The sequence below is a fragment of the Melospiza melodia genome, chromosome 3 (assembly GCF_035770615.1).
Source record: "Melospiza melodia melodia isolate bMelMel2 chromosome 3, bMelMel2.pri, whole genome shotgun sequence".
Lineage (NCBI taxonomy): Eukaryota > Metazoa > Chordata > Aves > Passeriformes > Passerellidae > Melospiza > Melospiza melodia.
Window position 1 is genome coordinate 106,474,366 of NC_086196.1, and position 288,358 is coordinate 106,762,723.

The 288,358-nt window shown below is 37.3% G+C and overlaps 1 protein-coding gene across 24 annotated transcripts in view; it reads right to left on the reverse strand.

Moving 5' to 3' along the window:
• Positions 1–3,514, reverse strand: part of NRXN1 (neurexin 1) — a 679,465-nt gene extending 675,951 nt beyond the window's left edge. For 6 of the 24 annotated variants that reach the window (XM_063152481.1, XM_063152476.1, XM_063152479.1 and 3 more), the window contains exon 1: positions 3,301–3,397. The gene's annotated coding sequence lies outside the window, so the exon portion shown is untranslated. Of the gene's footprint in view, positions 1–3,289; positions 3,399–3,451 lie in introns of those variants that run through there. The other 18 variants (XM_063152493.1, XM_063152491.1, XM_063152490.1 and 15 more) reach the window with 6 other exon arrangements.
• Between the last annotated feature and the right edge of the window lie 284,844 nt (positions 3,515–288,358).

The window sequence follows — 288,358 nt, forward strand, 5'->3', positions numbered from 1 at the left end:
CATCACCTGTGAAGCTACAAGCTCCTAGTCACACAGATGATGCTACCAAGCCCAGTTCTGGTTGTTTCTAATACAGGTCAAAAAACTAAAGCTCCCAGCAGGAACTGAAAAGCTCCACCACGCATGGCACACCTACTGGTTTATTTTTCCTGGGGAGAGGAAGAATTGCAATAGTTTCTTAGATAGCTTTTTGAATTTTTTTAATGTTTTTGAAAACATTTTCTTTTTTCTGCTACCTGGTTTCCTCTGGGGCTGATATTTTCTGCTATGGCAGGGAAAATCCAATTCAAGCCAGCTCTGATGTTGACATTATTCACAATGCAGATCAGCTAATCCCAGGTGTTAGTCCTCTGAAATTGGTTGCAGTATTTTATGTATATTTACTCAGCTGCCCTTATTTAAGAGAACAAGGAGAGAACAGCTCCTCTGTTTTCAAAATTATATATATGCCACAGTTCACCCTTATCCTCTGAAGAGGTCTCTACATCCAAAATGTTTCAGCAGAGAGGCTGCTTTTCTGCCCCAGAGCTGCTGTATCTTTTCTGGAAGCTGTGTATTAGCAGATCTCTCCCGATGGAGGAGAGGATCTCCAACACCTCCCTCACTCAGCGCTTCCCCTTCCCCTCCCTTACATTTCTTTGCCAGCAGCACTTAGGCAGGCACAATAGCATGGCCAGAGCTGCTGCCAAGCCCTCTTCTGGGCTGGGGTGTGTGTGTGTGTGTGTGTGCATGCGTGTGTGGGGAGAGGGGGCAGAGATGACCCTGCCAGGGACAAATGTTTTAAAAACAGGCACACACCTCAGCTGCCTGCACCTGACACGTTCAGAGCTGCTAAGTCACCTCCTACTCTCTCTATATTTAATTTCGTTCCTCTAAATGTCAACACGATTATTTTTATTATTTGCCACACGTGAGATGGGCAAGAGCAGCAAAAGGGAGTGGAGGAGAAACCCCCCCAAACTTCGCGGGCAGATACCAGGTGTGCCCACCAGCATCAGGCAGACCCCCAGGTTCCCCCCACGCCCTCCCTGCCCCTCGGCAGGAGCCACCCCTGGCAACGCCGCTACCATCCAGCCGAGGGATTTTCCGGGAGCCCCCGCATCCCCGCTCCCCAAAGGGCCCTCCCGGGCGCGGCGGTGCCCGCGGGCTGGGGCGCCGCTGGCTTGCGGCACGGCAGAGCCGAGCGGCCGCTCCCGCTTCAGCACCCGGAACAGCTCCGCCCTGCGCGGCCCGACGGGGCGGCGGCGCCGCTGCCCGCGCCCGCCCCGACCGGAGCGGAGCGGAGCGGAACGGAGCGGAGCGGACCCGAGCGGCCCCGCCGGGGGCTGCGCTCCGAGGGGAGCCCGCGGGGAGCCCGGGGGGCCGCGCTGCGGGGCGGGCAGGGGATGTGCGGGCGGCCGCTGCGGCGGAGGGGAAGGAGGCGGTGACGGAGCGGGTTTGGGGCGGGTAGGGGCGCGGGGAGCCGGGTGCTGGCTGGCGGTGTGAGACACGGCGTGCGGGGACAATGACACGGAGGGAGGGGGCTGTGTGCGAGGGGTGATGAGTGGGGGAAAGGGGAGGTTGCAGGAGATGGGGTGCGTGTGTGTGTGCGTGTGTGTGTGTGTGTGTGTTCACGGGGGTTACCGGGCTGGCCCCGGGGGAAGGGGCGGTGGGGAGGGAATGCGGGAGGCGCGGCGGGGAGGGAGGGGAGCGCAAGGTGCGCGGTGCGGGCGCCGCGGCTGCGGGAGGAGCGCGGCGAAGGAAGGAAGGAAGGGAAGGGTTTGCGCCTCCGTGCGAGGGGCGCGGGAGCGGGAGGGCGCCGGGAGCCCGTGGTGTCTGTCAGGGGTGGGGAGAGGCAGGCAAGGACGCGGTGCGAGTGTGAGTGTGTGCGAGCGTGTGTGCCCGGCCGCCGTGCGTGCCAGAGCGATCCCTACAGGTGTCCGCGGAGAGAGCCGCGCGGGGATCCCACCTCGAGAGCATCCCTATCCCTGTATCCCTGTATCCCTGCCCGCTGCCTGCCGCTGGCTGCAGCGCCTGCCTGCCCCCTCACTCACTCACACACACACACACACACACAGCAGCAGCAGCGGCGAGAGGGGGAAAGAAAAAAGAAGGAAAAAAGAGAGGGAAATTAAAAAAAAAAAAAAAAAAAAAAAAAAAAAAGGAAATACAAAAAGACAGAGAGGTGGAAAGACCGTAAAAGAAAGGAGAAAGACCCAAGGAAAAAATAGCCCAGCAAACAATTGCTTATTTATTACTGCCGGTGTAATTCACACATTGCCAATAAACAGCACAGTCTTGTCTAGTCATTTCCAAAGCAGAGGGACACTTTCATTCTCGGAAGAGGGCAATTTATTGATATCTATCTATCTATCTATCTATCTGAAATGGCTCTTAAGCACCAGGCATCCCTCCCAGCAATGTATCCATGAACACGCACATATGTAGCGAGAAATGAGGCACAAACCGATATAAATGTAGCTATTGCATTCAGAGCCTCGCCAGTGAAATCGTGTGCTTCCCCCACCCCTTTACAACCATTTTTTATTCTTCAAAAATCATGATTTAGTCACAGGTGCCCCGATTGAGCCTTTTCAAATTAGAAAAAGAGAGAGAGAGAGACACCCATAGGTCAATAAATCCTTAATAAATGCCAGGTCGGTTGGCATGCACAATCCTTGGCAGAATCCTTATTGTATGAAATACAGTGCATTGTCTCTGGGTGCGGGGAAGACCAGAGTTCACAAATTACCGGATGAAATAAAAGGATCTGAAAAACAACCTTGCTGCAGCCAAAGGGAGAAGCGCTCTAATTCAAAAGCAGACTTAACAGCATCATTAATCTTTTCCTTTCATTTCTACGTAATTTCTAGAATCAAATTCCTTCCAAAGCGGCTGGAATGATCGATTTTGCTCCCCTTCCAGTCTGCAGATGTCTTTATTTCAATATGCTTATGATATAATTTCTACCCCTTCAAAAATGCACACCATCAGCAGGAACCTAAACAGTTTCAAACACATATAGAAGAAGCCGAGTGCCCTCTTTCTTCTGACACACAATAGAAAATGTCCCAAATTATCAATGCACTTCCCGCACAAGCCCCTCGCCTCTTTCAGCCCGCCGCCGATAAATAACAACAATAAATATTGCGATATCCCACCGCTGCCCCGGCTTCGCGTTTCACCACGGCACCTCACGCCAGGGAGAACATGCAGCAGATTGATTTTATCGCTCAAGTCTCGCAGACCCCCTTCTTCCCCTCCTCCTCCCCCCCACCTCGGCAAGGGGCAATAAATCACCGCATCCAACCTTTAACTTACACCTCCGCTCCACCATCTCCTCTCCTCGCCATCCACCTCTCCACAACGCCGCACGCAAACCCACCAGCCTCTCTCTCTCTCTCTCTCCGCCACCGCCACCACCGGCTCCTCCGCGGCGGAGCGGGGCTGCTCCTCGGCGGCGCCGCCTTACCTGCGCGGGGGCCGCGGGGCCGGGCCGGGCCGGGCGCGGCTGCCGGGGCTGCCTGTGCCGCTCGCCCACCGAGCGGAGCCGAGCGGAGCGGGCGCTGCTGCGGGTGCGCGGCGGCGGCGGCGGCGGCGGCAGCGGCGGGCGGGGGCGGCCGCCGGGAGCGGGGGGCGGCACCGCCGCGTGACGCCGCCGAGCCCGTCTGCCCGCCGGGGGCGGCACCGTGCGCGCTGCGGACCCCGCCCCGGCCCGGCCCGGCCCGCCCGGACCGGCACCGGCACCGACACCGACACTCACACTGACACGGATGGATGGAGGGACCGCGCGGGAGAAGCGCACGCTGCTGCCGGCGGATGGCTGGGGAGGGTCGGAGGGGTCGCATGGGCAGAGGGAGAGGCGCTGCAGCGCTGGTGCAACACGGCCCAGAGGGAGCTGGCGGCTTCCCGGGCAAAGCTCTTTGCGTGGGGTTTGAGGGGCTCTTTTCTAGGTGGTTTAGTTTGGAGAGGGTTGGTTGGTTGGTTTTTTTGTTAGTATTTTGGTAATACTACTACTACTAATTATCATCATCATCATCATCATCATCATCATCATCTTTATTACCATTATCGTTATATTTTTTTACGCCCCAGAACGGAGGTTTGAGGGATTCTTTTCTAGATGGTTTCTTTTAGCTTGGAGAGGGTTGGTTGGTTGGTTGGTTTTTTTGTTAGTATTTTGGTAATACTACTACTATTAATTATCATCATCATCATCATCATCTTTATTACCATTATCGTTATCTTTTTTTACGCCCCGGAACTGAAGTTTGAGGGATTCTTTTCTAGATGGTTTCTTTTAGTTTGGAGAGGGTTGGTTGGTTGGTTGGTTGGTTTTTTTGTTAGTATTTTGGTAATACTGCTACTACTAATTATCATCATCATCATCATCATCATCTTTATTACCATTATCGTTATCTTTTTTTACGCCCCGGAACTGAAGTTTGAGGGATTCTTTTCTAGATGGTTTCTTTTAGTTTGGAGAGGGTTGGTTGGTTGGTTGGTCTTTTTGTTAGTGTTTTGGTGCTATTACTACTACTAATTATCATCATTGTCATCATCATCTTTATTAGCATTGTTGTCATGTCATCTTCTTTTACGCCCCGGAACTGAGGTTTGCTGAATTCTGCACAGCCTGTGGAAAATGGAGGTATAATCTCATGACCAGAGCACACCCAAGGATCAGGTCTACCACAGCCACAGGAGAAATGCTTGGGAAAGCCATTTTCCAGTGTCAAACCTGCCTGACTCTGTGTTGTCTCCAAATGATGGTGAACTGTTAGAGAAAGTCCAGGCTTCTCAAGATTTTTGGGTTTAGTGGCATGGGAAGTGTTTGATTGTGCCAAACTTTTCTCTGTCTGTTGGCCTTCTAACTTAGTATCTGTGGCCTACAGAAAAGTGAAAAATTGACTGTAAGGGATTTGCATGAAGCCTTATCCAAGGTCCTGGCAACTTTTGAACACACAGAGCTATGTTTGTCACACTGAGGGTCTGAAGAGCACTCCACTATGGGGCATGACACAATTTTTTGGGAATAATCTGTGCAATTACATTTTTTTCATATCTGGGGTAGCAACATAGCAAGTCAATTTTGAGCTGAAACTTCAGAAATAAGCACAAATAGAAAGCCCATCTCTCATTTCAGTCCCAGTGGAGTTAGCTTTATGGTTTATTTTTTTCTTCATGAGATGGGTTTCCTCACAGATGACAAGTTTGATGAGGTAACCAAGCAACATGTTAAGTAATGAGAAGAAAAGCTTCCTAGATATGCAATGTATCTTCAGTGCTTAGAGCATAATCAGACATTCCTTTTGTTCAGCCAAGTGAAATCCACATCCAGTTAATTTCAAACAGAGTGAGGATTTCTCTTGATAATTCTTGTAACTTGACCCCTTCAAGCAGAGCAAGGAGCAAATAACTCTTCTGCTATGAAAAGCAGATAAATTGTAGGCTGAAACACGATAAGTGATACACATTTTTTAAAGAAGCAAAGTTGAAACTTGATAATAGTATTTGGTGAATATAATATAATATAATATAATATAATATAATATAATATAATATAATATAATATAATATAATATAATATAATATAATATAATATAATATAATATAATATAATATAATATAATATAATATAATATAATATAATATAATATAATATAATATAATATAATATAATATAATATATATATTATACATATACATTATATATATATGTATATATATATTTTACAATTTTTATTGTAGATTTATTTTAATAGGCTCACAGTAAGAACAAGGTGAAACTCATGCTCTTAGATGGGGAATGTCAAATCCCAAGGCAAATCCACCCTGAATGTGCTGGCACAGTGGAGGTCCTGGCACAGGTGGAGGATTCTTCTACCTTTAAAGTGAAGGACATCTCAGTTATTCCAGCAGTAGCCAGAGGATGCTCATGTTTCTCTAGAAAGAAGCCTGCCCCAGTGAAAGGAAGGATGGCAAGAGCCTACATAGAAATAAAACAACAAGATGTTAAGTGAGCCAGGAAGATACAGGAAGATTTAAGGGAAATACAATTTCTTTAATTTAATGGTGCTTTTTTGTTGAGAAAAATATATTACTTTTGTCATTCTCAGCAATTGTTGCAGCATATGGTGTCATAGTTGATTCATTTTGAAGCAGCACAAAAAAACCAAAAAAAAATCCAAAAAAAAAACAAACCCAAGAAACAGTAAGGAAAAAAAATAAGAGAAAAAAAAAATGTGATTTCCATACCATCTCTGTAGGTTTTTCAGCTTGACAAATATATGATATATCTTGTAAGAAACACATGGCCTTACAGAAACCTGACTGTCTTCTGCATAAATTAACGTCCTGTGTTATACCAAAATATTTATAGATTTGGAAAAGTAAAGAGATAACAGCAGCAAGGATCTTCTTGAAAACAAACCAATCATATTTTCTGTCAGGGAGAACGCAGTACATTATCCAACTTGCAAGTTCGAGGCCTTTTGGAGGGATGTGTATTGTCAGAACAAAGTGCCTTTGAAGTACATATGTGAAATTGTCCAACGGTTGTAATTTTAAATAAGAGATCTTTTGGCAAGCTGCAGTGAGTGCTGGAGCTGTCTCTGAGGCACGCACATGCAATTGCCATGGCTGTCAGAGCTAATAAGAAAGGAAGGAACCAGTCAAGGCACTGCAGAAGAAATAAGAATGATTCTGATGAGAAATAAAACACAAAAAAAAAAACAAAAACCCACCACCAACAACAAAGCCCCACAAAACTAGCAAAACCTACAATTAAAATCAAACTAAATGCACTTCCAGAGAACACTGGCTATCTGGGCAGGCATGAGAAGGGATGTGAAAAGGGAGAAAGTTATTTCTGAGACTGAAGACAGCAGGAATTGTTTTAAAGACTTGGAAGAGAGAAAACCTGTTTCTTTGCTGAAGTGGTCCAGGGTAATGCTTGGGAATGGAGTGGTTGGATTTTGGGGGCACATCAAAGCTCTGTTCTGGTTATAATCATGCAACACTTGCCTGACATATTTCCCTGCTTTGAAACTATCATCAGTAATACATCTATACCAAATCAAGTCCTTGAGATCTTCAGACTCACCAGAAATTTGACCCTTTGCATGTGTGAATGAAAGTGTTTTTTTGGAGGACAGTCATTAATATTCTTTTGAACAATTCAGTAACATCTTCTGAACTTGGTCCAGAATGAGGAACAAATGGGACAAGGTAGATGTGCAGCAGAACTGAGGGAGATGTATGCAATTGTCTTTATCTGCATACAGGCAGTGAGGTTTACAGAGATGTGGAGAAAAAATATATAATTTCTGCTTGTGAACTGCCATATTACTCAGATGTGAATAAATAAAGTATGGGCAAATCTAAATAAAAAGAAATTAGAAGATACCTGCCTTGGAAAAAGTCAGTGTGTTATGTAGGTCCTTGGCTGCTCAATTCAAACTAATTAAAGAAAATTTTGAAGCACTTTAAGAACTTGAAGTAAAAGAGAGAACCAAATCTGTATAGTTCAACAAAATTAATTGCAGCAAATAATGAAATACAGTACTGGAAGTATTTGACTGAGACATGTTTGAAATCAGAAAATGGAACAGAGAGGCAACTCTCTGGATTTGATAGTTTCTCTAGATAATGAGTTTTTGGAGATAGCTTATAGCTAACTTTGGAGGATTAAATTGTTAAAAACTTGCTTAATACCAATTCTGAATGGATAAATAATAAAGTACAGGAGCACACCTACAATGATTTAAAATATTTATTGACCTTATACTCAGTACTGGAATTTAATCATATTTCCCAGTCTTCTGCTATTGCAGAAGGTACCAGCTGTATTTAGTGATGTAATGTTCTAGTCATGAAGAGAAGATTGGAAATTTATGCAGTTAGAGGTGGCTTTGTGGGTCCAAAAGTAGTTTTATCCAAGGAAAGCAAACATGGTAAGAAAATGCATAAACATATCTGAGGATCAGAAGATATTTGTGGACTCTTGGTCAAGAAAAAAATCTCAGCCAACTACAAATCATTTCAAGGCTTACACATTTCTCCCTGGAAATAACTACTTTCTTGTATTTACTGTAATAGTGACAACTTAACATGAAACATGTTTAAGAAAATTAATAGTAATCCCAATTTGATCCCTAAGATGAAAACCTTGGGATGATTCAGAGATTAATTTGGATGCTCTTTTTTTTTCTTTCCTTGGCTTTGGTGTTTCATTGCAGGAAATTGCTTACAACACTGGAAAAACAGACCAGTTTAATAGTTCAAAGCATAAAAATGGTATTTAAATGTATATGAAACATGTATGAGACTTTGAGTTAAATTCCTATTACTGATTCAGAATTGAATATCCAACATGTAGGTTTGTTGTTTTTTATTTTTATTAAATGAGAAACTTGATGAGTGTGAAGACATATTCCTATAACATAATGATCATAATTCGTAATGTGAAGAATACAGGAGCTACCAAGACCTCAAATATCCCTAAAGTGCAAATAAAAAGACATCATTAATGACAAAACCATATAGTTTGCTGGCTCTCAGAGCTGAAGGTGCAGTACACTTTCACACACAAGGTTTGGCTGATGGGCAGAGCAGTACACACTGCCAGGAGAAATCTGGAATGGAATACCCCACGTTAGGTTTTCTGAGCTGCACAAAACCCCATTTATCAGCCAGTCCTCTTGATGAATCTTCAATAGCCTTCAGAGGGGATATGGTATGACACACGTAGCAATGGTTTCCTCACTGAGGCTCCATGGAGAAACTCAAAGTGATGCAAAATGTTCTTCTCAATATATTTGTTTGAATTTGACAGATGGTATCTATTAGCTGGACAAAGCATGGTGAAACGGAATTGATAAATCAACTGGCTTCCAAAGCACATTTGGTTTGATATTAATTCATAACAAGAAGGCGATTGCAGAATTTTCTTTATAGAAGAGTTTGTAAGGATTGATGTGGACATCACTACTGTGATTTAAAAAAATGTAAATTTCATAATAATAAATTTATTAATTTCAAAAGAAGCCCTCATGTTCATATCTCAAAAAGTGGTCGTTTTCTCTGAATCTCTATTCACTAATCGGTGGCATAATATATATAAAATATTAATGCAAGCAGCGGGTACATCTCAAAGCCATCCTTGTAGATGTGCATTTAAGAATGATACATGTAAACACTGCAAACAATGCCTTTGACGGCAAAAAATGAAAGGAAATAATGAATTTAGAATACATATGTCTTCTTTAGTTCAAATGCTTGCCTTTTAATGCTTTGCAGCAGTTTTTAAGCAGGAAAGTACAGGCAATCTTAGATAAGAAGAAGAATTGAAGAAAGCAACAAACTGTTGCGTGCTGTCATTGAGCGAACAACAGTCACCAAAGGAACTTGGAAGCTCATTTCATCCCAGAACTGTCTGTAAAATCACTTCCTTGAAAGAAATGTGTAAGAAATCCCACCATAGGCAGACGTGGGATGAATATTTTGTAGCACTCCTCAACAGAGTTTATTTTAAACCCTAAAATATTTTGCTTCATATTTCTTTCAAAGTTCTTGACGTTTCACAGACTTTTTATAAACTTTGCTTATAAATTTTCCCATAATTCCTTTTAAAAATCCCACTAAATTCATATTCCTAAGTAATTGGCATCATTAATATGGAATTTATGTGAATGCCATTTGTGTGTAATTTGTATAAATTTCCATGAAACCCATTCATCATCATCAGTCACCACGTTCCTCATTCTCTTTGCTGGGATCACAGAGCTGCTGGATACATCAGTGTGTTCATGACCTTCAAGAGTTAGGGGAAGAGTTAGGTAGTCTCTGAAGTGTGGGCTCCAAGTGAAAAACAAACTCCTTTCCAAACCCCCCAAAATTTGAAAAACAATGAATAGCAAGGCAGGCAGAACAGCGTGATGTTCTAGTGTCATTTATCAGCGTGCCTGAATCAGAGCTGTAGTATGCAAATGAGCAGAAGCAATCAAAGAAATTTCATTTCACCACAGCTGCAGGGTTGGGTTTTAGCAGGGAACTTCCCTCGAAGGTGCTGAACACCCTCAGCTCCCACTCTGCTAATGTGGGTGGAGGCTACTGGTAGAAACTAGTCCCATTTTGAATCAAGATCTTTGAGAACTTCCAGAAAATCTCTGATTATAATAATTTGTTTTATAATGTGTCACTCTACACTTATGAAAAATGAGTATACTTGCTGTAATTCAAGTATTCTACAAATACTTAGCTGTACTAAAAGTGTGCCAAGTACACTAAAAATATATTACTTTCCACAAGGATATAATTTCCTAGTAATCAGAAGATATACTCTGATTCAAAAATTGCTGTAATTGTTAATGTTGGCGAGGATTCCTAAGGCATCAAAGCAGAGGAATATTTGTGGTGTGAAGCTGCAGATAAGGTAGTTGAGATCATCAGTGTTTAAACCATAAATGATGCACCTGCTGGAGAGACTCACTGAGGGAATACTGCAGTGTGCCAGATTGATGGCATTTTTACACTTCAGGGCAGCTTTATTGTTGGGCTGCTGAGTTAAAAATAAAACCTTTCATTAGGGAAAGTGAGAGTTGCCCTTTCCAGGAATCGTAGCATTAATTGCTATTAGCTTAAAAGCTTGATTCAGTTTATTTTTATTTAGTCCCCACAATCTGTCCTGAGAGCCCTTAGTGTTGTCATTGTTTCTTAATAGTTCAGGAGTTTGTAATGTGTGGCAGAATTACTAGAGGAGGCAAGAATTAAAGGAAATTTTAAGGAGAGACAGATTGGAAGGCAGCAAAGGATGGTGGGGGTTGAAGGGTACTGTACATCAAGTGCTAATAAAGAAGCAACCAAAAATAAAAAAGCAAGAACTGATGTGGTAAATAAAGAGAGGAATTAACAAAAATAAGAAACACCTAATGAAAAAAAAAAAAAAATTGAACACTCAAGGTGTGTGGTGGAGACAGAAGCAATCCCTACACAAAACCAGAACAAGTTGTGTGTAGTGGTGTTAGGATCATGCCAAGGTCAGAAATGCTGTTCTGACTGATCAGAGCTGCTGGGAGAACTCTCAGTGGCTCCTGTGCCTGCCTGACACACATGATCTGTGGCACAGCTGGATTTTTCAGGACTGATCCCATGGTGCTTCCAGGGCTAATTTAACTTTCCCTTGCTGTGAAGTAAAGTTCTTGTGGTCCTGTCAGAAGGGAAAACTCACTAAAGATTTTATAATATTACTTACCTCCTGTTCAGCACCAAACCTACTCACTTTAAGATTCAAACAAACAAAACCCCCTCCAGAATCCAGGGCAGCCTATTCTTTCAACCCAGGAAACTACTTTCTCTACTGAAAATAAATTTACTCAAACTTTTTTGTAGTATCTGGAAGGTTTGCATCTCTTTCTAATCGATACTTCTCTGATGTCGGAACATGTATTCCACTTGTGTTTTTAAAACTGCCAAATTAATGTTTGCTTTGTGTAATCTTTCTGGTTTTAATTTTGTTTTAAGTTTTTGCCTTCCTCTGATGTGTTCAAGATACAGTTACTTTTTTAATCTTGCTCTTTCTCATGGTTATCTCCAACCATTTTGTGACTGCAGCCTCTTCTGACTACTGCTTTTAATTCAGCTGTACATTGGTGCAAAAAAATACCATAGCTACCAAAGCAGTAGAAAAACCAGAGATTTTACAGAGACTTACATAGTGTCAGGAGAAAAGGTCAAGATACAGCATATTTTTAACAACAGGCTCAAATTCTCTCTCATGTATTTGAAAAACTCTCGTTTTGCAAGATGCACTGCAAGACAAATTTTTTATTCTGTAGCCAGGTAACCCTATATTGATCAACCCAGAATAATCTGAAGATGGTTTTAAGGATCCAAATTGAACAGTGATTACTATTTAACAGTTGATCCCTACTACTAATCCTTCATTTTCATGGATTCAGTGGGCTGTTTCAATAATGCATATTCATATTTTCCCAAAATTATTTTATATTGCATTCTTTATACATCCTCTCACCAACAAACTTCTCTGGCTGTAGTGACCACTGGAAAGATGTCTTCATCTTCTACTGATTGTGTTTATCTCAAGTTAATTCAACACACAGAGAAAGATTTAACATGACAAAGGATGAAAAGGTGGAGTAATATAAATATTGCACCTTTATTTTTGAGATGTAGATACAGGCTGAATCATGGTCAGTTATGGTTGGAGCAAACTGGAAGATATAAATTGCTCCCCAACCATCGTACAAAAGATAATATCTAACTTTAGTTCTTTATTTATCAGCTAAGATCACAGAAATGTCTCCAAGTGGATGGATCATCAGTATTTGACAATTCCTAATTATTACTGAAAGAGAAAAAGTAGTTCTGGCCCTGCAGACAGTGATATTTCCATGGGTTTGTTGGTTATAGACAAGGGACCTGGACTGGAGTACCTCAAGGCTTTGATCCTATAATTTAGCAAATGCAAGACCCCAGCAGGGCTTCCCTCTGGTTCTGAGAGTTTATATTGATTCTTAGATATTCAATAGCTTAATGCTACAGGCAGAGAAACACACAGATTTTCCTGATGTTTGCAGGTTTCAGGATGTTAAAATTATGCAAATTGAGCACGGTTTGCCCAAAAAAGCAAATTAGCATTGTGCACCTGTAGCAAGCATAATATGTGTATCCCCATGAAAGTATGAACATTCAGCACATTTTTACCTCATTAGCACTCCAGGGGTAGCAGTGCCTTAATTCGTTGCTGTTGCAAGCTCTGTAGCTGTTACCCACAGACATTTTACAGTTGTCCATAAAACACATTCAGCAAAAACAAACATAAATTTTATGAAAAGTATTGAGAAGCCAGGGTAATGATCCTTTTACAGAGTGAATGAGTCTGCTCAGGTGTAAAACTTTTGGCATCCTGATTCCGGGAGGCATAAAAAGAAATGCCACTCCCAGAACTGGGTTGGCAGGCTCTTCAACACTTCAAATTTGGAAGCAGATCTCTTCTATCTGAGATGCAGAATCACAGAGCACTTGTTTGGACCACATGAAGCTGCCTTTGGAAAGGAAGACAGGGATGAAAGAGGCCTGGGAAGAGCACAATCCAAACCCCTCAGAAATGGACTTCACTGTGATATGGTGCAGAATGATGGAAGGGAATGTGAAATCCCACTTGTTTATGGTGTTCTCTTGGTTTATGATTTGTTGTTGGACAAAGTATTGGACAAGTCTCCACAGAGAGTTAATTGCTGATATAATGAATAAAAAACATGAGGTTATCAAAATTTTTCTCATATGATTAAATCAAACAAGACTGGAACTGTATAGTAGAGGTGGCCTTTGAGCCATAGTAAAATCTATGTATTGTATAAGTGGCTTTGCCCCAATCCTAGTTGCTTTAAATGGGCTGCAGCTGTGATGGCCTTAACTGGGCAGCAGCTGTGGCTAATGAAGATAACTGGGATAAAAGGGGGTGGGCTGGCTGGTCAGGGAGAGCCTTGGAGGAGCCCTGATGAAGAAGCAGGAACAACACTGCTGTGAGGAGCTACTTGTGAGTAAAACCACCCAGAAGGTATGGGACTCTAGAAATATCATAACAACAGAACTGTTCCCTGTTAGGCTTTTGAAAAGTCTTGTTTTGAAATATGTCTTTTAGTTGCCCTTTAAGTGTCTTATTAAATGAGCAATAATCCTTCAAGAAAGTTTAGTTTTTATTTCCTGTTAATCACTAAAAATGTTCACTTTTTGTTGAGAATACCGTTTTTGTTCCCTGAGTTGTCCTTCTGTTCTTGTCTGGCTTTATTTTTGTTTCATTCATGTTTATTTTAAGAGTTTTACAATTTTAAATGAGTTATTTTATATGGTATCTCTTATACAATATGCTGTGCTGATCATTTCTCTCAACTCACAAGCGTCCATGCAGATGGGATAGGTACTTCTTAGTAAGATCAGAACTTTTCATTCTTTTGACTATACACAAATGTATTGTTAAAATACTTCAACATTCATATATAGATACAAGATGTAAATGCATTAAACACATCAACTGAGTGTGGCATGAAGCTGCATCAGCATTTTCCTCTTTTACTGTTGAAGGGTTAATTAGATGACCAACCTCAGAACAGTTATTAACACAAATCTGAAGGTACCCTCTCAATCCACTATTCAGAAGAGCCATCAGTTTTTCAGGACTTGGGCAGAGGCTTTAATGGAGTGCAATACTGGGAAATAACATAATGCCAATATTATAACACTATATGCCCTCATCTAAGATGCTTGCTAAGTATTTGTCTCAAAGAATATTGTCACATTTCAGGATTGGTTCAGGACTAGGAGAGGAGAATCAAGGATGATGATGAGACACCACTAGATTTCTTATTAAAAACTAAGACCAAGGCTTCCTTTATGAGGAAAGGGCATATAAACAAATACTTCAATACATGATCAAAAAATCCACTTCTGCAAATTAGCCTCAAACTGCAGAATAGTAAAAAAAATTGATAGATCAGAAGTTAGTGTTTTTTCTCTTGTATAATGAGAAAGATACTCTGTGAAACTGCAAAGAAGCTGATTCAAATCTGTGTTGGAAAATTCTCCTTCACACAGAATATTACTGAACTATGTAATGAACTATATGAGGCATACTTCTACAGGTTGCTGCTGAGGTCAAAGACTAAGCAAAATCCCACAAAGATTTGACTTTTTGAAATGTTCATGATGAACAAAATTGTTCACGCATTTTTGAGGATTGGCAATTTTGAGATAGAGCATTTTATTCTTAGGAATTGATATTGGAATGCCACAGTTGTAGTATCAGATCCTTCTGTCTTTGATGCATCTCAACCTGACCATTGTGAGAGGCAGCCTGCCAAATTCAAAGAACCTTAATTCTCTTCCAGTAGGGCGCTCAGAAAGACCTTTCCCACACCAAACCAGATGTGAGAGCGCGTCTTCTCCTTCCTTCCATTCCAGTGTAGTTATGTTGCTGCACTGTTTTGTGCTAGAGGTACATCAGTTCTCCCATGCCAAAGCTAGCCAGCTGTGTGCCAGCTGTTAGCCTAGCACTGTGTGTGACCTAATGAGCCTTGCTGGGGATTTTTTTCCTTGATAAGTGTTCCAAGGGCTCTTAATCAGCAGCACATTGTCCTCTGAGTGGTGTATGATACCATTCTCTGTGCTTCCTCCTCCTTGTGTGGCTGTGGTGCAGCCCTTCTGCAGACCTTCAGTGACCTGCTCAATGACCAAGTGCAGCCTACTTAAATTTACAAAGTGTCCACAAGCAGATGTGGATTTGAACATCTTGTATTTGTTAGTTTACTTGTCCAATCAGGTGTCTGCAAAGACATCATCACTTGCCATTTCTTTCAAGCCTATGGGATTTTTATCTCTCATTCTGATCGCATGAATATCTTTACAAAAATATTTGGTGTTACTGTTCAAGAGGTGCAAGATGTGAGAATCAATTAGACTTGTTTAGGAATGATGTTTTTAAAAGGATACATTCATAGTTGCAAATATTGCCTGTAGTATTCCTCCTGCTCGGCTCATAGCAGACAACTGATTTAGGGATTTGGGGAAAAGACTTCTGATGTGGCATGTTTTTTACTTACATAATTAGGAACAGGCAGCTACTGTTTGCAGTAAGAGAGCTTAAAGATTATTAATACATCCATTCTCCCTTCTTTGCATTTGAAAGAATTTATCACTCATTAGTACATTGTCAAAGACAGGATTATGTCTTGGTCCTATGTGCACTCACAGGGAAACCCCTGCCAACTCTCTTAGTTGCTGCCAGGAAGTCAGTGAATAGAAAATAATTTGGGTTTTTAGGAGCATAGAAAAATAACAAGGGTTTTCTTTAAAAGCAGAGTCCTTAAGCACAGGAGCTGAAGTTTTGATCCTGGGCAGGACAAGGCCTGTGCACATTTGCCAAGGCTGTGGTTGGGGAGTCTCACTGTCCCTCCAAAGAGAATAATGAATTTTTTCCATGTTCTCTTTACTGGGACCTCATAGAGTTTATGCTGCAAGTTGAGTAGTTAACATAAATAACTTTTACTGGAGTTTAGATGTTGAACCTCTGTTAGCACAGGATGTACTGACAGCATCCTCAAGAGTGTGAACCAAAGGTCCTGAAGCTGTTTCAGGGGCATTTCTATTGCTTTGCAGTAATCAGTGAACACACGACAGATTTCCTTGAACAATTTTTCAGCGCTGGGTTTATTATGTGCACTTCCATTTTCCTCACAAAAATATTCTCAATACCTTGCCATCACTAAGGCATATAACAATTTAATAGTACAGCATCAGTAACAATGTAAATCAGTCTAACAAATATTCCTTATGGCCTAAATTTACAACACAGGGTCCCTGTGGAATGTAAGTGAAGCTGTGTCAAGGAATTTCTCTTTAATCAATACTGAGATTTTCCCCCATTTACCTGATTTGCTCAAAGGCTGTGATACATAGTAAATCTCACATCATGTGATGGTTGTGGAGTGGCCACAACCTAAAAATGACAATTTTTAGGGGAGGAAAATATTCTCCATTGGCATGTTTTGTTGAAATAGGTGAGGAAAAAAAAAAAGCCAGAATTAGTAGGAGGACTTTAGGACAATTACTTAACATGATGCATAGGTTAATGGCAGTTACATGGTCACTTCCTTGCACATCACATTGAATTATTACCCTTTTTTTTTTTTGGTCTGGAAATGTAATTAGCCTGTGATGGATGGGAGGCTAAATCCAGCACTCGGGGTCAAGCCACACCTTTTAATGGAATAGCTGCAGAGACTTTCTGCATTTTGGAACATTAATTTGCATCCAGTCTTTATCATATCTTTCTAGCCTTCCAGGCCATGCAAATGTAGAAAGCCATAGAGAGAGAGAGAGAGCTCTCTGTCCTCATGAGAGCTGATACCACTCCTGAATCTCCTCTCATCCTGCCCCTTTCACCCACCTGTTCTGCCACTGGGTGTTGTGAGGTAATCCAGGATAGAAACAATGTCCCTTCTACTTTTTATTAAATAAAGCTTTCTATTTTTAGGACCTTGACATTGAACTAGTGGTAATCAATATATCTCTCTAGCAGAGATAAGAGAATAATGAAAATAAATGTTCTCTAACATTTGTTTGAACATGATTTGATGACGTACTTCACTAATATTTCTATGTGAAGTAGATTGAAAATTTTCTAATAAAATACACTGGAAAAATGTTAACTTTTTGAATTTTAAATGATGTAGAAATCTATTTATTCTAGAAAGTTTTTAGGTGAAAATTACTTCTTTGGTGGTAAAGTATCTGATTATCTGTGACCCAATACAGAGGGAACTTTAAAACCTGATGTTTTTATTGTGTCTATGACATTTTAACACAGACATGCTTTATGAAAGTATTAAAAGCATTACGTTTTGTTTCAGTGCAAAATGAAAACAAATACTGAACACTTGGGAGTTTCTGTGAAATATGAAATGCCAGCTTTCTCTTTATATTCTTTCATACTCTGGATATTTTTCAGGGCATGTTTTTATCAGGCTTTTCATCTAACATGAAATTCTTCATCATTCAGAGAGTTAAACAGAAGAGTTATGCAATATTTAAACCTTATTTAAGACTGTGAAATAGGGAGGAGGTGAAAGATACACATTGTAAAGGCAAAGTGTTATGCCTAGGCATAAAGATTAATTTTACCTAAGAAAAGTGCTGGGTATTTATTTCCAGACAAAAATGCAGTCGGCAATTTTAGCACTGATTTATTTTAAACACAGGATTTTCTGCTTAAATGGAGAGCCTGAGTTTTCTGTCCAGATAATGAAGACAGGTAAGTTTATTCAGGGGAGGCTGAGAGCAGCTCTTGTGTGCCTTTGCCACAGTGGTGGCTTGGCCAAGCTCTCTCCAGAGCCAGCCTGTCACACACCATGGACAGGGGGAGCTGCAAATGCAGAGCACTGGACACAAAAGCAGCTGGGAAGGCTTCTGCACCTTGGTATATTTCTATCCTGATCATTCCTAACAAAGAATATGAGCTTCAGTTGAATTGAGTTCTTGGCAAATAGACTGGCTGAGATTAATGTTTTTGTTCATCACTACACAGAAATTAACAATGATTGCAGAAGGAGTGTACAAGTGTTTATGACAAAAAATATAGGTATTTTTAATATTGGAGGATTTTTCCAGTTTACCCTATAGAGCATGTGAATGAACTCTCTTGGCTTTGATGGGTTTTTTGGTTGCTTTTGCTATAATTTTAACTCTGGACTCCAAACTTGCTACGGCATCTACCTAAAGAGGTAAAACTCTCAGTACATTATCATTTTAGAGGTTTTACATATGAACACTTAGGACCAGAAAGCAATGAACTTACAAGAAAAAAAATCCTTTATTTAATTTTTTTAACCAAAGTTATTTCTTTGTAATAGAGGACTTCCCCTCCTAAAATTCCTGGAGTGCGACAGAGAAGCTCACAGCTACTTCAAAGAAAAATTGAAGAACATGCAAATATTATTTTATTAGTAAAATCTAATTTAAATGTATGGCGCTACTAAAGAGATAATACTTCATTTTTATTAGTGTTAGGGAGCCCTGGGACTTGTAAGGGGTGGCAATGTCCTCATGGCCTTGGCGATTTGCGTCCGTTATTTGTATTTTAAAAAATCCGCATTGCTCAGTTTTGCCAAGGAATTCTGAAGAATTTTCATGCTGGCTTCTATTCTTAGGTGCCTTCTTTCCCTAAACAAATCAGACAAGCCACCTAACAACAGTCAGAGGAGCATCTGGGAAATAAAGAGGAACGACTCTATAGGTAAGTATATGTTCTGCTCAAATGAACACTCAAATGAGCATGCATATTTAAAGAAAACCCTTGCCATGAAGACAGAAATGACATTTGCATAATGATTTTACTGCTGCTGCATGATTTATTGCATAAATCTTTAATTTGATATGAAATCCAGTGTACCACAAATAAACAAAAAAATCCCTTTCACATTTGTTTATATAATTACATTTTACCCTTATAATTTTTTTACCACCTCCAGCTCCATGGATACTTATGGTTACCTCTGAAATATAAGGCAGCTTTGTTTCCTAGTTTTTGTTTCACTTCAAACTATCCATAGTCTAGATTAATCAATATTAAAATCTTTTGAACTGTATGCAAATTTCTTTCTCATTTTTGGTATGTTCTTATTTTTTTTAATCTTGTTTTGCATATTGCCTAAGTATTTCTAATACGTGACCCCGATAAATGGTTTATAATCCAAATAAATTGTGTTTGGGAAAGATTAAATTTCTGCACACTCACCACAGAATGTGCAAGGCAGCACCACCAGTCCCAGGGCAGGCAGGCCGTGGCTGCTCTCCAACACTGGAGTCATTCAGGTGTCATCTGCTTTTTCACCTTTGCCTTTCACATCATATCAGCACACCTCCAGGGACAAAAATTTCAGGGAGATCCGAATTCCTTTGGAGAAAAATGGCCACAAAACTTTTAGGGAGGTGCACAAAAATTATTTAAGGGTTAAAAAAAAAAAAAGGCATAATCTACTAAGTTTCTTCTGAGGAAATTTAAGGAGCATTCTAAGCCTTTTGTCAGCCTCAGTCTAATGAAGACACTGGCACTGGGGATAAAACTGCTCTTTACAGAGTCAGCCTTTTGCAGAAGCTCACAAACAGATGGTGGGATAACAAGCTCCCTGGTCTTGATGCAGAATTTTACCAGATAGTCTCTAAAAACTCTGTTGTTGCTATTGTTCCATTCATGGAAATGAGAATGAGAGCACAAATTGTTTATGTGAGGGGAAAAAAAATCCGTTTACTGCTGTTACTGGAGACAATGAGAAATGAGAGTTTCCCAAGGGAGATCAAAGGTAACAACTGCATTTTTGATATTCACAATTCATTTCCTGCATCTTCCTTTCCACGTGGGATAAATCAGCCTTGGGAGCTGGTAGCAGCAGGACACCCTTTTCCTGCATATTCATGCTTGCATTCATCAGTAGTGATGTGGTGAAGGGTGGGAAGGAATCAGGTTGTGTTTATTCCTCATCCCTTCATGTTGCAAACAGCAGTTTGGCTCACTTCCTACTCCTGTCCTAATATTGTTTATCTGGGGAATGGAACTGAGGCCCACTGAAGAAAACTAAATGTGTTTGGTGTCCAGAAAGTGTGATATTTCTGAGTAACAGCGCTTGGTCCAGAAACATCCATTGCATTCATTCATTTCCACAAATATCAATTTTGCCTGGAATTATAGTTAGAATTTTTGAAAAGGGCTAGAAAAAAGTGAAACCCACCAAATGATGGCAAAGGAGCTCCATGTTTCTACCTTTTGCTTCTCTTGTTGACTTGTTTTAAAGGTAGGTACCTGAATAATTCAGACAAGTGACTTTCCATGAGATGAATTCCTGAGGAGCAAGAAGGAAACTAAGAATCTCTCCAATTTTCTTCAGCAACAAGAATTCATTTGAAAGCCATGTTGATAGTTCTGAGCAAATTCCCAATTAATCTGTCTTGATAAACCATGTTATTAATTCTTTTACCAGCAACTGTTTCAGAGTTTCACTACCAGAGTGCTTCTGTGCTTCTGAATAGCTTGATGTTGCTTTCTGCAAGGAAAGTTTTCAGGTTCAAGATGCTCAGAGTTTCTCTGAGCATCTTCTGTCAGGAAAAACCATAAGAAAAAAGGAATATATGCCTGCACTGTAAGAGAACTTTTATTATTGTTCAGTGATTACAGATAGTTTCTTAGTAGTTACAAAGCCAGGACCCCTCAGAGTTATGAGCAGTGCTGACTCCAGCCTTGCTTACTGAGTTTTCACAGCACAATTTGGTGAGAAAAGGATGCTGTTTCTGTTTAAATGCACAGCTTGATGTTAAACCAGGCATGTATCCCTAAACAAGTATCAAATTTGTTCTTCTGTCAGTTCATGAATTATTTTCATTACATTTTTTTCATTCAAAATTGAGCTGTTTGCATATTCTCCTGTTTCTTGCAATTGTTTAATAATTATTTTTTAAACTGATTTGTTTGGTTGGTTGGTTTTTTGTAATAAAGAATGTGCTTGGTCCTTTTGCAATGCTCCCTGTAAATTTACTTTTCCACATAATTATTTATGAGAAATAGCCAAAGCAGGCTTGGTTTAGGCCCACCCAAGTGCAGAAAGACCAGCTGCACTCTTCAGAAAGCACTGGTGGCACATGAGCTCTCCTTCAATCAAGACTGATGAATTTATTAGCATATGTGAGGTGGTGTGGGAGCTTCACTGGCAGAAAATAACATATCAGGGAAGGGGGGTTGATTAGCAGTGTGCCTTGGTTCAGGAGCTGATTACCCAAGGTGTTGCATTAGTTAAATCTTCATCCAGGTAGATGACCATCTGAGGTGCTCTCTATCATATTGCTCTTGAAATAGTAAATTCAAAACTCTGAAACATTCTGATGGTTTAAAGAGAACTGAGTGTAGTCTAGCAAATGAGGTGTGTGCTGAGTGTAGTAGTCTCAAGGAAATCATCCATTTTCTTCAGGATGAGAGAATAATATGTTTTGGAATAATCACAAAGGGTTTTCTATTACTATTTTCTTTAAAAAATATCTTTAAATATTCATGTAAAATGTGTTTGCTGGTTTTACTCAGTGCTGATAATATGGGAAAAGGAAAAAAATACTTATGTTTTCCTGAAACTTCTGTCTTGAAATGTTTCAGTCCCCCAGCGCACAACTGAGAATCAAATACAGAATTTTCTGCCTGTGAAAGGGGAAAAGGAAGAAGCTGCTTTGCAGTCTTGTTTAAGTGTGGTTTTTGCAAAGTGACACAGGTGTGCACTGGGGGACAGCTGGAAGTCACAGAGGGTCTCTGTGAAGGAGCGGGATCATGGCACCTGTACACAGAAATGTATTTTATATCATAATTTCTACTGTAGTTTCAGGGTATTTTGTAGAGAGACCAAAGATGAACTTCATCTCATTTCATCTTTAAACATCCGTAATCACCTTCAATTAATCACCTTAAATTCCCTTTACAATAAATTGAGAGTGAAACATTGGTAATATTGCTCCAGGCAGGGCAGTCAAAGAACACATGCAAAGCAAGGTTTGTAGGTTTAGGCTATAAATTTCATCAAGGAAACTAAAAGTCTTACAAGAAGTACATCTAACTTCCAGGGGAAAATGTGTATCCTCAAGTCTAATATAGAAGCAGCGGCCTTGAAAACTAAAAGCATATTTGGCCCTGCTAGTCCTTCTGAAGAAAAATGTTAATGTTTGAACTGAAGTAATATCCATGGGAAACGTGGTGTCAAAGCTGATCTACCCTATTTTAGATGTGTTTCAGGGTGAGATGCATTAAACCCAGGACATCAGTTATTGCAGTGACTGGATCCACAATTAGGGAAGACATTACTGGAGTATACAGAGAAACAGATGAGTGCCATCCTAAAATGAAATTAATTTTTGAGGCACTGTTCTGATATTTTTTTGAGCATAGCTGTTTCCTTTTACCTGGGGATTTCCAGCCCTTCTATGGAAGTTAATATAGAGATAAATCATACTCAGGAAAGTCTTTACTAGAAATTTTAATAAAACAAAATTTAACTGATTTTCATAAAAATCACTGTAGTACTACTCTCTGGTAGATGATGTTAGCATATGGGAATCATAAATCTGTCATAGCATCAAGAAATAATACAATAAGAAAAAGACTTGTCCAGGATCCAGAAGGGACAGTGTCTGCAAAACTGCCCTGAGAGCTTGAAGAAACAGCTCAGAAAGTTCCCCCCAAAAAGAACAGACTCTTATGCAGTTTTGCTGACAACAACCTTCATTGTGCTTTTTGATTACATTGCAATTTAAAAGTTTTGTCCTAAGTCCACTAAGTAGATTTTTCCAAAGTATTCAAGCACTTCAAGATGCAAGTAAGTCACTCAGTTCTTATTTCATTGTGAGTGGAAACATCACTGGCTGCTGGGTTTTGTTCTTAAGTGTCTAAAATACTTCAAAAACCTGCTAGGAAATTCTGCCCATCCAGATACTCAGCCACCAGAGGAATATTGAAATTCAGCCTTCCTCAGGAATTGAAGATTATATGACAGCGAAACTGACTCCTGAACACATACAGCTGCTGAAAAACAGATACTTCACACTTAGCTTTCAAATTTTGGCAGTAGTTCAGAAAAGTACTTTAATACATGCTTGAATCCCATTAAAACTTCAAGGAAAGTTAAATGTGTTCTTAAGTGTGATCCTTAATAGGAGCTGTCCTTTCCTGGAGCCTTTCATTTGGAAAAGAACCTTGGAAAACAGGAGAGAGAAAACACCAACAGAAGCTTCTGAAAAAGACAGTCAAGTCTTTTTCATTAAATGATTTTCAATTTTTCATTATAATCTGTGTATAAAAATGGCAACAAGTTGTGTTTTCCATGAGTTTTCAAAAATCTCTGTTGACATAGGTAATTTCCACATGCAAAAGAGAAAGATAATTTCTGTTGACCCTAAGAAGTATGCAATTTGATTTTGTTGTGGTGGTAAGACATGCATGTTTTTGTCCTGTGTGCTTCTCTCTTTATCACATCCATAGCTGTATTTTAATTTAATTGATAGTATATTCAAGTAATGAATGAAATTCATTCAAGTCTTTGAATAGTGCAACCCATACGAATCAAACTCTTGCCTCTCCTGCAAATTTCAGACTTTGCAAATGGCAGGAAGTTGTCCTTCCAGCTGAAAGGGCTGCCCATTTGCATCTTTGGAAAGGATGTGGTGGCCTGTACAAACATTAATAGCCTTCTGATGCTGAGTGAGGAAGTTCACTTACTTGAAATTTGCTGTTTTCCACAGAAATTACATGATTTTACTGTTAATTGGTTTTTTTGTCATTTTGGGCTCAATCTCTGTTAGAGACTGAAGAATTGAAGCAGTAACTTCTGTTTCCACTGAGGGCTTGAATTGACATTTGATTTTATATATTGGGCAGTGGATGCCTCAAGAAGGGATCCTGGATTTACAGCTTTCCTATGGCACAAATTGCAGTCTAATATCCTTTAGTTGTTTTGCTTTCCTAGAGGAGGGAAAAAAGAGAAAAAAAACATGTACAAAATATGTTAAAGCCAACAAAGTCTCAGGAAAAACCTCCTCCTCAGCTTGTGCAGCACTGATATAAGAAATTGATTCAGCTGGTGTAAATCCGTGACCCCTGCGAGGGCCCCGACTCACTGCCTGTGTCATTACTCGATTTCCAATGGAAAGAGAGGGCATGACAAGAACTATTTGCAGCCATTTCCAGTCAGTGCTTATGATAGCTCTAACCTCAGGGTCAGGGATTAGTGTGTTTTGCAGTTTAATTCATTGACTATCTGGCCCCAACTCTAGAAAGAAGGGAAGCACGGGAAAGGCAGCACAATTCCAAGCAGCATAATTCAGTGCTTGTGGCACAGTAGGCTATTTACCTTTCTGATGGACAAAGTGCAGTCAAGAGATATTTTCTGTGTTGCAGACTGATGAGTCCTGAACCTTGTCACACAGGGTGGGTGGCCTAATGTTTACTTAATGTCTATGTCTTTGCTAAATTTTCTATCCAGCCTCCGTGTGTTTAGACATCAGCTGTGGGTGTATGTTTGAGGCTTTGTACTTATTACTCACACTATTTTTAGTTTTTTAATAGAAGTTGTAACCCAGTGTTCTAACCAAACATTTCAGCATCCAAATCATCCTTTGGTGTTGTGACATCATATAAGAAAAAAAAAATAAAAATCAAAATCATTAAACCTTTCCTCCCCCCCAAATATTTACGCCATAACTCAGTTAAAGAGTGCCAACCCATCCAGAGTAGTTATGTGTTCCCCAAACATTGCATATGTGGCTTCAGAAATTTACTGGCTTTGCTATCCACAAGTAAAATACATCATCCAAGTAGTTTATGTCCTTTTCCTCCTGATACTGTGATTGCCTTGAATGTAAAAGAAATCTTGATTTAGATTTGTATTTGCTTCATGGTTCATTCACTCAGCCATCCAGATCTGTCATATATCATCATCTATATTCGTTGTTGGAATCATTAACTTGCATGAGATAGAGAAGTTCCCTGAGATATGCAACACTCACACAACCAATAAATTTAATACAGGAAAAGACCAAAATATCTGAGAAATAAAATTCCACTACAAACAGTACTGAAAATAGATATTCCTGACAGGTGCTATGGGGTAAATACAAGCCTTGCTAGCTTTGTTGTAGTCATTTATTGAAGGATCCTCCTCTGATTTATGTATGTAAATAAAATAACTATAAAATATAATAACCGTAAAATGATGCCTTGTGTATACTCCACACACTCTATCATTACACGTATGTATTTCAAACCAAGGACTGCAAAATTGATCACTTTAAGGTACACTTTGAATAAATTAAAAATACTCTATCAAACAATGTCTTTTTGGATTAAGATGATAAGAAACTGAAGTCTAATGTTACAGTCATAATCTTCTTTTTTTAATTATGTGTTAATGAGTTTAGTCAACATAGATGAAAAGGCTGAGCAACAGAGTCATAAGGATAAAAAAGAATACTAAAGAGAGGTTTTCTCCTGTGAGAAAATAAGCATGTGATCATAGATCTAACTATAGAGTACATATAACTCCAAAATTTTGCCACTGAAAGCTATGACTTTGAAAACTGCCTCACTTTTTTGCTCATTTGAGTTTAAAATATGGAATTTATATTTTAAAAATTAAGAACTTTTATCTTGCAATTAACTAGAATTTCTCAGCTCTCCTCTGTTGAGGTCAGATTTTTAGAATCTCATCCAGACACTGATTTCTTTGTGATTTTTTTTTTGTTTTTCAATTTCAGTATATAATTTTCCTCCTTTCATCACAGTCTTCCTCATATTCTTCTGTCCTCCTCGCTGGTAGCTGTCTCCTGGCTGGCCATGGGAATTTCCTTGGTTTCTGAGAAATTTTTTTTCAGTGGAAGCAAACCTTGTCCGAATAAGTTTCTTGCGCCCATGCTGTTGAGAGCTTAAGTAAAAAAATATCACCACACCTGGATTCCTGCAGCATCCTACTGGTTCTTCTTCACCCTGGTCTTTGGAGTTGGGGGTCTCACAATTATTCTTTTGGAGGTACCATTTTTATACAGTTCACCTCCTGGGCATCCCTGGGGTGCAGATGCCACTCCCATAAACTCAGAAAACGCAAACAGAATATGCTGGGTCTTCTGCTCCCTCTCAGAAACTGCTTTTTAAAAAATTCTTCATTTTCTACAGAATTCGAAATTTAAAAAGCACTAAGGACAGGCACTAAGGCGAGCCTGTTTTACTCTATTCCTGGTCACATCTCACAGCAGACCCCAGGGAGAATGTACTTTCATGGGGGCACTGGCACTGAGCCAGCATCAAACCATGACACCAATTCTAATAATAAAATATAAAAATAAAAATCTTTATATCGAAGGAGAAAGCATCTTAGCAGTGGAGGGTATTTTGTTAGATAAGTTTAAAGGTTTTCTTTCCAGTTAGAGAAATTTTAACTGCATAAAGAGATATATGGTGCCATTTCTTTCACAGCAAAGCTCAGAGTGTATTAACATGAACAATTTGCTCACTTTTTAACTGCATGTTAATTAGTGGGAATTTAGTGAGCTGCACAGAAATGAAATTCTCAGAAAATATTTTAACAGCCAGCCAGTAATCTTTACAGCTGTGGATTACAGCATCGTATTTTAGAGGTTATGCTTAAAGCCATTTTCTCTATTTTTCTCCATATTTTTTGTTTGCAAAAAGTTATAGCAATGTTTCCTAGAAAATTTTCAGTATGAGCTGATAAGTCCCTAAAATACTTCAATTTTTGAACAGACCTGTGAGTAATGGCCTTATAATGGTGCATTGGAAAAAAATGTCTTAGTGCACAAAAAATAGTATGGTATGCATGTCTTTCTCTTAGGAATTTGCTCCCTACCCTGAGACCAAGTTAAGTCATTTATTACTGTACAGTTGCACACAACCTTTTAGCCCACAGTCAGTCAAGATATCGACACACTTTGTACATTCTGTGTCCACTGGGATCAAAAAAAAGCTGTGGCATCCCATTGCTGCCATGGCTTGTCTCCATGGAATGAGAGTTTCCAGTGGCTCAGCTCATTTCCAGACCTAAGAGCTTTTTTGCTCTTAAAACTCAGAAATGTCAACAATGGGTAAATCTAACATCTGGGACCTCTGCTTCCACTGTGAGAGTCACTGTGGTGCTCAGAAATGAGCATTCAGCAAAGCGTACCCGCTCTCTGGAAATTAATATCATAAATACTAAATTGGGCAAAAAAGTGTAATTTTACTTAAAGGTACTTGTACAAAGGTTTAAATTATACAGAAAAGTGCTTGGTGAAGTATAGCGCACTTGGCATGTTTTATTGTTTTAATATGTTTTTAATAGTACATTTTTACCATTTTTCTTCTCATTCACCGAGTTATTATTAGGTAACTGCAATTAATAATTTAAAGGGGCTTATTCTGGCTTTTAGTACATTTATATGAGTCCCATGGCAGTAATGAGAGTTTAAAACATACAGCATACCCTTTTATCTGGGTTATAACATGAATCTTGTGGCATTGTCCATAGAATTTCAGATAGGAATTTTCCACATTAGCTTTGGGTTTGTGCTATGTATGTTTTGGGGTTTATAATCCTTTTCCTCTGATAGAAACTATGGTCTCAAGAGGATGGGCTACACCAGCTCTTTCTCTCTGAAATTTTCCAGTGTTTCTCCCTCTGGTTCATTTCCCAGGAGTGGCAGAGCTGGATCCTGGGCAGACTGGCTTCCAGAACCCGCAGACACCATGGAACTCCACATCACCCAGCACATCTGTGCAGTGGCACCAGAGGGAAGGAGAGCTTTATCCACCTGGCACTTAGGAGCTCTGCCTGAGTTTGTCCTCAACTTCACCACCCCAGCGGCTCAAAGAAGTTCAGCTGGTGTTGAAAGGTGTATGAAGAATTTATGTTTAGAAGCAGAGCACTCAGGTATGAGCTGTCTCTGCAGCTTCAGCCTGGCTGTCTTCACAGGGAGGTCCAGTTAGGTCACTTCTAATTAAATGTGAAATGTGGGTCAGCTTTGTGACAGTGAGGACAACGAAGGAGTTTAGGCTTTTGTTGTTGTTCCAAGTTGAAATAACAGAACCAGCATTGCTTAAATTACAAATTAAAATTTTTTTCCTACTCAATGGCCAACTTCAGCCTCATTCTTTAATCTTTTACACACATATTATTTTAGCCTAACATAATAGCTGCACTGCATATTTAGGTTTGTGTGCAAGAGATACCCATAGATGAATCTTGTGAAGGTCATAGAGGAATATATCTACAGTAGGTCATACAGGACTCAGGTTCTCGGGGAATTTATCACTTTTGCTGCCACCACACATTGCATACATACCTTTTGTGGATGTTTCATTCTTTGGAAACTACACAATCAGGAGGTGATAATCCCATATTGCTTGCACCTACAGTATCCACAAAGATCTGAGAATTATTAAGAGTGCTTCAGGAAGACACTTTGTGAAGTTTTATATTGTGGTTCCCTAAAGATTAAAGATCCTATTGTGATTTTATATGAGTGAGTAGTAAAAACATGCTACACAACAGAAACATTTTATAGTATCATCCTCTATCTATATTTGGACAATCTTCAAGCCACACTAGCAATTTTTATGGTAGCCCCAGATGTCAGATTTTTCATGGCTCAGAGATAAAAGTCTTATTTTTTGATCTTTTTTTCTCTCTTTTCACAACATCTCACTAGCAGGGCTTCAAGTAAAGTACTTTAGTCCCAGAAAAAAAAAAAAAAAAAAAAAAAAAACATCACAGGGTACTCTTGTATTCCTTTTGCCTTTTAACAGTATACATAGTAAGGAGCAGTGGTTAGATTGTAAATCCTGGTAAACAAAGAAAATGTATGCTGCTTTGAAGCTTGGAAGCAAATTCAGTATTAATAAAATGTTAATATTTGTTCTGAACATATGGCCAGCTTCTCTTTTCTGTGAATTTACAGGTTTCAGGAATATCCTACACTCTCCATGGAACAGAATAATGGCTTAATTGTTCTTGCAAATGACAGCTTTACTTGGCTGTGAGTTTATGAGGCAGTAAATTTGCCTCATAACTTGCAGTGTTTACCCAACACATCTCTATGATGCTGTGAACTATTTATTATTAAACGTGTGAAGGGAAGTGAAATGATCATATAGGCGTTCAAAGGAGTCTTATTTTGAGGAAAGACTCTATTCTTCCAGCAGGGTCAAAGTCTCTCATTCTCTTCCCAGTTCCTTTCAAATACAGGTCCACTGATGTCAGTGTCCTTACAGTGATGCAAGAGGTCAGATGGAAATGAATAGCTTGTATAAACAAGAAATATTCAATTTAACCTATAGGCACTTCTGATCTATAGGTACATTTAGTCATATATGGAGGTGATGCTCAAAGAAAGAGTGAATTAATCTGAATGACTGTTCTGAATTGTTCTGAAGAGCCATATAGCCAAATCACAGTTGTATGAATTATATATTGATACACACATATATATATATAATAAAACAAAGATTCCCCTGAATTCATCTAAATTTCCAGTAACATGGAACTTGCTGAATGAAAGAGCCTTAGAGATCAAATATTTTCTGAATGAGATATGATGCCTTTTATTTTATATATTTTACCCTTAAATGTGATTTGTGACACTTGTAACATTGAAAATTTTTATCCATTGTAGTTTTTTGGGCTGTTTTTATAATGGTTGCAAATATGCAATATCATACATAACATCAGTGGCAATAATTTAATGGGCTGGTACCTTATTTCTCTAAAAATATACAGCTGTTCTCAGGTTAATTAATTGCATGCAATGCATTGTATGCACTGCATGGTTAGTCTCTCTCAGTGGTTCTAGTGTATGCTGATGCTAAATAAAGTATGTAAATCCATCCTGTGAAGTCTGGCTTCCCCTTGATGTACACAAGCAATGACTCCTAACACTTGTGAGAGCTAAGCCTTATTTATTGTTAACTGGAAATAAATAGTTCAGTGACAAGGAAGTCCTCATTGTCAGTAAAGCAGTTTTGCATGAGAGCAATTAAACAAATAAAATCAAAATAAAACCATTTTCCCTTTCAAATGCTTTAATCTTTCAGTGATATTTGTGCCTACAGCCCAGTTCCTGTACACTGCTATAGATACTGTAGATATATTCCTGGAACAATAACCAGGTGTGAAAATTATCAGTGCTTTGGATGAAGATAGGAAGAAGTGTGGTTTTCATCACTTCTTCACTCACATTTGTTGTCATTTCAGTCCCTGAAACAGGCTGATCATAGGAATTTCAGAAACCTGTTTCACACCAGATTTATTTTTACTTTTCTAGAGCTCCTATCTTTTAAGTGGTGTCTCTAGGATCTTAAAAGAAGTTAGACAGTCAGTTCCCTTTAAAAATGTTGCATTCCTTATTGAAGTATGATATTCAGGGAACTCAAACATTGTGCAGCTGTAGCAGGGGACAATGAGGTTTTTCTTGACTTTAAGATATTCTGGATTAGTTTTGGTTTTAAGTTTCTTTAATTTGGCCATCTAGTTCTATCGCAGGTAACATGTTTGCACAGTGATACCTGGCTGAACATTTGCTTCATTATCTTTCATTGCTCATGCAGTGACTTTCTGGTTTTAGAGCAAAACTTTGATCAGTTAAAGAGAGGGAAAGAAGGGAGGAGATGGCAGCTGGGGGTGGCAGTGAATGTTTTCCAGCTTGCTTTCCTCTAGCAGTACGTACACCAAGCTTTGCTCAAAATTTGTCTTTTTATTCTTTTATCCCCCTAAATAGGTTAGAGGTGATTCACAAGTGGTTGTTCAGGTGCAGGCAGTGTGGGATGGCTGGTTGCTCACCTGCTTGCAGGTGATTTGTTTGGTAACTCAGTATTTCCTGTGTCACAGAGAATAATGCACCCTAAATAACTTATCCTAGGTTCAAACTTATTATCTTCCAAACAAGACCCTCCAGAAATGTATGTAGTTTAGGTTAAATCTGACTTTTTTCCCAAAAAGCAGGCAGTCTCCTCCTGATCAGAGTTATGGCAATCAACAAGCATTGACTGGTACTGAGAAAGCAAAGGAAAATTTCTGAATAGCCAGAGAATGTCACAGCGTGATTTGAAAAACTCTTTATAGAGGGATGCATCCTGATATTTTAATTATCCTATCTGGTAATGTAATCAAAAGCTAATTATGAATCATAGTTATTTTCAATGATACACTGTGGAAAAGAATTGAGGGCGAAAAATGAGGACAAAACAAATCATAGTCTCATCTGCTAAATCTCTGATTGAGCTGTCCTTCTGATCAATGTAGACTGCTGACTGCCAGCTTTTTCTTTCAGTGCTGTCATTCTCATTATATGGTTATTTGTCTACTTCATCTAATAAGGGGTTATTCCTAAATTTAGGGGGAAATTTATGGACAAATTGGACTGAATCACTTTGAGTGGCTGCTTTTACAGTTTGCATTTCAACTGTACTCACAAACATGTCCCAACTGCTGTTGCTATTTTGTACAGCTTCAACTCCTTTTGCCCAGGAATTGACAGCAACAAAGCAGGGAAATCTTTATTCTCTATTCCATGACCTCTTCTCTGAAGATCCTGCCTATTTGCTGCTGCTTTATCCAGCAGTCACCAAGCTCAGTGCACTAAATCTGCAATCCAACACAAATGTGCATGTCTTGAGTACTGGTGTTTGCATCCCCAATGGTTCTGTGTGTGATTTAGCATGCAGTGTGCAAAGGATGGCATCACCTCACTCAGCAAGGCTCACTGTCCTTGTGAAATTTGTGCCTGCATCAGCTGCAAAAAGAAAAGCAACTGCCTTTTATCAGTGTGTCTGCATACTGTAAAAAATTTTAGATTAAACCTTTATACTTTCACCTGTTTTTCAAAATAATGAAGATTTTTTTTGAGTTTTCCATTGACAGTTTGCCAAACTATTTTTTTTTTGCCTTGTTAGTAATCCATGGTTGCTGGTAGTTCAAATCAAATAGACAACCTTAAAATATATCTGAGAGACATAAATACTAATGCAGAAACCTTTTTCCTCCTTGTCCAGCATGAAAAGGAGCTAAGGTATAAGAATTTTTTCTAATGAAAGCTGACCAGCTAATTATCTATTAGTCCATCTGTGCATTTCAGAAAAAAAAAAAAAAAAAAAAAAAGAAAAAAAAAAAAAAGGAAAAAAATTAGTTTGGGTAATGCACACATACCTGAAAACATATGAATAGTGATTTTCTAGTCTTTACTTTTCTTCTATTGTAGGATTGTGCCCAGAACTTGTAAATGGACAGATGGACAGTCCAAATGGACTCTCTGTTACCATGAAACCCCCGTTACTACCCTCTAGAATTACAGGTATGGTCTAACACAAGGCAAATTTTGAAATGCATTCCACATCTTTGTCAGAAGAGACAATATTCTTCTTTTTATTGAAATATTAAAGGAGTATTTTCGTTCCAGGGAAGAGAATATTATTTTCTGATATTAAGTAGGCTTTGAGGCACGTTTCTGATTCAAAAAATATTGCAGTCTATGACAGTGATAAATGTATGACAGTCAGAGCTCATGGTTTACCTCAAGCACAGAATGAACACTGGACCAAATACAACAACAACAAAAAAAAAAAAAACTAGGAGTTTTGTCTCAGGTGCCTCTTTCAGCATGGAGATGATAATGACCTGTCCTAAATTCAAGTTTCCAAAGAGCAAAAATGAAAAATATGTATTCTGATATTTCTATTACTTTTATACTCTTTACTTTTTATTTCTATGACTTTTTAATTCTGTTTCCTTGGACTCAGGTTGAACTTGTAAACCACTTATAGAAAAATTCATGTCCAAAATTTTTAATGGCAGGTTGCTGAATTCTCATTCAACAGTTTTTCCCAGAAAAAAAATGATCCATTTCTTGCCATACACTGAAAAAAAATGAAATAATTCATTTTTTTCAGTGTATGGCAAGAAATGGATCATTTCTTGCCATACACTGATAATATTTTTAAAAAGTGGTATTGGGTAAGATTTCCCAGACTTCATATGAATAGGTCAATATCCTTAAATAAATATGTAATTTTTAAGTTGTTATGAGCTTCAAGTCTGTCCACTTCAAGACAAAAATCTTCTTGGAAATGTATGACATTTATTCTATTTGGAATTAATCTCCTTTATGTTGCACAGATTTTGAATATTTCACTTCCTCTGCTGTTTTTCAAGTAATGTATTTTGGTACAAAATACTTGCATAATCTAGGTTACTTATTTTATGGATTTCTTTTCTTTTCTTTTCTTTTCTTTTCTTTTCTTTTCTTTTCTTTTCTTTTCTTTTCTTTTCTTTTCTTTTCTTTTCTTTTCTTTTCTTTTCTTTTCTTTTCTTTTCTTTTCTTTTCTTTTCTTTTCCCTTTTTTTTCTTCTGAAGCTAGGATATAAAAACAATCACTTAATTTAGTGACACTTATAAATAGCTGTGCATGAGTTCCTTCCTTCTACATTATAGAAATAGAAAACCCATGCAATAGAACCCATATGGGAACAGCTCAATGCCTGGTGCCTGCTACTTCTTCCTTACACATTTTGTTCACATGTTGGCATCCTTTCATTAGATTATGAAAACTTTGATTTCCTGGCACTTAGATTGAGAAAGTGATTTTTACAATGCAAACATCAAGGTCACGATACTTCAGGCATTTTTGGACATGTCTTGAGTCAAGTATGGATTTTAAACTTCACTCAACTGTCTTGGTGGTTATTGACATCCTTTCTGCCTGTTCCAATGACAGGCAGCTGGTATCATGTTTCTGTAATTCTTTCATCATTAAAGAAACACAGAGGCTCAGGGATATCTCCTCACTCTGGGGAGGCATAAGCACAACTTTAGTCCATGTAGAGAAGTAAGACAAATATTCGAAGTGCACAGATCCACAAGTTGTAACTTCTTCTTTGAAATTTTCTTGGAGTAACAGAAAACATTTCCCTGCCTTAGGGTAAAATCTATTACTAAATTTAAAAAAAATTATGTTCCTACAAAAGAAAACATCCAGGGGCGTCTAGCACGTGAGTATTAACACATGAACAGATGTCTATGAATTTATGTGCATAAGTGCATCTGGCTAAGTCTGTACTGTGGAAACCAGGGCACAGGGAATATTTCTCTGTCTGCTCTGGGGTGCCCTAACTCCCAGGGGAGCACTGACTTTGATCCTCATTCATGGAGAAAGTTTCCTAGACTTCAAAACAGACTAGAATCCACAAAAGTGTGAAACAGATTATAGAGAGCAGTGTAGGTGTATCACTTGGTGAGAAATTTAGGTTTTGGGATTTTGAGTATGTTGTGGATGGAAGCAAGATGGAGGGCACAGGGTGTTGTCCTGAGTTTCCTCTTCAGGCTTCTTCCTTCTTCTCCATGGGTTTGGGTGATGTTTTGTAAATGGGCAGAAAAATCTGCAGTGTGGACTTTTAGGGATCAGTTATCGGGTTAAAAGGGGAAATAATCCAGGTGTCAGTTCTTAATTGGATAGTTTAGTCTTAAAAGACCTTGTAACAAGAGATTGTTGGCCGTTTTGTGTCTTGCTGCCAAACTCATGGTTGTGAGACTGTTTTACTGATAAGAAATAATAAAGAGCTGAGTTCTAGCATGAACTAACATCTCCAGTCCCTTCAATCCAGACCCAGAGAAACTGATACTGTAACTTCCTGGGACAAGTTTAAAAAAGGAAAATCCTTTTAAGTTTTAATAATAATAATCTCACCAGATTCTTTATCACACCCAAAGAAGTTTACAAACAGCCAGGGTACTTAATCACTCTGTTTCTGGAGTGAGGAAAACCATTGATGGTGCCGTTTTTTTAAGCGTGTGTTGATTCATTCGGCGCCACGTGTGCGACAGCCTCGCCGTTATGTAACGATCTGCCCACACCACAACACGTACCTTCCCATCTTGCCTGCCTCTCTCATCAGCCTCGCAATTAAAGTCTGGGCTGATCCCTCCTGGCAGCTCACCATCTGCAGAACGGGAAGAGCTGGCTTTGTTGTGATTTCACACTTCTCTTGATTAGGCCTGCTTCTGTCTGAGGGCCGCCAGGAAGGCGGCGGCTGCGGCCTGCGCTCCGCGGGGACAGGCACGCGGAGAGGCCGCGGTGGCAGGGAGCAATCTGGAGCACACAACGCTGCTGTCCGAAGCTGTTAGCTGCTTTTGCACTTCCAGAGCTGCACGTTATGAAATCAGTGGTCTGGTTTCAAGGCAGACAGATCTACCTTCCCAGAGGGAGTTGTGCATATTGTTTTATGACATTGCAGCCCCTTTCTGGGGAGATAAATGCAATGGGAAGGGTGAGGCTGGCTAAAGTTCTGCGAGCAGAAGAATGTTTTTTAAATGACAGTGGTCAGAAAATAAAATTCCTTTTCATTGCTGGTGTTCCTGTATATCACTTTCTCCTTCTCTGGCTGCAAGACCACAGAAAGCAGTTTATTAAGAATTACGGTCAATGATCTATCATTGCTGCTTCTTGAGATTGGCAGCACTCAGAAGTGCTCCCTGTGAAAGTTTTTTCAAACCTTTTCACAGTCAGATCACACTTTTTATAGGATGGTAAGAAGCTGTTATGGCCATTCTGCTTGCCCCGTTCCTTTGTATGAACCTCAGTAGGTAACCATAAAATCCTCCCTTCCATCTCACAGCAACTCTATAAGTGGTAACTCTGCCTGGAGAGAGCTATTGTTTTTTTCAATTAAAAACACTGTGAAGCGAAATGAATATGGCCTCATTGTAGAAATAGCTTCATTTATTTCCACTATAAAATATATATATACTGCATTTCTTGTTTAAATTTTATGTGGTTATCTAATACATACATAATCCTCTTTTTTAGAATATGTAAACTAATAAACTTTTAATTTGCTTCATTTCTCTGACAATAAACTTCCCTCAGCTGGACATTATGACAATTTCTTCTTTTCCCAGCTTGTTTTAACATTTTCTCTTTTTACTGTGAATCTCCTTGGCTGAGTTCTTGCTGATCATCATGAATTTTTCCCAAGGGACAAGAGGATTCCTTTTTTAACAATACAATTTATATAGTGATTTTTTTTCAAAATTAATGCACTAGACTAACTCATTAAATCCATTTTTGTCTTTTGGGAAGACCCTGGCTACCCACAGTTTCTGCCTGTATCTCTGCCTGAGCCCATCAGACTACAGACCAGTTTCAGGGAGACTGAATGCAGAAACAGTATTTTCATATCAAGAATATGGTTTTGTTTCAAATACATGGAATGCCTGAACTTGCGGCTGAGCAGTCCATAGAGCTCTGATTTTCCATTATAGTATGGTCTCAAGAAATTTTCAAGTCTCAAGTTATTTCCAAAGTTGCCAGGGCATTACTGCCATCCAGCAGCTTGCCATCTTCTTTTACATTAATTTCTGATATTACCTGGAACTGTGAAGATTTCCCTGTGCATGCAATCCTTTTATGACTCTAGCACATATTTAATATTTGATGTTTCTATCATTACTAGCACTGTTCTGAAGGCTGCTGGGGATTACACCTTCAAATGTTAGTACAGCAAGTTTCCCATTTGAGTTTAAAGAATTATTTTTGTGTGGACCAAAGTAAAAAGTTTACTGACACACCACAGAAAATGTTTCAGAAAAAGAGCTGGAAATAATACTGTGATCTGGAGACTAGATTTGATATTAATAACTGTTAGTTTTCATTTTGACACCAGTTTTAAAAGGCATAATAATGTGAAACATTTTAATTAGATCAAATTGAAATATAATTTAATGAGTGTATACGAATATGGTAAATAGATGTGATCAGTGTTCTGTAGTGATTCATTATTGAGTTATGCCATATAAAACAAGCACAATAACTCACATTGAACAAGTATTTTCTCAACAGTTGCATTTTTTTCAATCTTGTACTAAAGCCACTGTTTTCCTCTTGAATTTCAGTAAATTCTTCATAAAAGTATTTGTGAGGTATTTGTATGTATGTCCATGTATTAGTGGAGAGATGCTCAGCCTGATAACAAAAATATGTACTCATAAAGTGGTCATCTGGAGATAAACTGATATATGCCCCAAGTACTTGGCTTATTGGAGCCATTCATGTTAAAAAAGCAAAATTTCTGAGTGTTTACTGGTAATAACATCTATGCACCCACAAGACTGTGACTGTAATTTGTGAGTCGCTTCTTATGTTCAAGGTGCCTTTATTAATTTGGAGGCTGACTGAGGAAAGTTGTCACTTTTAACTTCAGCAATTAACAATTAATTTAGGACCATGAAAAGTTCCAGCAGAACAGGGATAACTTTCATCAGGACCCTCGTATATAAAAATACAAAAGCAGAACATTTTTTGTTATCACACCTCTAAATAGCTGGTGGAATAAATGACATTTGACATACACTTTGCACTTGTGCCTTTATTATTTTTGTCAGTGTGAGAAAGCATCAGGAACCCTCCTAATGCTAAAATTCAGTCTCAGTTTTAGGGTTTTTAATTCATTCATATTCTCAGCACAGGAGAATCTATGCCAGAAAACAAACAAACAAACAAAAAACAAACAACAAAACAAAAACTAAACAAAAAACAAACAAAACCCAAACCAAAAAAAAAAAAAAACACATAAAACACCACAGAGAGGAGAAAAATGATTTTTAAATACAAGTCCCAACAAAACAGTGTTTTTAGTAGGGTGGAAAAGAAGCGATGATTCCACAACAGGGCAAAGCTCAGTCATGTGAGTTTTTCATTATATGAAATTTTCATCATTGCTTAATAGGGTTATTTATGTGAAAGAAATATCCAAGAGAAGATCTGGAAATTTTTTTTTGTTGCCTTTTTTTAGATTTAGAAAGGATTGATGCAAGAGAGAAACAATTTATAAACCTTCTGCAGGTTTAAAAACTGCTGTGCACAGAACTGACAATTGACATGGGCTTGATTTTCAAACTGTATAATATAAGCTGATTGAGATAACATAACTGTGTTTTACTTTTCAGCTGTAATGAAGAGAAAGGATTTAGAAGTCAGTTCTGGCATTTCTTTAATATTTTCCAGAGCCACATAATCTTTCCTGTAATACAATCACTGCCTACTTTCCTCCTGAACTGATTTGCTTTATTCTCACTACGTCATAGAAAACTTCAGTGTTTTAGGGATAACAGCTACACCATGAGTTCAGTGGCATTTCTGTTTAAGGTGGAACCTAGATATTTGCTCAGGATACAGAATCCTTTGTCAGGGCCATACAGAGACACCCACCACACTGGTGGTCATTAGCCTGGGAAATATTTCTTTCATCACTTTGATTTCAGCACAGTTAAAGCCTATTTGGTAGATTGTGTCTGTCCTGACACTGAACAATTGAAGACTCAAATTCTGATTGTTTCTCCCTGAGTCTTACAGCAGATCTAGCTCTTAAACAGTTTGGGGGTTTTTAGGGTTTTATTTAGCAATGAACATTGATTGTACGCTTCACTAGGTGCATCTGTGTGAGAAAACAACTGATTTCCATAACTGCTGCACTCATAGGAGTAGTGTAGCAGCTGGGGTGGAGCTGCTGGTGAGGCTGAGTGCAGAAATGATGCTCACCAAAAGATGATTAGTTGAGAAACTAAATATAAAGGACTCCTAAAATAGCCAAAGCTGGGAGGAAGTTTCAAGGTCCAGGCAGAAGAACAAGGACAAGACTTTGCAGTCCATGAACTGAAGCAAGAGACAGAAGCAGCATTAAAGATGAGAAAGAAAGCTAAATTGGAAAAAGGAACTTAGGACAGTAGGAAGGAACTGGGCACAGCTGGGTAAAAACACAGGGCAGGAGGAGATATCATAATGCTCACTCTAGAGGAACAAGCAGGAACAGGAAATCAGTAGGTGTCTGGTCCAGGGATAGCAGCATCTCCTCCTGCAAATCTTGCTTCCCTAATTTATCAGAACTGTAATGATATGACTTTCAAATTATGAGGTTCCCTCAGAGTTCAGATGTGTGTCTGTAAATACTATCCGCTCATTTTTCAGATGCATTGTGAAAATGATATAATTAATATTTATGAAGCAATCAGAATACTCTCTGAGTCTGAGTTTTATGATTCTGAAATGTTGTACTGAAAAGCACCACAAAAATAACTGTGGGAAAAGCAATGTCAGTTTTCAGGGCTGGATTTGATGTAGTAAATAAAGCACTTCAAACAAGGCGAGCACAAAATATTGACTACTTGCTCAGTAAGTGAGCCACATCCATATTGTGCCCTAAGGCAGGCATTCTGTTGGAAAAGCAGTGTGTGCTCATGTAATTAAAGAGGATCTCATAATACACCCTAACAAAGGGTTCAGATAAAACTGCCACTCCAGACTTCATTCCGGTATTTCATAACTTTGGAGTTCTTGATTTTACAGCTCTAAAAATGTCCATTTACAACATTCATGGGCACTGCACACAGTGAAGCATCTGGATGCCTGGTGTGGTTGCAGCTCCCCATGGCTTCTCCTTAAAGAAGTGCCTGGGCTATGGAATTAGTTTCAAAAATCTTGTGAGGCTGAAATTAATTGGCACAGTTCTTCTATATGTAATAAGGAGCCTCAAGTTTTCTTATCCATCTTTGGAGTAGATCAGAAAAACTTAGCAGATGAACAGCAGAATTATCTGCTTGTTTTTATATTAAATAGTCTGCAAGTATGGTAATAAAATCCCTTGTAAAACTAAATATTAATACACATTTTTATATCTACTAAAAAGATACAATTTTAAAAAATAAGGAAAAGAATAATGAAAGCCTGGAAAACGAGGGTGTTTACATTGTGTACTCTTTTGCTTTGTGCTAATGAGATTCCCAGGAAATTATTTTCTTGACATTTTAATGTAAAGACCACATGACCTCTAGCATTAATTATTTCCATGAGCTAGTTAGCAAGTGAGTCCTTCAGGGCTTATGATGGATGTCTAAAAGTAAATTAATCCTCTGAGTTTTATATGATTGCTGGATAATATTTTTGCTTGGCCATTAGTTGTGGAAAAGCTGTTCTTCTCTAGTTTTTACAGAGAAAGGTTTTAAACACCTCTGCAACCCTACTGGCCTTGTGATCAACTTGAAATTAAACATAAGGACCATCTCTTGACAGAAAGACTTTAATGTCTGCTTTCTGAAACTCACTAAAGCAACAGTGCACCACACAAGCAGCGTATGTTGATTTCTTTCTGCAATTTTTATAAAACATAAAAGCAGAAGAATTGAGATAATACAGCGGGAAAATATGAGTGAATTGGAAAAGCTTTATTTTGTATATAATTTTTTTCTGTATCTGACAGTAAAAGCAACATTGTCACTTTTATGCTCTGATAAAACAATGATTTACTCATGTGAATTGTAGGAGAAGGAGTAAAAAAAGAAAAAAGCCATAGTTGCAAGAAATTGTGACAAATGCTGAAAGATGCATTAAATGCTGTAAAGAAATATGTGCTTTGGAATGTCTGGATGATAATGCATTCCTTGTGATCCCTGTCAAAATTCACTGGATGGTCTGTTGTCAGAGTCTGGGGTGTTTGGGGGAGTTCATTTTTCATCCTAGCTAACAATTTATGAGCATTTTTTGAGCTCATCTTGTGTGAAGAATCTTATGCCAATGTTCAAATGGATGCAACAGAGCCTTGCCCTCTACAGTATCCTTTGAGAACAAGCAGGCAAATGTCACTGGTTCAATTCTGTATTGTGCCTGTATTATTTCTGTAGATTCCTGCTTAACTCTTACAGACTGTGCTGCTTTTTTTGCTGATTTTTTTGCTTCATACAACTTTGAAGCACGTTTAGACAGCAATGGCAAAACTTTGCTAGAAGTCCTGACTTCCAGGAACAGCTGGTAGGAAAAATGATGGCTCAGTGGGTCAGAGATGGGAGGATAAGGACCACCTGGATTCCAGTTTGCTGATTCAATTCTCACCCAGCTTGATTGCATTGGAAAGATATTGCTGTCTGTGGACTCTTTGACTTGTGTACAGCAACTTAATACACTCCAACCACTACTGAGTTTTCATGCTACACCAGAGACTGCTATATTCGGAATTAATTGGAAGTTTTGGAAGGCTGGCCAAAGCTGTGAAGAAAATAAGCTATTCCTTAAACCCAGCAATTAGAAAAGGCCCAGTTGTTGCCTAATGGCACATTGCTGGTGGGGAAATAAGGATAAAATGAATGAGATTATTATTTTGTTACCTTGGGTGTACTTGGATTATTGTAAAAATTCTGTTAGCTTTTGTTCTCATAGTACCATGCTCTCAGTTGGGGTCCAGACTCTCTCTCCAAGCACCATCAACTCTGAATGTCTGTCTGTACCATACTGAAAATCTCCTATGAAAGGAATCAGTTTCCATCCTTCCAATTTATTTTCCCATGTCTCTTTTCCTATTTGCTACTGCCCCTCAAGAAACTATAGCTTTTGAAAGCTCATTTTGCACCTACTGCTCAGGAAAACGGCTCCTGTAGGGTAACCCTGACTTTCCCTTCAAGTACAATCTTGAAGGAGACTCCTATCAGGTAAGAGTAAAGTTGCACAACTATTTCAGCTACAAGACATTTATGTAATATTCCAGGTTGGTCTGCACATTAGTGCAGATATAATTCTTGCTGCTGCACTTTGACAGTCATTGTAGCACAGGTGGGGCAGCTCTTGGCTACCACAGCTAAGGAAGAGGTAGAGAACTAATGCAAGAAACTCTGACACATGAACAGTTTCAGGAACAGGAAAAATTCATTGCCATTGATCTGCTACATTGATAACTTGTGAATATTTAATTGGGTAATGCCACAAATACTGTGACAAGTTATCACTGCAGATATTGGCTTGATTTTTTCCAGCCATTGAAATCACTGCATGATCACTGCATCACATTCCCTTTCACTTTATCCTGTTTTCCTGACACTGCATTTGATGTCCATCTCCTGGAATATCCTTGTGGCTACAAGAACACTCAATAACAGAAAATATGAAGCCTCACAGCAATACAGATATATCCTTGTTCTCTTTCCTTCCTTCTCCATATGTCCATTGGTACTCTGTTTCACTGGAGGTACAAACAGGACCGGTTCCAAGGCTGTGGCAAACACAAAATATGGGCAATGACTGCTGCTTGTGCTGCAGGAAGGAAAGGGATGCTTTTCACTGCTCTTCTCTGCATCAGCACTGCTCTCTCTGCAGGGGCCTGGGTATCAGTTTGCACTGGGAAATCAAATGCTTCAAAGCAGTGCTGCCCACAAAAAAGAAAGTTCACTATTGATGTAACACTGCCTTTAAAGCACAGGTCTGGAAAGTATCCTCCAAGATCATGGTACAATGTTAAGTTCACTGGAGCATGGACATTCCATGCTGTCCTAAGCCTTAAGGGTTAGAAAAATGCACACCCAGCCTCTGCTTTTGATCTGACCAGTGCTGTTAGTGATACTTTTGCCACATTAGTAGGCTGAGTAATTTCTTCATTAGACTACTCATAAATAATTACAGGTCACTTCTTGCAAAGTCTGTGCTTTTGCACGAAGTGCATTAGTCAGGAATCATTGTTGCTCTGAGACACAGGGCAACAGATGGCTACAGCAATAGCAGGAATGACTGTCTCTTGCCTCAGCAGCCTGAATGTCTAGCCAGTCAAGAAAATTAGTTTGCTATGTCCCTGATTTATTTGAAATTTGCCTACTTCGACTCCAAAATGCACATGAATATTAAATTTTAAACACAGTTCTTACATTTGTTCATTTAAAAGAAAGGGATTCTTTCCATGAGGAAACACATTATATATTTCCACACCTAACTTACAAAGCTGGACTGATATTGGAAAAAGTGTACCAATACTTATTCTTTCTCTTTGTCTGCAAAAAAAAAAATAAAAGATACTAGAGAGTGCAAAAGGAGTCTGTCTAAGAAGTCATTTGGAAATATTCAAATTTAATATCTTACTCTGGGTTCAAGGCTAAACCCTGAAGTCATATTTGTGTTATTATTATTTCATTACCTTATTAAGTTCAGTAGATTTACCTGGGCTTCAGGATGCAGTTTTATAGCTATATCTAATACAGTATGGGTACCTCCTCTTAATGAAGCCAGACATCTGGTTTATTGCTGTATTATGACTCCTCAGTTACCATGCCAAGGGGCAGGTGGAAGACACATAAGAAAAAAACATTGGGATGTGTAAGACAGAGAGCAGCTTCAGTGCATCTTCTTGGGGGCTTCTCATCTGATAAAAAACAAAGTCCCTATAACAACTTCCTCTGCTCCCTGGCCAGGCTTTCCTTCTGATGGTATAAAAGGCTCTAGTTGCTGTCCTTTAATCTTGGAGCATGAAAAATACAAGCCTTCATTTTGTTGCTCCTTGTTCTGAAGCAGATGCCAACTTCACAGCCAGCCTTTCTTAGCATCAGTGTGCTCACAACAGAGACTTTCATTTTTTTTCCCTTAGAATTACACTCTTTCTTAAAACAAACAAACAAACAGACATCTTCAAAGGACTACATAGATCAGCTTGTAGAGAATACACAGTACATAGTGGTAACTGACATTTCCATAGAAGAGAGGCTCATTTTTCATTGAGCTCTCTACAGTGAATAAAACCACACAGAGTCAGAGGTAATTGAACAAAGAATGTCAGCTTTTCACGGTTTTTCCCAGGTGTAATAACAATACATATTGTGGAGAGAAGGTCTGATAGTGTTAAGTGTCCAGACAGCTCACCAGAAAAGATTCATTGCGTTGTAACATCTTGATTCACAAGGTAAGAACAACCCATAAAGAAGAAGATATAATTTCTCCCTGCCTCTCTGTTTGCTTATCCTAACATCTTTAATCCCATACAGCTTCCATGCAAAATGCCAAGGCAGCACAGCCTGCAAGAGCGCAGGAGTTTGTGTCAGCTCACTGAGGGAGGGCAGCCTCCCTGCTCCTCCCAAAAGAGAGATCATTTTAACAGGCACATTGAAGCTCAGAAATTCTAAGTTGCAATATAAACAATTGTTATGATTCCCAACCCAGGTGGTGCTGTCAGGGATAAAAACCTGCAGTCATTTGAATGCAGCAGGATAAGCACACTAGAACACTAATTTGTTCAGCTACTGTTCCAGCTTGTTACCCAGCTTTGGCAGATATAAGTGCTTAATTACAGTAGTGATGTCCACAAGTGTCACAGAAGATGGTTTATCAGGTGTTTATAATGTGAACAAACATCAGGCTGAAGTACAATAAGTGACAACTCAGTCCTCTAAAATTATGTGCAGAACATTGTCAGGAAAAATATTTTTCATAGGTAAGTTGTGGTATTTTCTGGGGTCCCCTGTGGTAGGAAGGAATTAATCTGACTGCATGTCCTTAGAAGGCTAATTTATTATTTTATGATATTATATTTTATTGTACTATACTATATTATATTATATAAAAGAATGCTATACTAAACTATACTAAAGAATAGAGAAAGGATATTTACAGAAGGTTTAACAAGATACTAATGAAAAACTCCTGACTCCTTCCAGAGTCCCAACACAGATAGATGTGACTGGTCATTAAGTTAAAACAATTCACAGTCTCTAATTACATTCCAAAGCAGCAAAACACAGGAGAAGCAAACAAGATAATATTGTTTTCCTTTTTCTCTGAGGCTTCTCAGCTTCCCAGGAGAAGAAATCCTGGCAAAGGAATTCTTCCAGAAAATATCACCGTGACAGTAAGTGGCAGGTTTCATTTCTGGTGGTTGGATTATGGCCAATTTATGGTGGGACTTATGCAAGACTGTTGGAACCTGTGTAGTTTCTGCTCTGCTCTGCCTTGACAATTTCTTCAAAGGAAAGAAGACAAGAATTTGTAAGCCCACAACCCTTTTGTTTCAGAGAATTCAGAATAAAATTAAATTGTAAATAAAGCAAGCACTCAAGTTTATAGATGTTTCATGAAGCTCAACATACTATTGCATTTTAATTAGATATTCTTGATTATTATATTTTTATTTAAAGCTAAAGCACAGGGCTATTTGTGCAGTGCCTTTGCTGTGGAGATATGACATGGTAGAAGCCTCCCTTCCATTTTTGCACTGAGCTGCACATTGTCAACACCCTTCAAAAGAGCTACTAAATGGTTTTCTCAAAGAGAACAGAGCTGTATTTTATAAATATAGGTAAGCCAGTTCTTCAGTCCCTACTCTTCTAAGACTTGAACACACTTGTAGGCTGTTAATAGGTTAGAAGGAGAAAAATTATTTATCTTATTTCTATATATATTTAATTTATTTTTATATTATTATTTTAAAAAATATTTATTTTAAATATTGACTTTGGCTTTCCAGGAACAGTGCTCCTTCCATCTTACTTTTATCCCCCTCTCCCAGTTCCCAGTGACAAGTTTTGGTTGCAATTCTTGGTGGAAGAGATAGCAACCTCCCTCCTGCCATCAGCTTGCAGGAAGGGGCTTTGCAGGGCTGCAAGCATTAATACTTTGATTACAAAATAGTTTTTTGTGTTATCTCACTGTGAACACAAGAAACCACAGCACAAATTGGGCAGTATGAATAAGCCATGGTTAACAAGTCAATAAAAGACAACCTGCAAGGCTGCACTTCAACACTTATCAATATATGAGTGTAATTCTTTTGAAATTCATTGGAGAAATAGTCATACTTGTCCTTGATTGCCACCAACTTATTAGCTGTTTTCAACTAATTAATGATATCTGTAAAAAAAAATTAAAAACCAAAACAAAAACAAGACTTTAAAGTCTGGGAATGAGTAGTACAGCTCTTTTTTTTTTTTTTTTTAATATGCTGTCATTTTGCTAGAACTCAGTCAACAAAACATAAAGTGTGTGTGCATGTAATTAAAATATTGAAAAATGTATATATTTAGGAGATCTGGGGGAGTGGAGAAGACTGTTTTTCCAATTAAGTATTCTTCTGCAATGTATGAATGCTAGGTGCTGACATGCTTATATATATTAACCTTTTAAATGATGAAATTGATGTGGACTTGTGAAGCAAGACTTTTGTGTAGACTTTGGGGCAAAAAATAAGAACAGTTTTGACTGAGTAAATATACATTCCCACAAAATGGGTGACAATGAAAAGCCCTAGCTACCTAATTCACACAGAGTTGGGTGAGGTAATTAAGACTTTGAAAAACCCACTAGCTGCCAATTTGAATTTCAGACAATTTAAAATCCAGGACATCCATTGTAGTTATGATTTGAAATCTTCAGGATGTGGTATTGTTAATGAACTAATTTTCAAGGTCTGAAAAATCTTAGCCTGTGACAAAAATAGGATTTAAGTGAACTTAAATTGACAAAATTTTACACACTGCTTGGGTACTCACTAAAAGCCAAGCAAATAAAGAGGAAATATTGCTGTATCCATTCTGAGCTGGATTTTGGTGCCTGAAAATATAAATTTCAGTACAAGTGGGTTTTTTTTGTTATTTATCTCTGGCCAGACAGGCAGCCCTTTATCAGTTGAGCATTTAATTCTCACTTATACTCTGTTTTCAGAATTATAGACAGCACTTTGTTGTGGTGTGCTGTAATGTCCCATTTTAGACTTCCAGGTCATTCCCCCAGGTGTGCCTATACCTCTCTCCCTTCCCCCTTGCCCCCATGCTGAGTGAGTCCTGTCAATCAGGCTTAACATTCCAGCAAGGCGTCGTGTGGTTGGTCAAGTTCAAAGGATGCCCCTATGCCCAGAGGTCATTGGCCTGTCTGGGTGTCATCTTCCCCTGAGACCCTGCCCCTCTCACCTGGTTGGTGGCTCACCTGTACCTCCCCTCCCCCGATCCCTGAGCTTAAAAGGTGAATCAGACCATGCGGCCGGGATTCTGTTGGAGCAGTTGCTCACATTCAGACCTCTGTAACCATGGAATAAACCTCTGGATTTAAACCCTCCAGCAGAATCCATCTCTTTATCTCTTCACCACCGTCAGAAGCCTTTCTCCTGAGGTAAACAGAGTTCCTAACAAGCCTGGACTTGTTCAGTGCCCAGCTGCAACCACCAGCAAGCTAAAGGTATCTCTGGGGTGACACACCACAGTTGCTGCCTTTGGCCTAGCAGCAAGGGTCAGCCTGGCCCAGGCACAATCTAACTGGTAATATTTGGATTCATATTCCAATATTTTGGCGTCCCTGGGTGGGCTTAGGCTGTCAAAAGAACAATTCAGAAAATTTATTGTGAATAGCGCCCTGCATAACCGGATGTGGGGAGGTTCTACTTTCAGAACCTGTTGTTGCTGGTCCAGGACCCTTTAATATCACGGTGAGTTCTTTCTACAATGGCTTGACCTGTAGGGGAGTAGGGGATGCCAGTTTTGTGCTCTACTCCCCATTGCTGCAGGAAGCTCCCGAATTCCTTGGATTTATAAGCAGGCCCATTATCAGTTTTCAGCTCCTTGGGGATGCCCATGAAAGAAAAAGCCTGTAAGAGGTGCTTAATAGCATCAATAGATGATTCTCCTGTGTGGGCAGAAGCATAGACCGCTCCAGAAAAGGTATCTACACTAACATGAAAATATTTCTGCTGTTCAAAAGACTGTATGTGTGTTACATCTGTTTGCCACAGTTCACAACTGTTCAGTCCCCTTGGGTTTGCTCCCGTACTCACTGTAGGGAGTGCATGTTGTTGGCAATTTGGGCATGTGGCCACAATCGCTTTGGCCTGTTCTCGAGTGATGTTAAACTGACGAACCAGGCTAGGTGCATTTTGGTGGAAAAGCTGGTGGCTGATTTTTGCCTGTTCAAAAACATTTGGGAGAGTGGCCATCACTGCAGGTGCAGCAAGAGCATCTGCCCTTCTGTTGCCTTCAGCGATAAACCCTGGCAAGTCAGTGTGTGACCTGACATGCATCACATAAATTGGTTGCTCTCGGTGAGTGACTATCTTTACCAGTTTTGAGAGCAATTTGAAAAGTGCGATGTTAGACACTTCTTGCAGTATTGCTTGATCTGCCCTGGATACTACTCCTGCCACATATGCAGAGTCTGTAATCAGATTAAATGGTTCTGAGAACCTTTCAAAGGCCCTAACAACCACAGCCATTTCAGCAACCTGAGGTGAACCTTCCACCTCAGCAATGTCTGTCTCCCACTGCTGGGTTTGAGGATCCTTCCAAGTCATAACGGACTTGTGGGACCTCCCGGATGCATCTGTAAAGACAGTCAGAGCCCTTTTTAAAGGTCTTCTACTTAGAGCACTTCTCAATTTTAAGGTAAATTGAACATCTTGTTCGAAGAATTTGTGAGCGGGCCGTGCTACCGAAATTTGTCCTGAGTAGGAATCCAGAGCAAACTGCAACACTTCATTTTCTGGAAACAATTGTTCCAGTATTTTCATAGTATTTTGACTTGATTTTAACTCAACTGGAATGTGAATGCACTTAAAATCACATCCTGCTAACTCCCTGATCCGGGTCCTTGCTTTTTGGATCAGTTCTGCTACCAGCTCCTGAGGCTTTGTCAGTCTCTTGGACCTTTTGTGACTGAGGAAGACCCATTCTATGATCAAGAGAGGGTCCCTCTGGTCCCGGTCCTTTTTTGGTGTGTTCTTTGCCTTAGGTGTTTGTTTTTCCTCCCACTGGAAAATAATTCCATGGAGGTGTGGCAACTTACCTAGAATGATAAGTTTGAATGGCAGGTCAGGCCGGCATCGGTTGGCCTGTCTTGTGGACATTGCAATCTGAACCTTTTCTAGAGCTTTCCGTGCCTCTGGGGTAATGGACCTAGGAGCACCTGGGTCCTCTCCCCCTTTCAATAAATTGAAAAGAGGGGCAAGGTCTTTGTTAGTCAGACCGAGCCATGGTCTTACCCGATTCAAAGACCCACACAACCTGTGAACATCCTCAAGGGTCTTGATCCTTGGATTGATTTCTAGTTTTTGAGGAACAATGGTCCTATTTCCAATTTCTAAGCCCAAATACTTCCAAGGTGGCATCTTTTGAATTTTCTTTTCCTGGAGCTCGAACCCTGCAACAATCAATGCATCTATCATTAGGTCAAGAGCATGTGTGAGTAAATCATCATTGGGGGCACACAAAAGGATATCATCCATATAATAATAGATGATGGCCTTCTCTGCGGCTGCACGTACTGGGGAAAGCAGGGAAGAGACATACCACTGGCAGATAGCTGGAGATACCTTCAATCCCTGAGGAAGAACGGTCCGATGGTACCTTTTCATAGGTGATTCCATATTAATGGAAGGGACGGAGAATGCAAAACGCAATGCATCGTCAGGGTGCAAGGGGATTTGGAAAAAACAATCTTTAATATCAATAACAGCTAATTTCCAATCTTGGGGAAGCATTGTTGGGGATGGCATACCAGGTTGGGGAGAACCCATATCTTCAATTACATTATTAATTTGTCAGAGGTCGTGAAGAAGTCGCCATCTCTTTTTGTCAGCTTTTTGGATGACAAACACTGGAGAGTTCCATGGGGACATGGTCTCCGCAATGTGGCCCTTTTTTAGTTGCTCTTCCACTAGTTCCTCAAGGACCTTTATTTTTTGTTTACTGAGCGGCCACTGTTTTACATCAACTGGTTTGTCTGTTTTCCACTTCAGTTTTTGGGTGGGGCGCTGTTGTTCAATGACTGCTGCACAAAAATGCTGTGGAGAGTCTGGAATATCAATTGTGACACCCCACAGGGTCATTAAATCTCTCCCTAACAAAGGTTCCGAATAATCTAACACAAATGGATGGATATTTGCCAATTGTCCGTTTGGTCCCTCGAATTGAATAATGCTTTTGGATTGTCTTGCCAATTGCAGACCTCCTACACCTCGAAGATGACCTGCAACATTTTGCAAAGGCCAATGAGCTGGCCAGTCCTGTACTGGAATCACTGTGCAGTCTGCACCTGTGTCTGCAAGCATCTCAATGCGTTTTGCCTCCCCACCCCCACTGACATTACACCATAATTTGGGTTTGTCTTTCCCAATAACTGCACTTCATAGGCTTTGTAGGTGCCCTCTGAGTAGGGGTGAACTCACACACACTGGGTATCCCTTGCTCATTGTGAAATGGGGCTTAGGTAAAATTCTCCTGTTCTGTAAGTGGCAGCATTTATCGAAGTCATGTTTGCTTTGAAAATGTGTCCAAACCAGGGAACAGCTTATCTCAGCTGAAAGAAGCAGGGCATTTTAAGCTTTGCCAAAAAAAAAGGTAATTTTATCATTTAAACCTTAAGCACAGGTGTGGATACAGGTTACATCCTGTGACTGTTAAGGACAGAGAAAAGCTCTTTCCACACCATTAGGCTGAAAATGGGGACTGTGGGTAGGGAAAAACCAGTCATATGGCACAGTTTATAGTGCTGCAGTACTCCTATTTCCAGGAGAATAACACTCTTGAAAGAAGGGTTTTGTTTTTTTTTTTTTTTACCAGAAGTATTGATATCCTGCAAATTATGATGCACTTACTGTTGACAGAGATTCCCTTTCAATGCATTTTATCAATTAACAAGCAGAGGAGCACTCCAGATACAGAGACCATGTGTTGTCTAAATACAGGGACAGAAAGTTCTGGCCTCCTTCTGATGATTTTCTGTGCATTCAGAATAGCTTTTCATTGCTTGATTTTATTTTTTTTTAACATACATCTGCACAAAATCTAAAGCAGAACAAAACAATTATGTGGCAAAGTTAATCTCATCTAATACTCACATTAATGACCTATTTTTAGACAAAACACTGATTATTACAGTACCTCTCCTGAAAAGTCTACTTTTATGATTATGTGAATGGATCTTTCAAAACAAGCTGAAACTGCCTGCATTTGGCACAATACATTAATTTTGATTGCCTTTCTTTTGTTCCCCCCAAAAGCTATTTTTCATTTCTGCCCGAGACTAAGAAAGTCCTTTTATTTTAATATGATTTTTTTCCTAGCATAGAAACAATCAATAAGGAACCTGCCTCAATACCAGAAGAGAATGACCTTTGCATTCTCAGCTGATGATACTGCAGAAAGGTTTGACTCTGGTGTCAGGCTATTATTTCTCTACATTTTCCAACTAGGTGGAATTTTCCTAATACATCTATAAATAAAATTAAACAAAAGTAGTTTATTTATAAATGAGCACAGATGTCTGTAGTTCTGCTTGAATGACAATATTTTCCTTCACCAAACATTATTTAGAGAGCCATTACAGGTTTTACTAGGAACAACTTTAAATGCAGGGAATTACTTGAGAATTTGTGAGTAGGGGTTTACAGCAGTATTGCTTCTGTGTTTTGGTGAGGTGGTCAAAATAACTGCACTCTTATCTGAGCCTTTCTGAACCAAACAGATCCATAAACCCCTCATAGATGCTTTCATCATTAAAATGATGTGTGCTGCTGAGTTGAGATCTTTGTTTCATCCATTCCTGCCATATGTGCTCTTATGTGTTTCTATTCCCTGGCTTTGGGGAGCTGCAGAAATGGCTAGAATAATATGATAACTGAGACCTTGTGCAGGCTTCTTGTGGCACTGCTAGAGTTCTCTCCTACACCATTTAACTATTTTCCTTCAATCTATTTCTTAATCATTTTAATTATGCTTCATTACATCCCCAAAATTGCCAAATGCTAAGGTTTTTCATGGGGTCATTCATTTTAGCAAGCTGAGCATTGCACATGCTGCAGCAAAAGCTGAACACCAGGCAATTTACATTAATCATAATTTTTTTTTTACTTAAAAACTGCAAGGAAAATGTACATCCTTATCAGTCATGGCAAGCGCTTCCAAGTGATTCAGTAACAATCTGCCTGGATCAATTGTATTTGTTCCTGGCCGTGCTAGCAGCACCCCAGCACTATGAACCTGTGACAGCTCAGTTTCCTGAACAAGTGGCCTCTATCCCCATGGCAGGGTCACCACTGGGGCACTGCAGCAGCACCAGCATCCTTTCCAGAACCACAGGGCTTCAGGAAACCTCCAGGACAGCCAACAGAAATGATGCAATGTTGATTTTGTTTCACTGTTTTGTGGGAAGCTGCAACAAAGTGAGTCGGGAGCTTTTATGTACTAAAATTAATGGAGGCCAACGTTTGCTGTGAGTTCTCTTGATGACAAGACAAATTGGGATTTTGTCAGTAGATTGGAGGGTCAGCTATCAAAAAAGCCTGGAAAGGTGGCAGAAAACTGTGCTTGTGGAGTGTTTCTAGGCAAGTCAGTGTCAGCAAAGCAGAGGGGAGCTGGCTGCAAATTGTAATTGTCTACTACCAGAGCAAAGTGTGAGTAGATCAGGACATCACAGTTATCATAGTTTATCATAGTTATAGTCGTAGTTCATCATAGTTATCCTTACTAGAGTTACCCCTGTGTCTAGATGCAGAATTCCTATGCAGTCCATGGAAGTCTTGATGTGTGGAAGTTTGATTTAGTGTTATTTCCCTTTGCAAGTGTTCCTCTTAGAAGACCAAAAGATCAGTCAATCTAGAATGGCAAAACTTTTTTTTTTTTTTCTTTTTCTTTGTTAAATTAAATATGGAGGTCAATTAGACTACAGTGTCAAACCTCTTCTTGTGGCAGCTTGGGGAAAACACTACCTTTATGTAAAGCAGTTGTACTACTGTTTGCAGGAATAAGGAATCATCTGAGGGGGAAAAAAAGAATCTATAAGTGTAATTGGAAAAGGACTGTGAAAGGAAAGGGTGGTATTTGTCTCATCTTTAGTAAAAATAATGCGATGAAACAATCCTTCAGCAGATGCCTTTCTGTGTTGGTAAGGGGAAAGAAGTCAGGATGAGCACCTTGAACAAGACACATGACCTGGTTCTAAATAAAAAAATATCCAGAAGTGTCAGGATTTTAAAAATGTAATGGGTTTTGTCCCTTCATTTTTCAATGCTATATTGGGTGATTTCTTTTGCTTGTGTTGTAAATCCTATAATGAAAAGGGGGAATTTCTAATCCTGTAGTAAAAAGTCCTCATTAATATGAAGAACTGCTAGGTTTTGTAGTCTTACAAGACTCTTTATGTGCTTGTATTTAGACTGCAAGTCAGAATCCTGATACAATGTCAAGATTAAAGTCTGCATGCCTGACAGCCTTACTTTTTGCGAATTTTCATGACTTTTAAGATCACTACAGTTTGCTGAATAGATATTAAAAAAAAAAACGATCTATTTTTGCTCCAAATAAATGCTTACATTTATTAACAAATTTTGCCAATTTTTTATGTATTTGTTTATGATTTGCTTTGCAGTTATTTTGTCAAATTGAAGTGTACACAAAATATAGTGTTAAGTAGAGAAAGAAGATGTAAAATCTTCAGATCTGTGATAGGAAAAAGAATGGGCTCTTTGACATTGCCTCCAGAGTCTGAGTCAAATGTATAAAATACCAATATAATCCAAAATTGGATTCAGCTGAATGCTGAAACATTTTAAAGATTTAAAAATAACATTTTAAAGACTTAAAAATAACATTAAGAGGCTCTCATCTGAAAAAGAGAGAAAAGAAACCACTTTTCCATACACTTTGTATGACTATTTTGTACATAAGCATTTTGTATATGTGCATAGCAGACCCTGACTTTTGCCTGCAGATCTTCCCTCAGCTTTTACTGCTGAGTATAATTTGCCAGAAAGAGAAACACTTGTGACAGCAGTGCTCCAGGAATTATCATACTGAGATGGTTTCCATGGAAGGACTTTCTGGCAAGGGTGTGTTTGGTTACTGCAAAGAGTGGCAGCCCTGCTTTAATATTCCCTCACTCACCCTTCCTTTAAGAGGGCTGTAGAGTAGAAATCTTCCCAGCTGTGAGGATGATCTTGATGGATGAGTGTGAGCAGCAGTTGCAGTTTTGCCTGCACCATCTCTGCCACACAGCATTAGCACGAGACCATCTTTCTTTGGAAGCTGCCGCTGGACTCTTTGTTCATGGGTCTGTGCAGTGCAGCATTTCCTTAATCCAAAGGACTTCACTGAGATATTCTTGCATATATGTAATTTATCTTTGAAAAAAGAAATAATTTTCTTCCTGATAAAACATATTTAAAGATATAACAAGGTTCTCTTTTTCTAGTTTGGACCTATTCACACAGTCACACTGCACCAAATGTCATTAATTCATATGTTTGGTTGTCTTGCATGATTACAGAATGGCTAGCTGTCGCAGACATCTTTTATGGAAAATCCTTTCCTTAGGATTTTTTCTTCCTGAGAAGCTGAGAGGCCTCAGGGACAAAATGTAAACATTGATTATCTGCTGCTGTGGAATGCAACAGGTGCATCTGTGATTGGCCCATGTTGGATGTTTGTAATTAATGGCCAATCACAGCCCAGCTGGCTCGGATAGGGAGTCCAAGACAGAGCCTTTGTTATCATTCTTTCTATTCTATTCTATTCTATTCTATTCTATTCTATTCTATTCTATTCTATTCTATTCTATTCTATTCTATTCTATTCTATTCTATTCTATTCTATTCTATTCTATTCTATTCTATTCTTAGCTAGCCTTCTGAGATGAAACCTTTTCTTCTCTTCTTTTAGTATAGTTTTAATGCAGTATATATAATAAAATAATAAGCCTTCTGAAATATGGAGTCAGATCTCCATCTCTTTCTTCATCCAAAAACCCCTGTGAACACCATCATACCTAGCCATATTAACTTTCACTTCTGGGCCATACTTTTAGATGTAATTGCAGTGTATCACTAATATTCTTCTTCTGCAAAATGTCTAGGAAATTTTCCCAAAAACATATGCTACAAACACATCTCTTGTGGTTAAGAAAGAGACCATTAATGGATGATGTGTGCATGTTGACTCATTAACACAATGCAGACTTTTGCACAGCAGGTGCAGATTCCACCCACTTTAAATTTTATCAAGAATTTAGCTGATAGTAATGAATTCTATCTCAGATGAATATGAAGTGTATTTCAGATGATATAAAGTGTATTCCTTGGCTTCCAGTTATTTCTGTAGTCATGGGGTATAAGATTATATAATTAAAATGTTTTATTTATGGCTATAGGAAATGATAGTAATACTGATATATGAACAAAATTAATGTGGGATTTGTTGCTTTTTTAAAAAATACTTTTAATTCAATGTAGTGCCTGTGAAGTATATGAGGCAGGCAGCTCCAGAAGCTCTGGAGAGAGGAGCTGTGGGCTTTTGCAGGGATCACCAGGATGTCATTGGGCTCACCAGGATGTCATTGGGCTCTCCCATCAGGACAGAGCCAGTGTCCCTGTGTGACAGGGACAGCTGTGAGCACGGTGGGATGAGGTGACAATGGTGCCATGAGCTCTGCTGATCACCTCTCAGGTTCTCACCACACTTTGTCACTGTTGTCGAGGATCTCGTCTGAAAAAACAAATGCACCCTTGAAATTAAGAGGACAAGCAATAGCCCAATGGACAAGGTTCAGGATCTGGACTCAGAAATGCAGTGTGCTGACCCTATGTGTGCTCTGTAGTCATTACATCACCAATGATTTGGGAGGATTTAGGAGATCCAGGGCCTTCATTTGGGCCATTTGCTCAGAGATCATTTTCACAGGGAACAAATGGCAAACTGAGTTGTGTTCATGAATTGTTCATTTCTGATTCAGTTAATTTCTGAGCCTGATCATATTAGGAAGGCAGCTCATGCTGATGTTCAGCTTCTATTTTTTCTGTGAAAGGTTCCTATACAGGGTACAAAAAAACTTGTGCTGGACTGAGTTCCTTGCTCAAGAAATCTTTTACCTGTGTGTGTCATGCTGCCAGATCTGCTCCTGAAGGAGAATACTGAACACCTTTATCTTGGAAATTAGAGAATAAATGACAGATAATTATCAAATAAGCATTGGTGGGTAAAAAAAAATCTAAAAAGGAATAACCACATTGGGCTCATGTTCATGAAAGTTCTGAAGCTTAAAAATATATTTATTGATAAATTTCAAATTTATTGATAGAAATTTCAAAAATGTTTACAGCTAATTTAGGACTGAAACTCTGAACCCTAGTGTTAAAATTACTCTTTGTGGCCCATTCATGGATATTATGTTTCTTCTACATATTCATGAAAACTCTTCACTTGCATGCAATAGCTGACTAATAAAAATAATATGCTCACAGTACTAAAGAAGGAGATTACTCTGTTTATTTCCAGAGTTTTTATTTTCTCTTATTGTTTTATTAGGATGTTTTTTATTAGTATGTATATGATATTAAAAGAAATAAACTGGAACATTGTTTTTAACATGGTAAAGTTGCAGAAAATAGTCTGTTAAATTTCTAATAACACTATATTCGTAATAACACTATATTAATAATAACTTTTGCATTAATTAATTGAATTATTAAGGTGCTGCCATGTTTCAAATTTTAAAATTTAATAAATCAGATTTTATTAACACACTGGTCAATAAAAGTAGTCCTTAGGGATTATTTACAAATAAGCTCAAACTTTTCATTTTCATTAACTTATCATAAGACATAGCCAATATCTTATAAGACACAGAAAACAGATATTTACTTCAGAGATGATTACTAACTGTTCACCAGGGTCCTGCATATAGATTATAGAAGATTGATTCTGTTGCTGTACTTGAGCTGTTTCCAGATTATCACACTACTGAATATTTAAATATTAATTCTGCAAGTAATGACCAATCTGGAAATAGAACGCCACATAAAGGAAATTGGCTGCATTCGCCATAATTTCAGTCTAGTACCCACACATCCTTACACTGGCACACTCCTCCCAAGATATCTCCCAAAGGGTAAGGAAGGATAAGGATATCTCCTGAAGTTTGGTTCTAGAACCTTGACATCCCTGCTTTTGAGGACATGCTGGAAATCAGGGAAAGACCACCACAGATTTCTCCCTGATCTCTGACCATTTGCTGTCACTTCCATCCCCTTTTATTTTTGAACAGCTGTTAACAGACAGAAAGCTCTGTGTGGTCATTTATAGAATATGTGTCACTGTGCTACACAGAACTGTGATGCTGAGCTGCTGCAGTGGTGTGGTTTTGATTCTGTGGGAAAACTAGGAGCACTCCATAGTCCTCTTGGGTCCAACTGCAAAATATTTTCTGCTTTAATTTTCCTGTTGATTTCAGTGAGAGGCTTGGTCACAGAAGATTGGTCAGATCTGATGCTTAATAAATTAAACTTTAAAGACTAATTCGGCTCAACTGCAAGTACTTTCATCATCTGATCATCACTAGTTGAGGCATGTCTAGTTCTCAAGCATTTCTAGAGTGACAAGATTTACTTATCCCAGGTGACCTTAAACAGAGACAAAAATGCAAATTTTTCCACATAAAAAGCCAGATGTTTATTGATATTTTTAATTTTTTTTTTTTACAAGTGAGATGCATGTTGCTATCCCCCAAAATTAGCTATAATGCTTCTAACTCTTTAGGCTAAAAAGAAGATGAGAATAATAAATAATTAAAAAAAAAAAACCAAGCAAACAAACAAACAGAAACAAGAAAAGGCAGTTTTTTTACAATGCTGCTTTTGGAATTATAATTAATTACTCAGTCTAAAGCTTGATATGATTACTTAGCATCTGATTATAGACACTTTAAAAGTGCATGATCAGCTCAATTCATCCTTCAGTGTTTAATGTGTTGTTGCTGAATGCAACAAGGCATTATTCAAGCAGTGTTGTGCCATGGCTGGTTACTGATAAATGGTTATTTGTATAGAATAACTGAGTGCTGCTATGAGAGTGGATAGGGCACCCAGAATGAAGAACATTTCCTTTAAGAATAAAGAGGAATAACTTAGTATTCAGGAGGAAAAGGAGACTTACAGCAACATCAAATCAGCATCTTACCTCAAGCATGTGGCTACTTAATGCCTTTCTTCCTTGATAACCCATTTGGTTTCCCCAGTCTAACATTTTGTAAGTAAAAGAGGAAAACATTTTTCACAGGTGGCCTCTCTGAAGGATCCTGAAGGCAGCATCTCATCCGGAATTACGTTTAAACTAGGCTGTAATTTTTAATGAATTTATAACTGTTTAGGGTAAGAGCCTTGAAAATAGAGAATGCTGTTTGTCCTAGAACAGGGGAAGTAGGGACAGCATTTATGTAATTTCTGTAAAAATTAGTTCAGCAGCAGTAAAGTGTGTGCTGTAAAACAGCTGATAAACATTTCTGAAGGCCACTTGGGGGCCTCCTGTAATATATAGTGTTAAAATAGAAGGCTACAGCTGAGGTAAAAAGGAAAACCCAATTCCACACTGAAATCCTGCACAATGGAACCTTTTGGGCAGTGGTTACACTTGTTCATGGACAAAGAAAAAGATGAATTAAAAACTGCGGTAATGGAAGATAAAAAGGTCACAGATGCTTATCTCAACAACTTGCAACGGACCTTGGGGTTCAAAGTCTAGGAATGTTAGATCCCAAACAATTTTTTTCCATCATATGCCTCACAAGTATGACTTCCCTCACCTTCTGTACTGAATAACAACAGTTTATAGCTTCTTACCATCAGCTGTTGGGTGAAGACCTGATCCTAAACACCAGTTTGGATCTGTCTCTATCCAGCAGAGGGCACTGACATGCACACACAGCGTTATATTTGTATTATAAAGGGTTTTCCTTGACAAAGGCTTCTTCAAAAACATTGATTAGAAGCCTAATTTCATTATTACTGTTGATATAATAAGACATGTTTGGTATTACAAAAGTTATTATTTCTGGGCTTTTGTGTCACTCATAATTGCTTTCTCCTACTGCTAAATGATTTAAGTGAATATACTTTTAAAAATTTCATGAATGCAGCAGCATTATTTTGTCTGTTTTGCCATCTAAATTACATACACCAAGCTTTATTCTTCAGCACAATTTTGAAGGCAAATCATTTAAGCATAAATAACTTTAATCAAAAAGTATCTGACTGAAATCAATACTGAAGCACTGATTACAGCAAGTGGTATCCTCTACCTCATTCCCAGATCAACATATCCAATACTAGTTGGAACTTCCTAGAGTTCCCATGTTATGAAAATTTCCTGGCAGGAAAGTTAAAATAAGAAATAGCTGAGCACTACTGTGAACAAACTGAGCTTATTTTTGACTTTATATATGCATGTGAACAGCTCAAGAGCATTGCTTTCCCCATTCAAATATGCTGAATGTGCAAATTACCAGAGATAAAATGGAATTAAACAAGACCTATGAATCCCATGAATCACCTTACACCGAGATCACAAGACAACATAAAAATGCAACACGTTTTGATTGTCTGCTTGTATCAGGACTGGCTAGAGCAAGGGCAGCAGGTGAGATTGCCTTTTGGAAGACCAGGAGTGGCCTTTCATAACCTGTCTTGTTTGAGGAGTTGAATGCAGCGTCTGAGTTAACTAATCACACTGTAATTAGCAACAGGTGTCTAAAATCACATCTCCATAAAGTGGTGCACAACTGGGCAAAATGGAGCGTAAGTTTCATTAATCAATTAGCTCATTCTTCATTAAATGAAGGAAAAGTCACTAATGTTATGAATAGAAATAAATATAGAGTCAACACTGCATACTTTAGTAATGAAAGATTGTAAATCTCCGGACTCAGTTTTGTTTGTATCAAAATCACTGGCAACATGTGATGAAAGCAGGAGGGGGCCACAAGAAAGTTGGAATTTTCTCGGCTGAGGCTGAGCTGTGGTTAGCTCAGTCAATACTTCAAAGAATGAGGAATTACAGTTTTCACAGGCACTTCATGTTTGCTGATCATTAAATGTCCTCCCAAGGAATGATACATGCAGAACATAGCAAGATATGTAACTATCAGTGTTTTCTTTCATTTCTGTTAATGTCATAACCTGCTTTGCCAAAAAAAGTGCTCCTAAAAGCTGTGTTGGCCATTGCAGCAAAGGGTCTCAAGCAATTGCAGAATGGCCAGGTAGGTGAATAGATACTTAGTTCTGCTGTCCTCTGCAATTCCAGAAACATTTGGTAAAAGAACAGTTGCTTTTAGAACCAAGATCTCCTTTCCCCCTGACCTAGCCCACCTTTTGTTGATTCATAGTTCTCTTGTTTTATTTTTTCTTTATATTTCAAATGGAGAATTCATTCACCAAATCCACAATCCAGAAAAAATTATCCAGAAAAACTATAGCCTGGCTGTTAGCTAAGTTCCTGAGTATGTTCCTAGTAGCTGATTATATTCTCTCCTTTTGATTAATGCAAGTTAAGAACAATTGACCTGAAAAATGACTCAATATGCATCAAGTAAGCAGAGAAAGCTTTTTACACAGTGGTGTGGAAATGATTTGCTGATCTAAAAAGCTGCATGTTGTATCTTCTGTTATATGTTCTTGGCTGCAATAAGAATGGCTGTTATTTTATCCAACATGAGCAATAATTTTAAGTATTCAAGGTCACTAGTCAGGAAATTCACGATTACTTAAAATTTTGTGTTATTATAAAAGTTGCATTTATGCTGTGTTTGCTTCGAAATAGAAACAATTATCCAGAGTTTTTCCCCTTTGGGAAAGATGTTCATCATTTTGACCTCAAGTTATGTAGCTCTGTTTCCTCATGGAAGAAAGCAGTAATAAATATAGAGTTTGAGTGTTCCTGTTATTTACACTCTCTGTACATTAACTGGCTTTTGTTATGTATAAGAGTGGAAGAAAATGGTATGGAAAGAATGGCACTTTGTATTAATGTCATATGCTCTTATGGGAGGTTTTAAATTAATCTGTAATATCTACTCCTGTGTGCTCACATTTATAATCTCTGTGTTCAATATACACTTAGCATTCTTGTAATCCTATTTTTTTTCAAGTCAAATCTCTGACTCCTCAACTGCTTAGGTTTAGGAACACTGAGCAGAATCAAGTAAGATTCATAACTCACATCCCCATAGTTACCGGTCATTCCCACTCTGAAGAAACTTTAGGGTCCAATTATAAGAGAAAAAAAGGGAATTTTATTCCTAAGTGGAGTATTGTGGCTGAGAAAAGCATGAATGACCGATAAGATACTTTTGGGAATTCAGATAGGAACATGTTGGTATTTGTCAACTTTGTAGAATATGGTTTTCAACCATAAGCTGAGTTGAACAGGTTGGCTTAGACACATCTGTAGATTTTTAGGGAAGGAAAATCCAAGTCTGCTTTGCACTTTGAGCTTCTTCTGTAAGAGGCTGTCATTTCATTCTTACAGAAAAGTATTTCTATTTAATACGTGCAGATCTAAATTTATCAAAGACCTCCTGGATGTGGTTGAGCTATGGGAAGTTTACTGAAGTGAACAATTAAAATATGTTCTTGATGTTACTGGAGCATTTTTTAAATACTTTCAGTATTCTGTATTTTATGTATGTACAGACACTTGTGACTCTGGCATTAGATGACCCCGTGACCTTTGAAGGAGATTATTAATTTGCCCAAGCTGCCTGAAGGATCCTTTCATATTTCTCTAGAGTGTTGAGTCAGAGAGCTGTATGGCAGGAAATGTTAAGAGAAACCTGGAAAAAAAAATACAGATTGACACAGAAGGAAAAACACTAAAAAAATATTAAAATAGCAGCAGATAAGGTCTATGATATAAAATTTAAAATTGTACATAAAATTGCTCTATACTGTCTCAATTTCTAGATTTCACATTGTCTCCAGATTATAAACACGCAAAAGTGTTCTTGCTCCTTCATTAGCAACAGTAAGAGTTAACATAAAAAACAAGGAGATTTTCTGTCTAAACTAATGAGTTTAGCAGCTGGTTCAGGCTTGTTCCTGTTAAGAGAGATAGCCTTACATAACAGGTCTGATTTGTGCAGCACAATGAAGTTTTGAACTCAGTTTATTGTTTGCTCCCAAATGAATTCTCCTCTGTCAGACAATACATCATAGTGCCTGCAATTTGCTGACACTCCTGCTCAGGACAGATCTTCACTGAGAGCAAAAGCAGAGCACTGACTTCCTGAGAGATCTTGGCCTCAAACTTCTGCAGGCATGGTAGATCACAGAGCAAATCTTATGCTGTATAAATTGCATGGCAAATGTCCATCATTTATCTTGGATTGTAGAACTCATGTGTTATGGAAGCCTTAACAGCATTTTGGAATAGAACCCATGGATAAAAGCTATGCCAAGAGGTTCAGAAATGTCAAGGGATTTGTTTTTTTTTCCAGATCCTGGAGATGCTAAGTATCTTACACATCTACTGAGGAAGACACATTTTTGGAGCTGTCTGCAAGTTCTCAGAAAGATAAATAGTAGACCTTCAGTCTTTTTGATCTCGACATCCCCTTTTAAAAGTTGTTCTGCCCAGATCCTGAGTCTGCCTATCTGACAGTATAGTGAGTGATCAAACTAGAGCCCAAGTTGATCCTCAAAGTCTGCATAAGAAAATTCCTTTTACCCACCTAATCCTTGTAAAACCTTGATGTTTGTTTAAGGTAATAATCACATAGAATCATAAAATGGTTTTGTCTGAAGGGATTATTAAAGATGATCTGACCCAGTTTCTCAGACATGGGCATGTTTCCCTAGACCAGGTTGCTCAAAGCCCCATCCAACCTGACTTGAACATTTCCAATGCTGGGGAATCCATCATTTCTCTGGACAGCCTGTACAAGTGTCTCACTATCCTCATCATAAAAAATTCCTTTCCTTAAAGCCAATCTCAATCTACCTTATATATGAAGCACTGGGTATTTAATAAAGCTGCTTGGGAATCTCACTGCTGTTCAGTATTAGTAATAATGATATATAAACTTTTGTACAAAAAGCACTTTCTATCTGCTGGTCTAAGGAGTGAGTTCTTTTTTTCTCCTATTTTTTATTAACAGGGAAATAAAGCCTTCTGACTTATGTGGATTGAGACATTAAAACTTGCAGATATGTCTCTTTACTACATGCATAAAACTAATGTTCTGTGCTGGTTTTTTTAACCATCTGTATTTTAGCCTAGCATTATATGGCTAACTGATTAAATTTTTATGATAACATATGAAACAGCTCAAATCAGTTCTGTATGTTGCTATGCCCTTTCCCAACAGCAAATAATTAAATACTATGCCAATATATCTATATATATTCATTAATCCTTCCTTTATTTACATTTGCTGCTGCACTTTATCTCCCTGAACACAGAGTGACCAAAACCTCCTTCTGTGGTGAGTAGTGGAGCCAGATGAGTGAACAAACACCTCTGACAAGTGATGTGCCTCTCAAAATGCATCATCCTCATTTAAACAAAATTTATTGTACTGTACACTTGCCCACAGCACTTCCAGTGTGGTTCTGCTTGATGAATGTGCATTCATTATCTTATCATAAGTGCAGGCTCGTGGATTTGAACCAGACAGAAACGGTTTGTGAATTCACTGAAGCGATGCATTCGCGGAGGGGAAATGCTGCATCGTAAAAAGAAACTGGTTGAAGCAATTATGACATCTTGGGAAGAAGGCTTCTTGGTACAAAAGTGCCCTCATGGTAGAAAAAGGAAGGAAAATGGGCTGCCCTAGGCTTTCATCAACTCAGGGGAAGAGCTATTCCACAAACCAGATAAATTGCAAAAGCACAGAATAAACCAAGTCTGTGATATTGTAAATTTGAGCATGCTTGGTTTCTGCTTTAGTAGCACCAATGCAATTAAGATAAAATTTACTGTTTTCTAAATACGCAGTTACTAGTAGATAGCAATTAATAGTGCTGGGCAATGCAGAAGAGGGAATGGATGTCCACTTGGTGCCACAAGTTCATATGCTTGTTATTAATTAACAATTTCGTGCCACAAACATTTCAAACTTTGAGCCATCTTCACATGGAGACTTGTTGGAGATGAGCTGTCAGTGGGGAAGTTTGAATTCTATCAATCACCAGAGGAAAACTAAAATCACTATATATATAATCTTACTTACTGAGTATCCAGCCAGGATGCAAGAAAAGTATAATTTGCTCTGCAGAGTTGAATGCCAGTTCTTTAATTGACTAGCAAAAAACAAACTAGAAACTACTCTTATTCACAGATCACTTTATGATAATGAACTTTTTGATAGACAAGGATCTTTCACTGACGAAATACAAAAAATCTGAACAGGAAATGCGTTTAAAAGGTTCTGGAATGCTAAATGTTCATCATTTTGCTGTCAGAAAGAGCTGCATGAATAAACCCATATACATTTTGAGAACACTTTTCTCAGTAAGCTGTATATTCTAAAACATACAAACATCTTATAGTTATAAATTCCATCACAGTTTTCTTCCAAGGACCCTGAACATCATAGTAGAGATAAGAGCACTGCATGCAGTAGATGTCTATGATTAATATCCTTACCAAAACATAAATATCATTGCAAGTGAAGCCAAATATGTAACCATACATGAACAAAAAATTCCTTTTTCCCTTTTTTTTTTTTTTTTTTTGTAGTTTTTCCAGATTCCAAAAGTGGCATCCCTGACCTGTCTGAACCATACCACCAGTACTTAGATCAATGTTCCTGCATTTCTGCTGACAGCAGCTGATCTCTTTTTCCCTGCATTTTCCCCATCCCACCGAGGAGCTGGCTGAGGACTAAGATAACTGTAGCTTACAAGACATTGTCTTGCTGGGGATAAAGAAATTGCTGCAGCAAGCTGGACTGAATGAGAATTGGCTGTTCTGTTGAGATTTTGATTTATGTGTCTGAACTATTTATTCTCACATTTAATTTTATATTGCAAAGTGCTGGATTTTACACAGGCCAATCTAGGGTGTCTGAGTGCTATTTTTAGTCCATATAAATCTCTTGCACATTCATTGTCCCATATATAATTTACATGAGGCGATGTGTCAGCAGCCCATGATTAAATATGAGACATTGCATTGGTTTAGTATGAGGGTAATTGTTCTTTTATTCTGCTTCAGATTCTGTATGGAGAGAGACCTTTTTTTTGTTATTGTTGTTAGTCAAAGATTCTTTTTGCCTGCATATGTCAAAAAAGTGGTCTAACAGAGTCTCAAACATCCCCTGGACTTTCTCCAGCCTCTAAATGCTAACCGTGCTTTTCTATTTCTCTGTACACAGGTTTAAGCACTTCCCGTAGGCTGCTATGAAACCAGAAAAGTACCTGTAAGGTGGAGTGTCAGAGGTGAGTAAACAGCTCCACAACACTTTAATTTTGCCAGTATTTCAAAAAAATGCAGCGCTCCACAAATTTTACTTGCCATGTTAAAATGTGATTGCAGTGTTCAGTCATCTTCTGCACAAACCTGGTTTAGAAATAGAAGGAACAGGGTATCTACAGCTGTAATGACTTTCCCTTGCTCCCAATGCATCCAAGTGAGAAAGTCAGCATTAGAAAATCTAGTTACTGACTTTCCTGTTTAATCTATTTATTCCAACAAAGCAAACAAGTGAATATTTGGTAAAGGACATGTACTGTGACTTGAAGTCACATCATACAGGAGTCTCATGAGAGAAGTGCACAGTCTGCATAAGAAACAGGTATGCAAAAGCATTAGCTGTAGTCAGGAATAAAACCTTATGATTAATGGTGATTAACACACATAAATATTATATGAAAAAAGATCATTAATAATTGAGAGCCACACAAATAATAAATAGACAATGTCTTACTGAAATTTACTTTTCATGGATGATTTGTGTATTTAATGCCAGATATGAAAATCACTCTTGAAATTATTATGATAATAAATCTCAAGCTCATCAGGTAAATAGTCCCTCAAAAAATACTGCAATGAGAAAAAATTAGGTAAAATAAAATGTTTAAAAAAAAAAAACTTTGAGAAAAGGTATTATAGAATCTACCTTGCTTTGACCATTTAATGTGATTACTTTGAGTTATATCTCTGGCTTGAATTGCTGACAAAATAAGAATAAGCATGACATGATGGATATGATCTGCCACGATAATAAGTAAAAGTCTGGAAAAAATTAGGTTGACATTTGAAGAAGGGGAGAAAATGCCAAGAAATAATTATTTTTATTCAATATTGTTTGTGAGAAGCTTATTGTCCCTAACCAGGTCTGAGCATATTGTCCGCCTATTTTATAATCTGTCTGGAGCCTCCTTTCATTAACGGAGATAGAATCAGTAATAACCAATTATACATAAAATGCCGTCTTCCTCCTTTCCTTCATGCTACACCTTCTTGCCCTGTCTCCCAGCTGAGATCCTCCTGAGCCATTCCTTGGTCTGAACCACTCTCCTGCAAATCACTCTCAGTCCTTTACATGCGTATGTGGAAAACTGGGAAGGGGATTACTTAGGTGCTCTCCCTAACTGGAATGGAAAACTTGTTTATTCCATTTCTTCTTGGCAAAACACTGCCTTAAGGGACTACAAACTCCTTAAAACACTGCTCATTCACCATGTATTCGATAGAAAATGGGTATCTTGGACCAAAGCCCAGGGCCAGTTACAGCTGCCTCTGCAAAATGAAGTGCTCTTAAATCCAGTTCACTTAAACAGTGAAGCTTTTTTCATGAAGAGGGGTCCTGTGTGCCTGAGCACCGCTCATCCTTTCCTGGATCAGGCTTCACTCATCCCCCACCACAACCCTGGTGCAAGGAATGCCGGCAGAACCTCCGCAGGGCTTTTCCTTGTGTTACTGAGCCTTAAATTTTGCTAAAACCCAGTGATTTTAGCCAGGAACCACACAGAAGATGTTCTACATTTCGTGGCCTTATTTTACTGTCTGGTTGCTTCCACTTAGGTTGGCTGTAAGGCCAGTGCTGTACATGCACGTCTGTGCTTTAGATCCTGATCTTACATCATGAACAGGAGGGACCATCTTTTCAAATCAGCGGTATAATGTCATTGTACAGAGTCTGACACAGCTTCTAAAAGTCTGTTTTGGAGAATGTGAATTGAGCAGCACAAGAGGTCTTCTCTCTTGACACAGGCAGTTGCTTGGTGATGTCCTCCAGCTAGCCCTCACCTCCTTGCCCACGCCAAAAGTGTGGCAGCAGAGCCATTAGCCCTCTGCCTAATTCCCAGAGGCAGCAAAGCTGCTCTGAGCAGCTGCTGATAAGAATCCTGAGTCCAGGAAGCCACAACAAAAGAGACAAGAAAGGCCACTTGTACAAATTCTCAAAAGAATTTAACCCCCAAAAAGATCCAGTGACAAATGACAATGCTCCAGCAGCGTAACAACGACTTAAGAACAGGGGAGGACACAAAGTTTAACCAACAGTAGAGCAGCAGAGGAGGAATTTCGGGCAGGATCAAATTCCAGGTAACCAACAGGGGATACAATGGGTGGGGATCAGGCTTGGCACACCAATGGAACTTCGAGGGAAGGGTGATAGACAAGGAAGATTCTTGGGGTGGGGTTACATTTGATGAACAAGGGAAGAGGGCAGTACTTCCAGGACTGGCAGGGAAGGGTCTGGAAATCAGGGAGGTGCAAGGGGGATTGAGGAGACTGACATAAGAATAAGCGGGAAAATAGCAATAAATAACTTCAGGGCAAAACCATTGGGGAAACCGAAGGGGGTAGATGGAACAAACTACCATAAACTCTCAATAAGGAATACCTTAAAATTAGAACAGAAAAACAATCTACCACAATCTCTTAGGCTTTAGAGCAAACAATATATTCAACCTTTGTACATGACTTTGTTCACAAGCTCTACATATGGTTGTTTCAAATGATCTTTGGATTTTATGTTGAGCTGAAAGTTTATTTCAACATATTTGACAGAAAAAACATGCCAGTATGATGTGGAATAACACCATATTTTCCTATATCATGTAATATCTGATAGACTTTCTTTTCCAGCTGGAAGCAATGGTGGATTGGAACACTGTTTCCTAACTGTGACACACAATGATAAGGTCTGTAATTAACATTTTGAAGCCCTTTTGCTATATATTTAGGGGAAACAACAAAAACTGAAAGAAATGGGAAAAGGAAAAAAATGTACCAAACCCCAGAAAACTAATCACTGAACCAGATATTCTTATCCAGCTATCTAACTGCACACTGTCTATTCTATTATATACATTTTATTTCAGCAAAAAGTGACAATTTGGACCAGCATAACTCTGAAAGTCGCCATTTTCCTATCCCTGTTTTATGGAAAGTCATGTAAACCATATGCAAAGTAATAAAAATCTCTATAGAAACTAAAGAAAAGAACAGCAATTAAATCTGTAGAACATTATGATTAATTGTATTTCTTTATAAATAAATAAGAGAAAAAGCAGAGAGACTTCCTAGACAATTTTGAAATGAATCTGCAGGATGCCGCTACTTTTTTCTATTCCCATGCTGATACTGGGACGTTGGTGCACTGAATCACACACACCCCCTCCTAAAAAAGGCATTTATAATTCACTGGAGTGAATTAGTGTGGTCTCTTACATTCTAGACAGAATTTCATGATGAAATATGGTCCTTATGAAAAATATATAAGCATATGCAGCCAGAATTTTCTTTGCTGTGGATGAAACTGCATTAAAATTGAACCTCTGCAGGATCAGTGTGCCTTTTTACCTGCTTGTCTATGCTGGTTGCATGAAAATCACACTATTATGGGTAGAGAAGAATTAAAAGTGGTTGATAGTGTGTTCTTTCTGGATTTTCTGTGACAGTGGGACAAGGAGGGAAATTGTCTCTGCTTGAGCCAATGAGATTTTTACCCATGACATCAGCAGAGCAAAGATTTTGTTGTGTGATTTTTGGTTAGAAAATTCTTTCCTCTGTTTAGAAAATTCGAACTCATGGCCTTATCAGTGTGCAGAGTGTGAATTCTTCTGGAAATATATGACCAGTTTCCTATGGGAGGATTCTTGATGCTCATCATCCAGCCTTGCAGGCAGGGAACTCTCGATGCTGTTGTGTCTGAGAGAACAGATCTGAAATAACAGACAGTTCTGGTGGGGCACAAAGGGGAGAAGATGTTATGAAGAGGGATTGGCTGAGAATGACTCATGCTGCACAGCTTCTCTCCTTTCTCCAGGCAGGGCTGGTCTAGGGAATTTCAGCAATATTTGCTATCTTACAGCATTCTTGCTTTAAGAAGAGAGAAGAAAAAAAACCCTGCATCTGTTTGCTTTATTGCACTGTCAGGATTTGATTCTTGAGCTGCTGTGCCCCTCCTGATGTCTTAATGGGGCATAAAAAATAATACTTTTGGCCTACAAAGTAATAACTCTACTATAAAGACCTGCTTACTCTCGTCTGTTCTCTTTTTAATATTTGTAAGGCAATGATCCAGATAATTCATCACTGCATCAAGAAAATAAAAATGCTCTTGCCAAGGGAAACTAAAATATTCCACACAACTATTGGGAAACTCATTTACAATATTAAAAGAAGTAACTTACAAAAATTCATGTATTTAACAACTTTCAGAAGCAGTCCATCTTTCTACCAAGATCTAGCATAAAAACAAGGACTTTATTACAGTTTTGCACAATTTATGTAGTTTTTATCTTGTCCTAAACACTTCAACCTTTGCCTTAAACACTTCAACATTTACTCAGAGATCTTTGGGCTCCATTTATCTTGAAAAAAACCCAAGTGTAAGCACAGTCAAGCCTCGGTAATTTTTCTCCCTCTGAAGAAATCGTATGATCTGCATCTTATACATCTCATGTTTGGTGCAGTGTGCTGCAAACCAGGTCTTTATCAGTTCATCTGTCTTTGCTTATCATGTTTACTTGATTTTTTTTTACCTCAGATTTCAAGCAGGTTGAGAAGATTAACACTTAACAAAAAACAACACTGAAATCAAAAACATCCTGGTAACATTTACTCTTCACTGTTGATTTTCATACAGGATGCATGAAGACTTCATAAAAGACATAGATAATATTTATTATGCTGTTTATAAAAGAGCCAGGTCTATCTTATAAATGTCACAGTGTTAATTCTGTTTCAGAAGTCACTGGCATTAATAATTATTTTGAAATCCACAAGTGTGGGACAATTCTGTTGAGCTGCATGAGACACTGGAACTGCCCTCATCCCTCATCCTTGCCATGCCACAGCGACCAGAATGGCAAAAGTGCTCTGAAACCAGGCTTCAGTAGTTTTTACAGTAAGTAAACAAATTCTCTAAAGAATTTCAGTGTTTATAGCCGCTGTCTCACATATAATAACAGCCTTTAAATATTCTGTCAGAGTTCATAGTGAACCTTTCCTTTTTTGTCACTCTTCCTTGGGTGGGTTTAGGTTAGTCTGTAGTCTGCTTGTTTGTCGTGCCTTCCACTTACTCTGCTCTCTATTAATACATTTCTAGAGCTACCTTGGAATTATCAAGGCATGTCATGGCTGGCAAATGTGAATGTTTTGCCTCGCTGCTGCTGCTGTGCCATTTTGGGAGGAGAGCAATCCAATTATGACAAGTTGTTTGCTATTAACCTTTGATTGCTGAATGTTGTTTGTTGAGATGCAAAAAGCAAGAACATAAAGGCAATTATAATTCTCTCATCCTTACTGATTTCAAACACTCTTTCCTTTCTTGCCTGTCTGTTGTGGAATGAGCTCCTGGTTTCAATTCATTCACTTACATCAATGTGCTCTTTCAAATCTGCTCTGAAAGCTCGTTTATTCTCAGCATCTCATTAACCAAACAGTTGTCTCTTCTCCCCTATTATTATTTCTATTTCACCTGTCCTTTCACAAGCCTTGTTTGTATTCCCTTTTCTTTCTTACTTCTTTAATCATGCTTATTTCCATAACTTTTTTTATTGTGCTATTTAAAAGTTTAGTGCCTTACCCAGGGGTGCTAAGCAAAATCCAAAGTCAGGATCACTAAAGTGAAATCATATCTGCAATGTGCATGAAGTAAAAGACAGACATTTGGTTCTTCATTAACACTAGACGGTCTTATCCTGGAGTTCACTGAAACCATGGAAGTCACTTGTTGGGCTGCTGTAAGCTTTGGATAAGGCCAGGGAAAATGCAAAAGCAAGGTGGAAGGAGGAATGGAATGGAATGGAATGGAATGGAATGGAATGGAATGGAATGGAATGGAATGGAATGGAATGGAATGGGAATAACATAGGTGCAAAAGAATATATTGGAGATACACGCTAATCACCTCTGTTAAAACATCCATTGTCATAAGTGTGCAAAAAAACCTCAAACCCCAAGTTTTTCAAAATGCAAAATGCATGTGCAATAGCACTGATAAGACTTAAAGCCAGGATGTGAAATAATATCTATTAAACACATGGGAGTAATAACCACAAAAAGAATTCTTCCATTCTGTGTAGCATTCCTGGCTTACCAGTCAGAGTAACATACAATGCATTGAGGCCTTTGCTTCTTTTTTGAAGAGCAACAAATTGAAACTATCAAATGCCTATAGCTTTCTGTTATGGTTTGAAATACATATTTTTAAGTTAATCAGCATGTGATCGTTTGCCTTTTGTTTATTCCATATTCTCCTAAAAGCAATAACTAAACCAAAATAGGCATTTCTGCCGAAATTTTTTTGAAACAATAAAAGAAAGGACATTTCAAACCACATAAAGTTTAGGAACTACATTCAGCTACATGAGGTGATGTAAAATGGGATTTGACATAATTTTTGTTTTCTTAGATAGATTTCCTTTCTATCTTTCAGGATTTAGAAATGAACATTCAGGTCAAAAAATGAATGGTATTTCTGATATCAATTGCCTATTTCATATGCAAGGTACAAAACAATTTTCAAATAAATATTGTGTTTTCTATGATAGTGAGAGGGAATATTAGGGTTTTTTTTAAAGAGAAAAATCTAAAATCATACTAAAATTCAAATAGATCAAGTAATTGTGACTGTTCATCTTTACCACTGTGAAAATTTCATATGTGCCATTGAAAAGGGAAAAAAAATAATCCATTTGTTGCTTGAGAAAAGTGTTATTTTTCACTTACCTTGACATGACATTAATAAGGAGTAAGCTCAGCAAAATGCAGAGTGAACTGTATGACTTAGCACCAATTAAGCCTTTCAGCTAAAGCCATATTGAGTTAAGTATGGCACTGCAGATCTGGAACACACCAAAGTTGCAAAGGTACCTTTTCCAATGGTGGTACTGGAATAGTGATTTTTATCTCTCTTGGTTGTGCAGAGAATTGTTCTGTTTATAAAAGCTAAAAACCAACCATGATGACTTATTTTGAATATTTTCATACTTTTGCCTAGACAGTAGAAGCTCTTGCTTCTAGCACAATTTCAGCTTCAATATAGTGTATCATTTCCAGGAAGTGTAGCCCAAAATACACTCCGTGTAGGTGTTCACCTGTGAGAAGTGAGCTTCCAGGAAATATTACAGTACCCTGAAACACTGGCTGATGGTAGGAGAACAATGGAAAGAAGAAGTTGAATTTGAAGCATTTGAAATAAGTTCAGACAAAAAGGCTGACAAATATTACAGAGAGATTGTTGAGATTTTGTCTAGTAAACAAAAGGAATGTTGGCCTGGAAATCAATGAACCAAAATTAGTGTGTTGGAACCAATTTTGGTTCATTGATTTGGGCTTGTACAGCCCCCAAAGGGAAAATGGTCTATTTTAACAAAAGTAGAAAGGGAATCACAGTAATCACAGCAGCTGACTTGTGATTTGATTATTGATCCAACGTTTTCTTTTTCACTGTGAAGAAATTCAGGATAGATTAAGAGTTTCTTAATATTGTACTTTGAAATTATCTCAGTGGCCTCAAATGAATCTTTATTTAAAAAAAGAAAGTATCGCTGAGATTCTGCAGTTACCCTTTTGGGTTCTTTTTTGCATTTCTCTAATTCCATTTATTCAGTTCATTGATGCTGGTCTTTTCACATGAGCTAGCAAGCTGTCCAATGACAACATTTCTCCATGTCACTGAGACAGATAAATGCTATCTACCCGCACCTGAGGGAAGTCTTTTGCTCTTGATGTTGATGACTGTGCCGACACCTCTCCCTTGCTGTTGCCCTTAAGTCTGCAGGGTCCCAGCTGCCCATTGCAGTCCTCCCTTCACTCTCTGTGGCTCTAACTCAGCACTCTGCGACCCCTAAACCACTTGTAAAAGTACAGATACTGAGCTGGGAGGATGCTGGTTCACCGCTGGTACATTGCTGAGAGCATGACTGACTAGATTCAGCCTAGATTCACAGAAGGTTGGGTTTTTCTGTTGTCCACACAGGGTTTGTTCATTTTATGGAGGCTGGTGGTGAGAGTGGCTCACGTATTTGAAAACCAAGTTTTGAATAAACTGATTAAAGGTTTTCTGTGCTCAGTCACAAGCAACCCTCTCAACCTCCCATAATCAGATATGAAGAAGGCAATGATGCAGAATAACATTAAAAATACACTGATAGTTGTCCTGGTTTCAGCTAGGGCAGAGTTAACTTCCCAGTGGTGGTTACAGGGCTGTGGTTTGGATTTGGAATGAGAGTGGTGTTGATAACACACTGATGTTTTGGGTTCTTCCGGGTTGTGTTTGTCCTGAGGCAAGGACATTTTTTCCTTGTCTCATATTGTGCCAGTGAAGAGGTGCCCCAAAAAAACTGGGAGAGAGCCTAGCTGGGACAGATGACCAGAACTGACTATAGGGATATTCCACACCGTAGAACATCATGCTCTGCATATAAACTGGGGGGAGTTACCCATGAGGAGAGACAATTTCAGTTCAGGAAGATAGGTCTGGCACTGATCTGTGGGTGGTGAACGACTGAATTAGCACCACTTTTAAAAATCTTTTTTTTTTTCTATTATTTTAATTTACTGTTATTACTGTATTTTACTTTATTTTCAATTATTAAATTAGTCTTATAAGTTTTACTTTGATTCTCCTCTCCATTCCACCAAGGTAAGAGGAGAGAGAGAGGGGTTGAGCAAATTAAGCTGTGTAGCACCTACATTACAGATGGGCTTAAAACCACAACAATAGTACAATAACTATCAGATATTTCAAGAAAAAAGCACACACAACAAATGTGTCTCTGTTCATTTGGATCAGTGTAAGTAAAGTTTGCTTTCTTCAGAGCCATGAACTTATTATTAATGGGCCACTAATTTGGTGATGATTCACACAATAATTTTATTTTTGTAGAGGAGCTCTAGTATTCTTCATTTATACCCAAAATTTTTTTCCTTTGTTACAAAAATTAAAACAAAATTGGCTCAGAGCATGGTGCTAATAGCACAAAGGTTATGTGCCATTCACTTACAATTTGAACTGGATGATCATTGTGGGTCCCTTCCACCTCAGAGTATTCTGTGATTCTGTGAAAACATACAACTCAATAAAATTTCCTTTAACTTAGTCATAAAAATTTATCTCCTGATTTTGGCCTCTTTTTTCTTCTGTAGTAATAATTAAGAAACATAGTCAAAATATTACTAATTAAGAGTGTGATCCAGTTAAAATAAAAATAATATATAAGGAAAAAGAAAAGACCATTATTGACTTTTCAGTCTCATGAAATGGGGAGAGGGGGTTTATCCTTCTGATTTAGTATGAAAAAGGACTGGGTTAATGCAAAGTGCATAAGCAAGAGGAAAATAAATTTATTTTCCATTTCCTCCTCTCTCACATGAATATTTGTGCTTTGGTTTAGACTGTGAATAATATTTGGAGAATATTTAGCAGTGTGAAGTATCTGGGACCTTTCAGGAGGACCAATCAGTGTTTGGGACAGGAATGTTGACTCGTGATATTGACCACATTATTTCACAATTATTGTGTCCGTCCACAAAGAAAGGGACAGAATCTTCTCAGATCTCCCATAGGGATAACAGTGTTACTCTAGAGTGACCTGGAAATAACTTCACATCCTAAGAGGTTCTAATCCTCAGTGCCAAGTAAGCAAAAATAGATACCACTGGCTACACACATTCTCCTTTAGCCAGGAAAAGGCAGGAAAGAAAAAGACAAGTACTAATCTGTATGTACTGTACACATAAAGCAAAGTCCTCAAACATTTACTCTGCATTGTCATATCTGTGGAGAAGCATATCTGCATCTGTTCTAACTAGCCTTTTTACAAAAAAACAAAAACAAACCCCAAAATAAATAAACACAAACCCCCAAACAACCAAATAAAACCCCAAACAAACAAAAACCCAAACAAACAAAAAACCCCACCAAAACCAAACCAAACCAACACAAACAAAAAAAAAAAAAAACCCACCAAACCAAATCCAAAGCATGTATCTGGGGGTATACAATAATTAATGTGTAGTTCTGGGGTGATATCAATACATTTTTTCCCATTCCTCTATTCTCTTCTGCATGAGATGTCTCTTACAGCCCATACTGTACTTACTGTTAGCATCTCCTGAAAAGTAAATAGCTGGTACAGAACTCATATATCTGTATCTCTAGGCCAATCAAATATGTTTGAGGTTAGAGCAATGCCAAATGGACGTTTCAAGCTTTGGAAAGTTCACTCCTGAACTGGAACTCTGCAAATACTCTGAATATCTTTGTGATGTTTTGAAAATTTCAAGCGGATCTATGTGATGTTGCACAACTCTTTCTGTCTCCAGGTTCTTTTTGCATATTCTATTTTGATTGTAGTCTTAATGCACAGATATATTCCCTTCAGGTATACACACACTTTTGAGGAAAGTCATTTTTAAGGCAATCTTTGTCAGAGCCTCAAAACAATACCAAAGAGAAATATTAAATAATGTGCTTTGTATTAGCTGTTGGAGGCAGCCTATATATTTTATCTGTCAAGCAGTACTTTCCTTTCTAGTGCCAACAGCAGTGTAATCACACAAGAGCCATCTCTACAGATCTCACTTTGAGTCTTTATTAACAGGATGGAAAACCCTTCCAGCTGATAAGACTCTAGTTCTTGGTAGAAAGTTTTTTTCAAATAGTTCCACTGGGGTCGATAGGCATCAGTCAAGGATTTATTTCTGGTCCTAAGAGTTTTTTGTCTGCAGAGCTGGCACATTTAGAAACATGTGCATGTCCTTTAATACATTCAGGAGGTAAGGATTAAAAATCTATACTTTACCTGCTTTTTCTAATGAGAAGTTTTAACCAAATGATGAGGTATAACAATGGTAGGAAATGAACCAATATGAACAAGCAGAGTACTTCTGCACTCTAGCTCATTGCAAATATAATTTCAAAATACCTCATTTGTTTTCACAGTGTTTGTATATGACATGACAACTACCGATTTACCCAGGCCAGACAAACCCCCTTCTCCAGAGGCAGCTTTTCCTAAACCAGGGTTTGGTACTGATCATCCCCCCAAAGCCCTGTTCACCACTTCTGCATATGCGGAAACAGCACTTTGACAGACATGGACTTGCAAATCCAGCTGAGTAAAAGGTAAAAAGCATGATTTCAAATGTTACTTCTGAGATGTCTTACACTAAAATTTGTTTGTGAAGGTTCTCATTCCACTGTAGTCACCTGAAGCTGATGCGTTCCATGTAATACTTCCATGGGCTGAAAGCATTTCTGCCATCAGGGATGGCATCTTGGGGCTTAGGCTCTGGAATTAACTGACAGAAAGGCATCATCAGACATTTCATATCCTTTACTAGCCACAGGTAATTCAGAGTGGGTCCTGACATACTTTTGGAGATGTGAGGAGAGATCCTATAAGTAGGTACAAACCCCATTGCTTTTTATACAGCTGGGATTCCTATTCAGCATGCTTCTGTTTGTGTAGCCATCTATATTGAAAAAAGAGGGAATCGGTGTAAAGTTTTTTTTTACAGGGTGTTTTGATTGTAAATTTTTTAGATCTGAGACTGTAATAAAACAAAACTCTTATGCTTATTTACATTTGTGAAAGATAAATTATTTTTTCTCTATTCTGTTAAGAAAACATGCTCAAAATAAACATCATCCAGCCATTGGTTAATAGAAGAGACTTGCCAGGCTTCAATGGGAGCAAAACTTTTTTTTTTAGTTTGTATTTTAATAAATCTCAAGACTGAATGTCTGAAGCCAAGGTCTTAAAACTATATTGAGGTTCCTAAATGGAATAGTTTGATTGGCAAGATAATGCTGAGAAATGCCAGCATTGCTGAGGTCAGTGAGAAGACTCCAGGGAATTAATCATCACAGGAATACAAAGAGTTATAATAACTAGAAAGGAGAACACATAAAAGATCTCAATCAGATACTGTTTGTCCAGGGGATAAACCTGTCAAAGGAGAAAGTTTTTTGATATAACCCCTAAGAACAGAATATAATTGAGCACAAAGAAAAATGTCAAAATCATAGAATTTTTTTATGTAGGCCTTTTCAGACCTCCTGAAAACATTTTGGGTTTCCACGTGGATACCTGCTTTTCTGAAGGCATGCTCCACTTTCAAAACAAAGAAAAATCCTTTAAAATACAGCTGCTTTGAAGTGCAAAGTCAAAGTCACTGATATGTAGGGTGTGGCATCAAAACCAGGCAATTTTGTAATGCACTGTAGAAATTTTTAGGATATATAAATACCTTTATAGTAGTAAGAGTCTGTGCAAACTTGAGATCTCATACCCATCCCAGGTCCCCCAGTCTATATTGCTACCAGTCCTCTGCTTTCCAGCTTCCTCAATTGGCTGTTTCCAGTATCTGTTTTTGGTCTCATTGCTGAGTTTAAGATCAAGAGAACAAATAAGAACAAAGAGACAAAAGCTTGCAAAAAGAGAGAGGTTGTCAGTAAAAGGGTGAGCAAATTTTTACTCCTGGTTTTAGAGATCCAAGAAACTTCTCCTATCCTAGAAAGAGTGACATTTGAAAGGGTCAGGTCTGCCTGAGTTGCCACTGGCTGTGCTCTCTAAGGGGACACTTCATGCACAAAGCTGTGGGAGATGGAAATGGAGTTCCTTCATGCAATTTTTATGGAGTATATCTATATTTTAATATGCTTACACAGTTATGCAGCAGTGTACAACATTTGTTTATTCAGTCTGTTGCTTGATATGAAACTTTTCTTGTTTTAGTCAGGCTCCTGGCTTTTTTTCATGGGTTGGAACAATGAGTGCTGTGTGCCAAGTCTTTCTTCTACTCTTAGAGCACACTTCATCTGAAGTAATACTCAGTTCTATTTGCAAGGTGCAGTTAACAGCCAAATAGAAAATTTTATCTCGGCTCATATTTACTGGGAGCTCGCCACTTTTCCTCCTATTTTGCCTTAAAATTCTGTTTGCAGTTACAAGTGCTCTATCGAGCCTTATTTTAGCTTGGAAGCTGCTTTTCACAGCTTATCAGCTACAGTCAAAAGAGAGGGAAACTGCTTGAGTCTTTGCATTTACAACTGCACATTTGAAGTGCTCTTTTGCACCTTTACTATTATTCCTGTTCTATTTTAAGAAATCTTCCCCAGAAGAATATGAGATATGAGGGAGGTGATTCTTCCCCTCTACTCAGCACTGGTAAGGTCAAACCTGGGATTTTGTATCCAATTCTGAATTCATCAGTACAGGAGAGGCATGGACATAAAAAGGAGAGCCCAATCAAGGGTTGTAAAGGTGATGAAGGGACTGAGGCATCACTCCCCTGCCAAAAGACTGAGAGAGCTGGCACTGCTTGTCCTGGAGAAGAATAAGGAAGGTTTGTATTCATGTATACAAATACCCGAAGGAGGTCTCCAGAGGCAGGACCAAGGGCAGCAAGCACAAACTGAAACACAGGAAGTTCCACGTGAAATTCCTTACTGTGAGAGTGACCAAGCACTGGCACAGCTTTTCCAGAAAAATTATGGAGTTGCCAATGCTGGAGATACTAAAAAACCACTGAACATGGTCCAGGGCAGCCTGGTTTAGGTGGCACTGCTTGGCACATTGCACAAGATGACCTTGGGTTCCCTTTCAATCTTACCCACTGTCATTCTGGGAGATTCTGCATCCCATGGCAAAGCAAAACTAGCTGCACCTGGTGGAGGCAGGGGCAACCAGATGTGAGATCCAGATGTGCATGTAGTTTCTCCATGACATGATCAGTGAGCCTCAGGTACCTAAAAATGCTGCAGCAGTTATAGTGGATGCAATCTTTGAAGCACAATTTTTAAAAGTAAAGCAAAACCTGCAAAAACATGCACTTTTCAGATGGGAAAGAAAAACAACAAAGGCAAGGCCCTAGGAAAAATCCATAATCCAGAAGTATTCATAAAACTTGGCATTTGAAAGCAATCTATAGGTCAAAGCAGACATTAATTAATTTTCAGCACTCCTTTGAGCAGTGGATGAGAAAATATTAGTTAAGCTGAAGAAAATAAACCAGTTAAATATTTCATCTCCTGAGGCTACATAACATGAAATCTTATACCCTGACATTTTTTTTCTATTAGTATTTCTTCTGTGTTTATGTTAATCACATTAATTTATTATCAGTTCTGATTCCAGTACATCTGTTTGTTTCTAAGCTATATTTCAGTTATAGCTGTGGACCCACTGTAGAACTGCAAGAAAAAGGCAGACTAACAATTTTTGCTCTGAAATGACTGCAGTAGGCAATATTTGCTTACTTTGTGTGTTCATTCCTTCCTGCTCCCATATTATTAGACAATAAAACAGTGTTAGATATAAGTCCCATTTAACTGGGTAGTATTTCACAAGCATCAACCATTTGGTAACCACATTAAGCACAAAACTGTAGGGATGAGGAATATTTTCTGTCCTACAAACCTATGGTGCTGTTATGTAGAACCAGCCTATTCTGGAAAGTCTCTTGCACATCCACATTAGCATTTGAGACTCTTCCAGTGCTCAAGGAGTGGACAATCCAACCATTTTTTGAACAGCCTGTCAGGATATGCCCAACTACCCACTCTATTTTGGTATTCTTGTCTAAATCTTTTGTGTCAGCTGCTGTGAAAGTGCAGAGGAATAATAAAATGCTGGCTTGCCATCATTCTTCTCAGGCAAGCTTTAGAGGGGGAGCTCAGGTCCAATAAGAAAATCAGACAAGCCTTCAGACTGAAGGAAAACGTTGTGATGGCACAGATCGAGTGAGCTGTCATCTGAATGCATAGCAAGCACAATCTGTATTTTTTTTTTTTTTTAATTCCTTTGTTAGAAAAGGCTCTGGGGATGTAATGACAGCTTTCTCTTTGCACATGGGCTCAAGGAATGCAAGAGTTGTGTTCTGTCCTGGCTGTGGTGGCAGTCCCTGCAGGCGCATCCTCTAGAACAGGAAGGTGGGGGTCTCTGGATCCCACCCACACACCAACTGGCAGAGTTGGCAAGCTGCAGAGGAATCATTGTTTCCAGCCTTTGCAATTTTATCCTCATCTTGATATATTTGCTATTTTTACTTAATCCCCTACACTGAGTTGAATGATTATCAGTAAATTTCCATTGTTTCTAGAAAAAAAATTTTAAGGGGTTCATGCTTGTGGAGGTAAGATTAAAGGTGTGATCTACAGCTTGAAAATAAAAAAGAGAGAAAAAATTATTTGTGTTTCTTGATCACAATATTTTGAGAGGTCTTTCATGTTAAATGGTTGCATTTTCTGATACTAGAAGACTGCAGTGTTCTGCAAAGGGGAAAACCTACATTGACCTGAGTCCAGTGGTCTCAATGTTATGATTGTGGTGGTTTTTCACCCAGTACTGTCATTATTGCACACAAATGCTTTTCTTCCTACTAACTTCCAGTTTCAGAATAAAACACATCTCATATTTTGAGTCTCTTCCTGTAACATAGAACTTGCAGCACACTGTGTCATAGATAAAAGTCATCCATAGAAACATACAAACCCTCATTTCAGTGAAATGTAGCTAAAAACGTGGATCGATTTTAGTCAAAGATTTTGCATTTGTGTCTAGCATCAGTTTGGGAAGTAATTTTAATCTGCTGCTCTTCTCATGCACAGAGTGATTGTGGTGAAGTGATTTAGAAAGGAATTGCTAGAAAGAATTTAACTTTGCTAACATAGACAGAAGGACAGGGGTTTAACATTAGTAACTGAAGATGCATGTGTATGGATGTGGAAGGGGGAAAATGCTTCATTTTTATTAGAAATATAGTCAGCAAAAACTGAGCACAGGAGTTTAGATGTAATGCTCTAGACACAGAAAATCAGCACTAAATTGTGCAAGAGCATAGCTCCAACAAGAGCTTAAAATTAAGTCAATCCCCTGGTTAGATATGTGATTGTTGCTTGTGCAATTAGCCTTGCAGTACTACTCAGATGAGCTGAGAAGGATTTACTGACTGAGGCCAAGCCTTATCAGAGAAGCCTTTTCGGGTGTAGATTAATGTGGAAATGACTTTTGCATGCCTCAGTAAACTAGTGCATTAGTGGTAAAGACTTTTCTAAAATGCATTACAAAGGCCATTTTGCCCTGTACTAGACAGAGCAGTTTGCCCTTTCTGCAGCAGATGTTGTTGCAGATTGCCCCTGCTGACTTCACCAGGATTTAAAAAGTGGAGGATTTAATAAAAATCTGCCTTTTAAAAAATTATTTCAGTTTCTATTAGGTAAAAGAAATGGAGTCTTGAAAAAGAAAATCAGTACCTGGTGATTGATAATATAATCTAAAGAAATACTACCTGAAAGAGGAATGCACAAAAGTTAAACAAGTAGATTTATCAAAATGGAAGAACCAACTCTTTAACAGACAGAAAGTTGTGGGGAAGAGCTGATAAAATAAGGACAAGATAAGAAGTGGAAAAGAAAGGGACAAATAAGTCATTAGGCAAGGTTAGACACAGTACAGTGCTATGAAAAGAGCAAGGCATAATATATTTGGGTAGGATTTTTAATGAAGTATTTCCAATAACACAAGATGTGTTCTTATTCCTATCAATTTTTTTGGTCAACTAAAAAGATTGTGAAAAAGTTTCTGAAGTCTTAAAGCAAATAATCCTAGAAGTTCTGAAGTAAATAATTTCAAAGTGCAAAGAAAGGTGATTTAGGTACCTTTGTACACACCATGGTGCTTCACAAAAATGCCCACTTAACATGTCAAATGCTGAAAAGAGATTTGAATTGCAGGTGCCTCTGAGATGGGCAGCATGGCCTAAGCTATTACCCTTTTCTGGGAAATGCTCTCTGGCACCTGCTTGGTTATTCAGTTTTGAATATCACAATGTGCATTAAGCAGTTGCTCAGCCCACATGAGTGATAGAAAATGTGTTTGACCTGGTGGTGAGCACATCATGGGGAGGAGTAACTGATGTGTTTGTGTGACCATGTCACACTTTCAGTCACATTTATTTGCAGGTGTCAGCAAAGAGTCAGGGAGCTCACAAAAGAGAAATATTTAGAGAATTCTGTAACACATTGATTAGGGTGACTCAAATTAAAGTGGCTTCTAGAGCCTGGGGAAAATGTATCACATATTTTTGCCTTGTTCCTAGACTGCCATCATGTATGTCCCTGGCCAGCTCTGTATTGACTCTGGTAGAGTTCTGGGACAGAACTTTCACAGGAAAATGTTTTGTCTGTTCTACCACTGCAGACTGGTCCATCTGTCTATCTCCAGTTCTAATGAAAATATAAAAAATCAAGGGTCAAGTTGACCTGTGCAAAGAAACATGAAAAGACATGAGGATTACAAAGTCATTAAGTATATATGAAAAATTCTTGCCTGACAACTTCATAGTTAAAAACCATTTGAAATGAGGTGCCTTGCAGGTGTTTGCTCAGAAAAGGGGATAAAATGCCGGAAGTCATATTTCAGTGACCTCACCTTATTTTTTGGCCTGAATGGGAAAGCAATGCTAGAGCTTTAACTTTTTTTTCTAGAGGTATCATTGCTGCTATTATTAAGAATACTGAAATGGCTTGCAAGTTCAAGAATGAGGAGAGTTTTTCAGAAAAGTAAAGAATATGTGCAGGAAAAACCTCAATTTGAGATCAGAATAACAAACATATAAATCAACTTCTCATATTTCCACATGAAAGACGCTGGATCAGCTGGACAAACTGAATCTGATTTGCTGACTATTATACAGGAGAAATTTTGTTGCAGGGGAATATGATAGCAAAATATAGTGCCTAATTTAGTGCCTAAATGCCACAAGGAGTCCCAGGTATCCCAGGTAACAGACTGCACCATGATTTGATAACGTTATCAGTTAATAAAATTGTCTGTTTCATACCCAGCTAATGGAGAGTGGGAGTTGCATGAGAGTGTCCCGTGGAATCCAGAGCTGTCAGGGCAGATCAGAGAAGACATTCAGTAAAATTCAGCATGAAAGATCTTTCATGTGTCTTTTTCTGTGTCTTTTTTTCTGTGTCTTTTTCCCCAAGACTTACCCATATATCACCATGATATTTTCTGAAAAATCCCTTTGCCAGGATTTCTTTTCCTGGGAAGCTTCAGCTTCTCCCTGTTTTCCTGCTTTGGAATGTGATTTGGAGATTGTTTATCCAGCATGTGAATTGTTTTAATTTAATGACCAATCATGGTCCAGCTGTGTTGAGGCTCTGAGGAGTCACTGTTTTTTCTTTATCATTCTTGTTAAGCCTCCTGATGTATCCTCTCTCTTTAATATAGTTTTAGTATAGTATTCTTTTAATATAATATCATAAAACATTAAATCAGCCTTCTGAGAACTTGGAGTCAAATTCTCATCTCTCACCTTGTCCCGGGGACCTCACAAACACCACACACCCACCCACTGGATCATCTTCCTGTAGACTGTGCATGAACTCCTTGATCTAGGAAGCTGATATCTACAACAGCACTCACATAGAGCTGTATGAATCACTGTCTTCTCTCTCTCTCTGCAGTTATTTAGGAGAAAGAGAGGTCAGAAAAAAAAAACCTGTAAAAATCAGTCTTATCGAATATTCATGGAGCACAGAGATAAGTGACATTCATCTAAAGCTGGAGTTTCACAGGCATTTTAAGCTCAAGGCAACACTGTCAGCACAAGGAGCTGCACAAGGAGCTCCTTTTCACAATGACAGAGCTACTTGGCTCAGGCATGTCTGTCAGAAGAAGAAAAAAGACAAGGAGGAAAAACAACACGTGTTAAGATGCAGTTACATTTCCCAGCAGGGTCTATAGCTCATTCACACTTGCTAAATCACAGCCTGTGCCTCCTTTCCCTGACTCATTCCTGTAGCTCTGGGTCCTGTTGGGAAGCCCTGCAGAAGCAGAATAATTTCCTGGTTCAAAGCAGTGGAAACTTTCTGCTTCCCATGAACAGGGAGGGATTCTGACCCTCCCTCTTCCACTCCAGATTCTCTCTAGATTTCTGATATGTAGTCTTGTTCAACAAGATTTCATTTAATCCCCTCATTTGTCTGTAAATCTGGTGCATGGATTTCTTCTGCGTATAAAGCAGATTAAAAGCATCTGACTAGCTAAATTTGTTTACTGAACAGCAGTTAACTTTTTTTCTTCTAATCAATGGGAATAGCAAAATTAATTAGAGAGGCCAAAGAATAATTTCAAAGAGACCATGTCTCTGCTTAGCAAAACTATGGATGAGTAAATACTTTACTACTGGTTTTCAAGTACTTTTATTTTTCTTCATTACTTTTATTCTAGTACTTAATATTTTATACCAAAGAGAATGTAAATAATTTCTCTGGGGTTTATTTGGAATTTTTTTACGTAAAGATAAAAAATTATAACCATGAGGCTTTAATTCTGATTTTAGTGAGCAGGTCATTTGATGGAAGACGCTATGAATGTCTTCTTTTACACTTTAAGAGCCAATAGCCATGGGCTTTTGACCACTTTAGGATTTAAAATCCATCTGGAAAAGATTTTAAGGCACTGAGAAGCTTGCTGACTAAAGAGATAGAGCTTTGGTTGGGTTGTTGGTTTGGGTTTTTTTTTTGGTTGCTTGGTTGTTTTGGTTTTCATGCAGCATTGTAGCATTTGCCATTTGAAATAAATGCATCTCTTCTAGATCACTCAAAAATATTTAACATAGTTTTCATAGTGCTTTGCTATTTTTGTTGTTCTGTAAAGACTTACAGGGCAGTTTCTGGTTGGCTGGGAGTGCATCTTGGTAATGTGGTGTTCCTCCTTCTTTTTAGTTGTTCTAAGAGCTGGAAAAGACTTCTGGAAAGAAATGAGAAAAGTCAGATTCTTCTTTTGTCTGTGAAAAAGAATAAAATGATCAAGGCATCAACAAAATTTAAAGGAACACAAAGTGTCTATAGGAAAAGGACCAAAAAACAAAAAAACATAGTATTAATACGTGGAAACACAAAGATGAATGAAAGTGCTTATGTGGGAAGAGATTTGCACATTATTTCCCATATGTTTGAATTTGAGAATCCTCATAAACTCAGAAAGTTCAGTAAAATTATTCAAATATTTAAGATCTCTCATTAAATTACAGTTTTTCTATGGTTTTCCTACAGTTAGTGGGATATACTTACATATAATTTATGGTATTATGAATAAAGCTTAACGGGAGATGAATTATAAAGATGAGTTAATGGACTTCTTTCCCCCAGGATTAGGAATCCCACTGTGTATCCGTTAACGCCCCCTCCAAAGTGAATATCCCCTCATTACCAGAAGATCAGAACTGTTCATGATGCACCTGGCTAACTAATATTTTCCAGCTTAATTGTGAAGAGAGAGTCCTCCTCCTTCAAATTTCTCATCAGCTGGTTAATCATTAGTTGCCTGCACTAGAATTCTAATTTCACACAGAACAACTCCGTCTATCTCAAGTGGACTAAATCCCTCTCTACATGGGCTTGCCTGCATGGCGTGTCTGGCAGACAGCTCTTCAAGACTTAAAGACTCAGTAAATTTAGCTGTTTTGTTCATGAAATCTAGTGATTTCTCCACACTTCCCTTATCTAGCTCAATTAGAACCCCCTTTTTTTTTTTTTTTTTTTGAGATTCATCATGGACACTGCTGCCCAGTGGGAAAAAAAACCCCATATAAAATATTAATATCACAATTAATAAAGTTTATTTCAAGCTTGAGTGCAGCTCTGATCAAAATACCAGTTTCAGTTGCAAAGGAAAATCTTTATGCTGAGTTCAAAATGGGTCGAGAAATTGGCACTGTGAATGGAAAAAAACCCTTAAAATTTAAAAATAAATACTTCAAGTCCTGTTTCCTAGCTTACATTTTTAAATCATTATTTTCCAAAATCAGTTTTATAGTTCCATCAGAGAAAATTTGTTGTGAATCAAATCCAGAAAAACAGACACACCACTCTAAGTATAGCACCTCATTGTTTAACTTCATATCCTGGACTTTGTGTGCATGTTGGTTCAGTGTTGCTTGTAGACTGTAAGTGGGGAAAGATCCATGGAAAACAGTTTTTCTTCATATCAAAATGATAGTACCATAAACTTCAACCCATTTGTTTCTGATGTTCATATTCATTTTGGCCATTAAACATTATCTTTCATTGCTCAGGGTTGTCTCCATTTTTCTTCTGTTCTTGCACTCTGCTAAAGTGATAACGCACCAACCATAAAACAAGGACTGAGATATGGAACCTGGGATAGATATTGTATAAAATTGCCATCAAAGCCATGTCCTAAGGCACATCATCAGTGATTTAGGGACCATTTGCTTGTTAGATTTTGAGAATAAATGGTTGCTTCTTCATTAAACCATTCAGCTCCTCCATGTGCATTTCCAAAGTGCCAGCACCATACCTGTCACAAAGCACTCCTGTAAATTATACAGCATTTCTGTAAAAAAAAAAATAAATTAATAACACTGGAAAATTCCAGTGAGCATTTCCACAGTAAAGGTGTTCCAAATAAACTGTTACTGAGTGATACTGGTACATGCATGTCAGGAAAAAATGTTTAAGCATGATAAATATTCTGCCTCTGTCTCTATTCTCATTTTTCTTATGATTCTCGCTGTATCAAGAAAAATAATTAAATGCACTGAAAATACAACAGCAGTCTTTTGGTTGACCCCTCTGTTCTCTATGTGACTGTCTATTAGTTTGGGTTAAATTGCTCCACTATCTTAAACAGATGAATCAACATTCAAACAAATTTTGGGTTTTGGTCAATTTATTGAAAGCATAGATTAAATCTAAAATTAATTCAGCATCTTGATGGGAGGAATTTAAAGTCATTTTGGTATTTGATCAGATTTTATTTTTCCATCAAATCATAATTTATGCTTCCATATTGAGGTAGAATTTAATCATTAATAAGGCATACAACAGTATAAATGAAGCATGAAACATCAATTACATTAGAAATCACATTAGACTATATTATTTAGTTTAAAAATATATGATTGCCTTGTTTTTTGACCATATTCTTCTTACAGGCATTTTACTTTTTCAGTTGTCAAGAAAAGCAGGTTACTTGCAGGTCTTAGATATTCTTCCTCTTGATCCTGATTCTCCATTTCAACCACCTTGAGAAGTCAAAGCATCTGTGAACTTTGATGAGAGACAAAACCTCTCATAAATTAATTCATAAACAGAAGAAAAATAATAATGCCAGTATTGTGGATATGCAGAAACATAGAAGAATATCTCAACATTTATCATTTTCCAAATCAGCGCTGGAGCTCAGGAAAATTTTAGAAAGCACGTAGGAAGTGTTTTCTTGCAAAAATGTTCAATAAAAATCAATACAGGAAGCCTCTGAAGTTCAAACAAATCAATCTGAAAATTCACAAAACTTGTAAGAATTTAAAAAAAAACTCCTCAGACTGACTTATGCATACTGCAGTGTTAGAGAAATATAGAAAGAATGTGCTACAAGTTGCATTGATATAATATAATGACTACAAGTGGTGAAGTCCATGACCTTTTTGAAATTAAAAAAAAATAATTTTCTATTAATCAAAATTGCAAGATATGAGAACCCATAAAGCTCCATGAGCATACTGCACCTGAAAAACTCCTAAAATTTTCCTTCTCACAAAACAACCTTTGATTATTTGCACTGCAAAAATATCTTTTTAGGCTACTTGAAATTGTCATGGAAGTGCTGTTTAGTCAGTACTTTTTCATTTCTACCATGTCTTTATCTCTAGTTTCTCCTGAAAAAAAATCATATCTTCATGCAAACGGTGAAAAATACAACACTTCAATGACTTTTAGACTTATTAAGGGGTTCTTGCAAAATACTAACCCAAATGTGTTGTAGAAATACAAGAATATGAAATAGAACATATCCCCTGTTTAGTGGTCTCCCTAGAGAACCTATTTAACTTTCCCAAAACTATATTATCATTCATTATTTAGACCTATACACTCTTCTTCCCAATTAAACAAGAAAGTTTTTATGACATTTTGCTAAACTCTTAGCCTCAAAGGCAGGCTGTGGCAGTAAATTTCCAAAGCCTGAAATCACATTCTGTGAAAAATATTTCTTTTCATCCTGACTTCCCATTTTTCAGTCTCACTAAGTGATTCCTTGTTCCTTTGTTGAAAAGGGAACTAGAGTTTCTCTCTTATCATCTCTTCACCAATTATCGTTTTATATGCTTTTGTCATGAACCTTCTTACTCCTTACCTTTGTGAGGCAAGTAATCCAAATCCATTAAGCCATTCTTTCAAAAAATAACTTTCCAAGACTGATAATTATAGTTATTGCCAGTCACTGATGGATTTTTTACTGTTTTTTATTTTTTCAATTTTTTAAGATAGAGGGAAGGATTCTCTATAGTATCTCAGCTAAAAACAAATTTATAAAGCATATTTTCTGTGGACAATTATAGATATTTCTGATGTGTTTACTTTTCCAAAATATTTTACTAAGCAGAGGTTTTAATTTAAATACCATCATTTAGATCCCAGAATTTTTTTTTGCACATCCATACTTTTCCTTGAGTGTGAATACCTAGAGTTTACCAATAGTGAATGTCATGTGGCATTAAGTTATATTTTCAGGCCGCTCTGAAGTCCCTCACACTCTTTCTCAGTGTAAATTGTTATGGGTCATACTTGGTTTATGCAGTAAAATATTGTGAATTTGGTAGAACTTAGGTGTTCCACTCTTGCCTTTAGCATATTTTGACAGTTTCTTTGACTCCTGGTAAGATATGTTACTTGGGAATAGGTCAGAAAGCAGCTGGATGCAATTTTTCTCCAATTTATTTGAAGGTGTGAACTGAAGCAGCTAAAATGTAGCAGGGAATTTGTTTTCAGACTTCATGTCACATAAAATATTTGAGTTACTAAAACCCAGCCTTTTCTGGATTTTTTACAATAAATGGCACAATGGCTTAAGGCAAAATTTAGTCATCACTGGTTTATCCTACCGTGGGCCTGCTTCTTCAAACTTCTCCGTCTTCCAGAAAAATCTTACTTAGCAAGAGGTGCCAGGAGAGATGTCCATGGGTTGATGTCTCTGCTGTTAAAATAATTGCTGAAAGAAGGAAAACAAGAGAGGTGCTCACCTGTCAAACCCACGCCATGTTACTCTGTTAGCTTCATTATGTTATTTGTACACGTGTGGGTAACTGTGGTAGCTCTGCCTCCTCCTAAATAAGAATTTTCTTTGTCCTTCAGGGATATGCCCACCACAAAGAGGGGCTCAGGAGCTGCCCTGATGCCCTGGAAACCACAGACTCTTCAGCCCTGATGCCATCCCACAAGCATAAACTCCAGAAACTCAGCACTGAGCTCAAAAACCTCCATTTGATTACATTAAGGATGTTTAGGGTTGGGTTTTTTTGGTTTTTTTTTTGGTTTTTTTTTTGGTTTTTTTTGGTTTTTTTTGGGGGGGTTTTTTGGGTTTTTTTTTTGGTTTTTTGGGGGGTTTTTTTGTGTGGTTTGTTTTGGGGTATGTTTTTAATTTTATTTATTTTTTATTTAACTAGAGGCAACTGCTGGCCCCATGTCACACTGTGTGCAGCAGCTCACAGCCTCAGGCAGTTGAAATGCTGACACTTTGACAGACAACCTGGGAAATGAATGTTGATCTTGGGAAGTGAGGGGGAGGACTGTGAGCTGTGGCTGGCATCCCAGAAGTAAACCTTCCCCAAGTGGGAATAGCACCTGAAAGCCCCAGGGCTGCCCTGTTGATGGCTATTGGGGACTGTGACCTGCAGGATGGATCCTGCAGGGTCTTCAAATATTGAGAATTAGAGCAGCAGTCTTGTCTCTGCCTCAGGTTGATTTTCTAATACCTCACTACAGAGATACTTGCAGCACTGGTGATTTCAGTCAAAGATTTCCAATACCAGCTGAACAGGATCACAGTTTAGAGGGTTTGTTGGTTTTTTGGTTTGTTTTTTTTTTGGTAGGTGGAATTGACAGGATAAAATGAGGAAAAAATATATGACTTACATGAGTCTTCTCTGCAAGCTTCCATTTGAATAAGAAAAATATTTTCATTCCTCTGATATCACCAGAAGAAGGTGTAAGGAATTAAATTATAACATGAAAACATAGCTCAGAAAGCCTGTAGCTTTGAGTGGTAATTCGCTGAGAGATTTTTAAACGTATTTTTCATTTCTATTGCCACTAATTCTTTTGAAACAAAATCAATCCCTCTACAACCTAGCTCCTCTCTGTGTTTTTCTTGGGCAGAGGGGCTTTGCCTCATAGAAGAGAGAGGCCAGAGTAGCTTTGTGTGCTTTTTCTTAGAGCTTCAAGGCAGTGATGGTTGCCTGAGCTGTAAATCAGAGAAATCCATGGGGACTTTCAATTTGCAATGGCCTTCTAGGAGTTCAGAACTACCCAGGATCTCCCAGAGGGCCTGCAGTCAAGCCATTTCTCTCACTTCTGGCATGCTCAGGAGATGCATACTAACTCCACACGGCCTGCACATTGAAATTGCTGTCCTTGGATCACACATGCAGCTTTCAGGATCTGGGCTGTAGCATTTGTACTCGAAATAAAATACACTTGTATTAATAATTCTTTGTCAACTGAAATCTGGGAAGAACAGTCAGCACTCTGCAGACAAACTATATTGTGTCTTCTGGGTGTTTGTCAAAGTGGATCACTGTCTGACTGGAGGAATACCTCTGGAAGAAGGCAGAAGTGCAAAAGTGACATCTTCCACATCCACATTCTCAGTTTTATTACGACTTACTTCACATCAGCTGAAGTCCAGGTTGAACTCTGAGTTTCCTGCCTAAACTTCAGTTCCAAAGCCTTTGTTTCCCTCCTCTGAGGTGACATTCACTTGACAAGAGCTGCTCAATGTCAGGGGCATTATTAGGGTTTAATGGTCCTGACCAGCCTCACCTGGGACGCCCCCTGACCCTGCCCATGTGCCCAGGGGCTCTATTTAAACTCTGCCTGGGCTGCTGGCTCCTTCTTTGGCTGATGCTCCAGCAGTGGCTGTGCCCAGTTTTGCTCTCTGCTCAGCCTGAGTTCCTGAACTTTTCCTGCATCCGACTTTGGATCTCACCTTGCTCTGTGATCCCTGGATGTTTGGACCTGTTCTCACTCATCTTGTCCAGGTACTGTGGGTTAGTAGAGGAGGTGGTGGGAGAGTTGACTTCTGGCTCATATTCCTGCTCTTACTCATCCTCTTTATTGCTCCACAACAACCAGTACACAAAAATAATTTATTTCCACTGCAATAGTTTCTCAAGAAAAAAATGTTGGGGGCACATGGCTAATTATTCCTCCCAGCATTACTCTAACCATCTTAAGGAGTTTCCTCTTGCCACCAAAGCTGGGTTTGTTACAAGAGTCCAGGGGCATGTAGGGAGGTGTTGCCAGGCTTGTCTGTAAACGTTTGCCTGCATGGCAGTGGTCTGGGAAGGAAAAGATGGAAGAGTCATAAATCAATGTTATGTTATAAAAACAGGTTTTTTAGGAATTTTTTTTGGGCTACAGTTTGCTGTCATATTTCATTCCCAGAAAGTCAGTGTTCATTAAGATTTCTCACTGCATCTCTGGAAGAAAGTTTAAATCAAGAGCCTATCAACTTTCAGTGTAGTGCTTACCAGTGTGTGCATTTTTCAGCAGCAGAATAAGAATTCTCTGTTGAAGAGGTGATCTGTGGCATTGCTGTTGGTCAGCTGCTATATAATTCCACACTGATGAAAGAAATGCTGACTACTGCTAGTAAATGAATTTTCCTAGATAAACTATTAGGGAAGAAACTTCTTTCTTTTCAATATTTGCCTCTGAATGTTTGAAACAGGAGATGCAGGAAAACACCAGATAGTAATTTTTCAAGAGATAGTTTTTTTCCCCCACAAATAAAAGTCTTCCTGAATAGGATAAAATATTTCAGTCTGTTAGCAAGAGATAAACCAGCTTGAATATTAAATAATAAAAAAACTCCTTCTCTGTTCTGCTGTAATATAATCATGGCATATGATAAAATAAGATTAAAAAAAGACTTCTGACCTTTTGTTATTTTGTCTGATATTTTAAACAATTAATTATGAGGGAAACAACATATGGGAGGAAAGAATTAAAGCTGCTAATAAATAAATCTATTTGGAAGTTTACTGCTTTCTGAGCACAGAATTTGAAGACAGCAAAACCTTACTGGGTAATCTCTAGAGTTTGCTTTCTAAGCAGACTTGACAGTACATTGGTTTATGACCACCTTTGTCAGTTTATAGACATGTTCTAGAACTTTTGAAAAATGTTTACAATGAATATCTATCAAATTACCCTTGCACATAAATCAAGAGTTTTTAAAGTCATTGGGAAGACTGTAAAACCTCCCATGTAAAAGGGAGCCAGAAGTAGAAGAGCTTGTTTTTAAAAATGTTTTTAGATATTTTTTCCAAGGTTAATCAGAAGGAATGGTACAGGAGGATCCAGCTAGCAGGTCCTCTGTCCAACTGGCCAGTCTGAAATAAACAAAGTGGTATTAATGACAAATTGCTCAATATCTCATTCTTGTGCCTGGTATTCTGAACATCTTGAAGTCAAAATATCAGGTTTATCAGAAATTGGGAGCTACCTGATTCTCCTTATATACATTCTGGGCCATTCAGAAGAAAATTAATTTTGCTTCTGACTGTTACAATATTGTATTTTTTCAGGATACCACTTTACAAAGACACTTTGTGAAATTATCGCTCTTCCAGGTTTGTCTGTAAACTAAAAATTGTTGCTGTCTATAATACATTTCCATCTATTCACATGCACTGTCTCCAGAAAAGGATTCTCTTCTTCTGGTGTTTTGCCTATGTGAATTAAAATTACTGAATTAAACTTAAAATGGTTTCTCATCCAGTACAATTTAATGGGCTTAGGCACAGGAGATGTGGTTCATACTTTGATTTCATTCTGGTGTTACTTAGCCCAAATCTGCCCAATTCCTATTTTATATTCAGAAGAGTAAATAAATATGTTGACCTCTACACCACTGTTTTGAATCCAGACAAATCTGGGAAATACTTTGCTGAGGACAGGGACAGATGTTTCGAGTGGTTTTTATTGCTGGACCATCTGCAGAAGTGTTGGCTGACCAAAACAAGTCATCTCAGTGTCATTCAGGATGTTAAACCTCAGCTTGGGAGCTTCTAGAGCGGAATGGAGCTGTAGCTGATCTCATGGGTATTAGGCATAAGAGTTTAAAGTTATACTAAGTTGTTGAATTTCTGGTGTAAATTGTTTTTCCTATATAGCGTTCTTAAGAAACAGCACTTTGAATGTGCTCAATGCTGAAACATCTTTCTATTTTTTTATTTGACCCAGGGATTTTGCTGCTGAAATGTGTCCATTGTTTTCTTGTGCATGAAATGAGCTTTCCAGCTCCTTCCTGAAAGGAATTTCTCCCAAGTCAGTGCTCCCTGTATTGTTACTCATGTTTTTGCCTTTGAGTATCTATGCCTAATGAAAAAAGCAATGTTTCCCCAGTGTGAGGCAGATGAGGAATTATTTTAAATGCATAGAAAGACCCTTTCTTTTACAGGAGGATCACCAGAGGATTGGAGTTGAGAAGAAGCATATGGTGTTTGTTTCGATACTCAGTGTTTTGAGCAAGTAGCTTATCCCAGCAAAAGCAAATATCCAAGTATGTGGAATCATCCAGAAATAGAGCTCTTTAAAGAGGAGAAGAAAAAATCTTCAGGCTAGGTCTGGAAAGGTATTTTTTTCCAAGAGCAGTTGCCCTAGTGATTCATCTAAGCTAATAATAGCTGGGATTCCTTCCACAAGGGGGAGATGTGTGGCATGGTATGTTTATTCACTATTTGTTCCTCTGGTTTAATACATTCATCATTGCATCTAAGTCCAACCATTGATCTGGTAACTTTTAATGGGTTTATTTTTTACTGACAGTGAAACTTTGAGGGATTTGCAAGCATTTAAAACTTTCTTCTTTTATTATTATTCCAAAAGCTTATGATCTATGTGTCTGTTAAGACAAAAAAAGAGCCAAAATTGTCAGTGGCTGTACAGTTCAGTTAGTGTGGGTCCTTCATGTTGTGTAACTCTTCTTTGGCAATAACTGGTACCAGTGACACAAAGCTCACCTGAAATTTCAAGGCAGAATGCTTGATTTTTGTGGTTCTCTAGCTTGGTGAAAGATCACATATTTCTTCATGACCCATAGACTAGCTGCCTTAGCATAATTTCATCCTGAGTCATAAAAGCTTGCCAAAATCTCAACTAATATGAATAATTTACATTGATAGACAGGGTTACAAAATCCTAATATTAGCCATTTAATTTGTTCTGTCTACACTGAATGCAGCAATGCATCTACTTTTACAGTTAAAAAATGAGTTAGCATTATGCCTGCACTCTTTTTCAGAAAATTATAGTTCATTTTCCTGCAGAAATGTTTTGTTGACTCATACATACATATGTGTGAACATACATTCACACTAGTCTTGGAAATATATATATGAGGGGTTTTTAACTGCAGCAATTGAGTGTGTCTGTTAAAAATTCCTGTAGTTGTCATCAAACATAGCAGCATACTTAAAGTATTCATCAATGATGCTTCCAGATATAAACTATTAAATAGAAAGTTAATAAATGTTGCATGGGAAAACATGTCATTAAATGTCTGACTAGAATCTGCTATGTGTCTCTACATGGATTGAAGTGCCTGAGATCAAATTACAAGTTCTTGAACACAGGAGGAAAATGTTCATTAAAATCAGATGCTATTCTGGCTTGGGAAGGCCTCATAAAACACTTAATATTGTTACTATGGAACAGGTTGCCCAGAGAAGCTGTGGGTGCCCCATCCCTGGAAGTGCTCAAGGCCAGGTTGGATGGGGCTCTGAGCAACCTGGGATAGTGGGAGGTGTCCCTGCCCTTGTCAGGGAAGTTGGAATGACACAATCTTTAGGGTCTCTTCCAATCCAAAGCACTCTGGCTGTATGATTAATTAAAAAATAATTCATTGCTCTCTGTAAATATCAATATTACTAAACATCCCTTTTGCAAAGTAAGGTAAAATATCCTCAGTTGTAATGTTCTCTGGTGGTTTGTGTTGATCTCATCCAGATTTTGGATTTAGTGGCACAGCAGACAGAATTGAACCTATGTGTCTGTCCAAGTGATGACGGTAGTTGATTACCAGCAGGTAGGTTTCTGCTATGTTGTTTATAATTTTTTCTTCTTTCCAGGGCACAGTAGTCAAGAGATAATTTTAGATTTATTTAGCTGATTTGCTTGGAGGTAAGGGATTTTCACTGAAGTTTAGATTATCTCTAGTTTTATTTCCTTGAGGGTAGTGTTTTTTGCTCTGTGCTTCCTGTGCAATATCATCAATTTATTTAAACACTGCTGCTGATATTGGAAATGAGAGATTTATTTTTGTTTTGAAATGTTCATCCATTTCCCATGCTATCTTTAGAAATAGGATGAAACAGCACTGTGTGTTTATATGTGAATGCTTTCAGTACTATACAAAATGTTGTCTCCAAAGTTACTGTGAGAAATTACTGTTCTGATATTTGATTTTAGTTTTAATTAAAAGTTTGATCTGCTTACTAGAGAATTAATAAAATTTCAAGACGAAATGAAGAAATAATCTCTTTTTGTATAAAATCTGAATAAGGTGTGGGATATGTGGGCCCTAGCACTTTCTGTCACTATTTTATTGAATTTCCTACTGAAAACCACCTGCTGCTGATCCCATGAGTGCACTAGGGTGTGGAAAGCAGTATAAAGAATTTGGGCTTGATATGTTTGCCTTGGTGAGCTGCCTGAGTGAAGGATAAGCTGGAAGCTTTAGCAGGGACCTGTGCTGCTGTCAGGTGGATGTGCTGTGGTTTCCCCACCCTGGTGTCCCCTCAGAATAATGGCAGAGGGACAGGGATGGCAATGGTGACAACAAAAACAAAGACTGAACAGCAGACGGGAGAATGTTTTTATTGAAAGACAACAGTTGCACTAAAAATGGCTCTGTGGAAATCAGGTGTGTCATTCTATGATCATATTTGCCATGAGAAAGCTGATGAGAGAGCAATCTTTTTGCAAATAAAGGAACAGCTTCATTTTTCAGAGGGATGGTTTGGTAATTTTACTCTAATTAAGAGCCCTATAAATAAACACTAATCATGTAATAAAAGGAATTTTTCTTACATGTGCTGAAGAATTGTCCAGGTAATATATTTGCAGTACACCTAGCTCTGTATCAGTGTATAAAGATTATGCAAGTGTAGAAATGTTTAGTTTTAATCATATCACTGCAGTACTACACATTCATATCAATAATGTAGATTATCTCATTTTCTATCTTTCTTCTATTTACTTTAGATCACAGAAGACTGAATTTTTCTCTTTTTTAATTAGGCAGGTATCATCACTAAATATAATAGAATACCTTGTAGGATTTCTTTTCTGCAGTTATATTGTTCCTTTTCTTTCCCTGCCAAATTTTGTGAGTTTTTGTTTACACTGTTTCATCCTTAGTAATCTGAATGATAAATTGCACTGCTAATTTTAAGTCTTAACCCTATTTCATGAGTCTGCCAAGTATATCTATCCTTTTCCTGTTGACAGCTTATTTTAAGGAGCACTTGAGTAATTTACCTCTGTGAATAATTGCTAATCAAAATTTTCACGGATTTCAGAGACTGATGAAAAAGTTTGGATTCTTTTTCTTTGTTTTTTCTTACCTCCAAATAGCATATACTGTCAGATCTTTCAATTCACTGGTATGAAATAAGTTTTAATAATTATTTCAAAGACTCAAGTATACATATTGGCAGATATTTACTCACTGATTCTTAGAGTTCAGCTTAGTGATACATTCTTTAGAATCTCTTATGAAACACAAGCAATATAGTAAAAGTCAATTCAGAAAGTTGTATTAGAATAACATAAATATGAACATACGGTTTGGGATTTCACTGTCATAATCCCAGAAGTGGAACATTAAACTGAAATCTTTTTTTGCTTAGAAATTCCCAAACTCCAGTTTAGTATTTACTTCTGTAAGTCGAAATGGATGTTACTCACTTCACATACAACTATTTGATACAGACAAACTGTCTTTAATAGAAAAAAATACTCTCTTGAATGCAGGTGAAAAATTCAGGTATGAAGTAGCACTGCATGAGTAGAAGCCTGTAAAAACACTGAATATTTTCTGTTGCATCTTGGCCTTTTTTGCACTTTTCCCATGCACTTCTCTTCCATTGGAAAATTCTATAGTGAAGGTAAATGTTAGCAATTCGGTAAAAAAACCCCTTTAATCTTGCCAACCTCCTTATGAGAGAAACACATTGATAATTTAAGATTAAGGAAAAAGCCAAATATTAATTTCCATTGTTTCCCTTCAATGAGGTTAATAGATAGATGTTTGTATAAGACTTCTAAAAACTTTTTGTAATGTAAATATACTTTATTCCCAACTGTTTTCGTTAAAAAACATTACAGTAGAAAGAAAATTGAAGCATGGTAATATATATGATATGTGGGAAATATGATGGGAAACAAATCCAGGAATACCAGATTTTATGCAAAGCTTGCAACCGTTGGCTTAGCACTCAGAGAAACATTTTTTTCAAATGGTGTCATGCTATTATTAACACTTGAAACTTAAAATTGTCATCTGAAGAGAAGTTTCTTTGCAGGTGTCCTGCCTTCCATGCGGGTCATTTACGGATAAAGGAAAGTGTCAGAGTCTGGCAGAGGAAGGACAGTGGCAAAATCCAAGTACAGCAATGCAAATTCATTTTTCAGCCTAGAAACAAGCCAGGGAGAGATGGGCTGTTGAATTATCCCAAGCCAACATTTCACAATACACCACACACCTGGGGGACCAGAGGAACACTTCGGACAATAATTCATCTTGCAGCACTTCTTGTCTGACAACTCACCATTAGAGGAAGCATAAATCATGTGCAGTGGAAAAGGGAAGAAACAAAATGCCTGTGACCCTGATCTTTCAAATACGTATGCTGGCATTTAAATTTATAATATTCCGTGAGCAGCTCCACTGAGATCATTGGGACCTCTTCCTTAACTAAAATTTGGGATGGATGAGTTAGGCAGGCTTGTGTGTTGTTGCCACTCTTCTCACAGCTCATGAAACTTGATCTTCTGAATGAGCCTGTGCAGGATAAAGGTCTTGATCTCCCCATCCCTCGAGGCAGGAAACTTTTTTATGATCTATATCCAGCACCTAGCTGTGTACAGCAGAGCTTTAATGCTTATGCATTAGGATGAAGTCTAATGTGAATAAGAAATGAATAATGCTATTAAGATATGCATGAATGTAGAAGGACAATTTAATTTTCAAATAGCTGGCAGTATTTTAAAACTTTTTTCTCTGCCAACATTTAAGTTAAAAATTCTGCAGGACTGCTTCAGCAAAGGAGATGATACTGCTGGGAGATGAGTAAAGCCCACGTTCCGTTTCCTCTATGTCTGATTTAAGCTAAATTTTAATTCTCCAGAACAGGGGGATTTTTTTTTTTTTAATTCACATTTTAAGCTTGAATCCAATATTATGGCCATAGATTACAGGGTTGAGGGTATCTTGTAATGAAAAATATATGTGCAGCTGTTAAAATCTTTATCAAGATGAAAGATGAAGATTAGTGCTTGGTAGAATCTGATTCCAAAAGACACATTTGGTTGTAAAGTTTCAAGAGTATGGTGCTAATGGCCATGATACCTTCTTGCCAAAATGAACAAAAGAAACATTTTCTACAATCTCTACTTGTTATGAAAAGCTCCCATAATATTGAAAAGCTCCTTATAATGTTTGGCCATAGAGTAATGAACACATTCAAGATCTCATAAGAAGTTCTATACCAAATGAAGTGAATGACATTTATCTTTGGTATAGACAATGTTTGATTGCCCAGGACATCCATGAAAATGTTAAATAGTGAGAAACCTTGTACCTTTGAAATATTTGTAGAAGCTGTCCTGTCATTCCACTCACTGGAGGATTAGTCAGTTATTTGGTGGTTTTTGGTTTGTATTTTGTGTCTTTTATTGATATTGCATCTTTCTATTTTTTTATTAATAAATATTGGGTATTACTACATAAAATGTAAAAACTCACATATCTATATTTATATTTACAGGCTTTAAAAAGTTAACTCTCTAAACATGGGAGAGTGAAATCAGAATTATTTTGCTGAAAGTATTTCTTTTGAAAATGTTTCAGCCTTTACTTATTAATTGCATCATTCTATTTCTTTATTGTGAAAGCTGACACAATATTAATCCTCATTAAGTGGTTTAGGTTTCAACAGTTTCTCAATATTTATTTTACAGTCTTCATAACCTCAGATATCCCCAGCTGTTGGAGTTATTTTCCACTTGATCTGTTAATGTTTATCCATATCATAAGCTTTATAGCTATTTTCAATTGAAAATATTTTCTGAGCTTGGCAAATGAGGATGTATCAGACCTACATCCAAATCCAGAAAGCATTTCCTTAGCCCTTGTTCTTCTTATGTTATTTTTGGCAGTTTTGTTATTCTCATTTTGGTGGAAGTTTGCATCATTCCCATGTTTTTCCTATACTTAAATCCCTGACTGGCCCAACAAGTGACAGACCTTTTTCCTTGATATTTTTAATTTTTAATTAATTTGCACACTTCATTGCTCCTAGTTCATACAATTGAGTACATCTTTTACCATTAGCTAAGAGATTGGTAATTTTTCATTTCCAGTTGCTGTTACTCTGAATCAGGGGAAAGGTCTGGACAAAGTTGCTATTATTTTTGACTATGGAAACATGATTTTTATAGTTATATAAGAATCTTCTTTGTAAGAAGTGACTAAAAAGGTGAAAGCCTCTATCCAACACAGACAATTAGGTTAAAAATAAAACCAAAGATAACCAAGATATATTAATTCATTACTAATTTAATATCAGCAGTGAAAAATATTGTTTTGAATCCTGGAGTAGTGATATGCAATTACATATATATGAGTTAGATTCCATAAAATGTATCCAGTGAATTTTGGTGTTTTACATTGAATAAAATATTAACCAGTTGAGTTTGTTATTTATAAATTAGCTGAATCAATGTATAAAATATTTATTCAAAATTATTCTATCATCAGGCTTTCCTCATAAACAGTTGAATAAATTATATATGAATATTTTACATCTTTTCAATGCTACTTAGTAAAATTCTTCCTGTATTACTTAGGAGTAATACAACATGAGTATAAATTCTCATATTGGTATTTAAGCTTGCCAAAGCTTTGATTTCCATAAACATGCTAAGTTACGGCAAGAAGTGCTCTCCATTCTCTGTATTTGACATTAATGATATGAAGAGTTAGTAAACTTTTCTATAATACATCAAGATAGAAATTTGAAAAATGTGAAAAAACCAGCAGCAGATCCTGCAAGATAACTAGATACACAGGAACTCCCACAGGTGATATGGAAACAGTAATTTTTCCGCCTTGATTTTAGCCAGAAATTCTAACTTTTGTTGAAATCTTTGTCAAAACTTACATATGCTTGTGGAAATTCAAGTTTTTAACACATTAGGTCTTGTCTATATTTATAGAAATAATACCTTAAGTTGCAGTGATTTATGACAGGAGTCAGCTTTGGTAGTCAATGTTTTGGTAGTGTGCAAGCACACAGCGTGAATGAAAGCAGAATGATACAGCAGGAAAGATTTTGAAGGAAGTGATCATTATATTGATAAAAATGACATGGTGACAGGAGAGCTACCACTAAAAATCCTTCAGTGGCCATGTAAGGAGAGGTGCCATCTTCTACATCTTCTGGATTTCACATTGCCTTTTGCAAGTTATTGGTAGAAGTAATTATTTATTTGTTTTGCATTTCTGCTTTTTTTTTTTTTTTTTTTTTTTTTTTTTTTTGTTAGAGTGACTGGGACACTTGGTGAAATAAAAAAGAAAAGAAACCAAACGCAGCCCTGCAAAAAGCAAAATCTCAGATCCTCACCTCAAACCCAATGAGCAGCTACCTATTGCAAGGATGAGGAAGATGCTTAAAATTTTGCTGTGTCCTATGACCTACTATTCTAGCAGATATAATTGTAGCTCTCTCTCTATAGCAAAATGGCGCATTTCCATATTATCACCACACATACATTTCTTCATTTGTGTGACTACACAAGCCAATTTAAACAGTTCTTACATCAAAATGTTAGCAACTTGCTCATTCACAAAGGATTTTCCTAAAGACAAAAGTCCATATTTTTATAGATGAAAGTGTACTGACTCATATAAACCTCCCTTAAGCCATGCCACAGATTTTTAATACTAAAATTGTCCTACCCACAGGCACTTCCCAAATCTTAGCCAATCATTAGCATCCCTATGATGAAAGATCTCTGCCCACACTCATTGAATGACAAAGACACCACAGCCTGGTTGGGATTAGTGTCCCTTGGGATATCTTGTGTGTTTAGAAGGAATCTATTCCACAGGAAAAAAAGCTTGGAAGGCAGTACAGGGATTCACCAGGAAATCATTTTGCAATTCCCATGAAAGGCAGGTCTAGCAAGGTGTTCAAGCAGAAATAAAAAGGGATCTCTGTTAAAAGGTATTCTACACACTGACATTTTATTTTCCTTCTTCAATCCAAAACACAGGATTCCTCAGAAATCTGCACTATCCACCTGAAAAGAATTTCATTTAGAACATCTTTTATGGTGGAGTCTGTGAGCTGAAGGCTGGATAGAATCCACTGTCCAACATCTGTGGGGATGCAATAGTTCAGCTTTGCTGACAAGCTGAAAGGCCAGTTATTTGCACATTCCCTGGAGGCACTCAAATAGACAAAGTTTAATCTTTTCTTCAAGCAAACACACTTTTTGCTCTTGAAACTGTATCTCAAGTCAAGAAGCACAAGCCCAGCGGTCTCCACAAAATTTCAGTAAAGTTCTGGAGTTTCTCATGGGATGTGAAACTGTCGGTGAAAATGTTGTTACTGTAAATCTGATATTTAGGCAGGATATGAGGAAGGTGCATGGTTCTCAGTACAAGTCTTAGTATGAAGATGTTCTAAATGTATTTTATTATAGAGTCAAAGAGGAAGCTAAGCATGGAAAACAAGTCCAAAGAACAAAAAATACAGTAGATACTTCTGGCATTCAGTGGACAGAAAGTGTCAGCATTGCGGGCCAGGCCTCCCATGGGTCTGATCTGCAGCTCATTAACTTGACAGGAAACTCCAACGTGCTCTGCATCTGGTTCTGGATCAGCAGATTGCACCTAGCAGTCATTTAATGTGCTCAGTTTCATTAGAGCTCAGTAAAAAACTAAACCACCTTCTCTTCCTGGGTTTTCTTAAGCACACTACATGTAGCACTTAGACAGCTTTAGTTTTAATGTCACTTCAGGTTTTTTTAGTCCTAAACCTCTTAAAGAAACATCAGCTATTGCTTACTACTGTAGATTGGCAATATCACCCTTTATATAAATATACTTTGCATAAAACTTTCACATTTTCCTTCACATCCTCAAGATCCTCAAGTAGGGACCAAAACTCTTATGTTTAAGAGCTTTTTTTGTTGTTTTTTTTTTTTTTTTAAGCTCTTCAGTCGTCTTTTACATCCCCTAGCTATAGCAGAGTTTACATTTCTTTCCTGTCTCTTGCTGACGGGATCATTGCTGCCTAGAAGGCACAGTTTTCTGCTGGCATTATGCAGAGCTGCACTGTCATTGGGAAGCTCCTAAAAAGTGTCTCCTCTCACTTCAAGGTACATCCAGTCACTGCTATGTAGTCTATGGAATTCATTAACTGCTTTGTGGGGCTAATTGGTTCAAAATACAGGTTTTGGAAGGGTATGAATGGAAACCCTGACTCATCTGTAAATGGAGTATAAAATGATTGCTGTGTTATGGAAGTACAGGTGCTGTGATCTCTGTGACTCTGGCTAAACCTGAAATAACAGAGGATATTGGACCTCATTTATTGTTTGCTAGATTCCCTGGCAGTTGTTGGTATCTGTTTACAGTCAAGATTTTATTAGCACAGTTTTCCAGGAATGAGGTCAAACAACAGAATTCAGCAGAGGGGAGCATATTTTTGGAATATCAATGTGAACTGGGGTCTGGCTGCTTTTAAAATATGCTGTGGCATATATTTGCAGTAATTGGAAAAAAGGAATTTTTAAACCTTAACTATCAGCGGAAAGATTATGACTTGGTGGTGAAAAAAATATATCCAAAAAACACTTTGATCTGACAAAATGTTGTTGTTAACCCAGCAGCACAGGGTTGTTGCTGCCAAAACCAGGCTGTTAATTTTGTGCTGATTTTTCAAGGCTTCAGGACTGATGTCTCTCAGCTTTGCTGTCTCTGAACTTCTCTGCAGATCTGAGTGGATGTGATGCTAAATCTGCTCACCACTTCTCTTAGGAGTATGTCTAGATGGAGCTCACCATCAATGGTGTTGAGTACAGATTTTGGAGTATCTGACTGTTCTCTAGAGACCACTGTGTTTTGACTTTTACCACTTGAATAAAAAAAGCTAGCAATTTCAATTCAATTTTTGGATAAAATGCATAGTTGTCATTGTTTTAATGTGGAAAATATACCCTTTTTTTTCCCCTGAAAAGCCAGCTATTGCATGCAAACTTGCATTTGCATCTTTCGTGGAGGAGAACTTGAGGATTTGAATAATTGCTTCACTTACAAGTACACAATGGCATTAAAATATATTTGAATTAGAAAACTGTTTACAATTTCAGGAGTTTTTTTTTTTTGTACGTAACACAAGGAAAATTTCAGCTTTTCAGGCACTCAGGCTTTCCAAAAAATGCAATGATCAGAGATGCAATGTATATTTTTGAGACACATCTATTTATGATGGACCAAACATGTTTGTTCTCGGTGTTGCTTTTGTTAAAACAGATTTATGGAATCTTCATTCTGATAAACAGAAATTATAGGCCAAAATTTTGTGCTGACTAAATTAACCCCAAGTAAAATGTATTAAGAGTATGGTTGATCAAAAATAAAAATATAAAGCAGAATACATTTGAAAACTTCTTCCACTACAGTCAGATTTCTTTTTTATTTTCTTCTAGTGCTAAGCAAAAAAGCACAATAAAATATTGATCATGGCAATTCTAAAATTCAAATATATACTGGGAGACAGTCTTATGACACGCTCAAATTACCCCTAGTGGTAATACAATAATGTGAAATCATTAATGTTTTAATTTCTGGTGATTGTCAGAAATATTTGCATAAGTAACAAATGTTCCATAAGCTAAGGGAATCAAAAGAGTGTCAAAGGAACTTGGATCTTTTCTAACAGTCTTCTGATACTGTGCTCAGTAGGCTGTGGTTAGTTGTTCCTTTTTCCTTATAACATAAAAACATTCTGCAGCTTTTCTCTCTTCAGTGATCTGCTCCCAGAAGTAAATGAAAGGCTGAATTTCAGCTACATTTTCTGTTTGATTCTTTCTTTAAACAGCTGTATGTAAGACACACAACCTTTCTTTGTACCACGACTTTTACTCTAATTCCTGTTTGAAAATGCCTTAGTCATTGTCCCCTTTTCTGTGGTTTTGTGATTAACTACAAAGAAAAGAAAGTATGAGTGAAAATTTTCTATTTTTCATGCATGTGCCCAGTTGTTTCTAGTTACAGACTGGTTCAAACCAAGACTTTCTTTTGCACTTTGTCAGAAGTTCGTGGGCCCAGTCAAGGTGTTTCTGAAGCCAGGCTTTCTGTACTGAACATGAACTTTGTTTCCACTTAATTCTTTCTTCTGTCACAAAGATCAGTTGAAATGACTTTGCTCTGCTTGTTGCAGATATTTGAGACTGGAAGGATTAAGCCACATCTGGAGCAGTTTTGCTGTACCATGTCTCCTTTTAGAGTGCAAAACCATATTTTTTAATGATTATTTAGGTAGTGCATGGGATTTGTGATATTAAGCCTAAGGCTTCTTTTTGGGGAGCTCTCTTGAAACTCTGGGCAGGTTTGTTTCAAAGCCATTACTGACTTAGTTTTTCCTCAATCTGTGACAGTCTTGTGAAAAAGGAAGGATGGCTTTTGTCTCTTTATGATGTCTCTCAAATTTTCCTTTTAATACCTCATTCCGTGTACTGTTGGAGTCAATTAGCAATTGATTATGCATCTGTAGGCTGCTCCTTGGGAGTATCCAGTCCTTTTCAGTAAGACATGTAATTCTGTTCTATTTTTATGAAGGAAAACACTCTTGCTTACAGGATACATTGGTGGTTGGGCAGTTCATGAATCCCTTTTACCTTGCCACATGATCTGATCACAAGTCTTGTTCAGGTATAGGACTTGTGTTATAATTTGTTGTGTGTGGTTGTGACAGTATTTACAGGGGTTCTTGGATGAGGGAAGAGATGAGGATCTGACTCCATGTTTCAGAAGGCTGATTTATTAATTTATGATATATATTACATTAAAACTCTACTAAAAGAATAGAAGAAAAGGTTTCATCAGAAGGCTAGCTAAGAATAGAATAGGAAAGAATGATAACAAAGGTTTGCGGCTCAGCTCTCTGTCTGGGCTGTGATTGGCCATTAATTACAAACATCCAGCATGGGCCAATCACAGATGCACCTGTTGCATTCCACAGCAGCAGATAATCAATGTTTACATTTTGTTCCTGAGGCCTCCCAGCTTCAGGAGGAAAAATCCTAAGGAAAGGATTTTCCATAAAAGATGTCTGTGACATGTGGTAATATGAGTGTTTGCAATTACCTATTAGTTATTTAGTGCATAGTGCACTTCCATGTTTTTCTCAATGAAGGGCATTTCCTTTCAAGTATGTATTTACATTCTTGCTTGGAATGAAGATCAATTTAAAATGAGCCTTTTCCTATCCTGGTTAAAGTGTGGCAGATTTTGGCTCTAAGTATGTATTTTTAAAATTTAACTCCCAGAGCATGCACTAGTATATTGAAATCACTGCTGATGCTTCTGTTAGCAGGAATAACATTTCTTTTCTTTTCTTTTTTTCCTAATAATGGGAAATACCTATTTCCCATCTCTAGCAGTGCTGCTTCAACAGCAGTGCTGTTTTATGTAGTATGTTATCTTGCTCCAATGTATTAGAAATACAATTCCTGCCATCTCACTTCTGGTAAGCTGTCTATGTCTCTGCAGATAAGAGAGAATAATTCATTACTAGGACAGTCCTAAATAAAACTCTTCTTTTTTATTCCTTTTTAATGGGAGGGAAAAAAGATGTTCCTTTAGAATATGGATGCTGAAAAAAATCTATTTTTTCTCATGACAAAGTCCCAAAACTTTGAAGAAATGATGCCTCCAGCCCCCAGCTTCCAACACCTTTAGCTGAATTCTCAGTATCTTTCCGCTTAAAGTGACAAGGAAATTTAGATAAACTGTACTTTTCACATTTAAAAAACTACCCTGTAAGGTGTCAAAATTTAAAAGTGAAAGTGTTGCTTCCAGAGCAAAGCTGTTAAGAGTTGAAAAGAGAAATAGAAGCAAAACACTTAAAATAACTGAAGATGGATCTTTTCAAGTTCATGAATAATATGTGACATGGTTTCTTGCAACAGGACAAATATAAAGGATTCAGGAAGTTTATTTCTTTCTATGAGTTTTTATTTGCTGTTTCCTAAGGATATTGCAGTAATATGTTGGAGGAAAAAAAAAATCTGATTCTTTCTCTCTGTGCTGCTTTCCCTTTGGGTCATTTTTGCCAGCATAAAATGTCTGAACATGGAAAATATTTCCACAAGTTTAAGCTGAAAAAGAGAACTCTTGAAAGAGGCACTTATAAGTTTTCCTCATTTTTTTTTTATATTTATAAAACCATTTTACATTGTTTGTTTTCAAAAAAAAAAGGAAACGTTTATATGCAGCCCATATTCCAAACTTTTGGAATAGTTAGTTTTAACTGTATTCTCTGGCACAATAAAAGGGGATTTTGTGTCTTCTGTCATGAGCAACTGTGAGAGTTGGTTGCAGTGCTGAAGAGGTCCTCAGTTTTTTCTTTTATTGACTAAATTTAGACATTTGGGTTTGCATTAAAAGCTTCTTTGTTGTATTCAGCCAGATGGCAAATGACAATGAAGTGTTAACGATTCTCTCCTTTTCCCTTTTCTGTCTTCTTTTTATTGCAGAAAGTCTCTTCATTTCAGTGTAAAATCCAGCTATTTACATGCACGTTCACTCGGGGCTGTGCTTGTCCTGGAGTTGGATGTTTCTCCGTATGGAGTAGGAGGAATGTGCAATTTCAAAGCCCATTCCTTTGACAGTGGGGTGGAGCAGCAGCAATTTTTGGGGTAGTTTTGCTGTTATTAATGGCTCTGTGCATGTATCTTGGTGATTTTGGTCAATCACAAGTCTCTGTGTGGAGCTGGGTCACTACTCCCAAGCACTGGCTCACTGCCCTTGGAAGAAAGAGCTAAATTAGGATTTGAGGCTTCTATTTCTGGCCATTTAAAGAACTTTTTGGAGAATGAGTGCAATGTGTAGGCATAGCTAGATCCTTAATGTCCTGAGGGAATGGATGGGGATGGTTGTAGTTGCAGAATTATTCAGAATAATCATAATCTAAATGTCCTTGAGGAAGGTTTGTGAGAGAATCTTAAATATAAACCTGGCATAGGGGGAATTCTCATGACAGGTGGTTTCTGGTTTAAAAATATAAATTAGTGCACACTGGAAAAAGTTAATTTGTTACAGACATACACTGAATTCTGTAGTGAGTTACTTCAGCAAAACAATGTTAGGATGAATACAATGAAAACTTTTGTTTCTGAAAAAATACAGACTGGGGAAAATACATCTGAAAAAAAGATCAAATCAAAACTGAGATTCAGCTTTTTAATGGAAGGACAGTCTTTGGGAAAGTCAGCTCTAGGTCTTGAATTTGTCAGCTCAGAAAATTTTGAATCCAGTCCTTTGGCTCTTCTGCTTTGAGGGATGCTGACATTGTCTATGTGACTTTTCCCCATTCAAAGTAAAAGATTAATAAGATATCAGATTGATACATGTAAAATGACAGTGCATTTAATTCAAAGATGGCCCTCAAATTAGAGCTGGAAACCAGAAATACAGAATTACTAGAATATAATACCTTTTGTATCTATTGCTACACATCATCTATGAAATGGACACAGCTGGAAACTTGACTGAAAATGCTTCATATCTGAGACCTGAAAGGGAAATACAAGCAGGAAATGCAGTAGACACTTTTCTTTGGTTTCTACTGTTGTTTGGTTTTACACATAATGAATTTGATTTTTAATAAATTAAACATGGATGCACAACTGGTATTTCTAGTGCAATATTACCACAGTGTACAATGATGCCACAAGGATAATTTGTCTTTGGAGTGAGGAATCTCAAGCTATTTTATTCCTTCTCTTCACATGTATGTGAATTTGTTGTTAATTGAGATGAGCACACCTTGATACTTCTTTTTCCCTCTCTGTTTATTCAAGGAAGGGTGGAAATGACAATTAATGTAACTAATAGTTCAGTGGATTTTCCCAAAGCTGGAATTGTTCTCTTTGCTGTGTTATGCTGCAGCATAATGATTGTCTTCACTATTTCCATTCCAACACATGGCAAAAATTATTAATCCTTTTGAGAATGCTGCTGCTTGTGTAATAAATGGTAGATGTGTGGAGGCTGAGTAGCTATAAGTTGAAGGCTTTTTAAATTGCAATAATTCTTGACTAAATTTTGAATTTGGTCATTATGCAAATTCACTCTATAGTGAATGAAAGAAATTTCCATTTGCTTATGTTTGTACAATGAACTGTCTTGGCTTGGTCCTTAATGAACAGGGAGAGCCTGCAGTGCTAATTTGGTGGATAAATGTGGAATAAAACTTGTCACTGTGGTCAGCACCACAGTGCCTTCCTCCTTTTTTGTATTTTTTTCTTTTTTTGCATGACTCCTATTTTCCATATTATTGGCACTTTATGCCACCTGGGCACTGTAAGATCACACAATTGGGACATCTCATTTTTTGCTTTTCTCTAGGTTTTTATGTTCATGCAATCTTTTAGGCTTAGCTAAAAGTACTAAAAAACCCATGTAGCCCATAACTCACTGCATGTCCTTGTTTCAACTCCGCCAAACTTCACTGGGATTTCGTATCCTTTTCCAGTCCCACAGGTGCCAAATTTAATTGGACTCTCTTGCTGTATTTAAGCAATCTTTCAAACAATAAAAGAGTCTCTAATACTCAGAGAAATGTTTCATCTCCATGGATTCATAGTTATACTACGTTGACCTGTCCTTTCTGAAACTTCCAGGTTTTACTAAGCCCTTTCTCTGGAATGAAAAGAGGAAAAAGAAATCAAATTTATGTTCACTTCAGTGTTTATGGAAATTAACCTCTTTGTCTGTGCTTGACTTTCTGCTCCCTACCTGCAAATGACAACTGAGAGACAGGAGACTGATTTCTAGAAAAGCAGGGGATGTCTTCACAAAAGGAAATCTGTTGTGGTTGGCACAATATCTTGGGACTTTTCTCCTGTGTACACCAGACCTGCTTTGCAAGAAGTATTTTTGGTCAGAATTCCTAGATATGTTCAAAGTAATTTAGACTAGCAAATTATCAGATGTAATTCTGAAAGCCTTTAAGTCACTTTACAAAGAGTTATGATGCCTCATGTTAGAGTTAGTCGCCTCTATAGGCTTGTGATGACTTCTGGGATGCTGCTTAAAGATTTAACATCTTGTCAGAGCTGTATCATATTTTGATAACTCTACCTGGTTTTGTAATCTGGTTTTTATTTTTCAGTCATAAAAGTCATAATCCTGATGCTATAAAAATAAAACATTGTGCCAGCCTGATGCATAAGACTTTTATACAGATTTATATGGAGTATGTGAAAGAAATTTTGGGGGCCATGTTGAATGGAGGATTGCAAGACATATGTCTTAAAATGCCTCAATCTTCTCTGTATTCTTCATTTAGAAAGTACTGTCTGTGCTGTGTCCATCCTTACCTAAAAAGAAATTAATATTTCATCCTCAGTTTTCATAATTTTTGTCCATTAGCTTCTGCTGGAATCAGAAATTCATATTAATTGAAAATATTATTTCAAATATTTCAAGAAAGTATTTTGTAATGAACGTAGTAAGAAAATGTCTATTCAACACATTTGAAAAATGTGTTTTAGTAAATATTGGTCAGAATTATAAAAATGGCAGAGTATAATGGATGGGAAAAGTGTGGATCAACAACAGCATGAGCATCCGCCTTTTAGGTTTTTCTCCTTTATAATCCATGATGGGTGGAAAAAACAATCTTTCCTGCTTTCACCCAGCAGCATAACAACTAGAATTACAACATATTTCTTTGTAGTTTTGCATGCAAAGTGCCTAGAAAGGCTCAGATACATTCCTCTATGTACTACTAACAAATATGTACTAATAATAAATAAATGGAGAAGCAAATACCTATCTGGCAATTTCCATTTTTCCCTTCATAAACCAGGAATGTTTTCTTTTTCTTTATACAACTTCAATTAAATCACCACCTGGAATAGTTTGCTGTGGTATTAACAGGTTATTTTCTCGAGGAAATAAATTTAGGTAAAGTAAACACAGATTAAACCTTTCAGGATATGTCTTAGTACCTATTCAGGTGAAATTTTATTCTATGAATGCAGCGAGTAAAATCTGGGCCCTGTAAGAACAAACAGGAAAGTATTTATTATGTATGTTTATAAACAATAAGTTTTAATTTAAAGGACTGATATTTCCTCAGGAAAAAAGTTTGTTGTCTGGAGAAGCTGATAAGGAAAAAATTAGTTTCTGATCAGATGCTTGAGGCACGGACCAGCAGTAAATAATCTTTTTTAAAATGGTGGGGAACAAAAGTGGAATTACAGCTCCAATGGTTGATGAGTATTTGTACTGATTTCACTGAAAACAATTTATTTTTCTTTTTAGTTCAGTCAGAAGTATGTTTGAGAACAACAATCAGAGTTTGAGCTTTGGTAGGGTACATTAAAAAATAAGATGATGTTATTATGGTCATGGGTTGCTGAGTTTCAATGCAGCTGTTGGAGTTTTAATAGCAGCCTGTATCTATTGTGTATTGTGCAATTCTAAGAATTTCAATGGGAGTTTGAGATTTTTTTTGTTACTTCTTTCCACAATGTTTATTGGATTACTGACATTTTATCCATTGTATGTTTCAAAACCACAGCTCAATATATTTCTTTGAAATTAAAGAGCCCAGTCCTGAGAAATAGTCATGACTGATTACTGTAAAAGAAATTTTTAAAGTTGTGGCAATCAAATTTCCAAATGCAAAGAAGGCGCTGAAAGCTGGGCTTATGAACCCTACACAACCTTAAAGTGCTTGCAAATCTGAGGAGTATAAAGGAAGAGCAGCACTATTAACTTGAAATTGCTGCAACCTCAGACTTCCTAATTGAAGGCATTGTGGTAGAACTGTTATGGCATAGAGATGGTTTGAAAACAATCTATTTCTGATCTCAAATTTTACATGTGAATATGTAGATATGCACTTCCACACCCATACTGCAAATACATTTTTCCAATCAGGAAAGCCCAGAATTTACTTACGTATTCCAGAAAGTCATAGATATAAAGCTGGAAGAACAGGAAACATTAAAAGAAAATTATATGCAGAAGAAGGGGGATAACAACAATTATTAATTTATTTAAGATAATCTATCAAGAATAGTAATCTGCTGGTTTGAAGAGAGTTTCAAAGAAGGGTTCTCAAACTGTTTTGCACACAAAAGTGCAAACTTGGCTTCATCTTCTGGCAGAGGAATTAGTGACAAAACTTAGCCAGGCTTTACAAAGCAACGAGGCTGCATTTTGTGTACTTTTTCTCCCCTGGCTGTGTTAGAGGTTTATGAGCTCATTCACAGTGCACTTCCTTTTGGTGAGGAACAGAAGGGCTCTTTTCTGTGATGGGAAACTAATACAGCCAGAACCTCTTATTATTCGGGGGAGAAAAAAAGAAAAAATTCTAGAAGATAATTCACGTGAACTTGTGCACCTGCATAATTAATAAATTCTGGGAAAAAGAAAAAGGAACAAAGGCATGGTTAGAGTAGATGACTCTGCAAGCACCCAGGGTGTGGAAGTGGCAGAAGAGATAACTAGATCTCTAAATCTTTTCAGTGGTCTTTATCTAATACTGATGGAAACAAAAGAAGCCCAGAGAAAATCAGTGAAAACATAAGAAGACACAGTCAGTTTTGTAACTGCTAGAAATTTTTCATGCTGCTTTTTTTTTAGTTTTCTTCTATGGCAGAAATGGTCCATGCAGTGGATCTGAAAGGGAAGATACAGAGAATGTATTAAATTTTTATTAAAAAGAACTAAATGTAATTAATAAAGTTCAGAATTTGGGAAATGTGTATCATTTAGGGCAAACTATAACAGAATTTTGAATGAGAAAAGATGTGAAATTTGTACCAGGAAACAAGTTTGCTGATGTAGTCCTGGCTAATGAAAGTATTTCTTTTACTACAAGTCACAAGTTTCTTGAGCTGAGTTGTCTGTAATTAGTTTTATGGGTCTGATGAGAACGGTTAATGTAAAATTTTTTAGGTTTGGTTAGGATTTTTACTGTTTGCTGAAAAATTCAGGATCCATGGCTAAATAATTTTAAAAAATTAAGTTGAATTCAAAACAAATAATCCCATCTGGGGAAAAGAAAATTTGGAAGTAAAACTTTCAGTGTTGACATCCTTGAAATTCAATATAAAATTTGAAAGGAATTCTTTTAACATAGAAAATTATAGAAATTGTATGAAAATTAAAATAGGTAAAATGTAATACAGAAATAAGCTTATTTTTCAATAGAACCCTGCTCTGGATTTTTTGTCAAGAAATACATTGAAAAGTTAAACTAAGGTAAATTAAAACTAAATTTCTTCAAATAGCCTTTCAGTCAGAAACTTGAAATTATTCAGTAAATTTAGCATCTAAGTCCCAGGGACGTTTTATTACTTTAAATTAAGAAATCACCTGAGCATTTTTAAACTTTTTACACTTAACAATTTCACTGAATATATATACATACTGGTCATTTATTTGAACACCTTAAACCTGTACTATGCTTTAAAATCCTTGATCATTTTCCCGTGATTGATACCTACTACCTAATAAATAGCCATTAAATTAATAAAAAAATTAATTTGATTAATTAATTTTAGGTTAATGCTTTGCAAAAATATTTTAATTTAGTTCAAAATGTGAAAATTAGCTTTATTCTCAATTGGCTGCAAGGCTGATCCAGTATTTGAGTGTCACTTTGTACTTTACATTGAGGCTCCCTCAGATTCTTTTTGCTTTCAACATCTGTTTTGACAGGAAAGTTCTTCATGGCATAATTTCTCATATTTGGTTTATATATCCGAAATCCCAGTTGGAACAAATCCCCTAAAGTGAAGAGTTGTTTTTCTGGCAAACAGCAGCTGAGATTGGTGATGGAACACAATAGTTTGGATAAAGTGGAATTTAAACTTGTTTTTAAAAGCTCTGTTACATTTCTGGTTCATTGTTCTCTGAAACAAAGGAAATCAATGAATAAATACTAATGAAGCATTTCTAGTAGGTAGATTTCTTGTGTTTCCTTTTTGCATTGCAGTGAATTTCCTTGAGTGGCTCAGCTGCCCATGGGGAAAAAGGAGAATTAGAAACACAAGTAAGCACCAGTAATGTATTAGCATAATAGCTGAGCTTGAAAAGCAATGTGGGTTTTGTAGCGTAATTTCATATAATTCATCAATGGATTAACAAAAGCTGGTGGAACATTTTTATCGCTCTGTGGCCACCAATAGCGTGAGTGTGGTCAATGTAAACAAACATGAAGTACAGGAGCGTAAAAGGAAGAAAGAGAGTTCTGGGAGGGACCATTGTGGGCAGCAGTTCTGTGCTGGAAGTAATCCATGTATAAAATCATCATTAGACAGATGGTCTGTGCTGGTATACAGCTGGAAGGAGCCCTTAATAGGACAGGGCATCAGGGCTAAGTAGAGGGGAGGGAAGGAAACAATAGAATTTAAAACAGGAAAATAGGAAATGCAGCATTGTTTCTTTCCATGGGAAAGCCAAAAAACCTCTGATGCTTTCAGAAAACTTTGGTGTATTATACACTGTCTAAAATTCTTGCAGACATTTGGCATTTGGATAAGCAGTGTGACAGGTAAGAATAACTCTGCTTGTGATGCCTTAAGCTGTAGCTTTCATATTTTCCTGTACTTACATACTTTTCTGTAGTGCATTAGTATATAATTCTGAACTTTATAAAGTGTTAGCAAGTTCTCCTCACAGTTCAGTCAGACAAAACAATCCTTTTGCAATTCAAGAACCAGGGACACCATTACACCTTCAGGCCCAAAAAATATAAACAGAAAATTGGGGGGAGAAAAACTGGGAGGATGAAACTTCATTACCTGAGGCTGTAAATGGACAATTAACCCCAATATGCAAATGGACCAAAATTTATAAAAGTGTGAAAACTCGTGACTCGCCATCCATCTTGGTGGAGCCAGGGCCAGGCTCTTGTGCTGCCCAAGGTGTAGCCTTTGAAGGCCTTTTTAAAAAATAACTACTTTATTTCTCTTACTCTGTCTAGCCTCTGTTCCAGCCTCTCTAGGCGTCACTTGAACCTAGGGTACCAATAAGTCCCAAACCCCACTAATAAATTTGGATTATAAGCGAAATTTTACATTTGGATTGCCATTTTTATTGTACTTCAGGAATCATCCCAATTCCCAAGAGATTAATACAGTCAAATAAACTTCAGCTTGATGTCAGCTTGTGGTTATTAATTGTTGTGGTGTTGTAGTGGGTCTCAGGACGAGGTGAGATATTAGAATTGACTCCAAGTTTTTAGAAGGTTGATTTATTATTTTATGATAAATATTATACTAAATGAAAATATATATACTAAAGAAAGAGAAAGGAGTCATTAGAAGGTTAGAAAAGAATGAATAATAAAATCTTGTGACCGATCAGAGTCTTGACACAGCTGGACTGGGATTGGTTATTAAGTAAAAATAATTCACATGTTGGGTAAACAACTTTCCAAATCACATTCCAAAGTAACAAAACATGGAGATGCTGAGGCTTCTCAGCTTTCCCAGGAGAAGAAATCCTGGTGAAGGGATTTTTCAGAAAAAATGACAGTGACATAGGCTAAGGTCTGCCCGCAGCATACAGATGGAACTGAGAGGCGCTAAGAGCGCAGGACAGAGGACTGGGTGTGAAGAAAGGGGGAGATGTCCCTCCTTAATGAGAAGGACAGTGGGATTTTAGCTGAACTGTTCTTATTCATGGTGTCTCAGGAAAGATGTGCTTGTCGGGCTTCAGGTGATTTAGGAGAGCTGGGCTTAGAAAAAGGACACACACATATCAGCAGAATTGCTGTCCCCAGCCCATAAATAAGCCTTCAGAAAAATAAGCCTTCTTTTAAATGGGAAAACAGGTCTTTGTCCATTGTGGAAGTAGGTAGCTGGGAGGAGCTCTGGTTTATTGCTTATTTTGGCCCAGCAGACTAACAGCAGCTGAAGCAATCAGGTAATCTCTGTGGAGGAGGAATCCCTATATGCACCTTTTCCTTACAAGATTTCAGCTAATTATGGCCACAGAAAAACTAGAAAATCAGTTTCTGAATACTGTATTTTACAAGGGAATCCATAGTTAAATACTAAGTTTGGAGATTTTGTGTTAATGAGTTCTCCAGTCTGAATATCGACTTTTCTTTCCCCAGGAAAGTCCTTTTCTTAATAGAAGTGTGGATAAATGCCTTTATTTCTAAGCCACTGAATAAACTTTCAGTAGAAAAATCCAAGGTATAGCAATTAGAGTGAACACACTTGGGGGGAAAATTGCTAACCAAACCAAATAATTTTTTGTCACCAAAATCAGGAAATGTGAGTACTTGAATTACTTTAATAACAAAGAAAGGGGATAATCTAAATCACACATACTTTTGGATGTGCCCAAGGACTTAATGGTTCAGAGCAATTGTTTCAAAGCATTTAGGAAAAGAGGAATTGCTTAAGTTTAATCAACTCTCAAAATGCATGATAGAACAGTGATTTTTTTGTGTTTTGCAAGATGTAATTTTAGACATAAACTTTAAATTTAAATAAGAAAAATAATCTCTACTGAAGTGGTTACTTTTAGTTCTTAAGGAAAATAAGAGAGGATATTAGTGTGGTAAAATGCTCAGCTTCCTATTCCTTAGTTAATTTGCAGCTTCTGCTGTTTTCCTTATTAAGCAGTATAAAAATGTTCCCATTTCCCATGGTCACGGTTCAATATTAACTTTTCCCTTCAAAATTTGACCAGTGACGAGTCTTTTATTGTCCTTATATGTTGTTTGGATTCACCCTTTCAAGTTACCTATATTTTTTTTTTCACTATCTTGTAATTTTTAATACCAAGGTTTACCCTTCAGGAATACAACAAAATACATAGCAAATTCAAGTACAACATAAATATTGTAGGAAGTGGGAATATCAGGTGGGTTTAGCCCAAATAAGGACGGCAAATTGCAACCTCTGAGATCCTGTTGCATTCTCCTGTGGCATTGAGCACAATTGGAGAGTAAAGTCTGAATTATTGAGCTCTCTGGTAACCTCTGACTTCATCTGAAAGTTTTAAGAGCTGTTGCAGTAGTACACACAGTCTCCAAAACAAGGTCTAAGTGGAGGTAGTTATGGCATCATCAATAGGGATTTAAATACCAGGAAATTGGAGATGTGAGTCTGAAAGCTCTTTTATTTATTACAACTCTGCTGCACACACTTAATGCTTTGAAAAGGATTTTATTACTACCTAAAAGCAGTTGCACATTAAATCTTTAAATTAACTTCTGCTCTGCTTGAATAGAAGTATCTTCTCCACTGGGCAGGAGTTCAACGAGACAGAGCAGGAGAGTTTTGGAGCTGTTGGTGATACAATGACAGACTGCTCCAAAGCATCTCCAAGCCTTGCACTTCTAGTACACAAATTTACAGTTCACACATTTACCTCAGGCCCACTGATGGGAATTCCATGTTGATGCTTCGGGTTTTCCTTCCTTTTCTTTATGCTCCATCACATTTTCCTGAATTCACTTCAATGCCCCAACTTCCTTCATTTAGGCTTGCAAGCCAAAGTTGAGCAAGCCTTGTGCTGAAGAGCAGCTGCCTCTCTCCATGGGAAGCAGAACAGAGCCATTGGAATGCTCAAGAGGTTTCATATTAAGTTTGTATCAGCAATCACCACCTAGCCTGAGCTTACAGAGAGCTTAGCTTTGGTTAATTGTCTTCCAAAAATAAGTAGGAGGAAAAAAAAAAAACCAAAACCCTAGAGGTTGTTCTCATGGGCAATAAAAATACAGTCAGAAAGTACAACTGAAAACAAAAAAAAAGGCATCAGGAAAAGAAAACTCCCTTTCTCAGCTCTGCTAAAGCCATTTCTTCAATACTTTGCTTTACAAATCTTTAAAATATTGCTGCAAATATTCTTCCCCCAAGAAAAATATCGGTGAAAGATCTAAACCCAAAATATTTCCCTTTGAAAAGTTACCTTGGTGCTTTCTGGGACTGTAATTCATCAATTTTGCTTCCATTCTCTTGTCTATTGTGGTCTTAAGCTGGGTTATATCTCCTGTGGTACCTATCTGTCAGTCCTTGTATGGATTTGGTGATTATAGTGGATCATGGGGAATATGTGCATGGGGGTGAAACTCACTGCAGATAATGAAAACATTGAGGAGAAGAAAAATAGGTCCTCTGAGGTATTATAACTTAATACTTCTGTTGGCAAAATCTTTTAATGAATTAAAAATAAATCCATGGAAAGTTAGTAATTCAGGGTTTAAAATGTGTTTTTTGTTGGAACCTGGTGTTTTTACTGAAGAGCTGTTCAGCAAGCTGATTGGAAATATCGGTTCTAAAATTCATTTTGTGCTTGGAGATGGTACAAGATGTATGTGCCAAGACATGACCCAGAAATCATCAGTGTCTACTCTGTCAGGGAAGCATAACCAGGTGCTGAGCCCCAGCCATGGCACTTCCTTCTCTGCTGGTGGTTTCACAGAGCCTTCTCCACTGACCAGAGAGCATCATGGTGAAATTCTTCATGAATAGGAACTGGATGAATTTTCTTTCTTATTGCTCCTGCACAGGGCCTTTCTGAGTATTTGTGGGGTGTGTGTGTGAGTAAAGTGAATGGGATTTCTGGACATTGGGTTGGAAACAAAGAGTAGCCAAAGATTTTACTGACCTGCTTATGACATTATGTTACCCTTTACCATGCTTTTACTTCTATCCCAGGCATGCCTACTTCTCCTGAGGTGTCAATCACTGAAAATAGTTTTTATGAGAAGCAAAAAATCACTAAAACATGGGAGTTATTGAGGCAAATTCCCATCACTTTGGGTTTTTTTTTTTTGGTGTCCTACTTGTCAGATGCAGCCAATGCTTGTTTGTGAATTGAGCGTAGACCACAACAGGAAGCTGTGATCTGTAGCACTTTTCCTGTCTTAAAATAGATCATTGACATGACTGGGTTGTTTAAAGAATCATTTGTTGTCTAGGATCTTCTAGGCTGCTGGTGAAAAATGCCTGAATTGTTTATTTTAATGTTGCTGAGATCAATTGTTTTATTTATGGTATATTAGGGTAACTAAAGTCCTGGTACTCCTCTTTTTCAGTAATTCTTTAAAAGAAAGTAGAATACAACAGACTATTTCAGTTGGAGGAGACATAGAATGATGCCTTTAGACCTCTTCGTATTTGCACACTTAAAAAAATCATTTTGGTTATCTCAGTCATTGGCTAATTTAAACTCTAATTAAACCTTTTGTCTCTTATTCCTGCATAAATACACCACAGCTCTGCGCTCTGTTTGCAAATCCTGACCTTTTTTCCGAAGATCATACAATTTCTTTTTTCTTTTGAGCCTCTTGGGGAGTTCCCTGTTCAGCCAAGCTGGTCACCTGCTCAGCTTGTTTGGTTTACAACACAGAGGAATTGCCTGGAATTGTACCAAGGAAGTAAACAGGCAAATTTATTTTATCCTTCTGGAGTCCTAATGAGTGTAAGTTACTTAGAAATGACTGTCTCTTCAAGCACCCATAACCAGAAGAAAACATCCTCCCCAGGCAGGGCTTGGGCCACCAATGATCACAGAATCACACAAGGGGTAAGCTTGAAAGGAACCACATTAGGGTCACCTTATCCGGAAAGTGTCACCCAGAGCATACAGCTCAGGACTGTGTCCTTGCAGTCTTTGAATATCTGTAATGAGGGACACTCATTACAGATATTCAAAGACATATTCAAAGATACTCATTACATAGCTTCTCTGGGCAATCTGTTCCACAGTCACACTCACATACTGAAGTTCTTGCCATCATTCAGATGGAACCTCCTTGTGCATCAGTTTGTCCCTGTTCCCTTTTGTCCTGTTGCTCAGCGCATCAAGAAGAGCCAGGATCCATCTTCTTGACACCTAGCCTTCAAAAACATATATTTTGATGAGGTCCCCTCTCAGACTTCTGTTCAGGCTAAGCAGGCCCAGTTCCTCCAGCCTTTTCTTGTAAGTGAAGAGCTCAAGTTCCCCAATCACCTTAGCAGCCCTCTGTGACGGTGTTCACAGGTGTTTTTGGATGAGGGAAGAGATGAGGATCTGACTCCATGTTTCAGAAGGCTGATTTATTGTTTTATGATATATATTAAATTAAAACTATACTAAAAGAATAGAAGAAAGGATTTCATCAGAAGGCCAGCTAAGAATAGAATAACAAAGAATGATAACAAAGGTTTGTGGCTCAGCTCTCTGTCCGAGCCAGCTGGGCTGTGATTGGCCATTAATTACAAACATCCAGCATGGGCCAATCACAGATGCACCTGTTGCATTCCACAGCAGCAGATAATCAATGTTTACATTTTGTTCCTGAGGCCTCTCAGCTTCTCAGGAGGAAAAGTCCTAAGGAGAGGATTTTTCATAAAAGTTCCAGGAGCTCCAGGTCTCTCTCTCATCCTGAGGATCCCAGAACTGGGCACAGCACTCCAGACTGGCCCCACCAGGGCTGACAGAGGGGCAGGATCACCTCCCTGCCCTGCTGGCAATGCAGTTCCTGATGCAGCCCAGGGTCCTGTTGGCCTTCTTGTCCCCCGGGGCAGGGCTGACCCAAGGACAGCTCCTTGTCCACCAGGACCCCCACCAGGATCCTTCTCTGTAGAGCTCCTGCCCAGCCTGTGCTGGTGCCTGGGCTCGTTCCTCCCCAGGTGCAAGGCCTACAGAAAACTACAGAAATCCATAATTTGATAATCTGTTGGATGTTTTGCTTAGCTGATTAAATCAACTTGCTGTTCTAGGTTTTTTGGGTGCTTTTTGTACCCGAAATTTAAACTAAAGGGAGATTCAAGCACACAACAGCATTAGCACAGCATGCAATGCGTGCATGGCTTTGCCACCAGAAAAAGACTATCAGTGTCACCCCAGGACAATCAGCAAAGGGCTGAATTTGTTTTCAGTCAGGGCTCTCGTGGCCCTAAATGTTTGTGGCCCTTTAAGAGATCCCTGGATAAGGTTAATGTTTCAGAGAGGATAAACTGGAGAGATCAGATAATGACCTTAGTGTTAGAGAGGCTTAAGGTTTTAGCATTAGAGTAGATACAGAGACCACAAATAAAGGATTATAATTATAAAGCATCATAATGGAATTGAGCAATGTCAGAAAATGCCTTTAAAATCGAGACAATATCACAAACTATGAAACTGAAAATGGATTAACCTGCCTTTTTGGTCCATAATTTTACAATCCTTTGCAAATTTTGCTTGCCAGTAACAGTATTTAATTTTTAACGTGGTTAAATCTGGTCTGTTGCAATTTTAATTCCACTCCAGCCATTTGGGAGCTATTTTTTATTGCCTTGCAAGTGTTCTTTTTTCTCTCTTTTTCTTTTTTTTTTTTTTTCTCTTCTGCAAAACCCAGCAGGTAATTCAAGATGGGAATTCACTTTGGTTACTTGTTTCTCCAGGCTGTAAAATGCCCTTCCAAAACTATCAGATTTTTAAGTATATATAAAGACTTAGTATTCATTACCTATATAAAGCTAAAATCAAACACAAAGTTATTAAGTTTTTCCTCTTGTCAGGTCTTCATCATTTTTAAGACACCAGTTAGTGAAGACACAAATAATGGAAGAGCATCTGAGTCGCTACTTGTGTGAATTTGCTGAACTCTATTGCACTCAATAGACCTGTAACAACCATCCCATATGAGAAAGAAATCCCAGTCTTTCCATAAAAATTATCTGTTCAATGCTTTTTGCTTTTATCTGCATAGTTAATTTTTGCAGAGGCGAAATCTATTGATTTTAAATGAGGAAATAGCCATCATTCATGCTTGTTGTCTTCCTAAAAGCTGAAAACACATAACTTGTATGATAGACTTTGAAATAACTCTGCCCTTTTTAAAATCTGGAAACTCTACTGGGATCAGATATCTATAGCTACCAGGTTCACATTCCTTTTTACTTTTTCTTTTGTTGTTTTTTTTTTTTTAATAGGGTAAATTCAAACGGTCTGAATAATTTAAGAGCACATTATCATTACAATTTAGAGGCAAATCAGAGGGGGGATGCTCTGTAGAACAGCCAATACTGACATCATGTCTCAGCAGTCTAGGTGGTAGCTTATTGATCTTACTGTACATGGGAGACCAGGACTTGATTTCCCAGATCACCAGCTGAGAATTGAAACACAGGGTAATTAGCAGCCAGTTTTCAGATATCAGTTTACTGAGCAAGCAAGTTAGAATAGTTCTCTCCTGGGAAGATGGCAAAAATAAGTGAAGGAAATCAGAGGAATTGTTTTTGGATTGCATCTCAGGGAAAAACTTGCAAATCTGATTTACAGTGTCCATGACTGAATTTCTACAATTTATGGCACTAGGGAATATTTATTGTGAATGCTAAAAACTTAAAAATTCCTACACTTGTTCCCTGATAAATATGATTTCATGCAGCTGTAAGCATATTTTTAGGGGGGTTACTTTATCACACCAAAACAGATCAGAATTATTTATTTGTGTTGAACACAGCAGTTTGCCAAGATTCCTACCACCAAATATTCATGGGAATGTTTGACAGCTGCTGCCTGGCAAAGTCCAACACAGTGAATCACTTATTTGTTTTCCAGAGCTTCTCTGGGGCTGAAGTTTGCATGCCCAGGTTACACTTCACTGCCTGTGGAAATTCAAAGTGCCATTTGGGAGCCCAGCCTTACTGAAGCTATTGGAAGTTTTGCCACTGACTCATTGGGGGAATTCATCTCCAGTCTACAGAATCATATCAGAAAACCTTTTGTTTGTTAGTTAGTTAGTTTGTTTTCTCTGTTTTGTAAACCAAACCTGCCTGGTCCTTATAGTAAGCCACAAGAACAGCATTACCCTGTGTCACTGTCATATTTTCTGGAAAAATCCCTTTGCCAGGATTCTTCTCCTGGGAAGCTGAGAAGCCTCAGATAAAAAGGAAAACAATATTATCTAATTCGCTTCTGTGTTTCGCTGCTTTGGAATGTGGTTGGAGATTGTTTACCAACAGGTGGTTGTTTCATTGGTTTCATGGGAATTGTTTTGACTTACTGACCAATCAGGGTCAGGCTGTGTCAGACTCTGGAGAGAGAGCCATGAGATTCATGATCGTTCTTTGTAGCCTTCTGTCTGCATCCTTTCTCTGTTCTTTAGTACAGTTTTAGTATAGCATTCTATAATATACTATACTATAATATACTATACTATAACATATAATATACTATAATATATACTATACTATACACTATACTATACTATTGTATTGTATCGTAGCGTAGCGTAGCCTTCTAAGAACAAGGAGTCAGATTCATTCCTTCCTGCCACGGCGGACCCCAAAAAACATCACAACTCTTCATCTTTAAAACCACAACTCATTACTACAAAGTTTGCCTTCACGAAAAGACAGATGTGCAAATAGCATCTTCAAGCCAGTTCAAGTTCTAACTGGTAGGTTGACCTACCAGTGATTGTGTTTGCTGAATAATCTGCTGAAAACAGTCTGTTAAATGGGAAAGTACTGAAACAATGAAAAAATGTGCATTTTAGTATTGTCATCTTTGGATTTGGTGCTTATCTTGGGGTTTTAGGGATTTTTTTTTTTCCCTCAAGGTGCATATTGGTAAATCATTTGAAAGCAATGTGAGTTACAGGGGGAAATGTGTATTTTTGAAATGTTCTCAGATTATGAGATTTCTTGCACTGCCTGCTTGCTTAAACTGTCTACTTCTAAAGCTCTGCATCTCTGGAAATTCAGCCAATTATATTTTGATGCATAAACACTTGCCTGATTGCTCTGCATCCTCATTTGCCTGCGTGATGGATTGAATGTATGGCAGCTGTCCCCAGAGGCCATCCTGAAAAGAAGATGTTGCAACTCATGAGTTTATCCAAGTGAATAAAACTGAAAACATCCCATAAATACACAGGGTTTTTTTTTTTAATTCCTTGTTAGTAAAGAGATATTAATATGCAATAGTATCTGTCACATAGAGGAAACTTCTCAAAATACCTGAGCCCATTTTAAGGATGTGAAAGTTAGGACATGCATTGTGTACTAATAGCAGGGTGTCACCATGGACACCAGCAGAGAAAAGTCAAATATGATGAAAGAGAGAAAAGAGAAAGAGAAGATGTAGTATCCATGACGACAAGTAGAAAAGAGTAAGACTTGAAAAAATTGAAATCCCCATGTTTGTCTGTATTATTGAAATGAAATTTGCGAAGTTGGGTGCAGATAGAACATCATTTCTGTGTCGCTGGATTTTGTGCAAATTGTCAGCGTCAGGTGGGTACAGAGGAGGTCCAGATGGTGCAGACAGGATCTCTCCTGTTGTGTTTGCACATCCCTGGAGTGGCTTGTGTGGAACCAAAGGGCAGCTGGGTGAACAGTGGAGGTCAGATCCAGCTATCTGTATGTGTACATATGCACACATATAAGCTGCCCTCAGTCTGAATGTCTGCACTGGCACACTGGAAATGCGTGTAAAAGCCTCTAAATTTTGTATGATCAAAGTAAAACAACGTGGGATGAGAGATGGATGGAATGGATTAAGAAATCCCTTTTTCTTCTCACGTGACAGGAGCTTTCCTTTTGAAGCCAGAGTGTGCAGTTTGAAGCGAGGGGCAGAGAGAGTGACAGAAAAAGTGATATCCAAAGCCCAGAGGAGGCTGCACATTTGTGTCCCTGTGAATTACTTTGGGCAGCTCTCCACACACACAAATGGAACTGGTTTGCATTTGCTGCATTACATTTGATTTTACCTTGTGGAGCTCTAGCATGTAGCCCATGTAATGTAATGCCTTCCTGCCGGGTTTTGAGATTGAATTGATGTTTCTGTGAATGTATCAGTGCAGAATTTATCTCCTGAAATGTAACTATTAAGCAGATGTTTGTGTTCAAGTAGAAATAATGAAATCTTTCTTTTTTTTTTAACATTACACTCCATGTCATTTTTGAGGTGCTTATAAATATTATTTAGTAAAAAAAGGTTGCATAAAAAATTGTTGGTGTAAAATTCAGGAATATGCAACAAACCTCCTAACAACATTTGTGAAAGATGATGTTCTCTTATGTTCAGTGAGAGCTTGCGTCCTCAAACAGCATGGAATATGAGAGCATTTTTATTTAAATTCCAACTGTATCCCTTCAAAAGCTAGATCCAGTACTTTAAGCTGATTTAAGATACTGCTTAATAAAATTTTCAGAATATTTTTGATGTGTTTTATAGTCTAGTGCTTTTGTGTTCACATGAGCTTGCAAAAATACTAATGAAAGACCATTTAGACTTATTTTTGTACTTCAAATACCTTTATTTGTGCAAGTATCTGCCAGTGTGATTTGAACTGTCCTGGAGAAGATGAGCACTCTGTGGATGAATTTTGCATGGAGGGATTTTTGGGACAAGAAAATGAACATCCAGAACAAGCAGCTAAGCAGAGACAGAGGAGAATTGTGCAGGCACAAGAAATAGAAGGAATCTTTCTTTCCAATAACAGGCTTTTCCCTGTGTTTGGAATGCAGATGAAATTAACGTGCCTGTACTTGTGGTCATGCTCCAGCATTACTAATTAAATCAGGATGGTTCCCAGAGGAAAGTGATTTTGGTTAACTGTTAAGACAGACTGCAAACAGAGCAGAAAGTTGTTCCAAAAAGTGGTGGGAAAGTTTGTTTGGTCTCTGTTCCATTTTGGACCCTAAGATCTGAAATGTATGGTAGCACCTCTTTGAAAAGGGAAGGAATAATTCAGCCTGGTGAAACAATAGAATGCTGTGCTTAAAAATAGCTTTCCACATTTCATATTTTAATTAGTGATTTAAAAGCAGACAGGTGTCAGATAAGCATAGAAGTATAATTAGCACTAAAGGGGAAGCAGACATGGAACACAGGAAATTTATTCATCATCTTGGTTTGGAAGGCTTTCCTGTTATCCAGAAAAGTAGATCAGAAATATTTCTTCTTTGTTTTTATAAATAACTCTTCTGTCTTTTCTCTCTGTGTGAAGTTCAATGATTTGCTAAAATTTTCTCATATAGTATTGCAAAATCTTGGCAGCTGTAAATTGTAATGTTTCTAATAACTTTAGTACTGTAAATCCAGTTCACTCTATTGATTAATTAGTTATTCTGCAAATAATCCCAGTTTGTATGATTAACAATACAATATTTAAAAGGCAAACAGATATAGCATTATAAATGGATAGAATATATAGAATAGGTGTATTTTATTCCTTTGTGAACTCGCAGTTCTTTACATTGCAAAACTTGACCTTGTCCCATGGGACTGGAAATCCAGTGGCAAAACACACCCAAGAACTCCTCTGAGGATGTGCTCAGACTTCCTATTCTGGATGCAGCTGAGCAGCCTCCTAGATCACTCGGGTGGTTTGTTGCTGTCTCCTCTGCACCCTCTGCCTTTGTAAGGCAGAATTTATCACCCTTTGGATCTGACAGCTTAACTCTGCATCTGCTTGCCTCTCATCCCATCTGTGGTTTGTTGTGGTGTTTTTTTTTTTAAACTCAGCCCCTTTGACAGAACTGGAGCAGGCAGCGTCTGTGCTGCAATGCCAGCTGACCTGCAGCAGCTGCCTTCTGAGGGGAGCAACAAGCACCTGAGGTGGAGCCATAACCCCTTAACCCAGAATTTGTGACATGAAAGCTCTTTCTTTGGCTGATTCCATAAAGGGAAGAGGGAAATGAAATAGTGCAAGGTGTATCCTTTGCATTATGCAAAGTTATGACATGTATGTATTACCAAAAGGATCAACCTCTAGACAACTAATTCTGCATGCCAGAGTAATTCTTAATTTATGCTGTTCCAGAATAATGCAAAATGGATCACAAGGCCTCAGCCAACCAACAAAAAAACCCCCCCAAACTCAAACTAAAGAAAGGCTGCTGAAGCAAAATGTGTTTTGTATTCTCATCTGCTGGCTCGGAAAAGCAGATGTAGACCTGCTGCTCCTGTAAATGGGAAATGAAGCTTAGGAAGCAAATACCTTCAGGACAGCTGTAAGAAATGCAGTGTGAATGAGTTTTTCAGCTGGTTTCTATGAATTCTATGGTAGGAACTCAAGCTGCTATCCCTTAGAAATTTTCAAATAGTATTGATCATCAAAACCCCAAACTTGTGGATTTTCTCTATTTTTGGGGTGGTGGGGAAGATGGCTTTCTCTCAAAGTCGAATCCACACTGAAACAGGGAATTCTGCAATTAATTATCAAATTTTTGCAATTACCAAATATTGTTATTTCCATGGTCCAGCAGGCATCTGCTGCAATGTGAAGGATTCAGGTTCAATACTCTCTCTTGAGTACAAATGAATTTCTAAATTTATAGGGTTCTTTCTCAGCTAATCTGTTCCATTTGGTCTGTGTGGTTAAATAATGTTTCCCTCTCTGGGTGTCTTGAAAAAATGTTTGTAACTGCTGTGTGAAACTGCAAAAGTATTTGCAGTTTCACAAAGCAGTTACAAACATTTTTTCAAGATATATTATTTAAAGTATTTCCCTCTTGGTTAGAACTGTTGCTTTTGTAGAAACTGGCAAGAATGTAAAAAAATATGAAAATTATATCTTAGTGTAAGGTTTAAGAACCTCGCCACAGAGGTTCTATTGCTGAAGTCACTGAAAATAATCCTGATTTTCAGCAATATTCATTATACATCTTGCAGTACCTCAGCAGCAGTACACTTTTGTTCTTGCTGCTTTTCACTACAGAGATGGCCCCACATTTTAGTGAGGTAGATATGCTAAAATGGTATAAAATTGATGTGTGTTGGCAGCTATGTGGAGAATACAAATCGGGAATTGAGTGACTTGAGCACAACACTTCAATGATACAGAATTTGAGTGGTGTTCACCCTGGAAAGAGTGGCAATTTCACTCAGAGTTTTTAATATGCTTCCATTTATCATTATCAAATTATTTGCCATTGCTAAAAGAAATGGCTGTCACTCCTTAAGCTCTGAAACACTATCACTTATTAAAGATATCTGATTTTAATATCAATTATACAACAGTGGTTGTTCTGAATGAAACCAGTAACAACTGACTAATTATTTGAATTATATCTTAGAAAGATTTGGTTAATGCAAGAGCATAAGCAGGATTTTTGGTTTATTACCTGAAAAACATTAATTCCTCTACAGTTTCCTTTCTAATCAGAACACAGCATGACTTCTGCTGAAAATAATTGATCTTTTTTTTTTAGCAAGTCTTAATAGACAGCACTGAGAAATGCAATGATTACAAGACAGAATGGAATGAGATTTATTTGGAATACTGTCATTTAGAGTATCAGCCTCTCTCTGAGGCAGGAATAGGTTTCAGGCAAATGATGTCATACATTCCAGAGCCACTTTTTCACTGTCAGGTATTACAAATGAATCTCCTTCACGGTTCTCAATGGAAAAAAAAATATAATATCCCACGTATTGACACTTGTTTAAGAGTATGAATGCTGCAAAACTGTGTTTTTCACAGGAAATACTGGGATAAAGTGAGGCAGATTTTGTAAATCTTTGGGATTCTCCCCTTCTTGACAAATGATTTTGTAAACAAGTGTTTCCTGTGTCAAAACAGTGTCTGTCACTCATGTGCTAGTCACACTGATTATTTTCTGTTCATGTCACCATCCATATTTATTTGCTCATATTTTAAAACCCAGTTAAATATTCCAGCTCCTTGGCAATGAAACTGCCTTACCTTGCCAGGTATAATGGGATTTTGGCTCATGCAACAATAGTGAAAGTCAAGAAAAGCCCTCTGGGTTTTACAATATACCAAATAAATCCTGGTTTTCATCCTTTGAAAAAAATGTGTATCCCAACAGAAAAAAAAAAAAAAGCTGTCTTGAAACTCAAGTAGTAAAGTAATTAATCCAAATGAATTCCAATATATTAATTATAATATGCTAATACCAGCAATATATATATATATATATATATATATATATATATATATATATATATATTAAGTGAGGAAAACTGTGAAGTATTTTAATTTTGATTCTTTTTTCAAATATAAATGTGTATTGAGGAAGTTATGTCAGGATCCAAGGTTAGAGGTGCAGATTTGGTATGATGTGCTGGGTAATACATGAATGTGGAGACAAATGTACAAAGCTGAGCTCCTGTGAATTACTGTGCCCTGAGCAGGAAGGAGGTGACCTGATGAGGTTCCCTCCAGTATTAATCATCCTATGGCCCTTGATAAAACCAAAGCTTAAACCCTGGAAATTTATCTGAAACAGGCCACGTTATTCAGGGATAGAATCTCTTTTACCACTATTGCTCAGTGGCTGAGGTTTCAATGTAGGCATCTCTTTTATCTTTGAAAGTTAAGTGGGAAAGTTTAACCTTTTGTCAGGGTTTCAAACAGGGCAGTTTGAAATTGTGTAACATTCCCTAAAAAGTCTCAGACAAACTGTTCTTTCCCCTTCTTCAACAGAAGATAAAATTGTGGCACAAGAGAACTCTAATTCCAACACCTGATGGATGACATTTCTCCAAGGACTTGTTCCATCACTCCCTCTGAATTCAGCCCCTCACATGAAAATTATCCACATGAATTAATTGATTTTGATGGGTTTTTTTTGTCAGGAAACATGAAGGTGTCCCCAGGAACCTTCCATAACAGGAATTCTAGGAAACGTGGGAGAGGAAAAATGGCACTTAGTCCAAGAAAGTCCTATAAGTGTTGCAAGGTAAAATTTTGTGCAAAATCCTTATCTTTACAATAATGATAAAATTTCTGTTTGCTTCATTGAAAATACCATTTCATCCCTCTTTTAGAGAAAGTTCTTATATTTAAGCTGTTCCTTAAAATTATTCTTTAAGATTACTTAAAGACAGCATCAACATTGTGAATACAGAACAGACACCTTGATTTGGCACAGAAAGTCATTTTTCAAGGATACATTTATCCAAATTAAGCTTTTGTTCAGGATGACTTTGATTTTTTCTGAAAACTTAAATTTCTGAAAGTTAAAAGCTCTAATTTAAAAAGGAGCTGAAGTGTTCCAAAGGTGAAGCCATTCAGGTTTACTCAAAAACTTTGCCTTGGGAAAATTCCCCTTTGGGTATGAATTGCCATGGTCAAAAATACTTGAGGCTACCAATTCACCAGCTAATTAATTTTTTTTTTTTTTTTTAGTTTACACTTTTTTTTTCTTTTAGCATATTAGCACTGATTTTGTTTTACTGGTATGAATTGAGCAGAGGGATAAGAGCTAAATTGAAGAGGAGGTTTGAACATTATCATTCGAGATTGAGAAGTCTGAAAGAGAACATATGGTGCTACCTCAGCTGAGATAACAGTGCCTCTCCACCAGGATTTTTATCCTGTCTGTTAAGACCTTTCTGCATGTGTTGTTTCAGCTCTTTGCAACACTGACATTGTTTACCTTTTTTTGGAGTTACATTTGCAAATAAATTGGGTAAAAATATTGACTTTTTTTCATTCCTCCAATTGCAAATGAACTCGAGCCCTTCCCAAGAGAGAACTTCTCTCTCCAATGAATTTAAAATCAAATTTGCCTCTGAAAATAAAACACAGATGTAGGGGGAACACTTTTTCTTGTTTGCTGTTGTTTTGTATTCACTCTTCATATGAAGAGGTTTAGCTCCAATGAGAGATTGAGAAGAAAGACATATATTTATATTTAGCTTCACTTTTAGAATATAAATCATGTTATTTTTCACTGAATCAAAACAAAATCAAACCAGAACCTCTAGCAAATAATTCCTGTTTATGACTATTAATTATGGAAAACAAAATAGTGAGGAGTTTTTGTAGATAAAAAAGTGTAAATTATGAAAGTAGGAATTACTGCAACAAATCTTTCCTGTCTTCTTTCCATTGTTTTTTGGACAATTAAAAAACAACCAAACAAAAAAATCCTTGCTAATAAACATTTTCAGATAGCATATTGATTTGTTAGTTAGTTGTTGTAAGAATCTGTCCCAGTTGCTAGAATCTGCTGCCAGCTCAGCTCCTTTCCAAAGGGCTGCAAATCAGTGCAGCTCTTCTTGGGAAGGAGCATTTCAGGATGAGTTGAGGAGAAGAGATGTACAGCTGATTTACTGGAGTGTGGAGTCGGTGTCACAGCTGAAATCACAGGGCTGTGCCAGTTACAGCACAGCTAATTTCACCTTCTAAAATGTTCATTTTTCACATTTCCTTCAGGTAACTTCCCATAGACCCAGATCCTCTAAGTAAGATTTACATTGGACACTTATAATAGGAAGATTTAAGGTTATTTTGGTAAGCTCAATGGTCTCTCATTACAGCACAGCAAATGAAGGAGAAAATTAGTGTAGTTATATAAGAATAAAAAAAGATACAGTAATCAATCTGTTGCATTCTGGGAGGAAACATCAATTGTTGTGGCATTGTCTTACCTCTTGTCCTTCTGTCCTCTTGTCAGATATGAATGGAGATAAAGACTGACTAATAATGAGAAGATGTGAAAACAATTATTCTGAATTAGGTTCTAATGAAAAGAGTTTGCCTGAAGTATTTGTCTTAAGGATAATGGTGTTGATTGATTAATCACACCACTCAAACAAGTTTAATTTAGAGATAGGATTAAAGAACTCATCATGTGTCACAGGAAGCCACCAGCACCACAAATTCATGGAAATATTTCTGGGCCACACCCTGATAATGGATGTATAAATTGAAAAGCTGATGGGGTATGAGTAGAGTTAAAACATAGGTATTTTCCTAAACCTCTTTCTAGTGTCAGTATTCTCTGAACTTCTTTTATTTGAAACTTTATTGATACAGTAAAGAAGGGTTATAGCTGTTATACAAGCTACCTATCAGTCACCAGGATAAAGATACTAATTATAGTAAGTTCTGTAAGATTCACAATACTTTTTTTTCTCATTAATAGATTTTCATGAGATGATAAATATTGAAAAAATTCAAATTTTTGATATAATGAGCAGCAGCTGAATAATACATCCTGAATCAGCCAGTAAAGTGTATACCCACATATCTATTGATTCACTCTCTCTACAAAGTCAGTCCATTATTTCTCTATGACCAAGAATGGATTGATTTTTTCTTTGTGATCAAAGATTGAATTCTTTGCAGCTAATGAACATGTGTATCAAGTGGAGCTGGTGAACTGAACAAGTAAGAGAAATTTGACTGCTCCTGGGATATTGTCATAGGAATTTAATGCCAGGTTGCTAACTTGTGAAAAAGGCTGTGACAGTAATATAGAATTGCTGCCTCAACAGAGGGTATTAAGGATCACCACTTGAGGCTCAGTTTTTTGCTTCAGAAAAGGAAGACTTTCAAAGTGCAATTTCCTGTTGCTACTGATGTGTTCTTTCCTCTGCTTGTATTGCTGAGGGCCACTCAGCAATAGTAGGTGAGAAACCTTTTGCCCTTCCCTTCCTCTCTAAACCCAGGAGCAACTGAAAAACCTTCATGTGCCACAAATCTCTTGACAAAGATTATTACACTTTGTGAAAGTGAATTATGATAATTTCTTATTGATTTTAGTAGGGAATAATGTGTACAGAGAGAAACAGAGAGCAAGACTACAAAGTTCTCCCCATCAGTGCATTGACTGAGGGACTTTGAAGGGACATCCATGGTGTCTGAGGTGCCTTGTCTCTTTCACAGCTGTGCATTGGATCCAAACCTTTATTGGGGTTTAATCCTATTGTTCCCCAGAAAGACATAGGAGACTACCTTGGGTAAACCTGTGGGAAGTGGTTAAGATAAATTGTTTTCTGTCTTTTCCTATATTTATTCCTTCCTTTGACACTGGTGTTTCAATGTGACACAGTGCCACACCTCTGAGTAGGACAGCTGCTGGGATTTTGCCATGGAAGAAAATGTCATTGATAAACTCTTTATGAAATTAATTTTATCTACACTTCTGAGAGAAAGAGCACCAAAAAGAAAGGCGTGACAAGCTTTTCCCAAGAATTTCACCAGGTTTAATCAAAAACCAAACGAGAAGACAAATACGTGCTGTTTTACTCCTTTCCTGTCTTCTGCAGGATCTTAGTCAGAAGATAAAATCTCATAAACCAAAGATCTAGGCAGGCATGTGAGTCTAGAATTCCAGAAGAGTGTGGTAACCTTTTTCCAGTAAATGCTGAGGAACTTCCATCATGACTTTTATTTAAGGAGTAGTTGGCTGAAGGAAAAGGAAAAATTCAAGCGGAATCCAAAGAGAAACCATCTGAAGGTGAAATGACTGCAGAGAATATACATAAAGGGACACAATTATGAGATCAGAAAAAGAGGTAGGAAACCTTGGTTATTTGGATATATAACCTTAGGTAAGACAAAAGGGAACTTTAAGCTGCAAAAAAGCTCTTTTGCTGAAAGGTCATTGCATGTATGCTCTGGGCCATTCTGCCAGTGTTCATGTGCAATTCCTGCCACATGTGATACCTTCAGGAGCATATCTACAAGATAAATGAAATCTTTAACAGGAAAAAAAGTTGAAATAATAAATATGAGAGTGGGAACACAGCTTAAATGGAAGGTAATACCTAATTTTTTTTTAATTAGAGTTACACTCTTCTATTTAGATCTGTCTTTGATTAAGGTAGGTTTCATGGAAAATCTTATTCCTGCAGGCTTTTATAACATGAGCAGATATCAAGAGGCAGAAAAACCTTCTATTTCCTTGTCAGCTGAGGCCTTAGGCGCTGATGGAGATCAGGTTTTCACACTTTATCAACATCCAGCAATTCCCATTGCAGTACTTATGATCAGACAACATTTTGTAAACTCTAGCCTGGTTGAACGTTTTGAGTTCTACTTATTTTGCTCAACATCCAAAAAGGGGTTTTTGACTGACCTAAAGAATAAATCTTACTTTTTAATTTAAGTTTCTTATTTTTAAAAATGGTTTTTAAAAAAATCAAACTTAAACCAAGGAAAGTGCTTTAACATTGTTTCTAATTTGGAATTTTATTACAGGAACATTAGAAAAGGAAAAATTGAACCCATGCTTTGAGCAATGAGATAAATCTAGTTCTAGTTTTCTTAAAAACTCTTCTTATATGAAGAAGATCTAGTACAACAATGAAAATAGCCTTAAAATAAGAGTGAAAAATTAAAAACTCCATCCCATATCCTCCAATCTGTTTTATTCATTACCTGGGCACCTAAGGGTATACAGTAAATTAGGAACAGAACATTTTAATTAAAATCTCATAAACTCGTGAGCTTTGAAAGTTACATTTCTTAAAGTAGCTTTGCTCATTAGTTAAGACCTTGTAATACCTGACTGTTATTTACTTATTGAAACTGAACTCCATTTAACCCTGTATTTATTAGATGGTGTCCTTATTCATAAAGATGATTTAAAAACCCCTACAGTTAGTATTAGTTTACAGACTTTCCTAAAGATATTGAGGGTCCATTTTGATTCTTTAAAATATGGCATATAAAATGTGAAGGGATTTATACTGGTTATTTGTGTTAGACTAGGTGAAAAAAAACCAAAAAACTGTAGTGACTTTATATAATGAAAATGTCTTAAGGCTGTTCCAGCATTCAGGTATAGGTGGTTCAAACCAGATAAGTTCAAGGACATTCTGAGGCTGTAGTCAGATAATGGAGAAGGATTTGGTACAAAATGTAGCTGGGGAAGGAAAAGCTCAGCTGCTTTCCTGTTGTAATAGCACGCTTAGCAAATATGCCATGAAGTTAATGCTTCTGTGTAACTAATGTTATTTAGTTTTTACTCTTTGATGCATTGTGATAAAAAGCTGAAATAAAATTTTCAAGCTTTTTATAAGCATTATATAAAATTTTAATTAATATATGGCTCTGAATATATAAAGAATCACACTTGCTGTTGCAAAAGTCTACTGGAGGCAAAAACACAGGCAGTGTTATTTCTAAACACCACAGTTTATCATTGCAGTTGTGTAGACTGCAGAAATTTCCCTATTTTCTCAAACTTTAATTTCAAGATGCTCAAATCTATTCCTCCTTTTATATCCTCTATCTGAAATGAGGGAGAATTGTTTCTCTAGTATCCAGCCTTTCTCAATAATTTAATTTGTGTCAGCAATAAAGCAGAAAGAGAAGGCCAAAATATTTCTTCTAAGCCATCCATTACTAAACAAGAATTCGAGGACTGAGTTCTGCATATGCACTTAGAAAATATTTGGATAAACCTTTTGTCCAAAGGATCACTTTTACTGGTGCTGGGGTTGGTCCATTTTATCTCAGCTGAAATTCTGGCAAATTTTCATCTCTACTATGGCAGAGAGATGGGAATATATTCTGGAGGGTCAGTTCAGTGCTTTATACACTGCTATATTTGCCTTGTGCTGAAAATTGGGTACAGGAGAAAGCTCTTTGTAGCATGTTGTAAAGCAACACCTCTAATTATTAAAATCTTATAATTATGTATAAAAATCAAAATCTAAAAATCCTTCAAAGTAAACTTTCAACTCCTATAAACTTACTTGTAATTCCAAAGCATCTACTACACAAAAATATTTTCCCTGCTTGTTTATCTTTCTTTTCATTCTGAAACTACAGTCAATTAACTGCTAGGGCTTGTTTTGGGTTTTTTTAATGCCATCTGATGTTATGAAAAAGGTTTGCCAGACGTACAACATGGAAAATAGTAGCCTCAAAAGAGGCAAATGCATTTATTTGTCTACTTCCAGGGAGTGTCTTGATTGCTTCACTTGCATTCTACAGAGTCACTCTTGTCTGGAAAACTATTGTCTCTCCAGATCCCAAACGGGTTTTTTTGGAGTAAAAGAGCTTTATTTGCTGAAAACCCCTCTGCTCTCCTGTTGTTTTAAGTTAAGTAATGGGAGCCATGCTGAATGTGAGGTCTGTTGCCATCAGTGCTGGCTGGAAAGTTCTTGAAATTGAGTTTGTCACCACCAACCCTGACAGCTCCATGTGACAGTGACTTAACAACTTCAAGAAAGTTCACTGATAAACTCTCAGCCCTGTAGAAGATATTTAAGCCTTTTGGTTGATTTGTTTGTTTCCCTACCTGTAAGGCTCTCAAAACAAAACAAGTGATAACAGTTAATTGGTATTTTAGTAGGAAGAAAAATTCTATTTTACGTTCATTCATCCGTTTCCTTGGATGGATCTGTTGACATTATGGGCTTCAAAAGCTGGCTCTTCCTACCTGCATATTAAACAAACCATCCTGCAGCAGATAAGGAGGGTGTTATTGCTGTGTTATCACACAGGTGGAAAGAAGGCAGTTTAACTTGCATAATTTGTAACAGCTCAAAAGCTGCATCCAACACTTCATGAGATACAAGCTGCAAACTATTCCTTTTTGCTGAAGAGTCAGACTCATCTTTAGTGCAGTCAGTTCAAAACCCAGTGAAATCAGTGGGGCTTCAGCAGATCCTGCTAATAACAGCCAGACCCACTTGGTTGAATGTGACCGTGGTCACAAGGGTTGCAGGTGAAGAGAGAGGCAAGAATGTTGAGCTCATGTTCAGAAGGCTTGATTTATTATTTTATGTTATATATACTACATTATAACTATACTAAAAGAAATGGAAGGAAAAGTTCTCAGAAGGCCAGCTATGCTAAGAACAGAAAAGAATGAATAACAAAGGAGCTCTCTCTGACTCTGTACCAGAGAGAGCTCCGTCCTTGATCGGCCATTAATTACAAACATCCAACATGGGCCAATCACAGGTGCACCTATTGCATTCCACAGCAGCAGATAATCAATATTTGCATTCTTTTTCTGGGGCCTCAGCTTCCCAGAAGGGAAAATCCTAAAGAAAGGATTTTCATGAAAAGATGTCTGCGACAGTTGAACCCTTCACTTCTACCCTGAGCTCAGTCTGCACTCCCTGATCCTCCACCACTGCGGGTAGGAAGTGTTCTAAGTTACTCCCAAAATCTGTGCTTTGGGAAATTCACACTTTCTGACATGCTTGCAAGGGCTGAACACAGGGATAAAACAGCAGAGAGGTTTCAATTCTGGCTTGCCAACCCACCCTTGAAGAAAGGGGATGCAAAACCAAATTGAATTTAAGTCTCGAAAAAAGAAATCAAATTGCATTGCCTGCATTCAGGATATTTTCCTTTTTAAAGCAAGACTAGAAATTTTCTTAGTGGGAAGTCTGGTGACAAATAACAGAAAAAAGCAATCTCTCTAAGGTTTATTTTCTTATCTTGAAATGCATTTCACATCTATCCTGACACTGAGCCCTTTTCACATATTTACATCAATTGCTCTATTAGTAACACGTACAACTGTTCAGCTTGCATGTTGTGAAGTAAATGATAGAGAATTTTGCACTTAAAATTATTTGTTGGCTTCCATTGTTTGTGTCATATTCCTAATTTTCTTGTTGTCTAGTTTTTTTTTTGCTGAGCGAAAAATTTCATTCCTTCACAAATACCTTTTCAAACACAAATAAATTTTGAGTTTGCAAGCCTCTTCTTGTCTAAAAGAAGTGTAATTTTCTATCTACATAATTTGTTTCTGTTTATGAATGCTCCAGTTGAAACAGAGTAGCAGAATGGTACAAAGTCTGTTTTGGCAGTGTTCCTATGTCTGTAAATCAATCCTGAGTGCAATAGCTGCAATTTTGAAAAGCAGACAGTCCTGCAAATAACAGAGTATTGTATATACTTGTGTGGCCATTTAAAATAAATTGTTATTATAAAATATATCAAATAGTTAACTTTGAGGATTAAAAACACTGTATGGAACAGAAACAACAGGAGCACATCTCATTGAGGAAGATTTTGTGCAATGCTCTTTGGTAGTGACTGCTTGCATTTATTCTCTTCTGCTAAAATAATGAAAACCTCCATAGAGACTAATCCTGAGAAGGTTGTCCCAGCTCAAACATTATCCTTGTTAGTTTCACCTTTTCACACAAGAGAGGATCCTTTCTTTTAAATTTTGACTAAGCAGATTTTTTATTTATTCGACAAGAGCTTGGGCTGTTGTCCAAAGTTTGGTTCTTTATCTTCTGGGAGGATTCTGCCGCTCATCTGAGGTGAAACAATTTGTCATCTCTGTGTCTGTGCCTGAGAGTGTGACTTGTGGGTACAATGAGCTCAGTGATAGCTCATATGCTCTTTGTTTTGCACTAAAGTAATAAAAATAAGGTTGATCACCCTTCTTTTCTGAGTTTTCTTATTTGAATTTTGAAGCAGTTTTGGTTTGTTTTTTTCTTTCTAATTAAAGATACTTTTGCAAGACAAGCAGGTTTATTGCACAGCAAACAAATTGGCTCCTTATGCTCTAAAACCATTGAATATCAAGTACAGGAATTCACCTTTTGCTGCTTCTATCAATAAGGATTTTACTATGAGAGATTTCCTTCTATGAGCTTGTGCCTGTTTGTGTTATGGAGTAGCTGGTGAAGTTACTTTGATCCATCTCATCCCACATATGAGATGCAGAACTACAAAGATTTTGTGAGGAATATTCTGAGAGGAGAGATCCATAAACCCTTGCAAAGTCAGCAGGAATGGAGTGAGAACTGAGGTGTTTGTGGGCACCTCTGGCTGATAAGGAAAAGGGGGTGCAGGCAAAGTGTGTTACTAAAGATGTGATTCAAAATAAATGCAAGAAGAAAATGGGAAAATAAAAGAACTTTTTAAAAGTCAGCTTCTTTACTGTGCCATCCAAAATGACACCTATTAGTAACAGTGATTTCACAGGGCAAGTAAAAGAAATGTTTTTATTTTCAACTGTGCTCCTTTCCATTCACTCACATTTCAAGAAGTTAATCAACTTTGTTGTTCTTTTCACCTAGTTTTATAAAGTTTAATAGCCAACTCACTCAAATTTTCATTAAGTGTTCTGTCCAAAAGTAAAAAACCCAACCCAATACACTTTGTTTCAATACCAAGCATGTTAAAATACCTTATGTTGTTTGATGTTTCCTTACAAAATATTTTACTAGATAAATTGAGGTATATCTCAATAACTTCAAATAATCTCAGAGCAAATAAATTTTAAAAATAGTATTTTTTATAGGAGATCCTAATTTTTATTCAGTCCTTACTATGGTTTTGTATTGGATAATTCTTGATGTTACTCTGAAAAACTCACCAAGTTTTTTCTCTTTAGTATCTTTATGATGATGGTGGCTACATAAAAATGATAGTTTCTTAGTAAATGCCCACAGTCCTTGGAAGCTGATACTTGTCAAATACTTGAAGGAATCAATTATTTTCTGTTTTGTTTTGTTTCAGAGTGGAAAATAACTTACCCAAGGTTCTTGATGTATGAAGGAAAGAGAGAAATGCATTTTTCCCTTAGCAAAGAATATAAAGACCAGTGGAAAAAACCAATTATTTTCCTGGAACTTCTTCCTGAGAAATCTTACCTTTCAAATATTAAATTAGATTTTTATAAGCAACTTCTGTTGCAAGAACCACCATGTAAGATAAAAAACTTCTATTTTTTTAAATATTTGATTCTCTCTTCTTTTTCTCAAAGGTCAGTGTTTTCATATGCAGACAAGCTGCTTGATATGAATCAGGCACCAATCTGCAGGAAAGATTTGTTACATGTATTGATTTTGGATAGCATGTACAATTTGAACTTATGTCACTGAGATTCAGGGTGTAAATATATTTTTTAAAATTTAAGTGCACAAGATCATTAAAAGTAGTCATAAGAATAAAACACAGTTTAGATTAATTGTAAATTATTTCTAGGGTTTTTTTTTTTTTCTTGAGACCATAACACATTAACATGAAATAAAGAATTTCAAAATAATGCATATCCCTGGGATAAGCAATGGTTGTTCTGAGTAATAGAAACCAATGTCAATATTCTGTTTGGATTAATATGTTTTCCCTGAAAAGCAATAAAGTCATATCTACAAAAGACACCCCTTGAATACAGAAATATGCCTTATTAGTGCACCTCCCTCTTTTTTGAAGAAACTTCATCAAAATTTTGAGGAATGAGATAAAATCCCTTGCTTAGAGTTGCACCTTTTATAGTTCCCATGACAAAATTTTCTACCTGTATTTTGAGCAAATTCAGTGTTCTTGTACTGATTTTTTAGTCAATGAAGGCTTTGCCTGGGAAGTGGCAGTGATTTGTTGAAAATGTGTTCATCATTTAAAAGAGGTAACTTCCTCACTAGAGTTGTTTTTCTGATTTCTGTTTTTCAATTTTTGCACTACCATCAGCTTTCTCACTGGAAGGAGAAGCAGCATTCTGAATACTTTTTGGTTGCATTACTAACAGGTTGGGATAATATCATAACGGGATTTTTCCAAGGAATGAGAGGTTTATATGTTTTTGAGCATTAACAACAGCAAAATATCACCTCCATGGATGTGATTTCAAAATACTGTAATGTTAAATATTTGTTGTGCTTTCAGAACAGACTTCATCACTGGTAAAACTGCTTAGCTTAGCTTTGTTTTGTGGGAGAAAACAGTGAAACTTTGGGACCGTGTCAGGTTCTGTCAGCAGCTCATACAGGCACCAGATATGCCCCATACTTCTTCCTGGCAGGTGGGAAACCAATGATTCCAAGTTTAGTTTCTGATCTTTCTGAGGTAAAATATTGGTAATTTCAGTTCTTTGTTTTGTTTTCTTTTATTTTTTTCTTTTTTCCATCTGTTTGGATTTAATTTTTTTAGATATGTATATTTTCAGGAATTTTGGATTAATCAAAATTTAGTTTCTCAGCCAGGCAGATTATTTATTTTGCTAAACTTGTGTCATATTTAACTATGGTATAAACAGAACAGAACATGCAAATCACTTGCATCTGTGTTGCTGAAATATGCTATCTGGATGTTAATTTACATTTGAATTGGAGGATTCAAATACAATTAAACTACTCACTCTGCTGCTAAGTGGATTGTTAAACTGGTCTGTAATTTTTAGTTTCCAAAGGCCCTTGGTTGTCTCTCACAGAATTGTTTACAAATGTTCTAGGAGTTCACTGGAAGTGCAATGACAGCACATCTGTAATTGCCTCCCTTGTTATGCATGTGTGTGCTTGCTAGTCCTGGGTCAGAGGCTTCAGTGTCCCACTTTTCCAGCCAAGCACAAACAAGTGGAATAACCAGAACATTATGTGGTTACCAGGCAAAAGCACCCACTGATTAGTGCCACCCAGTATTTGGCAGGAAGGAAGTTAAAGACAAAAAATTTATCCTTGCTACATCATCCACGTTTGCCATTTGTTGCATTATTTGTACCTAAATCCTGTTTAGGAGCAAGAGAGATGATTTTGTAATGGAATCAGAGCAATTTGGTTGTTTGTTTGTTCCTGAAATCCAAGTAAGCCATTTAAAAAAACTTTCTGTAGCTTAATTTTGCTTTGCTCAAATCAAGCCTGACACCCTAACTGAGCAGAATATTTGTTTTCCAATATGCAAAAGGTTTACTTTTGGAGAGGAGTGAGGGGGTTGTGGTTCATGGGGTGGATGTTGTCCTTTATCCCACATTTGATGAACTTGCAGATTCCACTAAAGCCACAAGTAGAAAGTCTTTAAGAGAAACTAAGATCTTATTCTAACAGCAGCCTGTGTCTAGAGTGAGAAATACTTTGAAAATTGCCATGTTTTGGAGGTTAATGTCTGGTCAATGACTTCTCCACATTTTGTGTGCCAGCCTAGGCTCTACCTGCTTTCCTCATGTCTAAGAACAGTGTTGTTTTCTGATTTATATCAAAACTCAGTGCATTAGGCCCTGCATTTCTTGGGGTACATTTGTGAGTGCTTTCACTGATGAAATATGGAATCAAATATCTGCAGATTTAATTTTGTAGCAATGGAGATTGCTTACTGAAGAACTTCCAAATGTTCCTGACTTTAAATAATTTTTGCTTTGTAAAGACAAGCAGAGCACCAACATTCAGAGACAGTTTTTTAGTTAAAGATACATTTGTAACAAAGAAAACCATATGCAGATGGTTTGCAATTGCCAAGAAGGTTGTTCATTAGAAAATTCATTACTTTTTTATTGGTATAAAAAAAAATTCAAAGGGGCTGAATTTGTATTTTCTGTATGCTGACACAGGTCCTTGGAACTCGGCGGGGATATGCTCATATTCAGGGGATCCATCTCATTCAGAGAGTTATTGCATTACAGGAAAAATGGAGTCCCACAAGACTTCACAAGGTGATATTTCATTTTCATCTCAAGATTATGGTAGTAGGTCATCAGCTTTGACTGTATGATAAAGCTTCTTGAGGAATGTTACTTTCCTTGCACAGAGCCCAAAGCAAACAAAGCCTGCTTTTTCAAAAGTGGATATCCATTTTGACAAGAAAATGGAATCAACTCTAATAAAACTAGGAGAGGAGGTGAAAACCTATTACTTGCAGGCTGAGGATTGAAAACTATTGTGACTGTTCTTGCTGCTTAGATTTTTACAGGAAGTCTAAATGGGTTTTGGGTCAGTTTTGTTGTTATTTTTATTTTTGTTTTTCCCCACAATGTGGAAAAAAAAGTACCAACTTAAAAACTTTCTGTTTTCTGTAAGAAGCACACCATAAAGTATCCTTTGTGGTTAAAATGTGATTTATGATTTCACGTTGAATATTTAGCAGAGTGTTTTTTCCCTATTCTAAATAATGTGGAACATATTGAAGCATGTTTTTTAATAGAATTTGATACTCCTGTAAATTCAGTTTCTGATTCTTCCACAGGCTTCCCATATGACTTCCTCAGCCACACTTTGTCACCTTGTAACACTGAATTAATTTGTTCCATATTTTAGAGGTCTTCTGAGAATAAATCTACATATTCATGTAAAGTGGCAAGATATTAAGTGATGACTATCCCTTTTTAGTGAAAAAAAATCTATAAATAAGAAACCCCTGGAAGACTGTAGCATTTTAGAACAATCCATTTGTGCATACAATTAATTTTTTTCTTCCTTGAGACACTCTAAAAGATTGCTGATTTTTATTAGGAAAGAAAGACTACAATTACCAGGTACTGAAATGATTCTTGTGGTCCAGTCTAATTTCCAGTAATGTTAACAGAACGTTCTCATTGCTATTGGAAGCCATAATTGAGTTTCCTTATTCTGCAAAACACTTTGCCATCCAAACAAGGAGTAACTACTTTAGCAACAGCCACATTTGTCCTGGAGGACTGAAAAATGTTCCACCAGATTCAGATGTCCTGGATCATTCCCTAGCTCCATATTCATTTATAACATTAAATATAAATAACAAAAAAAATAAATCAATCTTGTACCCTTTATAATTATCTAAAACCAAAATGGAAATCTGTTTTGAGCTTTCAGAATAATTTGCCCCATTTCCTAGAATAATAGTCAAATTGTGTGGCTGGATATGACCAAAATTTTGTTTATAACTACAGTAATGTGTTATGCAATATCTCAGCCTTTTGCTGAAACACGTTGTAAATACATTCTGTTGTTATTCCAAATTTATCAATTTCTGATAGAATTAATGGAAATGTTTTCCATTATTTTACCTCAGTTTTTTCCAGTTACTAATGTTTAAAGCAGGAAGAATGAAAATATTAAAATATTTCTAAAGCATCTCATAAAATAAGAGGTTACACATATGCAAGAAATTTATAATTTTTTTAAAAAAATAGACTGGCAGAGATAACGTTGGCTTAAAGGTGTTAATGCTGCATTTCACACTTTGTAGGTGTGTTTTCTTGTCCCATAAATATATAATGCATCACACAACATTTTTTACAGCATTTTCATGTAAGAAAAATTAATTTTAAGCAAGCAGAAAAGAGAAATCAAGAAAAGGAATTAACTGTAACACTGAGAACTTATTGAGATAATTCAAGTATGAATTTAATTGTGGACATATTACAATTCTGGAGAAACTATTTTGACTTCTCCACCTAAAATTAAAAAATAAATCTAAGTTAGTAAGACAAAACCTGGAGATGAATTTCTATTCATCTACACATCAAACTTAATCAATTCAGAGACAGGCATCAAAAGAAATGGGACAGGTCATTCTGAAAGGAAAGACAATTATTCATGAGTCTATGTGTGTGCCTGCCTATGCTTAGAGCAGCACAAATGTCTATTTCAAATAATTTAGGAGTTATGTAACTTAAAATTGCTATTAAATATTCTCAACTGCATATGCAATATTTGCTGTTGTGGCTCTTAGTATAACCTAGAGATTTCTGCTTGTAAAAAATTAATCGAATATGCTGGTAGCTCCAATAGAATTTTTTTTTCCTTTCTATTTAAAGAAGGAAATAATATCCTTTCACAACCTCCAAGGCATCTTTCCAGTATTCTCAAGGCTTAAATGCTAGTGGTAAAGGATGGGACACAATGTGAATATTAATGTCCTGGCTGAGCTGACAAATGTGCTCTCTTTGGGCCAGGGCCAGACATGAGCATTCAAAGTATGGAACTGGTCCAGGAGGCTGAGATTTTCAGAGGATCTGGGGAAAAGCCTGCCAAAAGTGCTCAGCAGCTTCCCCATAAAGAGATTGCTCTAGAAATCTGCAATGTGTGGGTGAAAAAAAAAAATGAGTTGTGACAGGACTGGAATGAGTTGAAATTGTTCAGGGTGGTGAAGGAGAACAAGGTTTCCAGTGCATCAGGACGTGGCCAGAGTGGGAATGACAGGTGAACTAAAGGAAAAGAAGGTAAACTTTGCCATGGTTGGTTGCAGTGAAATGTTTGAAAGCAGCCACACATTTCACCATATTCTAGATTTCACCAATGTTATAAAGATCAGGAATATTATTTGAACTTTTTAAATAATATTAGTTTATTTTCCTGTACAGCCAAATCTGTTCCAGTGGTGTGCTGGCCTCAGGAGGAATTTGGTCGTGAAATCAGCAATGCCATCACTGGGAATGGCAGAACCAAGGCCAGGGGGCTTGTAAAGGAAGCTGTCAAAAGACATTTTTCTCCTGTATCCTTTTAGACATCCATGTGCATAGAAGCCCTTCTTAAAACATGCTTTCTACAAAAGTCCCAAATTATGGCATAATCTGGAGGCAGAGATGGCTCATTGAACCCTCTAATGAGTACAAATTGGGAAGGATGTCCCCAGAGGGAGATGCAGAGGTGATTTAGGACAGATTACTCCAAAGAGAAGGTGCTCTTGGAACAGACAAGCAGTTTAGAAATTTTGTCTGAAAACCACACAAACCTTTCAGCAACAGAGAAAACCTGCTGCCTCCATCAAGCTTAGTTAGGAATTCCATCTCTACACTCTTCTTCACTGTTTCCAACCTTCATTACTCCTGATTATTTCCATCTGCTTATATTCACACACTGGGAAGATCAACTTGCTAGGTAAAAGGTAAAATACCTTTTACCATCAAGTTAAATGTTTGGGAATATATCCTTTAGCCAGGTCATAGAGGTATTCTGATTTACAAGAAAGGTAAAAGGCCTTTGTGAACCTTTCATGGGAACTGCTACTCGGACTCTCAAAACAGGGGAACATATACTGATATTAGGAGGGAAAAAAAACTAAGTAGAACTTCAGTTCTTCTCTGAAACCTTATATGAGCATTTCTTTCTTCCTCAAATCAAAGTTCACCTTAGATTCATTAATTTTTAGGGTTTGGGTTTTTTTTTTTGTTTGTTTTCTTTCCTCCAGAAGTCTGCATGTAATTTGTGTGTGTTGGCCAACTCTTTGTAGCAGTCAAGGGATTGGTCTTGCTCTGACAAAATCAGAAGGACTGTGGCAGCTGAATTTCCAATCCTCTGCTCTCAGAAATTCCCTTCCTTCTTATTTTTGCAATGCAGGTAGTCTACAACTTTCCTCCATGCTTTATTCTAAAATTCACAAATTATTGCTGCAAAGAAAGTTCTTTGTTATAATTTTACATACTTTCTTTCACAGTTTCATGATGAATGCCCTTCTTGTGTCTCTGGGAGCTCCATGGTGACTGCAGTAGGTTTTTTGAAGGAATATTCAATGAGCATCTATCCTAGGATAAAACACTGAAGTCATCCCTGATTGTGTGTTGGTTCCTTCAACTTTCTTCTAGATGTTGAGATCAGCATCAGTTCACCAAATTGCATCAACAGGAGGTACAGATGTCATTTCTAAAGGCAGGTCTTCATCTGTTAAAAGCAAATTTTTAGGCCTGACTCTTCTGGGAAAACAACTCCTTTTATTTACAGTGCAAATTAAGGTGTAGAAATTTTGGTATCCAGCTTCCAAGCTGGCTTTCCATTTACAGGATCTGTATTCAGAATTTGCCTTATCCCAGCCCCCTAAACAGGTAAAACATAAAGGGAAAAGTACAACTGGCTGGTGAAAGATGCATACTGGGGGATGTAGAAGCATCCAGGGAGGCTGATCACAAATGCAGCAATTGGAAGAAAGGAAGGACCCTTGCAGCAGCACAGTATTAAGAAAAATATAAATATTTAGTAATAAAGAGAAGAGCAAAATTGCTACTAAAAATAAAATTTCACAGCTCACCCAAGCCTGGGTTTTGTTAAATATTGTTTTGATTCAGTCTCATTAAAATAAGGGGCTTCCAAAGGTTTCTTTCTATGTATTCATTAAATTCTCAGCCCCCAAAAAAGGCCCAATCCCCACCCTCTGCAAGAAGGAAAAAACAGAAAAAAACCAAACCAAAACACAAAACCAACAGAAAGAGCAATCAAAAAATCCCCATGACATTTTTCTCATAAAATTCCTGTTATTCTGACATAGTGTTTTTGAAATAAGGTTAAGCATTAGGAAAATACTTTGCTGTCTCCTTGATATTGATGTAACTGTCTAATGATTAGAAAGTTGTGAAATCACTTTATTTCTCACTGCTTTTTAATACCCCTAAAGATAAGAAAGAGCAGAAATATTATGCACTGCTGCATATAACATCACAGAAACATCCTTAAGGTTTCAACAACTGCTTCGAAGTGACAACCATTAAAGGAAAAGATCTCACAATTTTTGAGATTACTGGTGCATAAATGTAGATAATTGCTATTCTGATTTGATGCCTGTCTAGTTATCCTGTGATTTTTTAATGAGAAGGTTAGCAACTCCTGGCTTGGGTTACCCAGTAAATTGTAATGGTAGCCTGTGGTGGAAATGAAAGTGATACTAATGACATGTAATAAAAAGCAGCAGTTGGTGAACAAGGGGAAACAGCAAAAATTCCCAAAGTAGGTGCTTATTAGGTGGACTGGCTACCAGTAAATTTTACAGAATTTATTTTACAAATATTTTACAGAATTAAATTTTACAAATGCCTTTTCAAAGAGTAGCTTTTATTGTGACTAAAACATGTATAAAAATGGTCTGAAGAGACACTGATATTGATCCATGCTGATCTTTATCAACATGACAGAGTAGCATTTCATTCAGTAGATCTTGCACTACAGCCCACTCAGAGCATTTAATGACCTGCACTATTTTATACTATTAAGTGATTTCCATAGCAGTACTAGAAATCTTCTAAGAGGGCAAGCTGGAAGAGAGAACTTCTGCTGTGATCCCCTTTCTGGTGTATCATTAAAGTTAAAACTTTCCCCTCAGCATTTATCAATGACAAAGGTTCCAACCTTGGGAGAAGGGTTTCAGAATGATAAGTGGAATGGCTCCTTCCACGTGAAGTTCTTTTACTCACTGTATTGCTAGAGGGGAAATTATTTAAGTTTAGACCTTAAGGATGAGTTCTTTTATTCATTTGGGAGCATATTCTCAGGAAAGATGCAGTCTCCATGCCTTGCTGTTCTGCAAGCAAAGTTTTAAAATAATGTCACTCTTGTAAGATTTTTAAGGAACACTTAAGGGAGGTTGTTGATATTATTTTATAGACATTTTGTTCCTCACAGGGCAATTTAAAGGTCTGAATCAAATGTCACATCCTAAAATGTATACTTTGTAAGTGACATCATTATATTTTGTCAGAAAGCTCTTCAAATATTAATCACACTTTTTACTGAAGACTTAAGTTAAGCACTTGCTATGTGAGTCAGGAAAGAAACCTTGACCAGTACATCTCACCTTCAAAACAAGTAACTTAGCTGCCAAACTTGTAGATAACCTAGAGTGTGTGTGTGCATTTCCCCCCTTTAACTTCAGTCATTATTCATTACAGCAGGGAACCTGGCTCTGGGAGTTTTAAACAGAATAGCAGGCTCTCTGTGCTCTGATATAATTTCATGTATAAAATGAGCAAAAGGTCCCTGTCTCCCATGACCTACTTCTGGGTGCAATTCTAACCTCAGCTGTGCCTAAGTTAGGTTGGCATCTCAAATTTGATGCTCCTATTCCTAGGCAGTGTCCCAGTAACCAGCAATAAAGTGACAAAAGGATGGAGTCTTAGCTCTCCACTATCTGGCAATTAGGATGGAAATAATGAGCTGTGATGGGGCTCATTGTGAGACAGCAGTGGAAGAGATGGATATCAATTAGCTGACATTATTTTCAGCCCATGCCTCTTCATATAAATAGTAATTAGATATATGTTGAAATACTGTTGGAAAAATAATTTATGTGTTAGCTTTTATGTATTCTCTGTTCTATGTATTTTTAAAGTAAAAATGTATATACCTTCAGAAGATTCTATGACAAATTACTTTTAGCTCTGCTTAGGTTCTTTACTTATATTTTACCAAGGTTAAATGATTTTCAATGGATTTACCATTCCATGGTTAAATGACCTGAAGAGCATTCGATATAAAATGCTAAAATTAGGTTTTTTGCAAATATAATTATGATAAATGTGAGTTAACAATGGCATACACAGATGTATGTGTAGATGCAGAGGATACATACAGTCATATATGAGTCTCATTCCATTTATGCAGTCAAGTTCAAAAGACAAATTTAAACTTCTCTAGCTGTATTTCAAGAATATGGATGTACAATCTTCTCAGGTGGATGAGATGCTTCATTGAGACTAATTTCAATAAAATTAATTTAACAAATACACACTGACACTTTTTTTGAAATAATTGCATACAAGTGCTAAATGTTGAAAGATGCTCTAGCACTTTCTGTCTTGATAACAAAATATTTTATATCTTAAACCAGTTTTTGCTGGAGTCAGAACCTTTGCTTTCAAAGGGTGTCAGCATGTGGCATAGACTATTGTATATTGTAAATGGTTTAGTATAATACTGGCCCTGCTAATATTAGAAAATTTCACATTTGTGCAATGATGCACACTTATCCACCACCTTTCCCCCCATGTACTTAATTTTAGGGAATAAATGGTTCCTTTCCTTTTGTGGCAAGGCATGGCAGATTGTTGCTCCAGTTTTAGAACTGAAGGAGTATTAATAGATTTTAAACTGCCAATTTCTTTTTATCTGTGCATAGAATAATTTGATATTCCTAGGACTGTTTCCATGGCATGAATGACCTGCAGATGTGTGCTCAGATTCAGCAGGTCACCTTTGTTAAAGTGGAGAAACTGTCAGTAATTCTGATGAAAACAATCAAGGGAATATTAAATGTGTCAAGGTATATTAGGTATATGGGTTAAAATATGATTTGGAGTAAACATTTAAGGCATAGGAGGAAAATAAAAAGAAAAAATGTTAGTAGGTTATTTTAGATACTTTTAAAATATTTTGATTCAGTTTGTGACAGTCATTGGGATGCTATATTACACTTTATTTAAAAAATATTCTTCTGAGGTAAGTGTCAAGAGACAAATGGCTACTTTCACAGAGAGAGTTCTAAAGGAAACCCCCTCTTGTTAGCAGACTGAGTCAGTTTTAAATAAGAAAATTAGCCTCCCACAGTCCATGTTGATAATAGCCTTGAAAGTGCTCTGCAACTGTCTAAACAGTGATAGTAATGAGCTAATAATCTCTTAATTCCTTTTTCAAATTCAATATGACATTTTTTAAAAAATTAAAAATTCAACATCAATATAAATATTCAGTATCAAAAAATTTGCAAAATGCCTCTGGCATAAGATGAATGGGACCTGATTCCTCCACACATTCATCACAAAGTTAATCATACCAACCCTTAGGTACACGTAATTCCAAGTACATGAGTAGACCCAATTAAGTCACCTGGATAAGTCACGTGTGTAGAATTAGGAAGATCCAAAAGCTCTGAAATGGAGCTAAAATTTAATGTTTACTCTAATAAATTTAGGGAAGAATTTATTAAGAGAACGCTCTTTTCTAACAGTTGAAAACTGGTCTCTCCCTTCTCTATAGTTTAGAGAGTTTGTATCTCTTCACTTTGTTTTAAAACAACAGCTACCTCCACTAGTTTGTCAAGAAAACATTGCTTTTCAATTTCTCTTTCAACCACCAAACCTTCTGAATAATTAGAATTCAGTAAAGAGTAATCAATGTGTGTTGTATATGTGCAATATATATGAAGTAAAATGTGGTATAGATTCAAATAGACAAAAGATGCCTATCCACACAATCCTTCTTAAGTCTTGACCCATTAAATACTTAATTTAGCTGAATTTTACATCAGAATGCCTGCAAAAGCTTACCCAACACTCCACACTCCTCAGTATCTTAGTAAAGCTGCTTTGAAAAGCGTTTTGGGAAAAAGTGTAGCAGAACTGATAGCATTGAATAGCTTTCTTTCACTACTTTCCTCAAATTTTCCTGTAAATCATACCATATCCTGCTGCACACAAAATTATATTTTAAAGCTCATTGTATTCCTTCAGTCAAAGCAAATGTCCCTTGCAGTCTGCAAAGTCCATGATCACACATCATTCCTCTCATAGGTGCTAGAAAACTTGTTCCAGATCTCAAAGACTGCTAGAATTCTCCAAATTTGCTAAACACACCAAGGCCATGTGGCCAAACATTTCAGGAAAAGAGTGATCATCTTCAAAACCAGCTTTTCTTGCTTGATGGATCTTCCCAGTAAATTTGGAAGTGGAAAATTTTCCATCTTCAATCTGTTGAAATGGTGTCTTTTTAAGAAAAAGCAAAGGGAGGTGTCCATCAAGTGATGGCTTACCTCTATCTGCTCATCACTGGGTGAAGATGTAGTTTCCAGCCCTCCCTCATCTCTTCTGACAAATGCCCTGTCCTGGGTTGACTGTATGATGCTTTTATCCCGAATCGTCTCATTCTGTTTATGTTGAATAATAAGTTTTGTACTTTTAAGAGTGTTCCAGAGAGCGAAGGGGGGGAGAGAAGAAGCGCGCAGTTTGTTTTCAGACGCTGCACTCACTCCTCCACATTCCTGCTCCTGACTGTGTTGTCTGCGGACAGACAGCAGGACAGAGCTCTTCTTTTGCTTTTTAGTCAGTGTTAGCCAGCTGAGACAAAGAAGTTCCCTGGGATGTGGGGTTTTTTTCCCTTTTCTTTGGACCTCTTGAAGCCTGCTCTGGACTGAACACCCAGGGGAGCACCGGCAGCTGCAGCTGAGGCCCACCGGGCCGGGCCTGGCCTGCCACATTTCCTGCACTGGAGGGACTGACCAGAGACTGAGTGAGCTGCAACCCGAGGACGGGGTTTTCTCAGTTTGTCATCTCTTTTAGAGTGGCAAGTTGTCTCATTGTTTGATATTGTTTTGGTTTTATTGTTTAATAAACAGGTTTTTTCCACCTTTCTCCAAGGAGGTATTTTTTCCTCCCGGATCAGCTGGGGGGAGGGGCAGATTGGATCTGCTTTTCCCACCAGAGCTGCTTTGGGGGATTCTTCCCCAGATTTGCTCTAAACCTGGACATGCCCCTAAACCCCAGGGTTTTTTTAGGAGAGGTTTCTCAACTTTTTGCTTGAAAATTCAGCTGGAGTCCGGGAAAAATTCAACAGATGTGTTGAAGTGAAAACCATATTTTTTAGTGAAAAACCCTACTTCAAGAACTCATCAGTGTCAGTAAAAATTTGCCAGAGTCAAAGCCTTTGCATTATTAATGCCTCTTTCTCGTGAGCACAGTGCCACTGGGGTTTGTTTGGGCTGAGCAGTGGCCAGCAGAAGTTGTTGGCTGAAAGAACCTCCCTGTCCTCCAGAGGCCTGGAGCTCCCATACCTGTGGATGTGCTGTGCCAGCAGAGCAGCCTGTGAGCTCTCTAAAAACATAAATCTGGCCAACACAGCCTCTCAGAAAGAGCTGCCTGTAAAATGCTTTTTGGAGTGCTGAAACACGTGCTGTGCTCAGACCCGCCAGCTCCACGGGTACGAGCAGCAAGCTGTGGCTTTGGGGTTCAAAGAACCAATTTGAGAGATAATCTACTGCCCTGCCACTTCTGGCAAAGAGCTGTTGCCTTTGGGGGAGTCTGGCAAGCCAGGCTGAGATATTTGGAAGTACTGGACAAATGGATGTTGTGAGCAGAGAGGTTGGAGCTGCTGCTGTTGGTTCTGCCAGCTCTGGCAGAGCTGTGGACGGTACTTTTCCAGCATGGGCTGTCCATTTTCAGCACACTTATGTTCCAGCTTTTCAGGAGAATGCCTGTCATCTGCAAAACAGATGCCCAGGGATATTTTGTGTGAGCAGGGGGAGGTCAGCAGTGCTCATATTTAGAGGAATTTGCCACACCAGAGCCAGCGAGCAGAGCCTCTGAGCTGCACGACTGTTCAATTACTGGGCATGAGGAGACTTCAGCAACAGATTGGAAGTTAAAAGAGTGGAGCAGATTGTTTGCAAAGAGTTTCAAAGTCAACAAGATTTGAAAACAGTATGTTTTCTAGCCTTAATATAATATGAAAGAATCAGGATAATTAAGTGTGAATTTTATTTTAAAGAATAAAATGGGAAGGTTAGTAGGAAAGTTAAGACAATTTAAAAAATAGGTAAATGGCTCAATTTTAGAAAAATTTGACTATAATTGACCTTCTTCCACTGCACACTGCTTCTTTTAATTTATTATAAAAACTTCTTAGGGTAGCTGAAATGTAAACCATGTTGCTGATCACTTCAAATGGACCCAGACAAATTGAGAATGTGGATGTGTTTTAACAGAAGTGCAAAGTAGAGCATACAAACCCCTCTGTACTATGTACCACTCAGCTGCTGTTGTTGTGTTATGGCAGGGATGTTATGATACTGTCACAAAACTCAAAACTGAGTTTTCAATGGAATTGGATGGATTCTTAAATGCTTCATATTATAATGCACATAGATCCATCAAATCTTGAAAACCTCATCAGGTTACAGGCAATCACCCAGTATAGGTCTTATACCTCAGGCATTGTATGTAAGTCCAAAAGTCTGTTCAGTAGCTACAGCCTGGAATAAAACTTGTGATCTGTTGTCCAACTGTTAATGGTAGAGAAGATTTCAGGTCATGTAGCTCATATTTTAACAAAATACTCAGATTTACTGAACATCCTCTGGTGTTGATAGGTCAATTACAAGGTAAAATAGCACTGATAGTCTCCTCACTAGATAGAAGATAATGCCACAAGCGTCTTCCACCCAACAAAGAGTGTATGACAGTAATAAATATTGAAAGCAGATAAAAATACTTTTTTAACTCTGGATGTCAAGAGGCATTAAAATTTCAGTGATGTGTTTTGTCAACATACTTCTACCTGCAGTCCTAGTATGCTTAGAAAAGAATTATCACCATCTGGAGTGTTACAGAAGCATGAAGCTGTTATCTGTTGTTTTCACCAAAACTTCAAATGAAACGGTGGCAGCAGGATCCATTTAATCAAATTTATCACCAAGTTCATATTTTTGGTAGCAGCAGATGGGTGGCAGTCTGGAAGATTTATCTAGAAAAGACTCAGGGTAGTTTTGAATATTTTCTTAGCATTTCAGCATATGCTGGGAGTGAGTTCCCACACTTTAGCAAGTTACCACTCATTAGCAGAAGCTGTGGTAGCTGATCATGTGCAGATTTAGACCATCCAATTGCAAAGTATCAAACACGTTAGACTGTGGAGTTTGAATTATGAGTAGGTTTTAAAGAATGTTAAAGTTGATCTGAGGGAATGGTTTTCATGCCATAAGTGGGATAGACCTAGAGCACTCTGGTTATGAGATTTATGATACATTAAAAATGGGATTTTAATGTATATGTATTTACAATACACTTAATTTTCAGTGTTGATCCATTCTTACTGAGGAAGATGGTGGTCAGTCATTGGAGAGCAAAATTCTCTTCTTCCCTTTGCCATTAAATTATTGCCTGGACACTAAATTTACTTAGGTTTTCTGCCTTTTTTTTTTTTTTCCTAAAAATTAGAGTATAGGAAAGATTTTCTAAAGCTTTCAGTATTGTTTCACCAATACTTCCTTTTAAATAGATAATTGCATTTCTGAAAACACTTCCTTTTGGATGCCCACGTAAAGCTAGAAAGGTGCAAAGTTTATGTACAGCTTTTATATAGTTATTACAGCTTGAAAACAGAGACAGGAACAATGATGTTAATTTTTAGTAAGGTGGCTAATCTTTCAATCTGAAGAGATTTATTAATAAAACATTGTAAAAATTTTGAAAGTTTTATTCCAAAAATTCATGCCAGCACAATTCTGATTGTGCAGTTCAGAAAATGTAGGTTCCCCTCTTTTTCCATGGCCCCCCTCTGACTCACATACATCCATTCATGTACTACAGAGAGTTCCATGCTTTATCATTTATCATTGTGCAGTGAACACCAAGGCCAGAAATCTGACAAAAAATTCTGCTTTCTTTGTTGCACATTCCCACTGCAAAGCAATGTATAATATAAAACTGACAGTACATCCAAGTACAGTACAACCAGTACATCCAAATGCCTTATACCAAATTTTCTTCTCCTTAGAGGAGCTTTAGAAATATCTTACAGAATTCAGAAATGAGCCCTACCATTACAAATCATAACTCAGTCTGTCTTCTTCGTTTTTGCCTTCCTCTCTTCCCCCTTCCCTCTCTTCTTCCTGATATTAGTCATAATCCCCACCAGAATGTTTTTATGCAGGTTTTTGGGTTTGGTTTTTTTTGGTTTTTTTTTTTTTTTGGTTTTTGTTTTGTTTTGGTTTTTTTTTTTTGTTTGTTTTTTTTGTTTGTTTTTGTTTTTGTTTTTGTTTTGTTTTGTTTTTTTGGGGGTTTTTTTGGTTTTTTTTTTGTTTTGTTTTTTTTACTTGCCACTAATCTCTAACCCAAATCCAACCAGGTGGTGCAGCTGCTAGTCAGGACAGGCTTTTGTCATTTGTCTTTATATGGGGACTCTGGTGCCATCCCATTCTTGCAATTTGGAGGCCTCTATTAAGAATTTCTGAGATCTGTGGTTTTGAGGGTTTCTGCCTTGGCAGTGTCAAAACAGCACCAGGGTTAATCAGGTTATGTTAAATAGTCAGACATTAAGAGCAGATGGTGTTCAAGGACTCAGCAGGCTTTTGTTTTTATTTATGGAGTCCTAAAATTTTGCAGCCTGTCTGCAAGTTTCTTGGAAAACTCAGTGAAGGATTTGTTAAAGTACACTTTGTAAAAGTCTTCATAGACTGAAAACCAAACCCTACAGAGGTTTATGATGCTTTCTTTAAATAATTTAGCGTCAGTATATTTTTAAAAAATAGTAATTATTGAAAAGCTATAATAGCTTTAGAATTTAAAATTGAACTCTGCTGAAGGAGGTACAGTAATAAGAGGGGATATCATAGTCTATAAAATAGCAGCATATGCCATAATGTAAAATTTGAAGAATTTCTGGTATTTGTAATATAATTTCCAACTCTAAGTAAAATACTTATTTTTTCTTGTGTCAGTAGTCCTACACCCCCATTAGTCAGACTGATATTTAAGACCACTTATGAGCAGACAAACTCAGATAACCTCATGGCAATAGTAGTTCAAGTACTATAATAATCTCCTTTTTTTTCCATGTAAACATTACTAAACTTGTCAGTTTCCTTTGTTTCTTCTTACATTCATACTTGTAGATTGTTAGGAATTTTTCTACTTAAAATATCAGCAAATTAGGACCTTCTGAGGCAGAAATAATTTTACAGTAATGTGCTAATTTTGGTGAACATTTCAGAAGGGGAAAAAAATTTAAGGTTCTTGTAAATAGCTCATCAGAGAAGGAGGTTCTCCATGTGAAACTGGAGCTTGCATTTGTTAAAGCAAAATTTAAACTGTGAAGTGCAAACTAAGATCAGGATTTCAATGAAGTACTGCACCATTTTTCTGGGAGTTTTCCAAAAGCAGAAAAGTATTGGTCCACAACTTAGAAAAATATGCTGTAGGAAAGGACATTGAGAGAAATACAGAAAACCAATGGAGGATTGATTGGCTTCACTAAAGCTAAAATGGGCTAAGGCTTCTGGCATGTCAAATTAGGAAGCCTTTGGATCAAATCTTTGGAATAAAAACTGCTTGAAAATCAGCAAGTGCTTCATTCTCTATAGGTACATGAATTAAAAAAAAAATTATATGTATGCTTAGCAACATTTGATAGGGCCAAAATCAATAAATTGAATGTAGGAAACACTACCAGCCAAGAGCTAAATGAAAATAAAAGATCAAGTATACATATACCTCTGTAGAAATATCAGAATCCAGAAATAATGGAACTAACGGAAAATTTGTGGTTTAGATAAGGCTGATGCTACTTTGGGCATCAAAATAAAGGATTTTATGAAAAATAAATTATAATCTATGGGATAACTTCAATACTGTGGAGTAAAGAAGCTAGGAAGACTGAAATTAACCATAAGGAGCGGTTCCAAAAGATGAAGAAATGAAGAAAGCATGGAGTAAACACAAAACTTGAAGAATAACAAGCACTGTAGTGCTTAAATGAGTTTGAAGATCCAGGGATAGGTGAGAGGAGTGTAACAGCATAATACGAGAATGTTTGCAGTTACCTCTCACTCTATTAGGAGCAGAGTGGGCAGAATTCTCAAAAAAAATCCAGAATCTATGCTGATAACAAGAGATTTTGACTATTGCCACGTAAATTTGCTGTATTTTAAAGGATGGCTTCTCAGAGAAAAAAGCCAAAATGAAAAGACATAAGCAGAATTTAGAAAGACATTGCTTCTTTCTGGAAGTGACCGGATGGTATCCACATTTAAAATAGGAAAGGAAAGAATCCACCACGACAATGTTTCACTTCAAAAAAGGAAATGAAGCAGTTGGCTGAAATATCTGTTCAAAAGGCTGGAAGGGCTGCAGCAGCACATTCATTTAAAGGTGGGAGTGAATTTTCAGAATAGAAGTATTCCCTACACAAACAGAAGAAGGGAAAGGAAGTAGAGAAAAAAAACTTGTGTCTTTAAGAGAACAGAAGAGAAAGATATTGGAAATATAAGATCCTATGATAAGAGATATGTCCAACTGAAAGAAAAAGGCATAGCAGGAAGTTAAAACTTTGACCTGGCAGTTCTTTAACAAGGTAAGGAAAAACTTGCTAAAGGGAAAAAAACTCACCAAGCCCTATGAATAAAATGTATTTTTCAAATACAATGGCCATTACAGAATTGGTATGGTTAAAAAATGGTCAATAAATTAAACTATTACTCTTGGAAACTGTTCATTACTAGTTTGACATTGACATTTTTGGTGGAATTAAATCTGAAAAATTATTTTAAATTTAGTCATAAATGGCAAAAGTTTGAGAGTAATAACTACTGACCATCCTGGATAGTATATGCACAAAGCTAATAAAATTTTCCTTGAGCTATAAGCTTTTTTTTGGTTTCTGTTGCTTTCAAATCAGCCTCAGGACCTAAAGATCAGACAATTGTAGATGCAGTGTGACTTTTTTTTTGATGTTTTGGGGGTAAGAGAGGCTATTGAAAAGCAATAGACCTGAAATCTGATTTATCTACTGGATAAACTGGAAGAAAATGTAATGAAAACCATGGATATAAGAAATATGGACAAATATGATGCAATGGTTATTGTCAGCAATGCTTTTGCAAGAATGAAGTCATGTCTGTGAAATTTTATTTGGCTTCTCTGAACTCACAGTTGGAAAAGGGAATAAAGGTGACCTGGCTGTTCTCAGGAATTAGGATATTCAAAAATGGTTTAACATGATGCCTCCCTAAAGCATCATGTTAGCTGTCAGCTAAAGTAAATTAATAAAAGTAAAGACCAAATCAAGAATTACTAAACAAATAGAAGAGAGAGGAAAAGTTGAATAACACATGGAGGGCTCAAGTAATCAATGAAGTCTGAAAGCACTAGTGATGGACCATTTCATATTTCTTTTCTCCTCTATGTGTTCCTTATTAATTTGAAAGTGGGTAAGAATAGTGAAATGACATTATATGATTAGGATAACATTATAGGTAGCAAAAATCAAAACTGATTATCAAGACTTACAGAAAGATCTCTGTTACTGAATGATGGTGATTTCAGTGTAGGAATTGTTCAACCTTCATAAATAAAATGATGACCATATTGTCCAGTATGCAGAGCAGACCCACTCCTCAGGGAGCTCTGCTGCCATCCTGGGGCCTGGCTGGAGGATGTGAGGAGAAATTTCCCATCCTGCTAAGGCTCTCACGTTATTTTTCACTATGGATTTCACAGGTAGGCAGAAATTTGTCTTGTTTTGATTACGGCTCGGTTTACATGACACCACAGCCTGCTGATGGGGGTCACCCCTCCCGAAGATGGAAAAAGGATCTTTGTACAGGCAGGGCTCATTGATAGAGCTGTAAAGATGGGAAAGGGGTAAAATCAGGCTCATTAGAGATAAACCTGGGGAGCAGCATGCCGATGTTCATGGGATAATTTGCTAGCAAGGTCTTTCTGTGTCAGAGATCTCAAAGGTCTTTTCTCACCTAAATGTTGTGTATAAATCCAAATGAACCTCTTTCTTGAGCACTGAGTGCAGTGCATGGAATTCTGGAAACATAGTATGGCTTGGGTTGAAAGGGACCTTAAAGATCATCTAGTTTGAATCCCACTGCCATGGGCTGGTATAGTAAAGCTGGGCAACAAGAATGAAGGGAAGAACAATGCATCTGACTCCATGATATCAGAAGGCTAATTAATTACTTTATTATACTATATTATTCTATACTATATTACACTACATCTAAACTGAAACTGCACAAGCACTCAACCAAATCTCGTGACACTCAGTGACAGTCCCAACACACACCTGGATTCAACTGGTCAGTGAATCAAAACACTCACACCAGAATCCAATTATCAATTCCCTTCTGGTAAACAGTCTTCCACGTTGCATTCCACTTGTGCACAAACACAGGCGTAGCAAATGAGATAAGAATTGTTTTTTCTTTTTCTGAAGTTCCTCGCTGTGATTCCCAGAAAATATCCTCGGGAAGTTGTGCCTTGCTTTTCTCTGTGAAGAGAAATGTGGCCGCAGGTAGGGACATCTTCAACTAGACCAGGCCACTCAGAGCTCCAACCAATCTGGCCTTGAACACTTCCAAGGATGGGGCATCCACAATTTCCCTGGGCAGCCTGTTCCACCACTCTCACAGTAAAGAAAAATATAGAATCCTCATGGATCTTCCAGGAGGAATTATCTTCAAAGACCCAACCCTGCTTAACTCCTCATGTGAGCTGACAGGAATGCAGCCTGATCTGTCACACTGGTGTAAAAAGTTTATGGAAATGGTGAACCTGATTTATTTGAAATTTGAAGCTCAAATGGACTCTGGAGTGGAGCTATTCTTTGTTGAGTTTCATCCCACAGAAAGATTATAAAGCTGAGCTCTGAACTAGCAAAAATAGAATTTGCAAATGAAGTGCTGACACAAGTCTCAGGCATAAGTAGGATGAGCACTATCATGTATGAATGAGCCTTTCCCTCTTTCACAGTAGCATGCCATGCTATATGCAAATCACTTGGTTTAATGAACAGCTTCATTTAAAAAAAAGAGTTCATGTGGTTAAACACTCAGAGACAGTTATTAATGTTTTAATTTAATGGACTGAGCTAGGATCCATAAAATTAAATCCAATGAAACTCTAAAAATAATTATGAAGAAGACAGCTAAATGTAAATGATCATAGGTTTGTTGGCTGCTCCTGGGTCAGGGTTTCATAACTCAGGAAGCCAAAAGGAATATATCTTGCAGGGAGTAAACAATAAAAAACATTCATACAGAAATACATCAAAATAACTTTGGTTTGGCTAAAGCAATCTAGTGTAAAGAAGCTCAAGATGACTGAATGGTGGCATATAGGAATAAGGCATAGATGTACACTAGGTATACATAGATAGAAGGATTAAAGTTACATAATACCTACACATGGTGCTGCTTTAGAGGAATGAATGCAACTTCACACAGCTTTAAAGGAAGAGATGAGCAGCTTTGAATAAAATAGACACACACAATATTTGGGGTCTAAACTCATTATACAACTACTTAAAACATACAAAATTTAAAAGAAACTGGAATAGATCTAAAGAAACAAGGAAAGCTCCTATGTATTTGCCTCGAGACAGTGAATGATACCTGTCCTATCAGACTGTTTTCCATGCATCAGAGCTGTATCCAGGCACACGTGTGATAAACTACACCCTTCCTACCAGATATAACACCCTGTATACATCCCTGATCTGAAGCAAACTCTCTTGGTTTAAGACAATTGAAGGGCAACACTCCAAAATGAGTTCTCCCCTTTTATTTATACCAACCCCTTCCCACCATTAAGGAGAAGAGAATATAAGTAGATATTGTTGGAAAATAACAGTATACTAAAAAAAACCAGAAATAGCAACCTCTGGTCAAAATGCCACATCAGCTCCACTCCCTCCTGGGACTGCCCTGGTGCTACTGCCCCAGCTAAAAATACCTCTTCAGGCATTCTTTGTCCATTCATTGGGGTCCATCTTATGTATATCTGTTTTACATGTAAAGAAATTATTTCTTGATATTTAAATATCCTTTACAAAAAAAAAAAAAAAAAAAAGAGAGTGAGTTAATAAAGCACCAGTGGACCCCTGCTAGAAGCTGGGGTTAAATAATTGTTATCTTGCAAAAACATTATCCTCATCCTACTAATGACAATTACATGAAAATAAAAGAAGAAATTAATGCCATACATAAAGAAAAGGTGGAACAACAGTCTTCTTGGGGAAAGTTTTGGAGGTGGTACCGTTCATACCCCACAGAAGGCCACCATAATAAAACACATGGGAAGATTTGAAATGAAAAGTTTGTGCTGGCAATAATGCAACAGGAGGGGCAAAAAAGGAGTCTTTTCAGTATAAAAAAAATTCAAATTATTTAGAATTTATTTTAGTAGGAGAGTTTGGGTGCATCATGTGGGTCATAGAATAGGCAAAAAAACCCACCCAACCTGATTCCTATTTCAAATTTAATATAAGATACAATACAATTAATACAATCTTGCACACCTTTGCCACTCTCTATTTTTCTCTTCATTCCTTTTTAACTTTTTCCATGCTTGATTCCTCCACATTTCTTCTGCCAATTTGTCTGTCATTCATCCAGCCACACTAATTTTGATATGAGCCAATATTTACAACTGATAACACCTCTATAATATTTTTATTTGGTCCTGTTACCCACAGTGTTCCCATTATGGATCTAAAGACTGTGGCTAAAAAAATGAAAGGAAAAAAAGAACATTCTAGTATAAGACTTTCATGCTTGCAAAAGAGAAGTGAACATGATGGAGAAACAGAGACAGATGTCAGAGTTTAACAACTGTTGTTTCATGCTGGGCTGGTGACTAGATGTGAGGAACAGATGTGAGGCTGGTCTGACAGGAGGAAAGACTGAGTTGGTAGATATGAAAATTGTGGAGGTTTTGGTAAAAAGTTTTAAGAACAACTTGGCCTGCACTGTCCCAAAGATGGAAAAGGAAAAGGCACTGAATGAGTCTGGGGCAGGGGAGATTAAAGTTGTCAGCAAAACCACAGACAAACCAGTCAATGCAGAATTGTGAAAGCAAAGACACTTGAAGAGAGCAGACCAGACAGAGCAAGTAAAAAGTAAAAAAGGTTTTCCTTCCTTCTAGCTTGTTAGACCAAATAATGGAACCTCATTTTCAAGAAAGATTTTTTTTTTTTCTAACAGTTGGAAAAAATGTTTTCAGGTACATTGATGTGAGAAAGCAGAAAAACTGTGCATTGTCAAGGGGAGTCTAAAGCAAGTTTTTTAAGCAAAGATCTTCATATTGTATAAAACCTGTGTTCTTCTACCCTCTTTGATCAGAGGGTTGGAACCAAAGCAAGTATAAAATAAAGCATAGAGGAAGGAAAAAAAAAACTTCAGCCAGTTGAGAATGGATAATAGCTACCAACTTGGTTATAATAATTTCTGATTTATTTTATGGTTTAATTCATATTCTAATGAAGGTGATCCCTCTAATCTAGTGAAGAGAGAAGCAGTGATCTAATGATCAAATCATGTCCTCTGGTTTGCTGTGCCAATGAATTTGTCTCTGTGGCTGCTTGGAATCTTATGGTAAGTTCAAATCCTGGACTGTGCCACTGATGCTCTGCTTTTGGTCAATGTTTTCTAAGTCACTACAGCTCTGTTGATCTGCATTTTAGTATTTCTATTTTAAAATAGCTTCATCATATCTGAAGTTATCTAAAATGAAAGCTGACACTTGGAACCCTATGTCTGATTTAATTTAAACACAAATCACTAGTATAATTTAGAAACATAAACACTTTGCAACTTTTTTTTTTTATTCAGCTAATTCTCTTCCTATCATGAAGATATAGTGAAATGTCTGTGTGCTTTTAGAAGTGTATCAATCTGCCAGTTTCATTTAATGAAATGTCAGATTTATCAGATGGAAACAAATTTACCTCTGCTGTTAGTGAACAAAGACAATTGAAATAGACTTCCCCCCCCATCATAATGAAGCCAAATTAAATTGCAGACCTGAAATAGGTAAAGGGCTTTGTGCACTCCAAGTAGGTTCTGGATGTAAATATGCTCGGCAAAAGGCTTCAGTCATATTGCTACTCTAAAATATTGAGGAGCTTCCCTGGGCTGCATTTCTTTAGGGTGTTTAAAAAGCACAATGCAACAGAAGTTTAGAAAATCAAACATGGCCTCTAAACTAGTCAACAGAGATGAGAATCAAAAACACTTGTGAATAACCAAACCCCTGCACATATGTAGAAACAGATGATTAGAGTGTTGTATCTGTCACTTGGAAGTGGTTAAATGTTCAGCTGAACTGTCTCTTGAGTAAATCCTTTTTGTAGCCCAGGTTTTAGAATTCCCCTGATTTTACAGCATGGTGCCTTGATGCCTCTAAATGCTCTGGTTGGTTAATAAGAATAATGAGGAGCTGCTTGCCATTCCATTCTTTCATCTCTGTTGCTACATTAAAATGTTCCCTTTCCAGGACATTCAAATGATCTTCTGTAATCTTTGCTGTCATTAATTCATGCCTCATTATTAGCTAGAAATTCATTTTTTCAAATAGTTGCTTCAACAATTTACAAGAGATGTCATGGATACTATAAAAAATAGGCTGTAGGACAAATAAAAATGAATAGACATTGTTTTCTTAAAAGAAATGCTACAGTTTCTTGCTTAAAATGGACTGATTTGGAGAGTGAACAGCAGAGGATAAGTTATTTTGAAAACCGGTGTGAACAACTGCACATGGTGGACTTTATAATAAAAAAAATGGGTTTTATAACAATTTTTTCATTAGAAGATATTAAATAAGCATTTTGTTGCATAAATTGTATTTCAAAAAGACAAAATTGGGAAATATCCTTTTCAGAGGTGATGAAGAGGAGGATAAATCCATCACAGTGTGTTCATTAGGAATGGTTCATAAGTTCAATGTATTTACAGGATGCTTATTTAGTTCAATAAAATGTCAGATAAAATCAAGCTGTCAAGCAAAAATATTCTTTTAACACAACAAAATTACCAAATTAAACTTTTTTTTAAAAATTTCCATTTTAGCACATATGTTATGTAAAGTCAAAAAAGCTGTTTTACAGTGCAACATTCCATCTAATCTTGCTTTCCAGTGCCTAGTAATTTCAAGAAAAATATATGCCTGCAAAAGGGGATTAAATTTGACTACTTTTTCTCTATTTATTAACTATTTATAGAGAGAAAATTCTGAATAAGAAAAATACCTTTCCTGTTATGTAATTAAAAAAACCCAATCAAGCAGATTGACTGTATTTCTTTTTGTAAGCCTGTTATTTTCAGGTGATCAGATACACAAAATTATGTATTTAACTATAAATCAACTTGGTACTTTCTACTAGAAGATATTAAAGTCTGAATATTAATGATGTTAGTTTCAATGATAAAAACAACAAAGATATTAGAATAGCTGTGAGGGGTAAAGTTTTTTCTAATGAAATATGAATTTTGAAAGTCAAGAAAGTTATATAAGTTTAAAGCTGCTGTAATAATGCTTTATTGGGCCGAGTGTTATGGGGAAAATTATTCTGTATTATTTGGATTTTGACCAGCAGAGTTGTGAATACCAAGCAGTATGATTCAAGGAAATGAAAATACTGGATTAGGAGTTAACTCATTATTTCAATATTAAGAGAAGTTTGGTTCAATGTATTGCAAAGTTAAAATGTGCAATACTATAAAGCTTGAATACCATCTGTCTCTACAGGGCCCAGGTGAGTAGCTAAGAAATTCATGTCCTGAATTATTTGCTGAAGTGACTAAAAGTTGTAGCTCTTCTCTTTCACAAAAGATGTTCAGTGAAAAATACCTCAGTGACTGGGGAAATAATGGAGGAAGGTGAATTTTTAGTGTTGTTCTACCCGTGTGAGTTTGATAATATTTCTGTTCATTCCAGAATGAGAACACCAGTAGCTTCTTAATCTTTCCTGGCAGACATTTGACCTTGCTCCTGTGAACTTGGGAGAACATGATTAACTTTATGTGTACAAGCAGTCCGAGCAAACTGCTTGAACAGAATGGTAAACAGGGGATTTTGAAAAAATTTGGAGAAACAGAGTGGAGTTTCTTCCACTAACAGATGGCTTTGCAGCAGGTAGCAGAAGAAGATAATGAGTAATCAAGTGCAATGACTAAGCTGTCTTGGACAGGTTGTGTTTTCTGTTCTGCTTCCCACTTCATCTTTCCTTCTCCCTCTATAGGGATTCAACCACTAACCTACATACTGGTGAAGCCCTCGTCCTTAAAACAATTCCAGGTGAAAAAAGAGGTTGCAACAGCATAAGTATAATGTGTTAATTGTGAAGAAGAAGGTTGGTAATCTGCAGTGAAAGCATTAACACACTGTTTGAGAAAACCAAGTTTTCCTGAGATGACATAGTTTGATATGCCTGCCAAAAACACTACAAAGAAAAAGAAACAGATTGGTGATTTGATAACCTACTGCTAAGGAGAGGTAGGAGGCCTTCTCCCTAGCTAGGAATTTTGCATTTTTGTCATAGATTTGATGAATCATATAGTGAGATAGCTGTTTTGAAAGGACAAAAGACAGAGGTACAGGGAAAATATTTAGTGAACGTCGTTTGGCATGAAGAAGCAAGTATTAAGGGAAGTGATTCAAGCATCTTAAAGAGGCAAGAAGTCATCAGGAGATCTATATTACAAATAGTGAAAAAAGTCTTCCTTTTAAAAACAAAACAGGGAGTGGCCTAAATTTATGTAGTCAAAATCACAAAAGCAGTTTTTGACCAAAGTATATAGCCATTTTGCAGAACTTTATATGGGATATCTAATGTAAATAAGATATGGAATTTCATGAAACTGCACACTAAAAAAAACCTCTTTGTAAGTTACAATTGCATGGGATAAAAATATGAACTGTCCTTGCAGAAGTCCTTATGGTTTCATAAAGGAGAAACAGATGGTGGAAAATACATGAGTTGAACTCTTGTAGGTATGGTCTGTGTATATTGTGTCTTTTCTGAAGAAAAACAGCTGGGAGTGCAGGTCAGCCTGTGTTCATAGGGGAACCCTGATCTCAGTGGTAGGCAAGCAGAATCATCCTAGAGAACATTAAATAAAAAAAGTCCTGAATAAATACAGGCTGAAAAAATTGTGAAGAATGGTAGTTTCTGATTTTCTTTATCCGTGTTAAATAAAAAAAGTTAGAAAGTCTCAGTGGTGTGAAATATTTTATATAGGTGGTATTATTGAAGATAATGATTGGAGTGAGGACTAGAATAATGCAAATTGTTTTCCCTCAGTCTGGAATTTAGAATACTTCTTTATGTGTGTGTGAGAAAAGCATTCTCTGTTAAAGGAATCATTACCTGATTTAAGGCTACTGAAACCTCAGAAGTACTAGATCCTGAATGCTTGCAAATCGATTTATTAATGAGCACAGTTCAATGAGAAATGCAGAAAGTTTGTTCTATGCTAGTCAAATCAAATTAGACAAAAGGATAAGCTAGCTTTTAAAACATCAGTTTAATATTACTAGGGACTATTATTTACAGGTGTAAGCGGGAGAATGCCTATAATAACTATTGTAAAATGTCTAGGTTTCAAGAATTGCAGTATTTCAAAGCTAAGAAAACCTTTGAGAGGGAAATTGAGAGAGAGGGAAGGATTCCATGGGAATGTGAATACATATTGAGAATGTTGGGTGCATCACAACTCCACAGTCCAGGATAAAAGCTTTAGGTAGAATACTTCATCCTTAGAATACTTCATCCCTATATCATACTTACCACTACATGTCAAATACCTTCATAGAGAGATGAAGGCTTTTCTCTGAAGTACCAATTTCTGCTTCAAGACTTGTGTTCTTTTCCCACTTGTATGGGCATTCTTCTTTTGTGTGGCCTGGGAAAAGTCTACCTCTTGTCTGCACAGCTCAATCCACTGAAGAGCACAGGTGGTGAAATTAAAGCAACAAAGAATTATTAAAAGGTATCATATTCTCAAAGAGGAAATAAGAAAAAAAAACAGTCAGTAAAATTAGAAGTTTGAAGCTGTAGAAACAAGTACACATATCAGGGAAAAAATTCCTGACTCTTAATGCAAAGAAATAAAATAGTGTGTGGGGTGAGGGACTTTTGGACTTCATTTGGACCATAATAAACCTCATTGGGTCATAAGTCAGACACCAGACAGAGATTATGAACCACTGAATAACAAAGTAGAAAAGGCACAGGTATTCACTAATTAGAAAACTTGTTTTCTCTTTGGGAAGTTATGGAATTATGGGGGTGTGTCTGGTAAGCTAGGCAAACTTGAAAAACTAAAGCCAGTGAGTAATTATAGCAAATTAAAGATGGAATAAAATTTTTCTGAGTAATTTGTGCCTGGATTTCTTTTATTAAACTCTTATTCTTTTTCTTCCTATTCTGGGAATAATAATGGTTTGTTTGGGGTTTTGTGGATTTTTTTTTCTTTCTCCTGAATTTTCCTCTTCTCTGTTATATGCTGCATTATAATGTCTGATTGCATCAATTACAATGTGTCTCCTGAAGTAAATAATATATTGTCAAGTTATGTATTATTAATGCTGAAGAGAGCCTTTACATGTGAGTACACAGGTATACACTTACAATTTTCTCTGGTGCTGGAACCTATATTTACCAGATGTTATAAAGGAAAAAATTCATTCAAGTAGAATTTCAAGTGTTGACCTTCCTTCAATAGTGACTGAAAAGTTCAAGGTGAACTCTATTACCTATTTAGAATAAATTATGAAATGTTTGTAAAGGCAGTGTCAGTTTTCTGTTGTGTAAATATCAATGCTACCAAATCAAGAACCAAGGGCTGCAGTATAAGTTAAGACCCTCAGCTGCCTACAGTTCTTCTAATGATTATGAGGAATAAGATGGAAGTTGCGTTATTCCTTTGATTTTTAAAATGGCAAATTCTTGCACATTTGAGGCTTAATCAGTATTTTAATCCATATCTGTTACTCCACTGAATCATTTTATCAAAGTCATATAAACAGTAAATTTGAGCCTTCAAGGTTGTATATATTTACATTATCATATAGATCCTGCTAAGTTTTTCTCTGATAAGTTTCAGATCTGCATTTAATGACATGTACATGTTACTTCCAGTGTCATTTACCCACTGGAAACCAGGCCTCACACAGTGGTTTCCTGGGTTTTGACTTGGCTGAAAATCTGAATTTCACCACTTTATGTGGTAAAAAAATCTAGTGTTGAGGAGCACTGTCTAAATTTCGTGGTTATAGTTCTCTCTGATTTCGAGTAAAAGCCGTGGTGGTAAATTCTCACCTAAAATTTCTTATTTCCACTTCATTATTCATTACAAGCAAATGGAGAACAAAGAAATTTGCTTATTAACTTAATCAAAAACGTCAATTCTTTGAAGTAATGATGTCTGCTCTGCATGAGTGAGTTGTCCCTGACTAAGAAGCTGCACGGATGAAATCTGCACCAGCAGAAACATTTCTTGTACTGATGTTTAAACTCAGGTCCTTGCCTGGACTCTTTTCGTCCTGCATTACCAAAAAAAAAAGAACTATCAAAGCTTCATTTAACAATTTTTCCCTTTCCAATCCTCCCAGAGATGGGCTGGGAAAGTGGATGCATAGCTGGTCATTGACACATTTGGCTCGTGATAAGCCTCTGATAAGTGGGAGCATTAAATGCAGTGATTTATGTCACATGTCCCCTCTCTACTGACAGGATCAATGCTGCTGCAGTGGCAACAGGGCTAAAAGCTTTTTTAAAGATTGTTCTCTTTTCTGCATTTTGATTTCAATGCCAATATCTTAAAGTTCAGTCAAGGTATCAAATTACAAATATTATGTATTATTACATTTAGCACTCTTTTACCCCTCCCTCTTTGGCTTCTGTGGGTGTATTTATGATTTAGTTATTTGAGCAAAAATTTTGTAGAATATGTTCAGCCTGTTATTTGCATGTAAACCCTTTGCTGAGTATTTTCTGTCTGCTGTGCTTATGTTCATGATCACTGAAATCATGTTAATATTGGTTTAGCAAGGAGGTAACAGATGTGTCAGGCAAGAGGACTGTGAAAGAATTTTGGATAATTAGAGCGAAAATTTAGTTGTTTCTATTAAATTCCAGTAACTATCAAAATATTTACAACTTGTGAATCTCATTCCTGAGTGCAAAATTATTACAAACATAGTCTGGTACTTTAAGTTAGAAAAATAATATTTTTATTTAACCATATTATTACCTTGAAGAGTAGAGCTAGACTATCTGATATCAAAACTATTAACTTAAATAACATATGCAATATTTACTTATGGATACATACCTAAAAGAAAAGAAAGATTATATCTTGTGATGAAAGACAGTGAATTAAATTTTTCATGTTTTATGTGATAAATTTAAATATTTTTCTGGATTTGCTATGGGATTGCAGTATAAGTCTGGAAGAATACAAGTTATTTCCTTTGTGTACAAGACTTCCAACTATAAATTGGCATCCCAGGATTTGCTTTCAGTGTTTTAATTTTAAACTTTTACTGGAATTATGACTTTGCTGCCATTGTATATGTATATATAAATATATATAAATATATATAAATATATATAAATATATAAATATATAAAAATATATAAAAATATATATATATATATATAAATGTATATAAATATATATAAATATGACTTTGCTGAACAGCAAAATTATCACAGGTTCCCTAAAGTAACAATGAGGTTTGATATCTATACATAGGTTTGAATGTCTGAATTTGTGATACATACAAGTAAAAAAACAGTGACTTATGCCTTACTTATAAAATTATAATTTCATAATTAGACAATTTTAATTTTCCAGTCACCTTTGTATATGATGCTTAGAATAAGCTATTTGGGTGTGATATGTGTGTATTTTCAGAAAACTATCTTTTATGTGTTTGATAAGTCATTTACATTCAAGAACAGCTTATTCTCTCTTCAAATTTTCATTATTTGTTAAATTAAATTGTATGTTAAACTGTTCCATTACATAAAAAATTAATGTTACTGGAATTGTAAGTTAACAGACTGTTAATTAAGCACTATAATTCCATAAAAAACATGTACTTGAGAGAAAAAAAAAAAGAGCAGGTGTTCCTACTGAAGAACTGTAAAAACTTGTTGAAAAATATTCCCCCAAAAATTTTAAACATTACTGCAATTTTTTGAGTCTAATATTATTCCATTTCAGCCTTTATGTATTAAAAATATTAAACCTCTGAAATTTTTTTGATTACTGAAATGCTTGATTTTTATTCTTCCTATGCCAAATATCAGAGCTTTCTAAGCTTCAATATTGACAAAGTCAATACTACTAATGAAAAAATATTTAGCAATAAATTCCTCTAGCTGCAGAACTGGTTTATGTACTTTTGAGTCCCGTAGTGTTTGTGTTCTGCTGATTTTTTGTGCTTATCATAGAATCATAGCATGGCTTGGGTTGGAAGGGACCTTAAATGTCATCTTGTTCCAACCCTGCTGTCATGGGCAGAGCTGAACCCAACCTGGCCTTGAGCACTTCCAGGGATGGGGCACCCACCAAGCCTCTGTACAAAGCTGTCCCAGTGTCTCACCAACCTCACAGCAAAGAATTATTTCCTAATATCCAATTTAACCCTAGTCTTTTAGATTGTATCCATTCCCCTGTTTCCTGTCACTACATGCTCTTGTAAAAAGGCCCTGACCCAGGTGTAGCATCTTGCACGTGGTCTTACCAAACCTCATGAGATTCCCATTGTTCCACTTCTTGAGTTTGTACCTTTGGATTGCATCCCACCCTCAGGTGTGTCATTATTGTGCTAAATTTATATGTTCAAAGCTAAAAATATACATTTTTTTCATTTAACTGCATTTATTAGCCAACTAGCATATCATGACACATTAATATGCTACTACAATAACATGTCTTTGTTAGTTAAAAACCATCATGTAACATTTTGGATGGGATGTGGCTTTATTAAAATGAGTTTACTCACTGCATTAAGCAGAGACCTCACTCATCTCAAAAATATTTACCACACTCAAGGCTCTAACATTTGAAGTACAATTTTACAAATAAAAAGAATACTAACCTCTACAGCTGAATGCACATTTGTTAGTCTGGATTAGGTCTCTGACTCAGTCAACTTTCTGCTGTTGATCCTTGACCAAGGTGTTTTCAGAGTGCCTCTGGGGTCTCAGCTCTATGTATCATAGGTGGTTGAAGACTTTTATTTTTTCTATTTTAAACTGTCACTAAATAAGCATCTGTGTGAGAGAAAATAAAATGTTTTAGTGCTATCAATTGATTTTATTATCCCATTCGCAAGACATGAAATTATTTGACAGGACTATAAACCAGGGGGAAGTAAACATTGCTATCATCCTTTAGAACAGTACCACCAGAAAGGACATGGTGCTATTAAAGTGCTGCTGGCTTTCCTCAATGCCAAAGGCCAGCCAAGGCCCTTCTAAAAATGTCACACAAATTTCTTATTCAAAGCAGGGAATTTCATGGAACAGAATGTCCACTGAATTAAAAATAAAATTACTCAAAGTATTACAGGCATAACCTGCTAAGAAACAGTAATATCACTGATTCACAGTGATGTCTAGAATTTAATTTTACCCAATTCTAAGGAATTATTAAGAAGAAATGAATCTGTGGCTCCAATTTCTACTCCCATGTGACCATATACTCCCTTTACTTACATTGTATCTGATATGGACTGTTATTCAATTTTTTGATCATAATTCAAGTAAAATCTAGGAAAGAAAAGTGCTAGGAAAGCAACTTTCTTGAATGAGATGGTAATCTGAAGCTTTTTGTTAAATAACCATAGAGATTAATTTCAGATGAGTTTTGACTTTACTATTCACATTTTAGTTTAGTTTTGGGTTTCTTTCCCAGAATTTGAAGCTTTTTTACTGAGTAATACTGGATAGAGCAGGATAATGATGAGTTCAAAACATAAAGCAAAAAGGCTGATGGCAGTGCAGGATAGTAATGTCAATTATATTTGCTATTCTGTTATTTTTTCACGATGTACAACTTTTTTAGGTTGATTATTTTTGACCAACCTCATCTACAATGAGAAGACTGGCTCAGTGGATGAGGGAGACCGCACTGAATACTGCTTATCTTGATGCAGCAAAGGTTCTGATGATGAAATACAGACTAGGTAAGTGAAAGTTGGATTAAAATTGGCTGAACTGCCAAAAAGGAGAAAAACTTTGGGATGCTAGTGGACAATGAGTTGAACAGAAGTAAGTAATGAGCCTTTGAGCTAGCAGAGAATTTCCAGCAGGTCGAGGAGGATGAATCTTCTCTTCCACTCAGCTCTGCTGATCCATGCCTGGAGTGCTGAGCCCAGTCCTGGGCTCCCCAGTATATTTGCTGGCAACCCCGACGAGGGCAGAGAAATGACACATCTCATCAGAAGGATAATTAATTACTTCATTATACTATATTAATCTATACTATATTACATTACATCTAAACTGAATCTGCCAAGCACTCAGCTCTGCACTCAACTGCACAGAACTCATGACTGTCACCCAACAGTCCCAACACACACACACACACCTGGCCCTGACAGGCCAAGGAAACAAAACCCCATCACTTTGGGTAAACAATCTCCATGTTGCATTCTCCTTTTGCACAAACACAGGCACTGCAAGTGATAAGAATTGTATTTTCCATTTCTCTGATGTTCAGAGAATGTGAAACCCAGAAATATTCTTGGGAAGAATTGTGCCTTGCTTTTCTCTGTGAGGAGAAATGTGACAACACCCCAGTGAAAGAGAAATGGGGATACTGGACAAAGACAATGAAGCACTGGAGCGTCTCTCACAGGAGGAGAGGATGAGAGCTGGGACTAATCAGACTAAAAATGAGAAGGCTGATGGGGTGTGACCATGTTCACAGGGGTCTCAGGTTGAGGGAAGAGATGAGGATCTGACTCCATGTTTCAGAAGGCTTGATTTATTATTTTATGATATATATTACAATAAAACTATACTAAAAGAATAGAAGAAAGGATTCCATCAGAAGGCTGGCTAAGAATAGAATAGCAAAGAATGATAACAAAGGTTTGTGGCTCAGCTCTCTGTCCGAGCCAGCTGGGCTGTGGTTGGCCATTAATTACAAACATCCAACATGGGCCAATCACAGATGCACCTGTTTCACTCCACAGCAGCAGATAATCAATGTTTACATTTTGTTCCTGAGGCCTCCCAGCTTCTCAGGAGAAAAAAATCCTAAGGAAAGGATTTTTCATAAAAGATGTCTGCGACAATAGGGGTAATCTTGATGGTGGGTATAAATACTCTGATGGATGAGTGAAGGATGGAGCCAGATTCTTCCCAGTGGCGTCCAGTGAAAACACAAAAGGCACCAGGCACAAATAAAAACACATAGTTGAAATTCTATTCAAGACTAAGGGAAAAAAATAGTGTTAGAGTTCAGCTAGAAAAGATTACCCAGGATGGCTGTAGAATCTCCATCTGTGGAGATATTTAAAGACAATTAAATGCAGTTCTAAACACCTCTTTATGGCTGACCCCACTCTGGTCTAGAAGTTTTGTCTAGATAATCTTCAAATATGTATTCCATGCTCAAACACTCTGTGATTCTGTGCATTTCTAAACATAAATTTAACTCTTTACTTCTGGCTGAAATTACATTAAAAAGAAAAGATTCTCAGAAGATCAACATAATGTTGAACTAATTATTCTCTGAAGTAAATATAAAATATTTGTAGCAACTCAGATGGTCCCAACCTTGGTCTTCTGTTTTACAGAATGTGTTTATAATCTGATATTGTTTCCACCTTACAGAGAGACTGTAAGTTAATGCCAAGGGCCTCGCTGTTCCGGTGAGAATCTTTAATTTTATCCTTTTTATCTGAGACTGTGTCTGTGAGAGAGTTCTAATTGGAGATAGTGGGAGGATTACCTCAGGAAACACTGGCCCAGAGATGATGTCATGGGTTTTTTGGTTCAGAATTGGGTTTCATTCATCAGGAAGACATTTGGGCTCTTTTGATGGTGTGAATCAGCTGGCTATGAGTGCCATTATAAACAAACTCAATCCAATATTGATTTTGTATAAAATTTTTTAAAATGGCAAGACTGTGTCTAGAAAAATTGGTTTAGATTGGTTTTTCTTTGTGGTTGTGCTTTATTAGAAATTATTATCTTCACTGAGCTAGCAAACTCTTTCTGTAGACTGTGAGGACTGGGCAATCCTTCTTATTTCTCTCCTGTGCTGGTTTTAACAACTACAGAGAAATAAATAATCTACTCTCTTTCCCTCCACTCCTTCCAATAATTGAGGAACAATAAAGACAGATTATAAATTGGAATAACAAGTTATTAAAATTAAAATAACCACAACACTATTAATAAAGAATATACAAAAGAGATAGAGTGTTTTACCCACAAAAGGATATTTACCTTAAACATCAAAGACACTTCCTAAAATTAGTGCTGGTCTCCAGAAAAAGGCAATATTGAATTAATTCACTAAAAGAACAGAAAATGGGTAAGGGGCTGGTGATGGCAGAGTACTGATCCCAACCTCTTATCTCCACAGTGAGACAGGCAAGGTGGGGAATTTCCAGTTTCTGGCACTCAGCTATTCCCTACAAAACCATGCCCCCAGTGATGATGAGGATGGCATGGAACAGAAAAGTGATAAAAACTTGTGCCCCTTTTCTCTACAACCAGGACCCAGCCACAAAGGTTTTCACCATTGTTGCAAAGCTGATTCAGCCAGTGGTCCTAAGTCATGTTCAAACTATAAAAAGTTCCCAAGAAAATCCCCTTTACTGCCAGATGTGCAGAGCAAGTTCAGCGCTGAGAACTCTGAGCCGAGCTAGGCATCTCTAATAATATAGAATTTATTCAACAGAGAATTCACCTGGTGTTTTTATGAATGCTGCAGACTCTTCTGCAGCATTCAGAAAAATCTCTGAAGATTGGGTAGAAGCAGCTTAGCACTGGGCTTGCCCCAGGCTACTAAGTCCTGCAGAGACAGAAAATAATGTCTCAGTCCTGGGACAGCTTGTCTGGGTTTGTTAACATGCAAACTGCATTCACACAGCTTCCTGTTTGCTTTGCACCATGACCCAGACTCTCAGAAAGAGCCCAACTGCTGAAATTCTCATTGTTGCTAATGCCAGTGTAATGGAATTGCTCTTCAGTGCTGGTGTGAAATTTCCCCAGGGTTAACAAAAACTTTGTCCATGACTGCATGGCGAGTCTTTTAAGCCTATTGGCATAAGCTACTTTGAAAGTGCACACAAATAACCTGAAAGAAGCCATGCAGAAAGAAAAGTGCATCTGAAATACAGGAGCTGTCTGATCTTACAGCCAGTGGGATGTCCAAAAACCTGCCAAAGGCTGAGAACTAGCAAAGACAAAAGCACATTGCTGGGAGGCTCCCAGTGCTGTTATGAAGTTAAACTGTGGCATAAAGAATCCCCAAAGAAAGACAAGACTCCAAGTAGACCTTAACAAGGCAAAGGCACAGGTTGAACCAGATTGTCCTTCAAGGGACTACTCTGAGAAGCCTAGGGCTGTGCTGATTGTCTCCTTTAGAGGTGACACATGGTCTTTGTCACTGTTATAGCACTGCAGTAAATGGGGAATAAGAACACAGCTTACTCATCCTGCACATCACAGTGCCTGGGTTTCAATATTGCCTGTCTCAACAATGCTTGGTATTTAATAGCTGACATCTACTTACAAGTGTTCCATATACACATTGCATTTACTGGCAGATTTTGCTAAAATAAAATTCACATTTGTCCAGTGCTTTCAGTCCTGTATTTCCTTTCTTTCCTCAGGCCCCCATAGAGCTCCCCATAAGGGTGCCCAGGGTCAAAGGTAAATTGCTGTAAATGGTTTTGCATTTCATTTTGCACTTATTGCTACATCTATGTTGTTCCATTCTCTGCAGCATCTCCCAAGCAGCTTGTTTTTCCTCAATCCCTTTCTATGACCACTCTTTGCTTTGAGGAAATTAAACCTTGAAGACAAAACTAGCACATCCAAGGCAGTATTGCTCTAGAAAAGTTAATGTAATGTGCTGCTAACTCGTGCAGTTAGAAGTACAGCTTGATAGTTGCACTGAATTATTTAGATATTTATATGCATAACATTAAACAAATTATACAGAGTTCTCTGCTTCAATTAAAAATGGTATTTTATTTTGATCTCTGCCACAGAGACTGTATCCTTATTCTCAAGTGTTCCAAGGATCCTCTAATTAGGTAGGGAAGCTGATGAAGCTTTTTAAACAAAGGAATTGTGGGCATATTCTCTTGCCTGCGACTATGCCTGCATGAATACATATAATAGCATTTTACTTTATATCAAAGCAGGTTTCAGTTATAGCTTTTCTAGACCTAAGAAGCAGCCAGACTGGTTTTGATTTTTTGCATCTTCTCCAGCATTTTCCTTTCTCTTACTCTCAGTTATTTATTGCTTTTCATTGCTTACCACTAAGTGCCTCTAGAATTATTGTCATGCTTATGTCTTCTGATAGTAATTTCTTATCAAATCTCCAGCCCCATAATTCTATAAAATGCCTTCTTTTTCATAACAATATGCTAATTATGTTCAAAGTATTGTACCCTGCAATCTGTTTTATGGTTTCTCATAAGCATTTTCTTTTGATTCAATCAATTTATTTTTCATCACCTAGCAACCTCCAAATTCAGCAAACAGAAATGAAACTGCAACAGATATTTTATTAATTTTCAGCTCATTGTCAGAAGCATTTTATACTGTCCTGAGATGAAATTAGAAAGTTAGAGTTTGACTTTGAATAATGTATTTATCAGGGAAGATTTTATTCCACTGGGGTTATGGTTCATCAAATGAATTTGTTTGCAGTTCAGCAGTCACCTGAGACATTCATTGAAAGTTTAGAACATCTGTGTTTCTCATCAGATTTGGCTGATAGCACATTTGGATTCATTCATAACAACCTGAACAAAAGAATCATGTATTTATTCTTGATCTGCCTACACATTTAAAGGGAGCTTGATGTAAGAATTTATGAAAAGAAGAAAAAGAGGAAGATGGTCTTGGAAAACAGCACAAAAAATCATTTATTACTCAGCACCAGTCTTATGTAGGGTCATTTGTGGAATTTTATTTCAAGTTTAAAAACAGTAAGAAATATTTGTAAGGTAGAAGCAGAGGGTTATGAAGCTGGTTGCAGAATTATGATCTTTATATGGAATTTGAAAACTCCCAGAAAAAATTTATGTGAGAAAAGAACTCCTTAATCAAGGCCATGCTTCCATTTTCATTTTAAAATACCAAGTTTTGTAGATTTTGCACACTTTGTTGCTTGCACTGTTGTCAGACAATTTGTGTAGGGGCTGTTTTAACACAGCCATATGGACCTTCTGCAGCAGAATTCAAAAGATGACAGCCTACAATTCCCTGCACTGCACACATGCTGTAAGATCAGACAATTGTGAATAGTGGTCATGAGGATGATACACCAGAAGCAGGAATTTCTCCAATAATCTGTAAAAAACAGATCTGGAATTCTACCTCTGGCACAGGGCTGACTGTGAATGAGATTTGAATTGGCAGATTGCAACAGCTGTGGTCGCACAGGTGACCCGGTGGATTTGGTTGCCTTTCTCAATTTTCTCTTGAAAAATACATGAGTGCATTTTTAGAGCTCTGTCAAAGGAAAGGCAACTCCAGTTTTACATCTCTATTAGCCTTCGGTAGTTCAAATCTGCATCTCCTGTTTCTCTGCTCAATCCTAAGTTTGATGGGTTACACTGCAAGGGAAATTTCTTTTGTCTGCTTTTTAAGAATGTGCAGATGAGATGCAAAAATGTTTTTAACTGGTCCCCCATCCCAGGAAGGGCGAAAGATTTTTCACTTTTTGGTCCTTGGACTGAAAAAACAAACAAAAAACCAAAAAAGCCCAAAAAACCAACCAACCACCACCACCACCACCAACAACAACAACAACAAAACAAAAAAAGAAAAAAAAAACAACAAAACAAAACAAAACAAAACAAAACAAAAAAAACCACAGAAAAAAAAACAACCCTCCCCCCCAAAAAAAAAAAAAAACCAAAAAAAACCCAAAAAAAAACCAAAAAAAAAAAACCAAAACACCCAGGAAGATAAAAAAGGGCAGGGGAAGAAAGAATGGAGAAATCATCAGAGAATGATTAGTGTGTGCCTGTACACTTAATGGTAATTTCAGGGTTTGGGTACTTGTTTCTATTTAAATATTGTTTTCAGTCTCACAGTTCTTCAGTCACCCCATCCATGTGGGCTTTTATAAAAGCAAGATTAAGGGTCTGAAATATTCACCGACTCAGGAGATGATGTGGTCAAATGTGCAGCTGCAGCTGAAGCAGGTGAAGGGATTTTGTCCCTCAAGTTTCCAATCCTCTCCCAGCCCTCATCCCTGATCTGCTGGCAACCTTTCATGTGCTCTAGTCCCTCTGCTCTGCACAAACAGCCTCAGTTTTGGCAAAAGCCAGCCCAAAGGTTAATATTGACAGGATTTATGCCCACCCAGGGTGTTTTGGTAGGAGCAGAAAAGGCAGTGGCTGCACTTCAGGCTCTGGCCATCCCGAGATGGAGCCTTCACCTGGAGCACAGGGATGGGTGAGGAGGTGGCCTGGGGACAGCAGAGCAGCCCCTGACTCAGCAGCCGCCAGGACAGTGTGCCTACCTGCCAGAAATCACCTTTTTCTTTCTTTTTTTCAGGTTTCTTAGCTTTAACAGTGCTGGTTACTGCTGTGTCTCAAGCAGACACAGTAGGGATTTCTACCACAAACCAAAATAGCTGTTGCTGAAATTGCCAGTTTGTGTGGTCTCTGAAACCTTGAATTAAAGACAGCATTTTTAAAAGGTCAGCTCTTCACTGAGGAACGAATGTGGATCGCAAGATGAAAGAGATTGACTTTGTACGTTTGGTGTATTATGTTAATCAATGCTTCATAATTTATTGATTTTTACTTTAAAAAATATTCCCCTCAGTAGTGCATCTGTCTGCCACTGTTTTATTTCATATTTGGAGGTTATGGAATTCTAGCACCATCAGAAGTCTTCTTCCTATTTCACTCATTTGACAGAATTAAAACATTATAGTCAATGACAGCATCTTTATTCCACTCAGGTGATGCATTTTATGAAGGTAACACCTAATTTTAGCATAAGCAAGCACCCATCATCATTCATAAAAATGGAAAAAAAGGTTCTTCAGCTGTTTGTTTTTCATGTTCCCAGCCTGTCATTTAGTGATGATAGAACTAAACAGAGGCAAGCAAGGAAAACTAATTTAGCTGTGAAGCCCTGTCAGTGAACTTTCAATTTTTTTCATCAGAATAATATATGTTCTGTCATGCATCTGCAGCTGCAATGTTAATTCAACCTTTTTTGCCTGACTGATTTCACTGCATCATAAAAAAAAAAAGATGGACAGGTCATATAGGTGAAACAACATTCATAGTTCATATACAGACAGTTATATATAAAGCATAAATTACAATATTGGTAAACAACCTTACAAATTATTTTAACCTTTCCAAATAAGATCACACTGTGGAACTCTTGTGCACATTCAGTAAATCAGAGAGGTCAATATTTGGAAGATGTCAGTCAGCATCTATTATTTTTCAGATTTTCAAAATGTTCCTTACTTAAAAGTCATCTATGGTAGCTCCACAAACAATTTGTTTTTAGAGAAGTTCCTAGTATTTTGCAAACTTTTTTTGTTGTTGCATTCTGGGAAATGTGGTCTTTTAAAGTATGAATTCTTTAAAGATGTGAGGATATTTCAGGATCACACCATTCACTCTTAAGGCATATCAAATTTTAGTGACACAGAAACACAGAAAATGAATGCAACTCTTTTTTTTCTTCTTTTTTTTTCTTTTTTTTTTGCCACAACTGTAGTGATTAACAAAGAAAACACTTAGCTATATCCTATTTGCCTGGGAAAAGCCATCTGTTCTTTGAGATGGGTGGGTTGCCTCCCTGGCCTCTTTTTTGACAACTTGCTAAATGATCTGAAAAAAAGTAAAATTTTGGGTAAAGTTCACTCGGAATATTTGAGAATAATATTATCTTTGCTCCATGTGCAAAACTATATGTGTCAATGAGTTCACTTCTGAATTTGTTTTCATATTGGCCTCTTATTCTGTGTTTGCATTATATCTTCACCAGGAATATTCCTTTCCCCTCAGTAACATTTATTAAACCACTTCTTAGTCTGTGTTTTCATTATATCTGGAATATTTCTTTCTGTTCATTATCATATATTAAACCACTTCAGATGTCTTCCTCGATTTTTCATTCTTCTGCCTCATGCTGTCAAACACCTTTCTTAGATGGTCATGAAACAAGAAAAAATGACAAAATGCCTCCCAGAATTGTGTTATTCCTGCACTCTGTTGTTTAATGTCTTAATTTGTATTTTTACCTTATGAGTGATTATTTCCCAGATATCTTAAGAGGTTTTTTTTTTTTCCTCAACTGTTTGGGTGAAGAGTTTTGAATGAAAAAGGTGTTTGCTTGAATGACCCAGATTCATGAAAAAAGCTGTTCTTCCTTAGCTCCTGCTTCCGCAAATACAAACACACACAATATTTTTAGTGTACTATTTTGGCCACTGTGCTTACTAGAGATGTAACATGTACATCTATGGCCAGGCTTGAGCTCATGCAGAACCAAAGTCTCCTCTCCATCCCCTCTGATCTGAGACAATGTCAATGCACGGTGATGACAGAAACAAATTTGTCAGCTTCTGGACAAAGAAGAAATCTTGCTCTTGGCAACTTTTCATCTTTACGGATTCTCTGTTACATTTCGACAAATCTTGGCTGAGTCTGGGAGTTCCATGGTATGAAATGCTGCCTGAATTAGTCTGGCAGGTACCACAGATGTATTCATCAGAAGTTCTCTCTTTCCTGTAGTAAATTAAGACATGGCATGTCTTAAGTTAAAGAGAAATGTGCCTCTTTGATGACTAAACCAATTCAAATTTACAGAAGATGGATTAAACCTTTGATTCTACCAAGTTAAACAACATAGTTAACAGTTCTGCAAGTCTTTTCTTCAGCTACCTAACTTGTTCTGAGTATTTAACCTTGTTTGGTCCTCAATATTGTATGCTTTTGCTGGCACTTATATATTTCATAAGACTTGAGTCTGAAACTCATGCCGCTGGCTGTTTTATCTGCTGTTCACCATGTTGCAGTGTGCAAAACATCTGCTAAAACCTTGCAAAAATATTCATAAAAGTAATAATTTCTGACCAATTGCAAAAATTCCCTTGATCTCAGCTGCAGAATATATGGGGTCACCATGCTTTTCAATAATTAATTGGTACTTGCCTCCCCTAAAGTTGTTTAAATAATAGTAGGTAAACAGAACTTCAAGATCTAGGGTGGCATTCTATTGCTTTTGAATATTTGCCTATATTTTTTATGATTATTAATATTGATATGAATGCTTAAATCGGAATTTCAATTAAGCATTTTCACATTTGAAGGAAAAAAAAATCCAAACAGTGAAGATACATATTATTATGTGGAAGCTATAATTTTGATACAAAAGAAAATAATTTCTGGGTTTGTAATTGGTCTTTTAAAATACATCTGGGTGATTGGGCCCTAACCCATTTTGCAACTATGCAGATGATCCTTTCTGATTTCACATCATCTCCAGAGTACAGTATAACCTTCTTAACTGACACTTTGCTAATCCTCATTCTTTATGAATCTGCACAAAAAAAAAAAAAAAAAAAAAAAATTGGCAGTGTTTTCACTTCCACTGAGCAAAGATTAAAGATTAGGAAAAAGTGCTGAGAGAATGATTCATGTATTTCTGGGATGTCACTATATTTAGAATATGCACTTAGTAGGATAAAGTACATTATTAAACAGCTGACATGTGTGACACACATCCTTATTTTCTGTTCTGCTTTCATGCCTGATAAATTTCTAAGGCTAGTAAAATATATGGACAACTTGGTAGGTATTGAAATTGTGAAACTTTACCACACAGAATTCTTCATTCCTCATTGCAGAATCCAGGCATGAACTGGGCTTTGAGCTTTTGGAGGTTACAGTTTTGTGTGCAGTTGTGGTGCATGAGCTGCACAGTGCATCTGCTGAATCATAAATTATACTTGAAATTATTCATGAGATTCCTCTTTTTTAGTCTTACAGTAAAACCAGTTTCTAGACAATTGTGGGTGATTTGATTAGGAATCTCTGCTTGCAGTGATTTTTTACTGAGAGGGATTTCATGGATGATTTTTTTCACTTGCATACTCTTTTGGATATTAAAACTGGTTGGTTTTAGGACTTCTAAATTCCATTTCAGGATAAGATTGTCTGGAATTCTGAGAATTTGTTGGGGCTTTTAGTTAAAATTCTAAGGCACAGCTGAGTAGTGTGTAGATTTAAATTACTTTTCCATTTCAACTTGGAGAACAGTCCCTTACTATAGAGAAAAATATCCTATAAAGTGATGTCAGAACATAACTTTCCTGGTTTCCTGAACTTTGTCTGGTTCTCTTCCCTCATAGACCCTCTCATCCCTTTACTGCCTCAAACATGTTTTTCCTGTAAAAAAGCACTCAGGAATGGTATTCTGGATTTCAAACACTAAATAGAATTTGATGTTTAAAACACCCAAAGTAGCATGTTTTGGAGGGAGGAGAGCAAGGTGCTATGAAGGGAGAATTGTCTAAATGTCAGGAAAAATGAACATTTCTATTTGTTACAGTCAAAATCAATTAATATTGTTTTTTAAATTCTCAAAAAGTCATGCAGGCTTACTTGTTAATTATGATCAGGGATCTGTGATCTGTTTGCCTGCAAAATGTTCTTTAAAAAGGGTGCTCTGGGAGTAAAGACTACTGTAATTTATGTCAAAATAAAAAATACATATACATCCTTCAGAAATTATATACAATACATCCATCAGAAATTATATGTGTAGTTTTAAATGACCATGTGATCACCCTTAAAAGAAATAGAGTTCATCATAATTCTTTTTTCTTCCAGAACAATTGAAAAATATGTAAATTACACTTGAATTCAAACTTGTCTCATGTTAGGAAATTGCTTACTTAGATATTTTTGCATCAAGTTCATAACCTTCAGAAGATTTGCCTTACCAACCCTCCAAGATAACTAGAACACAATCATGAATTGTTGATCAAATCAAAATCTATATAACATTCACCCAGACTAATTCTGAATTTTTTTCTGAATGAATCATGTTATTGAGAGGATGTTCTTCAATTCTTAGATTTTGCTTAATATGTTACCTCATTAAATGATGAATTACTCATTCTTTTAAGAACAAGACATACCTTCCCCTTTTGTTTAGAATCTTAGTGAAAGATACCTGTAGCAACAGTCTCATATGTGAATGCTCACATAGCATTTGTTTGATATTGATATTCTTTTCTAAGTCTCTGGGTAGATATATGACCTTTTTACAATAATAGCTAGCACTATGCTAACTTTTTGGCATTTGAGAATTGCCTTCCCTAATGTTTAAACAGAATATGCATGTTGCAATTCAAGTTAAACACATTTTATTTTTTTCTTGTCCTCTCTCAGAAGTCAGAATAATTGAAGCCTGTCTTTTTATGACATCCTTATTGTTATTTCCTGAGATTTTATTCTTCCCTGAGTTACCTTTTCTTGACTCTAAGCATTCTCTTTATCAGTTTCCCTTTCCAAACTTTTAATCACTCTCTTCCATTAAAGATTGTGAACTCTCAGCTTTCTTTGTTGTCTTTTTGAAACTGAGACAGAACAGCTGAGGCTGGGCCCTTATCAGTATAATAAAGGGAAGTATACTAATTGCTGATTTTATACATAATGCTCCTAATAATGTAATTCAAATATCCATTTGCTTTCTTGTTGCCTGTTTTGAAGTATAATCTGTTTTCCAAGATATTGGTATTGAGATAGTTATCCTCTATTTTCTGCTGTTTCTTCAGTACTCATTATTTGTCTCTATTTAAATGTCTGTATATATCTTTATTCAACTACATAATTGATGCCAGTCTAATTTTTTCAATTTGCCAAGCTCTTATTATTATTCTTTTCCTGAAATATATTTAATGTTTTATTTCCCAGGCTTTAAATAACTCATAAATTTGATTAGCTTACTGCCTTCTTTTCAATTTTCCAGTCTAAGCCTTTATTTGAATCCCAAGAATCCCTAACCAGGGTTTTCAAGGCCCAGTTCAAAATTCAATAGCCCAACATGGCTTCAGACACTAATAATGCTCTACTTGGACTGATATTTTTACTGGTTTCACTTTTCTGTGAGGCATCTTAACTAATCCCTGATGTTTATGTGCCTCCAAAGGGTGTTTCAGATAATTACCAAAACCCCCTGTGGTTATAATCTTCTGTCAGATCAGCTAAAGGGAATTAGCTGAATAGCTGGATATAGTTGGAGGAGCAATATTGTCATATATCTCTGCTGTGCCTCCTTTGTCTCCATTCCTGCTCAGAGACCTGGAGAAGGAACATTATTACCACTGTGATGGTAAAGTCTGTCCTCAATATTTCCCCATTCCCTACACCACTGTGGCACTGGGCTGTAAGAGTTCCTTGTAGCTGAGACTGAAAGGGCACCAGGAATCCAGGATGTCTCCCCTGTCAGCAGCAGTCACTCTTCCCCATGCCATTCCCCAAAACTGGTTTATGCATTTCAAGATGCAGATTTAGAGATTTTTGCTCCATACAGGACTTGTTTCAGCTGATCTTTGCTTCTGCACCCTTTCTCACAAGGCTTTATAGGACTGCATTTTTAGAAAGTGCTGCATGAAGAGAGTGCTGGCTCTTTGCTTTCGGCTGGGCACAAAGCCCATGTTTTCCATGGAAGATGAAAAGGAGGGCAATCCTCTGCATCCCCTTCTTGGCCTCTATCAGACAACACAGGAATAAAGGCACTGTGTGGGGTCTGGAGGTTAATCTTGGTGTGTGTTTCCAGTGCTTACTGAGCATATCTCTGTAATCTTCCTGACAGTGAGAACATCTCCAAGCAACCTTGATTCCCAGAGTGCCCATTCCTTACAGCTACAGCTGCCAGGAGGGGAGCGGAGCTATTGCTGCTCTGGTTTCTGCCAAAGCTTTGCTGACAGTGGAAAGACCTGCAGATATTACAAGGAGGGGTAATAATACCAATGGGTTTACTCTGCAGTCTGAAGGCTTTCTTTCATGTCCAAATCCAGAAGAAGACCAGATAAGACCATAATATCTTATTGCACCAGGTGTAGAGAATTTGTGTTGGTGCTCTCTCAGTTTTGGGGAGGAGTTTGTGGCACTTTGACACTTTCTTCAACACCTTTTCCCCCTCCACCTTCCATTCAAAATGGCAGGGGAGACTTGTTCCTCTTGATAAAGCCTCAGTCTTCCCTTCTTTATGCTGTCACTTATTAATAAAGTCTCTTACTAAAGTTACATGAGTTGATTTTTAAGCAAAACACTGCTTTTTCATCTACTCCTTCCCCTAACAAATTATTTTAGTTTCTTTAAAGTTTTTTTCCTCTTAAGTGTCACCATCATATTTTCTGAAAAATCCCTTTGCCCAGGATTTTCCCCTGGGAAGCTGAGAAGCCTCAGAGAAAAATGAAAACAATAATTATCTGATTTGCTTCTCCTGTGTTTTGCTGCTTTGGAATGTGGTTTGGACATTGTTTACCCACAGATGGTTGTTTCATTGGTTTCATGGGAATTGTTTTTGACTTAATGACCAGTCACTGTCAGGCTGTGTCAAGACTCTGTAAGGACTCACCAGTTTTCATTATTATCTTTTTAGCCTTCTGTAAGTATCCTTTCTGTATTCTTTAGTATAGTTTAGTATAGTATTCTTTTATATAATATAGTATCATAAAATAATAAATTAGCCTTCTGAGAACATGGAGTCAGATGCATCATTCCTCCCTGCCACAGGGCACCCCACAAATATAACAGTTAAGACCACATTAAATACATTAGGATGACTCTATCCTGGAGTATGAAACAGAAAAAAAAAGTAGCAGATATTGTCTTGGATGCTATTTTTCTTCTATTTCTGAATCTCCAGCCTACCAATATGGGACTAATTTATGAGGCAGAAGATTTAAGTGAAAAACATGCTGTGGAAATGAGGAGCATCTGGAGGAAGGAGAGAAACCCAGCTTAGTTACAATTCACTTTGTTCAGGTGTAGTGGTTGTTAAACTGAAGTGACAACTTGTTGGGCTAGCATGTGAACAGGTTAGGAAGAAAGGAGGAAAAAAAGGCTAGGCTGACTGCAAGAGATTCTAAATTTTTGCCTCATTGAAGCAAAATAACAACTAAAAAATCAGAAAAAATAAAAATGGCGTATGTGTTTGTGTGGTGTTTTAATTTTGCTTGTTTGTTGGGTTTTTGCTAGTCATCAGACATTCTACCAAGAAAATTTGAATTTACTTGGCAAAATTATTTTTATATTAAAAGACTTATCAAAAAGTCTATGAGAAATTCCCAATAGCTGCAAAGTAAAGAAATTTTGCCAGAAAATTTGGCAAGCAAATAATAGAAGGATTTGAGCATAATACAGTGTAAAACTTAAAACATGAAATCTGGGCTGGTCATTTCTGTAGTACTATTGTGATGCCTCCCAAAGTTTGACAACACTACTGAGAAAGATAGAAAAATCAATAAAGGCATTGCAAACCATTCTTTTGATCTCACAGTAGCACAAAGCTGAATTTTGATTTGCTGTATTCCCATAGTTCTTCTTGGCTATTTCCTTGTTATTTCCATACTTCTATCAGATTTTTGGAAGCTAACTAAGATATATGCTATACTGCAACTTAGAAAAGCAACAATTTGAGCATTAGCTAATTATAGACTAAACTTCTACTTTGTTTCAGTGAGATTTTAGGGACCCACCTCAGTAGAAAAACTCTACCTAAACTGGTTTTAAATATATTCTTTTTCCCTTTTAACTTAACAATCACCTCTAATCATAACTTAGTTTCTGCTCTTTCCCCAGTAAAAAGGTGTATCAATAACTACTTTGTAGTAGTTACAAATATTATTCTTGGTATAATAGCTAGAAGTGTTGCCAAACTATTGGCACCACTGGAACATTTTGAAAATTATATAACTCACAGATAGCAGGGAGTGTCCTTACATATATTTCTGAGGGATGCACAAAAAGACCGTCAACATTATTTCAGATTTTGAGCTCAAATAACAACTGGGAAAAGGAATATCTTTGTAGATCTGCTTTCTGCCAACAGATCTGGAAGATTAGTATTTTCCTTCACTCATGTAAGTTTTCTACTAATTTTATTGGAAGAAGTGACCTGTTTTTTCCATCAATAATGTAAGAAGTCCTGACATAAGTAAAGAACTAAGTAAGCAGTTTCTGTCATTTTTGTACATCCCATAGGAATGCCCATGGATCAAATTGAGTGAGAGTCATCAGCCAAATGTTGGTAGGATAATTAAGAAACATTTTTACTTACATCTCTAATTGGTTATGGACCAACTCAGATCTTTCTGCAAAAATAGCAGTAAAATTTGGAGACTTTTTATATATATCTAGCAGCTTAAGCAGAATGCTTTCTTGATCTATTTAATTTTTCTTTAAAATGTTTTTCCAGCTTTTTGAGTACTACACTGTAATATTCTCACTGGAAATTTTCCTGGGGGGAAAAGCTTTCACCCTCCTAATATTTGCAAGAAGCAAACATATAAAATGAATATAACCTAGTTGGAGCAAGCTTATCACCAGAAGCTGTTTTATGTCCACCATATTTTGTGGTAGTATCACTTTTTTTTAGGAGACATAGGAACAGTGAGAATGAAATTAATGAGATTCATTCTTTTAACGTGCTAAATTGATTTGAGCCCATTGGGGTGATAATTGTGCAGCTGAATCCAGGGAAGAAAGACACCATCAGAACACGACTTGGTCTTTATGGCCCTGACTGGCTTCACCTGGCACTTCCACCCACACCTCCTGCCCCAGGGCTCCAGTTTAGCCCAGGTTTGGGACTTGTTCCTTCCCTCAGCTGTGTTACTGGAGTGTCAGTGTTGTTTTTCCCTCTAGCTGCAGGCTCTAGGTAGTTTCTCACCTGGATAGAGCTTTTAAATATCTGCTTTAGCCTTGTCTCCAGCCTAGCAAAGTTTTATTTTGGTCAGTTTTTGTCTCTGACCTAACAGCCTTTTTTTCTTGTCTAGACCTTGGCCACAGCTCCCTTTGAAGTGTGTGGGGCTGTCAGTGGCACTTGCTGCCTGTGTCTATCCCAGCCCACCTGACTCAGGTTTTGGGGTCTGCACTCTGTTAGGTGGGTTTTGCCATAGCTGGGATCATCTCCCACTCAGGAGAAGTCCGTCCTTGCCTCTCCCCCAGAGACAAAAAGTATCTGACTGCTGCTCCAGGAAAAATGATCTCATTTTCATCCAGAGAAACAGTTTTTGAGAGTAGGTGCCTGGCAAATAAACTCGTTGAACAGGTCTGTGCCCCAGTAAATCTTCTGGGCTTCTTAACTCCAGAGGAATAGTTGGCTATCTGTGGTTATAAGGATACAAGTCAGAAGACCATTTCAGCATTTAACTAACAAATTGCATTGTTTACAACTTAAAAGACAGAGACATTTAAATTTTTTTCAGTTACCATTGGGTTTGTCCTCATCATCCAGCCTGGGTCAGGGTAATAAAGTAAATTCTGTGAGCGGAATCTGATGCAGAGTGTTTGTTTAATTAAAAATAATATGCTTTTAAGATTTGTGACCAGCTGAATTAACTTGTGGTCACAGATTTGTAATTTGTAACAGGAATTTTACAGGAGCACAAGAAAATTGAATTCTCTGTCTGTATATGATGCACCTCAGTGGGAGGACCCTGTCTGAGGCATTTGTCTGGGGCAGATTTTGTCTGTAAAACCATTCCAAAACATTTCCCAGCAACTGCACTGCCATGTTCTTTTACTATACTGTATTTCATCACTCTACAGAGCATGAAAAACAGAACAACAGCAGGAATACAGGAGCACTGAGTCCTTGGTGACTGATTTTACTTGTGTTTTGTTCCTGTTCAGTGGCTGGTGGACTTGCACTGGAGGTACAACATCAGTAATAAATTTGCAGTCTTGTAAAAACAGTTTCAATGACAAAATATACTTGTTTGAGTTTGACTAATGGAGAAATCTGTCAATCCTATTGAACCACATCCCATAGCACTCTAATCTACCCAGTCAAGTCTGAAACAGACTATTTAAGAATTATTGAATAGAACAAAAAACTGGGAAAGGATAAGAGATTAATAAGGTCACAAAGAAACTATTTATTTTAAGACACAAATTTACAAAGGCTTACCTGTAGATTCCACTTTGGCCCAGTGAATGGTGTTACTGAATTGAACTAAATGTCCAAAAACATGGAGAGCCAAGCATGCAATGTACCTTTGCAGGATCAGGATTTACTTCAGGCTGGAATTCTGCACTTCAAAATAGCATATGAACTCCCTTTTAAAAACTTGCAGTACTATTAAAATGCTGAGTTTCAAGAAAAGGCTATCAAACCCTTGTTTCTCCGCCTTGGTCTTGACATTATGGGATCCTAAAATTACACTTCAGTCTGAAAAACAAAAAAAGTATTTTTAAAGTGGAGGTGATACATGAGACCTGGTCTGAGACCTCCAAACAAATAACAATTTTAGATAGCTCAAAATTTTGTGCATCGAAATTTTCATCTCAGCTGAACTTTGCTAGCAGTCACCTGCAGGTCTGACAAAGAAAGAAAAATAAATAATGATTGTAATAAATTGAGCCACAGAAATTAAATCATTTTACTGAAAGAAGGCACTAAGCAAAGGGCAGAACAGGATGAGAAATGAGGTTAGTTTCTCAGTACAACAGATTGTGCTTCAATTTGAATTGAAAATAGTTTGTGCCTTCACTTGGTACTTTCTTATTTGATTCATCAGTCTTGCTGAGAATTTTATTGCTTTAGAAATGTATAAATATTTTTATTTACTGGGTCTCTAATATCAGCAATTTCATATTAAGATGTGTATTAGACAAGAAATACCCCTAAAATGTAGTAGAGGTCAACCAACTGGCATGCCCCACTAGGACATAAAACTTCCTGTTAGCAGTAGGATATTTCAGTAAATTGAGATTTTTTGAATAACCTGTTTTGGGCAACAGTAGACTAAATTAATCATTCCCTTCTTCTAAGACCTTTAGGATGCTGTCAGGATGCACTTGTGTATCCTGAAACAATGTGTTTCTTCCATGAAGAGTTGTTTTCTCTCTAACAACATGATTCCACCAATTTCAAATGAGTTCCTCTGTTTTCAGAACGTAAATTATACTAAATTGTAGTATATATTTCTAAATTATATTCCATTTCAGAATGGAATTATACTTAAGATTTTGGGAGAGATACGTCATTGAAAAACAAATCTGTTTAATATCCTTTTGCCACTGTTCATGAAATATAATGCTTTTATTTAACATTTAACCATTGTATTGAAAGAGACACGTAAAACCAAAAAATCTGCAGTAATACACTAAAGATCATGTGGTCATTAATCAGAAATATCATATTTATTATTGTTTCCAACTGTGCTGAAAACATTGTAGTTTAATGGTTAGAACTTGTTCAAAGCATCCTGAAACAGAAATGAGGAGCCTAAATTACCTTCTGTGATGTATTTCTGCTGGAAATAACAAAGAGGCTTTTGTCTGCCCTGCAGGCACTTAAATGTATGAGAACCTGAATGAAAATATTCTTAGTACACACCAGCATTGTCCAAAATAAATCATATTATCAGTGGTATGTCTAGGGAAAGTGTGGTTTTAAACAGCTACAGAGAAAAAATGAATTATTTTACTTCAAATGCTGAGGTGCAGTATTACAGAACTTTGTTGTTCAAGAGCTCTTCCTACTAACCTTACTTATGATTAAAGCTGACAGTTGATTTTTTTTTCTTCAAATCCTATTAAATCTTCTTTGTCCCTGAAAGAGCAAATTTTCCAGGAAGCTTAGAAAAGAGGCTATTTCTGCATTGCTTTTCTATTATTTAGAAATTTTGCAAAGTCCATTTTGAAGAAAACTCAAAAGTAAGGCTTTCTCTTACAAAAAGTTATGACTTAAACTGAAACTATGTTCCTCACCATACATCTCCTATATTAAATAATTTCGCCTCCTGCAAAAATTACATGTGAAAAATTATGAAAATTACAGTTCCATCCCACTAGAAAGCCTTCCCTGAAAAATGAGATTATTTACCGTTTTGCTTTTAAAATGCCCTTTTCCCACCAAAGTGCCAAAGGAACACGCAGTGAAGCTCAAATGCATTCTCACTATTTATGGTTTGCCTCATGAGGCATTTTGGAGGACTTCTGTAACCAAAGAAAGCCAAAGGAAGGGAAAGTTCAGCAACACAATGGAGTTCCTGCAATGTATAGCAGAAATACTAGGGGGAAAATGTCATTAAAGATTCACAGGAACGTTAGACCTTACCAAAAGGTCTCTTGCCATAGCCTGCTATTTCTCTAAAGGCTTGGCAATGTCCTTTCTTGATGGACTGATGAAAAATATATATTTTACAAAGATCCAGGCTTATTGGACAAGCAGTTCAATAGATATGATTACATTTCAGTAAGGCACAAGGCTGCCATTTTCAGTAGTTTGATATTTTGCCCATTTCTATTCCCTTGACACCTTAAACACAAGTTATTTTGATGCCTTAAGCTTTAGCTCTCATATTTTTCAGATTCTGTACTGCATTAGTACACAGCTCTGAACTTCATATAAAGTGTTAGCAAGTTCTCTTCACAGTTTAGTTTGACAAAACAATCCTTTTCCAGCCTGTGAAACAAGGATACCATCACAGCTTCAGGCCCAAAAAATATAAACAAAAGCAAACTGGGGAGAGCAAACTGGGAGGATGGGACTTCATCCTCTGAAGCTGTAATTGGACAATTAACCCCAATATGCAGGTGGAACAAAAATATAAAAATGTGAAAAATTCATGAACTATCGTCCATCTTGGGTGTAGCCTCAGCCAGGATCCTGTACTGCCCAAGTTGTATCCTTTGAAGGCCATTTTAGTAAATACCCACTTTATTTCTCTTATTCTGTCTAGCCTCTGTTCCAGGTAGCCTGTCTAGGCATCAGTTTTGTCTGGTCAAGTGTGGTCACTGTGAGTCAATGACACCTGATTTGGAAATCTTACCTGACAATTTGTAGCAGAATCTGTATTCTGCTCCAGGGCCAGCGCTCTGTAGATTGGTGACTAAAGAAGAAAATGTACATGAGTTGTTTTTTTTATTGAGGTTAATGGAAATGTAAAATGGAAGTCCAAAATCTTTGGACTAGAACTGAGAGAAAAGTGCAAAAGCAAATGCCTTTGAAAAGTAATATGCTGTAATTACTAAATTACAACTTGAAGGAATTAGTCAAAAGACTTTACTGTACTTGCTTAGGATTTCTCACTGGGTTAACTATCAAATTAAAAAAAAAAAAAAAAAAGCTGTCTCTTTGAGATATTAAGCCATCTCTTAAAGACAGAGGCTATCTTTTCTGATGTTTTATCTCCATTTTCTGTGCTTTTCCAGCTACCACTGATGGGCTGGCTGGCTGATGATTACAGATCCATTACTCATTGTTGATCATGTTTTCCTGTGGAACTACTCTTTACCAGACTACTGTCACTTCAGCTGAAGGCTTTATCTGCATTTGCTTTTCCAAAGAAGACAGCAAAAAGCATGGCTGAGAATAATCTTAGATGTTTATGAACCTTCCTGGTCTTCGTGTGTACCAAAATATTAGAAAAAATTCTCAGCAGGGGGATAAGAAGTATTAAAGAAGGACAAATGAAGAACAAAGGCACAAGCAATCATAAAGCAATATGTATTTGTCAGGCTTTCCTGCTAAGTTATTCTAAATAAATGTCCCATATTACATCTCAGAGGACGCCGTTATATTTTGTACTTTATCACTACTCCCAATTGCATCTTGAATGAAACAGTTTTTCTGCAGGTTCTTGGGGATCAGCAGTTAATGACTAATCTCCATCTCTCCCTTCCCCAACCACCCCCCTTTTTTTTATGAAACCAAAAGCAAAATAAAGACCTGTGCTCAGCAGAAATAGACATGAATGAATACACCCCGTTATTGTAAAGTCAAGCGGCCAGAAGGAAGGTCAAGACTGATGATAGGAGGCACTCTGACATGAAAAGGAATTATTCTGCCACTTCACAAACACTCTGATACCAGAGGATGGCCATAACTAAAATGCAAATTTGTGACTGTGGATATTAATGTGAATTCGAATTTCTACTGACACAAGCAAGAAAATTGAATTTTGAAAATATACTGCATTTATTTTTGTGCTCAGGTTAGATTTTTTGTGGCCAAGTTGCAGAGTTAACTGTTGAAATTAATGATTGGAATAGTTTCAAGTGATAAATATACTAGAGAAAGTGTGGTCTTCTTTGGGGACTTTCTGCAATCGGAGAGCAAGACAGTAATTTGTCCAATTATTCACCTTACTCCAATATTGGCTATAGTATAGCCTGAGTCAAGGGCAAAGAATTTTGGTTCTTTCAGCCTAGTTGAAAGTGTCTGCAACAGGGACACCTGTGCTTCACTTGACCCCAACCTCACCAGACAAGGTCTTATGGACCTGATAATCATTTCCTACCTGCTGGTGGCCCCCCTGGAAAAACAACATGGCACAAAGGAATAGAGGCATCAGGATTAAATTTGCTTCCCAGAAGATCTTGTAAGAAAAATGAGGAAACCGCATGTGATTACACAGGAGTCATCAAATGATTCATTGGAAAATCACTGGCCTTCATCTCTCTTATACCTCTTTATGCCTTCCCCTGGGAGGCCACACCAGGAGGACACCACAGTTTTGAAATCTAGACTGTATTTATGTAAGTTAAATTATGGCTCATATGCCATTTTTATCTGGCTGTTCATAAGATTATTATTGTAAAACAAAATTCTCCCAGTGTTTCATACAGCACATCCTGTCCTTGATTGTTTTACTGGTATCAGTACCAGTTGCTGAACTCTGTCTAGATCACTACAGTCAGAGGCTGGGTCTCCACAAAGCCTTTAAAAGCTGTCATGGGCACCTTTAAGATTTACAATAATAGGAGAAAAATCTTTATTAATCGGAATGAGGCTGTTTTCTTTTCTTCTCTCCTTCCTTATTTTGTACAAAGAGGTCTTAACACTTCACAAGAGCTCACAAGGAGGTTATGGTAATGGTAATAGAGATAAATAAGGGTTAGATTGGTCATCAGAGCTGAAAGAACATGCAAGAATTCTAACTGGTTGACATGTACAACATATCAAAATAGAGACAAATTGAGGTGGCCTTTATTATATATAATTTGCACGACTTCTTTTTTTCCACATTGAGACAAGATAGAAAATACTAACAGTTTCTCCCATTACAAAAATCACAGGCAGCCCTCTGGTGATGCAAACCTCTAAAATAGTTATAATTATTGATAATTAAAATAATTTGCTAGTAATCTGCCTGTCAATTTATAACAGTCAGGAATTGATTACTTCCTAAAAAAAAAGGTCATAGCTGCTTTATTTTTTTCCTTTTTGTGTGACATTCTGAAATATTTAGAAAGTATAAATTAAAACAAAATATCTTCATAAATATTAAAGTAAAATAATTTCAAGGATCAACAATGTCATGTCACTAACCTGAGTGGAAAAAAATATTTCTTTAGTAAAATCTTCCACCAGAAACCTGGTAATATCCTAATCTTGATTTTTACTCATCTCTGGCTGTCCAAGATAATTTTCCATTTGTATTTGCTTTTGTGCTTGAATGGTGGTGCTTAATTTGATTAAATTTTAAAATGTATCAAGAATGAATAAGAATAAGAATGTGGTGGCATTACAGTGTTTCTGTAAACATAATTTTTCTAAGTGACTTTTAACTTACCCTCGGTAATGTGCAGCTTATAAATGATGTGTTAAATTTCAAACACTGCCTAAATTTAAACCAGAATGATGGTAAACAATCTCCAAGAAAAGTGCAAGCCCTCATTACTTGAATTTTTAATTGAATTCTACAGAATGAATTTTGAGATATTTTTGAATGCTATCAATGATCAAAAAATTGAGGAGGCACTGCTTAAAGCTGCCACAGCAGATACCACCTGTGGCTACTTGTGTTTTAATTGACAAAGGTTTAGCATTTACCAAAATAAAGAACACTGAGATCTCCTACTGTCCTCTGATACTGCAGACGTTCTCCAGGAAACATTTCTTGCTCTGATTTTGAATGCTTGTGTCAAAATACAATCATCCAAATGCAAATGACATTGCAATAGCTGGATTTCAATGACATTTCTGACAGGAAAAGCAGGGAAAAGATGTGTATCCATATATTCATTCATTACTCTTTCTCAGAATATTCTCCAACATCAAGCAGCCCTTGGTAAAGAACTTCCTGAATAAATGGTATTTTTTAATAACTATGTAGAGATGGTTTTACAAATATCTATGAAGACACATAAAATGTAAAGTGAGATTTAAGGCTTGCACCACTTCTAGTTTTATAAACACTTTGAGGCTACAGTTGTGTGCATCTAAATCTGAGACAACATCTTTAATGGTCTAATTAATGACAGAGCAGAGTGGGACAACTACAAAAATAGAACTCTGATTTAGGCAGAGTCTAAATAGAACTCTGATTTAGGCACAGCCTCTTTGCCAGGTTTTCTATCAAATGTAGTTTTTTCCCCCTTTTTCAGTGAAACAGAACCAAACCTCAACCCAAGAAGTTCTCCTGAGGCAGGTGCCTGCACATTTATGCCACCTGCCCCCCATAATTTCTCTGAAGTGTGTATCACCTGGGAAGCTCTTTCAAAATGTCTTCAATTTTTATATTGTTATTTGCCCTAATGAGATATAAAGCATTTTCCAAATTACCCTACTGGTTGGTTTGTGTTTTTTCCACAGAAACACAGTTAGCTTTGGAGATGTAAAACAGCTGTTTTGGCATCAGGTAACAGGAGTTGAACAAGAAGTAAGAGCTGTGTCCATTCTACAATAAAAAAAAAAAAAGAAGAAGAAGCCCTAAGATGTAAATTTGGTCAAAGTATTTGGACTAAGGTACTACTAATATGCAAAATGCTTTGAATTTTTTGCACTTATTTACAAATACCTTCCAGATATGCTTCTGCAGAAAAGACTAACTGGCTTTCTTGCCAGCCAATTTTTAGTGCAGAGGAAGATACTAAAGTCATCCTTGGATCATCTTTACTGGCTTAAAATTCAAAACAGAAATGAATTTTGACTTGTCTTCAATTAAAAAAAAAAAATCAACCAAACTATACTTTGAAATTAGTTATTCAACCTAGAATTTGTAAAGGAAAATTTGTGTATATGAGAAATGCATATTTATTATTCTGTTTTTTCTTGACATCAGGTGAGACTGTTTGAGAACTCTTGGTTAAAGTAAAAAAATGTAGAATCTAGACTAGGCTGATAGACTACTTCATTGAAAACATGCTAGGAGAGAAAAAAATGTAATTCTATAGACTTTAAACTGGTCAAGGGATACTTTTAGGGCTTTTATCTAAAGTAAAAATGTTTGAAGTTCAAAACCTGAATCTAAAATTCCCGTGAGGATTCAGAATAAAAAATTATTCTGAAGTCACTATAGTTTCGTAATCCATCAACTACATATGTTATAATGTATAATATATAATATTATATACAGATTATATTATACATAAGTATATAATATCACCAACATTAAATATTATGATTAAGCAATTTAAATGTATTTAATTTAAAAATTGTTTGGGATATTTTTTTCTACATTGCTATCTTTTGAGGAAAAATTGGTGCAAAATCATTTAGAAATCAGCATTTTTGGTAGAATAGAAAAGTGTATATTTGTTGTGTCCTGTGGCATATCTTTCTGCTGACAGACTGTAGCATCTAAATGATGGAGGTGGGATTTTTTTTAAAGCAGACTTAGATTTCCACCACGTTCCACTGAATTTTGACTGCATTCTGGGTACTTGTTCTGCGTCTACCTCATCAGTTTCCTGCTCATGCCACGCTTCTGCAGGCAGGTACCAGAAGCAGTACAGAGCTTTTGCCTACCACTGGTTTTCCATGTTGAAAACTCAAGGAGGAAAAGCATGGATCAATTTGTACATAACAGATCCATTTGCAGTGGATTGGTTACTCCTCATTTTTCTTGTTCCTGTCAGAGAAAGAAAGCTGTTTATGGGGTTGGGCTGGCAAATTTGACTTTGGGGTTCAGTTCCTGTCAAGGTGTTGGGAACACTGTCCAAAAAACCCAATCATTCAGATTTGTACCACTTGAGTGCCCCTGAATACTCTTTGGTTGAAGGAAAACTAATACACAAATTAAAAATAAGAATTTTATGCATAAAATGTTGGGAATCAATTTCCATATACCGTCCCACTGAGCAATGTGTCATTACTGAATTCTCATAAAGATACATGCTGAGCTATTTACAGGATGAACCACAGTAATTAGCTCTATCTGTTGTAATTAGGAGTCAGTCAGTATGTCATCTGAGATAATTATGTTGCAATACAGATAATTTTCCTGAACAGTAGATACTGCATGGAATTATTTGTCTACTAGTATGGTGATACCTCTCCAGATAAAAATTTCAATGATTGCTGGGAGAAAAAGATGTTACAATGACTGATAAAAACTTCATTAAATGGATTTAATTGCGACATTGTTTCTATTATTCATATGATTGCAATAATTCTACCTTGGATTTATGTTTTTATGGTTTTGTTAAAGAAACACAGTTGTGGTATTTAAGCAATGAGAAGAATGGAAATTCATGTCTTTGTAGAACTTCACTGAAGTCAGCACAAATAGAACAAGCTTGACATTTTTCAATTTTCTTATTTCAGATAACAAACTTTGTTTGTTGTAGTATTAGGAAACACCACCAATGAAAAAACAGTTTGAAAATAAAAATTGTTTGCATGGCCATGACAGTCAATAATTTTCATAGGTTCTTATTGAAGGACTAATGAAGATTTTGCATGTAAAATGACTTTATTAGATCTCTCATACACAAAAACATTTATTTGCATGAAAATCAGATAAATTATTGTAGTGGGTTGAGCCTGACTGGACACCAGACATGCACCAAAGCCTCTCCATCACTCCCCTCCACAGCCAGAGGAGAGAAGAAAATATAACAAAGGGTTTGTGGGCTGAGATAAGGACAGAGAGAGATCACTCACCAGGTACCATCACAGGTAAAACATCTCAAATTAGAGATGCTAACTGAATTTATTGCTAACAAAATCAGAGAAGAATAATGAGAAGTAAAACCAGACCTTAAAAACTCCTTTCCCCCCACCCCTTCCTCCTGCCCAGCTCTACCTCCTCCCCCAGTGGTGCAGGGGGCTGGGATGGGGGTTTTGGTCAGTTCATCATCCCTGGTTTCTCTCCCTGCTCAGGGAGAGAAGTCCATCCTCTGATCCAGCACAAGGTTTTCCCATGGGAGAGAGTTCTCCAGGAACTTCTGCAATGTGATTTCCATGAGTAACAGTTCTCTGCAAACTGCTGCCATATGATTTCATCCTCAGGGCAACAATTCTCTGCCAACTGCTGCAATGTGGGTCACTTTTCCACAGGGCACAGCCCTTCAGGGACAGGCTGCTCCAGTGTGGGTCTCCCATGGGGTCACAAGTCCTGTCAGGAATCCCACTCCAGTGTGAGCTCCTCTCCCCACGGGTCTGCAGGCTCTGTCAGGGGCCTGTTCCACCACAGGCCTCCCACCGGATCACAGCCTCCTCCCAGGCATCCCCCTGGGGATGGATCCGGAGACCCATCCAGTGTGGGTCTCCTCCTTGGGCTCCAGGTGGATCTCTGCATTCCCATGGTTCTTCATGGGCTGCAGGGGCCCAGCTGCCCCACCATGGTCTGCACCAGGAGCTGCAGAGGAATCTCAGCTCTGGCACCCAAAGCATCTCCTCCCCTGCTTCTCCATTGACCTGGGTGTCTCCAGAGCTGTTCCTCTTCCAGGTTCTCACCTTGCTTTTCTTTGGCCACAGTTACAATTTACAAAAATATTGTTTTTCTTCTTAAATCTGTTATTACAGAGGTCTTACCACCATTTCTAATTGGTCCAGTGTGACGGTGTTCACAGGGGTTCTTGGAGGAGGGAAGGGATGAGAATGTTCACTCCATGTTCAGAAGGCTTGATTTATTGTTTTATGATAAATATATATATATATTACATTATAACTATACTAAAAACAATAGAAGGAAAGGTTTCCTCAGAAGGTCAGCTAAGAATAGAATAGTAAAGAATGATAACAAAGGTTTGTGGCTCGGACAGAGAGCGAGAGCCAGCTCTGCCGTGACTGGTCACCAAATCCAAACATCCACAGGAAACCAATCACAGATCCACCTGATGTATTCCACAGCAGCACAAAACCATTGTTTGCATTTTGTTTCTGAGGCCTCAGCTCCTCAGAGGGGAAAAAATCCTAAGAAAGGATTTTTAGTGAAAAGATGTCGGTGACAGTCCAGCCTTGTGGGCTTTGACTTAGGCTCAGCCTACTAACAGAGTTAATGCAGAAATAGTTCTGCTTTTATTCATCTAGGCTGTGAAGTCCCTGGCTGATTGTGGCAGCCTGGTTTGGAACATGGTTTATTTTCATTGAGGCTCTCTCGGGCTACTCTGAATTAGGAGTTCCTGATTCCAAAGCCAAAAGGCTTTTCCTCCTGCCAGCAGTCAGCACTTTAAATTAAACATTTCTGGGTTGATTTCCAGCTGGTGAAGACAGACACCTGTGGCAGAATTCAACACTTAAAAACAAGTCAGTTATTGCAGCAGCATGGTGTTACAGCCCAGCTGAATTAGATGCCTGTGTCTATGGCAAATATGAGACCCTTCTTCCAAGGGGATCAAGGAAACTTGAGGTCAAGATAATGCCAAGGTCTCCAATGAATTCATGAAGAACCAAGCTAAAATTATGTACCTTTGTGTACTTCTGGATGTTCAGTGATGAGATCTGCAACCAATAAAGAAGGCAGCAATTGGCACCTCTCTTTTTAACAGCCAAGCAATGGCCAATGTATGATGGCAAGTAACAGGAGGTTCTGTTTCTGAAGTGGCATCTGGCTAGGAAAGCATGAGTTTTCATCCCAGCTTCATCCCAGCATGGACTTCATCCCAAGTATTAGACTATCCAAAACAAGCAAAATTTTTTTTTTATTTTAAGGCAATTATACAGAGAAGAGATTCCATATGAGCTACCTCCCTTTAGTTTTTACCACTCTTTCACCAATAAGGAGACACAACTGAGAAAAGACCTAAGTGAAAAAAAGTTTGCTAAGAAACAAAAAGGCAACAACCAAGATAACAGTAATGATACAAAGGTGTTGAATCCCATGGAATCCCTGGGAATGAAGAAAATGAGATGTTGGCCTCTGTAGAAGCCAAACACAAGATGGTGGAGAAGCCTTCTACAAACTATGTGGTGGAGAGAAATGTGATAGGAAAAACAATGCAGCAACTGACCTTCTGGATTACAGGACGCCATCTTCACCTAGAAAATAGCAGGGATAAAACTGAAAACCTAGAATAACTATTTTTTTGTCCAAAAACAAGAGTCAATGCTGCTGGGCTGCCTCCTCCATGCCACCTGACAGGGGCTCTCCTGGTGATGGCAGTCCCACATTGGCAGTAGTGGCTGGAACTGGGGCAACAGCTAAAAAACTTGTGTAGAGAAGAGTCTGACATCCCTGCATAGCTGTCCTGAGCGGCAGCAGCGAAAAGGTCCAAAGAAAATATCTTCCTCTAGTCCAGGAGCAGAGTTTCCATGGCAACAGTGGCCAAAAAGGTGTTATGAAATTCTCCAAAGCCCAAAAGAGAGCCTCTGCATCTCACTGCCTGGGCTCGAAGAACCTGCCCCAAGCTACTATTTGGGCAGCCCAGAGAGAATCTAAAGAGGATTTGCCTCCACTCTGAAGCCAGGAGGGAACAGAAAGAGGGCTCTGTGTGAGTATTCTCTGTCTCTCAAATGGACTCCAGACTACTCAGTGTGAAAAACCCCAGATCTGCTTCCAGAACCTGGGTCTCAGTGGGACAGTGATGATCTTGAGCAGGTTGGCACAAAGATGTGGAAAACAATACATGTTTCTTATGGGTTATCCAGGACAAAGATTCAAAAGGTTAGAAGAAGCCAGACAAGGAAATGTGTATCTCTCCCTTTTGGGCAGGGCTTTGAACAGGAAATATGAACTTCTCTTCTCACTCCATTTGTCTCTATGCATTTTTATCCAGTCTGAGTATCATTTTAAATGCGCTTCCCCTATAATTTGGACATTGTGACACTTCTCTATGGTAAGGGAGGTTCAGATCCAGATCCAAAACTAATATTCTTTGGATACTGAAGACTTCTCCGTAAGTCTATTGTGAAATAAGGTGTGAAACTTTCTGTGATTCATCAGTCGTGCCTTGAGAAAAAATTATTATTCTCTGCATCTTATGGGAAATTTGCATTTAGGTGTGTCTCTGCACAAGATTGAATTGCCACAAAGCTTAAAACCAGTCAAACTTGAAAAATTCTATGCGACAGAGCTAAGCTCTAATAAACAATCTTTATGTTGATGAACTCAGCCAGGAGTAGTAGAGCATGAAAGGGGATGTTGAGCACCTAGCAGAAAGGTAATACTGCCTCTAAATAGAATTATTTCTGTAGCAGGAAAAAGTTTTAAAAAATCTATTCCATTAACAAAAAGGCACACACGCTGGAGAATTTTATCTGTGTCTTCTAGAACGGGATTTTTGCCATGTGATATTAATGGACACAGAGGCATAAATCCCATAGGCCTGCTTTTAGCTTTTAAATACACTTTTGTGAGAAGAGTGGAGAAACAAATTATTTTTTAACCTACATACAATAGGCTATAAATCACATAGTATGCTTATTACACTGTTTAGCTGACCAACTTTATGGATAAGCTGCTCTCAATTTGGCCTAAAATAAAAACTGATAAATATTTTGGTTTAAAAAAAGTGAAAGAAAAAAGGTGGGGAAATTATATGTAATTTATTGTTAGGTCTGACAGATGGTTCCCAGTTATTCAGCTGTATCCTGTCACCCCGACAGGAATGTATTTTGTGTTAGCCTTGAATTTTCCTCTATTGAACCCAGTGAGAATTTCCAGTAAAACAACAGCCTACTAGAGATCAGAGTAACATTTATCACATTCCCTGTGCTTAAGTGGCCTTTGACCAAATTTACTGACCTTGTCTGGATTTCTTTTGGGTTCAATTTGTGGCAAAATAAACTCAAATTTCTTTAGGATCCTCATGAAGAGCTGCACCTCATACCGTTACTGTTTTCTTTCCATCACCTTCGAATGTGGTGCCTGATACTGATTAATTGCCTCTCTTTTCTTTTTGCCAGGTGCATTTGCCAGGTCTCATCACTGATAACAGATGCCACGATCTGTGTTTTTATAAGTTTTTGTGATGCTGAGTTAACTGTTTCTGCCCTGAACCCCTCATAGGCTAAATCTTAACTCAGAATTTAACAGAGCCTGTGTTGCACACATGACTGAGGGCTGGGCCATAAAGGCTCATTTAGGTCATTCCCTCTATCACTTTTCACCTCACAGGAGTAGGATTAATTTAGTAAGAAAAAAATGTTGTATTGATGCAGGCAGTGTATGCATCAAACTTATAAAATGCAGTGAAATTGTAGCTGCATTGGCATGATTCCAATCCTCATACATTCACACCACAAACATTGACAGAACATGCGTGTTATTTTTCCTTCCACCTGTTTCCATCAGTGTTACACTCAGAGTGGGTCTGAAATTGATTCCTGCCAATTCATAGTGTTTCCAGGGAAGAAAAAAACCCCAAATATTTATTAAATACGTACTATTTCTTTTCAATTGCTGAATAGAGTTCATTAAACTGAATCTACAAACTATGCATAAAATTGAAAATTAATCTTCAGATATATTATCATAATGTCAAGATTCCTTTTAGCACAGAAACATGAACTGGATAATGATGTACCTTTATTAAAAAAATTAATTAATCTGAGATAGAGATTGCAATAAACACACAGGGAAAATAATCTGCATTCTCCAAATCCTATCTGTAACATGTCCTGATGGGATTTTCCCTCCTATTTTCTCATTTTCTTTGCTTAAATTAATGCAATGCACAATATTATTGAAAACAATCATTGCAAAAGATGCTAATTTTTTTCCCCACCTATTGTGGTTTCATTTACTGTGTCGCTGGCACCAACTTCTCTATTAATGACTCTCAATTTGTTGACCTTGATGAAGTTATTGATTGGCAAAGTTATTTTCAGGTATCTAATTTTGTGGTACTAACAGACTGGAACTTGGTAAACATGTTTTTTCCTTTCCTTTTGTGAAACGTTAGGTAGTTTAAAAAGAAAAGTTCAGATCCCCCAAATAATTATATTTCATACATATTCTGTCCTGAAAAGTGGAATTAGAAATACCCTGTCTATCCTTTTAACAACTTCTAGGCAAATCAACCCGTTTACAGAGAAGGAGGTCTCAGTTATTATTTGTGAATGTGATGCCTGGAAATTGGCCTGCAGTCAGAATCCAGGCTCAGGAAGGAAAGACATTTTGCCATGGAAGCTTAAAACAGCATCTCAGTCCTTTGATATCCACCCCTCCAAACTTCTGCAAGACTTGTATGCCCAATTCATTTTGCTTATTTGAAAACCACCAGGATGTAATGATTAAACTAATGATATGAATGGTTTGGGTACTAAAGTAACTTTGTCCCAGAGATGCTTTGTCTATCAGTGCTAACAGAAATGATATTTAGTATGTTTGGTTAGGTCAGCTGGGCCATGATATATAATTATCATATATATTATATATTATTATGATATATAATTATTATTATTATAATAATTATTTACAAAGATGTCATTTGTTGAACAGGCTGTTTGGTTCTTTTGGGGTGTAGGTTTTGTTTGGGTTTTTACTCGGGAGAGTGTGTTGTTGGCCTCTTGCTCATGTTGTGTTTTGCTTTTTGTCATTTTGTTTTGTTGTTTTCTTCTTTTTTTTTTTTTTAAGAGGCTCTCATCACTGGAATTATTAATTGAAAACAGTGCTAGAGGTGGCTCTGTGGAATTTCCCCTGAGTGAGGAATCAAGATAAATTTATCAAGCTCTGTGAGAACAGGATTTGGGGATAGTGGCTGCTTCAAATATGAGTTAGTCTCTTGTTTCTTCTGGGAGAACGGGGAGAGCTTTTGAAATCCTACCTGGTAAAACCCACATTTTTTTATTGTATTATCTCAAACAATGAATGTATTTTCTGAGAAGATAACAGAGTGTCATCACTGTCTCACTTGTGGTTAAAGAATTTCCCCCTGTGTATCCCAAGACTTATTTTAAACATTTTTTCACTTCCCACATTTTTATTCTGTGGAGTGAGGCTACAAAAATTAAGTATGGAATTTACCCCTTTCTGATGCTGATAAAAAACAGACACCTTTTTATTTTTTTTACACCTTTTTCCAACTGTATGTGTGTTTCTGTTCACATATAATAAATTATTTAAACTCTGTAGATGCTCTGGGAACAGTTGGATACAGGGAGAAGACGATGGAGGGGATGGAGATATTTGTATTGCATGCCAGGAAATGCCAGCTTTTCTGCAAATGGAAATATGGAAGTAGTGTAGAATATCCCATCCCAGCAGTCACTTGTAACCTTACCTAAATTTTATGGTCAGATTTGTTGAAAATTCATCAGAAAGTAAATACCAAAAATTACTGCTTTAGCCAAGCCACCACAAAGATTCAGAAATATCAAATTTTTGGAAGATATGTCAGGGATCCAGTATTCAAAGTTCAAATACAAATTCAAATGCAGCATAGACTGGGAGCCCCATGGGGCTCTGTCAAGAGGTGATTTGGGATTTTTTGGCCTGTAAAGAAAGTTTTGACATTAGTTGCCTGAATGAATGCCCATGTGAGGCTTGGCTAAGCTTGGCTAAGGTTAAGCTGTACAGTTCATGACTGAACATTTGTACATCTGGTTTGAGATTTTTCCTCAAAAGCTGAAGAATTCTGGCAAGTCTAAACAAAGTATTATCTTGTCCTCAAAAGTGAAATTACCTGCTATCTCATTAGGAGTTAGGTGTCTCTGGAAGTTATGCAAATGTATTCCTCATCTACAACAAGGAACTTAAAGTATAAAACCAGACCTAGCAACTGCTTTCTTTCAAGAGTCTGAATCAAAAGTCTGGGCACCAAAATTTGCATTTGATCTCCGCAAATCAGAATTACATCTGTCTCCAACCTTTGCTGGTTGCCAGCAGGGTAACTTACTTGAGGTCTGACAGGGTAAAATTTGAATAAGCTCAGCTTCTGAATCTTCTTGATGTCTCTCCACTGCAGTTTATCATTCCGGCATAGTTCGGATATCCTCTGAGGAATGTCAAAATCCAGTGGACCTTAGACAGAGACAGTCATGAATCCACATGTAACATTTTTCTCAACATAGTTTTTAATTTCTGAATAAGAATTCCAACCCAACAGTTTCTGACCAGAGAGAATAGGAAACATTAGAATTAATTAACGTATTGGTTTTGTTTGAATCAATGCTTTTTTAAAGAAAAAAAAAGTTGTAGAAAATTCTTCTCTCTAATAGTATTAACAGATAGGACAAATATAAGAAAGTTGAGGCTGTTATGGAAACAGAAATCAATCAGCAGAAGGAAAAACATACAGACAATGAGGTGAAAGAATGAAGAAATAAACTCCTAGGCACATTTGAAGTACTTATATTTGTAGGAGATACTTCTCAGTTGTATGACTGAACAACTTTAATTTTGACTGCTGATCTGTGCAGTGGCATGTTCAGTTTTATACCACAATCAGGTAATCCTAAGTCAGATGCACTAGCATGAACAATGGCATATAAAGCCTGTTAATATATCAATTATTATAGTGCATCAGACTGTGAAACTTTACACAGAGTTAATTATCACCATGTTAATGAGTGGTGTAATGATAAATACAGAGTGGGTAATTTCATTTGTTCAGTAAGTTTGAGGAGTTAGGTATTCATTATAGTGTTAAAATTAGGAGTGAATAACCTCAATTCTCCCACAGTTTTTAACATTCACACTATTAATGCTAGCACTGCACTGCACTGTGAATGCAAACAAGCTGCTCATTAACAGAAATTAGCTGTGTCTCTGTTGCATTTTGTCTTAAGGTGTCTGAGAATACTGCCATGTTTTCTGCCATTTCTGTATGGAGGAAGAAATTTTTTATTGCCTAAATATTTGAGAAAAACACTCAGAGTAGAATCTTCACAGTTTCTTGACCTCCTTCAATCTTTGATGCTTACAAACCATCACACCTAGGAAAGAAATGGCAACCTGAGTCGAGAAATGTCTTATATTCAGTAGCCATGGGCCTGCTGCTCTAATTATTATTTTCAGTACCCAAGATTACATTTTACAAAGTCAGCTCCAGCAGATTACAGGCAGAGGACCCTCAGTATTGAGAAGGTAAAGCAATATTTCATGGCAACCCAAAGATAGATCTGATTTCATACACTGATATTAATAAATCTGATATTCATACTCTGACTTTTGAACACCATGCTTGGTATTTAGCAAGGCCAGACCAAGAAAATAAAGGCTAGAACTGCTGGGGTTGGGAGATGAGAGCCCATTGGGAATGAGTACCTTGGGTGTCATAAAGGAAGGGATAATCTGGAAAACATTTGTTCTTTGAAAGCAAAGGGAGCTGGTTGCTCAGCCCTTGCCCAGGTTCTCTGCTCTATCTTGACTCTCCTTGTTTTCTCAAACTGTTTAATTGCTATGCTTTGTACCGTGTTTCACAGCCAGTTTTTTATGTGTATTCTATGTTTACTACATATCTAATTTTGGTGACTGAATGCAAAAATAAATGCACGGATGAACACGATGCATAAGCTTCTCCTCAGAAAAGACTTTTTCAGCATTTCAGATGCTTCCTCTCAATACAAAATTTTATTGTTTTTTATTATACATTTTATAAACTCTCATGCTTTTCCCCATTGGCTTACATATCAGTATTCCACTCTGGGGAGCCTTTTGTGGAACTTTTTGTGAATAACACTAACTTAGCTGTTGTGTCTACTTCTACATATAACTCTGATTTGCTTATTACTATTAGGCAGACTCCAGCCCTTTGTGTATTTTGTTGCTTAATTTTGTTTCACACCTGAGACATTTTGAGAGTCTTTAAACCATGACTGTTCTGCATGATCCCTTCCCAGGATGACTTATTACAATAAAAATTTTTAGTCATAAGCAGCAGTTTAGAAGGCAGATTTTGCTATAATTTCACTGCAGCCTTTTAAATGATTATGCAACTGATAATCTGTTAGTGTCAACAGGTCATGTCCCTAAATAGATTCGAGTTTATAACATATAAAATCAAACACCATGTTTCATTTGTTTTTCTGCCTGATTTATGTTCCCCTCGCAGCTTGCATATGCGCACCTGGATGGTGGTGCTTAAACCTGTTCTTGACAGCAATTGAAATATTTTATATATCTGACTTTTAAGGACTTTATTAAGAATACTTCAGCATTACTTTAAGAATGAGGAAAAAAGGAACTCTAGGAATGGTAGGGCCAGCGAGTACAACTTTTATGTTTAAATGGCCTGAGATTAATATGAACTTCCAGTAGAAGGAGGAAAATCCAGTGTGACAATACTGAATTGAGAAGAGCTGTTGACTCCCTCAAAGGCTGAAAGACCCCACAGAGAGACCTGGACAAATCAGAGGACTTGGCAACCACCAGTCATATTAAGTTTAACTAAGACAAGTCCTGGATTCTGCATCTGGGATGGGGCAGCCCTGGATATTCAGACTGGAGAATGAGAGGCTGGAAAGCTGTGCCCTGGACTGGGACCTGAGGGTCCTGGTTGATGGCAAGTTTCATATGAATCAGAAGTGTCCTGGCAGCTGGGAAAGCCAACCCTGTCCTGGGGGCATCAGGCAGAGCATCAGCTGGGCAAGGGAAGGGATTGTCCCCTCTGCTCTGCACTGGGGAGGTCTCACCTTAAATGTTGTGCACCAAAATATACAGAAGATATTATGCCATTAGAACACTGAAGATGAAGGGTCTGGAGGGGACGGATGAGTAGAGACTGGGGTCATATGGCATGTCCAGCCTAGAGAAGAGGAAATTGAGGGGAGACCTTATAGTGATCTGCAGCTTCCTTGTGAGGGAAAGTGGAAGATCTCACTGGTGACCAGTGAGAGGACCCAGCAGAACAACATGAAACTGTGACAGGGGAGGTTTAGGTTGGATATTAGGAAAAGATTCTTTACCCAGAGGGTGGTTGGGCACTGAAACAGGCTCCCCAGGGCAGTGTCACAGCACCAACTTGTCTAACTTCAAGAAGTGTTTGGACAACGCCCTCAGGTACATGGTGTGACTCTTGGGACACCCTGTGATGGGCCATGAGCTGGACTCCAGTGATCCTGGTGGGTGCCTTCCAACTCAGGATATTCTATGATTACATGATTACAAGGGATAGTTTCATCTGAACTGACAATTATAGAAGGAGGAAATCAATGGCTCCACTTAATATTCTCCACTGAAGTCTCTTTTGTTTCTCAAAATTAGCATGTTTTATATGCCTCTACCTTCAAAAAAGCAGAGAAAAACAGAGTAAGGAGCTCTGAAGCTGACAATGGTTTTTTCAGATGGCTGTTTGTTGTGGAGCATTATCACCTTCTCCATCTCCCACTCAAACCACTTTTCAACCCATCTGTACTCAGTTCAATTATTTGGGAACAGGTTGTAACATTACATGAAAAGGGGTAAAAAACTATTTCCTCAAGGGTTATGAGAAGTAAACACATGGCTGATTGTCTAAACTCAAGGATGGTGTTATATTGATATTAATACAATACTAATGAAATGAGAAATTTATACCCTTTGAGAAATGGTTTTACAACTCCACCTATTTGTACATCTTTATATATATATTGATATGTATATATATTAAAATACACATCCATTGAAGGTTTTCATATCATATAAATATATACCATAACTTTTTTTAAAAACTGGGTTGAGGTAGAGAAGCTTAATGCTTAATAAGTAATTATCCTCTTTTTATGGCTCATCTCCCATAGCTCAGTTTGCTATGTTCAGCTCTCTTTTGGTGGTCTGGATGAATAAAACTTTCCCTGCTTTGGAGGACAATGCTACTAGAGGTTTTATTACTGAATTAGTTTGAATATATTGGTAACAGAGTCAGTCACTCTTGTTTCTATAATTGGCAGCATGGAAGAACGCTGATGAAAGACAAAAAAGTTGCTGAAAAATATGAAAAAGGAAGAAAGAACAAAAAAAGTCCACACATGGTCTAAGCACATGAAAACACTTGCACATATTTTTGAGATGCACATAACAAGAACATTAATAGAAACTATTTTGAAAAATGGACTGTAGAACCAAAGAGCTGAGAAAGTAACTTTTTTCTAAAATCACTGGTGTAGCACTGCTCACCTGATGAGATAGGAGATATTATATGTATGTGAGTTGGACAATGGATACTTTTCTGAAACCTTCAGAGCGGGCTCCATAATATTCAAAACTCCAAATACTGATCCTTGTTACCTGTGTTGCTAATAGTGCATAGGTGGGGAAATTTGAAATCACATCAGGCCCAACTATAGCTACACTGTATTTTACCACAAGATTTTAAGGCATGATGCAGCTTCCTTTAATCAAATCTGGCACTTTTCTAACTTTTTGCTTCCAAATTTCAATCACTGTAACATTGTAGAGAAAGAGGATTTTAAGACAATTCATTAAAAACAAAAGAACAGTTTGTTTCAGACAGAAATGAGGAAAAAACCAAACCTGTTCTGATAATGTAAAGGAGGCCCTGAACATTTGTTTCTTTGCAGTCCAGTATCATTGTGTGGAAGACAGAGAATGACTGCCAGGGAACCTAATAGCTGAAACAGCTGTTAAAGAACAATGGCATTGCTAATGACTGAAGATATTACACCCCAGCGTCACCATCATATTTTCTGAAAAATCCCTTTGCCCAGGATTCTTCCTCTGGGAGGCTGCGAAGCCTCAGAGAAAAAGGAAAACAATATTATCTCCTGAAAGGAAAACAATATTTGCTTCTCCTGTCTTTTGCTGCTTTGGAATGTGGTTGAACATTGTTTATCCAATAGGTGGTTGTTTGATTGGTTTCATGGGAATTGTTTTAACTTAGTGATCAATCACAGTCAGGATGTGTCAGGACTCTGGAAGAAGTCACGAGTTTTTCATTAGTATCTTTTAGCCTTCTGTCTGTATCCTTTCTGTATTCTTTAGTATCGTTTAGTATAGTATTTTTTATATAATATAGAAACATGAAATAATAAATTAACCTTTTAAGATTCATTAATTCCTCCCAATGACAGGGGACCCCAAAAACACCACACACCAGGAAGAGGGTTCACACAGGATCAGGTGCAGAAATGAACCACAAGAAATGTTCAAGGAATGGAGATGATTTTCTTAGAGTCCAAGAGAACCAGGCTGGAGCAGCTGAGCCCAGAGCTGGCAGAGGAGATAAGTCAGCCCTCCAAGGATGCCTGTGGAAGCACAGAGAAGAAAAAAATCTAGTTCTGAACCACAGCACAATGTTGGCATGAAACCAAAAGTGTGCCAACTGCCCACAAATAAAGCACTGCTGTAAATAAGAGAGGTTGTGAATTACCCAACCACTTTTGCTTCTAAGTGTTTCAATCACAAAGCAAGAGCAAGGAACGAGTCTAATCCTCCAAGCCAGTTCCTTCTTTCTGTGCGTGTTTGCTAGCATTTAGTAACTAAAATTCTGTCCCCTACACTGCTTGTTTCAGTATATTGACACCACTAAATAGGCCAGTGTGGTGGTACTGCTGTAATACCATCATTGAGTCACTGTAATCCTGAAAGATCCAAGGAGAAGCTACACTGCATGGCATATATCATGAGTCAGGGTGTTTTAGTCCAGACTAGACTGAAGTTACAGGCATAATTCTAAAATCTGCCCCACAGTTTAAAAAAACACAGAGTAGATATAACATACACGTCAGACTGGCCCACTGCCTACACTACCAAAGCACTGAGAAAGATAATTCAGTGGTTTTTTACACCATTAGTCTCAACAATAAATCTGCAGGATATCTTTATATTAGAAGTAATATATTTCAGATAGATATTCAGAAAACATTTAAGGCTTTCATTATGTGTGTACAAGAAGCTGGATGCTTTTGTCAACAGCGATAAGTCAAACAGCTTACGGTGAAGCAGCGTGGCAGCGACGCAGAGCTGTACAAAACATTCTGCTGCATGGAAATTGTAACACTTCATAAGCAAAAAATAATGGGACTATTTACAAGAAAAGCACTCAAATCTTGGATTGACAAGGCAGCACAAAGGGAAAAATAAAATGCCATTGAAGTAGCAGATAGTGTGGAAAAAGAAGCTGTGTTCTCTGAAGAAAGACTCTGAGTGTGGTGTGTGTGTGCACCAATTTCTTAGTGATAGAATTTTCATATGTCCATCATTGTCTTTGAAACTAAGCTAAATATCTTACTTTGTTCTGAATTCCTGTGCTTAATGGTCTTAGTATAGGAGAAAAACTACTATGCAAGTGTGTCCATTCTCTTACCAAAAAACCCCAAAAAAACCATATGTCAATTCCTGCATGATGAATAGAAATCTTACATGAAGACATCCTTGAGCAATACCTGTTTATCAGAATATATTGTTGACGTTATTACTTATAGATGAAACTTTCATTGTTATCTCCCTTCATCTCTTTCATCAATGTACTCATCTCTTCCACAACTACTTGGACTGCAAAATCTTTGGGGCAGAAACTTCTTTATTAGGCTGCTGCCAAAGCCAGCAAGACTCCAGCTCTGAAAATGTTACACTGCACAAAACATTGCTGGTATCATTAAGGTTCTCCTAAATTTTAGATAACTTATGTCTCCATCAAGCCCTTGGCTTTCATATAAAATGTATTCTCATAAATATTACTGTCTTTCCAGCATCTCCAAACAACCATGAATTATTTTATCTTAGCCCTTCCCACATTTTGCCCCACAACTGATAAACTCACCAGCCAGCATTAGCATTTTACATGGAATAAAGCCAGTAACCTACATGTTTGGTAGAAGGAAAATTTGTTCTTCAGCTCATTAAAGTAATTTAGTTTGGATCTGCACCAGAAGTAGCATGATCAGAATCTAGCCTGATATACTTAGTTGTCAAGGGTATTGTACATTTGGGGACAGGCTATTACAGTGCAAAAATAACACAGCCAATACCATTTGGTTTACTTGGCATTTTCCCAGTTAGCATTGATTTTCATGCAGCAGTGGCCAGTTGAAATTGCTGATGCAAGAAGTGATAATTTTCTTGATGTGGGATGAATAGAACATGTTAAATTTAGCACCAAAGTAGAAAATTATTTAGTATCTGTTATAGAAGAAAATGTTAAAATAAAGCGAAAAAAACCACCAGTTAATGAAGAATTAACTTGTCAGAGTTTTAACTGCCTATGAATCACAAAAAGGGAATATGATCAATTCATATCAATTAATATCATATGTCATGAGTAGATGAAGAAATTGAAAAATAACATTTTTGCAATGGCCTGTGGCAAGCTTACAAAATAATCCTCTTCCTTTTCTGATGTTTTGCCTAGGTATGTTTTGCAGTTTTTTTCTTAATTTGACAGTGTTTTTCCTGAATTTAAAATCACAATTCAAACACACCCATTGCCTGAGTAGTTTGTTGGTTTTACCTCTAAGTTTGTTTATATAAAGCTGTGAAGAATTGAGGACAAAATGATAATTTCTACATGGAGATTTTGCTTTGCTCCCATCTCACCCAACCATCATCTTGCCTTGCCCTGGCAGCACAGCCCTACTTGACATGTTTCATTCCACCCTTTCAACCATTCATCTCTAACCCTACACAGTAGGTCCTCTTAATTCAATTTTGTTTCTAATGCATGAGAGAGATCATTTGAGTTTCTATTTCCTGCACTGGTATTTCTGGTCCTGCTGAGTGCTTTCATATTAATGGCAACCTACGGTCCAGAGTGACAGCAAGATTCCTGGCAAACACAACAGAAATCAGAAATATGCTTTAGTCTGTCTGCATCTTCTTCTGATTGCAGGTGCTCTGCAAAACTCAGCCATGCTGTGGGACTTGCCTTCTCACTGCCAAGAACCTGCACTCTTTCCCTAAATCTCAGTGCCCAAAGCTTCTTATATAATAATACCTTTTCCTTCCTGAAATACTGAAATATAACCATCCTTGTTCAAACTACAGTGTAAGCCTAGGGGCACAATGATTATAACCTTCGTAGTTTTTAATCCTGTATATGCTAATTTATCCACATTAAACCAAATGCAGCTTACAGAGCGGTGCATACCCAAACTGCACGTAGAGCATGAAAAAAAAATATTTCTATGCAAATAATCTGTAAATAAGAAGTCTGCAGTCATTTTCTAGTTCTTCTGTGGCAAGATGACATTACTGTCTTCATTTTGAGAGATTTCTGTAGTGTCTTCAAACTCATTTAGTCAGACAACTCCCTGACTTAGGAAAATTTCGGGTCTAAACCAGGCAAGGCAGTTTGGCATCAAATGGCAATGTGTACTTTTCATTAACTAACAGTTGAAGTTGCAGATGCTTCCCCAGGGAGGTGGTAACAACACCAAGTCTGACAGAGTTCTAGAAGGTTTTGGACAATGCTCTCTTGTGATGGTGTTCCCAGGGGTCTCAGGTTGAGGGAAGAGACAAGGATCTGACTCCATGTTTCAGGTGGCTTGATTTATTATTTTATGATATATATTATATTAAAACTATACTAAAAGAATAGATGAAAGGATTTCCTCAGAAGGCCAGCTAAGAATAGAATAAGAAAGAATGATAACAAAGGTTTGTGGCTCAGCTCTCTGTCTGAGCCAGCTGGACTGTGATTTGCCATCAATTACAAACAATCAACACGAGACCAATCACAGATGCACCTGTTGCATTCCACAGCAGCAGATAATCAATGTTTACATTTTGTCCCTGAGGCCTCTCAGCTTCTCAGGAGGAAAAATCCTAAGGAAAGGATTTTTCTTGAAAGATGTCTGCAACACTCTCTGGCACATGGAGTGATTCCTGGGGTGTCCTGTGCAAGGCCAGGAGCTGGACTCTGTGATCCTGATGGGTCCTTTCCAACTCAGAATATTCTGTGATTCTGTGAAGGGATGTGAAACAGCCTTTTAGGAGAGTCCCTTCCTCAAGCTCTTGCTGCTCAAAATAAAAGCAAATAGAAACCATATGACAGAATATTTCAAGCTGCTATGTAATGACAGGGAAGGGTTCCTCCAGTGATCTACTGTTTAAAACTGAATTCTCCAGCTAATTTTCACAGATCAGATAAATGTTCTGTTCCTTGGCTTCCCCATCTGGAATAGCAGTGCATACCTTTCTCACTGGGGAACTATGCACTTTAATTAATCAACAATTGTAGATTGCTATATAGAGCGGAGCAAACAATCTGGAGTGAACAGTTTATTCAATGAATTCAGCCGGCTTGCTGAAAATCCTCGAGCAGATGGTGTTGCCATCAACTGCAGAGGAAAAGAGCGAAATATCACCCCAGTCTGACTATTTCTGATTTGTTTTATTTCACTTACATAATCTTTAGCCCCAGGGAAATATTTCTCAAGGATGAGGAACCTTTTCTTCACAGCAGTCTAAGAGCTGCCTCTAAAAATCCAATGCCCATGGGACCACTGGAGCTCCCTCTGCACAATTCCCAAGGAGCTCCATGTGGAGGGGCCTTTGACACGCAGTTTGAATGATGGAAGACCACAGGGAACTGTTCCCACTTCGGGGAAGATTTTTACCCTATCTGGAAAGGCTTTTTAACCATCTTGTCTTGGCTGAAGTCTTCTGATAATTGGATAGCCTTGTCTTGACCTAAGGAACTAAAATGTATATTTTCAAGGATGACAGAAAGATAGCAATCCAGAATGATTTTTGCTTTGAAATATTAAAAAAAATTATTATGAAGTTTGACAGTGATGTACCACAAAAATTCAGTTACTCAAGAGAACAGAACTGGTTTTTTATCTTAAGATTCAACTTTTTTCAAAGGGTAGTACCTCTATTTTGCTTTATTTTTTTATATGTATTCCCATGGAGACTAAATTAGCGTTTACATGAATTTTTGATAGATATTTTATAAAATACAATGTTGTGCTATCCACTGCATAATAGCCAACATATCAAAATTATGACTGTGCATTAGGTTATATAGATTGTATCATGAGCTGCAATTAATGGCCTTAAGGGCCCACTCACACAGTATTTGACAGCCAATGGTCAGTGTGATGATGTGGACTGTTACTCAATCTCTAGTCACACAGAAAGTAGACAAAAACTAGATGTTATAAAGGATTTTGTTGCTGAATCAGAAGTTGAATTGCCTGTCTTTACCTTTTGTTCCTTTTTCCTGTTTACAGTTTTAGAAGTACCTAAAATCCACGGAAGTCCTTATGCTTGATATATGAAACTTGGGAAACCTCCTTTTGGGTCTTGGTTTCTCTTCAGCAGCAAAGAGCTCCCCAAATCCTTTTTTAAAGTAAATATTGACCCTTTTTGCATGTCAGCTCCTGATAATAAAGTAGAAACATCCTTTATCCCTACTTGACTGGAAGTTACATTGGAGATCATTACACGCTTAGTGCCTATGGTGACACGTTACATTGAGATATAATTAAGATCATTAAGATCATCTCTTATCATTGAGATTAAGAGTGAATATTCCTAAGCAAATGGCAAGGCAAACATGCTTATTTGGGTTGCAGATGGGAGAAGGAGTTAGTTAAGGACAGGTCAGTGGAAAATAAGACTTGGAAATGTGTTTGGACCTGAAGTTCTTCCTCACAAGCCATCTGTAAAGGAAAGGTTTATTAGTAATAAACATAATTAGCAATTATGAGTGAAAATAAACAGATGTTTTGCTTCACAGATTGCTTGAAAATAAAGGCCTCACAACCAAACACCATTGTTTATTTAAAGATAGAAAGGAATTTAATGAAGGTATGTATGCTGTCTTTCCTGGTCAGTGCCACATATCTTACCAGAGCTTTGTTTAGAACAAGTATAAAATACAGTCTGCTGAAAATTTTGCTTATAAGAGTAGGATGCCACAGAGCTGTTTTTTTTTTTTTTTTTTTTAAAGTTAGTTATATATTTATATTGAAAATTATACTATAGTAGGTCACAGCTTTGCAAACTGAGGCCCTTTTCTACAGAAATTCCCTGAATTCTGACAGACTATGAATCCATTAGGACCATGCTATAGAAGGCTTTAAAATGCATCTTGATTTGCCCCCTTAAAACTCCTGATGAAGTGCATTTGATTAGTCTAAATGAAGCAAAAGAAAACCTTTGCTCTTCATTGATTTTTGAAAGATTTAGCCTAACACCACTGTCTCTAGAAAAAAAACAATACAAGAAATTAGGACGTCTTTGGTTTTCTGCAGAGTCGCATTATACCATAAAAAATTAATTCCTTGCAACCAGAGTCTACCACTTTATCCTCATTTTGGACACGACAAGGTTAATTTTTTTGCAGTAGCTGGGCAGGGTTTCAGCATTTTCCCTCTCACACTGCTGGCAATGGTGGCAAATACCCCAGACACAGAGGTGAAAGCTGATTTAACAGAAAACCCTGCACAATATCCAATTGTTCGTTCCTGTCCATGAGAAACAGAGAAAACAATCTTTAATTGAGCCTTCTAGCATGACCCCTAGGAGATGAAGCCCTGCTCTCCTGAAGGAAAAGTCATGACTTTATCCTGCAGCTGACAGCAGACATCAAGGAGATTTTTCACCAAGGTGCCTTTTATGTTCTTTTCTTCTCCTTAAAGCCTCTTTTTTGTACCTGTTTTTCACCACAGAATTTGACAAGGTGTGTCTTTCATCCTAATTTAATTGCAGACCATTTTTTCTGCACTTTAAAAGATGCTAAGAAAAAAATGTTCTGTATAACAATGTGAAAAGCTAAAAATGAAGTTAATTGAGGTATGCACCTTCTAATGAAGTGGTCACTTCTTTAATTGCTAAATATACATACACCAAATGTCTCTTCATACACCTTAATTAAGATAATTATTCCTTGGATTCCAGATGTTAAAAGAAAGGCTCAAAGCAAATCTCTGGGTTTCAAAAAGTTAATACCATTAAAATTTTGTTTAAATCTGTGATTTAGTCATATTTGCATAACTAAATTCAAGTCCAGAAACCCAGCTGTCAGTCTTTGACCTTTTTAAAGTTACTTTTATTTTATAAAATAGGCCACCACTTTTCAAACTGAGGCCCTTTTCTGCAGAAACCCCCTAGATTCTGACTGTGAATCCATTGAAATGGTTTCATCTTGTGAGCATAAATCAGTTGCAAAAGCAAAGTATTATTTTCTACAAAATTTCATGGATATTTTAAAATATCAACTCTTATAAATTTAAACTCTGCTAGATTTCAGACTATGGATAGAGAAGGCCTTCACACACATTTGCAGGAGCTGGAGATGGAACTTAGCAAACAAACTTGGCAACTGAACTTTGCAAAATATTTTCTTGAAGCATACAAGTCATCTTTTGCTTTCATTTTGAATTTTTCCTGTTGAAATAATAGGGAATATTCTTCTTTCAAGTGAGAATTAATAAGGCTATATAGAACACCTATCTGTGGGTTCCTTCTGCATGCCTCTAACATTTCACGGATAGATAAATAAGAATGAAGAAAGCACATTTTTCAAGCTTTTTCTATGATAATATTGTATGTCAAATGAGAAGACATTTAGTGCTTTGATGTTGAATGTGTTTTGTCTGGATTTTATGAATCATGGTTTGGTTTTTGAATGACAGTTTAAAAGGCTGTGAAGGGAGAAGGGAAATAGCAGACAGAGAGTAATTTTCTCATTACTAGATTTTCAAACATGAACACAAAAGCCCATAGTGATCCATGGAGGGTTATTGTTTTGGGAATCTATTTACCCTGGAAGTTTTGCAGTTGTAGGCATTCAGCAAGAAACAAGCTAAGAAAAAGCCTTCAATGCATGAATAAAATTGGTAGGGAAAAAGTGTTTATCAGCAATCTACTTTGTCCTGAGATTTGAAGGAAAAGGAGCTATTGTTCAAACAATGCCCAGAAATTTTGTTGGAATTTCAGTTCTGCTCACTTTGACAAACATTTCCCAGTCCTCACTGTGACAACAGCTCAGTTTCTCAGGAGAGGTAATCAGGCTCAGTTTCACCAACATAAAGTGCTAGAACTTTAATTAAAAGGAGATGACAGAATGTATTCTGACAGATTTCAGTGTGCTTATCAGGAGAAGACAAAAGTATATCTGCATTGCTAACAGGCAGCTAGAGAGTGGCACTGGTGCTGCCAAGGAGTTCCTGCTGACATCATGCTGTCTATAAGCAAGTTTATTATTTAAAGATGTATCAGAGAAGGAAAAACTTATTCCTAAAGGGAACTGGGGCTTTGCCTTCTGTCTCACCAGGGCTGTTTGAGGAGGATGCAGCCTGTTTTGTTCCATGTCAAAAAGGGATAACTCCCTAACAGCCTAAAAAACTGCATAAAATAATCAAGTTTATGCTTTTCTTTGAGGTTTTTGTCTTACTCAGGAGGAATAACACACTGCAAATACATTCTGTCTTCATAAACAGTGTCTTTCCAGTACCCAGTCCAATTTAAACTTTGATTGTTTCTTTTTTGCTTCTGCTGCTTGCAACACAAAAGATAAATAGTCATGCAGTACCCATACAAGTGTCAAGCCTATATTGAAGAGTGCATGGAGGGCACTCTACTCTCAGAACATCATTAAAAACTCCCTTATTTACAAATTGCCTCAGTTTATTTTCTGAAAAAAGTAATAGCTGTAATAAAGGAAACTGTAAGGAAACCAACATTAGCAGAACCGTACTTCCATTATTATCTGATATATGAACACTTTCACAATAACAACAGTTCACCTCCATATTTAGCCCCTTCCATTCTATATTAACAGGGTTTGCACAGATTTTATTTGCAAGTAGGAATGCATGCAAGTTTTACTCCCCTTTCCAGCCATGCCCATACACCTAAACATAATGTGTGTGGAAAGACAGTGATTATTTAGATTCGTGGCTGTGCTACAAAAATGCATGAATCTCAAAGTCTCCCAAAATCTCCAGCTGCTGAGACCTTGCAGCAAATACTCACCAAGGGATTGCCAGGCATTTATGTAAAAAAGGTATTTAGAAGGGCAATGTTTTATTGTAAGGATCAGTAGGGTGCACAAACATCAGTGCTTATATAAGCAATGGAAAGCACCCATGAGAAGTAACAGAACTCATAAATGTAGATGAAGGAGAGTGCAGCTGATTTTTAGTTGGGCAGGACTAAGTTTATATTAGAGAAATGATGTTAAAGACAAGAAAATCAACACCAAAGTCATGTAGCAAATAGCTTCCATTTGCAAGCTGTTTTTTTTTTTTTGTTGCTGTTTTCTAATATTTCTTGTTAAATAGTAATTTATGTCCCACATATAAATTACCCATTTCTCTCTCTGGACTACATACACTTAAAACTGTTTCTCTTGTATTATTTCTCATATAAATGTTAACAAATTCTTTATTATCTGCAGCTTCTGTGCCAATTCCCAGGGGTCAGATAAGTCAACACAAGCTCCGCCGCACTGTAGTGGTAAGGAGGTGCAGTAGAAGCATGATCTCTATTAGCATCATCCTTCCCACACTCCTCCTCACAAGGAATTCCCCTTTGCTCCCATCTGTGGGCTAACCTGGAATTTCAATGCAAGACCTTTAAAAGAGAAGCAAATAAAATTCTTCCTTGTGATGGTGTTCACAGGGGTCTCAGGTTGAGGGAAGAGAGTCGGATCTGACTCCATATTTCAGAAGGCTTGATTTATTATTTTATTATATATATTACATTACAACTATACTAAAAGAATAGAAGGAAAGGTTTCATCAGAAGGCTAGCTAAGCTAAGAATAGAAAAGGAAAGAATAATAACAAAGCTTCTGTCTCTGACTCTCTGAGCCAGCTGACTGTGATTGACCATTAATTACAAACATCCAACATGGGCCAATCACAGATGCACCTGTTGCATTCCACAGCAGCAGATAATCAATGTTTACATTTTGTTCCTGAGGCCTCTCAGCTTCTCAGGAGGAAAAATCCTAACAAAAGGATTTTCATAAAGAGATGTCTGTGACACTTCCTTTGGCAGATTATGATTGTGCCTGCCATGGTTCTGACATGGGTAACAGACAATATAAATTTCATGCTAGCACAGGCAATTGGTGGCCTTGTGGTGAAACACAAAGAAGACTCAGAGAGAAGGAATCTGAAGACTCTTTTCAAGAGTTTCTCAGCAGAAGACCATGCCCTAATAAGCTCAGTTTAAAACAAAAATATACAGATTGGAACGTGCCTGTCACTTTCCAGGCGTAATGCTGGAAGTCTTGTGTTCCTGATTCTGCCATTTTCATTGCCTTTAATAAAAAAACTTACACTCCCCAAGGAAATCAATAAACTGAAATCCCCCAAGAGGCCTTGTAGAAATTGAGAGACAGATGCATTAATGTTTTGGTAAGAAGTAGGTGAAACTAATGTATACCTGATTGCTAAAAGCACCCTGGGAAATTGAAATGAGTGATCTGCACAGAGGTGAGGGGCTGATGATACAAACAGCTAAATTGCAGGGAGATTAAGCAGTTTGTGTATCAGTGAGCACTGAATATGTGAAAGACTGCACAGATTAGGACCACACGGTGAAGTGGCATCAGGGAGGCATCAATAAGGCCAGCAAATGCATCTCAGGGATAAACTCTGGCCTTGTCTCCAGTTCCACATAGTAAATGTGATGCTGGCTTCCCCTTCAGTGCAAGGATGGTGTCTCTATGAGGACCAATAAATGTATTTATGAGTAATATTTAGAGTTTGCTCATTGGATCAGTTACAAACAGGATTCTGTCTCTTACTGACATCGGTGTTCATGTGAGCCACACAAATTAATGAGCTTAATGGCTAGGGATGCCAATTAACTTTTGGATCAAACCCCAGTGAAGTCAACGCCACATCCACTGAAGTAAAAGCCGAAATTGCCATTGATTTCAGTGGTGACAGGTGCTTCTCCTAGCAGGCATCTCTGTGCTGCACTGGGGTCATGCTGAACTGCCTGCACCAAGGAAAATCTCCTCACGTCCTCCTCTCCCTTTCCATGGAAATGAACAATGTGGGATAAGATTCATTCACTTGATTCATAAAGGAGCTTGTTCAGTACAGGCTCCAAAATCTAAAGCCAGATAACAAAAGATGTGACATGGGGCAGTGAAAAGACTGCAGAGCTCAGCATGACCCATGTCCTGTATTCAACAGAAACTGTGGCCAAATAATTGACACCAAACATTTACTCTTGTGGGGAATGTGGAGTCATGGGCTGCAGATAACAGAGGAAATGCTTGAATTATTTCAAGCTTGTCAAATGTTTGGAAGAGACACCAACAAATCCAACAAAAACCTCTTTCAACTTATGTGCGTTTTCAACCTCATTGGAAAGAGCAGAGGAAAGCATTATTCTGTGGTATAGTAGGAGAATTGTTGCCAAAATAAGAAATGGAATTTAAAAAAGGAAACCTTTAATTAAAAAACCTCAACAGCTTAATTTTGAAAGTTATGTAACATAATTATTTGATTTAATTTTGTTCTGGTTTGAATACTAAAAGCTTCTTCAAAATGTAACCTTTTCTTAAAATAGCTTCAAATACTTTGATTTTTTCCTATGAAATAAAATTTTATTGGGAAAAAGAAAAATCAGATATTATTCTAGAGAGAGATAAAGAACTTATAGCATTTTGAAAAACAGGAAAAATCAAGAGAATATAATAGTACTCACTTGTACAGTCAATGGTTTAAATAAGGAACAGGTAATAGAAAAATCAAGGCAATATGAAAATCTATTAACTAAGCATTTTCATATAACCTAATGAAGCGAAAATAGTTTTGTTTATGTTAACCACTGTACTAAATATAGAGAAAATTTTAAAAAATTCTGAAGATGAAAAAGATGAAATTGGCCTTTCAAAGAATTCCAGGAAGACACACACACAAAACACCCTATCCCCTGTGGTATTAAAGATGTGGAACTCTTAAAATTTAATTCACATTTTGTCCGACTTTCATTTTCCAATACATCTTAATCAGATGAAGCTGTTCTGCTTTGCATGAGAGCTGAGGAGAGGCCTGGGTGCCCCTGGTGGATTCTCAGACTAGAGAATAGTTCTCATTTCTGTCTGACTCTCTAAATATTTGAACAGCTTGAGCAAAAAATAACAGAGGGACGAACCCCAGAATAGTAATTATCTTTGAGTACTCATTGCAGTTGGGCAGTTCCTTGGGATGTAGAAGACCCAGGTTATCAGACCTGGTTATCAGTTCTGTTATCAGCCATGAGGCAAGGTGAGAAAGGAATCTCCCTTCCCCACCAGTGAATTTTATCTGCCTTCAAATCCATGACCAGAGTGGTACCTAAATATTGAATTTAGAAAATTTAACGCAATAAGGCATTCAGGAATATCCAAACTGCATGACAGGATACCCTGGTCGAGATTTTAAAAAAAATAAATCATCTGTAGCAGCTGTTATTTAACCTATGGTCCATATATTCTCTGACACACACACACACATACATGTAATAGAAAATATGTCATATTACCTAAATATTCAATTTAGTGAATTTAACCCAACAGGTATTCAGGAATATCCAAACTGCATGACAGGATACTCTGGTCAAGGTTTGAAAAAATAAATTATCTGTGGCAGCTGTTATTTAACCTATGGTCCAGATATTCTCTATCTCTCACACACACATACATGTAATATGAAAATATGTCCTCCTGAAACTAGCAGAATGCAGTAGTAGAGAGCTTTTCCATAGTTATGCTACTTAAGCACACAGTTATTCACAAAATTATGGGCACATATATAACTTTAAAGACTAAAATTTCATAAAGGTTAAAAAAAAGCTGTAATAGTTTTAGGAGAATGAGGAGGGAATTTTAAGGTGATGAATTAGTGAAAGTAAAAATTTTTCATAATTCTGGACACTCTATCTAGGTGGATTAAAAGAATCTTTTTGAAGATACAGGAGTTGCTCTTTTCATACTCTGACCCATTCAAAAAATTATGTTAAGTTTTCATAATTTTATTATTCATCCCTGGCAATTACAGGTTTTTTTAGTGCTCCAGCTGCTGAAGCCATTATAAGAAAATATGGTTTTCATAAAGCAGTAAGTTTTGTGCTTTGTGACTTTGCTGGAAAGAATTGAAAATTTGTCCTAGGAGTGTAACAGAGGAATTTTTCTTTCTTTTTTGTTTTTAGCTGTATTTTTAGTGGCTTCAAGAAAAGGCTTTTGAATGCCAGGTAGTAGGGGCCATAAGCAAGAGAAGCATCATCTAGAGGTTTCATAAAATGACAATCTAAAACACACTGAGGCAGATGACAGAGGCCAAAGTCAATTCCAATTCAAATTAAATTCTCTTAAGGCCAAGCAATCATGCAGCTGTTTATGGTTCATCATGTGTCTGTTTCTGTTGACTTCTGACTCCTTTTCCTTGATCCCAGCCCTTCTAATCTGGCCCAGTTTAACCACTGCAATGTCTCACACCCCTGGTTCTTCTCAAAAAAATATTTGATGTAACACTGCAGAAGATGGAGTTAACCCAGTCCTAACAAGCTAAAACACATGTTTAAAGACTGTGCTGGTTACACAGGATTTCAGAGGTCCTCCCTGTGTTCCCAGAGCGCAAACTTTCTGCTGATAGAGCTTTAGGCAGCTGATGCAGGTACTTTGCCTTCTGAGCACAAAGAGATTTGAAGAGCTGGTGGGTTCCAGAGCACGAGTCAAAATCCCCTGCAGCAAAGAGTCAGAAATCTCCTGCTTTTGTCAGAGGCTTGGAGGCCTTGCCAGCCACCAGATTTCCTCAGCTCTGCTTCCATCAGCCACAGGACTTCCCTGCAGGAATCTGCTACACTTCCAAGCAATAACAGGAGGACAGCAGGGTATCATTCATCAACTACTGAACAGATTTAGGGATGATCCTTCACACATTCTGGGCTCTCCTGTTAAATATAAACTCAGTGTAAGAAAACCTTAGCCACACAAGACACCTGATGGGAGCTACAGTCTTCTCAATGAGCTTTTAGGATGTAACAATACTTATTCCATTTTTACACTACATGTGTATAAAAAATATTGTCCTTTAAAAATGTATTCCTATTGCAGCCAGGATCCTCATCTTGCATCTTCCTCTTTGTGAGAAAATAATTAAAAGGGATCACACATGGCTGCAGAGGATTTTCTGCTGAATGTTGTATATTGCTGTCATGAATATTGTGGCTACATATTGCAGTCAAATCAATGGTGTGAAACAAAGATTTTTTTCAGGATGATGCTACTTGTAACTGTAGAAAGCAGCCATGTAGTTTTAATGAGAGATGCTAGCTTGGCATGTTTAAAACTTACACAGCAGAGTAGCTGAACAAAATAAGCAGAAGCATATTTTGCTATCTCAAATGCAAAAGTTAAAAGGATGTCCTGGATGGGAAGGCTGGACTCAGAACAGTGAGACAGCCTAGTGCATTACAGGATTTTCCTTGTTTTGTAAAAGCTGTCACTCCTGTCACTGGGGCATTATTAGCAGAATTCTCATTAACAGCTGGATTGGCATTCAATCCATAATTTCATTTAGGCTACTGTAGTATGACCTACTCACAAATGCAAAGATCTGCATGATCACTTCATTGATCTGTCTACCTATTTGTTTCTCATTCAGCTTTCACTGAAATCTGTTAAACCCTCATTGATTGCAATGGCAGCTGATGCTGCAGAGTTTTATAAAAAGACAAGGAGATAGATAAAAAACCAAAACAGCTGAACCCCATAATTTCATACACTCATGTAACCTTCCTAAGCTTTATTCCAGAGGCTTCAAGACTTACATGCATTACTCTCACACAGGCTTGCAGTAACAGTGACCCTGAAAATCATGCCATTATCTTACTTGGGAAACTTAAACCACCTAAAACACACAATAGAAGGGAACTGCTGTTGATGTACCCATTGCTTCACATTTAGAAACAAATTAATGTGCAATGGCAATCCCCCACTGGAATGTGATTTTTGTAAATATTTTTAAATTTGGGGTAAATTGAAGCATGAGAAACATCTAAGGACCCAAATCACAAAGGAAAGCGAAAATAATGCACTTTTAAATTAGTAACTACTAAAGCAAAATGGCTACTTGTACATCTCTAGAACCAAATGATAACTTCCACAGAGTTATGTCATCCAGAACAGGCATTTAAAAAATGAAGAAGGAGCCAGCTGGGTGTGCAGGAAAAGCTGAGAAAGATCCCTCAGACAAAAAAGCAAATAGAGTTCCAGGTAAAGAGGTTCTTCCATTGTTTAATGAAGGGAAGTTGGAATCATGTTTAGTTCTAGTGGAGTAACATTTCGTTATAGTATTCTATTTTACAGAATAATAATAATAAAAAAATAAATGTCATGGGCTGCTTTAGCTGTCAGTTAGTCACAGAATTTAGCTACCCTAGATTTATTCCTTCATATTAAATTCTGGTTTTCATTCATCTATTCCTCTGTAACACCAGCAGAGGCATCATGCCATGCCTGCAGCAAAGTAACACGCCTGCTTTGGCACCAGGCTGTGCTGGATGCGTGCAGGAGGCCTGTTCAAACTGCACATTCTTTTTTTGGTGGAAAAAAGACTTGCCTAAGTGTTTCCTATTTACATCTACTTTCCACAGACAAGTTTCAAACACCACTAGGTGAGGAGCCAGGATCATCACTCTGAACCCCTTTCCTGCACATTAGCATATCAGTGTGCAGACACTGAGCTCTGCCATCTGGGAGGATCAGACTCCTCTCAAAGCAGACTTCCCCTTAACATATTTATACAAGACGTACACAACAAGTGGGGAATGCAAATCATTGCTTTTAGCTTGCTTTATTTCAGTCTTATCAAGTGCCCAAGAGTTGTCAGTCTCATAACTGAAATATTTTTAGTGTTAGTTATACAAGACATATTTTGTGTTTTGGCTCTCCAGAGTTGCATGAAGTACCATCAACTTGATGGGGTATTATTCAGCCAGAATGCAGTTATAATGATTGCTTTTAACTTGCATGCCCACATTTTTTGTGGGGAAGAGACAAATAAAATGAGTATAAATCAAGACATGGGGAGAGAAAATTATTGTATTGGAATTTCACCAGAACTCCCACCATGGATATGAATTTTGGGAAGAAAAAGCCACTTACTTTGGAATTTATATTTTAAAGATCAAAGGATTTCACTAAATAATATTGCAACATGACTTGGAAATAGTCTTTAAGTTTTATGATACAATACTTAAAAGTACTTAAAATGCTTTCTAAGAGATTAATAATAATAATAATAATGATACAAGGCTTGTCACAAAAGTTTGAGTGGTATTTCTTACAGCAAAATATGCCTGGTCAGATGAGCTATAGTTTTAACAGCACACAAATCTCAGAATATTTTACCAGCTCTGGTTTGACTGCCAGCTTTGCTTAGCTCCAATACTCTTCCCTGGCTGAGTACCCATAAAATGGACCTTTGTAACAGGCTGATTTAACATGCAAGGATTATGACAGTTTTCTACTCATGGCATCTCTAATGGAACTTCAATAGTTTTTCACACCTGTTATGTTAAATCAGAAGGTCACACATTTCTCTCCATTTTTGGGGGTATGAGATTATCATAAAAAATTATTTTGACAGAAGTTGTTAGAGACTTCAGATGATTTTGTGCAGCTTTTGTTAGATACCATTTTACTCAGGCAGATACTCAGGTTAGATACTCAGGTTAGATAATACTCTTAACCTGAGCAGTTCATCTGCTGTTCGTTCTCAGATATGCATGAACAGGATTCTCTTCAGAAAACACAATATAACTCAAATCCCTGGTTTAGGTTGCAACACATATGAGTTGTTGTACACGCCCAGAGGTTTCCTGACTTGTTGCCTACTTCATGCCAAAAGGGTGTTATAGATGCACATGTCCAAACTCAGTTATTACCTGAGAGTTTTAAGGTTGGGGTTTTTTTCTTAGTTATGTTTGTTTTGTTAAATTAGGACAGATGATGAGTTCATTTGGTTTTGTCTGTGTAATCCTCTAACAGCTCTGCCACCTGGGCATCCAAAACTGCAATTTGGTCTCTCTTTCTCCTTCTCCCACTGTCTAACCCATTTGCACATGCACACACACACACTTTAAACTATTTTATTAAAGCTTATAGGCACTTGCATTGACAGTTTTGGCAGAAGTGCACTGCTGGCAATCAGTCTGATAAGCAATGACTTGTGATTGTGGTAACAGCAGAGATGTGTGAAGGTAGTGACAGCTCTGGAGTCCAAAGTCTTGATTGAAAATATGCACTTAAAAGATGCAAATTTCCAAAGCAAGTGACAGTTGATGCCTTGGAAGCAATCGATACAGCACTGCTTGCTATTAGAGCTGTTAAACAGCAGGATTGCCAGTTCATTGGGAAATTATTTTTTTTTCTAAGCTCCCCAGTAAATGACCCCTTCTTTCAGTTGATGACAAGCAGTGTTTGTTCATTTTATTTCTAACAGCAACAGTGGAGTGCATTTTAAAAATTTACTGAAGCTTATCAGGGACAGACAGGGTGGTTTGAGATACACAGCCTCTTTTGGAGCCTGGCTGGCCAAGCCCTCCCCTGAAAATTGTGCTTCTTATTAGTGCCCAACAGGATGATGGCCACAAACCCCTTTTTCCTGTTCCTCACTTAAATCCCTTCTGTCTTATGTCTCTTCCTGGGTCTCCTTGCCATTTGCATTTTTCCATCAGTGTTGCTCAAAGTAGAAATTACAGATTATTGGAGTTACACACTCTTGCAAGTATCTATGGACTATTTTGTGTTTCCCTCCACTTCCACAGCTTAAAACTCCTTCAGGTTCTCAGCGACTTAAGAGTTTCTCTCCACCATTCTGGCCCATGTAGATAGCCAAGGTACCAAATTTCCCCGGTATCTTGCTGCCTGGTTTGTTTCTTTGCTCCAGGTCATCCTTTCCATCAGAGGTTCTGTCATGTACAGGCTGTGGACACAGAACTGCCACTCCCGAGACTCTTGTGACACCAGAGATCCTCCTGGACGGCACCTCATACAAGTATCAGCGATTTTCACACTCTGCTCTCCTCAGAAATGGGGTTTGTTCCTTTTTACTCAAGTATCTGTCTTCCTAATGTTCTTCCTGCATGAATGTTGAAAACAAGTGACACTGACAATAATTTCTGGCCATTGTATGATGTATAAAATCAGTTCTGGAACTGGAGATACCTGAAAGGGCACCTTTTAACCCAACTGGAAAGCTCTCAAAACATCTGCTACACCCTACACATAACTTATGCTGTTTGGCATTTCACTGTGCAATTATAGCCAGTGAGTGCTGGTTTTTGGAAGGGCAGCCACTCCCACTTGTCTTACACTGAAAACCCTTCAAGTTCTGGTGATACTGTGATATCTTCACCCCAGCAGAGTGCAGAGCCTCTCATCCAGCTAAGGTAGCTGTCAGTACTGGAATCAGCACGGGTGTAGCTGTGGGAATGGAAGTTACAAGATGCCCTTTCCTTCCATCAGAACCCCCAGTCAATGTGTCACTGACACACTGTAGCTGGTTTCTCATGGCCTGGGGAAGGCAGTGTCACAGCCATCGTTAGTGTGTTGATGAACAAGAGTGGCTCCTCCTGCAAATGCCAACCAATCACTTTCCCTGATTTATTTCAGGCGCCTTCAGCCTTGGCAGCCTTTCCAGCACACAGGGAGCACAAATAGTTGGAGATGATTTAGTGTGATGAAGAGAAATAGTTGATGCAATTGGTATAGGAAGAATTCCCAGGCACTTTCTGTAGCCACATCAAAAGAAGCAACTGCATAGGTGGAAATGTTCCCTTCTGTCCTATACATGAGTTAAAGTAGAATGAAATACTGAAGCTGAATGTGTGTCTGAGGTGTCTGTCAATTTACCTTGGCAAAAGGAAGATGTTCGTAATATTTAACCATTGAGACCAGAATATCAAGAAACATCAAAGTTACATTCCTGGTATTCTACAGCCATTTATTCTGTATTTTATATGTATATATATATAATTTGCATATGTTATGTTATGTTATGTTATGTTATGTTATGTTATGTTATGTTATGTTATGTTATGTTATGTTATGTTATGTTATTATATTATATTATATTATATTATATTATATTATTCTGTATTATATGCAATATATATTATTGCATATATATATTTATATATTTATTTATTTATTTATTTATTTATAAAATATATACTATGTATTATGTCTATATTTTTGTTTATATAACATTATATATTTATAAAAATTTTATCTTTTTTTACAATATTATCATCTTTAGTAATAACTGATTTTATTAATGTTCCAGTGGTTCTCCCTCTATGGTCCAGGCTGATTTCCTGGGTTGAACCATGACAAGCTTCTTTCAGCTATGAGAGAGTCTAAGCAGTGTCAGACAGCATATTATTTATATATTAGGATTTAAGTTTGCTGAGCAGAATAAACTGTAAAGAGGACAAAATTAAAAACATGTTTTGAAAGTATTTAGGTGTTCCACAGTTGAATTGAACATGTATAATGTGCAAAAAATATGATCCCTGTGTAGTGTACATATATTAAGATAGGTTTGCCTCCTTTATCCTAGATTATTGCTGCCATCTCATATTCTTTATAAAGGACATTAATGTGAGCGAACTGAATCCAATAACCTTTTAATATAGCTCAAAAATATCAACTTCAGACAGATACAATTGTATAAACATCCATATACCACCTGTATAGATCTCTAGCTGGTTCCTTGGGACATGTAGCAATGCAAGTCACTTCATTCATCAGTGAAATGAACTTAGAGTTTGGTCACTAAATGAAGTATTGGAGATTAAACAATACACAGTGGTTCCCTGAACTGAGGAGGCTTTGAATCACTATATTCAGATGCCAAAAGCATAGAGTTCACTTTCAGTCACAGAGAAGAATCTCAGGATGCTCTGCAGCTGTTCTTCAAAAAGCATTGGGTAACACAGAGTGGACTGTGTTGGTCCCTTCCAGGACAAATTTGCTCTCATTTATATGCACATGTGCACTTGCAAAGAAAAACAGGTCAGTGTTTCCACAAGTGAATTTGAGCATCAAAATGTCTTCAAATGGGTAAAGTGTTCTGCAGTGTCCCTGAAGGCTGCATATTGTATGTGAACTGCAGAAAGAAGTCATCCTATGAAAATACCTTCGTTTTGGGTTTTTTTTTTTTTTTAATTACTTATTTACTAAGTAGTTCCAGGATGTAATCACACCTTTATGGTAGTTACCACATAAATAATTCCAGCTGTGTAATTCTGCCTCTTAATTTTGCCAGTCTTTTCAAATATGATTGTACAATAATACATTCTTTTACTCTACCAAATGTAGGGTAACACACTGAAAGCTGCAACACACCCTTGGAAATGAAGATGTCCTCAGATGTCCTTCTTCAGTATGAATGTACAAATAACCACACATCTACAAATTTAGAGACCTTGTATAGCATTCTCCCTCCGTGGAGATGCAGAGGAGAAATGGGCTCATACGAACAAACCTTGTGGGAGCCGTGGTTTGCAGTCAAGTTTTCAAGAAGTGTTTTGTACCTTCACAGCAGGCCTTGATGGAGATTATTATCCATGCACAGCTGCTCCTTCTAAGGTTTATATACACACACAGGTATGTGGACCTCAAAGATCTGTGGGTATGCCAAAGTCCTAAGAATGTACCTGCTCGAATGTGTGCCCACCAATACCTGCTGTTAAAGAAGCTTTCAGAAAGACTGTGTATGAATTCTCAGATTAATATCTCATCTTAATTTCTGGTGCTACTTAGAAAGAAAATCAGAAATGAGATCCACTGGGCTGTTGAACAAATTCAATTGAAAATGCCTGTACTTGCTTTATGTGCTCAGCATTATAAAGAGTGGGCAATCTTGAAATAAAGCAGCAGATTTATGAATGAGAGAACAAGTGGAAAATTTTCCTGATAAAACACCTTTCTTCTTAAAATGCATATTTGACTAAGTTATATTTTGCAGAAACATATCGCTTTTGGTGCAATCCAATAAAATTGTCAAGACTTAATTTTAATTGAGTTGAAAATATATAATTTTTTCCTCAGAGAGATATCAAACTTCTCAAGTCAGTTAGCATGGATTCCTACATGCACCAGTGCAAGCCTAATGTCTCAGGAGAAGGCAGTTTTCTCACCGTATGGATTCCTATTCCTATTCTTCTTTTCACATTGGAGGCACACCCTGCAGCAGTAACCAGCCTCCATGAGTGTTCTGAAGCACATGCCAAAGGATAGGATTTCTGGAAGGCTGGCTTAAGTGGGAATACTGTAGGGACTTTATGAATAAAGCTTTACATGATATCTCAGTGTCTCAGAAGTCTGAATGTCATGGTTTACCTCAATCAATATTAAATACTTTATTTCCCATTGTCCTCCATAGGTGAAGCCTTTCAAATGACAACACATGAAGCACCATGAGCATCCCAACATGTCAGAAATAGCTTCCTTAAAATAAAAGCCAGGTGAAAGGAAGGGGAGGGTTCCCAAATATTGCAGCAGTTGTTTGTGAATCATCTTTAACTCTTAATATAAGTCCAGGTGATATTGAGGTAAAATTAACTTGACAGACATTGTGTTCTCTTACAGTGGTGAGCTCCTCAAGGTGATGAGCAAAATTTTTCTAGGTATTGTGGTAGGATTTCTCACAGACATCATGATCATTGAAACACTTCTACTGAACTTCTTAACTTCAAGCGTGAAGTTTAAAACCTATGAGAGTGTTATTTTTATTTGCAAAGCTATGCTTTATAACTAAAGCATAATTTGCTATATAGTGTGCCCAGGCTGCCCAAACTTTGCCAGTGTGGAATTCCAGAAATGTTAGTGGAAACTTTCTATTCTTTTTAAGCAAGTCACAATTTTCCCTAAACTCTTCACCCAGAAGTGGTTGATGCAATGCAATGAAGCTATTTCTACTGGTAAAAGTAGATTTGCCTAAATGCTTTTAAGTCTATAGTGTCCATAATAGTATAAATTGGAACAAGAGCAAATATAATGCACAGATTTAAAATTATTTGCCTCTTATATAGAGGCAATATCTTTTTTTTTCCTTCAGCAGCTATTGAGAATTATGCATACATCAGTCAGTCTGTGTCTAGCCTCTGTTCATCATCATTAAAGTAAATGTTCTGCCTTCTATATATTATTGGTAATGGAGGCTGTAATACATGCATCAGTATTTAAGAAGTTTCTGCAGTGTTGACTTTGTATCCCAATGCATGTTATAAGTGGATTTATGTATAATAAATCTATGAAACAAATGCATGCAGAAACACATTTCTGAATTTATTACTTCATTAAGTTAAGCTTCAGTAAGGTTGCTGAGGTAAAGTTAATATCAGGCCATGCTGTATAGTACAGGCTTTCTAGATTTTTCTAAGCAATAGAAATAAATCATTGAAACATTTCTTGCTGTGTTGTGGAGGCTTATGGGTAATTACCAATGTGGCCATTCTCCCACTGTTTTAGGATTACTCCTATATTTCATTTTCAGCACTAAAAATCTTTCTAGTAGTGATAAAAATGTTGAATTCAAAGAAAAATTTAACAGTCCATAAAAAGAAACTGATATGATTGGATTTTTTTTTAAAGCAGTCATATTTACTCTACCATTTTGCATCTCTAAATATGTCTTTTTCCTTATTAAAACTTATGGAGATGGGTCCAGTCTGAAAGGTCTACAATCTGTAGGGACTTTCTCACAGGACAGTAATTTAAGGCCAAAATATACAGAGAAAGTCAAAAGTCCTAGTGCGTAACCTGACTTGTACTACAATCCCACCAAAAAAAAAAAAAAAAAAGAGAGAGAGAAAAAAAGAAGACACTGCTTTGTCATCATTCTAAGTTCTTGACTTTTTAAAGTAGATAGTGCCTTGAGGAGAAAACATTCTCTATCTGAATTTACTAACTATGAACATCATCTGCAGAAGCTGATGGCCATGGTGCCGTGGCTGTCACTGCACTCCTGGCCTTGCAGGCAAGGTTGTCAGCACAGACCCAACATCACTGGCACATTTTTGTCCAACTCAGAGAAGAGGCAAAGCTCTCCAGGAGCTCTACCCCTATCGACAGATATTATATAGAGTATTTCCTCATGGCCAGTAGAATGGAAAGATCCTGCTTTGACTTGCTGGCAGTGCCCTGTCTAATGTAGACTCTTGGATTTCTTTTCTGACTTCTCTCCAGCCTGATGTCAACCAGGACCCCTGTGTCGTTGTCTGCAAAGCTACTCTCCAGCCAGTCTATCACCAGCATGACCAGGTGCATGGGATTATTCATCCACAGCAGCAGGATGTTTTTATTTCCCTCTGTTGAAGTTCTGAACCTTTGTTGAAGGTACTGATCCACCCATTTCTCCACACTGTCCACATTCCTCTGCAAGGCAGTGAATCCATTTGGTGGATTGGCCATTCCTCCTGATTTTATACCAGCTGCAAATTTACTGAGAGTGTGCTCTGCCCAAGGCATTTATGATAATGTTAAATAGTACTGGCCTTAGTGTATTCCCTGGGGTACACCTCTGCTTGCTGACATCCACCTGGATTTCATGCCACTCATCCCCACCCTGTGACCCTGAAGTTCAGCTTCAGGTGGGTTTTTAGCCCACCCCAATGACCACTCATGTAGTCTGTACTTCATCAGTGAGTCTAGAAAATCTTGTTGGATCTCTTGATTTTACAGGATAGCAACCTCTGTGAAATTATTCTTTATTTTATGAGTTCATTAGGAAAGAAAGCCAACACACCAAACAAGGGCTGAATCCCACCTGTCAAGATTAGTCTAATGTGGATTAACTTGTTCATCTCCTTGTTAATTCATTCATGAACTTTCTAATTTGCAAGTTCTCTAATTCATAACTCATAACTTGCAATTTATGACTTGTGCACCTAAAAGCAAGACAATTACCCAGCCAATGGTGAGAGTGCTCATCCTTCCTCCTCCATCACACTGTAGGATAAAGAAGGACCAGCAGGACGCTGCAGAAATCCAGATGTGGTGATAATCTTGTGCTTGTTTCTCACGTGCCACATGGACAGTTAGGCTGTGGGGCAGAGTGGATCTCTTACCACATTAGTTAGGAGGATGATCCCACAATCTTATGTTGTTCTTGGAGTTCACAGTTTGAATACTTATTGTTATTGTTTTTTACCCTTTTGTGGCATTCACATTCTCTGAAAAAATTCCTTCGCCCAGGGTTTTCCTCCTGGCAAGAGAGGCCTCAGAGAAAAGGAAAACAATTCTTATTTCATTTGCTTCTCCTGTGTTGTGCTTATGTGGAATGTGTTTGGAGATTGTTTACCCACAGGTGATTGTTCCATTGGATTCTGGTGTGAGTTGTTTTCACTCATTAGCCAGTTGGAGCCAAGCAGTGTTGGGAGTCTGGACAGAGTTGTGAGTTTTCATTATTATCTTTTTAGCATTCAGTAACTATCTTTTCTGCATTGTTTAGTACAGTACAGTATTCTTTAATATAATATACTATAATAAAGTAATAAATTAGCCTTCTGAGAACATGAAGGCAGATGCATCATTCTCTCTCTGCACTGGAGGACCTGCATTTACAATACCCTTGCTCCCCTTTTTCAGATAAAACATGAAGTAATTTTTAAAGTTTTTGTTTATGTGGTCTTACAACACAGCATGATTCAAGGTTTAAATATTGTGTGCAAACATGCTTGACAGCTACTTGAAGATTTTAGCTCACTCTTAGATATTATCTGCATTTCTAATGCAAGATCTGTTTAAAGAGCAATTAATCAGCTTTTTTTCCTGTTTGTATGCTTCTAAACACCCATCATAATATATAGTTGTATTTTCAAGATCAAGAAGATTACAACTATTTAAGGATACCCTATTTATCTTTCTGTCTTTGGAGACAAAGTTATCAGAAGTTATGGATGTTTGTGAGTTATCAAAAGAAAAATGCCTATAATGAAAGTTACAGAAAAGACATGTAATGAGTAAGGAGTAATTTAAATTCAAAAGAATGAAATTAGATTCCATAATGAAAGATGCTGTCAAATTATATGGCAATACTTTAAGTCACATAATGACAATATATGCTTATTGCAAGAGAGTGATCTGAATTGTGAAGAAATGGAAAATATTTGAAGAAAAGAACTGTGCAAATGTGATGATTCATCACATTTCTTTTTAGATAAAGACAACTTAGAGCTTTGAGAAAGAACTGATGGTTCACAGCTTATCTTTCAATTGGGTTTTTCTGACAGTTACAAATTTGACAACTTTTAAATCCAGCTTTTTATAAAAATCAGGAGATTCTTCCCACAAACTGCTTATTAACCTGCAAGAGGTTTCTGCAGTAAAAAATAGTTTTTCTTGCTTGTATGTTTTTAACTCTATGCTATTACTTGTTTACTTTTAATGGGATATGACATTAGGAGGATTGATTACATGCAGGGTTTGCACAGGATCTCAACACAGTGCTGCATTTGGGGGTTTAATGTATATTTAAGCACAGAATCGCATCTCAGTGTGTCCCTCCTATGAAACTGTGCACCCACTGAAGCCCTAAAAGCTGAAGAAAGATGGAAACCGAAAATCTGAAGCTTACTGTTCAATTTGAGCCACTCTTTCCCAGGGCAAATTCACTTCCCATACAAAATCTGTGATTTGGGTAAAAGACATTAGATTTCTGAGAATTCAAAATTCTCATGTTTAAAGAGGTTTTTGTTTAAAAACTGTTCAAATAAACATGTTATTATGGCATGCAAAGACCAAAGAGGTTGAGTGTATCTTATCTCTCAGCATCTGAATTCTAAGTGTTTGGGCCAAGCAAAAGTTTCTGGCCTTTTGGAGGGAATTCCATTGATGTATATAACTTAATTTAATTTGAAGCATGTCGAATTATGCATTTTTAAAAGCAGCATTAACATTCTTCAGCAAGAAATTCATAGTGAGAAGCCATCACCACACCTTGGAGTCCAGGTAATGCTGGTTGTATTAAAATACCTCACCTAACACAAAGCTGAGGTAACCCAAAGGCATACACTTATTTGGATGAGGAGAATGTAGCACTTTTAGCTGCAAAGCTGTGTGTTTAATGTCTATTTTGCCAGCACCACTGAAACTGGAGTACTGAAGCTAATTGAGTTGGAAAACAGTGCAGGATAAGGAGGAAGCTGAGACCTCACAGCTCCACAATCCTGATGGAGCTCCAGATGACACCCCAGCATGACTTGGAGTTGAAATGGGGGAAGAAGAACCTGATAAAAATATAAAATCAATCCCCCCAGAGACATTTTAATAAGAGTTTATTCAGTGCCATGTGATTTGGTGAGAAACCAGCTCCTTCAGAATATGGTTGTGTTTGCCTGTACCTCTTTCCCTCTCTATCCTCTCTTTCAAGGCAGAAGATAAAACAGTCCTAAAGTAGAAAATGAAGGAGCAAGTAGAGGATGAGGATTTAATTCCATCATTATTGTAATTATGTTTCAAGTCTTCATCACATTAGCTGTTCTAAAACATTAATAATGCTGACAAAAAATAGCAATACACTGCAGTGCTCCTAAGGCCATTGGGGTTGCTACAAGCATTGCAGTGTGAAATGTTATGGACTCTGTCATGCAAGAGGTGGTCTGACTTGAAGATCAACTTCATCCCAGAAAACAGCCTCAGAAAGCAGGATTTTCATGAATAAACAGAGTATTTTGATGCTAATCACCTGTCTCACTCATCTGCAAAGGAAAACTGCAGCTTGCTCCCAGATGTAGCCAGCAATGTTGAAGCGAAGTGCTGAGTTGCTGAGTTTACAGAAACAATTTAAAATATTTTTGTTTGCTTGGCAAAATAGTCAGCAAATAAATAATTTGATCTCTAGCTCTAAATAGAAGTGTAAGAGGCTGAGTTCTGTTGCCTGATGTATTTTCTACTCAGGTAAGGAACTAGTAGTGAAATTTTCCTCAATAATCAATTCTTTCACTTATTGCTTTTTTCTTATTTTAGTGAATAACTATGAAACTAAGGTATTTATTTACTAATTTGATGTGGAAGAAACATCACTGTGTTGTGACAATTTGTACTAAGGTGCACATAGCACCAGAACATGTGCCCCAGTATAGAGGTCAGCTGATATATAATGCCAGCTTCCTGCACTAATAAAGAAAACTTATATTAATGAAACATTTAGGAATTCCTTTGCCAAATGGGACCTGATACTGATTTTTTAAGAGCAGTTTCTTTTTTTATTCAATACAGCAGTTTTATTTCTTTATATTGTTACTATCAATATGAATAATATTTCTAAACATTGATTTAACAAACCCTCATTACAGACAGAGACATTTTGTAGGTTTTTACTGTATTCTAATCAGCTAAACCACTAGGCTAACCTGCAAAAACATGCTTGGCTTCATATGTTACTCATCATTGCTATGTGACTCAAGATTTTGCTTCTTATCCCACAGTACAAGGTCTTAGATTTGCTGAATATAATTTACTGAGGGTAAGATGAAGCGTCTTTTAAATTTCACTACATGATCTAGAGCTGGTGATGAGAAAGAAATATGGAGGCTCCACAATTCTTGGGAATCCATAAAACACTGTGCTGGCTTTAGCATTTATCAATTTTTAACTACCGCTACAAGGCTTCGAGCAATCAATTATTTCCAAGCTCAGTGAGAGACTCAGAGTTATACCAGATAAACCAGAAATCAATTTTACTGCCTTGTGGCTGGTTGCTAAATATATTTCTCCATACCACACTTAAAAACAAACAAAGCTAGACTTTTTAATTTATTTTTTTAAATTAAAGACATGGCTGAATTTCCTTTCGACTTTCACTAGATGTTTCAAATTCAGATGGGGATAAACCTTATCTTTTTTGGGGATATAGATACATGGCCTTTTATTATTGTTTTCTAAAGAAACAGAGGAACAAATCTATTCTTTTTCACTTTTGAGTCTGGCAATGTATCTGAGAACTATTTTTCATTGTGAAGCGTCTCTTGGCTGTTCTTGGATATCACCCTTCTGGAGTTGTCTGCCATAAGGGAAAGACTGGATTGTAATAAAGGATTCAGTATCCTGCTAAGGAACCATGGGAGGTATGATGGGAATTACCAGCATGTTTATGAAAAGCACAGTCTCCCCCAAAGAGTGAGCAAAACCTTTCTAGATATCTACCCAAAGAAAATATTTTACGGATGCTTTTAAAGGTAGAACAAAAAATTCTTCATCTAAGGGAAGTCTAGAGCACACAAAGGCCCCATTCCTCCTCTGCTGTATTTATCAGTTAACACATACTGTGTGCCTCAGCCTTAATATGCACTGTAGCTCCATGATTCTGTATTAAAAACAAAATAAAACAAAAACTATTTCTACTTTTGAAATATTTGAAACACAGACAACTTCTAAGGAGTGTTCTTCCTATTCTTTTCCTGTTATATGAAATGTAAAATGGAAAACACTTCTGTATGTGGCTGCACTCGGGTTCTGGTGGGTTTTTTTCACTCCTGCATCACAGAAAAACATTGAATGGTTGAGGTTGGCAGGAACCTGTGGTCCAACTCCCTACAGAACCTGTTGTCCAGGACCACGTCAAGACAGGTTTTGAGTAAATCCACAGATGGAGACTCCACAACCTCTGTGAGTAACCTGTGCAGGTGTTCAGCAACCCCCACAGTTTCCTGATATTTGGATTAAATTTCCTGTGTTCCTGGTTTTGTCCATTGCCTCTGGTCCTTGCCCTAGGCACCACAAGAGAGCCTGGGTTCATCCTCTTTGCATACTCTCCTGTAGTATTTCTGCATGTTAAATAAGATTCCCACTCAGGTTTCTATTCCACAGGATTTTAACTTCTCTGTGAGGATCTTATGGGACACAGCATTGAAAGCTTTTCTAAATTCAAGGGAGCCAGTATCTGTTACTCTCCCTCTCATCTACTAGGTCTAAAATTTTATTATTGATGGTTAAATGGGAATAGACCTCTGCATGTAAATGCTGGACAGAAACTTAGGAAAAGTAGAACATATTCTAATTTTCCAGTCTTTTGTAGCATTCTGCAACTGCTTTTTGTCAATATCCAAATGGAAGTGTTTAAAAAATCACTTACAAGATGTCAACCTGTACAACAGGTCTCCTTTGCCTAAAAAATACTTCTCTAATTTATTTTAAATAAATTAATTTAAATACTCCATAATTTATTTTAAAGTATACAAATATGAAGGCTGGAAAAAAGACAGATCAATTTCAAAGCCTGTGAAATTCAAACTGCTTGATATATTTATTTTCCTACTGAATCCTTTTCTGTTCTGAGCAGCTCAACCTGGACAATGTCCAGAGGCCAATGAAATTTTGACCATCAGTGAAAGCACAGGTGAACAGTTGGGAGGACTTGTGCAAATGTTGGAAGCATTTTCACTGGAAATGAGTCAAAGGTTCAAAGCAATAGTGCCCTGAACTCATTTCAAATATAAACTAGGCACGTTCAGCTGTTTAAGCCTGTCTTACCAGGAGATTCATGGCCACTGCAGGGTCATTATCTACCTCAGGAATGGCACCAAGCACATGTTGATTACCTGCAAGTGTTCCTACAGCACTCTGCATTGAGAACAATTCTGCTTTTACCTTTTTACAAGCTGAGCCATTTGCCTAACAGCAATAACTCATTTGTATGTTCTTTTCACTCAGCAGATACGTAAACAATCCCCCTCTGGTATGACTTGTAAAGATACTTTTTGAGGCTTTGCCATCTTAATCCAAAATAATTTTATTTTTCTGCATAAATTTTTCCCTAGGAAAACTTTATTAAATAACTAAAATACAGAGTCCGAGTAAAGACCTATCTATTTATACTTTTCCAAATGTACAGAGTAACGGTTTAAAATGCTTTATGCAGCCTGTACCCTATTGGATTTCATTAAAATTTAAAGTAAATACTGGTGATTTACAATTTCATATATACATCCTTTTTTTCCCTGAGAGAAATGAACATACTCTTTTATCAGATTTCACACTATATGAAAAATAAAATCTTTCTGTACATTGTAAGCTCACAGTGACTGTGACTGTGTTGTACTGCACTGCAACCTGAAAGGGGCCACCAAGGACAGAGGTTTCAGTTCAAGAAAAGATGGCATCTCTGACAGGATCTTGCAACCTGATTGTTCTCTTGAACACACAAAGGCCCAGTGACTGGAGCTTAAACTATATATGTCAGATCAATATTTTTTATAGAATCATAGAATGGTTTGGGTTGGAAGGGGACCTAGGAGATGATCTTGTGCCAACCACCATTTCCATAGGCAAGGACACCTTCCACTAGACCAGAGCCCCAGGGATTGTGCATCCACAGCATCTCTGGAAAACTTGTTCTAGTGCCTCAAAATCTTCACTGTAAATAATTTTTCCCTAATATTCAATCTAAACCTACTTTCTTTCAATTGGAACCCATTCCCCCTTTTCCCATCACTACATGCTCTTGCTAAAAGTAATTCTCTACCTTGCTGTAAGTTCCCTTCAGGTACTGGAGGGCCACAATTAGGTCAAACCAAAGCCTTCTCCTTTCCAGACTGAGCATTCCCAATTCTCTCACCCTTTCCTTGCAGGAGAAGGATCTCCAGCCCTCTGATCACCTTGGTGTCCCTCCTCTGGACTCACTTCAGCAGCTCCATGTCCTTCCTGTGATGGTAATCCAAGAGCTGAAGAACTGTAGGTGGAGTCTACAATGCAATTTTAGTTTTAATTTTTTTTTTTTTTGCCATGCCTACATAGTACACATTTTTCTATTTTGACAATATGTCACACAATAATAATTGCTTTTCATGCTTGTTAAGGAGAACAACCTATCACAGACTTAGTTGACTTGTTTAAATCACACTAACAGAACATAAACCAAGGATTTATTTTATTAAAATTAGTTATTTCTGTAGTGATATTACATACATATATATACAGAGAGAGTATGATATTAGTTATTATTTATTAGATGAATCTGCAAATCTACCACCTTTAATGACATTTCATACTACACATAACCTGCATAAACTAGAACCTGGGAATGTATGGCATACATACACAAGAGCATTCAATGAAGAAGAAAGAGACTGAAAAATAAAAAAAAACCCTCATCCGACTCTATTTAATGGATTGCATATATAAGTAAAATATATCTTTTAAATATATATATACATATATAATTGGTTGGGGTGTTTGTTTGTTTTTAAAGTGTGGGCCAAAATCTGTTCTCACATCAGTGCAAACTAATTTCAGAGAACTGGTATTGTGTGAGAGTAAATAAAGGCCCGATTTCACAATGGATCAGATCTTAGAGAGATGGAAACTTGGCTTGAGCTTTAATTCAATTTTAATTAATATATGGTATTTATCTGAAAGTTTTACTTTGCTTCTCTTTTGAGCAGTTAGCATGATAGTCTTGTTGAGAGAATATTTCATTAAAAGTTATTAAATTCAGAAAAAAGGAAAGCTTTTCTCCTTTCAGGAAACATTAAGCTTGGTAGTGAGGCATAGGAAGGGTAAGAGGTTTTCCACTCAGCATTAAATCCCCTCTGGTCTGTGTGCATCCATTGCACATGTCCATGGACACTGGACACACGGACATTTCCTGGATTTCATGGTCACCTCCTCTTTCTTGATCAGATGACCCTCTGAGGTCCCTCCAACCTTCCCATTCTGTGATTCTGTGATTCAAATCAACACATGGGATGGAGATTTTCCACCCTATGAGAAGACACCCACCTCTGGGTTTTATCTCCCTTATTAAATATGTAATCCAATGCCTTCTTCCCTTTCTGTGATTAAAATCCTGTTACAGAATTATTAATTTCCTCAAGGACTTTCCACTATATTAGTTGCTATTACTAGTTCATAAATACACATTTACTTTGCAACAGCAGACCATTGCACTATTTTATAGAAACAGTGAAGCACAAAAATACCACATTACTTTCAAAAATGGAACTAATCCAAAATTCATAAGGCCCGAGTTTGGGAAAAAATTAAAATTTAATGTTAAAGTGTAAAATACAGTTTTTATATTTTATTGGCTTGGATAAAAAGGAATTTATTTTCCATCACAAAGTCTTATCACATCTGCAATTCAGGACCATGTGTCCATCTAACCTCACACGAAATAAGCTAGACTGCTTTGGCATGGCAAAATCAAGTTGCCTCATGATAGGACTATACAATAAGTGATAATTCAGGTTGGAAGGACCTGTCTGATATATCCTTCAGTTTAGAGCACAACAAAAAATGTTGTGACTTGCTCAGGATCATATAGAACCGTTGTAAAATGGATATAAAAACTGATCTTGGGCAAACATCATATTATGTTAATGTCCCTACGTGAAAATCTTGTGTATTCACTACGTGGGACCTACAATATTGTAAAAAGTTCTTGGAAACAATACTTTGGAAATCAGCTTATATTCAATCCCAGATAAAGACCATTGTCTCCTATAATGTAGATAAAGTGTAGAGGAAAATACAGTAACATAAATTCTATTAAGACTATCATAAATTTTTATAATCTTCTTTTAACAGCTTTTCTGCATGTTTCCTTTCTGTTTCTTAAAAAGCTGAATTTCCATTATATTCCTTTCCATATGGTTTATCAGCCACTTGGGACCTCAAAAAACACTTCACAGAATTCTGCTTCCTTTTGGACAGTATTAACTGCAAAAATACTGCATCTCTGTCTTTCAGCCTTTTTCTAGAATTAGAAATACATGGAAAATGAATTGGAATTTCTAGAATTAGAATTACATGGAAAAATATATGTATAGTACTGAGAGGTAAAATGCTTTAGTTGTTATTGCCTACAATCTCAGCCTATCTAAACAGGGAGATTGAGACTAAAAATCTCTTTTTAGGCTCCCAGATTTGAGCTGACTAGCATTGACATTAAAGGAAAAACAGCTTTGTTGAGAGCAGTAGCATCCTGTATTCATTTTAGGACAATCAAAAAACAAGACAGCTATGGGGGAAGGAGGATCATTTTTCAAAGTGGGCAGTGGCCTTGGCCTAAAGCCTAAAAGGTAAGGATGGCATTGTAATTTGCATGTTTTATTTGGAAGCTCTAAATTGGGCTACTTTTTAATTAAGCAGTAAATTCTTTTAACTGAGAAGGATGAGATTGGTTCTGTACTGCAGCAACAGTGTCTGGTCTGTGGCAAAAAAAAAATGCATAAAAAGCAAATTTTTCTGTTGGGGGCAGACTCAGCCTCACCTATGTATGCAGGAGAGGAAAATGCAGGAAGTGTAAAGGAGATGAACTTTTAGTCACTTTCCCTTAAGAAGCAACAAAGGCAAGGTGGGAATATCAACTTGAGGACCTGGCAGTTCCAATAAGAGAGTAAAAAATGCAATATTACCCAATTTCATCTGGTGTCCCTCAAATTAAGTTGCTGTCACACTTCTATATGAAGAGATGGGGTTGGAGGCACCTCAGTGCTGTGCCCAGGAGATATCAGGAATTTCACACACTGTCCTTGATGGGTGACAGCTCAAATGACCTTCCACACCTGCTGGGGATCATCCTTCCAGCACAAGGTGCAGACACCAACCTAAGACATTGCCTAAAACAAGAGGTGGGCAGAAGCAGAAGGAGGATGGAATAGATTCATTGGAGCTAATTAGCAGCAAAGTTCTCAGAGAGGAAAAATATTTTTATTTTTATTAAATATATTTATAAATATATGTAACTCTTTTGGTAGGAGTGATCTAAAACACTCCTATTTCTTGAAAAGAAGGAATGCACATGTAGTTGTGGATATTAGTGCTAATAAGTCTACACCAGCTTACTACTGCTATCATGTAACAGAGCTTGAAAAGAGAGTATTTACAGTCACCCACACACCTATTTTTTGATCTTTCTGTCTGCTTTGAGCTCTCCTGACATTCTACAGCTTAAAAAGGAGAAAATGCATTCAAGAAAGGACAAGATTCTCTCCTGGTGTTTTCAGCTGCCAAATCATATTTTTTCTCTGTCAGCCACTGGAGCAATGAAGCTTCCACCATTAATCCCCATGTTCTCAGGTGGCAGCTGCCCAGGCCCTGTAACACAGGGACTTTTCTGGCTGAGCTCTTTCTGATCATCACCACTACATGCCCTTGATTCATGGCAGTGATACCGTGGTGCTGACAGGAAATAAAAACGGGCAGGAATGTTGACAGTTGAAAATACCTTGTAGGGCTGAAAACCAATTTTATGAAACAAACTTCAAAGAAACTTCCAAATTCAGAGGTATCAGTTTCATTTATAGCAGTTTTTGTGGGTTTGTGGAAGCTAATCTCTTCACCTAACAAGATTTGTGTGAGACTTTTCTGCTCCATGTGTTCAAACCTACCCCCAAGTCAAGAAATATCTGTATTTTTTGATTGCTTTTAATCTCAGTTCTCCAAAAGCTGTTGAAAAGATGCTTTGCTTCAGCCTATAGCATTTATAAGAGTCAGTGGTTAAACCAAATTTTTGTCACACTGATCAGTTAAACTGTCAGTGAATTAAAGAACTTACAAGGAAAAAAGCAGGAGCAGTGTGAGAAAAAAAATCATGCTGTTTTGATAGGGAGAACAAAATGATCCCATGGCATCAACATCCCAGTAAGATAGCACTAAGAATTCCTTATCTACAGTAGTCCATCCAGTGATATTGAAGCTTACAAAACAGTTTGAAAATGGCCAGTTCTTTGAGCAGTAAGCAAGTTTGAGCAGTAAGAAGTTTAGCAATGAAAAGGATAAAAAACCCACAACAATGTCATGGAAAGTGCATACTCTGAATTTAAATTTCTGGGTCTCAGAGAGAATAGAAATAGACAGAACATAGGGAATGATGTTCCTCACCCATAAAAAATTGGTGTTGAGACGGTATTCTGTACAGTGATACCTGTGCAGTGATACCACATGGATGAGCTTCCAGGTGTTTTTTGGCATGTTCCTTGAACCCAAACCTTTATAACAACACCAAATTTCTCCTCAATCTCATGTTCAGTAACAAAAGTAGAGGAAATGACATGAGGATGAGTCAGAGGAGCTTTAGTTTGGATATTAGGAAAAGTTTTTCACCCACAGGGTGCTTGGGCCCTGCAATAGGCTCCCCAGGGCAGTGCTCACAGCACCAAGCCTGGCAGAGTTCAAGAAGCATTTGGACAACAATCTCAGGCACACGCTGTGACCCTTGGGTTGTTCTGTGCAAGGCCAGGAGCTGGACTGGATGGTCCTGATGGGACCCTTCCAAATCAGCACATTCTATGAGTCTGTGATAATTTAAAACCTCCTGAATCTTTATGGCTTTCCAGGTGTTTTCATATAAAATGTTAAGAACAAAGCAAGACTAATTTGTACCAACACTCAATGGTCAGACAAATCTTCTGAACAATTATACCCATCCCAGAACATCCCAGATAAACCACTGAAGTGTCAGTCCTACAGTGCCAGAAAGTAACACCTCTGAACTCTTTTAATAGGGACAAGAGATCTTGTCTGAAGACTGGACACCACATAAACACAGAGAAGGATGGTAAATATGGGCTGAAAATCTATGCTGAGCTGCAAGAAGGTGACAAGACAGCCTCATTCTATAGAATATTACTTCCCATTTCTCTTTGTTAAAGAAAATAGGGATTAATGTAACTAGAATAATTGATGGCTTATCTGGCTCCTGTACTAAGCCAATTCTAAGTACTTTTAAAGCTAAAGATTTTCTGGAACATTTTAGTTTCATACTAGGAAGAAAAGCAAATGAGAGAAGGACTAGACTCAAAAAACAAGAGAAAAGTAGAGGATAAACCCAGTGGGTAGAGAAGACATAAGAGGGGAGTATTAATCAGTTTTTCATTTTATTTAATATATTCAGAGATCCCCAACAAGACAGAAAACCTTTTATCAGTCAAGCAGAGTATTTTAATCCTTACCTTGCTATAAACATCAATAGATCAATCCATTCTTTAAAATGATCTAGCATTAAATGCTAAAGTAGCTACACACACTGTAGAATTATCACAGCCTAAGGACATCCAACAAATGGACAAAATGGTCACATTTAATTGTCTTAATCAACCAATCTTCATTATACACACTTCTTCCGATTTGTTTCACCATTTATACATTTTAGCAATCAAAAGAACTGATGATCATTGGCTGCACAGTTCTCTTATCCTATTGGTTAAATTAAATTAAGGGTTTGGTGGTCACAGATGAGCAGTTGCTTCTTATACAAAGTTTGCCACAGTGGGAATTTTTTCTGGATGCATTACCCAGGATGTGATAGCCAGAACCTCACCAGGCCTGGAGTCAGCTCCATCCTGTCCTTCTGTGCCCATGGCAAAGTCCTTCAGTGGTAACTGTGCTTGAGACAGGCAAACGTGATCTTTAAGTCCTTAGAGCCTCTCAAAGTGTTTTAAACGTAGATTTAAGGCTGGGAGGGAAAGTAACAGCTAATAACAATGAATTTTTGGCCCATCTCTATTTTGGCAGAGCCACCTCATAGTACATGACCCTGCAGAAAAGAAGCCACTGGTCACACTCCTCTCAGTGCTGTGAGCTGTTTGTGAGATCCCTGTCACTTATGATCTTCTTTCTCACAGCTAATACACACTCCCAAAATACAAAGAGAGCTTAAAAAAATATCAAGTCTAGTTCAAATTAGGAAAGCACTTTTTACCCTGTTATTTTGATTGCAGCTGTGATAGGAATAGGAGTTTAATGACATAAAAGCTTAGCAGAAGGGAGGTTGGCAGATCTAGGACAAATGAAAATGATATTTGTGAATTGCATTCACCAGCCCTTATGAAACAGTAAAATACTGCTGTCTCAGAGGTTTCAATAGTGTCAGAATTCATCTTATTTTTTAAATTAAATATTTTAGTAAAGTCTAAGGAATACTCCCTCAACAGCCATACTCACACTATGGCTCTGCATTCATTTTTCACAGAGGGCTATATTTTGAGCCTGACTCAGTCATTTGTGACATATAAAGGAAAGAATTTTAGGTAAAGCTGTGAGGGTTTTTTCCCAATATCTGTTTGCTAAGCTGAACAAAAGAAAAGTCAAGTTACAATCAATGATGGTTCCTGCTCTCCTGAAAGATAACATGCAGGCAATAAACTACTGTGTAAAATGGCACTGTCAACAGAATGTGGGGCTCTAATGGCTTTCAGTCTTTGTTATAGATACATCACACCCATTTGGAGCTAACAAAGCAGAACCAAGACCCTAAAACACAGCATTAAAACCTGCCCAGTCCTGTGCAGACACCATCCCTGGAGAAGAACACAGCAGGAAGTAAATTTGAAATTGACATTAAGCCAATTCTACTCAAGGCTGCATCAAATCCACAGCCCACTTTTGTATTGGACATTGCTGGTGGGGACTGGAATGTAACAGGGTTTTTAATTGGAATTCAAAAGACAAAGAGAGAGCATGGAACACTGTCCTGTTACTGTATGATCTTGGGTTGCTGTTGATAATTGCTGCCCCGAGATGCTCTGGATGTCTCTGCTTTGGCCCGCGCAACTGAGGAACGAGTCTGGACTCTTCACTTTTCGGTCTTGAAGTTGTTTATTAATTCTTATCTATAAAATTTTCTTTCTGTTCTGCAGGGCAGCCACAGGCACTCTGACCGCCCCCGAGGCAGTGTTGTCTTTTTATACTACAAACTACGTATAACATATTTACACTTAATTCCTAATATCTATCACCTATGTTAGACAGTGCACTTCTACTCTAAACCAATCCTAAAGTGCCAACATCACTGCAGAAAATGGAGACCAAGAAGAAGAAGAAGAAAGGCTAGACACCCCCAAGTTCCTCTATCTTGTCTCCATAACCCCCATACCAAAAATGCTAAAATCTACATTTTCACCCTGTGATCATTTTGTTATTACACTATTCAAACCTGTGTGACTTTCATGTCCTCATACAAAGCTGGTAACTTGCTCCCGGAGTCAAAATCAAACCTGCAGGTGTTCTGGGCAGCATGCCAGGGTCTCCGAGCCCACCAGCAGGGTCCTCGGCAATTCTGGACGTCCAAAGGCACGTGCTGAGTTCTGACAATATGACATGGGCACACACAAACCAAATAATTTGATGTCCATTTGACATCATCTGCTGCTGCAGACAGGCTGTTGAGAAGCAGTACAGTAATACAGTAGTAGGTGCAGCAATGAGCATTTGCATAAACTAAAGATATATCACCTAGAAGGTAAAAAGGCAAAGGCCATGGCATGTACACACTTGATAGTCTCACATATATAAGAAAAGAAGATTATAAGAATTTTTTTGATCTTTTTCCCCTGGAGTCAAAAAGCTTGATAGAAAAGTTTCTTGAAATAAAGACCACACGACTACTACTTCCCATGGACAAATTAATTTAGGGAGTCCTTCAACTGACAACAACAACAGAGAGGCATTTACTTAAGCTACAAAGTTTTCAGCAAGTAGTTGGCCTTTTTGACACTTTTTTATCTGTAGGTGATAGGTGTATCAGAGATTACATTTCTGGTTTAATTTTCCTCAAAAATTTATTCAGCATCTCCCATCAACAAGCCCAACCTGAAACACAGAGGGGCCTGTCTGACCATATTGGAGCACTGTTTTCCTTGAGAGAGTGACTGAGCATTGTCCCAGATTGCCTGGGAGGTTGTGGATTTTCCCTCCTTGGATATATTAAAAACCATCTGGACCTGGTACTGAGTAACCACCTCTAAGGGACTCTGCTTGAGCAGGGGGGCTGGACCATCTTCAGGGTGGGTGCAAGGTATATTCTGATTTTTCATCTGATCTGCCAAGGCAGGGTCTCATTTATAAATAAAATATATCACTCAAAGATGGTACTGGGCCGTGAACAGCCTGTATGTGTGTGTGTGTTTGAGTTGAAAATGAGCAGTCTGCTGGAGATTTCAAATAAAAAGGTACTTAGAGTATATAAGATTTTATGGAATGAAAGACAAAATATGTGCAAGATAAAGAGATTTCTTACAAACACAGTTATTCCAATGCAAAATCTTGAGATGAAACTGTCACTTTGTATATCTTACAAGAAATAAGAAAAGCTCAATAAAAGCCTGATGGAACTGTTTAGCAAGTAAATTAGAGTGTCTACCACTCTTTCTTCATGAACACATTTCAAGCCATTATGTAAATATCCAAAAATGTCACAATGAAATCCCCATTATTTATTGTCAAATGTACAGTGAACAGTGAAAGAAAAATTTCTTCCTTTTCAAACTGAAATAATCTCTTAGCATGTGCCTCTCCCGCTGAGATTACTTATGGAAGTTTTTAAAGACGGTCAGGTCAATTCCAAAGTATTTGTCACATCTAATTATGGCTTCTCTCTGAAATTGCAACAAAGAAAAGCTGATTATTATTTCAACATCAATCATCCTGACAATTACAAATATTTGCTCCATAGGGGAAGTGGATGCATCATGTCATATTTATACACAGCTTCATGCTATTGGAAATATAAGCTGTTAGCATTCTCTCTAGGTTTCTTGTTTACTCCTCCTGTATAAAAATTTTACTAATTAAAAAAGAGAAGAATCCCAAATGTAATGCACATTCAACACAAGTTCAGTCAGGGAATGTGGCTGCTAATTTGTCAACTGTGAAATCACTGCAGTAATATTTCAATGACTTCAGTGAAAATTGCATTCTTGGAAAATTCAGAAGCACTGCAGTGTCTTACTGCATGCACTAAGGTACGACAACAGAAAAATTAAGTCACACAAAAAAACCTTAGCTCTACCTGGGATAAGGAACATTAAAATTTCCAGTTGAGAGAAAATTGTCCTTACCATTTGTCCTGGTTTCAGCTGGGACTGAGCTAATTCCTTCTCAGTAGAGTTTACAGGGCTGTGGTTTGGATTCAGAATGAGAATGGTGTTGATATCACACTGATGCTTTGGGTTTTGCTAAGGTGTGTTTGTCATAAGACAAGGACTTTTCTTCTTGCCTCATGCTCTGTCATTGAGGATCCAAAAACACCTGGGAGGAAGCACTGCCAGGACAGGTGACCCAAAGTGACCAAAGGGCCATTCCACACCATAAAATGTCACGTCCAATATATAAACTGAGGGGAGATACCTGGAAAGGGGGACAATTTGGGATTGGGAATGCAAGTCTGGTATTGGTTAGCAATTGCATTGTGCATGAAATCATGTGGTTTTTCTTCTTACTGTCACCATTATTATTCCAATTTACTATCATGGCTGTATTTTATTTTCAATTATTAGGCTGTTCTTGTCTCATCTTACAAGTTTTACTTTGATTCTCCTCCCCATCCCTTTTCTGGGGAGAAGTGGCAAGGGAGGATGGAAGAGTTGGCAGCATTGAGTGTGTTGCTTAATTTCCAGCAAAGTTTAAACCACAACACCATTATTATCTGAATTATTTTTTAAAATGTATATTGTAAATAAAAAGTGCTACATTCATATTGCATAAGGTCAAAGTAAATTTGTTAGGTGCTTCAAAAATGCATTTCCATCTGTTTACACCCATTTTCCTATTTTTTTGTTGTGTTTGGTTGGGACTAATGAAAGGGACCCGTAATTTATTGACCTTATCAAAATGGCACTGCACTAGAAACAAGTGTGAGTTGTACTTTGTGTTTGCCTGTATTAAAATACTCGCATTACCTGAGTTATCCTTTTAATCTAATCTGTGAAAATTTCATTTTCCCACTTTTGAAATTTCCAATAGCTGAACTTCCGATAGCTGAACAAATCCACATTATTTATGAAGCAAAACCCAGTGTACAAACCTCAGCATGACTGCAATATTAGATTGCCCTTCTCAGCCTCTTTAGCAACCCTGCACACACAGCTTAACCAAATCTAGTACAGAGCTGAATTTTAAGTATATTTTCTCCTTTGAGAAGGGGATAAAAGTAAAACTTTTTAACTTTTCACTTTTCTATCACAGCTGTTGATGGGCTGTAACTCCAGCTCTTCCAGAACTGCTGTAGTCTGTTTTTAACCATGGATCTTCCAGACTGGTGCAGACAAATCAAACCAGGTTATTTGGACTAATTCTGACCTTCCAGAATACCTGAATAGTCTTTAGAACTTTGAAATACAGTCTATTAGAGTTAGAATTTTGCTGTGATTATAAACTAAGGGACTAAAAAAAAGTTAATATTTTCCACCCATATTAGCATTACCTGAGTTATCCTTTTAATCTAATTTGTGAAAATTTCATTTTCCCACTTCTGAAATTTCTGATAGCTGAACTTTGATTAGAACTTTTAACTTTGACAGCTAAAACTGTCATGTAATAATTTAATATAACCAGGTAACAATTTTTAACACACCAAGGAAACAAAAAGGAAATAACATAGCATTTATGCATTTAACTGAGACTAAAGACTTTTATTATCTCTAATAGATCCTATACATTGCTTCAAATATGTAGCCTTTAATCTCTTCATATGCTATGCCAAAAGCAATATTCATGATAGAATTTCTGTTCCTTCAAAAGATTCCATTGAGGCAACTTTAATGAGAAATTCTTCTTGATATTGCTATCACGTGGAAATATTCCCAAAATACATGCAATGCACAAAATCTAAAAATAAACAGGTTATTTTAAGTTCTATTTCATAGATAAATATTTTAAAAGTTTAAAAACATTTGTCTTAAGCTGCTTGTCTAACCTTCCTCTCTTTCCCTGGCTGCTTCCTCACACCAAAGAAAACATCTGTCATCTGTGATATGAAGACATTTAAGCACATCAAGATATTTATTGTCTTTTGAGACACTCTCCTCATAAACAGCTGCTGATTGTCCTTAATCTGCAGGTATCTGAACTGATATTTCTAAAGCAAAACATAAACACAAAGCTTCTAGATGGTGTCAGAGATCTCCTATGATGTCTTTGAAAGATTTTTATACCACAGCATCAGTCTCAGGAAAATGAGATTGAAACTGATGCAGAGTTTGTGATTCACCTATCTTTCAGATGAGGGGAAATGTCACAGATAAATCTGTTTAGGACTTGAACTTCAGGACTTTCATGTTGACACAGGTATTAAAAAACTGTATACATTTTGTTTACTTTCTTGCTACTTTTTAAAATTTGTGTTTATTTTAAACTTGGTTGAATTTAGGGGAATAGTGGGAAAACAATGCTCAAGCTCAAACCCAGCTATTCAGCAGAAGTTTGTGAAAGATGGAAAATATATTGTCCATGAGAATAAAATAGTTTGCTGAAAAATTTAAAATCAGACCAAACTGCCAGAAGAGCAAAAATCTCTTTGAAGAATGGAAAAAAAAAAAAAAAAAACAGCAGAACAAAGGCAAAGGGGTATGGGGGAAATAGGAGCAGTTCCAGGGACACACAGCATTCTGTTATCTTAATTGTTCTGCCTATTGTTCTGTAAACACTCCATCAAATGTTCTCCATGGTTATCAAGCATATGTTTTGAATGCATTATGTGAAAGAATTAGAAGCATGTGCTTCCTTTTCTATTCAGAGAAATATGCCAATATTCATCTTATTGTCACATCCTTGCCAGGGCTCTCCTTTGGCTGGGCACTCAACCATGCAGCTGCCTTGGACCCCAGTCCATTTGACCCCTTCCTATGAAATTCTCCTCTGTTTTTTGCAGGTTATAAGCCTGGAACTTCTTTAAGCCTTCCATGCACTTTTCCTTTTCCTTCTTTCCACGTTTTCTTTTCACCTTCTTTCCCATTACTGCATTACACAGAGACCTGACCCTTGCATCTCCAGCACCTCACTTATTTCTTCTGCATCTCCAGCAGTGATTAAGGATGGTCTGGGTTTCAGGTTCAGCTCTGATTTCAGGGACACTGAGGTCCATCTATACCCAAACTTGAACAAGAATTACCTTATTAAAGCCCTGCCTGAATTATTTCCCTCCTGCTCTAAGCAGGGATGGCAGCATCAACTCTGAGGGAGAAGAAAGAACTAACTGCTAAAAGACACTGGAACAGAGGCTGACATGGGTTAACAAAGCAGGAAAAAAAAAAAAAAAAAACAAACGTAGACAAAATGGAATTGGGTACTCCATTTGCTTTTTCTGTGGGCAGACACAGCCTGCTAGCAGCAGGAATTTTTTTCACAGAAAACCTCATCAAGAAAAGGATTTAGGAGAAAATCCTAAAACCCACTTACATCTGACCCAAAATTCATTTAGTCTTTTTGCTCTTTATGCTCCAACATTTGCTGTTCCAAAGTACTCTATGGAAAGGCCATCTAGAACAAATGTTCCTTTCAATACTAATCTGATGTGGAAATATAAAATGCCCATGCATAGAAAACCCAGCCTTGAAGAGAATTTTAAGCAGCTTCTCCAGGCCACCACTTGTCCAGAATTCAAATGTCTCAGTCACTCTTTTTTGTCAAAGGTTTGAAAATCTGTTGTTTCTGATGATAGACAATGGAAAAAGAATTATTCCTGATTTTCACAGGGGAGAAAATCTCTAGCTCTATCTTGCAGCATAGAAAATAAAATTGTAAGGGAGAAAACATCCAAAGTACCTTTAAAATACTCTCCTTACTTCTAAAGTAACCAGTTGTTTGCCAGACCAGTGTGCAACAACAGGAGTGTTAGAGCTCAGCTCCCACCCATGGGCAGCTGCACAAAACGGGAGGGAGAGGGGGAAAGGAGACCCTGAGCAGGGTCCTTCTTTTACAATACATCAAGTTTTTACAAAAATCTAATTTGCATTTCTATTTTTCATGCTTCTTATTTATGATCTAAACCACAGAAATTTAGAAAAGAATATAAAACCACTGAATAACTCCCAAGAATTAATAGCTTGTGTAATAAATGCTTCTCAATGCTACAGTCAATGACAGGAAAACAGTGAGCTCTGGTCTCATTAATTTGCCTAATGTTTTAATAGCTTGGAAATTCCTTCTTTAGTGCCACCTTTCATTTTTGAGTCAAAATTATAGCAATTCCATTAAAAAAAATAAAAAGAAAGAAACCTTGAAAGTACAAAAACTTGTGATCTTAGTTAAAAATTTTAAATAATAGAAAAATAATATCTTGTCCATAAGTCAGCAAGAAAAAACACTTTTTTTTTTCTTAGAAGAAAAGAATGAAAGTGGTAAAAAGCACAGTCAAAAGACAAATCTGAATTAGTACACTGAACTTTGAGGTCCTTGCCTTTCTCCACAAACATGTACAATCTTTTCTCAAAACTAAGTACTGTGCTAGTATAAATATTATTTAAAGGGTAGCATTTTTGATAATATAACATTCAAAAATATTTATGAAGTACTTATTTTAAAATTATTTCCTCAAAATCATGGATTTTTACTGATAAATATTATGACAGGTTCTGATAATTATGGTTTCAGAATCATTGGAGGGTTGAAATACTATGGTCAAGACTATTTTATGATTCTATCAATGAAGGATTGTTTAAAAACTCAAAGAAGAAGAATTTATTTCTATAAATAATGTGTATTTTGTTGTTGATTTACTTTTCCCTTTAAACTTTATCATTTTAACAGTAAGTTGAACAATCACTTTCATATTTCTGACAAATCTTTCAGTAAAATCTCTTTGACTGAGACTAGACCTTGCAAAAATCATCAGCAATTATGGGGAAAGAAGCCTCTTGAATGATGAAATAAGTTGTTGCTTTGAAGCAGGACAGAAGATTATGTCCCAGTTTCTGAGATAACAGAACATGATAGAAAGAACATCTCTTCCACACATGATAGTGTGACTTAAAAAAGTAGTTTGAGACAAAGAGGACACACAGAAAAAATCCTTTCCACCACAGCATGAATATCTATATAATTTATTTATTATATTTTCATTTTTTCTTCCTCTTTCTGAATGGGAATGTAAAATTCATGGCTCAGAGAGTCTCCCCACTTTGTGGGAGCTAAGCCAGGCACCCACATGAGAGCCTGGCTGCTGGGTTATTAAGGATATTAATTAGGTTATTTAGGTTATTTAGCAATGCTTGAGGTTCTCACTGTAATTCAGGGGCTGTACAAGCCAGTCTAAAAAGAAACACCATAAAATCAAATATTTTTTAAAAATTAATTAGTCACAATGTTTATCCATAGGGGAAACAGTTACAGGAAGGAAGTTTCAATTCCTGGGTTTTTCCTAGAATCTCTCTGCATTAAGTGCCAATTCCAGCCCTGACATGGGAAACACTTTTATTGACACCTGCACTGGATGATTCACATAGGTCAAAAATAACACTTCTGTTTTCAAAATAAATGAAACCATACACCAAAACAGACAAAAATATGGATTTTTATTTTCCTGGAAGCACCAGCTCTTACTTTACACTGAAGGTAACATTAAAATTAAATCCAAGTCTGTAGCTCAGATCATTGCAATGGAAGCTGAAGTTGCTCAGTACCTGGCAAGACATCACTAGATGTTATTACAACAAAACAAAAATTTTCCCTTTAATTCACATAACAGTTTACATCAATGTCAGCATCACAAAGTTGCCTGTTCTAAGATGAAAAGTTGTTCCCGTGGTACACAACCTGAATAAATTCTCTGCATATCCTGTTGCATCAGTTGAAGGAAATTTTTCTGCTTCTTTGGGTCAATCCAAAGCCATATTGAAAGTCATTTGTTTGGTGACAAGCCTTTTTTTATGGAAAATGCCAGAATGGATAATGCAGTTGCAGGGCTCATCCTCCAATGGCAAACCCTAAACTAACACTGCACAACTGATGTGCAAATCTCATCTCAAAGGAAACCAAGCTTGCTCACATTGGTCTGAATACTCTTGTGGGCATTAATCTGGAGCTTCTCCTTCCAGAACTATCAAAGATTGCAATTTTTTTGCAGTTTAGTTTGTTGCACTGTTATAATGGAAAAGAAATGCCAGGACAAGTTGGAGTGTTATAGCGATAAAACACCTGTAAATAACTTATTATTCCCTTAGTTCTGACCCTAAATGACCTGCTTACAAGAAAAAAAAATATAAAAAGGAAAAGAAACAAAAGAAACAAATGCCCTTGCAGCTGGTGGCAGTGAACTTAACAGAAGCAGCTACATCAGCTGCTATGACCTTCTCACAGTAAGCAGTGAAAAGGGCATCCAAAAGCAGCATAAACCATCTGCTAACCCACCAGATTACTGCAGTATTAACAAAAAGCCTCACCACAGATTTCTCCATTCTTTTTTGTTGCAGGGGGAAAATAAATCCCACGATGCTGAATTGTGACTGTGTCATCTGTGGAGCAGAGCGCTGTGAAAGACAGGGTGGCGCCTATAAAACACTGGAAACACTGCAAGAAGTTACCCTGACCTTAAAGCACCAATTTTGTAACTGCACAGCCCTCCAAGCATGATTCCACCTTCAGTATGACCATGGAGAGCAGGCTGATAAATGTCCATCTGCATATTGCAAACTACACCTGCAGCGAATAAAGAGGTGATTGAGCCAAATTTACACATATAACAGAAAGAGATCATTGTATATATGCCCCAGTTTCTGCAGGCAGATCTGTGAAATAGATTCAGACTGCATATCAGGTGTTATCGTCACTCAGGTTAATGCTGTAGTCACAATGAGGAAAAATGTCCAATTAAGTTGGTTGGAAAGTTGTTTGGAATGCAGGAATTGGTGTTTTGTAAAATAATTAGAGAAAATGGGGTTAGCAGAGTAGTTCCAGATTTGTGCCATGTAAATAAGATCAAAATGCACCAGCATTCATTTTCTTGTGGCGGAAGGAGGTGAAGCGATAATACAATACTTATAACAAAATACTTACAAGAAAAATACAGAATATTCAAAAACATGGAAAAGGCCCAAATGTGTCAGTTATATCAATGGCAATGACACAGTCAACAGAAAAAAAATTGTCCCCTCATTCTGAGCCCACCTGGCTCACTTGAAAGTCACAGGAACTTATTAGAGACTCATGAAAGTAAAAGTGTGTCACATTCATATTTTCTGAAAAATCCCTTCACCCAGGATTTTTCTCCTGGGAAGCTGAGAAGCCTCAGAGAAAAAGGGAAGCAATAATTATCTGATTGTTTCTCCTGTGTTTTGCTGCTTTGGAATGTGATGATTGTTTATCCAACAGGTGGTTGTTTCATTGGTTTCATGTGAATTGCTTTGGCTTATTGGCCAATAAGTGCCAAGCTGTGTCAGGACTCTGGAGAGAGTCACAAGTTTTATTATTATCTTTTTAGCCTTCTGTAAGTATCCCTTCTGTATTCTTTAGTATAGTATAGTTTAATATTCTATAATATAATATACTATAATCTCATAAAATAATAAATTAGCCTTCTGAGAACATGGATTCAGATTCATAATTCCTTCCTGCCACGAGGGACCCTGCAAATACAATAAAACTGCAATGTTTTATCTAAAATATTACACATTCTGAGCACCATATTTATATATAGTCTGTGTAATGTTTTCAGGAGGTCATAGCCAATAAAAGTCCTTGCAGAGGGTGTCTATAACATTTAGCAAAGATGGCATTCATCCCCAGAAGTTCCTCTAGTTGATCAGGGAGCATTTTATGCCCTTTGAAATGTCCTGTGAAAGTGAGTATTTAAGTAAGAAAAGCAGGCAACAATTACCCATTCCCATCACATCTATATTTCCTCTTGTTCCCAACAGCCACATCCAGGCAGACAGAAATATTTAAGAAAAACATTCAGAAAAGAGATTTTCACCCTAGGAATCAGCCATCAGCATTCTGGTGTCTCCTCAAGGCTTTAAAGCTGTTCCCAGGAGCTGCACGTGGAAGGGAACACCCTGTGCTCTTTGTAGGTTGTGATCTCAACAAGCTCATAAACAGGTCTAGAGCTGACTATAATTTATCTTAATTTAGCAAGTCAACGAGGGTAAAGTGTTTAAAATAACTTCTCAGTTGTCCTCCAATTTTCAAAGGTCAATTTTGGTTCCAAAAAGTTGTGGAAATTTTAGAGGAATATTAGCAGAATAGGTTTTTCACTAGAAATGATGATTTTTAGTGTCAAAAAACAGTTTGTATTGCATATGAAATTCATAACTGGCATATGTCAGATTTACATGCAGATCACAAAAATTCAAACACCGTTAACCTTCATTTCTATAACACTATATCTTGCTTGTAGTAAAATTCACAAATGTAGTACTGTTTCTGCAAATCTAAACAATAAAGCATCTGAAGTCAGGCACTAAAAACAATCCTTTTATTTCTCTAGGTATTTTAAAAGTATATTTTCATTCCTTTATATTTTGTTTCTGACTTTTGAACCTGCATGACACACATTTTCCAAAGGTTCTTTGGCAGCCATAAGAGGAGATTTTCAGATGTTTTCAAATAAAAATTGAAAGGCTTTCATATTCACATGCCTCCAGGAACTCATGCTTTAACAAACACATCAAATAGTCTGATGCTCATTATGGCAAGGCAAGTTTGTTATAGAGATCATAAAACACCTGGAAGAAGCATCTCCATAATGCTAATATCCTGCTTAGATTAAAAAATAAAAGTAGATCTGGCAAAATTTCTCTTCTTTGGTGTATATCCAGGTATTGTAAATCATATGCTGTATGGAGATTAACAATATTTTGGCTCTGCAGGATGTCTTCTCATGACAAAACATCTTTACAGGTTGGTATCAGTGAGACAGTAAAATCTGGCCTTGAACATTGTGAGAAACAGGATGCCATTAACCGTTTGATTAATTGTGAAAATTTTAAGAACATATTAAGTGAAGTTTTTCTTTTGTAACAGCTAAAATAATGTAATATAAGAAGAGGAAGCATGGAACAATGAATAACAATGGATAAACATTTCTATGTAAATTGAATTCTCACAAAACCCCCTGAGGATGGCCTAGTCTAGTACTGTGGCAAAGTTGGCAAAATGCCTTTGTTGTCCATACTAACATATCATTTTTATAGCTTCAAAAGCATAAGTTACATTGCAGCTTCAACTGGACCAAACAGCTCTAGCATAAAGCTTATATTAATTATCAGTACCAATTGTTGGGGAAATATGTGGAGGGCGGGGTGTGTGCAGAATTGCTCCATTTCCCTGGGTTTTAGTTATCTACATTTTAAGAACAGTGTAAGAAGAACAAAGGAGACATCCTTCTCTGTACTTTCAAGCAAAACCTTTGTTCAAAGCTTCCAGTGGTTTCCAAAAACGGGAATTCAGCAACGGTTTGTTATTTCCTCTGCCACATTTTCACCACAATGAACAGAAAAGACCCAGATTACAGTGAAAGCTTTAGTGTACAAGGGATTTCATTGCACCTTTCCAGTCTCATTAGCTCAGCTAACAGCTCCTGCTTGTTAAGAAGCTCTGTGGGTAGTGGCAGCAGCAGCAGACAGTGCTCCTGAATCAGAGGAACCTGCAGAGACCAGGGCTCAGGCTGTCTCCTGGGCTGGAGGTGACACTGCAAACACTGCCTTGGGAATGTTCCATTTGTTTCCATTGCATTCACATTTCATTGTGATTTTTGTCTCACACATAGGCCAGCTTCACACCTCTAAGGTTTGCCTTTTGTACCTCAAAGGGAACTGAAGGATTATCTGTCATATGCTGTTTCTACTTACATCCCTTTAACCCCCATTCAGGCAGGGTCATAAAGCTTTGAGGGGAAAGAGATGCCCTTCATGTTAGCATCCCTCTGTGACAGATTTTTCATTTGCTTCTATATTTAGTTATTTTGAGCAATAATAGAAACTGAAATTTCACTTCCTGGAATACAGTGGCTGAAACATTTGAGATGTTTTTGCTGGAGGGTGCTGCTAGCATTTATGTGCTTTCCCCCACTGCCTCTTTCTCTCCCAATTCAGTACCCATTTCCTGCTATACTGCATGATGAGCATGAAATGTGGTTTTGATTTATATACAGTCAGGGAGAAAAACCTCCAAGTTGAATGATGAAAGCAACAACACATCCATAGCTGAATATACTCATGCACTGCCTTTGCTCTTGCAACGAACACAAATTCTGTTTCATTAAAATGGGGTGAATTTCATAAGCTCCCAGTGTGGTGTGATGTTTAGCTGTGAAGGAAGGATTCTCCTTAAAGAATTAAGGAGTCACAGAATCATTAGATGGTTTGAATTGAAAGGATCTTGAAGAGGTCGTCTATTCCCACGCCTCTTCCATGGTGACACCTCTTGCTAGACCAGGTTGCTCAATTTCTCCCCAAACTTGGCCTTGACCTCTTTCAAGGATAGATCACCCACAACTTCTTTTGGCTACTGGTTCCAATGACTCAAAAAAAAAATAAGGAATTTGTTCCTTAGAGTTCACCTAAATCTACCCTTTTTCAGCTGGAATCCATTGACCCTTCCTCTGTCACTGCATGCCCTTGTAAAAAGCCTCTCACCAGAGTCCCCAGCAGGAAATTAAGAGTAAAGGAATTGATCAGTTTTTTCCAGAACTGGATGAGTTTGCAACTTGAGCAACCCTCTCCTTTGATGGTGTAAGAGGAGAAAAAAGGTTTCCCTTCCCCAGGCAGTAAAAGTGACAGTGCTTGTGGAACACATTTCTGCAGCAATAGTTCTTGTCCTTCCTAAGGCATCTGTGTCAGAGACAGAGAGCACAAACTTTTTGCCTTCCTTGAGCTCCTCACAGAAGCTCACACAGGAGCTGCAAAGCACACACAACATCAGACATAACAAAACCCCCCCAAATTACTCCCACACACTTTCTCCACATTCACAGAATCAGCTGGCATGGAGAAATTTAGGCTGCTCCTCCTCACAGAGGGGTCATTACAGATGTCCTGTGCTACAAGAAGTGCATGTTCTCCCCATGTAACCACTGCCAGCTGGCAAGATGTCACAGTTCAGAGGACAGTGCCACAATTTCATGTCAGTTTGTATAATGTGAAATAGCCATGCATAGCACAGTAAGAAAGGAGAGCACAAGTGCAGCACTTAGACAAAAAAACTTTTCATGTGAAAACAAGAGTTGACAAACCACAGCTGCTTTTGTAATACAATAGTCTCTTACCAAATTCCTTCTGCAAAACTGAACCTAGAACCAGTGCTGTTGTTACAGGCTGCCCTGAATATTCTGATTTATTGTCAATTTGCTTTGCCTACACAAGTTTCATGTAGCAAGGCTGAGATGAAATAGACGTCACTGAATTTCATACCTATGTGCAAATCTCATAGCGTGTGTAACAAGAAATATGGCACTGATTACTTCCACTCTTCACACTTTTTTTAATATACTTATCTCTATGATATCTGAAAATACTGCTCAGAAATAATACTAAAGTCTTCCTTTTTGCTCTCATTTTATACTTCCTTGATAGGTCACAGGAAATAGTGCATCTGGTTTATATTTTTTGGCTCGTTTTTGTGAGTCATACACATGTGTTGTATGAAAACACAACATTGAATCAAAACCTGCAAGATCCATGTGCTCTTTTCAGACTGAACAGGCACATGGCCAGTCTGATCTCCCAGTGCCCTGAATTTTATCGTAATATATTTTGCCTCTCTGAAGTATTTGCTACTCACTTCCATGAGATTTTAATTTTAAAGCTGAAAAATTTAAAGCTGAAAATTCACCTCAGGAAAAATTTTCCTGGAGATTTTAACTATCAAGATAAAGACCTTCAATCAATCAGTATTTTAAAAATTTGGAGTAGTGTACAGATCAGAACAATCTGTGTTTCTTTTCCTTTTTCTTTTTTTGTTGTAAGAATAAATGGGTTTCTGTCCTTAAAACTACTTAGAATATTTTCAGCATATAAATGTTTATTCCTAGGCTTAATGAGTTCACCTAATCAGTTCTTAGGGTTATGAAAATATGCATCAGTGTACCCTACACTGTGCTTCAAAGAATAACAGACAGAATGGTGTTTTGTTACCTTTTTAGTACTTTTATTGTTGTTTGGGAGATGGGTTCCTGAATAGCTGTTTTAGCAGATTTTTTCCCTTTTTTATAGAATCATTTAGGTTGGAAAAGACCTTAAGGATCAGTGAGTTTGTCAACCAAGCACTGCCAGGTCCATCATTAAACTGTGCCATACCAAACGATCACCTGCCATTTGAAGAAAAAAATATCATTGATATTTTGTTGTATCCAACTTTCTACCAACTGGAGATGTTCCATGAAAACAAAGACTTTCACAAAAGATTTTAACAACAAATAAAAAACATTATTAGCTAAATTATTTTAAAATGGGAGGAAAATAGGAACTCTCTTTTCTGGGAATTTTTGCCATTATAATCACTTGTTCTTTTGGAAAGAAACAATTCCAAAACTGGATTTGTCTGAAAGGTAACCCATTCCTTCACTTTATCATGTGTTTTCATTCTGATGGGCACATGGGCAGGGTCTTTGATAGTGACCACAATTCCTTACACCGCACTGCTATTAAGATTTACATCTACATGAGATCATTTTCAAGATGAAAAAATGAACTAACAGGCTTAATTAACTATTTAATTTTCTGTTGTAAAACTGCCAATTATTACTTCACAAAGCTACCACCCATCTCAGCAAACAGAGCAGACTGAATTTGCTCTATAAATCCTAATAGTTGTATTTATTATCCTGAACTCATGCAATCTTGCTAAGTTATTTACAGTGGGACACAGTGCCTAAAAATGTCTTTTTTTATTCCTGAAGTATTTAAGTTAAGGAATTATGACAATATCTCATCTCTGCTTTGATAGAATCGTAACAGTAAGTAGGGTCAAAGTCTGCCTGAGCCAAAATCTCCTTACTAATCTTTCTGTGTTCTGACTCTGTTTATGTGGTAGGTGGGCAATGATCCTGTCTTTCAGTGTGAAAAAAAAACCTCCTATCACCTTGAATGTTTTTCAAAATCACTGGTGTTCTTGATGAATACACTGGGGAAAGAAAAAGAAAATTAAAAATAAAGGAACCAAAGTCATTCAAACTTTATCTTAAAAAAAAAAAAGCAAGCCCAAACCAAAATGCTGATGAAATGACCACTTTTACAATGCAAACCTGTAAATAAATATAGTCTCACTAAGGGAGCCTTTTCCTAAACTGATTTAAGAAAGTCCCAAATTTTAACTGCAGGGTTTTTGTGCCCTATGGCAATAAAGGGATGAGGCAGTATTAGTACACTTGGGCAGAAGAGGATTGACCCTTCTGGACCAAGGATGGAAGTCTCCCATGTGTCACAAAGAGCCTCCTATGAAAACTTAGTGTGGCCCATCTGGAGTTTGGTGAGCTGGAACTGTCATTCTCTGACGATTTTCCCGTGGACTTTGTTCAGGAAGGAAAATTAGGACACTACCAACTGCAGAAATTGTCTGAAAGCTCAATGAAAACACAAACCGACCTGGTTTTTCCTATTGTAAGAATGAAGGGTGTGAACTACTGGAATAAAATTCAAAGGAAAGCTCTGGTTTTTATCAGTTGATGTCTCCAGACAAAAAAAAAAAAAAAAAAAAAAAAAAAAAAAAAAAAAAAAAAAAAGGGTACTTTTTCCCAGAATAGCTTTTAATCTGACACAATTTAGTGGTAAAATAAACAAAATATTATCTTTTATTTCAGATAATAGACTAGATATTTGATCCAGTTTTCACTGTTTTGCCATAATATAAGGATTTCTAAAGGCAGATTAACCCATGATGCCTTCTGAGATGCATCAGCTCCCATCACCAAGGCAGAATTTAGGAGCAAGTATCACATTAGCACTGAAGCACAGCTTCACAGTACATCCAGAAAAAACTGAACTGCCATTAAATAACTACTCACAAGTCTGTAGACAAATGACTGACAAGCAGAATTCAGCAGCTGAAGGGCCCAGATACCTTAGAAATCCAGCTTAAGAATAAGAAGATGACTTTGGGAAGGTGCTGTCTAAGAGTGAGTGGCAGCACCTGATTCTAAAGTCGAGTGCTTTCCCTTTCTGGTAAACTGATGAAATTCCATTCAAGGCAAGGGAGTCGGAGGGGATTTTATAGTCAAGTTGCGGGATTTTTTTTTCTTTCTTTTAACAGTCATAAAATTGTTGAAGTGATCATTTTCATCTTATTGTGCTTTATTTTTTATCTGACACTGTAGCAGCAGCAACTCAGGGAATCAGTGTGTTATTTTTCTTTTTAGGTGTTACTTTTTAAAGCGCAAGTTCCCTGGGATCTGATGGTATTAAAATTACAGAAAGGGAAAAGAGTCAATGGGAAGAGTGACAGAGGTCTTTACTGAAGGTGGCAATTTTATCTTGTACATAAAAAAATTATTTGAAAGTTCTCAATTATGGGGAATCAGCATTTTCTGGCTGTAATCCCAACAGACCTACACTTTTAGATTCTGAGAGCAGCAAGAATATTAGTCCTCAACACTGAATAAAGCAAATTCATAAGCTGTTTTTAGGGTGGCACTGAATTAGTTGAAAGTCAAGGCTTCATCTACCAGCCTTAACTCTGACATGAGATGAAGGATAACATTTCTTATCATGTTATATTACTGGGCAATTCTGTCATCATCTGCCCCTCTCCTTCCCCAGACCCAGCTTGGACTGCTCAGAAAACTGCTTGGTTTACAGACAAACACCCATAAAAATAACATACTGGAGCATTGATTAGTGACAGCACAGTGTAAAACCAGTTCATCAGGTGCAGAAACATTTTCAAATCTGATTAATCTGTTAGCTTACAGTAGAGTAGGCAAATAGATTATTTGCTACTGCTACAGCACTAAGAAAACTCAACATGAACAGACTTGTTTTACATTGATAGGTTAGGGCTATCCACAGTCTGAGTGCTAAATGTCATGCTTTTTGTCCTAGATAATATATGAGAAAAATGTTCACATTTTAGTACAGGAAAATCATTGTGTAGAGAGTATAGAGTGGGCTGGAAATGATGACTTCTTTAATTAAGCCAATATCAGTCACACAGGCATGGGAAATCTTTCCCTTCCCTGACTGTGCTAGTGGATATGGATACAATGGTTTCAAAATGGGTTTTTTACAGGAAAGCATTAGGATTTTGTTCCATAGGATGATTCACTGGAGGTATGGCTAGTTCTTGCTTTGAAGGCAAGTTCAAAATTCTTTTTTATGGGGTAAGATTAAAGTGGTTTTTATTAAGTGGCCATTTAAAAATTAAGCTTCCTGAAAGATCCTTATTTTATTCAGTAAAAATTTAGATCTCACACAGTCATAGTAAACTCCTTCTAGGACATAAATTTAGCCAGATTCCATGCTGATATGAAATCCACCCTCCATTTTTAATGTTCTAGATTTTAAAAGACTACCTGTCAAAGCTTTCTAAAATCTGAGGTCTGGAAGGGAGAAAATGGATCTTAATTAAGCTGTATTCTAACATTTCAGGTGTCTTGTTGTGTATACTCTTGATTGGAAGTCTAGATATAACTGTGCCAGCAGTATGGAGGTATAATCTTGGTGACACTATTTTGAGAAATATGTTCATGTTTTGTACAGAAATATCATCATGTTTTATACTGATTATTCATTTAAATGATGTGTCCTTCCTGTGGCCATTTGCAGTTTCTGAAGGGCTCAGACTAACACTTAGCTCTGGGAAACCTAAGGTCCTAAGCATATTTTTTGGTTAAAAGTTTCCTTCTTTCCTTCTATGGTTCATTGGGGAATGAGTGGCATGGCAAGTTGTTCCAATGTCCTAGCATTTGAACTAAGCAGATTAGTAAATGCTTAAACTGCCACACATGACTACTATTCTTCATAAATAAAACATCTCAGCCTGTTGGAAAGCATTGCTGTTCAGGACTCCCAAGTTGTTCCCCTCCCTTGGCTTGTGAGCACTTATGTCCTGGAGGATGAGTCCTCCAGCGCTCAATTGTCTTCAGCATTTTTGCTATAAACCATATTTTCAAACTTGCCTGAGCAGAGAAGGGACTGCACAGTGTTTCACAGTGGGATTGAGACTGCTGCTGTGCTAGGGAACACTGACAGAAAATGGGACAAGCCATCTTGCTTTTAGTGGGATGATATTCATGCCAGGAGTTAGTTAGGGTCAGGTTCCGTGCTGGAAATTCACACTCCACCATTCTGCCTGCCGGACACAGAACTCTGGAACCCACAGGCACTGAGCAAAGACAGATTCCAACTCCTCATACATTGGTCTGGATATTGGGAACGTTCCTCTTACAAACACACCCCCTTTAACTGAAGGGTTGGCTCTCAAAGAGCAGCAGCCACAGGTGGCAGACAGCCTGAGGACAGTCAAAGGGACTCAGAAGAAAAAGCCTGCAGGGATAAGCATAACGTGAAATCCTAAATGAAGGAGGAAACCAAAAAGCTCAAAGGATGACAGAAGTCCCAGCTGTGCAGGGAACAGGAACTGCTGAAACACCTATTTGGAGAAAGCACTCCTCACATGGAAGATGTCTAACATTTCAGGTTAACATAGCACTTGTAACATTATCCCAAAGCACACAGAAAGAATGATTATTTTTTTTGTCTTGAAATGTTCACGGATATTTATGTAGCAAGAACTACTATCATCACAAAAAATACCTCCCACATACCATAATATACAGATTTTTGAAGGCTCCTGATGGTAGGAGCCTGTCATTCACACCCACACGTTTGTGTGTAGTGAAAGAATGCACCTTATCATCTTTGGAGAACTGAAACATTTAGTTGTTTGCCCTGTACAGTGGAATTCCTGATTAGATAGAATGAAATCAAAATTTGCAATGCACTCCATCATTCAGGTAATCATGTGTGATTTTGCTATAGTTGGGATATCCAAAAAAAGATTATGGCACAGATTTAACTTCTGTGTGGCACCATGAATCGTATATCCAACATGTAAGATTCAATACTCAAGATGATGAAGCACGATTTAAGTCCAAGGCTCAGTCTCTAAAATTTAATTAAAAATATAGTTTAAAATATCTAAATTAAATTTGAAAGGATCTTTTTGGTTAAATAACTACCCTATTTTATTAAATTCTGTATTACCTTAAAAGAACTGATCTATAAGTTGCATTTCTGCACACTCCATGTGAACATTATTGTACATGTATTAAAATAAATATTTATATATGTGCTTAAAGTAAATGTAGGCACTGCTGATTTCTTAGCAGAGCACTGACATGACAAAAGAAATCCAAGCAGAACATTATAATCCCACACTAGGAGACTGCCTGGAACTTTGTTCTTAGCAAGGAACAGACAAATGCCCTTTTCTCCAGGGATCTCTGACTGCCATGATCTCACAAAAACATGGACATGAAGAAGGAAGAAAAGTAGCCTCCAAATAAAGCCTAACAATCTCTACTTTCCATTCACTTGCTATTTCTTACATCTCAGATGATGCAGGTCATTGATTTCCCTACTCCCAATTATTTTTTAAAAATGCCTAACTAGATGGAAACCCTTCATAATCTTAATTGCAGTTTAGCTTTACTAGTGAACCCATTTTTGAGTCATATAATAAACTGAAAAGAGAGACACAGCTTTTCTTCCATGCAATCTGCAAACATGGTAACTGCATGATATTTTTATAGCATGAAGTTTAGATACCGGCAATACTAAGCCTGAACCTACATCTCCATAAAACCATAATTCCTTGTAAAACCAATATGTTTTTACAAATAAAAAGATTATATAACCACACACCATGCCTCCTCTTGCTACTTCCTGAGTGTTAAGCATCTGTGAGCAGAATTTTGTCTTGAATTTCATCTCTATTGTAGGAGGAGCAGCTTCAAGCAACCCTGAGGACCCTTGAGCTGGCACTGAGCAGTGATGCTCTCCACAGCACAAAGGCAGCATCCTCTCACCAGCCACCCAAGCTCTGGAGGGTGTGCAGAGGAGGAGCAGAGTCATGGATCCTTACAAATCACTGGGACCTCCAATAGTCCCAGTGATACAGAACTGCCTCCAGGCTCTCTCTGCTTATTCCAGGGATCAAAGGAGCACAGTGTTGCTCGGGGCTATATTTTAAATGGTATTTAGATGCTGTAAGATTCAAGAGGGTGCATAGTGGGACTGATAAATGTGCCTGAGCATCTGAAGTCCATTAGTCTCCTGCTTTTCATCTGTAAACCTGTGCACTTTTGTAAATCTACCCTATAAAGCTATTTGCTCTAAGTGGGTGTATGTATTTATTATTGCTCATGCACCCACCCTTTTGAAGCTTTGCTTTTGTCTGCTCAGCTCCCGCTGAAAACCCAAATGTTTCTGTCTTTCAAACCAGTAAAATGGTGAGCAGCTATGAAAACTGATGCCCATTATGTTCAGCTGAACAATCAAAAAGTTAACAAGCTAGGAAAGACTTGTCAACAGAAAAGTATTAAATTTTTTTTCTCAAGCTGGCAGCTAGAACAGACATTTCTGAATCTAATGCTGAAGGCAACCATCTCACTGAAATGTGATGTCATTTATGACAGAAGCAGTGTGACAGACTTTCAGGGGCAATATTAACCTGCCAGTTTTACCACTGGTACCAAATTTAAGAGAGAGAAGGAAACTATTAATACTGAATATTTATAAAGCATTTACTTGCTTAACAATTTCTTCTTTTGAGTGGCAATCCAGAACTGAAGCACAGTTTTAGAATGCTTTCAGTGTGTCACCAAAAAGAAAAAAAATAACCACCAAAAACTGGAAAAGTGTCAGATCTCATTGTTAAGGACCTGAGCCACCTGGTCCCTTGGGAGAGGAGATCAGGTGAAATGAGAAGGAGACAAAGAGCACTGTACAATTTCATCTGAACTTCAGAACCCAGCAGCTCTATTTTGCAATTTCAGATAAGTACACACAGAACTGTATTTAGTTATAAATTGCTTTTCCACTTTGTCTAAACTACATGGAGAGCAGATCTACACTACTCGCCTACGTTCCAATCAAAGTCAACTTTAGTTCTTTCCTGCTCATTTTGTGCTTCACTTCTGCAAGCAGGGCACAACATCTTCTTGAGTATCTGATTGTATTATGTTTCATATGTTATAAACATTTCTAGGCCAGTCACAAACAGCTATATAAAATGGTGCAGTAACACTCGGTGGAAACAATGTGTGTTTGAAGGTAACAGCTACAATAGTATCATAAATTATGTGCTGTATACACAACACTAGGTATTTGTCAAGGCTTTGGCACTTAGGTGCCTCTATTAGGATTAATATGTTTCAAGAAAGCTGAAATACTGCAGCAATTAATCAAGTTTCCGTAATTAAGGTAACCTTGATTTAAGCAAATTATCCTCAAAGCTCTCAAGAATCAATGGTTTAGATAAAACTGCTAAGTCAGTAACTCTGTGGTCTGTAACAGGATTCTAGGACTTGATTTATGGAATAATTCCCATGCCTTAGTCCTCCCCTTGACACCTTTAAAATTCAAATGCACTCACCAGTGCATAGAGCAGTTCTGCAGGGGACAGCCCTGGGAGCCACCCACCCACCTGTAAGGGCTTCTCCAGACCTGAGCTGCAGCACTGAAGCACCATTCCCTCCTCCTCCTCCTCCTCCTCCTTCTCATGTGCTTTTTGAAAAAACACTTCTATATCTGAACTCATCAGCAAAGTCCTAATGGATTCCAAAGGGAAAGAAACTGGGTCATGCAAAACCATCCTAGGTGTTGAATCAGCAAAAAATGTTGTCCATCTCTGGGGCATCGTAGACATGCAAGGGAGACAGAAATATTTAAACTTTCTAACATTTAATTTAAAAAAAAAATAGGCATGAATTCCAGGTTATTTAATTAATGATGGGAAATGAGATGAGCTGGGAAATCAGCCATCATGTCCTTCCAATCGAAAAAAACAACTGAAAGAAAGGAGAACTAATGAACTATTGATTCTAAGTTGTATTGCATTTGTTTGGTAAATCTCCAAAAAGAAATGCAAATCAGGGGCAGGAGAAACAAACAATAACTGCCTTGAAGAGATATGGTGAAAAAGAAGGAAGCACCTGTTCAAATATTTTCACAGAGAGCAGAAAAAAAAATTTGCCTGGAAGACAACGTGCAAAATTATTCTATGGAGAATCTAGACAGTGTTCTGGAGACTGTTGCAAATCTGGTTTTAAAATGTTTGCCTTGGTGGTGAAACACAGGACACACAAACAGATCAACAAAGGGAAGTACCCTACAGGAAAAATAGAATGTCAGTAGGATCTGTGGAATAATTTTGTCTGGGAATTTCCCTCTTGCGGCTTATAAATGTGTATTTACTTTCAAAGTAAAATTTGACATTGCTGGACAAATTGTCAGAAGCTGGCCTCCAGTGCCACAATTGCTGGCACCACTTCACCTACAAGATCTCACCTACCACCAAGCAAGTCATGAGCACCAGATTCCTTACTATTCACACCCACAGAACCCCAATGAGAAAGAAGAAAACAAAATGGAATATACCAGCAGAAGCTGTGGAAAGCAGGATAAAGTGTGAAGCATGTCTTTTAATAAAAACATCAGTATTGAAAATGTTCTCTTTTTTTCTTTTGTTATAGAGATTAAACAAAATGAAAACAGAGATAAAAGTGTTTTAGGGCAAACAGGACCTAATGCAAAGTCCATTAAAATAGACAATTTATTTCCTATTGATGCCCATGACTATTGTATGAAAAGTGAATTTCTTGTGAGGAATATCAGCAGGCCATGTGCACTAGAAATATAGTTAATAATGCTCTCCCAAGAAGGAGAAAATAATAAGGAAGCCTTCACAAACAGGTTTTGATTCAGTAACACTCCTGCTTGTGCATGGAAATCAATGATAATGGCAAAGATAGCTCGCCTCTCTTCAAGCCACACTGGAATGCATTGTTAATGCTACTGAAACAGTTAATGAGTTGATGACATCAAATGCAAATGTGAAGCAAAACTTCCAATACTTAATCAGAACCCATTACTTAACCTTTCTTTGGAACCTACCACCAGCTCCTTTTTTTTTTCTTTTTCTTTTCCTTTGTATCTAAAAGTAACATTCATGCCAAAAGAGCAAAAAGCAGATGCCTCTTGAATTCAAGTCTGTTAGAAATGGCTTTGCCACATTTGGTGTCTAATGCTGCAGAATGCATAAAAATAATGTGCTTGCATTTTGACAGTATATTCTAAAATGTATCATGAAGTACTTTCCAGGAATATCCAAATACAGCATAACAAATTTAATCCTGAAATAGGATTCACAAGAACAGATCTCAATAAAAACGTCTTGGTTTGTCAGAGAACGTGAGAAAAAGCAACCAAAAAGTAACAAGCTTAGCTTTGTGATCATAAAGTGCCCCCACTCTTCTCATGAGTTTGTCAATGATTTACAAGAGGCAGAAAAGACAAACACACAGATTTCTTTATATGTGAAAGATACCTCAAAAACTCAGAAAGGAAATAAGTAAATGGCTGGGCACTGACAAAGAAGAAAACACTTCTTTTCTGCTCAGCTTTGCTGAGAATGGAGTATCAATAAAGCAAAAAATATCCCCCTAGGTAAGAAGAATTCTAATTAGCAAATAATGAAATGGCAAAGTGAAAACCTGACCATCAATTAAAGGTGTGAGGCCAAAGCAGCACAGAAGTGGGCAGGAACATATTCTACAAGGTAAAGCCCAACCACAGGCTTAAAGTTCAACTTATGACAGATATTGTAGCTGAATTGAAAAGTCTGCTGAGAGCAAGATGAAATAGTGATGCTAAAATGAATGAGAGCATTCTACAGCAAGGGAGTCCTTTCCCTACCCACATAGGACCAAACTCATCAGTTTAAAAGCAGATTCCATTTTCTCATGTGGCAAAACTACTTTCTGCATTTAAAATTTCACTCCTTCTAAGATATTCCATACTGGGATTAGGCAAACAATTTAGCATTAACATGTTTGGAATCAGATTTATTATTTTTAAAAGAAGAAGAGGTGCACATATGAAATGCTATTTCTTGTAATAAATTTTGCAGAATCTGGTTTGATAGAAAGGACATCTTTTTTTATGCATCAACAATAAACCAATGATTTTCATATGCAGGGAGGCATGAAAAATTCAAGGATTTCAATCAAAGCTGGATTTAAATTAGTTTCAATATTGGAAGAAATTGAAAATCTAAGTAGTCACGAGCTAAGGTGCTCCAGATGTTTGTAAGCCTCTTTGCTAGCCGTGTGCAATTCATTTCTAATATGGATTTCTCATGTTTGGGTCATGATCATCTGCTATGAGACACATTTCTTAAGCTTTATGTGGGAAAAATATATAGATTGCAGTGCTCAGCCCTGTAATGAAAGAAACTATGTCTCTGGAACTTTGATGATTCTTCCCCTTTCCTTTGACATCAATGAGAGGAAAATTTTAACACATATTTTGTGACAGTGTTCACAGGAGTTCTTGGATGAGGGAAGAGAAGAGGATTTGACTCCATGTTTCAGAAGGCTTGATTTATTATTTTATTATATATATTACATTAAAACTATACTAAAAGAATAGAAGAAAAGGTTTCATCAGAAGGCCAGCTAAGAATAGAACAGCAAAGAATGATAACAAAGGTTTGTGGCTCAGCTCTCTGTCCGAGCCAGCTGGGCTGTGATTGGCCATTAATTACAAACATCCAACATGGGCCAATCACAGATGCACCTGTTGCATTCCACAGCAGCAGATAATCAATGTTTACATTTTGTTCCTGAGGTCTCTCAGCTTCTCAGGAGGAAAAAATCCTAAGGAAAGGATTTTCCATAAAAGATGTCTGCGGCAGTATTTCTTACTTATTTCATATTCAGAGAGAGGATCATACAGACTGCTTTGTTCTCACTCATGTATGTAAGAGTTTGATTCACTGTCTCAGTTATAACTCTGGAATGCAAGCACATGTTCAATTGCTACTGCCACTATTTTGCACAATTTCACAGCACCAAAGTCTTCCAATCATTTGTAAACTGAATTTACTGAAATTTCAGGCCACAGGAAACAAAGAACTCCGGCAGCACAGACACCAGAATTCACCAATGCCCAGAGCCATAAGGGGCTGGTTTGGAGCAGTTTATGGACACTGTTCACTTGGGCAAGAAGTGAGCACAGGAGTCAGGGTATCGGTTTCTTCCTGGAGAGAGAATAGGAATGCCATTTTGACTTAATTATGACCTGCTGCAGTAATGGAGAATTTTCCAGATCTTAATCCCCTGTCAGTTACTCCTCCAGAATTAAAAAAAAGCAGCATGATACAGCCCAGATGTTCTGTAAAAGGTTTTCTGATGGGCATGTGGCAGAAAAGCCCAACTGCTGAGATTTTAAGATAGTCCATCCATCTCTTCATCATTCTGCAACCTTTGTATTTACAACCCATTAGTCCTGCATTATCTGGAGCACTCAACATGAACCTGAATTTCCTCATTCATATCAATGGAGTGCTAACCTTGGTAACTTTGATCTAAATTAGTTCCTAAAGTTCTATGTACTTAAATTAGTATATAAAGATAATTATCAGTATCTTTATGATACTGATATAAACAGTATCGTAAAGAGATGAACAGTTTTCAGCATCCTCTTAAGAAATGGCCTTGGTTTTGAAGAGATGTTTTGTTTTCAGATACAGTGTAGAATTAACACTTGCTACTGCAGTTCAGAGGTAAATCCCCAAAATACTTACTGTTTTAATATTTTTGCTAAAATAAGCTCTGTCACATGGTTTGCATGATGTGCATGAGGGCTGTCCTTTTTCTGCAAAGATATAACCTTCAGGTTTCAGATGCTATTTGGCCTGTAAATTATAATAATAGTAATAGTAATAGTAATAGTAATAGTAATAGTAATAGTAACAGTAATAGTAATAGTAATAGTAATAGTAATAGTAATAGTAATAGTAATAGTAATAGTAATAGTAATAGTAATAATAATTTGAACCTAGCCATTTTATTTTCTGACCTTTGATTATAAAAAAGGAGAAAAACAAATAAATTATATCGTACCGAGATTTGCAACATTTTCTGTCTACAATTAATGAAAACACCTTCATCTGTGAGATTCTGGCATTTCTTTCTTCAGTTTCCATGACTTCTAAGGTAAAAAGAGCTAATAATTAAGAAAATATAGAAAATTATACTTAGAACTTTCCTGATTTCAGAGTAAGTTGTGTGTAATTACAGCACAAGCACTTCTCCTTCCTCCAGTCAAAGTCATTCTAGTTTTTATTCCTACATCTCTGTGTGTACATATATATGTGAGATTTTTATTCTTTTATTGACAAAAAAATAACCATGAAAGTAACCGAGAATCCTGAAAAATAATTTGCAAAAAGAGGTCATATATTTAAACATTAATCTAAGATTAGTAACTGTTTAACCCCTTTCTATTCCTACCCAACTAGCAAAATGGTCAGCAAGTAAGTTATCATTTAAAATATCATTTGTAAACTATACTCCAACAAATGCAAAAATTAGTTAATATTTTCCACATATCTTGAAGTTAGATCTGTTAAAAGGTAAAAGGGAACAATCCTCATAAAAACGTGGGGAAAAAAAATCCCTTTTTAGCCTAGTTCTTGGTCTCAGCAGTGTCCCTTGTTTATCTGGACATAGTTTAATTTAAACTGGAAGGACAAATACATGGAGCAAGGCTGAGCAGTGGCAGAGACTCTCAGAGCAGCATAAACAGAAGAGTTGCAGCAGGGGAAGGAGAAAAAGATGTCGAGGAGGGAACTTCAGTGTGCCAATAATTGGTGTTCAGAAGATTTTTCTAGCTTTTTCTTAGTAGTAAAAATATGAAAAAAAATTCTCCCTGGCCCTGATGTGGTTGTGATTTTTACATTTCTGATGTGGTTGTGATTTTTACATTTCTGCTGGTATTTGCAGGGAATCAGGCCCCCAAATATGTAATGGTTATCAAGCCACGGGAAACAAAGGCAGCTAAATGTCTTCAAGCTAAAGCAGCAGGTTTCCACATTGCCTTTAGATGTCCCCCAAACAGCCACAAATTCTGCACCTGCCATATTTCCTGACATGACAAACCTGTGCCCAAAGCAGCACAGCTGTCTGTCCCCTGGAAAGGAAAGGCACACAAGTCATTTTGGGCAGCAAGAGAGCTGCAGAATAAATCCTACAGCTCTGTGTACAGCAAGGAGGCAGGACTGGCACAGGAACCCTGTGGATAGCTCTGATTCTGCTGAAATACCCTTGAAAACCAAACCCAGTGCCAGCCCTGTGCCAGCAGAGTCCTCACAGATGAGCTGGTGTGTGATATATTGTTTGACTGGCTTATGAATCAGCAGATGACTGACAAGGAGAGCTGCCAAATGGGTAATTACATCAGGCTTTGTAATATTAACTAAAAAGCAGGGGAAAAATGAAGCCTGATAGAAGTAATTCATAACTTTTATCACTTGTCATGCAGAATCTATAAAGTGCAGTGCCAGAATGTATATTATTTTGCTATAAAGAAGCTATAAAGGTGCTATAACGATCAGTGTTAACTGCTGCTGGAGACCAGTGGTAATTTGTCCTCCCCTTAACCTTCTCCTATGTCCCTGTCAAACTGATTCCAGCCTGGTACAAAGCATTACACGTGCAGCATCTCCCAGAACATCAGTTTGGGAACCGCAATCCACCTTTGCTACGTGTCACTGTGATATTTTATGAAAAATCCCTTCCTCAGGATTTCTTCTCCTGGGAAGCTGGGAAGATTCAGCTTCTCCCTGTTTGGCTGCTTTGGAATGTGATTTGGAGATCTGTTTACACAGCATGTGAATTGTTTTTAGTTAATGACCAATCACCATTGGCTGTGTCGGACTCTGAGGAGTCAGTCATGAGCTTTCATTCTGATGTATCCTTTCTCTTTCTTTAGTATAGTTTTAGTATATAATTTCTTATAATATAATATCATAAAATAATAAATCAGCCTTCTGAGAACTTGGAGTCAAATTCTCATCTCTCACTTGAAAAACCTGGCTGTGGATGGTAACTCCTAACTCCTTTCAGCATTCTAACAGCCTGAATTTTGTTAAAGATAGCTCTGCCTGAGACACTATCATAGAAATTGAAGATTTATCAGAGCCTTGGACTAGCAGACAATGGCCTCCCCTTGAAAAATAATCATGGATGCATTTGTGTATAAAAAAATGTCACTCTCCAGCCCAAGGTTTATTCAAGGATCACGATCCCTCTTACCAAACTGAAATGATTTTTTTTTTCCCCCTCAGCCTATGCATATGACCTTCTAAACGTGTCTCAAGTGGTAAAGTCTAGTAACAAAAAATCTCCATCACATGTTAGTAAATCAAATCCAATAGTTCTACTTTATCACGCCAAAATTGTAATTCCCACATCCCACCCTAACATTTGACTTAGAAATAGAAACACATTAATTCAGCTCTAGTCCAGAGTAAATATTGAAGGAATATAATATCTTGGAAAAGGCCTTTTATTCAGTATAGCTTTCTATTATAGTAACAAATTTTGGAGTAGAAACATGATTGAAGACTAATTTTCATTAAGTTTTACTAGTAAATAATATGCTTTTACAGGGAAATAAAAGCAGAATAAAAGCAAAACTGTGACAGGGAGAAATGGTGAGTGCAAGAAAAGATGACAAATGTTTGGTGGTGTCTACAAAAAACAAAAATTATTTCTTGTAGAGGAACAAAGAGGTGCAGCACAAAGTGCTGGGATTGGACTGGTTAATGCATTTCAACGTCTGTGTGCACTTGTATTTCATGATCTGCTAAAAATACTCTAATTAAAGCTGTTGACCTAGAATGAAGTAAACTGAGCAATAAATAGAGCCTATCTAAATCATAAATTAGAATGCAGAGCTGCTACAAAGGGTTTCTTAATTCAGTGAGCATGGAAAAAAGCTTAATATAAAAGATAAAACCCTTTGTAAATTAACAGTGTGGTCAGATCCTCACAAGTGAAGTATCTCCAGTATAACAAAAAAAAACCTAAAAACCCCCACAAATCACAAAAAAATGCACCACCAAATAAACCCTAGATCTGATTCCGCAGAAGTTTTCTCCCAAACTCTTATACTGAAGTCATCAAGATTATTCATTAAAATAAAGATTTTGCTTTAAGTCTTGGTCCTTTGGAAGAAAATATAACTTTGCCTTCACATCATCTACCTTGTACCAAGCTTACAGAGAAGCAAATACTAAACCTATGACTATGTCCAAAAACACAAGCTGAATGAACTGAAAAATTACTGCTGTACAGGGAAAAGAAGGTGGGAGTAGATCAGTGGTTCACTCCACACTGCACAGCCCAGTTTAGATAACTAGAAATAAAATAAACTGTGTTGTATGGGGGAAAAAAAGATACCTAGCTGTAGCCAGAGCAGAGGAAATTATGTTATGAGTATCTATGCTGGGGAGGAAAACATGATCAGTAGGATTTGTGGCAAACATTCACAGGGTTGTAGTCCTCAAACAGAAGATGTCAATGGCAGGAGGAAAAAATGAAAAGAAAAACCTGTGCATTGCATCTTTGCCAGCTTTCTCATGTGCATTTCTTCCTTTTTGCACCAGGATTGTTTTCTGCCCTGGGCAAAACTGTGAATGCACAATCCACATGATCTGCCTGACCACACAAGAGTCTGGAGCATTGATAAAATTCTCTGAAACACAGGCTCAGTGTGCTGTGTGATGTGGTGCTCTGTGACTCTAAGTGACAAGGATGGCTTTATTATTCTTTTTGGATAACTGACCACAAAATACTCTTGTCATGAAAAAAGAGGATATTTCTATCTTTAAGAATTACTTCTTATACATAGTTTGCTTTTTAATTTATATATATATATATGAATACAGACACACGTACTCTTCATCTGTTCGTGTGCATAAATGAATGAAAGCACCATTTTTTTCCTAATATACTAGAAAGGAAATCTTGTAAAATTTGGATGGATTGAGAAAAATTAGTGCATTTTCAACAGCCTCAGTTTTTGTAAGATAAGCCTTGATCTTCTTCAGAAATAGCATCCTTAGGATTTCTTTTTCTTTGTTTTAAGTGTCTACAGTGATACCTCTGGAAAGGAAATAACAGAGCAAGATGAGAAGATTCCTTGCTCAGATCCTTTCCACAAAATGGAGGTTAGCAATCTGCAGTTGTAAAAACCAATACTCCAAAGGAAAAAAAAAAACAAAAAAAAAAAAACAACTTAGTCTTTCAGAAAACTTTTTTTTTTTTACTTTATGTTACTAAATTAAAAACAACAAAAGAGGATTTTAGAATTTTTATAATTCAAATTCCACGAAAAAGCAAAACACAATATTACCTGCTCTGGACAGTCTTTAAAGATAAGACAACTGGTTTCTATTTTCTATTTGTCTGTTTGACATAGATGGGAATTGTGTGTTTGGAAATGTTCTGCCTTGTCTTGGACCAAGGCAGCCACTTGAAAAATACTCAGAGCATGTGATCTGTTTCTGAGTACACTTGAATTCTTTGGTGAACACACATGCAACTATCCAGTCATACTCCACCAGAGGCTGAAGTGGAATACTTTTCACCTGCCCAGACAACAAATTTTTTCCTTTTGTTTCAATGGAATTTTCTGTATTTCAGTTTTTACTCTGCCTCTTGTCCTTCACAACTGGTGGATCTCACATTTCAAAAGCTTTTACAACTTCAATCCTAAATATGCTTATAGCCAGCTTTATAAAATTTTTTTGTATGCAAACACAGATTAAATAGCTCCCAGCCTGGTATTTCCCTTCACATATTTATCAAGTACAATCATATCCCTCCTTCCATCTGTGTTTTGCTAAACCAAACAAGCCAAGCCTGTTTACTCTCTTGCATGGTATTCTTTGTTTTCTCTGATCATTCTGCTGTTCTTTGTCTGCTTCAGTGTGTATTAATAACTCTCTAACGCAAACAACCAAAATTCCACATAATCCTAAATGAATCTGCAGGGCAGGATAGTAGTAACACTTCCCCTATTCTGAGACAATATTGACCTGTGTGCTTGCAACTTGAAAAAAATTTAATATTACTAAAATTAATAATATCCATATTCTCCATCCTAAATGCTACATTCACTTTCAACCAGACTGCATGATCAGCAAGATCTGTTGTGCAAAAGAAAACACAAAAAGCAGGGTCACTAATCCTGCTTTTCTAGACTGCAGAATTGTATTTTATTCTACATTTATCTTTACATCTTTTATTTTACCCATTGTTCCAAAAAAAAAATATTGGCACAATATTAACAGATTTTTGATTTTTCTAGATTTCGCTTTTTTTTCCCTGTTATTTTCTTAATCATATTTGGCCTCCTGCAGATTCCAAAGTGGAAAAATTTGAAGAAGAACTTGTGCCTCTATCCAGCACGACTGTTACTTTGCAGTGACTGGTTCTGACCCTGCAGAACAAACCTCTCACTTCATTATTTTCTTGAATGACATGTTCAGCATTCTAGAACCATCTGTGTAAGTCCCAGTGAAAATTAAACATAAGGCAGCTTGTCCTTCTTCCTCCAACTCTTTGAAGAACCCTGCAGCGCCAGCAGAGGGTTGAATGACGCAGACAATTTTCAAGGAATGACATGGACAATTTTCAAGGGAGGAGAATCTCCCATGTGCCCCCAGTCCCTCCTGCCCACAGCACTCCTGTGTCACCCCACACTCCCATGTGTGTGAATTCCAGCAGAATGTTGTGAAAACCAAGTTTCCTTCCCTGCTGGGCATGCCTGCTGCGAAACATCATTTTGAATCATGGTTAATCACCACCTGCTTGACCACCACAACTGTGTTTTATAGCTACCAGATGGCAGCTGCACAAAGCACACCCTGGCAGCTTTTCTCTACCTGCTTATTAGTGCTGTATTCTCCAGAAAATCAACCAAAAAAAAAGTATCTGGATTGCATTGTCTTCATTTCACCTTACTTCTAATAGATTATTAACACACAGCAGACAGACTTAGGAATGGGCACTTTATTTCCTTATTAAAATACTGGGCATTTTCTTGAGTTTAACTAGCTGGGCACTTTTCTGCAGAGAATACAGTACATTATAAAAACAGGTGAGGAGGGAACCACCAATTGTCACATGCAACATATGGGGTTTTACACACCATGGCTGAGAATTTCCTTTCTGTGTAGATCAGTTAAGGTGCGAAATGACACTCAAATATATTGTGAGACTTTTCACTGTGTAACACAAAATAAGACTCTAGAATTTCTTCCAGAACAGAAGGCAGTGATGGCCTCACAAAAGTGCAATGAATATACAAACAGCAAAGACCAGGGTCATCTCTTCTCAATTTGCCTTTAGAAGAGACTGCTTACCATCCACAGGAGCTTTTGAGTATTATGGAGCTGTGATGTTTGATTGGGTCTTTTCTTCTCCATGGTCAGGTGGGATGCTGTGGCATTCTCCCACCAAAACAAAATACAGCAGACTTATGTTGTCTTACTTGCAGGCTACTACATTGCTTTCCACTTGAGAGAATACTTGAAAACAATGAAAATCTAAGAATAAGTGCAATTTTGGTTGCCCTGATTTAAAACTGAGCCCCCATGACTTCCCCTGAAAACACGGAACGAATGTAAACCGGTTTCTGAAAAAACTCAAGAAAAAGAATTGTCACAGCCTTCAAAATCATCCTAATGGCAATGAAATACTGGGAAGAGTTTTTCTGAATAATGCATGTGTATCCAGGTACACAATGGAGCTTTAACTGATGAAATGTAGAAATAGATGATCATTAATCCTGCATTTTTCATTACCTCCCTTCCTCATTGAGAGCAATGTTCCTTAGATCAGGCTGCATCATACCAGTTTCTCAGATCTTTCAAACAGCCCTGACATAAGCATTCATTTTTAATTCCAACCCCATCAGACAGAGAATTTTCAGAGACAAAGTTATCTTTGTTAAGAAATATGAATTATACCAAAAGGGCTGTAAAGAAATATTTATTTACTGCGTTCAGTACTTTGGAAAAAACTCAAGAAGTTAACCATGAACAGAGAAGACTATCCAGGCTTTCCTTTTTCAGTATCAAGAAAGGGCTATGTTCAGTGCTATAAGCAGTAATGAACCATGAAAGATTTTTGGGTTTTTTTTGCTTATTCAAGGTGAACATGACCTGTCTGAACAATAAGCATGAATTCATAGTTCTGGAAGCATTTAATTAATGGGAATATTGATGGATGAGCATTTGAAAGTGAACTGAAATTAACATAGATAGAGAAGACACAGAGTAAAATTTTGGAGGATTTTTTTTCTGCTTGTCAGTGCCAGTGTTTGACAATATTTTACTAATGATTTCACAGTAATGGTAATAATAATTTCATGTAAAGAGAACTGCTAAATTTCAACTGTTGCATATGTATATTTTATTTACCTATATGTCTTTACATTACATATACATATATATATGAGAATAGATTTCAAAACGCGGAATAAGCTTCCATCAAGGATAAGGGTGATTTCTTGCCCATGGATATTTCATTGCAAAATAAGTTTTAACATCTATATCCATGACCTTGGCACAAGGTGTGTACTAATGGAATGTGTTGATTCCATTGGGAATCAGCTATTGGGAGGCATCATGGCTACAGAAAAAGCACAAAGTTTGGCAACAGAAATAGCAAGAGTGGGAAGAAATTCCACTGTACAGAAATTTATGTTTGGTCAAACACTGGTGACAAATTTCTTCTAAAAGTTTGAATTAATAAATTTGAAATAACAGGCAAACTTAGTGACATCTGAATAAACACCAAGATAATCTAACACCTTAAATGTTTCTATTAGTCAATCTTATATTGTCATTTTATGTTAGATATTTCTTATGACCAACACAATGAAAAATAGGAACTCTGACCCATTAAAAAAAGAAAAGTTACTATTTAGTTTGATTTTTCACACCTTTTTCAGTGAATACAGTAGCAATAAAACATCATCCCAGCACAAACAGCCTTCTTGTGTATCAAAACATCAGCTGCATGTTCCAGAATGAAAGAGAAATATAACCAGGTCCTTGAGACTTCAAAAAATTATGTGTTTTATCTCCAAACTTTGTAAGTAGAATTGGTGTGTACTTTTACATGAATTTTAAAGAATCCTCTGTATCTCTTTCAAATTGTTCTTGATTAAATGAAAACATTTGACTAACAATTTACCCTGCTTTCTGATCTGAAGGCAGTGGGAATTACCTTAGCTCACATGATAGTTTCTGACTGGAACATCTGGAGAACATTCATTAAAAAAAAAGGTTTTTCCCCATTTTATATGTAACAAGTGTGGACCAGAGTCCACATCTAGACAAAACATTTCACCATTTTGTGTTTCTCGCTGTTCTCAGAAGGAGCCCCTCATTACAGGCTGGAATGAAGCTCAAAACTCTTGCCAGAGTTCCTTGCTGCCCAGACAAACCCCAACAACAGAATAGCAAAAACAAAGTCACACCCACTGAGAACAGACCAAATGAAAGAGCTTTAAAACAGCTTTCTCTGCTTTACCCCTTTTGCAGACTGGTGAATGCTTCTTGTTTTCACAATAATGAAAAATAGTGATTTTGTTGCAGCTCTGCAAAGTTCATAGCTTTGCAGTGAAAGAAATAGTTCCCATCTTTTCAGTTGTCTGAACCTCCATTAAAAATGCTTATAAGTGGAAACACCCAGAGTTGAAATCTGCTTTTCCTTGACTGCAAAGCTTCTACAGTACCCCTCCATATAGTAAACATTAGCTGACTTATCATGACAAAAACATTCTCCCAGAGTCAAAAGCAATTTAAGAGTTAAATACTCAGCTTTGTGAATTCCCATGCAGCCACAAGGACTATGCAATCTTTTTCTTCAATTGCAGGTTTTATATTTTTAAACAAAAATAACTCTTCTCAATACTCTTAGGGCTGCAATGAGGAATAGGCTGCATCAATTTGATTAGAAGAATATTTTCTCTTCCCTCGAGATTGATTTCCTACACATCTGTTGAAAGATGATTCACAGGAGTCAGTCATTTGGAATTGCAAATGTGGTATGGGACTCCCTGTCAGCTGAAAAATGGGTGAAGTCACATTTAAACAAAGAAAGAAAAGACAGAAGTCATAACCATCACGACTCCAGTTCCCCACACTCATTCATTGTTGTGATTACTCTAATTAAGGAACTTCCCTGCCTTAATTGATCTCTTAGTTCATACATGTGCTATCAAAAGTAAATCTTGCCTACCCATGGTGGCAGAAACTGGCACAGGAGCCACTCTGGCTCACAAAATACAATATAGTAGCTGTCCTGCATTGCTCCTGCTTGTGGTACCACATATTTAGTCTGCTTGAGGAGCAAACTTGGAACAGCAGCGTGGGAATGTCATTCACCTGTCATGTAAGCTGAACTTAATTACCCAATAATTGCACATCCGACACACGGAGAGGGGAAGGAAGCAGCATTTCCTTGTACTTCCCATGACACAAACATGTTTTATTCATTCACTTTGTTACTATACTGAGGTTTTCTTGCAGGCATTACCATTTTGCTTTAAGGTGCAATGAGTAATTTATTAAGTAGTGATGCAGATGTTTATAAAAATGCTAAACCAGAGTCTGAAATGAATCATCGCAGAGAGCTCATGGGACTGACAGACTAACTCATGGCCAGAAAAAAAACCAGAGTTATTAAGGTTGGGCAGGACTGCTCTAAGGAAATTTTTGCAATTTTTTCACAACTCAAAGTAGAGATACTTATAAAGTATCTGTTTTTAAAAACAAACAAATAAACAAAAATTCTTCTAAAATTTTGAAGAAAGAAATGAGGCAAGGTTCCCCAATACCCCAATATATATTATTGTGCTGACTACCCCTCACAGCTGGATCTTACCTTGAAGTCATTGAATAGACTGTTATGCAATAGGAGGGATTTCATGGCAATCACATCAGAGGTGAAAACTACCAGAAACAGGGAGGAACAATATGCAATTGAAAAGCAAAAAGATGCACAGCTTCTTGGAGAATTTAAAGGATTTCAAATTTTGGTTTCATTTGTACCATAAAAATCCACAGCTGGTTTATTATACACTTCTATATCTAAAAAAAAAAAAGGATTACATTATTCAGTTGCCTCAGATTAATCTAGTCCATCCTGAAACAATAATTGAAGAATATGTAAGATAGACATATTAGTGAAAATCAGCATCCTGAATAGTATTAAAAACCTCCAAAAACAGTTCCTAATATACTTACTTTCAGCTTACAAGATTCTATTCTGCCTGATTGACTGAAACAGAAATGAGCAGCTGTACTCTGTCTAAAGGCATGAAATATTCTGTTGTTTAAATTAGTGACAATAGGTCTTGCATAAAAACATAAACATCCTTTTTTAAAGATGACACAGCCCTAAGTGCCATAGGATGAAGGTGTAGCTAGTGTGGAAAGAAACCGCTCTTTAAAGAAAACTATGCAGGGAATAATGTGAGAAAATAAGAGCCTTTTCTCTACCTTTTTATTTAAGAAACTACCTGATCATATAAGAAAAAGGAGCTTTGCCTGTTGGCTGAATCCTCTACTTAAATCTTACCTCTACTGGTACAGTCAAAAGGTCTCTTTTAGTCCAATTTGAGAGCAGTTTCCAGTCAAACTGTAATAAGATTGTCAGACTGAAGTAATTACAGAGAGAAATCACAGATTCAGCATACAGAGGGCAAAAATGAATAGGGAAAGTCCCTTAATTCTTAATCAGCTCACCAGAAAATAATTTCCTTTTAAACTGAAGGGAAAACATGAGCAGCTTTGTCAGTTTGCATGACAGAGCAAAATGCCTGAGCAAACTGTGACAATGGGCACTGCTATGCAATTTAAACAGTAAATATTGCAGATAATTAAATGCTCCTCCACAGCTTTCTCACATCTCTTTTCAGACACATATATGGAAATAGACTTAAACACTACAGAAAAAATGATTTCGCTATTTACAAGAGATGATGAGTAAATATAAATTGTGTCCAGCTTCAAATGTCTGAGCAGGATATTCACACATCCAGCTTTATTCAGTTAAGGAACACGACTGAAATAGAGCCTTGTCTGCAATGTAGTCAGTGACAGCAAAATGACACTTGAGTGGATTGACTCATCCTCTGGAAACTCCACTGACTCATAACTCCATAGGTCACTAACTCAAGCACCCACTTTTCTTCAAGTGCACTAAAAGAATAAGGTTTTTTTCCATGTTACACATCAAAGAATACTTGGATTTTGTGTCTTTTTCTACCCTAAACTCTGCAGGTTTTACACAGAAAATTTTGCCAAACTTCTAATCAGTCTTCAGGAAGATTCACCCAAAAATTTGCATTCAGCAAAGTATTAATAGTAATATCTCTTTTAATTAGATATGGCTTGATCAGCCAGTACCCTTCACAAACAATGTCTGATTATAGTACAGATGGTTAGATTTTGGAAATTTACAGGACTAGTCTTGAGCTAGAAGAAATGCATAGGAATCCTTCAGAATTCACATGGTATTTCAAAGGCCATGACAATTATTTTCAGGGTATATGAGGTGAATATTTTATAAGTTGCCTTATTTGGATCATTGAGTTTTATTTTAATGTGTAAAGGAAATAACTCATTCAGCACAATAATAAGAATTTATTAACAGCTTTTTTGCACCAAACTAAGCAGAGCAAGCAATTGATTGCGGGTTTTCTGTGCTTTTTTTCTTCCTTTTTTTTTCTTTTCCTCATGGAATGTTTTATACACAAGGGTTTTCAGTGCTCTGCATTGACTAATGAGTGAAGCACCAATTCAAGCATACAGAACAGCTTAATGCATTCAACAGCAGCTCACTCAGAGGCATCAATTTTAGAATTTCTTCTGTTCTGAAGGATTAAAACCAATATCCTTGTATGTATGACAAGATACACATACAACCAAGCACAATTGAGAGCGAATAGCAGAATGCTGGGCCAGGAAAATGCCTTTAGATTTTTCAAAAGTAAGGAGGAATGTTTTATAACCACTTCTACAGGAGCTAAAAACTAAGAAAATGCAATGCCAGTTTAGCTTCTTATTATTAATTCATCATAATGTGCATATCTCAGGGCCCAGTCAGTTTGCATCAGGAGTTGTATAGGACAGACATTCCCTTACCACGTTTCTTTAAAGCTGCAGGAATTCCAGGAAAGCAAATATGATCATGCTTTCTTACAGCTGCTGAATTGCCACAGCTGATGTTTTCTTAAATCATATGAATACAATGAACTAGAGCTAATGGCACTCCCTAGTGCTCACTGGTTTCCTGGCCTTCAAGGGCAGACTTGAAAGCATCAGACAGTGAAGGTGTCAGCTGGGAAAAGTGTTATATTCAGAATGTTGCCCTCTCTTGCAGTTTTATCACAGAATTTTTAATGATTCCTATGTTTCCCAGCAGTGCCAATGCCTGTAGCATCATACAGGTAAACAATAATGTAAGTTACTTCAGTTTTGGAGATTTCATTAAGAGAAAATGGCCTGTTGGTAACCTTAGATCAGCAGCACTAGTAATAGATAAGGACTAGTGAGATAAATTAGGAAGGTACTAAAAATTATAGTTGCATTCGGCCTGTCTCTCAATTTCACAAGAGTTTCAACAGGGTGTTAACCCATAGATTCATAATTTTGGTGAACAGCACAAAAACTTCCTAACATAGGGAAGAAATTCCATTGCACAGGTAACTGCTCTGAATCTACCCAAAGGGACTGCAGCTGTGAACATTCTGCACCAAGTGATGGGTTTTTACATCATCACTTTTAAACTGGATCTTGGAAAGATGAAGCAGCAATGGCTTAGCAATGTGCATCAGAACTCTAGTAAAACAGGCTTAAGGCTTGATATTGTTAGTGCATATCTGGCAAAATTCAGTTTTATCTGCACGGAAGAAAAACAAAGCTTCCTTTCACAAGACTGCAATATATTGAACACCTTCTCAAGACACTGATTTTACCCATTTGCAGAGGTATGTCAGGAATGTGTGGCTGGATGAGTTGCAAAAGAGCCTTTTGTCTCAAACCTGCCCCTTCAGCTGAGCCAGCTAAGGCATTGTGACCTTGTTCCTCCTCACCCAGTTAGCAGCCTTGCCTCACAGGGATGTCTTCTCACTACTGATTCTTCACATCTGAAAGGCCACAGAGAGCACACAATCTCTCCACAAACCCCTTGCTTTCTCTTGTGGTATTTCAAAATGCCTTTGTTTCTTTAGTTTACTATATTTTATCATCACTGCAGCTAAAATCCCACAGAAGGCCATAGCAGTAGGCTGATTTGACATGGAGAGTGATCAGTCATCCACGGCTGCAAGGAACAGTGAATCCCAATTTCATTTCAAAATCTAATGAAGTTGGCCTCTCAAATCCTCTTGATGTATCTAGTAATATTAGGCTTAGATTGAAATATAAGATTTCTTCCTCAAGACCTGTCATGATCATTCGACTCAGGGTTGTTTAGAATAAAGGGGGGGAAAAGGGGGAACATGGTAACACTGTCAATGACACAGAAATCTACTGGAATGAAGAAGGAAATAATCTCAGTCTTTACATCCACAGCAGACAGGGGCAAGGAACGAGTGTTGATTAGATGAAAGACATAAGATACAGGATACAGAAAACAGGACACAGGAAGGGTTTTTTGATTAAAAAATAAATCAGCCCTCAATGACAGAGATAATGAACTAGTGTCAGAGAGTGCCTGTGGAAGTCCCAGGTTGCTGTCTTTGGCAGTTTCTGAGGAAAGGATAGCCATTAATAGCAATAAGAATGGAAAATCCATCACAGATGATATAGGGGAAATATTATCATACTGGACTAGGTGACCCCATGAAGTTCCTCATAGTTCTGTGCCCCTACCGGTCTGGCTATTTGTACTGATATAGCATGTTTTATACCATCAATTTAGTAATGTATTTGTCACAGAAATAATTATGGAAAGATACATCAATAAACAACTATAGATTGGAAGTGAAAAAAAGATCAACTTGGTATTATAGTGGTATCTGAAAGATAAACTCTATTAAGTGTAATCCTCTCCCCAAAAAGTATTGGAGCACTTGGGGTGATTTATTATTAAAGCCAGCTCTGGGGATTGAATGGCTATGGTAGGAGCACGTGTTTATTTTCCTTTGCAGCATGCATTATTTATTTCCATTAAGTTTACTTTACTTTCACAGGACTAAGCACTTCTGCTTTCTGAGATGTATTGTCTTGTTACTACTGGGACATCTTACCCACTGCCTTCATTGACTATTTTATCAAGCATCAGATGGAGTCATTGCATAGTCTGCAATCACTTCTGTAGTCAAGGATCCCAGGACTTTTGTCAAGCCCAAGTGTCATTACAGCTGATAAAATACTGCTGCAGCCTGCACAGCATAGAACAAAGGTAGAATAAGAGTGGGTATTACTCACCAAGCTTTGCTGATGTCTTTTTGCATTTTCTCTTTTGGCTGTCCTTTGGCTTGTTTCTGATATCTGAGCAGAGTAAGGAGATGATGCAGTGCTACTCTGACAGCCTGTGCTAGCTGGAAACATAAAGCATCTTCTCTGGAGGTCATTTACATCCCTTTCTGTAGGCATAACTACAGCTGGATGTTCCAGGTGATTTGAAAATAATTATTTTAATGAAATGGGTACTGCTGTTGCCTTTGCTCACTGTTCACATTTTATGGGTTGAGAAAGTATTGCATCATTTAGCAAATACAGCAACTAAAGTGAAAAGCAGCTGGTTAAGATAAGGAAACAAACCAACACAAAGAGCAATAATAATTTAGCCTGTGATTGGGAAAAGAAATAAGTAATTGGAGACAATGATTGTGAGTAAGCCTGTCATTTGAAGTGGAATATTCAATTGTCTGCTAAAGCTAATTAT